Source organism: Aulonocara sp. 'chitande type north' Nkhata Bay, linkage group LG8 (assembly GCF_057382095.1).
Source record: "Aulonocara sp. 'chitande type north' Nkhata Bay isolate Kocher_YH1m ecotype deep benthic linkage group LG8, A_spYH_male_GT1.1, whole genome shotgun sequence".
NCBI classification, from domain to species: Eukaryota; Metazoa; Chordata; class Actinopteri; order Cichliformes; family Cichlidae; genus Aulonocara; species Aulonocara sp. 'chitande type north' Nkhata Bay.
The window spans coordinates 16,213,343-16,457,859 of NC_141351.1; the positions used below are offsets into that span (position 1 = coordinate 16,213,343).

General features: G+C 38.9%; 11 protein-coding genes and 1 long non-coding RNA gene across 18 annotated transcripts; 6 read left to right on the plus strand and 6 right to left on the minus strand.

Annotated features, from left to right (window-relative positions):
- Window positions 1-933: 933 nt before the first annotated feature.
- ascc1 (activating signal cointegrator 1 complex subunit 1) lies at window positions 934-16,325 on the minus strand. 3 transcript variants are annotated; one of them, XM_086303885.1, is made up of 10 exons: window positions 15,863-16,324; window positions 15,641-15,743; window positions 15,419-15,516; window positions 15,145-15,323; window positions 14,898-15,031; window positions 12,511-12,630; window positions 12,276-12,400; window positions 11,583-11,656; window positions 9,223-9,367; window positions 934-1,870 (listed from the first exon to the last, which is right to left on the minus strand). In XM_086303885.1, the coding sequence occupies exons 1-9, from the start codon at window positions 15,975-15,977 to the stop codon at window positions 9,251-9,253; spliced, it is 1,065 nt and encodes a 354-aa protein (XP_086160011.1). In that variant the 5' UTR covers window positions 15,978-16,324; the 3' UTR covers window positions 934-1,870; window positions 9,223-9,250. The 3 variants fall into 3 exon arrangements, with proteins under 3 accessions (XP_086160011.1, XP_086160013.1, XP_086160012.1); XM_086303887.1 differs by lacking the exon at window positions 934-1,870 and adding an exon at window positions 1,877-7,288 and having other exon boundaries at window positions 15,863-16,325; XM_086303886.1 differs by lacking the exon at window positions 934-1,870 and adding an exon at window positions 1,877-8,363 and having other exon boundaries at window positions 15,863-16,325.
- On the plus strand, window positions 16,260-19,106 carry anapc16 (anaphase promoting complex subunit 16). Its single transcript, XM_086303889.1, has 4 exons — window positions 16,260-16,418; window positions 16,706-16,859; window positions 17,968-18,042; window positions 18,462-19,106. Exons 2-4 carry the CDS (start codon window positions 16,718-16,720, stop codon window positions 18,569-18,571), a joined length of 327 nt encoding a protein of 108 aa, XP_086160015.1. The 5' UTR covers window positions 16,260-16,418; window positions 16,706-16,717; the 3' UTR covers window positions 18,572-19,106.
- A 1,397-nt stretch (window positions 19,107-20,503) lies between these two features.
- ddit4 (DNA-damage-inducible transcript 4) lies at window positions 20,504-22,335 on the plus strand. Its single transcript, XM_086303888.1, has 3 exons — window positions 20,504-20,659; window positions 20,898-21,120; window positions 21,212-22,335. The coding sequence occupies exons 2-3, from the start codon at window positions 20,937-20,939 to the stop codon at window positions 21,709-21,711; spliced, it is 684 nt and encodes a 227-aa protein (XP_086160014.1). The 5' UTR covers window positions 20,504-20,659; window positions 20,898-20,936; the 3' UTR covers window positions 21,712-22,335.
- Window positions 22,336-22,926: 591 nt separating this feature from the next.
- dnajb12b (DnaJ heat shock protein family (Hsp40) member B12b) lies at window positions 22,927-30,531 on the minus strand. The gene is made up of 9 exons (XM_086303890.1): window positions 30,219-30,531; window positions 26,776-26,953; window positions 26,519-26,664; window positions 26,258-26,431; window positions 26,072-26,142; window positions 25,811-25,920; window positions 25,178-25,350; window positions 24,853-24,991; window positions 22,927-24,451 (listed from the first exon to the last, which is right to left on the minus strand). Exons 1-8 carry the CDS (start codon window positions 30,361-30,363, stop codon window positions 24,873-24,875), a joined length of 1,116 nt encoding a protein of 371 aa, XP_086160016.1. The 5' UTR covers window positions 30,364-30,531; the 3' UTR covers window positions 22,927-24,451; window positions 24,853-24,872.
- Window positions 30,532-31,326: 795 nt separating this feature from the next.
- Window positions 31,327-36,978, plus strand: scd (stearoyl-CoA desaturase (delta-9-desaturase)). Its single transcript, XM_086303892.1, has 6 exons — window positions 31,327-31,480; window positions 31,745-32,003; window positions 32,856-32,986; window positions 33,140-33,345; window positions 33,696-33,928; window positions 36,662-36,978. Exons 2-6 carry the CDS (start codon window positions 31,766-31,768, stop codon window positions 36,850-36,852), a joined length of 999 nt encoding a protein of 332 aa, XP_086160018.1. The 5' UTR covers window positions 31,327-31,480; window positions 31,745-31,765; the 3' UTR covers window positions 36,853-36,978.
- Window positions 36,979-45,380: 8,402 nt separating this feature from the next.
- Window positions 45,381-59,120, minus strand: sec31b (SEC31 homolog B, COPII coat complex component). Of its 2 annotated transcripts, XM_086303893.1 has the most exons (25): window positions 58,965-59,120; window positions 58,101-58,333; window positions 57,343-57,538; window positions 57,146-57,241; window positions 56,337-56,477; window positions 55,830-56,072; window positions 55,086-55,247; window positions 54,516-54,668; window positions 54,192-54,422; window positions 54,023-54,097; window positions 53,812-53,904; window positions 53,620-53,728; window positions 53,354-53,532; window positions 53,132-53,258; window positions 52,877-53,022; window positions 52,522-52,695; window positions 52,260-52,412; window positions 51,979-52,174; window positions 51,500-51,886; window positions 51,314-51,352; window positions 50,618-50,676; window positions 50,131-50,256; window positions 49,927-50,046; window positions 49,731-49,802; window positions 45,381-46,826 (listed from the first exon to the last, which is right to left on the minus strand). In XM_086303893.1, the coding sequence occupies exons 2-25, from the start codon at window positions 58,301-58,303 to the stop codon at window positions 46,647-46,649; spliced, it is 3,660 nt and encodes a 1,219-aa protein (XP_086160019.1). In that variant the 5' UTR covers window positions 58,304-58,333; window positions 58,965-59,120; the 3' UTR covers window positions 45,381-46,646. The 2 variants fall into 2 exon arrangements, with proteins under 2 accessions (XP_086160019.1, XP_086160020.1); XM_086303894.1 differs by lacking the exon at window positions 51,314-51,352.
- A 206-nt stretch (window positions 59,121-59,326) lies between these two features.
- ndufb8 (NADH:ubiquinone oxidoreductase subunit B8) lies at window positions 59,327-65,488 on the minus strand. The gene is made up of 5 exons (XM_086303895.1): window positions 65,356-65,488; window positions 64,988-65,114; window positions 64,717-64,816; window positions 60,474-60,629; window positions 59,327-59,492 (listed from the first exon to the last, which is right to left on the minus strand). Exons 1-5 carry the CDS (start codon window positions 65,486-65,488, stop codon window positions 59,400-59,402), a joined length of 609 nt encoding a protein of 202 aa, XP_086160021.1. The 3' UTR covers window positions 59,327-59,399.
- A 633-nt stretch (window positions 65,489-66,121) lies between these two features.
- Window positions 66,122-67,776, minus strand: gpx9 (glutathione peroxidase 9). The gene is made up of 5 exons (XM_086303896.1): window positions 67,577-67,776; window positions 67,394-67,487; window positions 66,756-66,886; window positions 66,481-66,611; window positions 66,122-66,403 (listed from the first exon to the last, which is right to left on the minus strand). Exons 1-5 carry the CDS (start codon window positions 67,706-67,708, stop codon window positions 66,346-66,348), a joined length of 546 nt encoding a protein of 181 aa, XP_086160022.1. The 5' UTR covers window positions 67,709-67,776; the 3' UTR covers window positions 66,122-66,345.
- Window positions 67,777-68,930: 1,154 nt separating this feature from the next.
- Window positions 68,931-71,525, plus strand: fbxl15 (F-box and leucine-rich repeat protein 15). 2 transcript variants are annotated; one of them, XM_086304783.1, is made up of 5 exons: window positions 68,931-69,117; window positions 69,448-69,610; window positions 69,701-70,203; window positions 70,327-70,530; window positions 70,660-71,525. In XM_086304783.1, exons 1-4 carry the CDS (start codon window positions 69,092-69,094, stop codon window positions 70,514-70,516), a joined length of 882 nt encoding a protein of 293 aa, XP_086160909.1. In that variant the 5' UTR covers window positions 68,931-69,091; the 3' UTR covers window positions 70,517-70,530; window positions 70,660-71,525. The 2 variants fall into 2 exon arrangements, with proteins under 2 accessions (XP_086160909.1, XP_086160910.1); XM_086304784.1 differs by having other exon boundaries at window positions 68,939-69,117; window positions 69,451-69,610.
- A 786-nt stretch (window positions 71,526-72,311) lies between these two features.
- Window positions 72,312-136,652, plus strand: LOC147323503 (uncharacterized). Its single transcript, XR_015130750.1, has 4 exons — window positions 72,312-72,499; window positions 78,800-78,932; window positions 102,403-102,452; window positions 136,490-136,652. It is a non-coding gene; the product is annotated as an uncharacterized LOC147323503 (long non-coding RNA).
- pax2b (paired box 2b) lies at window positions 116,213-145,997 on the minus strand. 2 transcript variants are annotated; one of them, XM_086303897.1, is made up of 10 exons: window positions 145,398-145,997; window positions 143,663-143,828; window positions 142,987-143,184; window positions 140,057-140,136; window positions 139,846-139,965; window positions 131,256-131,431; window positions 128,393-128,507; window positions 121,380-121,481; window positions 119,374-119,460; window positions 116,213-118,068 (listed from the first exon to the last, which is right to left on the minus strand). In XM_086303897.1, exons 1-10 carry the CDS (start codon window positions 145,438-145,440, stop codon window positions 117,947-117,949), a joined length of 1,209 nt encoding a protein of 402 aa, XP_086160023.1. In that variant the 5' UTR covers window positions 145,441-145,997; the 3' UTR covers window positions 116,213-117,946. The 2 variants fall into 2 exon arrangements, with proteins under 2 accessions (XP_086160023.1, XP_086160024.1); XM_086303898.1 differs by having other exon boundaries at window positions 116,213-118,087; window positions 145,398-145,995.
- A 462-nt stretch (window positions 145,998-146,459) lies between these two features.
- On the plus strand, window positions 146,460-151,127 carry LOC147323505 (uncharacterized). 2 transcript variants are annotated; one of them, XR_015130749.1, is made up of 6 exons: window positions 146,460-146,975; window positions 147,372-147,446; window positions 147,816-147,897; window positions 148,538-148,620; window positions 149,855-149,902; window positions 150,355-151,127. XR_015130749.1 is itself a non-coding variant. In XM_086303899.1 (4 exons), the coding sequence occupies exons 1-4, from the start codon at window positions 146,951-146,953 to the stop codon at window positions 148,627-148,629; spliced, it is 489 nt and encodes a 162-aa protein (XP_086160025.1). In that variant the 5' UTR covers window positions 146,460-146,950; the 3' UTR covers window positions 148,630-149,062. The 2 variants fall into 2 exon arrangements, 1 of the variants encoding a protein (XP_086160025.1); XM_086303899.1 differs by lacking the exons at window positions 149,855-149,902; window positions 150,355-151,127 and having other exon boundaries at window positions 148,323-149,062.
- Window positions 151,128-244,517: the final 93,390 nt, after the last annotated feature.

Here is a 244,517-nt window from a genome sequence, read left to right on the forward strand (position 1 = left end):
ATCCCCCATTCTTTATGACCTCTAGTTCTGCTGTAGCTGCACATCATCTTAAGTCTATCCACGTTATTCCTGCTGCTGCCTAAACTCTGCATGCCCTCTCCTCCTTCGCTCCCTCTGCTGTGCATCCCATCCCCATGAAGATAAACCTAATCCAGCCCTCTGCTCAGATTCATTTATGTTTAAGATTACCAATATTGTCCGTGGCTGAGTAGCCAGGGGGCAGGATCACATTTCTGGGATGCTGCTTAGCAGGCCAAACCAACTCTGACATTGCCATCAAAATAGTTGATGTGGCAGTCGCAGGCTTTCCTGACTGTGCAGAGCTCGCGAACTGCGATGCAAGGGCAACAGGAGAAATGTCCCACAGTGCCAGCCTGCTGCGCACATCAGGAATACAAGGTGGTGGACATGATGTATTAATCAAGAGGTCGTCATTACTCACTTCTGGATGAATGTGCTGCAGATTAATGGTTACACAGCTGATCTGGGTCACCTAGAATTATTTAAAGACTATATTCTGCTTTGCACCATTAGCTTTTAAAGATTTGTTTTTAATTTAAGAGGTTATTTGGAAGCATCTCTTTGGATCCTTGCAAAGGAAGTCTCCTATGGGAATCTTCAATGTGAATGAAAGGGAAAAAAACAAATAGAAAACATGCTGATGAGAGCTGTTCATTGGTTCAGATAACAGGCTTTAGGGAAAAGACTCCAAAGAGCCTTTTTTTATTTATTTTAATTGCAGACAGTTTTTAAGAGTGCTGCTCTTCTATATACGAGTAGCAACACAGGGTCCGAGTGTTTTTACTTCTCTGAAAATCAAATACTTAGAAACATGTCTTACTCAGATGTGAAGAAACACCTCAGATTATCATGTTAGTTAACTCAAAGTGTCATGCTCTCACACCCTTCTGTGGCCAAGAAATATTTATTGCTGTTGGATGTTTTATAGTCATTTTTGATGACAAGAGGCACTTTAAAATAAATATACCAACCAAGAAGACAATGCTGTATGTATATAAACCCTTTTATGTTATTCAGAGCCATCAACACATGGCCGAATCACATCTATTACAGCCTTTCACAGAACAGAGCTCACGGTAAAGTAGACTACAATGCTCTTTAATGTGCTTAACATGACAATATTCATGCTCATTTAACCAAAACTTGTATAATCACACATATCAAAAAGCACAATGTGAAGCCTCTTGCATCTTAAACATAAAAGCAGCTCCATGCAACTTGTTTAACATCTTCTTCTACACATCAAGAGTCACGCTGTGGAAGAGTGCCTTTAATTGTAAAGGGATTAGCTGATGGCATTGGTTCCTCCTGCTCCTCTCTAGGCAGATAAACCATATCAATCCTCCACCGAGTGTAATCAGTCTACACAAAAGGAGCAGAGGGACGGGAAGCTTCATTTGAATATCAGGCAAGACTCCATGCAGCAAAAAACTTGAAGGCTTCCTTATCTGTTAATATTTCCCATCCACAAATGTAAACAACGCGTCTCTTTTCTGTCTCACAAACAGCTTGTGAAGCTCAACAGGAGCTTTGGACCTTATCACAGATGTACATTGGTTATAAGTGATGTAACCGCTCCGTAAAGATCACTTCAGGAATTTCTGGTACACAACAATTCATTTCAGAAGGCAATGGTTGGATGGAAAAGACATTTGTTTATTCCTGACAAATCAAAACAGAATATACAGCACGAGAAAACAACCAAAATCCTAATTTTCCAAATGAGTTCAACATAAGATTCAGGAAAGATGCTGTAACGTCGTGTCCGTATCCAGCTGTCAGGAAAGAACTTCTTCATCAGCGAGCATTTCTTAACATTTCCAATCCTGCTGTCGTGTTCATCAAAGACCTGCAACACATAATCAGAGATGAATTTTGTACTTTAAAGCACCACCAGGGCTGCAACTGACCATTATGTTCATCTAAAAATTAGTCTGCTGATTTTCTTTCATTACTTGCTTATAAATTCTCAGATGTCTTGAGCCACCTTTTAAAGTCTTTTTATTTTCCTAAGAAAATGGGAGAAGCAACTTTTTAAAATGTGTCCAAGCGTACATACAATTTGAACAAGCTTGAAAGTCAGTATTTGGTATGATTGTTTGATTAAACTATTTTCTGCATTTATAAATCCATTCATCCGTACAGCCTGACAATGATAGAGCCTCCACTGTGTTTTAAGGATGGCTCTACACGCTCAGTGTTGTACTTCCATGTATGGCGATGACGATTTGAAGCAAAAATTTTAAATATGGATGTGTCACTTAGCAAGACCTGTTGCCACTGGCAACACAATGGCTTCTTGACAGCCACTTTCACTGACATCTTCTCCAATGAGATTTTGGCAAACAGGGTCAGATGCACCTCTCAGGTCCTGTGTCAGGTCTTTGCTGGATCTTTTCCAGTTTCTTAAGGACATGAGTTTTGGATACTGTTCACCTGCTCTAGATTGTTATATAGACCTGCCACTTCTTTTCCACCCTCCACTTGTCCAGTTTCCTTAAATTGCTTAAGGACTCACTGCACATCATGCTGAGATATGGCAGGTTTTCAGTTAATAGCACTTTGGGAGTGACCTTGTTGGTGCAAAAACTGTCTGCCTGTCAAACTGTGTTACCTTTGGCATTTGTTGATTCAATTAAAGAAATTCTGTATTTTTATTGCCAAGTTGTCTGTTATGTGTGGACAATACAGGCTCATCCCTTGAATAAATTGCTCTTTTACCCTTGAATGATTCATAGGTGAGCATTAAGTTGCTTAAAAAGCAGCCGATGTCCAAAGAAAAACTTTGAAAGACCTTCCGAGATCCTGGAGAACCCTTGCTCACGACCACTTTAAAAAAAAAATACAAGATAGTTCTCCTTGGAAGCAAAATATAAAGAAATGATGGGTGGTTCAAGACTTTTGCACACTACTGTACAGGTGACTTTCTAAGTCAGTTACTTCATGCCCATATGCAATTATGCAATACAAATGTACAGAAAATAAAAATAAAAAAGGGACCCTAACACCACAGTAAAGGGCATTAAGGCATGAAATATTGATAAAGTAACAAACTACTTGTTTTCTTACAAAGGTCCCCTCTGTGGTTGTTTTTGTGTGTGTGTGTGAATTGTGTATGTCCAGTTGGAGGTACCCAACGACACGGTGAAGAAGAAAAAAAAAGCAAATAGCCTGTAAACAGGATCATGGACAGGAAATCCCATCAAAAGAAGATATTTTGAGAAAATAAACCACACGGGGAGACATTTAATAAGTAATCCTTAGTGACTTACAGCTGTAAGTAGAGCTGCTATAAATGTGTATAGATTTAATTCAATAGGATTCAAACTGGGTCACTCAGCTATTAAAAGTGCAAAGTTAGTTGAGAGCAGTCTGACAGCAGTTTGCCTTTTCCTGGCAAGTACTGAAAGCTGCTGTTTTCCATTGCAGGCAGCTGCTGCAGAGGTGGAAGAGAGTGTAGCACCTTTTTCAATTAAACGTGCACAATAAACAGAAGATGGCAAATACTCTGAACTGTGACACGTTCGGTCTCAGTACAGGGTTTCATTTTTACTCAGTATTATTAAGCTTATACCGGCTATTATAAATAACAAATCCCCATCAGCTGCACTTTTATATACTAACAGTAAAAAAAACAATTGAGTATTAAGTGATGCACTAAGGAATTTCACATTGCGTGATAAACAGATGACACAACATTTATAACTTTTGTATAAGCATCCTTCGCATTTAGTGCTGAAATAAGAGTGTTGACCATCATCTGTGCTTGTGTTATTACATTATTTAGTTCTGTAAAGCAGCTCTAGTGATACAGTAACAGCACTCACCCACCTCTGCAGTGCTCTCCGGAACAGTTTAGCAACCTTGAGCATTTTTGATTTTATGAAACACCACCTTACAGTTTCCTTTGACTCTTAGTGCTTTCATTGTTCCTTCCTGGCCTAATATGCAGATATATTCATTCAAAAATCTTTCTTCCCCATTCTGATGCTCAGTTTGAACTTCAGCAGGTCATCTCCACCGTGTCTGCTGATTGTGTATACACATCAGTCAAACATCTGGTAGATTTAGTCCTTTGCCAAACGTTTCATCATTTATCATTTACTACACAAAAATGTCAAAACGTTCACTAGCTACTGCTTCTTAAATGTGAGGATTTAATGACTGTTCTCTTTCATATTACTGTAAATGGAACATATCTAGATTTTGAGAGGCAATTTGGGTCCTTATATGCAACATGTTCAACAATTCCTGACATTTCATAGCTTAAAGTATAATTTTTTTTTTTAAGTAACAGAATGTAACTGGTGATGATAATCCCCATTTTAAAATCTTGTAGTGCTAAGTGTACATAAAGTAAACAGTAGCTCTGAATGACTTCTTACTGTTCAAACACTTTAGGCTTTTTGCCTTCCCTCCCTCTGTGAATGCCTCCAGCAGTAAACAGACGTGGACAGCTGCAGGCAGCCTCCAGACTCAGCACTCTGAATGATAAAGAGCTGGTGCAGGGATCACCTGCCTTTTTGCTAGAGACACATATTAGACATTTCAAATACTCTAGCCTTGGCTCTCCATCAAGGCCCCGTTTACGTCTATTAGTGACAGAGTGATCAGTGTGAAATTCAGTCGGTGGTGACACACGACTGGAGAGTCAAACATAAGAGAGTTTAAAAAAGGCACGCCGTCATATTTCACCCATAATGATATCCAGTTTCGAAATTTCAGTTTTGTCTAGCAGGATTGTTTATAGAGCACCTTTCTACTTCCCGTGAACACAAGTGAATAAGTTCATACAACTGGATTCAAGTGTGTTAGAGGAATACACGGCACAAAAAGGCCCAAACCACCTTTCGATATGTCATATTTGATTTAAAATATTATTTGTATCAGTCTGAGTGTACACTGAGCAAACCTTACTGTGACCTTAAAAAGTAATTAGGCACTTAATTGATTTGATGCATGTCATTAGTTACTCCAAGCATGCAAATCAAACATATCTACTGTATTAAAGGTTATGTCTGTCAGCCAAAATCTATTTTTTCCCCCAGCAGACGTTAACGCTTTCCATATGGAAAGAAAGCTTAATTTCTAATTACCCTATGAAAAATTCCAAAGTGTGGCTCTGAATATCAAAATCCGAAATGTACTAAAAAGAAAAGAACAAAAAAAAAAAAAAAAAAAACTGACAGTGATCAAGTAAAACCCATTTAAAAACTGGCTTTTGCATTTAAAAAGGCTACTTTGAACATTGCCATGAAATTAACTATGCAAATCGGGTTGGGGGAGCGGGGGGTACAATACTTGGTCAAGATAACAAGACTTCAGTTACCAAATGTGATATGAATTTCTTATTACTGAACAGTTCAGTGCAAGTTCTAAAAGTGTTGCAGGCGCAACGAAATGATTGCTTTTGCTTTCAATCCTTTTAAAAATCACAAAAACAAATTGGCTGGAAAATAAGGTTTTATCAGCTTGTTTTATACTGCAAAGGCGCATTTTCAGTGGGTGTCGTTTACCGCCCTTCTAAATGCTTATCAGTGCATGTAAACAAGCACATGCACACATGCCTGCATAAACAGCTAAAATGTGTAACGTTTTAATTAAAATCCCATCTCCTCTGTCCCTTTAGATCGTTAGAAATAGAGACGCAGATCCACAAAGGGAAAGAGGTCGCTGGTAACACCAACACACGCAGGGGTCTCATTTATCAGTCTTATTTAAATTGGCTCATGCTAGTTTTGAAATCTTAAGGGTCTAGTTGGATGTTCTCACTGCAGGGACTGCGGAGATGACTAATTAGGTAGAGGGATGTGGCAGAGACAGAAAAAACTATGTATGTCGGGCACTGCGTAAGCAAGCTCACCCACACGGACATGCAAAGCCACATTTAACTATGTTTACAGATAAGCCGTGACATTCTGACCACTCAGATGAAACGTAAAATTGCTTACGTTGTGACAACAGGGTGTCATGGTGTAGGAAATATGACATGTGGTTTCATAGCCAAAATAAAGTTTTTTTTCTGACTAGGACCTTATGGGGCATTACTAGGAATGTTAGCAGTACAATAAAGGCTGTTTTTGAAAAATGTGTAACTGTGTCCAGTCAAGAAACAATTGTTTCAGATATTTCTGTTTAATATGTTTGTCTCTGTGTGTAGACAACAGCTTTGCAAAAAATTGCAACAGATTAGAAACTCTTAGCAGACTGATTTTGTGTTATTGCCGTTTTATCGCCAACCTAATGTACCAAAGGTTCTTTGAAGAGAACAACTGACTGCGAGTGGTTGGAGATTTGGTCACCATCGCAGGCTGAGTAGTCATGATCATGCCACGATCTTCAACTACTGTTTTTCCTAGTTTGATTGGAGCATTAGGCCCTTGTCACACAGTCCTAGAGACCTATTGGCAAACATCTGGCAAGCACTGGTGGTTAGGGCAAAATGTATATTCTTTGGCTGGTGGCAAGTGCTTCCTGGAGGTTGTTGGCAGACACAAGGTGAAATTGGTCACAGTTTTCACTGCTTGCAACCAGTTTTAACGAGCAACTGTCTCCAACCTTGACTTGGTCGATATACATTTTTCCCTAGAGAGTGACGGTTGCAGGGGATTTACTGACCGGTCTTCTAGGCCTTTTTGGGACTTTAGCCTTACAGAAATCAAGTGATTTAAAGACAGACTGTAGTAATAATTTTTTCAGCAACTTTTTATATTATGTCCTATCTATATAAATAACAGACATAAAAAACATTTGCTAAATAATCTATACAACGTAGCAATCTATCAATCTTTTTGTGAGCAAATTCTTACTTGGACACATTTATAGCTGAAAACAGACTGAAAATTTATTAAATATTAAACACGAAGCCTTTAACTTAATTAAAACTAAATTACAGTTTCAAAAACCATTTACTAAATGTTTGCTTCCAACTTATCAATGTTAAATCTGGCATCCTAAATGTTACCCATGTTTCCAAATTTCCTGACATTTCATAGATAATTAACCAATTTATCAAGACAATATGAATGTCTGATAGTGAGAAATTATTCCTTCATTGCAGCCATAATCCAATATGCTCCCGATCTATACAGCTAAGAAGACATATGGCCATTTAAATAAACAGTCAGTCTGAATGCGTTATATTAAGTCTCAGGACAAATCCTATCTGTCTTCAGAGTCCGTGTCTACGGATGACGTATGTTTCCTCATGTGTTTTCAGTATAATCATTAATGCGGACATCTGTGCAAAACATCCTCAATCATGTCCCTGCCAAAAGAAAAACAGAGGCATAGTCTCAATGAATTCAATCAAATTTCAATTGCCTTGTGATGCTTTCTTTTTGTGCTTAGGAGAAATAGTATTGGCAAGTGTCAGAATTCTGTTATTAGCTGGAGTGCTTTTACGTTGGATGCAATCCTGACCCACTAAAAAGCATGCTGTCAAGAGCTCTGGGCATGATTAATTAGGTCCCAGGTCCTAGGTCGGAAAAGATCCCACTCCAAGACAATGAAATAGTGAGGGTATGGGCAGCTCAGCTGGCTAGTCTATATCCAATAACAAAATCTGCATGGGAATCTGTGCAAGCAGCTTCAAGAAAAAAGAGAAGAAAAGAAAATTATGCCACTGCTGGGATGGGAGGGTGGATAGGACAGGGTTGCAAAGCTGACAAACAAAAAGACCCCTTTGTTTTTATCAGTGTAACTTTTGGCTGCCTGGCAATCACCCTCCTGCATTCCAAACAGAGAGCATTGCCAGCTGAGGGGAAAGCGAAAATAAAAAAAAGGCTGTGACGGCAAAAGCAAGTGTCTGTATTCACTGACACTGTTGACAGTCGGGAGTGAAGACAAGGTTCATGTGGGAAAGGCAAAGATTTAAAGAAAAATGATGGAAAAAAAAAAGCTGGAGGAGAAAAAAAGGTCTGAAAGATCATATCGGTGATGCATTCATACTTTCATGAGGCAGTGCGTTGAAAGGATGAAAGGAAAGGTGTAAATCATGGCTATGACCTAGAGTACTGCAAGCAAGAGATTAGAGCAGCATGAAATTCAACCAGTGTTTGGACAGCTATAGAAGCCAGTTTGGCAGAAGATCTGCATTTGAATCTATTGGGATGCTGTGTAAAGTGTAAACATGAACAAGATGCAAAGATTGTAAATTGTTTAAGCCAAATATTTAGATGAAATTGTTACTGTGCTGCTGGAAACATTCCTCAAAGATTATGGTCCACATTGACTTGACAGCATCAGGCAGGTGATACAGACTGCATATACTTGATGCCAATCTTCCTTTCCATCACATCCCAGAGGTCCTCTATTGGACTGAGATCTGGTGACTGTGGTCACTGTGTGAAAACAGTGAACTCACTGTCATGTTTAAGAAACCACTAAGATGTTTTGAGCTTTGTGGCATGGCACAATTTGGTATTTATATTTCTGTGTAAAATCAACACCATAGGTATTTTGTAACAACAAACCCTTCTCTAACCCTACACTGTAACCTGATATGCACCTCCCTAGGGATATAACTACACATCCCCGTCGACAAAGCCAATACAGATAGAAATGTTGGCAACAGCACTGGCCACTTCCATAGGGTACGTCACTGGCTCTATGTAGATTCACTACAGCAGTATAAACTATGCACTATCCTGCTGACAGCAGCCAGCTACTGTTGTAGCTACTTTGGCCATTACAGAAATAGCTGAAGTAACTGCAAATTGCCTATTAATTTTCATAAACTATTCATTTTTACAATGATCAGGATTATAAGAGTGTCTTCTTCCTGTAACTTTCTGTTTCATTTGATATAAATATAAAAGTTATTAAAATTGTATACATTTTATGAGCTTTTTAGTCCTTAGGAATACATGAAAGAGCAAATGTTTTAATGTATAATCTTATCTTCAAATACTTGTCAGATAAATATACCAGGCCAAAAAAATGTGGAATAAAACTAAAAACTAAATAAAAACAAGTATCTGAAAATTCCATTTAACTAGATTTCTATGTTTCATTTGGGCACTGTGGTTTACAAAGTACATCTAATATTTTTTATTCTTCTCTATTAAAGGGATAACCATGACCCAATCTCCACCTCTCTGTTAACAGCCAAATGACTCAATCTATGCTGCCACCTACTGGACAGAACTATCACGAATGCTGCAGTGCTCTCAAAGCTATAAACTTTATTAATTTTCCCACCTCAGTATATGCTCACTCTTGCATGAGCTCAAGACAAGCTGATGCTCCCTGCAGAGCTGTAGTATCCAGTGCAGTCTGTTGAATATCTCTGGGACAGCTGGACAGTATTCAGCTCAAACTCTCCAAAACAATAAGCATCAAATTTCTGTAATGAAAACACATTAAATTCATAAACTTGTAACAATCAATCCATCCATCCATCCATCCATCCATCCATCCATACTTACATACATACAGTCAAGACTATTTCAGACAACCGTGTGAAACAACAAAGCAGGACAACTTGTGTTGACATCAAACAGTCAGCACTGTGTTAGAAAGTTAAAAACTGCTTGTCAAATTCTATTGTGAAAACAAGGTAAGCTGTCGCAAACATGGTATTATCATATTTATAGGTGGCTGAGTGTTTGCCTGCTACCTTTGTGTCACTTCCAGAGGAAAAAAAAAAACAGCAGCAACAATGTTGTTATTCAAACAAAGACCTTCTCTGTAGAGGAGGGGAAGGTGAATGTCAGAGCTTTTCATCTCCAGTGTCGCATTTCAGTTGTCAAAACTCCACCAGGAAGATTTTTGCAACCTGACTCTGACAAGTGTTTTTTTTTTAAACAACACAAACAACCAAGAGTCTTTGAGCTGTACTGGTGCGTTATTTTTTTTTATTTATTTATTTTTTAACCAAAAATAACAACTGCTAATAAAGTACATTCTTAAGTAGTGTTCCCTAATATTTCTGCCAAAATAGCAGGTTTTCAGTAGTCAGTCAGCACAGACTGTATATAAATGATGGACATAGAAACACACATTAATTTGTGGGCTCACTTTGAAGCCTCAACTTTAGAATTTTGGCAAGTTGTTTTTTTGAAAAGTGTCACTTTCATGTAGTGTTCAGTGTCTGCTGCAGACACTTTTTTAGGCCTGTCACGTCTTATTTTGTTCACTTTGTCCAGTTTTCTTAAGATTCTTTAAGGACACACTGCTTACCAGGCAGAGATATGCTAGGTTTTTGGCTAGTACCTAACTGGGAACCACCTTGCTGGTACAAAATATTATTTTATGCCTGTCAAACTGTTATTTTTAGAATTTTTCATAGACTGAATTAAAGAAATTGGAACAAATAATGTGTTTTTACGAGAAGCAATTTCTAACAAAGTGCCTAAAGACACAATTGAATATTGGTTGTTATGTGTAGGCAGCACTTGTTCATTCCTTGAACCTCTTTTATGATTGAATCATAGGTCAGTGTTAAGTAGCTTAACAAAATTCCTATATAGCCAATGTCCAAAAAAAACTTTGAAGGACAATCAGAAACCCTGAATAACTACTGCTCAAAGCCCCTTTAAAAATTACAAGCTAGTCTAGGTTGGCTTCACTTTTCAGACCTGAGGCTCACTCCTCTTTTAATATAAAAGGTCTACAGCTGTGACACAAAAAAAATAGGTGGGGGGAACCAATTTTGACATATCACACTAGGAGAAGCATATGAGGTAATTGTTATTACTGGTTCAGTTTCAAGGTGGCAAAACAAGAGTGCATCAGTGTTTCCCAACTGGACATGAAGTCATAACTAAACACGATTTGAGCCTGGACTGCTGTGAAGCAGGTCAGGTGGTTTAACGTTAAATTACATAGCTCGTATCACAACTAATGTGAGAACATAATTGATTTGTCCCAGGTGAAATGAAAACACCTTTTCCCTAAAGAAGATAAATGTAAATCAGAACCAAAAATCAATACAATACTCTCAATTTTCATGTTTTTTTCACTAAAAGAGCAAAGAAGCAATTAACTGACAAGATCACATGGGACGAGCTATGGACAAGTCAACCACAGCTGGAAAATCTATACACAATATACTTTAAACAAAAACAATGTTGCATCAATTGGATAGTGTAATATTGCTGCAAGCTCCTGAACATAGCAATTAAGATGCATTTGTATTTATTTATTTATGCATTTTAGAGTTTTTATACATTTTCCCAATTAGTATATACATAAAATTCTAACACTGTATTTTATTTTTTCCCCAATTGAAACTATGCATATTGTGCCAATACAGTAAAATGTTTTTTTGAATGGACTGGCTTTTATATAGCACTTATCTAGGCTTTTTGACCACCCAAAACAATTTTTACTGTGGGAGGAAGCCAAAGACCCCAGAGAAAAGCACAAGGAGAACATGCATATGCCACAAGGAAGCCTCAGGAGTCAAGGAGACTCAAGCTAGCACCTGTCTTACTGTGGCGTTGGCACTACTAACCACTGCACCTCCATCCCGCCCAGTGCTGTTGCCTACCATATTGTTATTAACTGCAGTCAAGAAGTGAGTATGTGTCTCAATACAGTAGTAAATTTCAACTAACCTTTAGTATGTTTTTGGCATCAAAAGCCTCTCTTTCATTGATGGTTTGACGTCCTGCTGCGCCCGTATCTTCCACTGTAAAAACACGAGAGTGTAAAGAACAAGCTGATCAATAAAGCACAGAACACACAGATACAGATATGTTATCTCAGTGATAAACTAACATGTTTACTTGAACCTGTCAGTGGCTTTACAACAGTACGAGCAAAATCAAGGACATTTAGTTAGTAAAATTAGTTTGTGAAATAGGGACTAAGAAGATGAAAAAAAAACTAAATTTTAATAGGGCTTATCCACAAGGCGGTAAACATGGTCAGCAGTGGCACAGTCTCTGTGTTGTGTTCCTGGTAAGCCCAGTACAAATTTGAGAACTGCTCCTGGACTTGATCCATGTCCAAAATGAATGAAGCTTTTGTCAGAGTACTTGGAAAACATGCAGCTCAGTGCACGTAAACAGAACTGTGGCCAAACAGAGAACTGCCTCCCCAATTCCTCTCTGCACAATTTTGTTGTCAGAATTGGTCAAGACTCTGCTTTGTCGTCACTGCAGCTACACTCCAAGCCAAAAGATAATGAGGGAAAATTGGCAAACATCCACTGGGTGGCAGCAATCAATACGATCCCAGCAGTTCAATAACTTCTCTACTATGCCTTCGTGCGAGTTAGGCTGGCATGTGTGTGTTTATGTCTTTACCTGTGGAGTCTTTTCTGAACAGAGTGTTCATCACAGTACCATGTAGCTTTACTCTGTCCCACTCTCGGACCATCAGCCCTGCAGAGACAAAATGCTCTACCAGTCTGTCTGCAATCACCTGCAACCTATAATGTGATTCCATTAAAATAGAACAGAGATTAAAGAAATAAAGTTAAAACAGTAAAATGTTGGATATTTGTAATGTTGTTATTTAACTATTCACTGATGTACTAACCTGTCAGATCCATCTCGAACATTGACCTTCGCATACAAAACATCCACCACTGCTGGGTCATCATTCATGTACTCTATGCCTGTCACCTCCAGTGGGAGAGGTTTTCCTTCAGTGATGTCTCTAATGAAAAATCAGACAAAGAAAACCATTGTAGTGTAACACAAACTGTATTTTTTTAAATAAGTGAAACTGTCTGGGTATGTAAACAGCTAATCAAGGTAGTAAAGTACAGTGACACAGGTTCTCCTATTCAGAAATAAGGCTGGAGATACTTGGTCAGAAAGTTAACAACGATGCAACAATTCAGTCCACACACTGCATTCATAACTCACTGAATTTACATAAAGATTTCCTGTCAATACCTGAGGTCAGAGGAGAATGGCCAGATTGCTACAAGCTGACAGCAAGGAAACAGTAACTTAAACTAGAAAGTGCATTTTCTGAAGAAACTGCAGTGTGAATGCTTGAATCTGAATGTATGCATTGAAATGAAATAATTACTGAATTTAAGTTAAAAATTTTGAATGAGATAAAAAAAAAAAACCCGAATTTAACCTGAAAACAAAAGTGCTGAACTGCTAAAAGCTGAAGGTTACACAGAAGAAGAAGTTGGAAAAAAGCTGAAAATGTTTTAATTGTAAATTAGAAAAACCTAAGAAATGAGAAAAGAACATTTAGAGTCAGAAAACATCTGAAAGAATATTAAAAGGTCATATTCTTTGAATCACTGAATGACTAAAATGTGATCCCTCCACTTGGACCCACACAGTTTAAAAAGTTTACATCTCTGAGCTTTGAAAGACAAGATGTTGGAAAAAGAACAACGATGGCGACGTTTTGAGGGTAAAATGATGGCTTTAACACTGTTTAACACTGCTTTTCAAGCATTCACACTAATAAAGATTAGAAGAACAATACTGTGAATGCTTTTCAAGCATTCACACTAATAACCACTAGTTACAACCAAGCAATGCCGAGAGCATGTCTGAATGCACAACCGCAGAAGAGCACACTGGGTGCCACTCCTGTCAGCTAAAAGCGAGAAATTGAGGCCACAATTCGCATGTGCTCAACAAAATGTTACAAATGTTGCCTGGTCTGAGGAGTCCAGCGACATTCAAATCAGAGTAAATAAAATGAAAGCATGGATCAATTTTGCTTTGTATACAGTGGCTGGTGATGGTGTAGTGGTTTGGCTACTGTTTTCTTGGCACGTTTTGGGTCCATTAGTACCAATCTGAGAATTGCTACTGACCATGTCCATTCCTTTATTAGACAGTGTACCCATCTTCTGCTGACTGTTTCCAGCAGGATAATGAATCATGTCACAAAGCTTGATCATCTCAAACTGGTTTCACAAAGTTGAGTTCACTGTATTCCACTGCCCTCCAAAGTCAATAGAACCCAATTCAATAAAACTCTTTTGCCTCTTTTGCCTCGCCTCTGTCAGTGCTCCCCAGGCCGGCTGTGGCTACAATGTACCTTGCCATCAGCAGTGTGTGAATGTGTGTGTGAATGGGTGGCTGACTGAATGTGTAAAGCGCTTTGGGGTACTTAGGGACTAGTAAAGCGCTATACAAATACAGGCCATTTACCATTTCACCATTTTGGGTAGAATGATGGATTCTCATAAATGTGCAGCTGACAAATCTGCAGCAACTGGACCACAATGTCAGAGGAATGTTGTCAACACCTTGTTGAATCAACGTCATGAAGAAGGCCACTTTTTTGCTTTCAGAGGCCACTCTGAAAACAAAAAAGGATGCTTGAAAGGTGTAACTAATAACTGATGTATAAGCATACACCAATGAACAAAACATTTTTACCAACCCATAAGACTGACAGTTACAGATGATTTTTAAATGATTTTTCTCCTTTTTTAAAGAACCACATAAGTTTTGAAAATATGAACCAATATGAACAAATAGGTTCTCGAGCAGGATTCTGCTAGTCGATCCTAAGTGCACAGCAAAAGCTTTAAGGGAGGCAGCTTTTAGTTTTTTTGCAATGGAACAGCAGCTGGAAATGTTGAAATCTTTAAACTTTACCCTGGATTTTCATTAGGAAGGTTAAACATTACTTTGTTTTGCAATTTTATTGTTTTGGCTCTTTAAATCTATAAACTAGTGTGACATTATTTTATTAGGATTATTTTACTGATTGTTGTATAATTTATAATTTTGTGTTTCATTTTATAATGTTAGTATTTTTCAGTCAGTGATTGTTTGACATATACATTTTTTTTTTACTGCTCTTATTTTATTTACTTATTTTTAGATCGCTTATGTTTAACATTTCATTCTGTTTCACAGTGCAATTTCTTTTGTAGTCATACACCAAAATCATTAAGTGCTTTGTATAATGCAATAACCTTGTTCGAGCCTTACCTGATGAAGTTTTGACACTCTTGGAGATGTTCACATGCTTTTCTCACTTCCATTTCATTTAACAGAGCCAAGGTGCCGATGGTCAAGTGGAGTTTTGCAGGGTTCTGAAATATGCTCTCCTCTACTCCATGATCCTACAGAACATGGAATTTGTTAATGGTGTAAAATGCTCTCCTTAAGCAATACATTGCCATAACTGCCCCTCACTATCACCAGTTATATTTTGGTTCCTTTTTACAGAAGATACCTGTGAACATTGCTTCAAAACCTCATCTTTAAATCTCAGGAATCCCTCTTGAATTTTTGAGTCGTTTAAAGGGAATGACAAAAAGTGTGTGAAGGGCTGCTTCCTCCGGAAATTCTCAACAAGGACCTCCACCCGAGTGACAGCAGATGAAACTGCAGTTTTGGTGGAACCTGTAATGACTGTTACACAATGAGAGAGTGGAGGGAAATGAGTGAAGGGAAATATCTTTTGCTCTCTGTTCAGTTTTTAAGTGACATTTGCCCTTAGTCCCCACCAATCTGCCCTTCCACTCCTTGTTTTGGGATGTTAATAGACGTCTTTGTGTCAAACTCCAGACGTTTACGCGTTTCTCCTTTTTTCCCAATGATGTATCTACAGAACACAAAGAAAACAGAGAAACACAGACAGACGTTATGCTGCTTACAGAATCTTGTATTATTTTCAGAAAGTGAAAGGTTAAGGACAACCAAAGCAAGGTCTACTGTTGATGACACACTTGTAAAGAACACTTGGGACATCGATGGCACAGCGATATCCTTTATCACTCTGTTCAATTAAGTGGGTATCACAGGTTTCATCTTCTCCAAGCTCTTCATCATCTAGAAACACAGAAATATACTCACATTTTTAAAAAGAAACTGTGCTAAAATCTGAAAGCATTATCTGGAGCTTCTTACAAACATGTATTTTACCTGTTAGCGGATAGTTCTCGACTTACCTGGTGGTCCCATGTAAGAAAACTCTTCCTCTTCCTCATAATGCTCTTCCTTAATTATATTCCTGCGGTATATTCTTCCATTTATATTTATAAGAGGAGGACGTAAGACATCCATACTGGTAAACTAGCTAGTGTTAGCAAACCTGTGCAAATCTGACAACAGAAACGACGGTTCAGGCGATACTGAGGTGACTTTTGGTGACGTCAAAAACACTTAATAGATAATATACTAGCTTGTCAGCTAAGTGAAAATTGTATAAAATAACAAAGTCTGTCTTTCAAAACTTATTTAGCTAGCTAGTTGGAACTGTCCTGGTTATTGACGTTTTAAATGTGTCGGAAAATGTGTTAACAGATCTACAAAAGTGATTGAACAACCTTTTAGCAACAGACGACTGAGACGAGCCATCCCTATGATTGTAAAATCTGCGATAGCTGCAACCCCCTGTCGCGACAAACGTAAAATGCGGTCTCTGTCGTAAACTACTGGTATACGTCTGAAAAACAACAAAAACTGGCTGGATTTTAAGTTGTTATATTTGCTGTGACATCGACGGTAAGTTGTACTTTTGAATAAAAATGGAGACTTAATGCCATATTATATTTGTTAATATTTCTGCTGGGTGGTTATCATCAACAGTATAAGCAGAATAGTTAGCTTTATTGCTAGCAATGTTGTATCATTAAAAATAGTGAAACAGTCCTTCCAAGCTAACCCCTACCGGTTGGTTTGGATGTTTAAAAGCCTTTGTGATTACTAGAGCACGAACCACCTTGCTTTATCTGTGTTTGACACATTAAACTGGTAGTAACAACAGTCGTTGTTGTGTGTGTTGTTTAAAGTTTATCGAGGCAATGGCCGCGTCTTCTTCGTCCTCTTCTGCGGGAGGAGTGAGCGGCAGCTCCGTGACTGGCTCTGGGTTCAGTGCTTCCGAGCTCATCCCACCAAGGAAAGTCCTCTATACGTATCCAAAAGGCGCAGGGGAAATGATGGAAGGTACGATGAAGGAAAACCGGATAAAAGTACTTGTATAAAAGCTGCCCAAATGCTCCCAAATAGCCAGGAAATAGAAATCATATGAAAATCATATATAATGGTAGGAGGTTTGCAACATAATACCTTAATATCATAATATCTGCCAACTTTAGTATAACACTGAGAATATATGTGCCTGTGTTTCTAAAGTATTTAAGAAAGATATGTTACTACAAAGCAGAGTCTGCCTCTCTTCTTCACAATCAAGAGCTTTCTCTTGCACATGGTAGACAAATTAAGATAAAGCAAAACCCTTAAGCCTTTTAAGCTGTGTGGGGCATGGCATAGATTCAACAAAGGTGCTGGAAACATTCTTCCGAGTTTCTGGTCCATATTGACATGATGTTATTAAACAGTTGCTGCACATCCATGATGCAAATCTCTTGTTCCACCTGGTGACTGTGGAGGAAGTTTGAATACAGTGAACTCATTGTCATGTTCAAAAAGCCTGTTTGAGATCATTTGAGTCGTGTGATATGGTGTGTTATCCTGCTGGAAGCAGCCATCAGAAAATGGGTACACCGTTCTCATAATGGGGTGGACATTATCAACATCAATACTCAGGTAATATGTGGCATTTAAATCATACTCAAGAAAGAAAATATCTCCCACACAATTAGACCATCAATAGCGAGATCCAGTGATACAAGGCAGGAAGGATCCATACTTTCATATTGGTCCCGCCAAATTCTGACCCTAAAAATGTGGCAGCAGAAATCGAGACTCATCTGACCATGCAGCATTTCTTGATTTCGTGATTCACTGATTGCATGTTTGCGTTATCAAGCCGCTAAACAGGTGTGCCTAATAAAATGGTGGTTGAGTGTATACTAATGGATGTTGTCTCTTAGGCTTTGACATTGTAATGTTTTTTAAAAAACCCAAAACTATTTTAGCTGTATTTTACTGTTGTTGTACTTCTTATGTCATAAATATATGAAATATTTTAAGATCTCTTTCTGATGTAGCTTGAAATCTATGTTTTGGCTTTTATTACCCTGGAGACGAAAGCTTGAATAAGAATTCTTTATTTGACTGACCTTTTTTTTCATTTTACGTTTCTTTTTAGATGGCTCTGACAGATTTTTATGCGAGTCTGTATTCAGCTACCAAGTGGCCTCAACACTGAAACAGGTTAAACATGGTAAGTCTAACTATATTTGCATAGCTTCACATTAGTCTTGGTTGATCTAATACGGGTGCCAAACCCATTTTACATTACAGGCCACATATAGCCTACCTTCATCTTAAATGGGCTGGATGAGTGAAACTCCCGTTTCTCACAGTGTAACTACAAATTTAATCCCTGCGAGATATATAGACGGTGAAAAAACACATTTTTTGTTTTGATCCGTTACTTAATCACGTTGGCATCATATAAATGGTTAGCATTATTTAACTGCATTTTAACTGTATAAAAGGCTAAAATTTATGCCCACCTTCAGTTGTTCTAAAGCCATGTGGGCCGAATTAAAATCTTTAGTTCTGGCTCCCAGGCTTTATATTTGACACCCCTGATCTAATAGAAACAGGTATACTAATGAGTAATGTCCATTCTTACAGATCAGCAAGTGTCTCGAATGGAGAAACTCGCGAGCTTGGTGGAGGAGCTAGAAGCAGACGAGTGGCGGTATAAACCTATTGAACAGCTATTGGGATTCACACCATCTTAAATAAAGAGATTCAGATGTCTTTTGCTTATTTAATCAGCCAAATAGAAGGAAAATGTAACCTTTTTTTTTTTCAAGTTACACATGATATTCCTTCTGTATTCTGTATCATAAGTTTAAAAGTGTTATCTGGAGATCCCAAATGTGAGATGTGTTATTTTATCACTTCTATATGATTGTTTTATTTTTAAACCACTTATTACATTAAACCCAGCATACTAAATAAAATCTTGTCAACAACATTCTTATAAATTAGTAACTACACAATTCACAAGTTAACAGATTTTCCATCTGCTTTAGGCTGTTCAAGATGATTCTCTCATTGGAATTAGCCTTCATGTTAATGTAAATACTACATTTGGTATTAAATCCCTGGAAGAGAAGCATTGTGTTTCCAAATGGCTCCAATGTAACTTATAAACATAAAGCCTGCTGCACTGTTGGTCTCTTCTCCTTTCTGTGTATGTCCTTACTCCACCAGCAATTGGAACAAAACAAAGAGAGCTTGTAAATAAAATCAGACTTGGGACATTCTTCACATTGGTTGCTGTTTGTTTTGCCTGGTGTGTATTTTGTCCAACTCCACCTCACTGTGTTAAGTTTTGTTAAATCCAAGGATAGAAAAGTATTTGTGCTGCTTTTTTTGTGGTATGTATTTTGATATTGCTGTTGTTCATTCTGTTCTTTGAACGAGCTAAAGTCTGAAACCCATCAGTGCAGTTTTCCGTGCCACTTTTGTCTTGTGGTGACAGTGAGTAAACGTGCAAACTTGGTGTTTTCCTCAGTGAATGATTGTCTTCAAGCAAGTGAAGGGTGGGAGTGTACAGAGTGTACTGTACTGTACTGAGTGTTTCAGGACGGCCCTGAACACAACAGGACACACCTCTGGCTGGAGCCTAAATTTCTTTTTCTAGTTTGTTTCTGGCCACACTTTCTGAGAATCCAATTAAAAAGTGATTTCTCATAGTTTTTGTTTTTACTCAAGCTACTAAATCTTCTTACTCCACGTCCCCTGCTAAAGATTTCTGATAACTTTTTTATAGCACCCACCTCAGAACATAGTGTTCCTACACGTGTTTATGTATTTCAGTTCCTGTCTAACAAAGTACAGTGTATTCCACGCCTACACATGTGCAGAAATGCAGCGTAGCCTCTGGCTGCTTTCCAACATACAGCTGTGAGCAAAATGTGTAGTATGTAGCCTATGGCCCCGACACAAATAACTTGCTTTTGCATTCTAACAAATCCGCTATATGTTTTTACTCTCATACACAGTTTGTGTTATGCCTTAAAACACTTTGCTATCTTTTGTGATGAAGTAATAAATGGTGCAAAGATGCTACAATAACAACCCCCCGGCGCATTTCTGCATAGAACGTTGCTAAATAACTCTAATAATAATGATGATGATAACATGTGTAATTTCTGTGCAGTCTTTTTGTTTGTAACTCAAGGGTAAATGTAGAAAGAGGTGTCCCATAGCCGTTTTTATTATCTGTTTTGCCTTGAGCACAGCGCACTGAGTGTTCTCTGCATCTCTGTGTGCCAGATAAAAAATTCTGATGTAATGGTTTAGCAAAACAGGTGACGTAATGTGCACTGCAACACTGAACCTGCTCATCCAGGCCTACATTCTGTTAAAATGTAGGTGCACATACAGAAAAACGGTTTACCAAATACCCACATAAGATATCAAACAAAGAAACAACAAGATCATTTTCAAGCCCACTCAAGTCCCCTGAAACATATCCATAACACTAGGGTCTGCTATTCATCCCCCACCACCCCCCTTCCTCCTCCTCCCCCTCCTGTTTGTCTTTCTTCTCTGCTGGCATGTTACCAGGCAAGAAGCAGCGCTGGTGTCGTGCCTCTCTTTTTGATTGGCTGGTTAGGGAGAGACAGGCGTGGCCTCGCAGCCCACATATATAAACATTGTTGCAGGACAGACTGCAGAGCTTGGCAGCTGGTGAGAGAAAGAGAGGAAGAGCAGAGGAAAGAAGTTTCCATATACAAATTGCAGACAATAACCGTTAAAACTACGCATCTTAAACATCCACCGCGACCTTGAACCACGCAGAATTTAAATAACGAGTAAGTACAATTAATTTATTTGCCGGTTTTGCTAGTTTACAGCTAATTTTGACAGTGAAACAGCTTCTAGCTGCAGTCAAATTAAAAAGGTGTTCTTTTTGAAAATGTTTATTGTTCATATCTTTAGCAGAAAGCTATACCTCAAAAGCCTGATATGTATGTTTAATTAAGTCGTTAAACGTGGAATTAACGGCAGTAGTTGGGTGCTCATCTGTTGCCTTTGTTTCTCCTGTGACAGTTGACCACATAAGCAGCTGATACTGCAGGGAGGACAACCATGCCTGAACTCTTTGCATATACTGACATCGGCAGCTCACCTCCTTCTCCAGTGGACAGCAGCGACAGAAGGCTGTCCTGGGGCAAACTGGTTCAAAGACTGACTGATTTCAGCACACCTGCCAGCAGCAGGAGTATGGAGTCAGGGTCCAACAATAGCAGCAGGAGTGATCTCTCAGACTCAGGTAAGCAATGCTGCATAGGCATCTCACATCTCATGATTCTTTTCTTCTGTATGCAAGTTTCAGGTTCTAACTCATTCTTGCTTTTACACAGGCTCAGATGTCTCAAGTGACTTGTGTGCCTTCAATGAGGACCTGTTTTATGATCCAATGGAGGAGACACTCTTAAAAGAAGTAGTGGACCTGATTGCACGAAGTCTGAGAGAAGCCAAAGACACAGATTGCGCCTTAAGATGTACAAAACTGCTCATTCCAGACAAACTTCTGGAGCACATTGGACAAGAGCTCCTTCATCTGGCAGCTAGTGAGCCCTGCGGTTTAAGAGGGGCTCTCATTGACCTCTGCGTTGAGCAAGGGGATGTTTGTGAGAGCATGGGACAGCTATCTGTGGACCCATACCTTGTCCCTACATTTCAGCTCGCTCTGGTGTTGAGGCTAGAGTCGGGCGGCCTTTGGCCTAAAATTCAAGGACTCTTTAGCACAAAGTCGCCTTCTACTCCAGTAGTGAGACAAGCTATTAAACTTAGCACTGGTTTCCGTGTGATCAAGAAGAAGCTCTATAGTTCTGAAGATCTTCTAATTGAGGAATGTTAAGTAATACAAACACTGATGTGCTTTGATGCTGACAAGAGGACAATAAAAGCTCACAAAGGGGCCTATTACTGTAATTACATGTATATGAAGCATTCTGAAGTGTATCAGATGGACTTTGTCATGATGTAGTCTACTGTTCCCACTGTAAAGGGGCTGAACTTTATGGTACCTGGAGCAGGCAGTGCTCCTAATACTCACTCACTGACATTCAGATTTTAAAATGACAACATGTAACCATCATATTATATCTGGTGACATGGCATTTACAAGTATTGGAAGTGCATACCTCAGTTTCTATTGAAACTAAACAACGGCAGCTAGCTATATTGTTATAGTTATTATTGAAGTTCATTGTGTTCTTTTTCTTTTTATACATGACAGTTAATTGAATTGGACAAAGCCTGATGAAGTGGTACACCAAGAGAACATTTGGTAACCTTTGTGAAGTGTGAAAGGCCTACCCTTGCTTGCCTTGTGCATTGTTTTTGCAAGCCGCGGCTAAGATTACAAATGTAACTTGATCTTGTGTTGTGCAGCCCTGTCCTGCTTCGGTTGATATTCAAATACTCAGTGAACTTTTTTTTGTACCTTTATCGAATGCAAATAAATGATTGTTTTCTAACATTTTGTTCTTTCTTCTTATTATTTATTCAATCTTTCATATCCAAATGATCCATAGTTGACTTCGCTGACAGAGTTAGGAGAGATCTAAGAATGAGAGAAAGCGAATGAACATCAAGTCTTCAAATGTGCGTGCATATGTGAACCCAGTCTGCAAAATCTACAAACGCAAACTACACTAGAGCACACCAGCTGGTGCGGTGAGGTACAGTGGTTAACGGTATTCCGATGCAGAACAGCTGACAGGAATATGTGGCAGCCATTAAAGCCACATCATGTACGATGCCGCAAAAGTTTAAAAACCTAAAAAAAAGCTAGTGTGAAATTTGAAGAAGTCAAAGTCATGAATCAGATGTGCAGCATCTGCAGTCTGCAAAAAAAACAGCTGAGTGTGTTTGTGCTGAAAGAATGTGACGCTGCACATCCTGCCAGGCACATTTTGCACGTCACTGAAGAGCTGAACGTGCACGCCGCCTTGTCTCTAGTTCCCTGTCTCTGTAAGCCAGCCGGCCGGCACACTGTACGTGCCAAATGCGCTGACTGAGCTTTTATCTCCCATTCTGTGCCTGTTCTGTTCAAAGCAGAGAGTCACACTTAGCACGTTTGAGCAACCATGTTTATTTTCATCTAGAATTAAAAACATGGTGGAAAAACGAAGTGAACAAGATCTGTATGGTTTTCTTATCCTCTCTTTATAATCTATTTCTCCAAGAAATAATACAAAGAATAAGTAGCATACTATAAACTTAAAAAGTGAGACAAAAAATGGCTTTTTCCGACAGATTGAGTAGAGACGTGACAGTTCCCAACTTGAACTGGTTAAAGTCTGATTTTGTGGATCGCCACGTCTCATTCTCATGGCATTTATTGTGAAGTTGTACTACATGTTTGCCCTTAATACATTTAAAGGAGGTAAAGTGACAGGGACATGTCCTAGTGGCTATCTCACACACAGCAGAAGAAGACAAATTTCAGGTGTTCAAGTGTCTAAAAAGCCTAGACATTTGACGTATTAGATTACTACTGCATAGTCTGAGAATGTGCATCTAAAATCAAAACCCCTCAAACTTTTCTCCATTGAATTACAGCATAAAATCAAGGTGGCATTCAATGTGGCATCTGTTATATTGCTACATAAATAACATCCATATGACTACATATAACTTAAGTATGGTCTGTTTTCATACCATTCCCCCCAAAACAAATATAAAGTGTTCTTTATGTTCTTTCTTTAGTGCTTGGAGGTTCTCATTCTTAGTATCCGTTTTGACGTTTAGACATGGAATGCGCCTCCCTGTGTACTCAGAACCATTATGCCAATCCTAATTGATTGGTGATTACATCCTCATCAAATTAGCAAATTCTAAACATGTTTTCATGACCACAAATCACTATGATTTTTATTTTCCACAATAATTTGTCAACACAACTTCCAGTTTTTCATGTATTTCATGTAACAGGGTTTTTGGTATATGTGCCTATCTCTTAAATACTTTGGGTCAACTTCTGTTGTTTAAATGTGCTATAGGCTATAAATAAAATAGATGCAACAGTCCCCACCAAAAAATAGTTTTGTTTTTATACTATGGTATTTTTTGTAATGGAAAAATACACAAACAAAAGAATTCATTTAGGAGTGTTAGCTCACTAGGTGCTAGCTGCCTAGCTTATCTTGAATAAACATAGCTTATTTGTGCAAGCTACTTAAGGGTGGTTGGTTCTGAATGACATGTTTGTTACGATCATCAGCCAATCAGAATTGGCATAATGAAATAAATATTTCTGAGGAATACCCAAGGAGGAGCATCGCATAGTGAGCCATCGAAACGAATGCTTTTCTGAGAACCAGAGTTGCGCAAGTAACCTAAAGTTTTTCAAACCCACATTTTTTGAGGATAGCAAGCTATTTTAAGTACCATTTCCATTCTAAAACACTATATTAACGCTATATCTTTTTATCACATACTAGACTTCCACAGAAATTGTTTGAGTTAGTTTGTGTGATCTGTTTGGTGACGAGTGGTGCTGGTCTGCTCCTTGTTGAGTCATCTTCAGCCTCCAGATTGTAGAAATGCATCTTAATAAATTACTGGTAATCTTTTGTAGTGATTCTGGAAACCTGGAGACAAGAAAAAAAAAAGCCTTTTTCAAAACGTCTTCACAGCAAGCTGGTTGACTTTTGTTGACTTTACCACCATTCTTTTTAGAGGTTCAAGTGTCATGAAGCTGTGATTCTGGTAAGTAAAATTAGTCTGATGTGCTTGCATGATACAAGTATTGACATACTGAAGCCAAATATGGTATTGAGAAAACAGAGGATAGCCAAGCGGAAAGCCTTCTGATGGGCTGTCTGTCTGGTTGTGTATTCAGTCTTTAGCCCCATGCCAGCTGGGATAGGCTTCAGCCCTCCTGCAACCCTAAGTTAATCAAGGGGAATCAATGCTATATATTGGAATGTCAATATTTTTGCCCCATCCCTGGTGCCAAAATGAGAAAATATTCAGAGTTTGAAGAACTTGCTTTGAATCATGAAAGCATTTTCATCCAGAAGAAGCTGTGATCTCGGACAACTTGGCGCAGCTTGGTGTGCGAGCCCTCTGTGCTCTTTGGTATAGATCGCTGTCCCCAAAATAGCGAGCTCTGTATAGCATTCCTTCCTCTGTAAAAAACAAACACACACACACACACACACACACACACACACACACACACACACACACACACACACACACACACACACACACACACACACAATTAAAAAATGATCTCAGCACTGATAATGACACTGACAATCACACCAATACTCATGCTTAAATTCAGATATAAGAATCGTTTATTGTCATACTTTGCTGTTTCTCTTTCCAGCAGTTGTTGCGAAGGTTGGAAATATAATCATCCTCCACCGTCCGCTCCAGATTTTTCAGATTCACACCAGTGAACTCTTTGGAGAACTGCTCCCCCACATAATATGGCACCTTCAGGTTCTCAGTCAGCCTCTTCTGTGAGTAACCTGCTGACCTACGTGACAACAGGCCAGAGTGTGGGAGTGTTATCATATGACAGAATGCAGCACAGATCTTGCACCATCTGTCTGTCTTAACATGAGTCACTGCTGACAATGGTTTAAAGCAGGGCCCGAAACTGCAGGCGTATATCTGAACACACAAAGGCAGTGTACTGGGAACGGGACAAGACACATGACAGCAGCACAAACAAGAGGAGCTCTGTGATTAATTGGAACTAACAGAGGTAGCAGCAAATTAATACGAGGAGAAACAACCGCCAATACTGTGAAGGCAAATCTAACACGACCACCCAGCTTATGCAAAGATCGAGTGAAAGCAGAAGTACCGTGAAAAAAACCTGGGTTGGATTCTGCTAACATAGAGATAATCTTTTGTCTAAGTCCCTCGCAGTTTTGCAGAACAACAGTTAGTTGTGTTACTTTAGATTCTTGTGTTACAAGGATCACACTCACGGCCTGAAGCTGAGGCTGTAGGAGGGGCTGTTGACCATTATTTGACTGAGAGCTGACACAATAACCAGGATGAGGATGGGCATGACTTGCACAAAGAGGGCGAGACCTCCCTGTGGAAAAAACACATTACAAACAAACACACACAGTCTCTGAGAGAAGCCTCAGCTTGTAAAATGGCAGATGACTAAATGTCTCCCCCTGCAGGCAAAACATAAACAACTCTATACAGTTACAGTTTAGCTTTTTAAGTATCAAACTTACATCTTGCTGTCGCTCTCTTCTCTCCCGCCTTTGGTAACGCATCCGCCCATTATTGTATACGTGAGCATGGCCTAGATTGATTTAACACATTTAGCACATAAAAAACGCACCACAGAAATATATATTTGCAATTAAAATACTCCGTCTCACATGCATTATATGGAAACACCAAACTATGAGACTAACTTGATGGATAACCTCCTCCAAAGAACATATTAAAGAGCTCTTCAGGTGAAATATCCGGCTCAAAGTTTCCATTGTCTGGGCCGTGTCTGGAAGGATGTCTTCTCCCTTCCTCACACTGATCGTACTGTCTCCTTTTGTTAACATTGCTCAGAACAGCGTACGCGCTGCCAATAGCTGTTGGAAAGTTAGAACATGAAGCTGCTATAAGTTGCTTTCTGTAAGTGCTATATGAACCTTGGATGAGTTTAATCACCGTCTTACCTTTAAACGCCTCTGTTGCCCCAGGAGCGCTGTTCTTATCTGGATGGAATTTCAAAGCAAGTTTTCTATATGATCTCTTCAGTTCATCCTCTGAGGCATCTTTCGACACCCCGAGAATTTCGTAAAAGTCTTTACATTGTTTTATCCTGTGCAGAGAGCACATGATTACAAATTTCAATCACAATTGCAGTCAATATACCCATCAAGGAGTTTATTTTAACCAACAGTATGTTTATGTAATCAGCAGTCTTACGTACCTCCTCACAGCTTCTAGCTGATCAGCCATGTAGGATTTTGAAGACTCTGCAGGCTTTTCTTCAGGTCTGGCGTTCTCCTTTATGTTCTGCCGTTGTCGAGGCTCCGACACCCCGCTGAAGTCTGAATGGATATCTTGTCTGGGTGTAAATCCATTCTTTGCTATTACATCCAGCAATACTAGAAGATATGTTCAAAGATATTCTATCAAGTACTCAACAGCAGTTAAAAACACAAAATGTTCGATAGTGGGACTATCCATGTCATCAAGCAGATGTAAAGCTACCAAGCAATCAAGTTCAATGGTATTATAAGAGCTTCTTGGGGGCAGAGTATACAACTATAGCTATGTTTGAAAATCATTAAACTAAATATAGTTTTTGTTGGAGGATCTGTCTGCTTGTTGCAGCTTTATTTATTTTATTTTATTTTCAGATATGCTGTGGCTGCAGTTTTAACAGGTTTTATATTTATATGTGAGGTGGGTCATGGTCTAAGGCGTATCTGGGGTGTATGTGGGTGTCCACAGGAATCTAAGAAGAGGTAAAGTTGGGCACAAGCACATGCCACCATGTATAGTGGTGCAAAAAAGTATTTGCATCCTTCCTAATGTCATATTTGTTTTGCACATTTGTCCCACTTCTATGTTTGAGAATCAAAGAAAACTTAATGTTAGACATGGATAACTCAAATATAATACAAAGTGCAGTTTTTATATCAGGATTTCATTTATTAAGTGAAAAAACTAACCAACCTACCTGCCCCGTGGGAAAAAGTTATTGCCCCTTAAACCTAATAACTGGTTGTGCCATCCACGGCAGCAAGAACTGGCATCAAGCATTTGGGATAACTCACAATGAATCTTTCACATCACTCTGGAGGAATTTTGGCCCACTGTTCTTGGCAGAATTGTTTCAGTATGAATGGTCTGTTTAAGGTCATCCTAAAGTATCTGAATAGAATTTAACTCCAGACTTTGACTAGGCCAACCCAAAACCTTCATTTGGTTTTTATTTAAAGGTGGACTTGCTGGTTGCTTTTCAGTTACTTTGTGCGATTGAGCTTCAACGCAGGAACCGATCGCTGGTCTGATGTTCTTTTTATGAAATGCTGTGTGTTTTATGCCAGATGCAAAGGCACTCAACCTTTCTATAAAGTTCAGCTTTTGTCTCATCAGTCCACAGAATTTTGTGACCTTCTGGATGAGCCATTGATGTGCTCTTGGAGTACTATTGGTACTCCAAGAAGTACTCAATTATCAGAGAATTTTGTTTGATGATCTGAAGCATGTAAGTGGCACAAATGTACAAAAAAAATACAAAAACACAAAAACAAGAAAAAGACAAACTTTTTCACACCAATAAATATAGTACATTTGTTTGCATGTGTGGCTATATTGATCACTTTTCTGTTTTTATTCAGCTGAATGTTGTATTTCTGTATTTATTTAGTATTGAGCTACAAACCAGATTCCAAAAAAGTTGGGACACAAAACAAATTGTGAATAAAAACTGAATGCAACGATGTGGAGATGGCAAATGTCAATATTTTATTCAGAATAGAACATAAATCACGGAACAAAAGTTGAAACTGAGAAAATGTATCATTTTAAGGGAAAAATATGGTGAAATGTCATGGTGTCAACAAATCCCTAAAAAGTTGGGACAAGGCCATTTTCACCACTGTGTGGCATCTCCCCTTCTTCTTACAACACTCAACAGACGTCTGGGGACCGAGGAGACCAGTTTCTCAAGTTTAGAAATAGGAATGCTCTCCCATTCTTGTCTAAAACAGGCCTCTAACTGTTCAATCGTCTTGGGCCTTCTTTGTCGCATCTTCCTCTTTATGATGCGCCAAATGTTCTCTATAGGTGAAAAATCTGGACTGCAGACTGGCCATTTCAGTACCCGGATCCTTCTCCTACGCAGCCATGATGTTGTGATTGATGCAGAATGTCGTCTGGCATTATCTTGTTGAAAAATGCAGGGTCTTCCCTGAAAGAGATGACGTCTGGATGGGAGCATATGTTGTTCTAGAACCTGAATATATTTTTCTGCGTTGATGGTGCCTTTCCAGACATGCAAGCTGCCCATGCCACACGCACTCATGCAACCCCATACCATCAGAGATGCAGGCTTCTGAACTGAGTGTTGATAACAACTTGGGTTGTCCTCTTTGGTCCGGATGACATGGCGTCCCACATTTCCAAAAAGAGCTTCGAATCGTGACTCGTCTGACCACAGAACAGTCTTCATTTTGCCACAGTCCATTTTAAATGATCCCTGGCCCAGTGAAAACGCCTGAGCTTGTGGATCTTGCTTAGAAATGGCTTCTTCTTTGCACTGCAGAGTTTCAGCTGGCAACGGCGGATGGCACGGTGGATTGTGTTCACTGACAATGGTTTCTGGAAGTATTCCTGAGCCCATTCTGTGATTTCCTTTACAGTAGCATTCCTGTTTGTGGTGCAGTGTCGTTTAAGGGCCCGGAGATCACGGGCATCCAGTATGGGTTTACGCCCTTGACCCTTACGCACAGAGATTGTTCCAGATTCTCTGAATCTTCGGATGATGTTATGCACAGTTGATGATGATAACTGCAAAGTCTTTGCAATTTTTCGCCAGGTAACACCTTTCTGATATTGCTCCACTATCTTTCTGCGCAACATTGTGGGAATTGGTGATCCTCTACCCATCTTGGCTTCTGAGAGACACTGCCACTCTGAGAAGCTCTTTTTATACCCAATCATGTTGCCAATTAACCTAATTAGTGTTAATTGGTCTTCCAGCTCTTTGTTATGCTCAAGTTGACTTTTTCCAGCCTCTTATTGCTACTTGTCCCAACTTTTTTGGGATTTGTTGACACCGTGTAATTTTGAATCAACATATTTTTCCTTTGAAATGATACATTTTCTCGGATTAAACTTTTGATCTGTCATCTACGTTCTATTCTGAATAGAATATTGACATTTGCCATCTCCACATCATTGCATTCAGTTTTTATTCACAATTTGTTTTGTGTCCCAACTTTTTTGCAATCCGGTTTGTAGATTGGCGAGCTCAGAAGGATAATACCTGTGTTGTCAAAAATATTTTTTGAAATGATCACGGGAAAGTAGCATGTAGTAATCTTGGACATCTAGGACTTATTTAGCCTTTCTCCCAGTCCACTCCTGTTCACCTAAATTAAAGGCTTAGCTTTCTGTTAGAAAAGCAAATTAAAGCACTGCAGACACTTCATTTTAAAGTGAAATTCGTACAAAAAAAAGAATGAGAAAAAACGCAGAAGCTGCATAAATGAACCAGCTAGCTTAAGTGCTATCAAAGGCCCTGGCTACATGCGCTGCTCATGAGGAGTGCAGGTGATGCTGCAGGCTGTGGAGGTGATGATGCGCATCTTCGCAGCTGAATGTGCGCCCCCCTCCCCCTTTCCCCCCATATTGACTTACCTTTGGCTTTCTCTGTCGGGAAGAGCCTCTGCGCCTTCTCCAGGAACCTCTGCGCCTTGTCCGGCTGTTGGTTGGTTAAGGCGGCCGCTGCAATGTCAATGCAGCGCTCCGCTTCGTCCCTGTTTACCTCCATCGCAGCAGGCATCAGCAGCAACTAACTGGACCAGAAGTAAATACGGGCGCCTGATGATGACGCCAGATAGATGCTGCAGGAAAAAAAAATATGTATCAGTCAGTCGGTGATATGCATTCATCAATGTGGTGCTATTTTTTTGTCTGCTGCTGGTGCATGGGGATTGGAGATTTTAGTAATAGGTGAGCCCTGTTTGCAGAAAATCAACAGTATCGGCTGCGTGCGCTGCCCCATTTTCACCATTAGATGGCGACAGATTGCCATTTTTTTTTTCAAATGTAGGTCAAGAGGGTGAACACCCATTGGTGTGTTTATCCATCCGTCCAACCATCCATCCATTTTCTGCTCCTCGCCCGGGTAAATATGGGCCGTGTGATCCTTAATTTGGCCATGCAGTGTGTATCTGCAATTTCCTAATGTTGTAAACCTGCTCAATATTTGGCAATAAAACCCTTTCTGATTCTGATTCTGATTTTGCAGCAGAGTCAAAGCTCTTCTTCACAGGGTGACGTAAACAGCCTTTTCGACCTGTTCTGCAGTGTTTATGGAGACTCAGTTGTTTTTTTTCCCGTCATGCCTAAAATACCTTTTCTGGTGTTCAGCAGCTTATGCTATTTTTGGGCACATTGAAAGTTTGTATCTCACAATTAAACTTCTATAGACGGAGAATGGGGATGACGTAACAGATGAAGCATCCTATTTTCCTACGTGGGTGGAGGACAGGGGGGAGGGGGCTCTACTGCCGGGGTTTGGGTACAGTAACTTGTTTTGTTCCACTTGCATCATTAACACAGTGCTTGTGTTTCACTCCACGCCTGATTTCAAAAGGAAAACGGTTACACGGTTCAATGTTTGTGCATGTCTAGACAGCAACAAGATCGGCTAGTCTCCAGAGGTGGCAAATATACATCTGGCAAACCGGAGAATGAATAAAAGGTGAACAGCAGATAAACAAACAGCCAATCAGAGCCCGAGCAAGAGGCGACAGGCGAGCGCTCATTGGTCGGCCACACCACGAGTTCTAGTTCTCATTGCGGAGCTATCACTCTCCCTTTTCTGGGTTACTGTAATTTTGGGTCAAGCAGACTGTCCTCCGTTTATCTCGTTTCTGCCCTTCTGCCTATCTTCGGTGAGTTATTGAGTAAAAATTTTCCCTCCCACAGGTGTTTCATCAGGGGTTTTTTTTGGCGCGTTGGAGCGTCGCGTTACCGCTTTATAAGTCAGCATCGTCGCTACCGTCTTCCTCTTCATCCTCCGACAGCGCCAGCCAGCAAGCAGCTAGCCTGCCGGGGCTAGTCAGCACAAAATTAATTAACATATTGACAAAACAGCCTCCATTACACACAAAAAGCGCCGAGGCGACTGACTTCTCTCCTCTGTTTGCCGCTCACAGCATCACAGCACCGCTGCCACAATGACGGAGGCGGAGGCGTTAGAGAACAAGCAGCAGCAGCGCAAGTCCAGCAACGGGGATGTTCTTCCAGAGAGCGCCAGAGAAGACGCGTTTGATCACACGTACAAAGAGAAAGAGGGCCCAAAACCTCCCCGGATCATCGTATGGAAAAATGTCATACTGATGACTCTGTTGCACATAGGAGCCTTGTACGGCGTGTTCGTCGTACCTTCAGCATCTCGTTTGACCTTGCTTTGGTGTAAGTGCGAAAAGAAAATTGCCTGTTACACCCCCTTTTCTCCTTTTTTGCATGTTGGTTTTGTTTACTTATTTAGTGGAAATCATATTTTATCAAATCAACAGCTGTTATGTCAGCAGCACGCCCTGCTTTTCTCGCCGGTGGTGAATGCAAATAGGCGGCTGCATATATCTGTGATCCTCCCAGCATCCTTCATGGAGATGGAGGATTATAGATCAGGAATAAAGTCATCAGAGATTACATGTCACAGCACGTACCTTTAAGATGGGCTGTCAGGAAAATAAACTGGCCTCCTTAATGTCAGTTTTTTAAAAATAAAGGTCAAGTAGACAAATGAAGAATAGCTGGATAATTAGCATAAACTGCACTTTATTTATACAGTTTCTTCACTGCTGTGTCACAACTCTTTTAGCTTTTAGTCTTTCATGAACTCAACCATGAAATGTTTTTATTATTAGATTTGGCTTCTTTTACACTGTAAAGGACACAGCTTTACACTGTAATCTCCTTGGGAAACAGACAGGCCAGTGCTAACCAGGTGACCTGAGGGAAATTGTGCACAAAATCTAATCAAATCCCAAAGAGCCTTTTGGATCAAATTGATAAAGATTGTGGTAAACAAATACTCTAGTGCTTTAACAATTTATGCTATTTGGGGGGAAAAAACAGAAACGCATCTGTCTCGTGATCTGTCACTTGTTGCTGGATGTTCTTCCCAGCCCTAACAATAACAGTGCAATTGTGCAGAAAATAATGCACAAACACTGCAGTGTGCAGCATCTGCAACAAAGTGCTGTTGACATGAGCACAAAAGTAGGTCAAACTAATTTGCCCATGTGTTTCTTTCCACAGCTGTACTTTGTTTTTTGATAAGTGCGTTAGGAGTCACTGCAGGAGCGCATCGCCTGTGGAGTCACAGATCCTACAAGGCTACATTACCTTTAAGGATTTTCCTCAGTGTAGCTAACTCCATGGCATTTCAGGCAAGCAAAAATGACTGTTCTGCTGACACATCTTTTTAGTATACAAACACACACTTATGACCTGGAGCCAAGATAATAGCAGCTTTTGTTTCACTATAAGTACCGTGCTGTGTCAACAGTGTGCATAATCTTGATCTTAATTCCAAACCACAGAATGATATCTTTGAATGGGCTCGAGACCACAGGGTTCACCACAAATACTCGGAAACAGATGCCGACCCTCACAATGCCGTCCGTGGCTTTTTCTTTTCTCATATCGGCTGGCTGTTGGTACGCAAACACCCTGATGTGATCGAGAAAGGACGCAAGCTGGAGCTCACCGACCTGCTAACAGACAAAGTTGTCATGTTTCAGAGGAAGTAAGTGGCATGATTAAGGTTCAGACTTCACACTGCATCTAGTTGCTAAAAAAAACAAAGTGCAATGGGTGCAAATAGCAAGACAGTAGTGTTGCAGTTTCTATAAATATAAGTAAATGTTAGAGTACTGCTGTGGAGATGTTTTCATAATGGCAAGCTGTGTTAGTCATTCTGGTTTAACAAGATGACAATTACTAACGTAAGATTCACGGAGAGCAGGCTTAAATGGAAAATAGGTCAAGTGGAAATAAAGGGAAAAAAAGTGAGCATTTTCTTATCTGGCAAACAGAGTTTTTGTATTTAAATAATTTGTTTTTTGCTGATACCTACTCTCGCTATCTCCTCAACAGGTATTACAAGCTCTCCGTGCTGGTCATGTGCTTTATTATCCCAACAATCGTGCCTTGGTACCTGTGGGGGGAGTCTCTGTGGGTGGCCTACTTCGTCCCAACTCTGCTTAGGTACACCTTGGTGCTGAACGCTACCTGGCTGGTCAACAGCGCTGCCCACATGTGGGGAAACAGGCCCTATGACAAGAACATCAACCCCAGAGAGAACAAGTTTGTCACTTTCAGTGCTATAGGTATGAACAACACCCCAACACATGCTCATGGCAGAAATTACACACCAGAATGTACAGCACAGGACAGCGAATGCTTGTATAGGGATATTTTTAAGTATTTTTTAAGTAAAATTGAAGAAGAAAAGCCAGATTTTTACTGTAAGTTTGTTACTTCGGTATAGCGTCACCTTCAGAGCAAATGTAATTACATTGTACATGATACATGCCCTCGTTTTGCTTTTATTTGACTGCACAGTTGCGTCAAGCGTTCAGTGCAGTAAAAGTCAAATCATCCAATTATGCTTAAACAAATTTGCTAACAAGTGATTATCATCTCTCTCTCCCCTATAGTTTCTGTTTTGCCCTGTCTTCCTATGCTTTCTCTTTTTTCTTTTCTCTGTCCCCTCACCTCGCAAACGGTCGTGGCACGTGGCTCCCTGTTTCTCCCTGGTTCTTCTGGAGGTTTCCTGTTAAAAGCGAGTTTTTCCTTCCCACCGTCGCCGACAGCTTGCTCATAGGGGATCTTCCGATTGTTGGGAATGCCTCCTTAATACTGCAGGGACGTTACCTTGCAGTATAAAGTGCCGTGAGGCGGCTGTTGCTGTGATTTCGCGCTATATAAACGAACTTGAATTGGACTGAATTGAACTAAAACAAAAGGAACGACTTTTACAGGCCCATGTAAACATTTTATTTACCAGATGTGCTAAATGGTGGATAAAATGTTTAAAAACAAAAAGTACATACTTGATTTGAACCTATTTTATTAACGATTTTTACCTGATTACCACTTTGTCCACCTCCTCCCCTCACTATGCATGCACCTTGTTCAACCAGTAGGAGTCAGCAGTGCAGTGACAAAGAGCACCCGATAGATATATCAAAAGAGCTGGATATTCTAAGATGGCACCCAGCTATTCACCCCATAGCAAGTTAAGTCTAGTTTTAGAAGAGGCACAATTTAGCAGCTGTATCTTTGGTAATGATTATGCAGGGAAGAAAGTCATCTTTTGTTAGGGAACATCACACGATGTCACCAATATACCACCACAGTCTGTCATTGTTCCTGCAGTTGCTTCTGAATTGTTTATTTTAGGGATGCAACTGCTGTGCAATTCTCGGATGATATTAACATTTAAAGCATTTTAGTCGATTCCAATATTTTTTTGTAGTATTCCTTTTCCTTTAAATAACTGAACAGTTTTAAAAGCTGTCAGCTCGTCACACCAGGTTCAAACAATTAGTCAGTGCAAAACTGAATTAATGCAGCAGTTAGCTGTCCGACACTGACTATCATTTTATATTGGTGAACAAGGCCAATGCCAATCTCTTGATCAGTTTTTCATAAAGAATTTATCAGAATTTAAATGTAGAATTTATGTGCATAAAACCATATAAACTCCTAACAGTCAAAGCCTGGAAGACACAAAATCACTACAAAGCTACGTGGTTGCAAAAAAAGTTTTTCTTCAGGGGGAAAAATGTTTCACAAGGTTGTAGACGTTCTACAACCTTTAGGCAAGGTCCACATGGCCAAGCTTTAGTTGCATTAGCTGGCTGAACACACACTAAAATAGGATAAGATAAAGATAAAGGGTATAAAAAAACGCTGTTATCAACATTTTTGGGTAACCCAGTCTTTCTTCATCAGGCTTTGTGCATACAGCTATAAAAGGAACGTTAGCTAATCAAGGACTACCTACTAAACTCGAGCCAAAAAGGTCATGGAGGAATAAAAATAGAGCACTGCTGGCTGAAACATTTATTTCGCTGTCTCTCAGTGTGTACCGTTGGCAGCAGCACATGAGAGCTTTCCAACTTTCAGCTTGAGATAACATGATGATGAAGATGTGCTTTTAGGTATAGTTTTAGTATAGTATAGGCCTAGTCTAGTTATTTACTAAGATAATATGACAACGGAAATAAATGTAATTGTAAATTTCTTGTTTATACACTGAGCTCTGCTCTAATCAGCTGGTTATGTTTGTAGCCAACAGGGAAATTGAGTTTCAGGTGGACAAACTATGTAAGATCACCACTCATGATTGAAGGGTGTTTCCCCTTGTCCCTTCTTTTTCCTTATCAGCCAAATAGCAAATATTGGCTGATAGATCGGCGGTTGATATATTGGTCGGGTTGTTCAATAGATCAATACGTTTTCAAAGCTCAGAATTGCTGGCTGCAGTATTAGTTAAAAAAGGACCTATGTGCTACTGCGTCTTTACTCTCTAGTTGTGTGGTATTACCATGGTTTGGCTGAAGCAGGTTTGCATCTAGGGAATATCATCAGGAGAAGAATGAAACCGAACTTATAAACATTAGAATTCTGGTTTGACAGCCTTTTTTTTCCCTTTTATTTTGGTTTGTAGTACACCTCATAAGCAGGCAAACACCGACAAAGCTCAGAGACGATCTGAAAAGTGGGTGAGGTGGGATTATAAATACTGCAGGGAATGATTAGAGAATGGAAAGGAGGGAAGCGCGGCTCAGGTGACTTTACAGGTGGGAAAAGCAGACAGGTGGGAGCAGCAGTAATGACATCACAGCCAGTGGTATCGAACCACCCAAAACCTGTGACAACACCACAGGCTACCTGTAAACACAGATCCCAGCAGTGAAACAGTTGAAGAATCTTCTTTTTCTTTTAAAGACTGAAAACTGAAAACATGGAACGCGTTGCAAAGACGGCTTTTGACTGAAATCCAGTTTTACATGTTTTTTTAATCGTTCATTCCTGTTTCCTGTGCTTTGCAGGTGAGGGATTTCACAACTATCACCACACGTTCCCATATGACTATGCAACCAGCGAGTTTGGCTGCAAGTTGAACCTTACCACTTGTTTCATCGACTTCATGTGTTTCTTGGGCCTGGCCAAAGACTGCAAGAAGGTGTCCCGTGAGCTAGTCCTGGCCCGGATACAGCGCACCGGAGACCGCAGTGGCTAAGATCGCTAAACTGTGGTCAGCTTCAAGGCAAAACGACCGATAAGAAGAAATTCCACAGTCCTTTGACAGCTATACATTTCTCATTCTCTGAGGATTAAAGTCAGCTTTATAAGGGCCTTGACCACATTTTTGCTTGTTTTTGTGGTTTTTGTAGCTGTAACTAAACAAATTATTCAAGATGGAAAAAAAAAAGATGTTTCAGATTTGAATTAGATGCATTTTAAAAGTCACCTCCATTTTCCGCTGTTTTGCCACTTTTGGTGTGCATTCTTCATGCAAGATCAGTTATGTAGCCGATCATTTTTATGTAAGTATGAATTAATTATTCTTCAAAACTGACAAGGAGTGGAGCACTTAAATATGGAGTAACATTTTAACTGTTAAGGTACATTACTGCTTCAAGAGTGTTGCCTTTATTGTAGTTTACAACAAGTTTTCAACTGTTCTCATAAATAGATTTAATTTCTGAGCAGTTTAGATTTGAAATGAAGAGGTGAGAGGTCATGTTTGTTTTGCTTTTTGCAAAAAAAAATAAATAAATAAAATGCTTGCTTTAATGAAATATGAGAGAATACTGAGGGAACCCAGACCTTCTTATTAGCCTGAGCATTCTGACAACCAGTAGGCCAAAGCTTTACACAACCTGCAGGGTGCAACACTGTGGTTGCTTTTAGCAGAAATCTACACTGGATATCTATTGAGAAAAGTTCAAGCACTTTGAAAAAGATTAGCTGTGCGATAATTGGACGGAGTTTTCTCGCGATAATATAGGGAATTTGTTTAACATTAGAATGAAACTGCCGCTTAGCGTAAGCAGTTAATGAGAATTGTAACTTTACCTTAGAAAGATAAAAAATTTCACTGAGTTTTTGGGTGCTGGATGAATATATCATTAGTGCCAAGAGCGTGTCAAATGACAACATTTTTACAACCATCTCTGTGGTCCACTAGAGCACACTAAGTCGCCTCTTTGCATAACATGATTGTTGGAGTTGTTTTTTTTTTAACATTGTGGCATGAGCGGCTTTTTGCTTAACTGATTTTATCCAACTTGTGTGACTATTTTGTCCTTAAACATCTGCAGCATAGAGCTCCCTGATAGGTGTAGCAGCCAGTCATGTGGCAGTTCTGGCGTTACAAAACAACATGTCACCCATGCATGGCGATATACTGTAGTAGGTGTTGTAGTGAGGTGTTGTGTCGGTGACTGTGAAGGCAGAACTGCGTCTATTTTTGTAACGTGCTGTGGAGCTGCATCGCTTTGGATCATCAGAACCGTTGGCGCCGCGTTGATTTCCGAACAGGGTCTGGTTTCCCTTTGATGTGCTACAAAGGTCGTTATTTCAGAATTTTAGGTGCATCAGTGTTCATGTTAATCTTTGATTCTGATGTGTGGAATGCGTAGATTATTTATGTGTTTAATTGTTTTTTCTTTCTTATCGACTTTCAAAAAAAAAAGCAAAAGAAAATATTGTTCGAACCTGATAAAAATATTTCTGCATTCCAATATTTGGCTGACAGCCTTGTAAAAATATATCTTTAAAAAAAATCTGAAAACTGGAGCAATTGTTCATTTGTTCTTAAGAGTCAGGATCAACCTAATGCCTTATGACTTGCATCCATTCCTTCGCTTCCTGTCAGTTGAGTCAAAAATGCTCGAGTACCGCAAAACAAATTTGACTTCTGAGTTCCGTGTTTACACTGAGTGGAACATTGTTTTTCTCCTAAAATCATGTTTAATTTTAGGCAAACGTAGCATGGCAACACTGAGGAAATGTACATGCAAACGGAGGATAGGATTTAAGCGTAAAAGAGTCCGGTACAAAATGAAAAGCTGGCGAGAATGTTACATCGTGAGGTTTAAAGCTGCAGTGCGAAACTTTTGCTTCCCTTTTATGGCCGTGAGAGCAGTTGTGGCGATCTGTGTTGCCCTAGCCGTTGATCACTTCTTCCTTTTTTTGAGATTGTGATCCTGCCCATGAACGCATTGGCTTTCATAGGGTTTTCCACCATTGCTTTGTCATTGTAGCTATGCCATGGGTGGTGAAAGCCGAAAGCAGGCAGACCAGCAGTAAGACTCCCAGTATAAAATGGAGCACCCATCAATTGCAAAAGTATGAAAAAGGAGCTGGGTGGAAGTAGGTTGCTTGTTGTAGAGACGGCAACTGAAAACTGGCTTTAAGATCCATGTATTTGTAAGTTAGATGTATATCAGTGGATCATCTTGTTTGGGCTTCCTGAGCTAATGCTATATTTGATATTTAATCCTTTAATTTGACTAAACAGATTTATCCATTAGGCTTACCCAGCTCCGTGAATGTAAATTAATTACTATCCAAAGGTCTCGCACTTTAGCTTTAACTTGGGCCCTGATAGATGGATGGTGCCAGCTTCTCTCAACTCATCACAGCATCTCGGCATAAAAACTTAAAACAAAGGTGCTGTCGTGAGGACATCATTAGAGCACTTACCAAAACAGATGGCATTATATACTATTACAACAACGCCGGCTGGCCAGAGCACCAAAAGCAGCGTTTTCCTAATGAGGAGAGAGAGGGGTCGAGCTGTTTTCAGTCTGATAATGTCTACTGTATTAAAAATCTGAAATAAATTCACAATATTTTCAATACACTTGTAATTCCATTAACAGTTGTTGCTCATTTATTTCTGTTTTCACTCTCTGTGTCTTTGGGTTTTATGATTCTAAATAAATTTGCGCTGTGCATGCCAAACATTTAGAGTAGTTCCATGAGACATTTTGGTTTACACATACTTAGTTCTCGCTTTCAGAATGGTTTTGTAGTTGGTGTCAGGAACGAAGCTAAATACGCCTGTGATTTCTAAACATTTCCTGGATATTTTGAATTGGTTTTCAAGATTTTAACTCCATAAGGACGTCTTATGGAGTTAAAATGCTTCTCGTTGTTGTTACTGCTGTCTTCTATCTTGAAATCATTCACTAAAGTAACGGAGAAATAATAAGTAACACCTTAAGCACTCATTGAAGAGATTTAGTCTCAGCGATATAGATTTAACCTCGAAAGTGAGTAATTGGTGATCTCCTCTCTTTCACGTCATGGTAAAATTTATATTTTGGGATTTGTAAGATTACCAGAAGCCACTGGGCTTTCTGATCTTCATTTAATAGTCAATAAAATAAAATTGATTTATGAGAGGGGGAAATGTATTAGCTACGCCCCAAATGTATAAATCTATCTTATAATTTATGTTCAAATCTTAAATCTGTCCATTAACTCTTGGAAATGAAGGATTACACATTTAAATGCCTTGTCTGTGTCTACAGTTGTGGTCAGAGTTTTACATCCACTGATCACAGATATGAATGTCATTATAATTTGGGGCTTTTAATAATCTCTTTCGAATGATTTCATTTTCCAGGGTGGAATTATTGTACAGCATATATTTTAGTGACTTTATAAATTAAGAATTGGGTGGACAAATTTGAATTTATTTTGGATTTTCTTTAATCCACATAGTGTTAAAAAATATACATACAAATATGTACATACACTCATTTAAATCTTAATAAGTGCTGCTAAAGGTGCTTCAGTGTTGCTTAACTTGACAAGGCCAGGGTTTATTGCTTTCTCATTAGTAGTTTCTCTTAAAAATTATTTGTTTGACAGCACTCATTGGATCGACTAACAATCAGAACAATGAAAGCCCAAGACTGTCAGGATCTAAGAAATAGAACTGAACATTTACACAAGTTGGAAAGGTGTCTTCAAACAACTATATGTAAATACAAGTTATTCACATGTGTCACCACTGCCAAGGTGTATACCAGGGGTGGGTGCCTCAAGGGTCAGTGTCCTGCATGTTTTAGATGTGTCCTTGATCCAACACAGCTGATTTAAATGACCTCCTCAATGTGTCCTGAAGTTCTCCAGAGGCTGGTAATGAACTAATCATGTGATTCATGTGTGCTGACCCAGGGTGAGATCTAAAACCTGCAGTACACTCCAGGCCTTGAGGGCCTGGAGTGTACCCCTGGTCTAAACTCTTGCGCTCAGATGAAAGAAAATTGGGTAGGATGTTCAGGGACAATCTAGGAACCACCAAGGCTCAAGCCTGCTGTGAGATGGAAACTGCTTTAACATCAGTGCGACTGTCCACAGTAAAGCCAGTTTTATATGGCCATGAACTGCAAGGGTGCTGACCAAAAAGGAAGTCTCTCTTTCAAAATTGAGAGGTTCAAACTCAACTGAAATTTTCAGATGCCCACATGAACGAGCAAAATGCCTTATGGAGAAAGGTTTTATGGTCAGACAAGACAAAAATTAAGCTATTTAGCCATAGCGACGAGATATGTTTGGATGAGTAAACGTGAGGCTTTCACACCTAAGACCAGTGTACCAGCTATCAAGCATGGTGGTGGTAGCATCACGCTCTGGGCTGTTTTGCTGTAAAGGTACATCGCACAAAGTGGAGAGAATAATGACAAGCAGGATTAACTTAAAATTTATCAACGTCACCTCAAATTAACAGCTAGATAGTTGAAACTTGAGACCAAACACAAATCAAAACTGATTTTGGCAAGCATGCTAACTTTAATCTTCTGGAATGGCCTTCCCAAAGCTCCGACCTTGTGGTCTACACTTAAAAGCCAGATCTGTTGAAGAAAACCAACGAATTTAAAAGACCACTACCAATTCTGCCAAGACATTTAGTCAAATATGCAGCTAGGATTATATAAGAAACTGGTAGAGGGCTACCAAAAGTGTCTGGTCACGGTGCAGTTTGCAGACATTTAGCCAGATCCTAGTGGGGTGTATGTATACTTTTGACCCTGTGGATTAGAGAAAATCCAAAGGAAATTCAAACTTGTTCACCCAATTATTGTTTTTTAAGTCAATAAAGACATATGCTATACAACCACTACACCTTAGAAAATTAACTGTTCAAATAAACATTTAAAAGCTCAAATACAAGGACATTCATGCCCATTATGAGTGTATTGACCCTTCTGACCACATCTGTACATCAACTTCATTTTGAGTTTAAAATATGTCGAAATGAAGGTTTTTGACATCGCAGTGTTAAATTGTCTCCAGTGATATCATACTCCATAACCCTAACCAAGTGCGAGTGTCTGTGAAGAAGCCAGCTGGAATGGTTTGGGGAATGGCATGTTCCTGGTTGCCTTTGGGCTTCTGTGGCAAAGAACTCATCCAGTGTGCTGCTGGCATAAGTGATCAAGTCAAATATAACCTCTGCCTGATTTCCACAGTCCAGAGAGGAATGTAGGACCAGTGTGGTCACAAGAGACCAGTTTAACATGTCAGACTGTACGAGGTTAAGGAGTATGTGTCTCAAAAGAGTGATTGCAAAATCTAATCATGCAATTTTATGCATTTTTTTTTTGTCTTTGTTCTTTATTTGCTCTGTAAGTGAAGGGTTGGAACCTCTTAAGTGTCATTATGTTGTTTGTGTATTAATGCCACATGACATTATGGAAAAAGTCTAATAAAATGTTGAAGTTTTACAGTCTTTATTTGATTATTTTGTTTTTTCCACCATCTTCCATTCCTGATTTAGAAGCATGAATTGCAAACCAGCCCCTGCTCATTTCGATCCTCAGATGGACCGGCCAAAGGGACACGAGTAAAAGACCTGCATTTCCAATTTTGCCCGTAATTTTTTCTTATCATCACAGCGTGGACAGACAGGAGGCAGACTGGGTGAATAAAAAGCAATCTGTTTATTCTGGCTATTGTACAAAAAGTCTAAAGCAAAGTTCATAAATAAAGTGGTGAAATCCAATGACACACAAGTGCACACAACCAGAAACACACAAGGGAGGTTAGCAGACACAAAGGCAAACACTGATGGGAAGACAACGCTTATATTTTCATACACATGAGGGTAATTAGCAGAAGTGGATGCGGGTGATAGTAATTGAAGACAAATGAGGCAGTAGAAGCCAAACTAAACACAAGTCACTAGAGACGAGTAACTACCAAAATAAGACAGGAATAAATACAAATACAGACAGTAGCTTCAAACTAAAGGGAAGCAAAACAAAACACAAGGAATTAGACGGGACTGACTGAAAACTAACAGACTAGGAACAAAAACTAAAAGCTAAATCAAAAGAATGGTCACAGCGACAAACTAACAAACACTATATATATATATTTATATGTGTGTGTGTGTGTGTTTAAAATAACAAATAGCTATTTAATTCAGATGATATAATGAAAATGCAAGTGCATTCACCTCTTACATATAAAAAGAGAGACAATGCATTGTCACAGACACTGGAAATACTGAACATTGTTGTGCCATATACTTAATACTGTCTGATTATATTTTCTATTAATGTGTCTCTGTAACATAACAATAGTTAAGAAAAACAGAGTAAAATAAAAGCATATTTTTCCTCTGAAAAGCACAATGACAGAATTATAATTGTTGGTAGACAGGGTTTGAACTAGTTTGTGTTTGCAGATAGGGATTATGTGTTTTTTCTTCTTAACAGTATGCAAAGAATATATTTTTAAATGGGACTGGGAGAGGACTAAAGTAGTGTAACTTCGAAATCCCAGTTGAGTGGCGTCTGGAGGCATCATAATTTTATTAACTATGAATCCATGTCATCGTCCTGCATGACTGCATCCATTCGAGTCAGCCCATTGCAGCTCTACTAAAATCTGAACCTAAGTTACCAGTGAAGGCTCAGCACGTCATGACTCAGCACGCTTCTGTGGTGTGATGTGGGGTGGTTTAAATTGCACGATATTACTGTCACACTATCCTGACATGACCGAGGTTACTCCAGTACAAATTCCCAAAACATTCACACCACGCACGTCCCGCAGCATCTGACTGAGAGCGACCAATCAGAGGGCGTGATCCTGACTTCTGATCCCTGTGGCCCCATAGAGGAAGGGCGGGTGAAACACCTGTGCCAACTTGCAAACTTACTGACACTGAACACTCGCGGATTGCAGTGAATTTTAATGAGTTGTGTAACGCTCCTCTAAGTGTGCAAATTGGGTCAGATAACAAACAAACAGGGGGAAAAAACCCCCAAATCGTTAAGTGCAGACTTTGATGCATTCACGTGCTTTGTTGCAAACAGGAAAACGGATCAACATCTAAAATAGTTTACCTGAGGGCACTGATGCGGGAAGCACCATGATAAACACCCATATTTACCTTCAGTAGAGCAGCTTGACTACGCTAGACAGAGCCCTCTGCTGTTCATAGTGAAAATTGCTTAGATAACCAAGATAACAATAGCACACTGTGAAAACAACTGCTTCTAAGATGTAAAAGCAGCAAACTTTTAAATATTTGCTCTCATTGTTCTCTTCCAAAGTGGGATAATATATATTGAAATAGTGAATAACACTTTGAACTGTTTAGTTTTTGTGTAAATGTTGGTATGACAACACATTTTGATGGTTGTTTTCAATTTAACAGTGAGCATCAGAGGAAGAACCAGTTTTCAACTTTAAAAGTCATGTATACACAATACACAACATGACTTAATACATGAAGCAATACAAGAAGCTGTGGAGCACCTTTTTATTTATTTTTTAATTAAAAAAAATTGTTTTTTTTATTGCACGGGTAAAGGACTCAGACACTGTATTGGCAGCACTACTCCCTCACACTAAGAAGTCTTTTGGTTTGAATCCCGTCTCTGGTTTCCGTGTGGGGTTTGCATATTCTCTTTCTCTGTGCGCTCAGTCTGGGTACTCTGGCATCCTACTATTGTGCAAAGACATTCATGAGGTGAGGTTAATTGATTTTAAATTGGCTGTAGTTGTGAATGTGAGCGTGAGTAGCTGTCTGTCCCTGTAAGTGTTAGCCCTGCAATGGATTGGTGACCTGTCCGAGGTGAACCCTGCTTTTTGTCCAATGACAGCTGGGATAGGTTTCAGCCGGCCTGTGACTGTGGATACTTTGAATAAGATAGATGGAGTGAGGAGATCACCGATTAAAGAGATCAGAGTTCAACTGTTTTGCTAAACCACAATGTCATTGCCTTATTAGACGTAGGTACCAGTGACATTGTGATCTCTAGTGACAGTATGGAAGAGAGGTTTATATACTTAGCATCAACCCTCCAAAGCAATGAAGTGTGTGCAAGAGAATGCAGACAAGGTGGACTGGGTGGAGATGAGTATTAAAGGTAATTTGCAGCAGAAGGACAGCAGCAAGAGTGAAAGGAAAGCTTTACAAGATAGTAGAATGATGAGCTATGGAGAATGGTTTGGAGAAAGGAGGCAGAGCTGAAGATGTTAAAGATGTTCACTGGGGGTGATGAGGAGAGACAGCTCCGGTTTAAGAGTTTGGAGGCAAAGAGGGATAGTGGATATACTGGATAAAGGATGTTGAAGCGGGAGCTGGCAGACAATAAGGGAAAAAGAAGACCACACAAGTTCTTGGATGTAGTGAAGGAAGTCATGCAGAGGGTTGGTGCAACAGGCAAATGACCTCCCTTACAGGGATCACTAGAAAAAGGACAAAAAGATAATGTTTAGAAACGTGCAACCTTTTAAGTGAAATTTTATTTGAAAAAAGGATACCGAAATGAATAAAGTAAGCAAGATGGATTGTATAAATATCTGTGCAACCACAATGGGCACACTGAGGCACTTCACTGCCTTCTGCTGCCACAACACACCAAACTATAAAGTTTTATGTTCAGCTACAAAACTCTTAAGATCTTTGTTTTGTTAAATCCTTTAAGTCATATCATTATTATGATCTAATCTAAAACTTGTATGATTTAAAAATGGGAACTTTAGGTTATGAAAGGATAAGATGTGGCCTGGATAAAGAGGAATAGTGTATCTTTAACAGAAGGAGTGGCTAACACAGAGGGGATGTTAGTTCATGTTCAGTTTAACATAAAATTGTGTACTTTTGTTTTACAAGCTGCCCCGTGAGCAATAGGGGAAGTAGTTAACATGCATACTGAAGCAAGACTGAGAAAAAAAAACAAAACAAAAAAACTTCAGTCGTTCACACAAGCTATCAGGAAATATTGTACCAGTGCTAATAAAGTGTGGAAGAGGAAATAAAACAGCAAAACTTTACAATCACTCTATGACATTCTTCTGCAGTACTTTGGCCCAAAAACACACATGGCACAATGAACTGGAAACAATCTATTACAGCAAGTGTAGAGAACAGTAAGATCTATGTTACAGTGTTTAAACGTGTTGATGCTTGTTGTTGTTGTTGTTGTAAAATTATACACACCGAGTAAAGCGTGTCAGCCTGTTCCTCCCTCACACAAAGAACACCGACAGGGTGGATAGTAAGTGCAGCCCAGAGTTTATTTTCATGATTTTTAGTCTGACCTTTGGAGATGAGAGTTCCTAGTCAAAGATGTTTGTTTCTAATGCTGAACTGGACTTCTATATGCACTGGTGTGCAGTGTAATATGGAATATGAAAATGCACCACTTTGTAAACTACCTCAATTCAGACTTTGCACCACTTGCTTCGTATATTACATCAACTCTTGAATGTACACAGAATCACAAATTTTGGAATACATTCAACTTTTTTTTCCTCTTTCTTGTTTTGTAAAATTATCACAGCAACATCGACAACTCTCTACAAAAACCAACCTCACTGCCCAAATCAGGCAAGTCTTCTGGCAAGGAAACTGTACGGAGTGATGAAGAACACGATCTGTAATATTATCAGCCATTATTCTCATTATTGACGCAAGTCATCAGGCCAAAAAGAAATAAATACATATACAACAATATGGTAACACTGAAGTCTGGTTGGTGGTGAACCTGGAGGTTACACGCCCAGCTTGTTGGCGATAGTCATGACTACTTTGAGGATCGGCATGAAGGCGGAGATCTCGCTGAAGTTGCTGCTGCTGACCACCTGAGTGTGGACCTCCAAACCCCGCTGGTAGTTCTGGCTGGCCACACAGCGACTGATCTCATGGAGTCCGCTCAGGATGTTGTGAGAGAGCTGAGAGGCAGTAGGGAAATTATATTATGTTTAAAGTTTTTACTGTACTATGTGAGAAAATTGTGAAAAATCTAATTTACTGTTGCAGTTTAAGTCACAAAAAACGGCAAATCCCAAGTTCTATATTTTCTTTTTTCTCCCACTTCTTCAGCATGGTAAACACAGTAGTTCTTAAACTGTGAAGTGACCCCCCCCTGGTGGGAGCATTAGGTGTCTGCAGGTGGATGACTGAAGAAAAATGCAGAGTGCGATGATGTTGAATAAATATGATTTAAGTGAAGGAACATTAACATTCATCTATGATCCTTTTTCATGTTAATAACTATTAATAGCAATTGTGTTGTAAACAGTTATCCCTGTAGATCCCCCGAATCTGTTTACTGGTGTGCTCATGGAAAATGTTTAGCTTGTACTGCATACTTAATTCTGGTTTTATCCCCATTTACTGGACACTGTAAATGCATAGTTTGTCTTGTTTTACTACTTTATTTCTTTGTATTGCATTCTACCTAGAGCATCTCGAGTGCCCACTGATAGCAACAATTACATCAGTAAACCGTCCCAAACCGTCCCAAACTCCACCAACTGGGACTTAACTCCTCTCTGTGCAACTGGATTGTGGACTTCCTCACTAACCGTAGACAGAGTGTCAGAGTGGGTAAGAACACCTCTTCCACCCTTGTGGTCAACACCGGTGCCCCTCAGGGGTGTGTTCTGAGCCCTCTGCTATACACTCTCTTCACCCATGACTGTATTTCCTCCTGCGCGTCCAATCTCATTGTTAAGTTTGCAGATGACACTACAGTGCTCGGACTTATATCCAACAATGATGAGACAAACTATAGGACAGAGGTGCAACAACTAGAGTCATGGTGCCACGACAATAACTTGGTCTTAAACACCAAAAAGACCAAGGAGATCATTGTAGATTTCCGGAAGAGGGGTCATAACAACCATCTGCCTCTCTTCATTGGCAGTGAGGCGGTGGAGAGGGTGAGCAGTTTTAAATTCTTGGGGGTAACTGTGACCGAGGACCTGTCCTGGGGCAACCATATCACCTCAGTTGTACGGAAGGCCCAACAGCGCCTCTACTACCTGAGGAGACTGCGGAGCGCACACATTCCCAGATCTCTGATGTTGAACTTCTACAACTGTGCCATCAGCAGCGTTCTGACGTATGGATTTCTAGTGTGGTTCCCCAGCTGCACCAAGGCCGATCAGCAAGCACTCCAGCGGGTGGTGAAGGAAGCTGGCAGAATTATTGGAACAAGTCTGCCAGAGATCAGTAATATCTTCCCCACTCGCTGTCTGAGGAGGGTGCACAGTATCCTGCGGGACCAACATCACCCTGCGCGCCACCTTTTCCATCTGCTGCCCTCAGGGAGAAGGTACAGGTCTATACAGGCCAGAACATCCAGACTGGCCAACAGCCTGTATCCACAGGCTGTGAGGCTCCTGAACTCTCTGCCCCCCTCTCACGGACAATAACCATATCCAACTTCTTAATAGCAATGAACTGGTCTGCATTGGTGCATCATATCTTTATTCTCTTCCCCCTCCTGCCCCCCCCCTGTTTCTTAAATAGATAACTATCATATCTGATATCATATCTCACAGTACAATAATATTGAATGGGTTGCATTGTTGTATTTTGTCATGTTTCTCAGGTCTTTGTCTGAATTTCTACGAACATTATTGCTAAGGATTGTCTTATTGCATTGGAGTCACACTGGGTTAAATATGTACACTTGGGTTTTAAGGGGTATTTATTATTTTCTTCTTTTTTTTGGGTTGTATGGAAGCCCCAAACGCAATTTCATTGTTCTTGACAATGACAATAAATAAATAAATACTAAAATACTAAATACTAAACTCAAATTGACGCTTGCTTAGTTACAAATACATATAATGGACTAAGACTGATCATTTTCTCAGCTATCTTCACAAAGACTATGCTTTTTTACTGGCTGAGCCCTTAGTTGCCATTGGATTCAAGTAGAGCATGTCCTGGGTCCTTTTTTTAAAAGTCATAACAAGTAAAAATATCAGGTTTACAACTTCATCCCGATGTCTGACATGCACTCTAGCTTTTAGATCTCTTGTAAAAAAAATTGTACTTTAAAAATTCAAGGTAACGTTAAGCACTTGGCAGGTTAGCGTACACAATTACCTGCTGAGATGGATTAAACAGATCCAGGTACGTTTCATATTGTCAGTGTAGTGAGTACACAATGGTTTAAACATTTTCTTTAGTCTTTAAATAGGTGACCTTAAGTGTGTGGCATGTTCATTTAACTCAAACCTTTTAAAGACCTAATATTTTATTGTATATATCCATAAACATTTATTCTTAGATTGACAAAAGCACTTTTTTATTTCAGGTAATGCAGTGCACCTCCACTGTACAGCACTGAATTATAAACAAAGCATTGCTATGACAGTGGTGGCCCTTGACAAGGCTTAGCTCATCATGCAGGTTTTATGTCCTTTTTTCTGAGGTTGAGAGTGTGATATCTATTAATGCAACAAGAGTCAGCTGAATTTTATTTGTGGTGGTCAAAACGGAAATGGTGCAAACATGTCACCCATAGAAACACACCTGCTTTTTGTTTTTGTGGTTTTGGCAGGTTAATGTAAACAGCATTTGATCTTTTTAAGTCATTGCTACATAGTGAGAAGAAACTCAGTGGTTTTACCCTCACAACAAAATTTTAAGCAGACAAAAAGGGAATATCAAGAAAGACAAAGTGATATTGAGATTTATCAACTTTTACCTCAGATTCTGTTTAAGTACACAATGCATTTCTAACTGCACTGTATCATTTAAAAGCAGCTTTTTAAAGTCAAGTTTTTCTGTCAATTTTTTAAAAATAATTTTTGAATCTGATCACTTCTGATCCTTACCGACTGCTCTCTCAGCTTATCATACAGGTGCCCCAAGCGCTTGGCAGCATCATCAAGTTTTCTTTTAGTTTGCTGAAAGAGAAACACTTCTTGTCACTTTGTATCCAATAACAAAATAATTTTGTTTCAATCAACAAAAACATTTGCACCAGAAAAACTGTGAAACCTAGATGCAGCTACAGACTGTGGAACTTACTGGGTCTCCTGCAGCTAGCTGGCAGCGCTGCACCAGGCTGTCAAAGGTGGACTTGAGAACCATGTGCTCAGGAGGGATTTCTTTCTGCTGCACCTTCTCTGATGGCAGCTGCTGGAGGAGCTGAATAACACAAGCACAGAAACATAAGGTGACAAGGTGTTACTGTTGAGAATTCACAAAACAGCCCCCTCGTTTGACACCAACCTGTACGCTGGGCTCTTGAGGGGCTCCAGGGGGTACCTGGGTGTTGTCATGGGGCTGAGCAGCCTCCACTGGGAATCTCATCACAGGTGCTGTGATGGGGGCTGGTGGAGTATAGTTATCAGGAACCTGAATATACAACAAAGTATATTATAATGAGTGAGGAAAAAAACAATGAACCAAGCAGTTTAGTTTTGGTATATCAATAAATGACACATTTGTTACATTTTTGCTAAACTGTTGGTGTAACATAAATTCATCTGCCTTTCTTGCCTGCAAGAAAGAAGAAGTGCTTAATGTGAATGTGCTTGAGTTTTCAATAAGGGTGAACTAAACTAAGAGAGTCTGCTAGTTTAGTTTAGTGAGCTCTCGAGAGAATAACAATGCTCTCCTCAAAGGAACGTGGTGCCGCACAACAATATAGCTGCTTTTACTACATTTGCAAGCATACAGCAGAACAGTATTTTGACAGTAAGAAATGCAGGCTTACCTTCTTCTTCCTGGGTCCACCTCGCACTGTAGGTGGGTCATTCCAGCCTTCTTGAGATCCTGAATCAGAAGAATAATGACAATTATTAAGGAACTACTAACATCCGTTGTTTAGATACACTCAAGCAACCAAGGATTGTCTACAAGAGACAATCTTTTTGGGCCCAGGTGGTAAAAACACTGCAAGTCAAGCCATACAGATTTGGCAGTTTATGCAGAAACAAACAAGCAAATTTTCAGGCAGCATTATTCACTCAAAGGCAAAAAAACAGAAAGAAAAATTCTATGAATATCATACTGAGTCTATTTCAGGTTAATTATGTAGCAGCTGCAAGTGTTTAAAAATGTCCTACTTATGCTTTAATTTCAAATAGCAATGTATATATATGCGCGTCATCTTTAATTGCCTGACACAGAATCATCTACAGTCTTGTCTGAGTCTGGAAAATTCATTTAGAGCTCACATATAAAAAATACACCAGGTAAGTCTTTACATTTCCCTTCAATATAGGGTAACACAAACAATCATCAAGAAACCAGACAAATGGAGAAGATCTGCATGGATTGCAAACCAACGCATATTAACTTTGAGGTTAATTTAGGGATACTATATTGTTTTGCACAGATATTTTTTTTCTGGTTCTTGAATGGATTGTTTGATCCTCCCTTATTCCATATCCAGCCCTAACCCTGTCACCTTGGTTGTCACACTGGGAATTCAGCCAGGGAAAGTATCCTGCAAGTCAAAAAGGAGTGACAGCGGAACAGATGTAAATCACCACGAGCAATACATTCCTGCTGACCTCTGTATTTTCTTTCTTTAAATTCATGACTAAAAAAATGTGGAACGATGTCAGGAAACAATGTAGCTGTGATCTCATACCAGTAGGAGGAGGAGCCACCACTGGAGCTGGGAAGGGCTTTGCAGCAGGAGCTCCAGGTCCACCCTGTGGATATCCAGATCCAGGAGGAACATAGGGAACAGACGGAGGTGCAGTACCCTGGTTGTGAAGGCTTCCTGGGTACACTGGAACCGGGGCTCCAGGCTGGGAGCGAGGTGGTGCAAAGCCTGAGGAGGTAGGTGGCATGAAGCTTATTGGTGGCACCCCGGGGCTGGGCATGGGGGGTAGGCCTCCAGCAGCTGACGATGAAGGTGGCAGTTGAGGCCCTGATAAAGTAGCAGCTGGCATAGAAGGACCTGGAGGTGGAAACGCTGGAGGTCCAGCAGTGGACGGTGACTGAGGCTGGAATGGCTGGTGAGGAAGGAAACCTGGGAAAAGCCACAAATGATTGCCATAATATCAAGAAACAAAAAAGGGCAAAAAATACAAATAAATTCAAATATTCTACAAATGGTCAAACCTGGAGCCACAGCAGGATGTTGGGGGTAGGAGGGTCTCAGGGCAGGGCGGGTCGTACTGGGTGGCAGTACATGAGAAGAAGGCTCCAACCAACCAGGCCCAGGGTTGGTTGGAGCAGCTTGAGGGGTAAAAACCGATGGCAAAGGAGGCTGCTGTTGTGCAGTCATCTGAGCAGCAGGAGAGGGCTGGTAATGACTCTAAAATACAAATGAATACAAATTAAATACAAATTCATTTTGGAAAATATATTTAATATTCATTGTATTGCTAACAAACTGATACCGTAAACTGTGCTTTTGATGCAGGAGTTGGAGCAGCAGGAGTGGGCTTTGCAGTGGACACACTGACTCTGTTGAAGGTGTTTGGAGGTTGCTGTTGGACAGGAGCCTCTCCCTGAGCGTGAAACAGCCTGTTTCTTAGCATCACGATCCCAGCCTGACAAGACAAAATTGGACAAACATGCAGATGCAGTTATTACAAATCAAACAAAGCAAAGAAAAATGAATTGTGCCATTAATAATTAAATCATTTATAGCTATTTTACTTGGTCTGAGTTCTCAGGCAGGTAGCTCAGGGCAGTGGTCAAGCTACCCTCTGCAGCCAGTATGCCAGCATAACAGGTTAGCTTCTCAGCCAGGACTGGGCTTTGGACCGCCACCTCACAGTTACGGAGACGTTCAATGGACTTTCGCAGCATCATGACTTTCTCAACCAAATCCTGAAACACAAATAAATGCCTTTAGACTAATAGATTCTTCGCTGGCAGGTAACTGTAACTATTTTTCACCCCCGAATCATCTCAGTAAGTGCACAGCGACTCATTAAAACTTTGCTCAAATAAGCAGAAGAGTTTGTTCATCATTGCTAGAGGCAGATTAGAACAAATATTAAGATTATACCTCTAGACCAAGAGGAGAAGAGCAGTCTCTATACAAGGCCCAGCATTCCACTAGCTTCTCAATGTTTCCAGAGCAGATGTAACACAGACATGCCTGCAGGCAACGCTTCTCTGTACCCTCACACTCCAACCGGCTTCCCAGTGTATCTACCATGATGAATAAAAGAAAATTACAATTTTTTTGAATAGAGGGACTGAAATTAGAACAGATACCATGAGCACAGGTAGATTTGGTATGAATAAGGTGGATACTAACCGCACAGGCGAGCAAAGTCTTCAGGGTGAGCATAGGTCAGGAGAGCAGCGAGAGCTTCCTTCCAGTTGTCCAGCTCACAGCTTTGGACTATGTCTTTCCAGTTTTGGGTCACCACTGATGATATAAGCTGCAGTTGGAACAAACACGTTAGGTATACATTCAGGAAAAACATTCATTTCATTGTGGTTGTATGAGCTGGACCACTATTAATCATAATCTTACCATTGAGATGCTATTCTTTTGTTTGCTTAGGTATTTCTGTTGAGTTTTCTTCAGCAGTTCTTCTCCTCCGCTTATAGAAAGCAGGATTGCTTCAGCGTAGCGACCATCATTCAGACACAGATCCACAGCTCCCTCAAAGTTACCAACCAACAGCGCCTGACTTATCAAACCATCGGTGTCTTAAAAACAGAAGGAGATAATCAATGCAATCATAAAATCACAAGTAAATATCAGATAACAGTAGATTTTCAGAGGAGAAATTTTACCACATGACACTGGGATCTGAAAGTTAGAGTTTTCCTTTGGGGTCTGGCTGAAAAAATCTGCTGGTGACACAGAACCTGAAGTTCTAGCTTCAGCTGCTTCATCAGACCTCTGAAAATAACAAAGAGTGTTTTAAATGGAACAGGAGACACACAGCTTGAAAATAGATACCGTACATTTGCAGAAGTGCTGACCTCAGTGGAGAGTCGCTGCATCTTTTCTGCCAGATCTTTGGCATCCACTCCATGTCCATTGGGTTGGAAATTCTTCCCCAGACATTTTGAAATCTGAATAAGCACAACAGGAAGTATGTGATATGATTTAGAGAACCAGTGCATTCACAGAAATTTTAAAGTTAATGTTAAATATCAGTGACTAGCTACAGTCAAGTAAGAGCCATGATACCTTTCTTTCCAATTCATCCTTGCTAAACCCCAAAAGTTTAAGGAATTTAATACGGGCTTCATCCTCAAAATTAACCTGTAAATTAAAAGAGTGAATCAGCATACAGGATAATAACACCCAAAACTGACTGACAGATTTAACATTAGGTTTTAGTAGCTGGATGGCTAACCAGAAGGAACTTCCATATGTCCTGCTCAGCATCTGACTTGGAGCTCTGAATCTTAGCCTGGCAGTAACTGTTGAAGGAACCTGACTGCAGCGCTGTCTGCAGCTCCCTAGAGCGCTGTAGGAACTCTGTCTCTGTGGTAACTTGGCTCACAAACACTTGTCTAGGGACGGGTTGGGGGCTCTGGACTGGAGGCAACTTGGGATTCTCAAATGTGATCAGCTTTCCACCAAACTAAGAAACAAAAACAGATCATATATAAAGATAATTGTTCTGTTGTTTTTAATGGAAGAAAATTGCTACAAAAACATTAAATGCTGCACTTACAGCAAAGGAAGCTCCCACTGGCCTGCGCACCCACTTGGGTGGCTTCTTGAGAGGAGGAACTATGGTGTCCTGCACTTGAGGCTGAGGAACTTGCAAAGGAGGCAGCACCTGCCCCGTACCAAAGGGATCCATTGTGTCAAATGAGGATGATATCTGTTAAATAAAACATAAAAAAATGTTGAAACAAATATGCTGAAACAATTAACTGACTGCAGCTATTTTGATAAATAGTTCATAGACCAAGCAGACAAACAAGACATTTAAACATGTCAATATTTCTGTTGTGAAACTGATTAATATTTGTAGCAATTTTTAACAGCTGATGATCAATCAACCATTTTAATGAATAAATATAATTAGCTGTGACCCTGCTTCATGTGATAGCTTTCAACTATGATATAGCCATCGTTCAGACTTAATGTACAACGTGTTTATAAGTCAATATTAAGTGCTTTACATGGGCACCATCTTGTGGACAAACAATGGAGGTCAGACACGGTTTAAACAAATAAAACCGTAAATACAAACACAGTTAAATTCAAATTTTTTTAAAGACAGAGCAAACATTACTCTTTCAGCTGTGCTCTGCTGCTGAGCCTTCAAGCTCCCTCCCATCACAGAGTAAACAGTGATTCTCCCATCAAATGATGCCGTTGAAAGCAGCGCTGGATTCCTGGGGCACCACTCCACATCAAAGCACCACTGGTTAGTTGTTGGAAGCTCATAGATTACCTGAATAGAAGACACAGCTTTCATGATTGGAGTAACAAATATAGGTAACAACAATGAGGGCTTATTCACTCATAATACACAGGATTCTTGCCACAAAGTTACCAGAGCAGCTCCAACTAGCTTGAGGGTGAGGTAGGTTGGGGAGTTGTATATTAGGTACTTAGCTAATTATGTGTCACAGATACAACAGTGGTGCTGTATTGCTGCAGCTCTGCAGTCAGTGAGAAAGGAAAGACAGACTCTAGCTTCATTCCTGCTTCAAGGCTATATCAGGGTAAAGCATGAAATGAAGGTTAACCTTTTCACACACAGCAGTCATTTAGCCTACCAACTAAGGATCAAGTGTAGTTTATCCCATAAGTGGATGAATGACAGCTTAAAAGGCAAAATGATATTACGTCATAATATTTGCCTGGGTTTTTTTTTTTAACTTTGAAAACTATAGTCTTTAACAGCTGGTTTATATGTGTAAAACCTGTAAGAGAAACATTAACCTAATAAGGTGGAATAGCTCAGTAGCTTAGAGGCTTGCCAAACAATTGCAGAATCCCTGATACATGAGCAGTAATTAAGATTGTGTACCTCTCCTGTGTTTGGATTCCAGCAAAGGATCCGATTGTCTTTAGCACTACTAAGCAGGAGCTCAGAGTCAGCCTGGCTCCAGGATATAGACAAAATTCCCCTTGTATGGTTCTCCAGTACTTTAAGAGGTGATGTGGCAAAGCGAAGGTCCCACATCTGGATCACTGGCAGTCGGTCATCTTCAGAGGCCAAGACCAACTGAGTGGCCACATCAGGGTGCCAGAGCATTCCTGAACAGTGCATCTGAAATCACATAAAAGTAAAGAGTTAAAAATATGAGAGTTCATTTCTACAGGATGCAACATTAAAATCTGCATTTTTGATTAACAAATGAGTCAAATTACTGAGCATCCAGAGCAAAACAGGATAAAAGTGGGATTTTGCATTCTACAAATAGTCTTGTCTCAACACATGTTGCTTTAAAATGATAGATAAGCCTTTTTGACTTGTTCACATGATTTCATTACTTTTACAGAAGGAACTCTGGACTTTATTTAAGCCACCAACCCTGTTGCTATGATCACTGATCTTGATGATGGGCTCGTTCTTTCTCAGGTCCCAGACGACTGCTTTCCCGCTGGGGTTAGCAGAGGCCAGGATGTGCTGAACCTGCCGGTTCCATGAGACTACACTGATATCTTCAGCAGGCTGAAAAAGAAAAGAAAAAACAAAAGTTGTTAGTCTAAAATAAAAACAAGTCTACCTGTGAGTCTTACTACAACAGATCCCTCATGATTATATGCATATAGGGACGGTTTGACATATGAGCAAAAAATAAGTACTGGGTGACACTATTCATGTTGATTGCCATAGACTTGGAATGCTTCCAGTGGTAAAAGTGCTATGTGAAAAACATCAGTATTAGCCAGAACTTCACAATCATTACACCCAGGAATGCAAATGCCATGCAAACACTGTTTGTTTCTGTTATGGAAATATCATGTAACCATGGCTTATTCTAACAGCAAGGACTCCCATGAAATATAGACAGCCTGTGCAGACATGTTTTATTCAGCTATCTTGATACTGAGGAGAACAAGGTTATACCCAAATGTTGGTAAGAAGTATAGACACCAAGGCTTAAATTTACTCCTTAGCAAGCAAGTATTATATAACTATACAACCACAAATAAAATATTCTTGTGATTTCATTGTTTCTCACCGATATTAAAACTATAAAGGCAAAAAAAAAGAAAAAGAAAAGTCAAAACCTACTTACTGGGGAATTGTGGTTTGACTCATTATAAACACATTGGTTTAGAAGAGAATAAGATTTCAACACCATGACAAACCACGTGATCCCATCATGTACTCACCTGTGTCTTTGCTCCTGGAGTCATAGGACTGCTGAAGTTGTTTAGATCCCAGATGTATATCTCTGAATCATTTGCTCCTGACGCAAGGAGGTTACTCTAAAAATTAATAAATTAAAACATCAATCTGAAACACAGAGGGACGTCTGTACCGACTGTCTTTGAATGACAAAGGAAATCACTAGCAGGTTTCTATTTACCTGAAAATGGTTGAAATCTAATGCTCGGACAGGTCCTGTATGTTTGTCAGATTGTCCCACTACAGCCTCCCCACTGGAGTTCATTATTGCCTCTGGATCATAGACAGTCAGTGTTCCATTTTCACTACCACCAACCAGCCTTCCTCCAGTACCATCTGCTCCACTTCCAAAATTTACCCACACTATACTATGCAACCTATAAATGACATAGCAAGTTATTAGCACCCAGTCATAGACTGCATACTACAAAGGTTATATGCTTTATTTCTTTAACATGCTGTCTTCTGAACAAATAACTACACTAAATATCTCAAAAAATAAAAAAAATGGAAGAATGATTCTAAAGCAAGATGTGAGAACAATTAAAAAGATAGCAAATGAGCAACATTAATTTAATTATTAATAAGTAAACGTTTATTTTAAGATTGCACTAGTTTTATCTATGTGGTATCAAATTAACTGGCAGGCCTGAATTTACTTGTTGATACAACCATTTGAAAACATTCAGTTTTATCAGTGTAAGGAATTTACGGGCAAGTCACAACATGAAGTGTCCCTTCTGTGACAGTCACTGTCTGCAGCTTGTGATAAAACTAACCGAATCAATCAGGGAGCCAATAATCATATCAAAGCGGCATAACGTGGTAAACCTTTTCCATGGTTGCTGATATAGGCTGTGTGGAAACAATCAGTGGCTTATACTCTTGCCATGAATGTGTGGTCTTGTATGGTCACCATTTATCTCTTCTTTACGTTACCTGTTTGTAGTTGCCAACGACCCTTTGAGCTGCATGTCCAGTGAGGGGTCAGAAAAATCCATCTCAAATATCTCTATAGCAGCTGTGGTGTTGAAAGAAGCATCAAGCTGTTGTGCTGCTGTTCCCAAGGCCAAGTATATAGGATGGTGCCCGGCAGGACTCCACGCCTGGTGGGCAGTCCTCTGGATCTCTTTCAGCCTCATCTTCCTCTACAAGTGTTCAAATTCCAAATCCTGGACAGCAGAACAGACTCCGCTAAACCAATTACACTATATCCCAGTCCCTAAAATATATAATGTTGGCTTATTAATAACACAAAATTCGCATTTATATCTCGAATATTCTTACTTTCCAGAGTACCTCAGGCTATTACCTGTAACAGCAGTAACTTAATCGTCTATACATAAATCTAGCTTTCGAATACGGTTGTGCAAAGTTATATGTTAATTATCACAATGAAATGAATGTAGTTATCCTCTAAATTAAACTATCGTTAAGCCCCCTTTTAGGCAAGCTAACATAACATGTAGTTAGCTTTTATTAGCATTTAGCAATCATGTGTCAGAAACCGTAGCGTTAGCTTTTGTCGGTTAATAACTTTGTAAGAGCAGACTCTTCTACTGGTAATGATCTCATTATATTTGTTTTAATGCTAAATTAACCTCTCATACACGTTGCTACTCATTTTTAAATCCCGAGCTAACGCCGGGCTATTTAATTCCGGTGCACAAACGGACCAGATCTTTATTGCACGCAAGCTAGCCAACAGCCACCACCCCAGTTAGCATGTTTTAACAAAAAGGACCACTGGGCGCCTTAAAACTCAGCCCAAAAAAGATAAATATGGCCTTGAGAGAAACTTACGTCAATTTATTTGTCAGAACTTGACTGCCCGCATCTACTACAAACTCGAGAGCTACTTTACAGCCAAGCTAGCCAGCTCAACCACAGCCGGAGTCGGACCAAAGTGCTTTGCCGTGTTGTCACTACGGTACGGTAGCTGACAAGGACATTCCTCACAGTAACCTGAAGTTAACCCAGTAATACTGAACCAGAGAAAGTGTATAGACTTACACCTATAGATCATGTTCATTGCTAAGAGTACATTTCATTTGAAAATTATTCTGTTTTATCAAAAGTCGAAAATTAACATTTAACAACTCAGCAAGAAGGCAAGTTAACATTCTTTACAGACATAAATAACAACAAATCACGCAAATACAAACTTTTAACTTTGAACATAAGTCTTTATTCTTGACAGAAATATATATACACACAAGTAGAATCACATTTTAGTGATTATAATTCATAATGTTTGACTTCTTCAGGCTGTTTTTCAGGATCTCCTCCTTTCTCCAAGTACAGGTCATTGAAGGGATATTGCTTCGGTGCCTGGAAAAAAACAAAAGACAATTACTTTAATGAAACCTTGTACACCAACAGTGTTACTGTACAGAAAAGGTGATTCTAACTTTAACATACACTGTTATATAATTACTGAAAATAAAATATTTAGTAAATATAATTATGGAGATCATGTGTTTTGCCACGTTTAGTATCTTCCTCTGTATCAACAATCATCAAATTGGCCACTAGACTGCAAAAGAATCTAGTGTTAATAAGAAATCTTTATTAACTAGGGTTAGTTTAGGGGTATTGCCTTGATCCATGCTCAACCATCCAGATAAGACTGAGATCAAACTGAAGAAGTCGCTTGGATAAGTGATGCAATGTTTTTCTTACTGATAACAGAACGTCTAGATCAGGGGTGTCAAACTCAAATACACAGTGGGCAACAATTCAAAACTGGAACAAAGTCGCGGGCTAACGTTAGTATTTTTTGAAATATATTTATTCCTCCAGATATAAGAATGAATCTTTTCTTATGTGCTCAAACACGTTTTGCTGAAAAACTGAATATGGAACAAGCAAAGCTTAATACTAAACAATATATATATTAGCTGTATAATACCAGTAGGCCAGCTCTAATAGTAATTTGGTATGGCTTCGCGGATCAAATGTAATTAGGCTGTGGGCCAAATTTGGCCTGCGGGCCAGAGTTTGACACCTATGGTCTAGATGAACAGAAATAGCTTTCTGGGGGTTTAGAGGGGTCCATCCTTCTAACTCTGTATCTGGCTCTGACACCATGTCAATGTCAGAGACATTTAGATTTTTTTTAAAAAAAGAAGAAGAAGAATAAAAAAGAAGGAAACCATAAAGAGTAAGTAATAGTGACTAAACTAAACTATAAAATTGAAAGAATGATGATCCAGCCATTTTTAAGCTGCTGAAAATTGTAACAGTGAGGGAAAAAAAACACCAACAAAAAAACAAAGAAAACCGAATTCTTGCATTAAGGTGTGTACTTACAACAGGTTGGTATGCTGGAAATTTCTCTCCAACATAAAACATAAACAGCATGAACCCAATGAAACCAAACAGTTGCTTGCACATTGTGGACCATGGCACAGGGCTGGGAGATGTATCCACACGGTTCCTGATGTACATATCAAAATCCCAGTGCATCTAAGAGGTAGAACAATCACAGATTAACTCTCAAACGCAATCTTAAATTGCTTATTTTATAATTTTAGTCAATTTGTGACAGCTCAGAAAACTGCATTCTGCAAAGAGAGCTGGGTCTCAGCCAGGCTAAACTGAACACAGTTCCTTGTTAATGGTGCTGACCTCATTTTAGTTGCATTTTAGCCTGGGCCCTATCACAAGAAACGGGTTTCACTAAAACAGAGGGTTTTTAAAAAAACAAACAAAAAACAAACACAGAAATCTGTGCAAATCTAGGTTTTCTGTTCCTGAAAGAGAGTTAACTTAAACTCTGATTCAATTACCATGGTAACATACTCTTTAAACCTATCCTGCTCACTCGCAGATTTTCCTCCTGCTGTACCTGAATCAGCTGAATGACACTTGGTTTCATTTCATCATTGAAATGTGTTTAAGACTACATGCATTTGACTGACTTTTTAAAATGCAGGCTTCAGACATTCTGTGTTAAATGGTAAACAAACTGGTTCTTATATAGTGCTTTTCTTCTTTAGCTGAGCACTCAAAGTGCTTATACAGCATGCCTCATTCACCCATTTACATGAGCAGCTTTTTCTATGCTCAATTGCTTTCTAGGTTAGTATTTTGCCCAAGGATATCTGGCAAGCAGACTGGAGCAGCCAGAGATCTAACCACCTTCTAATTAGTAGATGACCTGCTCTACCTCCTGAGCTACAGTCAACCGTGAACATTGTGAAATGTGTTGACAGGTTCAGTTATTAAATGATATCAAACAATATTTTTTAAATGTCTGGCTGAAATTCAGAGTCTGAACCTTAACACATTTTCTACTTAAAATCCTCTCAATCACTCTAAGTGGGTTTATCCAGGTAGAAGTGACTCTGAATCCAAGTGCATTTGTATGGCTGGACAGTAGGGCTGGGCGATATGGCCTAAAATCCATATCACGGTATAATTTGAAGCATGTACGGTAACGATATATATCGCGATATATTCTTTTCTTCTGTATAACGTATTTTACACACTATAAGGCACACTTAAAATCCTTTCATTTTCTCAAAAATCAACAGTGTGCCTTATGTATGAATTCTGGCTGTGCTTACTGACCTCGAACCAATTTTATGTAGTACACGGCGCACAGAAATCTGTCAAAAAATGTTTTAGTACGACTTTGGTAAGCTATGAAGGCGCACTGCTTGATGGATTGCCGGAGCATTACGGTTGCCGTAGTCAGGAGCCACACGCAGTGTTGCCAACTCCTCAGTAAGGAAAATTGCTATTGGCTGTCCTAAAAGTCACTAAATGACATCATTGCCTAATTTGCATAATAGGTCATACTAATGTAATTGTAACCTACGTTGGTGGAGAGAGAAATAACATTGTGGACGAGACATAAAGTGAGTAAAAAATGTCCTAAATGCATTTAGAATTTATTTAGAACTACAAATTAAATTTCTTTTAGGAATTATTGTTTTTTAATGTCACAATTCCACCCATACAGGATTAGGCCTGTATAGCTCTATAAAATCTTAGATATTTCTCATAAAATGTTTGCGTTTACTGATAAAACGTAACATTCTTTATGGACTCGTAAGGTTGCCCTCCATATTTTGAGTTGAATGTAAAACAGCTAGCATTACTTATAAACTATAAATCAGTAAATGTCTGCTATGGGCATAAGAGAGTTATCATTTATCAGTGAAGGCTGCTATTAGATTAGACCATAAATGGTGGAACTGGGGAACATTAAAGCAGATATGCTCTTTATTTACTTGTTGCCCAGGTGAATCCTGATATCTGGGGCCTGTTCTTCGTACGTCGCTCACTACATCCAAGATCACATGACACATCCAAGACCAAACCATCGCGCTAACCGTGAGCTCGCTAATCCGGTTCCCCGAACACACCTGCTGTTGACGATTAGTACAGCTGGACGCAGTAATGTGACATCACTGGGTGTCGTAAAAGGGGCTACGCATCGATAGTAGAAACATTGATCGGCAACCCGCTGATTGGTCAGCGAAAATGTCGAAGGGGCGTGCTCGGTATTTTCCGGCAGCAGAGCAAGAACTCATGAGTGCGGGATTTCAGGAGTTTCAGAGTTTAATTAAAACGCAAGAGAACACTGCAAAGGCTGCAAAAGCAAGGAGAGAGGGCTGGCAGAAAGTTGCTGACAAATTAAACTCGTAGGTAATTTAATAATAATAATAATAATGGATTCGGTTTATATAGCGCTTTCCAAGGCACCCAAAGCGCTGTACGATACCACTATTCATTCACTCCCACATTCACACACTGGTGGAGGCAGCTACGGTTGTAGCCAGGCTGCCATATCACGCCATCGGCCCCTCTGGCCAACACCAGTAGGCGGTAGGGTAGATCTATCATATGACACTATATTGTCCAATATCATATGGCATTATATTATATTATAATATGTTATATTATATCCCCTTTCACATTAGAGCCACAACAGGACCCACAAGAACATGGGAACAAGTAAAAGTGGAATACAGGAGTATTCTACAGAATGGTAATATTTATCTCTTAGATTGCTTTTCGTCTCTTGGCAAGGTAATACTGGCCTGTAATACTCTGTTAGTTTGTTCATCACAGCAACCAAGAAAAGGGCAGAGGAAAAAAAGACAGGTGGTGGTCCTGCACCCCCTCGTCAACAAGTTGGTTAAGTAAATAATATCCTCACGGGAATATCGATATCTCTCAATGAGCACACTGTCGCGCTGAGCTAAAGGATCCTGTCTATCCCGCAATATACGCTGAATTCTGAGGACTCTCCTTATCAATCTTGCACCTTCCGCAATGGGTTGGTCGCGTATACGGACAGGACATGGCTGCGACAGACTTCCCAAATCCACCTTCGCTTTTATAGCCGTGGTCTCTCATCTTGATTACACGAAGTAATTTACTATTACTACTCTAAAATATGAATTACATCTGTAATAATCAAATACATGAAATAGAATGATTAATAGTACATTTCCCTTTTTTTAGGAAATGACCTGTATGTATCTGTGTGACATCAATAAAAGGATCAGGTGCTGCATTATCTTTAGTTACATTGATAATATTTATTTATGGTGAAACAGTGGTGGAATATCGCTGTTGCTTTCGTATAAATGAAGCGGACATACCTGCGTGGCCGCGATCTAATCCTGTTTACATAAAGTAAACCTGCTCCCGAGCAGGTTTACGCTTACGGCTCTGTTGCTATGACAGCAAGTCCCGGATGAGCTTCGGGGAACCGAACGATCCAGGATCACGCGAAATCGTCAACAATCTAATCCAGCTAACTTACTTAGCGAGGTACGAAGAACAGGCCCCAGAGCTACACCGATGATGTCTTTCTTTCTTTGTCTACTCATACACGTGCTAAACTCAGAATTAGTTGACTGAACTAAGTCTGATCAGCTGTTCTGGAACTGACAACCCAGACCTGTCAATCTCAGAGTTAATCACCAGAGACTAGACTAGACTAGAGTTTGTTTAACCTGCTTCCTGGAATAAGGCCTATGGTGGGCATAAACTAAGACTTTTAGACATAATGAGAGAGACACCCACATCTATTACCTCACTCAATTATATTTCATGTTAGTATTAACAAAAAAAAAATATCTGAACTCATGCTAGAAAATATTAGTGTGATTGCAGCCTAAATATCTGAAAGACATATTCTATATGGACAAGTTTGTTAAATCTTACATTTAATGGATATATAGTTTTAATTTTAAAAACAATACAATTCAGTAATGACAACATCATAAATAAAAGACAGGGTTTTTTCTGTTTTGAAATGTGTTTTGGGGGCTTGACTACACATGCAAGCACTATTGGTGCATAAATACCTAAAGCAACATACTTGTGTCCATTTGATAAACAAAAACGTAATAGGAAAACCTGTAAAAAGGTTCCACTCAGACAACCTAGACACAATTATTCAGGTAAAACTGCATAATTACTACTGCAATGCATTTCAAATAATCAACTGCTGTATGAACCATCATCATTATACTCATGATTTATTCAGAAAAAGGACAACAATAGCTTTTAATGTCAGTCGGTATCTTACCGGCTCTCCCCAGTTTCTCCTCAGGTCAGGGTGGTCCCATTGGTACCAGGGGTCTCTCTCTTGCTGAGATCTTTCTGGCAGTTTTGGATAATCACCAAAGCTACAAAAACACAGTAATTGCTCATTATTTTCTTTGAAATCTTACAGTTTGTTTGTGACTTAATGTTATAAGAATGAATGGACTGGACAGTCATTTTCGCCGTCTACATTAGCAGTACCGGCAAAAGCAGTTACAACAACAATCATGAGACTTGTTAAAATTAAAGCTCACCCCTCTCCATTGTCGGGATATGGTTCATAGTCCTCAACCCTCATGTTGTACTTCTTTGCAGCTGCAGCTCTTTCCTCCGGGGTCTTCGGATATGGCCCAGGCAGGCTATCCTTTGACAAGCCGGAGGCTGAAAGAGCAATAAATGCATACGTGAAATCGCGGCAGTCAAAGCTCGCAGGCTCAAAAAAGGAAATATGAGAATTTTATTTTGTCTGCCTGCACCCTCATAGAAGAGCAGCCGCCAAGCTAGCCTAAGCCAACCTTAGCATGTCAAGGTTACGTCCATAGGAGGCTAAAAACGTTAAACCCTGATATACACCTCCAGAGAAATTCATTGTACAGTACTACCAGACTAAGACACAACTAACCTGCTCTACATCCCGACAAAAGGGCTGAAATACCAGACCCCTTTCCCTTAGACAGAGCCTGGGCCCACCGTCGGAAACCAACACCAGCCATGTTTACTGGCTGCTGCTGTTCGACATACTCTGAAGTGCGCATGCGCAAGATTTCAAGTACGGTTCGGCAGAAGGAAAAATTCCGTACTCACAATTTGTAAATAAAGGTAAATAACCGTGCACTCCCAGTGCACTTGAAAAGTAACACACTAATACCACTGATGCAAAGTGCTTCAGCACATATATTAAAACATTATATTTATACACAGTTTTAAGTATTTTGATTTTATGTTAGTTCATTATTCTACACCAATGATAAAGAATATTGTTTTCTCTGGTCATTACCAGATTAAAACTGTTTTATACATAAAAACATATATGAAGATTTAATACAATTTAAAACGTACTAAGCTAGATTCAAACTATTTGTTTTTAGACCTCACAAAACCGGTGTTTTTGAGTATTAGAAGTTCCATCAAATAAAAAAGTGGGGGAGTCATAACAACAAAGAACAAAACTCCATCCATTCATCCATTTCCATTTTCCAGCAGTCATAGGGTGAAAAGCGGGTACCACCTGGACAAGTTGCTTATCTATCGCAGTTTTAATAAATTCTATACAGTGATTCATCTGTATTGACAGTCTAGTAATGTAATATATGTTAAATGTAGAAATAATACTGAAATTCTATTGGCAAACTAAAGTAACAATAACCATGTGCATATTTTTCATATAGTGTTTTATTTACATCTGTTTTTTTAATAGCAGACACCATCACATTAAAGAATAACGTGGCAGTGACATGAAAACGCATTAAGTGGCAGAAGGGAACTTGTTCTCAAAGTGAATGCACTGAAGCTCCAAGACACGTTCCTCTTCCCATCAGATCCAGCTCAGGTGCACTTGTGCATTTACTGGGGGATCGTCACTCTGCCACCAGCGACATATTGAAAAAATCCATCAGAGAAGTTCTGCTATGTCTTTTTCCACTTGCACAATGGGACAGTGAAGTTCATACCTGTAGCAAAGGGAAAATGCTGAACTTAGTAAAATTGAAATCACATGAAGGGTTTAACTCATGGTCTATGGCTTTACCTTTTGAAGGGCATGCCATTTGCAGTTATGAGAAACTTCTCAAAATTCCAGCGAATGTCATTGACTTTGATCGGAGACCAGTAGAATTTCTTTATGTCTCCAATAACAGGGTTGACAAATGGCAAAGATTCCTGTGGTGAAACAGGGAATGACATGGTATCTGAGTTTTTCAGGGTTAAGCACCTGCAGCGCTGATAGGAAAAAAATAAACTATATGGGTAATAAATCCATTCAGTGAACTTAGAACTTCCAGCCTCCAATAAAACTCAATGTACCTTCAGAAAGGTGAAAAGAGGATCTTCGTTTAAACCATTCACTTCAACCTTGCTGAAGACGGGAAACTTTGGCACAAAGCCCCCACCAGGTCTGACATACTTCAAAATATTGAGCATTTCATGATTCACCTCTGCACAGACAAGCGTAAAAAAAGTTAATACTTCTGTTTTTTGCACGTGTGTATTCAAAACCTTGTCTTTAAAATAACTTGTTAATTAAAGTATCCACAGTGCATCTAATAGAGCTTGTATATGGTGGAAAGAGTTTTTAGATTCCTTAAGTACAAATAGATTAATGTATTATAAGCAGACTTTTAACTTCTATATCGTTACAATGATGGATAATAGTAGTAGTATAGTTGCTCATTGCTTCAAGTTAATATGGCCGTTGTTTTAAATAAAACTTTTACAAAGTTTTTTTATTCTATTGTGTGCTCTGTATCATATGAAAGACAGGGAATGTCCTTAATATGGTCATTTCAAGAACAAGCTCTGCAGAGTCTCATGCTGTTCAAACCTTCTGTTTGCGAGGGGCAATCAATCAGAAATTAAAGATAAAAAAAAGTCTGGTTTGTTTTGAAGTGTGGCATGCAAAGCTCCCATAACAAAACAATACAGGTCCTTATTATCCACCTTACCAGGTGATTGGAGACCAAACTGGTTGCAGGGGAATCCTAAGACAGTGAAATTGAGGTGGCCAAACATTTCCATGAGTGCATTCAGTCGGTGGTACTGGGAGAACAAGGCATAAAATCATTCGCCTTCAATATAACGAGTTAATGTGGTCTGACAGTAATCAGTCAACTCTTGCAGAATATTACCTCCTCTATTGTTGACCCTCAGAATGTTGCAACGTTGACGATGAGAAGCACTTTACCTCTGTAGCTACTGAGTGGAACCGGCTGTCCATCCAGGGTCTCAGAAGAGAAATCATAGACTGATTTATTTGCCATGCTTGTTCTTTAGCTTGTCTATGTGACTGCAGTCGGTCAAGAGTGAGTATTCACTCAACTAGCCTGTTGGCTCGTCTCATCCACTGAAACACAACTCATGGGTCAGCAATTGTTCAGCATGACTGACTTCATTGTTCTTCTGGCCAGAGGTGAGCAGGCAACATGGTTAATTGTTCAACACTTGTATACCAAACATGTGGTTGTAACAAGTAATAGGCAGCCAACTGCAACCAGGAAAGTACATATTAAACATAAATATGGATCTTTGCTTTTAGCAGTAATTATCTGAAAATCTTTGCTTAAAAACAGTATGCATATGATATTTCAAACTACAACAAAGCTAATAAAGTAAGCCCCTGTGGGCTAACAAAACAATTTTTGATTATTGTATGATATGGTAACAGGGTTAAAATTAACAGGGGTGCGCAAGTTCTCATGGCTGAATTGATCTATTACTTTTATTTGTACTTTTTCAACAACTTTTTCAACAACTAGTTCTACATTCTGTGCCAGGACAGGTTTTAGATATAGTTTTTTGTGCATGGATTTGTTTCAAATTCAAATTTGTATAGAGTTGTACAATTACAAGATGGAAGTTATTTCTTTTGTGTTTGAAGTGAGTACATTATTTTTCTTTTGTTGATAATCTCTTCATAAATGTTACTTTGTAACTTACTTCGAGGTACTGTATTAAACTGGGGAAAAAATCAATATAATATTTTTAAGAAATGCGCATGAAATGAGCTAAATATTTGATTGTAAGAAGATCCAGAGATCTTGAAAAATCAATAACAAGTTTTCATTTATTACAGTTATGGCAAATCAATCTATAAATTGTTTTGAATATTACCATTGACGTCAACCCGGAAAATTACAACTGCTGAGTTCAAGTTCTCCCTGTAAACCACAAAGCCACGACTATATCAAAGCTAAGATGTTAATTCTCGGGCATTCTAGTGCAGCACACTGTAAATACGTTTAAAAAATACAGTCTCTGATAGGATGGTGTTTTAGTTGTTACTTTAGTTAACAACACAGCGCAACCGTGCAGAACTGGGTCTCTTTAGATTCATTAAACGAATGAATTAAAAATCAAATACAAATTCATAGAAAAGCAATAGCTCTAAGTTGCTATAAGAGTTTGAATGTTTCCCCCGTAAGTTACTACTTCCTTCTTTGACGTGTAAATTTACATCACTCGGCGACACTTGGTGAGCCTCTTGTTATTTTGATCTATATCCTTCTGACTGTCCGTTAATGCACCATCAGGCTTAGGTTACACCTTGATTGCTTTAGAAGATGCTAAAGGAAACTATTTTATTTTGTCATCCATGGGAAGAATGATATGTTCGTGGAAACGTACTGTAACATAACGGGTTCATAATGGATGAAGAAGCTAAGATGCGAACGTAAGTGCTTTTCAGAGGAGATTTCTTTTGCGTATAAAACGGTCTGGATTCGTGGCCCCGGCATGCTAGCTTCGCGGCTAACAGCGATAGCTTCCAAGTCGCTGAAATGTAGATGGCTGCTCCCATTTATTGATTGCTGCTAACTTTCTATAAACTACCCATCTCCTTGACAAAGCTGCCATATCGTTATCTATTGCTAATGTTAATTGCTGTTCTGTCTCCCTGTCAAAGCGCTTGCTGAAATGTAACGGTGTTTATAATTCCGTTAAACTGCTTTGCATCAGCACGCCGAAGTATCAAAGTTCATCTGTAACAAGGTTTGCTCCTCAGCAGATGCCATCTTTTGGACTTGCCCTGGGAGGATGTACTTGTTCCACATATTTTGTGCTATTTACCGCTGCAACACCTTGTCAGCCTCCAGAGGGTGAGCAAGCAGTTCCACAACCTCATTAAGGTGTACCTATCCAACTGCAGGACCTTTCATCTGTCCCCGGTAAGTGCTGATAAGAAATGACGTGATTTCCAGCTGCATTACATGCTCATAAAGGAGGCTGCCCTCTTTCTTCTTATGTCATATTTACAGACCTCACCATGCATTCCCAGGGAAGCATTTTGCTCCATGTTAAAAGACAATAAAGTTCTGCAGAACTTGTCACTACAGAATTGTTCAGACTGGGTGTCCGATAAGGAACTGCTGCCAGTTATTGGCCAGAACCAACATCTGCAAAGGGTGGACATGAGCGGGTGTGCATGTCTCACCCGCCACTCCCTGGTGGCTGTGTCCTTGAGCTGCATGCACCTGCAACACCTTGGCCTGGCACACTGCGAATGGGTGGACAGCCTGTCCCTGCGCAGCCTGGCTGACCACTGCGGGGGGCTGCAGTCGATCGACCTCACCGCCTGTCGCCAGCTGAAGGACGATGCCATCTGCTACCTGGCCAAGAAGTGTTCAAATTTGAGGTCTCTATCGCTGGCAGTCAATGCCAACATCACCGATGAGTCAGTGGAGGAGGTGGCCAAGAACTGCAGGGGTCTGGAGCAGCTGGACCTGACAGGTTGCCTGCGGGTCAGGAACCAGTCCATCAGGTATGCGATATCTTATTTTAAAGAGTAGTCTAACTGACTTTGAGCTGTTCCTTCCCACGCTTTGTTATCAACTAGCTCACTTGTTCACCCTTCCATAAAATCTTCTGCATGCTGTGCTCACAGGACTCTTGCAGAGTATTGCCCAAAGCTGCAGTCGCTGAAGGTGAATCACTGCCACAATGTGACAGAGTCTAGCCTCGATCCTTTACGGAAGCGCAATGTAGTGATTGATGTTGAGCCGCCCTTACAGAGGGCACTTGTACTTCTGCAGGATGTGCTAGGATTTGCACCATTCATCAATCTCCAGATATAACAAGTTGATAGAAGGTAGATACAATCGGCCTTATATACACAATTATATATATATATATACCTTCCAATCATCTTTATATAACTTATATAAATATAATAACAACAGATAAGACTGACTGATTTCAACCTGTTATTGTGTTACAGGTGTCTTCATATCTCACTTTCATCTGCATCACATGGGCATGTGTTGCTCTGAGAAAGTTAAAGAACACACGAATGTGTTGCACTCAAGCTTTTGTGGAATGTGATTAATGATACATGTTTAAGAAGGACTTGAAAATATCATCAGTAAAGTAAGCCATGTACTTTTAAGAACTGCTGCCTCGTGTACAAAAGAAACCACTGCACTATTACTTAATCATTTGGTGTGATGGGTATAATGTATAAACAAGGTACAGTGGAATTTTTCTTTTTTTTACCAACCTGTCACCTTATGTTTCATTTGGAAACATTAAAAAAAAAAGTTTGAGTTCAATTAAACATCTCATTTTGCATGTGTGTGCCAGCTTAAAGGTTCATTTCAACCAAATCGCACAAAAAGCATACTCGCACTTACCACTTAATTGTGTAAATATTTGTTTTGTTTATTCCGATTTTATTATCTCCACTTCTGCGTCTTCTGCTGCCACCAACAAACAAGGAAAGTGGATGCAGTTTTTGTTTCCGGTGCTTACTTAACGTCTTCCAGAAATGATCCTGGCTCCTCAGGATCATCTGTAAAATCTCACTGTTGTCAACAATTTCCCAGTGAAAGCTGAGATGAATTGCATGGTTACATGTACAGTGTAATGAGTAGAATTTTTTTTTTTTCTGTGATGTGGGTGAAGTTCCCCTTTAATTCATAATATTAATAAATACATAGCTTTTGAATAAGTATAAGAATTTATTATGACTATTTCCCATTAAATCCCTTAAATGGCTTTTGTAAAAATGACCTGTTGACATGTTGTTGGCCTATGAATTATGGAAGTACTATTAAATTGTGAAATACTGCCAAAAATGACACTTGACTTTGCTGTGATGGAGTTGTCTGTTTACGCCCTTACCGCCTCCTATAAATTTGAAAATACCTGTTTGGTGCAAGTGCTTCTTTTTATGAAAAAAGAAAAGAAATCAGGATAGTACTAGGATAGTTTCGTTTTTTCCTTCTTTACATGTAGGGAAAAAGTGCTGCTTTCCTGCCACTGATGTGAATAATTTATAATTATATTAATTAAAGTGAGCTGAAACTATCTGAATTACATTTTGTGGGATCAGACGCTAAAATAACGAAAATATATCTTGTTTAAGATAAAGGGAAAATGCCCAGGCCCACATTTTATTTATGTATTTTTTTCAAATCAGTGTAGATGAGCTCATATATATGTTATTCCGTACTGTGAATGGCATCGCTACAAAATTTTATGACTGTAAAGTGGCTTGGCCTCTTCCCTTCACCGGCACAAGGTGGCAGCAGTGAGTCAGGATATTTGTCAGTTTAATCCTCTTTGCTTGACTTTTACACTACAGAACATGAAATGAGAGAAAAAGCGCATGGTGTTAAATTTCCCACTACAGCATCAATAGTACAGGAAAAACACCAGTTCTATCTTTTTCAAATTTAGCAGAAACTGTGTTTGACAGGTAAGTCTGTCTTAAACCGAAACAGGCTCTTTGACTCAGTGAATATAAAGTTAAGAATAAAGGCTTCATATTGTTGCTACTGCTACTTGTTAAAAATCCCCCTTACAGTTTCCTCTGGTGGTCCAATTGGCAGACTGTTGTATCTTGTATCTTGTCTCCGTGACAACACAACAGGTCTATTTTCCACTTGATGGCATGGTTTACCCCATCTGCTGTGTGCTGTCCACAAGCTGAATTTGCACCAAGAGAGTTGCTTTTGAAGGGCTTCAGGGATCGACCGGCATCCTTCTGTTGGCTGTGCTGATCATCATATTGTATCGCTGTCCCTCAGCGGAGGCTTCACTGTGTCATTAGTTATAAGGTAAATCTTGAAATTTCAATTCATGTTGCATATGGTGGTGTAAACATCCAGATTTAGGCAAACAGAGAGAGAATTTCTTTCAGCAAGATTTTGAGTTAAGACTACTTCTCCTGCAGAACAGATGAAGTATCCTGATATATGCAAATAGGACAAAATACCCACCTTCAGCCTTAACTTAGCCCAGCAGTTGCTTATGTTTGTTGCTGCTCAGCAGTCAGTGGGTTAAAAACATTTCAGACTACATTCATCATGTAGGACCTCAATTAGCATTGATCTGCAGGGGGGGAAAGAAACATTGCTGCGATATCATATACCGCGGAGCAATTTCAGTTCTAATGATTGAGTGTGTGGGGGGATTTTTCAAACATAGGCAGCCAAACATATTTTGTCTTCCTGTCAATAATCTGGCACTTGTCTAAATTATTGATCAATAGCAACTGATCATTTTATACCAAGGCACAGGAGTGAAGTTGGTTCATTCTGCTGCAGTTTTAGCCTTTGGCATTGGCTAATATATTGTACTTATTAATACAAAGAATAAATCCATCTTTAATCTCTGGCTGCTTTTAAAGTCCTTGCTGACATAGTAACTTACCTGTTACTAGAATACCTGAGTTTCATTTATATTTGCTGTGGCAGCTGATTAACTAACAAGGATTAAACAGAGGCCTTCCTCACAGCAGACATTATTAAATGCTATTGCAGAAAACATAGATGTACGGGTATTATTGATGGCTCAGTTCTCAGAATCTCTAGTTATGGTTTATTTCGTTTTGCAAAACAAAATCATGTCTAGATGGCCAGTGCCAGTTTAGATAGTTATTAAAAGTTTTAATAGCCACATAATAAAAAAATCTTGGGCCCAGGAGATAGATTCGAGTCTGTCAGACTGAGCACTGCAATCTTTTCACCCTGAATCTGATTCTAAATATTCAAATTGATCTCTAATATTGCCAGGGACTAACTAATTAAGCCAAATTTTGAAGTCACACCTGCTTTTGCATATTTGAAATGCACTTTCAGGCAATGGCGTGTCCAGCGGGGTGGCCTGGGGGGGCACAGGCCACCCCCCCAACCAGACTGGCCACCCCAGGTGCCACCCCAAAGGCAAAACAATAAAATTCAATCAAATATCAAATGTCCGATTATGTTTTCACGGTGAAGCTCAGATATCCGAGTGTAAGTGAATGCAGCATCCTTCTGCGCTATGTGCATCACGTTAGCAAAGGTAGGAGAGCCAAGCGCGAAAGATGGCACTGCAGGAAACAATTTTTCGGTGAAAGAAAATGAGGACAGAATAAATGTCCCGGTAAGTAATATTAAGTTTGTTGAGTTTAGTAAACTTCGGTGAAATTAGAATACCAAGGAAAAAAATAACACTTAAAGAATTATTGCAGCTGTGGAATATTTCAGACAGTATGCTACTGAGGGCAGCTAACATAAGAGTTATGAGTTATAAGATATAATCTAAGTCGTAACATTGCTGTATGGAGCTGCAAATTTGGTTGCAGGTTAACATCGCTGGACTGGCCATCGGGCTTATTTGACTTATTTTTTATTTTTTTTGTAATGGCATGAACAATGAGAGGTGGTGGATTGGCCAGATGCAGGTCGATGTGTAGCAATAACTCCGTTGTTTGGTGGTGGCTATGGCGGGGCTTCCACAGAGGCAACAGGTGGATGAGGGAAGGGGAGGCAGGAGGAGAGACCCGAAGCAGCCGCCAGTCCGAGTGTCAGGTGAACTGAACTTCAGGTAAGAAGTTATGACCTGCAGTCTATCTGGGTCAGATATAAACTAAGTTTAGGTGGAGTTTATTTTAGTTGTGCTGACTTTTTACCGTCAGTTGCAATAACTCATACTGCGTTCTAGCCAGCTTGGAGTTTTTAGGTGGGTGGGTGCTATGATGTTACTGATAGTGAACTTTATTTTATTCATAATGTTAGTAGAGTTGCCAACGGCTCCTTAAAAAAATGGAATGGTCCCTCATTCAGAGAAAATATTACACGTTTCGTATTGAGCTGAGAAGAGACACAGTTTGTCCCGAACTTCAGCTAGAATGGAAAAAGACACAAAGCTGGATTTATTCTGTCGTTATGCGGCACAGCTGCTTCTTCTCTCATTCTTTCCCCCTCCCTCTCCTGTTGCTACTTCAATCATGAAACTGATCAATGATCAGCTGATCAGCTTTTCTCTCTTGTTTATCGTCCACTTTGCGCCAGAAAGAGGAAACCAGCGGATGTCGCGCTAAACAACAGCAGCACGTTTAAGCTTGATCAGCTGTTGTTAGAATGTATTTAATATTAATTTCTAGTATCAGCTGATGTTTGCTGGAGCCACAGCTGTAAAGCTGCTGGTCATGATGTCAGTTTGGATATGTGGTGAGAGGGAAACATGAAACCAGGAGATGTCCTTACTGAATCATCAGAGCTGAACAGGTGATGGAGAAACAGGTTTACCTTTTAGGTGACATGAATGAGTTGAAGGGAAGTTATGAACTGTTTCTGAGAGACAAATAACACCAGGATCCTTTTCTAAGTAGCTGACAGCTGGTAACTGTGCAGGGGCGGGTCTAGCAAAGTGTTGCCAGGGGGGCAGGTAGGGCATTAACAGGGAGAGGGGGGCACAAAGAAATACTTTTCTTTCTTATTCTCATTTAAAATATCTAGCTTTTATTAAATAATTATCTAAATCTTACAACCAAAGTTTTTATCTGACGTAAAATGTATAGAAATCATACATATACCAACAAGACTGTACATCACTGTCACAACAACGTTTGTTTTCATTCAAAGGCTTTATGGCTTTAATACCTGGGGGGTCGGTCTGTAGTCAAAATGCCCGATTTTCTGTCCCAGTCCAGCCCTGCAGGTTATACTGGCAGTGTCACCATGCCAGCTGACTGTATTTCATCATCAGCCAGTGTTGTTCTTTATCAATATTACCACAGTTTACCATAAGGCAGCATAGAAAGTATTTACTTGCTTTCAGGTTTTATTCAAATGTTAGTCTTTTCAGTTGTTTCTCCACTTTTTTCCTGTTTCAAAATCAAACACCAGTTTGTGAGAAGATTATCTTCTTTTTTTAACAGGCAGAGAAAGTTTTGCATTGGCATTGGCTAATTTGTCAATTGTTTGTTACAAATGTTCGTATTTTAATATTCAAAAATGTTTTTGCCCAAAACATATGTGCACTACATGTCAGTAAAAATACTATGCAAATATTGCTGTCCTTGAATGCTGAGTAAACACTGACAAAGCACTGATTGTATCTCTTGTACTTTATCAACGCAGTATCTAAAAACTTTGCACCGTAGTGGTTAAAATCTCATTCTAATAAGAGTTAAAAGTGCATTTGGTTATTAGGTTTATAGGATTATTGAATTATGGTTAATGGTTGGTAGAATTTTTTTTTTAAAACATTATCTGCCAATTAAATCTGCCACCCTTCTCCAAATCTGTGCCCCTACCTGGCCCCCCCAACAAAAATTTTCTAGACACGCCACTGCTTTCAGGACTTCTCTGTTTCCATTATTTGATCTTGACTTTGTCGGAAGCCGCCATACAAAATCCCTTTAACCTGAGAGTGAAGCAGCTAAACGCAATCCAGTCACCATTAATTGTATTATTTACACCTGTGCCGTTCCAACTGTGCCATGTCAAGATGTTTTCACTGGAACAGACCAATTAAAGCTGTCATCTTCTCTTATATTTGTCTCTGATTTTTCTGTGTAAGGGAAATCTGGAAACACAAACTAATCCCGCTTTCATACTAGTATAATCAGGAATTACTTTCATCCTTATGTTTTCTCTGACACTGACAGAAATGACAGGAACCATTCATTTACAATAATCCAGATTCTTATTATTTGCTTCCTTCTGCAAACAGACAAATTAGCCACAGTATACAATTTTTATTGATTGTCTTGTTTTTACAGTACATTAAAATGACAAAGATCCAGTCTTTGTTTTCCTTTTGCTGAAGGATCTGGAGACAATCATATCCTTGGCGCAAACGATTTCCTGGTAAGGAAGTATCACTCAGAAAAAATAAAAAAAAGAATTCACTACTGTAGCAACACACATCCATCCTTCTACACATACATCTAGTGGCATGAACATTACCCAAATTCTAAATGCTCACTGTAAGGAGTGATTAAAAACAAGTAAATATGTATACAAATCAGCAATCCTAGAAAGTAAAACAAGTTTTAAAACAACAGATGATGTCTGTAAAAAGTTGAGTTACTTAATTAATTGTTCTTTAAATTAATGTTTGTAAAAGAAACAATATCACTGTTATTGCAATTTGAGCCTCATTAGCCTGTAACAGACATTTACTCTATGAATTCACAATGTTTTACACTGTACTTTTATGCATGCGTCTGTTGACATTATACTAATGTTTCCCATTTGTGCTCTATCCCCAAAGCATTGAGTTAAATACTTAAGCTAAATCACGTATGAATTGGGAAGAACAAGTGAAAAAATCCACTCACAGCATCAGTCAACTGAGTAATAAAAGTTCATTTAAATGTATCCAGGAATATTTGTAGTTATTTACTTGAATGCAGAATATTATTTTCATCTGCAGCGTGAATGAAAACCAGATCCTGCTCAAGAAATCAGAAATTGGTTTAGGATACTTTTCAGCCCTCTGTTAATTAAATGAAGTTCATATGAGGTGAAGAGAGAATTACTGTAGCTGTTCAGATGGGACCAATACTGTGTCAGAGATTTTGTTCATTTTCATATTTTTAATTAACAGGCCTTTTCCCTTCGTCTTCTTTCATTTATTTGATGTAGTTTATCTCCTCCAACCATTCATATACAACCTTATTGGATCCTGGGACTTAAGGATCCATCTTTTGGCCACCAGAGAAGCATAACTAATGACAACATTAAAGTGCCTTTGTGAGCGTAGCCATCAAAATGTCGATCAACCAAGCAGGAAATAATGTTGGATTTAAAAATTCAGCATGAATAAACATGTATGTTAGAATCTGCGCGGCTCATTTTAGGAAGAGTTTGAAGGTGTTGATGTACTTGTGAAACATCCCGATGAAATCACCAGGTCTTCAGAGTTCATATGTGTGGCATGGATGTGAGACTAATGGAAAAAAAAGACTGTAGTGTGGAGAATCAAGCTAGGCACTGTTGAATTTTCAGCCTTTGAGCGGAGTGAATGACGGTGCCACACAAGACGTCTTCAGTGCACCATCCAATTGAAGCGACATTTGAAGCTTTCCTTGGACTCAGACCTGTCAGACCCATTAGCATCTGCTTAATTGCTGCACTCCTTGCTGCAGACTGGACAGGAAGCACATGGTCATCTAGTTAGAACTCACATAGTTTATCTCTTCATTAAGACATTTTTGCCATTTTCTTCAATGAATAGAGCATCCCGGCGAGCGTGACTCACAGCGATTTACTACTTGCCTGGAGAATGTGGGCTGTTAGTGTTTGGGATTAGATTTATACAGTCAGCATTTGTGGTGCTGTGTTGTAAAATGAGTGATTGTGGCAAACTATATATAGTTTAGATTTAGATTTTAAGGACAACAGTTTTGCACTAGATTAATTATATTTGTTATAGTCCAGCTAAAAAATGTGCAAATTGTTTTGCTTCATACAATGCAAATGTAAAAATTTTTGTTGTGTGGTTGGAGAAACTGATCAAACATGGGAACTACTATTAAGACTGAAACAGTAAATAAATAGTAAATGAGTATAAAATCTAAATATAACAGATAATGAGAATAAATATTCGTTGTATCAGTGACCTCTGCTGTAACTAAATACTGTAAATGTTGTAAGGGATCTTTGTTGCAGGCTTTGTCTTTCTGATTGGTAATTCGTGCAACCTACCAGTCAAGTTCATCTGACTTAACCCAGCAACTCTTCCATCTGAGCTCAAATTCAGCTTTATAACCACTCATCAAAGCCCACATGTGCTCAGAAACAGTGAACCTGACATTGTCAGTATGTTTGTTCTTTCTTCTTCTTCTTCTTTATTTATATATATGAAGTTCACTACTTTCCTGCACACTATCAGCTAAATCTAACCGATAAGAAAGCCACTTCTTGGGCTTTACATGTGATATTTATCCCACCTATCCCTCTCTTTGGACTGAGGCCTTTTTTTAAAGCTTCGCTCAATTTGGCTGCACTATAAACACACTGATTTACCTAATAGAGAATACAGTATGCATGATGAGGATTCATCTTGGCAGGAGCATTTTGCCCTCTGACTAATCTGAGCTGCTAAATTGTAAGTAACTGTGTTGAACTTGTGTCCTTCAGGCAACAGAGATCAGAGTTCAGCATTCTGGCGTAATCACAGGTCACATCTTGTTATGCCTAGTGGACGCTGAAAGATGCTGGAGGCTCGCTCATCTTTTCTTGTGGAGGGAGACAAAGATCTGACTTTAAAAAGGTAACTTAAATACACTTCACAAAGGTTAGAGATTTGAATTGTGCAGACCACCAGCGTGTGTGTAATTTGTACAGAATTGAGTGAATATGATAATTTGTAGCTTGATATTGTCAACACGTTGGAAGGAATAATTAGATTAATGCTACATGGACTATTTTTTAAAAAAAGAGAGCAAAATATCACCATGGCATCTCACAGTGCTTGCATCCTCTGTCTCATTTCTCTTGCCTTGCTTCATTCTCTATAAAGGAGGCTCTTAGCATTATTTGACAAATGGAGCACAAACAGCAAAATATGTGTTTAGTACATGCCTCGGCCCGTAGATTAATGACATTAACGAAGTTTCCATTAGCACAGCGATCAGGGGAGACAGAGGCGTCCATGCGTAAATCCACATGACTGAATCACTGATAAAAGAAAATGAAACACATCTCTATGGGCCAAGAGGGGCCAAGAAACGCCACTCCAAATTAGTGTGCGGCCCAATTTGTTGTTACTTCATTAACCAACCAGCATCTGTAGGAGTAGGGGAGGGAAGTTGTGACCCATCTCTCCTAAAAATTCCCTTTGTCGGGCCTCTTAGATTAAAAAAAAAAAAAAATCCAAGAGTAGGACTGAAGGAAACGTATGCTAGAAAGGAGATTAGGTTTTCATATCTCTGTCCTTAAAGTATCAAATTTAAGATGAGGAGATATTGTTGCCATCTAGGATTGACGAAAACAATTACTCTTGGACAAGGCAATAAATTACTTTAACACAAAATTATCTAGTTGATATGATTATAAATGCCAATATATATATTTTAATAGTTTTAAAGTATTAAAGTTTAGCTGTAAAAATCTCTTTAGCAACTGAATTTGAACATAAAATACTTAAACTTTTCTAGTCTAATATTTAAGTGAAGACAGCGTGTCATTAATAAATGAAAGAATATGGCTTCAAGTAGTAAAAGAGGATAGGAAATTTTTTTTATATAAGCACTATTAATAGATTGATTTGCAAACAATATTCATAATGAGCTGCTAAGAAAATACTGGATGAATGCTGTAAGATTAAAGTCACAGCACACCAGGCCTGTAGTGCATCAGTGGAGGTTCAGCTCTTATCTGCTGATGGAAACTGGCTGTCTGGGATGGGTAGTTCCTTATCTTCCATGGCCCAATAATATCCACGGGGGACCAACACTGTTTGGCACCCTGAAATCCTTTTTTCTACACCGGATGGGAAATCAGCCTGGGTGGATCATGGGGGCTTGAGACATGGAGGCCATATGGCTCAGTTTTATTCTCAGTGGAGTACAGGAGTTTGGGGTTCCCAGCTTCTAAATGTACACAGGAGACTTTGACAATATGTGCGGCGACAAAGACATTGTGACATTTTCTGTTTGTCGTTTAGCCATTACTGGCATATCACTGTGGTTGCAGTTTTCAGAACTGTTGAGGTCTATTTAACTCCATCTGTTGATGTGAATGTATAATACGCATACACAGACTAAAAATATCAGTGCGTGTTTTGAACTTTTAAACTGCCAGTCTTGCTAAGGTAAATTTAATTTTCAAGAAAGCCCAGAGAACAAAGGAAGACATCAGTCAGACATTAAATGAAACCACTCACTCACCTGTGTACAATAAAAAATAACCATACTCATTAAATTCCAAGTCCGACAACCAGCAATTAACACAGCCAATTACTATGAAACCTCATGGAGAAAACCTTCCACAACTGGATGAAAAATCTAGGTTTAGACTTCTGGGATCCTTATACAATTAAAAGGACGATACCCGTGTCGACTTTATCTCATAATATTTCACTGCATAAATATGGATTGTTTAGGTTTAGGTAAATACTGTATTATGTACTGTACTTATGAGATTGTAGTTTAATGATGAATCTTTTTTTATAACCTATATTTCACCAGGAAAGCATCACTGAGATTTAAAAATGTATTTTTTTTTGACTGATCCTGACCAAATAGGTGGCAAAAACAGTGAATCAAAGAGACACAACTAATATTTTACAAGTAATAAATAATAAGACTGTAAGATAATACCAAGAAGCAAGTAAATAATTAAGTAATAATAATAATTAAGTTAATCAAGTAAGTACTGTACCTTTTAAGAAGAATGTTTCATCCCTTAAAAGTCAATTTTCGTACTATGAAATTAATTTATTTAGAAGTGCAAGACTTATGTCTTTGCCGGATGTTTTTTATGTTCATTTTGAAGAATAATAAGTTTCCTCCCCCAAAATTCCCAACAAAATAGCTCAAAAATTGCTTGACCTTTTAGTATAAGTTGAAAGTTAAATATGAAAACAAAGCTAAAGAACAGCTCCATCCTTAAGGCTTGACTGACAGGTCTAAAAAAGGGAAAGGGTGCACTACTGTTTCTGGCCAGCTGAGGACATGCTTTCCTTAGACTGGAAAAAGGGGAACATTTAGCTTCAAGTATTCTCATACATCCACTGTAATCCAGCATTTAGTTGCAGTAAGAAGTAGCTTTACTACACAACCGTCCAACAAAATGTTGTTTAGGATCCACAAAGTGCAAGTAATAACAAAAACAAATAATGCTGAATAAAACGTCTTGGGATGCTAAAGTAGGATGGGACGATACAAACTAAAACAAAGCAAAGTATAGATTAGACAGTTTGAATTTATGTGGCAAAAGTAGCTATAACATGACATATACCAGAATGAATCTGGTTATGTAGTAAACATGCATGTAATAGAGTAAAAAGGATTTTTAAAAATGTGGATGTTTAGAATAAGAATAGACAATCGCTGCCACTGTTGGTCACTTTATAATTAAAAAATTGACTTTTACATGCTTTTTAATATTTTGCCCCCGAGCCCATTAGTGGAGTACATGCAGACAGGAATTTGACCCCACTTTCTGAAGCAACCAAGTTTTCCCACGCAGGTGTAAGCCACAGTGAGGTGAACCTACCACAGCACAATATGTTTAGGACGCAGCCTGAGAGACCTCCATCGAACATCTTTATGAAGTAGATTGAGGACAATTTTCCTGCTGAAAGGTGGTCTACCTGGACGGCCAGGACTGCCTGCCAGCTGCATGTCATTTCTATCAAATGTGGCCTGGGTCTGTCAATTAAGAAAACACAGGGCAATCTGTGGCTGCTGAAAGAGATCCCCTTGGCCTGCTCCCAGGCTGAGAGACGGCCTTTTGTTCCCAGGCATGTCTCACATACTTTTAGAGCCCAGATAAGCTCAGGCTTCATGAAGCCCTGCTTTATATTTGCCCACTGTAATGTCTCTGTGGGGTCAGGGAATATGGGGAAGCACTGTCTGCGAAACGGTAATATCCCCCCTCCCACACACACATTATAGGGTCAGGAATAGAAGCCACAGGTTAGGTGGTCCAGAGGCCTGGCCAGGGGACTTTTTTTGCTGAATGATCCCCTCCACCCATGTGCCCACCCTTGATCCGTTCCTGCCTCTCATACCAGAGACATAAACTGCACAACAAGCAGGCAGCTTTAGCCGTTTCCTGAAATCGGATAAACAGGTACTCTATGCTGAGATCTGCCAGCGTGGGGGGAAGGGAATTTGTTTTAGTACCAGCCGGACCACCCACAGACAAGAAAACAGGTACATCAAGGTGACTTGAAATATAAGAAGAGGGCAAAGGGAGGTTTGAGCCAGCAGGTTGAAGGTTGAGAGGGGGCCTGGACTGCTCGATGACTTAGTGTTACTGTGGTTTATCAAAAAGTAAGTCCTTAAAAAAAGGAAGAAAAATACTAAATATTCTTCTTTGACAATATGCTCACACATGAATCACATTGACCAGGCCTGCGTCGAACAAAAGTTTAGATCATGTATGAATTTCGTCAACTGAGCTCTATCTGCGGACAAGATGATTTTAATTTTCAAGGTTTTATTTGATGGTTTTATTTAGGCTGGGATTATTTCTGACTCTAACTTGATTGTATTAGCTTTGTTTCTGCCTGTAACTGTAGCGACATACATCCATATTCGGAGTGACCAGCAGAATTGAACCTTCATTTTCACTGTTCAGGGCTTTCCTTTTCTTCATTTTTTTCGGTGGGGGTGAGGTGGGCTTGTGGGTAATAGGGATGTTTCTCAGTAAGCTTTGTATATATCTAGAAATAAATTGAACTCGATTCAGAAACAAGCTGCTTTTTGCAATCACTCTAAAAATACTTTTTTGAGTGAAATACAAGACATAATAAGATGCAATAACCACTTCATGTATCCTAATATATATGAAAAACAATCTAACATGATAACCCTCTTTGGTTAAATCACATTAGGATGTTGTATTAGAGCCTTAAGTAGCAAGTGAAGTCCCATCATGGAGCTTCAAGCTGAGTGTTTTGGCCTTTTTAGTCTGGGTGTTTTGAAACTGGACAAACGATGGGTGGATCTGACTGATAAACTGAGAAACAGTGCGGGCTCATATAGTAGCCACTGATTTATCATAACCTGCTTTGTAATTCTTTCTGACTCAGATAAAGAGCAAAAGTTACAAAACTGACACTATGTTGTGTTAGATAGTGTAAAACCAGAGACTGAGATGATAAATTCAAAATGGTAAGCGTAAAAAGACCTCAATCTTATTCAGCATCTTCAGTCTGAACTGGGACATTGACTAAGAGCCAGACATCAGTAACAGACCTTGCTGAAACCCTTGTAGCTTAGTGAGTGAAAAATATCTGCAGCCTGTTTCCAAAATCTTCTTAATCCAAGTTTAACAAGTTTACCAATCAAATATGGGTTTAATATCAGCCCTCTTCCACACTGGTGACCTGTCCAGGGTGCACCATGTCCCTCACCGGGTGACAGCTAGGATAGGCTCTAGACCACCACAATCATAAATTGGATAAGCAGAGGAAAAGGAATGGATGGATCTCAGTGTAATATTAAGATGTCCACATACTTTTGGTCATGTAGCATTTGTTAGAGGTGTTAGACACTGTTATTTGCATTGCTTCTTATGTTTTTTTCTTTTAAATGTTAATAGCCGACATGGTGATTTCCTTCATCATTGTCAGCAAATTGCCCATGCAGGAGTGAAGTATTTAACGTCCAGTAGGGGTGTGGTTCCATTAGATAGCTTTAAGACCATGCTGAGTGCTCTTGAAAATTAGTTTTTTGGCAACTTCCTAGGATGCACAGCCTCCCAGCAAGCCACCAAGGCTTTGTCAAGACTGTGCTGGTTTAAGCTTGCAGCTTTTCAAGGCTCCCATTATGCCTGACTCAGTCGGGCAGAAAGCGAAAGAGCCTTTTCTGCAGTCATGTGGGCATACTGGCATTATACACAGTTCAGTATTAGATATTTGTGAGTCATATAAACAGAAGGGAGGGCACTGAGGCTTCGTAAAGAAAAAAAAAAAACTTTATAATTGGGGAGTTATATAAGTGCCTAAATCCTCCTCCAGGGATTTAATTTTTCCCCCATTGTGTGTTTTCAAAAGCAGGAAGACCTCACAGCAGCGGTGACAAATCCTCTGACACAGAAATCACTGTGGTACAGTTTAAGGACTGTAAATGAAGTCTTTGAGTCTTCAGGTGAGGGATATTTAACTGTCTCATAGTCTTCATTTAAAATGTTGCACTATATACCTATAACTAGTTACTTTTGCTACTTTTTTCTTTGTATGACAATTAAGAAAATGGAATTATAACAAGCTGAGAAGCAATGCCAAGAAAAAGATTGGAGACAATGTAAGTGTCACATTTGATGGATTGGATATATTTAGATCATTTTCATAACCCGCCTTCAAATATATATTTACCCTCTCCTGAAATCACTCCAGTTTTTGAGTCTACTTTTAGACATTCAAGTCTATTTAGCCTCATGCACCCTTGTGTAGATTTGTTATGGTTCTTTTCTTCCTTCTGTAGCCTCCCCCAATTATAAGCTGTATAGATTTCCCAATGGTGAGTCCCTGTCCTCTCTACACGTCTACAGTCTGCATGTGTATCAGTGTGTTGGGTCCGTGTGTGTGTGTGTGTGCGCGTGCACGTGCATGCGCAGCTCCCTGTTGGCCCAGATGCTGGGGTGTGTACAGTGTGTAAATCTGGGGCTAGTCGGGTCACTCAGGCATGACCTGGACTATGTCGAGGCTTGTCTTCTGAGTGCCTCCAGCAGTGTTCCCCTCCTCAGTTCTGACCAGCCAGCCTCACAAACAAGGATTTAGGTCATCTTGACCCCCCTTGCATCACCCGTGAGTTTGTTAACGTGGCTGGGAGTCACTGCCTCTGATGGTCTGTGGTTGCAGAGTTCAAGATACAAAAAGCGTTTGCCTTGTGCTTTCTACACCAGAGCATATGCATTAGGTGGTTTCAGTTATTTTTTTGCTCAGCTGCCTTAGTTTTTTTCTTCAGGAAATCCAAAAATTTGGTACAGCGCCAACAAAATTTGTTACATGTGACGTCTCTTGCTGTAACAGAATCGGGCTGTTTGTAAGACAACACATACTCTGTGATCTGAAATGACCTAGTGTGTGCCTAGTGTGCTACTGACATAATCTCTTATGAGCCCTAATAACAGACAAAGTTACAGTGCTTAACAATTTTATTAGACCACCTGCAAAAAGAAGCAGAAATATTCTAGAAATAAAAAAACCTGTTGATAACTAAAGTAATATTGGTATTTATCAGGCAAAAATAAAATAAATTCACTTTTTTTTTTTAAACCAAAATTTGAACTGTATACATATAGATAGATAGAAGTAAATAACTCTAATTTGGCATCCTGATCAGAAAATAATAATGCATTTTACTATTTTTTCTACTTTTTGGTCAGAAAGCAATTTTTAGCATTAAAAATATCATTTTGTCTAAAGATATTACTGGTGGATTAACCATTACAGAAACATAAGTTATTCTGGTAATTACCAATACTGTTTATTCAGGGCAGCTGTGGCATAAAACTTACATTTTTTGGTGGTCTAATAAATTTGTTAAGCACTGTATTTTTGCAATGAGTCTGGACTGACTGTTGATGTTATCTTAGATTATATGGGAGAAGCAGCCTCTTTCTTATGCTGGTCCTGGCTGGTCTGTAGCACTGTTAGCAGTGTGTCCCCCCCCCCTTCACAGTAGCAGAAGTGAATAAAAAATAAAAAAGTTCTTGTGTTTTATCACCTGTGTGCTGCTTTGTGCTAGGATACCATTATTATATGGTAGCAACACATGTTATACTTTGTGTGGATTTTGGTCTTCTTTTCACCCTCTCACTCCTACAAATACCAACACACCACTTCACCTAAGGGAGTGCAAAGGCCTGTCCTGGAACAGGCGTATCACTAACATTTACATGGTGCCTCTGAAATCAGATTATGTATGGGTTCAATTGACTTAATGGATTTGAAGAGACTAGATCCTATTAATGAATAGGCTGCCCTACGGCACTGCCCCAACCAATAGCAAGCTAATCTGGCATGCAAATTAAATCCTGCCTCAATATGCCTGCCTGTTTAATGCGATCCATTACACAGTTTCACTTATTTATATATACTATTATAAAAGAATAGGCTCATAAACAAACCGAGGGAGGGGTTTGTTCTATAAATGGTGCTGTGCTGTTTCCCCATGCAGAGCCCCTGGGGCTGGTGGAGGCAGCAGTGATATCATCCATTGACAGTCAGTGAGGCTGTGGCTGCCAGTGTTGTAGAAAATATGGAATTACACCCACAGCTACCTTAACCTGTAAATGATCAGTCCACCTTTAACCACCAGTTCATTTCATTTCACAATATGTTTTCCTTTCAGTATAGTCTTTTATTACTGAATTTGCTGTGATTTACACAGCAGGACGTGGAGCTTTTTTCTTATTGGGCTTATATAACACATCATGAGAATATGTTTAGGGTGAGATCTGATCTGTTTCAGATTTGATTATATTTGAAGCATTTAACCCCCTGCGTCTTCTTTTCAGTTTAAATTCCCACTTTCAGTCTTTCAGCTGCTGCACTCGGGTAAATGATTTGACGGCTGCGGTGTGTATTCAGAGTCGTAATCTGGCACATGATCACACTGATGGCTGAGCAGGACATCTGCTAAGGAACTCCAGCATTTCTAGCCTCTTTGCTTGGCTTTTCATGCCTGGTTACCTTAAAGCCCACTTTGTTAGTGTTGGAGGGAATAGGGGTCAGGGGGAGGCCAGATATAACCTGACCCTTACTGAAATATTACAGCCATGTTTACTTCAGTCTCCAGCCGGGAAAAGAGCCTCTAAAGCTGAAAGGCGTTGGGAGGAAAGACAAGGGAGAAAGTGACAAACTAATGAGGCTGTTTTCCTCTGATGATGTTAAATCATTACTCTGCTGGTATTATTTCGGTCAATCCCTGCATCGTATTGCTTAAACATGTTCCACAGCAGCCTGTAGTCATATGTAACTCTGGCCTTATTGAGGATCAAAGTCTGATTCAATCTGGTTCAACCACCTTCTGAGCATACTTCAGCACAACTGGCTTTTTGAGCAAAATTGAATAAGACGTGAATTGAATATTTGCTGTTTTTCTGACACGTGTTCCTTCACAAATATAAATAAATAAAGCCTTCCCAATGCAGGTATGCTCGAGTGTGTGCACCTCATTTCAAGCACAATTAACTTGAAATGGAGTGCTGCAGGATCAATAGTCCCCATTTGATCCAGGGGGGTCTGTCACTCCATGGAAATGGCACACATATGGTAATACAGCCAGCTTAACAACAACTTGGAGGATTTACTATTGCCGTTTTCAGGCCAACATGAATAACAAACAGTGGGCCACTCTTGGGACCCATCTTCTTTTATTCCAGCTTCAATTAATCTTAAAGAGAGATACGATTTAAAGCTAATGAACAGGGGTAAAACTAATGCATTTTGATAACAAGAGGTGAAAGCATCAGATTGTCCGTAATATTCAGAACCAAAGGAGTCATGGTGCACAATTCACTGCTATAGGCAGCCTGGCTTTAGTAGTTTGCCTCAGAACACAGCATATAAAGATAAATGAAGACTGAATGACCCTGATGTAGCCCTGTTCCTTCATCATATAAATAACAAAAAGCAAAGCGAATAAAGCAGACTGTGCTGGGACCAATTCCCCAATGGGTGCTTATATGAAATGCAACTTTGAGGCGATCTCCCTGCTCAGAATGTAGCATTTATTTGCAGGACTCTGTTTCAATTTAAAGGGAATGGCAGCTGAAGGAGGCACAGGGGACAGTGTCTCATCACCGCCACTTACCTCTCTTATAGGCCTGCAGCCGAGGAGGAAAACCTCAGCAGGCAGCTCCACTTAAACAGTGAAGACCTCCACCAGTCAATGTAATGTGTACAGCTCTGATAGCCCCCGTATTCTCAATCCTGCTTCACTGTGTGGGTGTTTGTGTTTTCTAATGCTTAATAGAGCTAATTATTTTATATATTTGGTCTTTGACCACACCAAGAACCTAATATTTTACTTTCACTTTTACTATTCTGTAACAGATATTTGCTTTAATGTCACACGTTAAATAAGAGGACTGTTAAATACTATTAGGATACAGTCAGCAGCTAATTATCTTAGCTAAGCACAAACAATGAATACAGGGTGAAATAGTGTGCCTAGCTTCTTCTAACAGCCTACCAGTAGCTTTATAGCCCACTGATTAACATTTTATATGTGGTTGTTATACTCTAAACAGAGCCAAGCTAGCATTTTCCCCCAGTTCTCACTGTGTGACACTAAGCTAACTATACTTCTTATTATATACTAATATAAAATTACAATAACCCAAGTGTATTGCCGGAATAAAACACTAATAAAATGACTAAGTATGCAAATTTAGTCCTATTCAGACTCCTTGGGTTTGCGGTTAGGATCTTAGAAATCAGTGTTTTCAGTATTTTCATTCATTATCATCAGCTTTATTGTTCTTTTGAAACAATAAACCGCAAGGATTAGCTACAACATATCCTTCTTCTAACATGAATAAAGAAGATCAGCACATTGTGCTATGGTGAAATGTGATTACAGGGTAAAATGACCTTAAAATGTCATCTAATGGCAAGGTAATTTTTTCACAGAGATATAACACAAGTTCCATACTATAGGTCACATATTCCGATACTGAAAACACAATTAATTATCTTGTATTTTCACCGCAGGAATCACTGAGGAACCAGACTAACGAAAACAGTGTGACTTCCTGCCCAAGGACGTTCCTGGGCCTGCTCTTGAAAAGACAGCATACGGACGTTACTTGCCCAAAGGGTTAATGTTGATGAAAAACAAGCAAACATGTCCATAAATAGGTGCTTTCCCTGGAAGAAAGACTTTATATGCTACAAGCTCATTTTAAAATCAGCTGAATGTTTCACACAATGGTCGAACATACAGTGCTGACGACGGGGGGTAAATTAGAGCTCGGAGATGAATTATCAAACAATTTAAAAAAAAGTGAGGCTGAGCCAAAGGGAAACAGAGCACAGATGATATCGGCAATAGATGGAGATGCGCTTGTCTTTCTGGGTTAAGTCAGTTTATCTTCTGATTTGTTTTATTCTCTAGTTTGTTTGTTTTTTGTTTTTTTTAGGGAGGAGGGTGGGGGGTTGCTATAACAAACCATATCATGGGGTGTTAAAAGTCCAAACCATGGGGAAATCAAAGCTTACTTCATAATCTATTTTTTGGCAATCAGCAAATCAAATATAAAGTCACATGAGCTGACAGCAAGACCAATAAAACGGCAAAGGATGTGTCCATCCCCACCCCCATTTGTGCTCCAGCCTGCCCTCTGTGTTCCAGCGATACTCATTTTGATTTCAATTAAAGATCCTGAGTGTGACTCTCGGAGAGAAATTGCCTGCCTTTAATTAGGTAGTCTAAGTTCATGGAAGCAATTGTTGTTTCTCCACCACTTTCAATTTGATGAGCCAAGGACTTCCATTTTATAGCTATGAATGAATATAGTTTCATACCCCTCAGGTTCCTTGTCCTGCTAACTGTTTTGCAACCAAACAGCGAATATTACTTGTGTGTTTGTCATTAGTCGCTGGGGGTATGGTGCTGTGGGAATCAATGTGTGTGCATTGTGCGTCTGCATGCTCTGGACTGCAGGTGGGCTGCTCCATCTGTGATGAAGAGGTCAGTAGCTGGCTAGGACCACATGGTGCTGCCAGGCCGCTGCCCGCTGGTCAATAATCTATTACAGGATATCCCTCCTCCTCCTCTATGTGACTAATGCACTTCACAGAGATGGTCTTCCAGAGGTTAATGCTGCTCAGCTGACCCTGGTCCCCTCTGACAAACACTGTCAATGCTTGATTCAGAAAAGCTCTTTCTCAACCGAATATCAGATTGGCCTCTTGTGGAGGTGGCATGAATATGTTTAAGGATTCATGTTTGAGCTCTCAAGTCTAGTGGGCACTTTTTATATAAAGTGCAGTACAGTGTAATTTTCTTCACATACATAAAGTGGATATCTGATTATGAACCTTAATTCTTTCTGCTTAAGTTCTGTTGGTGTGATTGGCATGTTCATGAACTAATGTAAGGCATGAGAAATGAAGATTAACTCTAACTTTATAGAAGAAATTCTTCCAGTTTTCCAGAGGTGAACTAAGTCTTTGGCTCTTGTGTTGGCTCTGTAAACCTGCGCATTTGATCCTAAGTCAAACTGATTATCATATCATTTAAAAATACATGTTTTGAGACCATTGGGTGAAGGACTGCAGATTCCTGAAACTCCACAAACACATGGCTAAAATATTCACCCTGCGTGAATTTGTCAAAGTGATGTAGCTGCTACATGAACGTAAACATGTCTTTTAGTTTAATATCTGCTGTAAGACCTTTTTGCGTAAGGTTTTCAGCACATACACGTCAGCAGATGTTTAACGTGGGTGATGGTTGTCTTCACTCTGTGATCTTGTGAAGCTGAACCACTGATCAGCTGGACCGAGTCATGTGAGTTGGCGTGGTAACAATTTGCTCTTTCACCACAATAACTCCTTGGACGAGACCACAACCCCTACAGTATATGCAACACATGTAAATCCACTGAAACTGTAGCTAAAAGTCAGCGCTTTAACCTCACGGTTTGTGTGTCATTTCAAATGTAGCATGCTGGTATATGGAGGCGACACAAGGAAAATGATATCACTGTCCTGATTTCACTGTAACTGTCAAGTATTACGTTACTGCACTCAGCTGTGACTGTGGTTTGGGGTTGCAAGGGTGAAAGTATCTCAGCAGAAGATGAGATAGGCAGATCTCTTTATAGGATCCTGATTGGTAAGAAGATCATGTTATTCTCACACCCCTCAGTTCCAACCAATTTGCCACAAATTTTATCTTGCAGGCACTCAAGCATTGCTGGTGGCTTTGTTCCTACTTTTTCTTTTTCCCTTGTCAGCTCCTTTAGTATTTTTTTTTCTCTGGCTCTGAAAAAGATTAAATGTTTATCACGTGTGATTTCCACCCAAATCTATCCTTTTTTTAAACAAACGAGCAAAAAAAAAGTTACAGTTTGTTCTTCCATCTCATTTGCATAGAGTGATATTTGAGCTGCCATTATGAGTCTCATAAATGAATTGGATTGTGAACACTGTGGAGTCGCAGTGTATTCTTTGTTAATCCATAACATTATGGTGATGTCTCTTTGTTTCACTGTTCTGTTTTAATAAATCACCTGCTGCCTCTCCAAGATGCTGTCATTTGAAATTCTAGCAGCGGGTCTCGTCTGAGTCCGATGAGGACTACAGGCAGACCTCACGTCTGCGTGTGGAGCAGAAGGAAATTAGCCGCACCTGAATGACAAGGCAAAGGCTCCCACCCCCAGAGGGACTGTGATCTACACACAAACTCCCTTTTAATAGACTTACACCTCATTTGGCCTCTAAAGCTTGTTGAAGGGTCCCAGAGGACAGGGAGGTGGGGGGGAGACCCCTCAGAGGTCAGCCCACTGCTCGCTGTAAACCAGCTGCAGTGAAAGGGAGAGCTTGATTAGATGGCCATTCACACCCAGAAGGGGACCGCCATCCGGAGACAATGCCACATTTTCCCTTGCAAAACAACAGGGACATTTTGTCTGGGCTGTCGCGAGCAATATCTGTTACATGGAGGATGTAGAGACAACTGGCTGTTCAAACTATAGCCACTTCTGTTTAAAGAAAAATCACTTTTCCCAGTGGGTTTGGAGGAAGCTGATATTGCCTATTTATCTAGGTTTTACTTATTTAGCTAATATGCTGTATTCAACATGTCATCCTGGTGGTAATATGTTACAATCTCTCTCTACTTAGCTCTTTAGTCAAGTTTAATTTAAGATTTAGCGAAGGTATAAAATAAGATATAAAGTAATCATATTAAATTATTTAATAAAAAGGAAGATTAATATCACCTTCATGTCTCACAATACTGCTAGCTAAATTTGGTTAGCAAAGAGACAGAAAACAGCTAGCCTGGTTCCATACATCTCTTTCAGATGAACATACCAGACAAGCAGTTTCTCCCTGTTCAGCCTTTATCTTAAGCTAATTTACTTTTCTAATCTTTCAGGTTCTGTTCTTTATCAACCACAAATGTTTTATTGTTTCCGTCTCCATGATGCTGCAGCCTGCTATGATAGGCTACTATGACAAATAGCCATCCCTTTCATATGTTCAAGCAATAACACTTTAACATTTTTCCCCAACATAGAGGAACATCCTACTGATTTGAGTATGCACTCTTTTACCTTCATAACTGCCTTAATTCTTTATGACATAGATTCAACAAGATGCTGAAAACATTCCTCAGAGTCCATGCTAACATGACAGCATCACGCAGTTGCTGCAGATTGATCTCCCCTTCCACCACATCCCAAAGGTGCTCTACTGCATTGAGATCTGGTGACAGTGGAGCCATTTGAGCACAGTTAACTCTCTGTCATGTTCAAGAAACCAGTTTGAGATGATTTGAGTTTTGTCATTGGGCACATTATCTTGCTTGAAGCAGCTATCAGAGGATAGACTGGTACACTGTGGTCATGAAGGGATGGGCATGGTCAACAACTATACTCAGGTAAGTTACGGCATTTTATCAATGCTTAGTTGCTATTTTTGTCAGTCCCTTAATGTCAGAAATTTTGAAATTGTAGCCCAAACTATTGTCATCCCCTAATTCTGAGTAGCATTGCTAGCTTAACCAAACAGTGACTGAAAAACATCCGTCCGAATACAGCAGTCCTAAATGATGTATATAATGGCATTTTATCAATGCTTAGTTGGTGCTAAGGAGCACAGAAGTGTGGCAATGTCCTTGACACTATTACAACAGCTGTTGATGCAAGGCAGAACAGATCCATGCTTTCTGATTTATGCCAAATTCTAGTCTTGCAATCCAAAAGTCACAGCAGAAATTGAGATTCATCTGACCAGGCAATGTTTTTCCAATCTGCTTTTGTCCAATGATACTTAGCTAGTGTGAATCATAGTCTCAGTTTCCCATTCTAAGCTGACAGGAATGTTCTTCTGTTGCTGTAGCTCACTTGCGTCAAGGCTCGGTGTCTTTAGAGATGCTGTTCTGCACATCTTGGTTAATATGAGCGGTTCTTTGAGTTACTGCTGCCTTCTTATCACCTTGAAATGGCCTGGCCACTCTCCTCTGACCTGTAGCATCTACAAGGCATTTTTTCAGAGAGAACTGCTGCTTCCTTGATATTTTGTCTTTTAAAGATGATTCTCTGTAAACCTTAAAGATGGTTGCTAGTGAACAGCAGATCAGGTGTACCTAACAAAGTTGCTATTTTTGTCAGTCCCTTAATGTCAGAAATTTTGAAATTGTAGCCCAAACTATTGTCATCCCCTAATTCTGAGTAGCATTGCTAGCTTAACCAAACAGTGACTGAAAAACATCCGTCCGAATACAGCAGTCCTAAATGATGTATATAATGTCATTGGTTTTTCGGACTACTAATTTAAAGCCTTGTACCACCGTCTAAAAATCTTCTCATCTTCAAAAAGAAAGCATGTTGCCCCTACCAGAGAAACTAAACAGCAAATTCTAGTGCAACCAACCATTCAGAAAGAAAGAACGACACCCAGCTACCACTAACAGCAGGCACACCCTTAATTATGCTTAAGTTTAATCCTTAGTAGTATTATTTTAAACAAGTCATATACTTTATAGTTCACCACATGTACAGTTGGGATAAACAAGGCAAAATAGATCTCAAAATTGGTGGCATTTCTTCTCTCTCTTAATTTTTCATCCCTGGAATGAATGACCTGTGATTTATGAAACCACCACATCTCCAGACTTTTGCGGGAGGTTTTACAAATGGGTAAATCTGACAAATAAAGCAACAACAAGAGGTTCTAACCAGCCATCAGTACAGTTTGCAACTAGCTGGAAGGAAGAATGTGTGTGTGAAACAGACAGCAGACTATCCAGCTGATAATGTAACCAAAATGTGTTACATATCTTTAAAGACTACAGAAAGTCAAAGAATTCTTTGTTCTTCAAAAATGAATGTCCAGATTGACTATAAAGTGTTAAGACTCATTTGTTTTGATTAAGAGACTTTTGGGAATACGTTCATCAGATTTATTTGAAATGTATGGTACAAATCTCACATCTAAATGTCAGCCAGTTGGGATGGATTCAACCTTGATGCATATTTAAAGAAAAACACATTACACGTGTAAGACATTTGAAATAAATGATTATTTAGTGGCTAAAAGATTTTAAATAAATGTCATGTCAGCAATTTTTCTTTACTGAAAAAAATGCCTCAGATAAAATACATTTAAAAGAAATCAGATATATCTATATTTCACTGCCTCTCAGGCTGGTGCCTTTACAATGGTTGGTTTGATCACATAAAAAGTCCCACATTATATGCTAATATTGTCTCCCAAAGCAAAGGTTTGTAGTGTCAGACATGACATCAATTCACTTTAGATGTATTTGAGCATCAAAAGCCTAAATCCAATGGTGTGGACAGTTGAAAAATGATAAGAACTAAAGTATTTTCAAAGTGAATATTGTATTTAAATGATTTTCAGGGCTTTTATTTTGATAGCACAGGTCAGTAGACTAGAGCTATCCCACTCCTGCATATTTTTACAGTGTTTAAGCAAAAGCTGCAATAAAAACTGAATTAGTATTCGTGAGCATAGGATGGGATGTATGTGAGCATAGGATGGGATGTATGTCATCAAATTTAACAAAAAACATCTTTTCAGATAGAAAATATACAAACCTTTGAAGATGTTTCACAGCTGTGGAATATTCTCCTCAGGTTGTTACTTTTGACAGTATGGTTACATGGGTTACTAAACAATAGACCCCAGTTCTTTTATTGTTAACCAGTGAAAATATTTCAGGTGAGATGCGGCGATAAACCGGCAACTCGTTGTGTTTGTGTGCCTCTCTGGATGCTCTCACTGTCAGTGTTTTCTTTGCACATAATTCAGTGACATCCAAAAACATTGATGGTTAATTATTTCAGAGCAGGCTTTCTGCATAGCTCCTGTATCCCCGGGTTAATTCAGAAGCATCCCCTTATCTTCCCCAGGGTATAGAGTTTGCATTTTAAGTGAGGCACAGCACAGACACTCAGCAGCATTTTAACTTCCTAAGTTGAAGTGCGGCTGGGGTTAAGTGGTCCCTGTGCTCACAGCACCTATCTCAGCCCAAATATGACAGCTGGGGACTTGACTGTTGCTATGGAAATCCCTCCCTCCTCCTCCTCCCTGCCTGTCCACCCCTCAGTGTGCGTGAAAATGCCCCAGACTGCTCATTTGAGACCATACAAGTCCTCCTCCTTTCCCCAGTGTTAACAAGTCAACTTTTCTGTTGTTCTGCCCCGTTTCAAACGGGGTTTATTGCAAATGGAAAATGGCTCGGGGTGCGCTCGGGTGCTTAACAGTGCTCAGCTCGGCTTTGCAACTGGAAAATTTCCTAGAATGGGCTCCTATGAGCTGGCTAGAAATGGAGTATGAGAAATTGTTTGCTTCACAGTCTCGCGATGTCATTTTTAAACAACAGTGCAGTGCAAATAAATGTATTGATGAAGTGATATTTCCTAAGATTGTTAGTAATAAATATCAATACAAAATTGATTGACAGGAAACAGAAGAACAACAAGCAGTATGACGTTAAGCTACTGTGCCTGAAGAATATTTTCTGTAATAGTTTCTTTAAACAATGTGTTGACAAACTGAAGATTGAAAAATGGTCATGTGTTACTTATCAAGTGATTGTTACTGAATTCAAAATTGTTTTCAGTTATTTTACACTAGATATTATAAGTCCTTTATTTTAGCAAGTTGCTTGTTGCTTTGCATTTCAACCCTGTCGAGAATTCTCTAACGGATGCATATATAGTCTTTGTATAAATAGAGGCCATAATTATGCATAAATAAACATGCACATCTTTATTGTTTTACTAATTTTTATACTTTTTAATCGCTGGACCTATCACATTTTGGATCAGTCAACATCTTTTGTGCTGAAAAAATAGCTGAACTTTGGTACGATCCAGTGAGGCTAAGGAAAAGACTTCTAATAATAATAAGAATAATGATAAAGGAGTAATAATTTTAAAAAGAGGCAGGCAGATTTTGAATGTTTTGGTAGTGCACAGGATAGCAAAGCTAAAAACAACAACAACTCCCCTTCAAAAAACATCACTTCAGCCATTTAAAAAATTGTATGCATTCGTCAAATATCTCTATCTGTTGTGATGTCAAGACAAACGTTCTTTTAGAATAAAGAGGGGCTGCGAGTTAACACAAGTCACAAAAAAAAGTTTTTCAAACTTATGGTGTAAACAATGTTTATTCCTCAACAAGCTGCGTGGAAAAAAAATCGCCAGGAGGAGCTTCATACAGCCACCATAAATAATTATCTGCTATACATTTCATCACTCCCACTCCTTTCCTGTCTCAATCAATCCTCAGCCGAGGAGCCTTGCATGCTGCTGTAAAATGACTAGAAGCTGATGGATACAGTCCCCAGCAGAGCACGTGACCTGTCTCCATTGGCGCCGTTGGCACCACATTTAATCTAAATGTAGTCCTTGACAACAGGAGGATCCTCACTTGCAGTTAGAAATGTTTTATGTATGCTTTCTTTGTAGTGGTGTTTAAGCTGAAAATGGACAGATTGCACCATCTGTTTTTCTATCTCTTTTTAATTTAAGCATTGTAAAAGGAAGAACAAAAATAAATCCATTCATGCTTCTTCCACTCTTATGGTTGTAGTAAACGGTGTGAAAGTTGTAAGCTTTTAGGATGCAGGTGGGAGCTGGCTATTCTCTTGCCAGCTCTTCTCCACTCAGCTTCTTTCTCCAGGGCAAAGCACTAGCCCTGCTGAGAGCACACATGAGTGGTCCACGGAAGGGCTGAGATCCCGACAGCTCTAACCCCCCGCCGACATCTCATCCGTCTTGCAGTGTGTTGGCACTGTGAAGGGTAAACTGGGCTGATCTGTGGGACAGGCGGGGAGGGCACAGGAGAGCAGCCTTCCCACTGGAGCTCTAGACCAGCACATTCAGATTAGAGGAAATTTGTTCCACAATATTGTGGCCTCCTGTCTTCCAAGGCTGGGCCCGCACAGAAGGCAGAGGCAGAGATTTGGGCGGTGGCCAAGCCTTTTTGTCGGGCTCCTCGTTCGCGCCACATGTGCAGAGCTCGACTCCCCACTGATCCTTCTAGCTTTATAGCCTCCCTGCCTGATGGAACAAATGCTACATTGCAGAAAATAAACTTATCTCATTTGGATGACAACACATTCCCCCAGGTTATAATGTTGCACCATTCTGAAAAAGGCAGACAGGGTCAATTGTACATTTCCAGCTCAACCAGGGAGTCTTTTGCTTTGAAATGCCTGTCTCACCACATGCCTGACAGTAAATTTGGAACGATTTGCCTTATTGACTCCCTTGGTGTTTAGTGTGTTGTATTCCCTTTTGAATGTTGTACATGTTTTTACAGAAAATTCACATGGACATGCGTCCTCTTTTTGTAAAGAAAAGAAGGAGGAAGGTATGTTTAAGCACATTACACCAGACAGTCTTTTTTCTTCTTCTTTCTTTTTTCCAGAGAAGGGTACATGGGATGATTGATGACCTTTCTAGATTATCCCCCAATACAAAAGCCATCATTGAACAGCAGGGCTGCCATTGTGTGTGGGATGTCTCCCATTGATTTAAGTAGTATATTTTCATGATCTATAAAGAGGCCAGCTGGAGAGAAAATTGTTTGCTCTCAAACGTTTAGTATCTATAAGGCATCATACTCGTGATTAGGAGATGATTATCTCTCTTTGAACTCCTTTACACTTTTTTCCCCAGAAAAACGGTGCTTCAGTTACAGCTTTGTGCATAGTAAATTAATTATAACCAACAAAAATTAGAAGGCCAGATAGTCCAAATTACAAAATAAACAAGCTATTTTTATTTGTTTTAAGGTATGTTCCTTAGATTATCTTCTCACTAACATAATGGAGAGAAATGGGATTTAATTTGTAGCACTTTGCACATTTACCCAGCCCGTCTATTTTGAAATATGGCTATGTAACAATAATTTATCTTACCAAATAAGTTTTGAGGCAATATGATTACTACTGTGATTCATACTGGTCATACTGGATGAAGTCTCATGAAGCACAGCCCAGTAATTGGCTGATACCTGATGCTTGCTGTTTGCATACCCCATCCATTGTTTCGTTAGCTTTAATTTAACTTAGGAAGAGATGAAACTGAGAAATGCAGTTTGCAGTGAACATTTGCATATCAGTGATAACATTTTGCACTGCTGTGAACACTGCAGAGTTGCTCAGAGTAAGTATTTCCCTTCTATGCTGATTAAAAACTGTAACGAGGACGACTTGTATTTGCTCTCGCAAATTAATTGTGTGTATGTTATTTGAACTAAGTCAATGCTCCAAACTTTGGCAAACATTTGTGATACTGCAGAGTTCATCATAATGCATAATATTGTAATAAGACCAAATGTAATGTCTGAGGGTGTTTTATAAATGTATGAGTATATACTAAATTAATAATAATAAAAACACATAGAAAGATGTTGTTTAGGTCTAAATGATGCGTTGATAATTAGAATTTCATTAAAAGCATAGTTTATAGTTTCCTCACAACACGACTTCCTTATATCTCTGTATATTTTAAGGAAAATAAAAATATACTATATAGGCAGCGTGAACATGAAATATATGTTATAATATGTTATGCACCTGATCCTTTGATAATGCTTTGCTAATGAGGATCAGCTGGCTCTTTCACTACATGGATTCACTAATCAAGATCAGCTGACTCACTGTGAGAGTTATAAAACCTCCATGATGCATCATGCAGCACACATGGCTGTGCTGCAAAGGTCAAAGGCATGTAAGTTCAAAGGTAAACAAAAGAAGTCAGATTAAATAATCTTTAAAAGAGCATTAAAGATATAGTAAATCTAAGAGAAAGCTCCAAGAATAAATAAACAACCCCCAAACCACTGTTGCAAAGACAGCATACTTTCCCTTTGAAGCCATATGGTTGTATTTGGCTAATAAGATGGGAAGCATAAACAGTGTTAACTGAAGGTTGCGTTTGAACCTTCTCAAATCCCTGAGTCCTCTCCATTGAGTTTGACTGTCCGATGTAAAAAGAAATCCTTAAAAAAATAGAAAATGTGCTGGTAATTTTCTGCCAGTGTTAACACTGATTTCTCTATCTGAGTGGCATTTTCACTCTTATCCTGTTTGTTTATCACCAACAGTTTCAGCAGCAAATAGCTACTTGGTAAACTAAAAGCCTTTCCACCACCTGTTTTAGCTGTGCTACTCAAGTAATAGTTTTCTTGGCACTTTGCTCTCTTGGCAAACAGAACTGCACTGTGGGAGTAAAACCAACCAAAATATTGATTGTTCTGTAGTCACTACACTATGCAATCTGTATTTACTTTATAATGATAAGCTAAAGTGAAGAAGTAACTATACTGTGTTTGACTATACAGTTACTTAAAACCCACTACAAGCATGAATAGGATTTAGTTTCAAAGATACTGTGTATGTATAGAATCAAAATATATCAAATCATATTAATTGCTTAACAAAATGAAATTGCAGTTGCCTACTGACTGGGAAAAACTAATTTCCAGTTGCTATGTGCACTAAGGGCCAAAGGGTCCCAAAAAAGGTGTTTTCCCAAAACATTTTTAACTGGACGTTTTTTGGCCAATCAGCTGATAATTTGCCTGGAGAAGTATAGCCCGCAGTGGCATTATACTGTGATGTCTCTTAATCCTCAGATGAGTGCAGACAGCTGTGCTGTGTCAAAGTCAGTTTCCAAACTGGCTTGCAGTGGGCACACAAACAGTCAGCACCAATGTTTAATTTTGGCCTTTCATCACATTACATCAAGGACAGCTGCTAGTCAAGGACAGCTGTTTGTCCAGTGAAAAGCATCAAGCTGCCATGTCAATATAAGAGCTGGTGTGTCAACATCATCATTCACAGGATTTTTAATCACTTAAACCGAATTTTTGTTTTTGGTGCACGAGAATAGACTATCAGCCTCAGAAGGGGTTTCTATGATAAACAGTTCTTATGAAATAGAAATGGAACTAAACTGGAATGAAATGATTAAAATCCTCAATCAGAAGTCTAAACCCAGCCATTGGTTGTTTAAATCTTTTCTCCTGGTGTCTTCAGCCAGTCCCATTCATTCCTCTAATAGACCTCTTCTGTCCACAGTGGACCTATTAAGCACAGATTTGTTTTCATCTCCCTGACATGCAAAGAGAGGCGTGCACTCCCCATACAAAAGAGCCCAGAAGAGCCATGAAACAAAATGTGAATAAAAAGACTGGATGATATCATTATATACAAATTAATTCTCTCTTGAGTCATTGGTGCCCCATCTTTTGGCTAAGAATTGGAGTGCCTTAATTGCTTTCACTTAGCCCTGTGCTTCCCAGCAATCAAGTTGCTTCCATTTAATTCAAGTGCCACAAGATGGGGAGAAAGTGGCCGCTTCCCATCCCCGGAGCATAATAGACGGTGGAGAGTGAGGATACACCCACAAAATTGGAAAACACTGGGATATAGATTAACAGAAATGAACGCCATTAGCCTGGCAATGAGGAAATCATTTTCCCCCTCAGGTGTTTTGAAAGACAGAGACAGGCTGTGAATTGGGTGACAACTCTGGTTGATCAAGTTCCTTTTAGGTGACCCTTGTGAGTATTCAAGAGCTGGGGGATTTGAAGCAATGTTAAATTTCAATTTACAGCTTTAAGAAAAGTCAAAAGGCAATGATATTTGTGAAAACAAGTCCAGATTGAATAAAAATGTAGATAGACCCACATTTAGACATACCAAACTTTTATGAAGGATTATTACTTAGCTGTCTCTGTGTTCATGGGGTGAAAGGTGTTTGACTTTTGCATTTACTTAGAAAAAGGAGGGTTAAAATAATAAAATAATGTGTAAAATCACCACAGGCATCAGTGCTAATGTTAGGAAGGTTAGCTCATTAGTTTCAACTAGAACCCATCTGTGGAGAGTCCATTCACTTGTGAGTATTTCCACTGTACCAAAAATGGGCTCACAAGATTACCTTCAATTAGCTGAAGTAAAGGGCTATATATTTTTTTAAAATCTAAGAGGCACTGCTAGATCTTCGACCATGCACTCAATAACCAAGCAAACATTTTCAATTGAGTACAACAGAATATCCTGGCATGTTGGCACTCTTTTGCCAAACAGCAGGGCATCATTTCTTTGTATGTTTCCCAAAGTTTACATCGCAGTTGTTTATGGATTATTTACTGTGGTTGCAAATGTTCAGACATTTTCCAGTTTCCCATAAATGCCTAGCTTGGTGTCTTTAGTGATTATTAAGTGAAAAAAAAGGATCCAGAACAAAATCTTAAATATTTTAGATATGTGTCTTAAACCTCTGGTGATTTTTTAAAATGAATTTTGTTGGCTCTCCCGGGCTTCTTTATGCAATAACAGGCATTTCTGAGATGTCAGTCGTGCACATTTTCCAATAATAACACAACAGACATCTGCAGACATGAGACTGTTCACTGATCTTGATCAGCAAGGGCTGTTCTCGCACTTCTGCGGCTCACAAAATGGAAGTGAATGACAGGTGGATGATACCAAATCCATCATCTGTGAGAGCTTGCATTTTATTTTTAGCTGTAGCGACTGATGAATGTGTTTAGCTGGATTTTATTTTTCCTTTGTGCAAAGCTTTGCCAGTAGACTTCAGGAAAGTTGACAGGATTTGTGGTGAACCAACTGCATGTTTCTTTTCAGCCTGTCCAAGTCCACCAAACTCCTCTTCCTCCTTACTTCAGGTTAATCAGGTGTAATTTAAAATCCAAAATTCCTGACAGTACATTTTCTGATGGTATTGCCTGTATGTTCTGCATGGCTGTTTGGATCAAAGACTGGTTATCTCTTCTATTGAGCTGTTCTAACCTCTGTCCACTCTCATTACAGGAAGGCAGTGGTGAATTTCCTAAGCAATCAGGACTAACGCTTCCTGGCAGGTATAGACTACCACACTCTAACAAGTAAAAATGCAAAGCCAAGTAGAATATATTAAATAAGAGTGATATCAGTAGTGACATCGCTGTATATGCATACAATAGGGGAGTGAATGCAGCACAATTCTAAATTGTCCATGAACATCTGATCCACATTGCTTGAAATTCAACTAATCAAATCAATATATTTTTCATGACCACTGTATTTCTCTCAGCCCAATCGACTTTAAACTTACAATTTAGTAAAATATCCTTCTTACAGTGTACGTCTGCATATCTATCAAACATATATCTGCCAGTTATTATGTTTTTACATTTATTAGTTGCTACTGTGTATAGTACTTTATATAGTGTGGTGGGGTCTGCTATTTCCATGCTGATTCAAAAGGCTTTCCCATGCACAAATACTTGAATGAATGATACATTCATGTACTGGACAAAATAAGGAAAAACACTAATTAGTGCACGTGTGCTTTACATGTAACTTGAGCATACGCATATGCCCTATAATCATGTCACTCTTAAGTGCAAAATAGCTGGCGCCAAGCGTTTTGAGGAGGAAACGTATAAGTACAGTGCAAGTACGGCTACAGCCATTTGTAAAGAAGAGATCTCGTTTTCATCATGAAAATGTGTATCCTGCATTTATGTAATAATAAAGCTGAGTACAGCTCTGACACTCGGCCTTTCAATAAAAAAATCCTTGGGAGCGAACAGCATTTCCCCCTTAGTTACCATAAGAGAGAACTGTTCAACACTTCAACAAGAAACCTCGAAGCATTTCTGCTCAAATCAAGCTCTTTTAGCCTAGATCTGAATTTTCTTTGAACGATTGTTCAAAGAACGTAAACATCTTTACATTCATCTTTAAAACTGATATTTTATTTTTTTTATTTTTCTTTGATCATTGTTTTTTTAATCTCTACTTTGACACAGAGCAGCGTTTGTAATCGGTGTTTCTACAGACTTTAAAGTGATTAAATTAAATTTTATTTATATGATCACAACAGCAGTCACCTTAAAGCTTTATATTGTAAGGTAGAGACAAAGACGCTACAGTAATGCAAGTTTGTGGAGGCTACAATGTTATAAGCCTGACTGCTCATCTTATCTTTGCTGAAAATTTAAGCTCAGGGCCTGTCTGCTCGGCTGGGATCAGCATGCACTCAGATTTAACATCAATTTGAGTTCGTGGCTGGTTTTGTGTTAGCATACTGTTAGTGGATGTTGTGATGTGTACTGGACACAACCTACATTTCACCATGGCACTCTTGTTCTTTCATGCAACAAAACAAAAGTAATGTCCTTATCTCCACTCCCCAAAAGCTGTAGACCACTCCACCGTTTCCCTCCTCCCAGCACACAAACTAAAATCAGGTGATAGCAGCAAATGCACAGAAAGAAAAAAAACATGCTTCTTTCATTTTCTTCTTTTGCTTTTTCCCAGCATGCAGGCAACTGAAGAACCCTTGTTAATGATTGGAGCACTTGAAAAACTGTACTGTAATTAGTGAATTTAGCACAGTAACACATTGCATTAATAGGTTACTAAAAATATAATGTGATTGCAGCAACACATTATTTTGGCACATCTTACACCCAACACTGGTCACAGGTTTTAAAATCAAGCATGCAGCCATGCAGTCTGGCTTTGCAAACATTTATGAAATAGCAGCTCCTCCTCCTCTGGCATTAACACCGTCACAGTAATTGGCATAGGTATGGCACAGGTTTCAGTGGGACCTGCAGTTACAATAGATTTCACGGACTTTTTATCTTATATATCGCCTTTTAATTTTTTTTTTTAAATATATTTTGGGTTTTTAGTTTCAATTTGCTTCAGTTTAAGAACTAAAGCTTCATATGTTTTCAAAAAGTTCATGGTTTGGAAAGGTCATGAAAAATAGTTGCTTCACAATATTAACAGTGTAAGAAAAAAACATAAGGGCTTCTGCACACAGGTAATGTTTTTTGAGGCATTTGGTGCTCCATGTGTCTGGTTCTTATACATTCACTGCTTCTGCCTAACAATGACAAATAAAACTCTTGTTCTGAACTACAGGTGTTGTTTACTTTTCTAAACTCTGATATTTAACATTTTGTATGTATGAAATTAAGAAAATACACTGAAGCAGTGTGTTTATTGTTGTGACTAAAGTGTAATTCTAATAGAAATAAAAAAGAAAATCAGGTGAGGCAAGTTAAAAGTGTCAGGTTTAAAGTTTAAAAGCACGATCATGATCATTCTTGCACAAAAACCAGATGTTTTATATTGATGCCATGACATTGACCACCTAACCTCAACAAAATATTACTCCAGAGTTCTTGTACTTAGTTGACATCAACACTTTTCTTGCATGCACCTTTGTTAAAAAAAAGAAGAAGAAAAAACTAGCAACATGAATCTAGGTTATGTGTGGTATTTCTTGTGTTGGGGTGAGGTGCGAGGTGAGGGTAGATGTAAGGGTTTTGATGCTGAGACGCACCAGCTGTGTTTATAGATTCCCACTGCACCTGCTGGGGTTACAGAGCAAGTGCACTGAGGGATTAAGCACTGGGGCACTGGGAGAAGTAGAACAAGAAACAACATATTCATAGTAAGGGAGCATGTCAACACTTCTCTGGTGGGTGTCCGTACTTAAGCTATTCATTGTTGTTGGTTGCTATGTAGGTTTCAGACTAATCTGTGCTTCTTCTTTTTCTTTTAGCTCTTAATCAAATATGCCCAGCTGAACAGGAAATGTGCCAATTTGCTAAGACAAAAACATATTTAAAAAAAAGATAGATCTAAGAAGAAGAACGCTGTCGGACATTAACATTTAGCATCTGTAGACATTTACATTTTGCTGGAGTGTGCTAGTTCTTGATTACAATGTTGACATTTTACTTTGAATTAACCTGATTAATGTCATTGAGCATAAAAGCCCATAGCTCAGCATTTCTCATGATCACAGGAGATGGATTAAGAAAGAAGGCTTTCAAATTGAATATACCTCTCCCTGCTCAGCCTGCTAATTGTGCCATTTACCACTACTTGAGTCACTGACCGATGCTACTTAGTCAAACTAATGATGATGCACACTCCAAGCCATCCCTTGATAATTTAACGAAAGCTCTGCATCTTTTTTAGCAGCTGTTTTTTTTTTGTCTTTTGTGAATTAGCCAGTCTACACAAAAACATATCGAGCTGTGGTTGCTTTGTATTTTTATATAATTTGTGGCATTTTTAGATGGGAAATTACTTTTCTTTTCAAAATCCATTTCATGTCACCGGTTATTGATTACGCAAAGTAAGAACTGTTAACACAAAAATTGAGTCAGGTGAGGCTGTTTATTGACTGCACAGCAATATCTCCCAAATCCTTTACTTTTCAAGAGTTACATTTCTTTTTAAAAGATTGTCTTAATAATTAATTGTTCTTATTTCTTTTCATCGACAAGTTTTACATGTCTAAACCAATCAAACACTTTTCAGATATTAACCAGAAAGGTGATTAATCTGAAAAGACCCATATTTATTCAGACAACGTACACACATTTAAATATATTAAGTGGCCTTTCCCAATTAATTTGACCTGTTACAATTTTAGAGTATATATTGTAGCAAGTCTTCAACATTTCTGCCACATTCCAGTACAGAAGTTTCCCTCCTGGGCAGACATGCTGTCTGCACTTGCAGGTTTTATTTACGCTTTATGGATATGTAAAAATGCGGGCTCCATCCAGATTGGGTGAAGAAAATTCAGCTGTAATGCTTTTCCCTTTCTGGCCTGATTGACTCTGATATCACCAGTGCTTCTAAAATGAAATACCCATGTGTCTCTAAACACACAGCATTTGTTCTGAGGCAGAGTGGCACTACAGAGAGGAGCAGAGCTCCTCTCCTCCAGCAGCACTGAGCCTGACCGAGCCAGGGAATAAGTAAATGAATAAATAGGCTGATGTTGAATTTTCCCCTCACTTGCCTCCACTGACACAAATAGGATCTACAGTAATTTATAATGCTGTTAGAGAGGCGGCTCTCTCTCTAACCGAGGTGTCTGTCACCTCGTGTGTAGAAGGCCTCTCAGTGCCAGAGAGGAGGACCTGCAGCACCCTGACATCCTGCTTTACTATTCCACACACACACGGCCCAAAGGCTAAGTGACATCAAGCCTCATTATTGTCATCACATGCCACATTTGTAACTGGTTAGTGAGCAAATTGTGATAAAATAGGCTGATGCCCCTTCTGAGTGTCTCTGACTGAACAGGCTGGACTTTCCATACTGTTTAGAACCAAATGGTAGAGCAGAAAAAGAGGATGTGGGGTTTTTTGTGCGGCAAAAATACTGTTGTTTCTTCCATCTATTGCACTATTTAAGTAACAGAATGATCCATCAATAATGTGATGTTTTCGTTCTGTCTGAAACTGTGGTTAATATGCAATCATTACTTTTATAATCCAAGAATGACCAAAAATTGCATTTAGCTGTACAGGTACTCTGTTGCTTGAATTCTAAATCACCAGCTGGTGTGCACCGAGTAATACAAACCCATTTTTTTCATGCATAACATTCTAAATGTGTGACATCTCTATGGTATCTCTGGTGAGCCACTGCACACATTCATATGTGAGTGTCTCAGTTGCACCGTCTTTCTTTTTTATATATTATTTTAATCCACATGCAGGAATAATGAGGAGGAAAATCTCTTGCTTGCATCAACCCCAAATTGGTGAAATGAAAATCTGTCTTAAACAAAGGGAGAGACCCCCATGGTGTCTGGGTCTACAATTTCTGTCACATATATTCCTTGGAGGTTTCATGTGACAAAACACAGAAAGTTGCTTTGTCCCTCCTCTTGTCACGTTACACCCCTTACCCATAGGTTTTTTCCCCCCTTCTTGTTGTCTAGCTGTCTTTGCTGTCAGCCCATAGCCTGGCACCTGCTCTCATGTTCCTAATTAGTCTCATTTAATTAATTATATACTGCAGCACATCTCCTTATTCCTGGCTTCCTCAGAATTTCATCGGCTTTGTTTCAAACTTGCAGAAAAGAGCAGTCCTCAGGTGCCGCTGCTCAGTTAGTTTTGTGACTTTAATGCCATTGTGGATTAAAACCACCTTCTTTGAATGCATAAATTAACTCACTGCAAGGAGTTTGTAGGACTTGCAACTCCCACAACGTACCACTGAATGTTTTACTGGATGTAATTTCTCTGTATTTCCCATTTCATAAAAGTGCTTTGTAATGCTGTTTGGTACATTATTGACATTATTCATGCTTTCAGCTGTTGTTTGATCTCAGTAGGGCATACCTGATAGCAAAAACAGCTTTCCAGCTGCCTCGTCATGCTCCCGTTACACCGAGATGCTTGATGTGCTAAAGAAAAGGTTCCATCAAATATTTACCAGCTGATCAACACAACACAATAGGGAAAGATCAAACCTTTGACTGAAAAGGTCAGCCACAGGCTCATTGAGTTTCCAGCAGGGAAAACAGAATTCTATCTGCTTGGCAAACGACAACATAGGATGTTATTATTTTTTAGTCTTCAAGAAAATTTTTGTTATTGATTGCTTTCCTTTCGGAAACGGTTTCTTCCTTAGAGCAATTTCTTTTATACTAAGTGACAAATTTGATGCAAATATAGAATAAGTTGCAAGGAGATGTAGCTGAAATAAGCTTAATATAATAGTACATTACGCAATAATGATTATGATCTATTTTTCTGCAATATACGTGTGAATTCTTAAATAGCTGCTTGTGTTGCTTTTGTATCAAGTGGCTGTAAGACGGACCTGACTCTTTGTCCTTTCGCTACTGACAGACGATCAGCTGTCAAAACTCAGGGCAAGATATAGTTTCCTCCATCATGATTAGAATCACACTTCTGAAAAAGTCCAAGCACCAAAATAGATTTTTTTTTGTAATGTAACAGCTGCTGCAATAAAAATATTTATCTGCTCTGTGAGTAATTACATTTTCTCCTCCTTTGATTCGGGTTTGTTTCTAAAGGACCTGTTTGTGGAAGGGAAATGACAAGAAGTCGAGTTGACAGGCCTGGAGTGAGACAGTTAAATGCCCCTTGCTGCTCTGGATAATTAATAAATAAAGTACCAGGGGAGTCCTGTCATGGCTTCCTCTATGACAGGGGCTGTCTCCAGTGCGCTAAAGCATTAAATGACCAATTCCTGTCAGGCTAACTTCCACTGCACTCCCCTGGCACCCTCTCCTTCATTCTCCCTCTCTCTCTTCCCCTCTCACACACACTGTCTCTCTTTCTTCCAAAGAGAGCTACTTTGCTCTCTTTGCTCTGAGTTTTTCAGCGACTGATGGCTCTAGTTCATTTCTGCTGAATTAATTGGTCCCTGAATGAATTCTGTTGACAGGGCAATTCATCATGTGTTTGGCCTGACAGTGACTGGGGTGTTGGGAGTGTGGTGGTGGTGGTGGTGAAGGAGGAGGAGGAGGAGGGGAGCTGCAAGAGAAGCTGGGGTTATAGGGGAGAAAGGATGGGGGTTGATGATTCTGCCCTCTCTTCCATTATATCCTCTTCTGCTAACTGGAATAGCTTGCATCAAATTCTGCTTTCCCTCCTCGGTTCTCTCTGAATATTTCCCAGTTCCCTGGTTGCAGGCAAACAAACACACCTGGGTGACAGATCCAGCTGATTAGGAGAGCTCTTCTGTCTGCTTTGGAGGACATCCCCTTTACTGGGCAGTCAGGTAGCTAGCCCTGTTAGCTCAGGACCACCGCTGCCTGTTGTGTGGGACCTGACACGTTCGCTAAGTGAGGTGCATTGCATTAGGCTTTAATTGCATCATGTATCACACAATAGCCATTAGGGTAATTATTTACTGGTGAAGGGTAAATGAGGTTTGGCGCTGGGCTGAGACAGCCTGGTTTTGGCAGTGGTGTGGGGCTCACCTATACGCTAACCGATCTAATAACTGGTCAATTGGAAATATGCTTTCATCCAAACCCCACTACTCACCCCCCAGTCTCCTTTCCTCCCCCCCTTTTCTCACTCGCTTTCAGTCAAGCAGGGCACTTATTATGTCCAATCAATCAATGCTCACTCATTAGGAACCTCCCCTCAAGTATCCTCTAGATGGCCTCACACAGCAAGAGTCAAAAATTACCTCATAATTGCTGCTCAGGCATCATAACAAGCTAGGCTGCCCCACTGACACGGCCATACAAACAGGTCTAACACAGGAATTGATGGATACTGGAGAATCATATTATATATTGCCATATCCAATTAGATACAGCACATAAAGCAGCAGATCCATTCCCTCTTTTCATAACGTCCAAACCACTGCTCGGATATGAAGACGTGAAAAGCATTTTCATATTTTCTCTACAGCTCCCCCTCCCCTCATCTTCTTCTTCATGTGTCACTGCAAATGATAACATCCTGAGGATTTATTGTACATTTGACACACCAGTAACCAAATTATAATTCAGTTGCTGCAGCATATTCATGGTACGGCTGTACAAATCACACAGAAAGGGTGTTCAGTCAGCAAGTATTAGCGTGGAGCAGCTCAAAAGGTCAACAGTTTGATTTGACACTGTGGTTTGGAGGTATATGAGCAATACGGTTCACTGTTATGATACCCTGGGAGGGTATCTTGTTACTGTCAAAGCTACATTTTAACACATAGTCTACCACGTGTAAAAGTCCAGCTTGTTTCCTTGAAACAGATCGTACATTTCTGAGATCATTCCAAATAGAAATATTTTTCTCTTGACTTGTACAATTTAGACATGCTGATCAAGGAGCAATCTGTAGAATGAGTTCTATGCATTTAAGTTATTACAGCTTATTGAAGTGAGGAGTAATTGCATTAATGTCGCTGTTAGATAAGGAATAAAAAGTAGATTATAAAAAGCTTTTCTCTCTCTCGCTCAAGTAAATTGAAGTTTCATGTATATAATTAATCAAACTTTCAGCACTTGTGCACTAAATTGATTACTGACCTCGTTTTCTTCTTCTTTTTTGAGTACAAGTAAGAACATTTTTGTTCAAACTTTGCCTTACTGGACTTTTTTCCCCCCAAGATCAAATACTCAATTTTATTTATACCCGCAAACTTGCATTGGCTGAGAATATATGAGGAAATGTCTGCACTTGTGTTTTCAAACCTATTAACTGAATGTTTGATGCGCAAAAAGCGTGACAGGTGCTGATTACAGCCAATCAGATCACCCCAACATTTTTATATATACAGTAAATAATATATATATTTATATTCAAGAGGATGGTGTTGTCATCTGGCATGCTGCAGTCAATTTGAGCTTGATTGACAGATTCGTCCATGTTCACAGTTTATTGGTTTCAGAAGAGAGAGCCAGATATGCCAATTTAGACAGGAGAGTGACAAAAAAGTTTCCATCTAAATAGAACAATTCTGCTTCTGGGAATTCTCAGCTGGGAAGAGAAAAAGAGTCAAGCTCTCCTTTTTCCCTTCTTCCTCTAACAAGGGCTGTGAATGACAAACATGTACGACAGTTAGGGGCTGACAGAACATCAGCTTCTGATGCTTCACAGGGGAGCTATGAAATAAACAACAGCCAGAGAAATTGAATTACAAAGTAAAAAAAGAGTCTCTGCTCCAGAACCCAGAGGTATCAGGGCGCACCAGAGAACAGCTCAGCTCAGTATGTTTTAGAGAAGTGTGTTTTTCGGAGTCGATAGCTATAGTAAAATTGTCATTATATCACTCCTATCCAGAAGGTTAAACTCACTTTGTGCAATTAAAAGGAGTTTGAATATAGCATTTTGACTAAGAAACGGATGTTTGAATTATTGTATTACACTTGCACATTCTGGCTCCTGTGCTTCTGGAGCCCAAATCCTTTGCAAATCGCACAACGTTAATCAGGACAGTGTCCACTTGTTGTAAATCAATAATGATATAAGTAAGTCATACGAAGCGGCAGCGGTGGAGGGATTACGGAGCGAAGAAAGAGTGAAAATAAGCTCTAAGAGGGATTTCATGCATAAATCTCTCGCTGCAACTTAGCACAAATTGAATTCAGGCACACTGCTAGAAAAATTAATTCAGCTTTACAAAGCGAGGAGAGGTTAAACACTTTATGTGCTGCTCAGTGATCCAAATCATGGAGAAAACATTCAGAGGCATTCTCACTGTAGTCTCTTTGTACTATGTGATCTTTATACCTGAAAAGTAAATACATTTATCTGAAAACAGCCTCATTAAGAGCTTGAATTCACTGATGCGTTCAGCTTTCTTTTTACCCATCAGCACGCAGACCTATGTTATTTGTCATCTCCACAAAAAAATAGAAATCAAATATATACTTAACATGGTAATGCTGTATTCTAACCTTCTATCTAGGATTTAAATTCACTGTACAAACGTACTAAACATTTTACTCAAAGTAGTTATAGGCATAAAAAAGAGGACATTCTGAATTAAATGTATTGTCAACTGTCAAATGAACTGGAATTCTACACATTTTATATTTTGCATTAGCATTAGAGAAACCATTCTTGGGCTGGGCTGTTTGAGGTATTGTTTGTCAAGCAATCTCTCTGACTGCTTTTATTAATGTAAAGGAGAGATCCAAAACACAAAATAAATATAAATTGGTATTTTGAGTTGGAGGCAAAAACAACTAATAATTTAAGCTTGAGATCTAAAACATTGAAATATATGCCACGTTCAAAACTCTCTCAAATTGTTAGATTCAGAAGAAATACAGAAGATAACCCTTTATAGACTGTTGACAGACAGACAGTATAATATTTTAATTCTTACCTAAATTAATGTGACTTATCAGCACAGTATGGCAGCTAAGCTATTAGCTGTAGTGTTTTGTTTGTCTAGTCTTTATAAGGTCAAAGGATTCATTCAATTTCCAAACATTCCCTAAGAAGCTAACAGGTTTTTTTTATATAGCAATGTAAAGCTTTCTTGTATAGATATGTGTAATGTCAGATATTTATATAAGTCTTTTTATTTCTGTCCTCACAAACCACTCTTTAATTGTTTATCTGCCAGGTCATTAGGCTAGAATTTCTTGAAAAATATGTAATAAATACATAAAATGTCCTTACACATTAGATCTCATGTAAGTAAAGATCGGGACATCTAATAAAAAAGAATCAGTCACAAGAAAATATGCTATCCAGGCAAATTATCCAATATATAACAATGGTATTCTGAATTTCATGCCATCAGCCTGTTTAGAAAATTTGGGAAAGTGTTACCAAAGTGTTACATCCTCAATAATTAAAGATTGTTGATGTTGATTGAATCTTTATGTTGAACATGTTGAAAAAGTACAACAAAATAGAATTAAAAGAGACAAATGAACAAAGCAAAAATATCTTTATTATCCCCAAGGGACACCATTAAGAAAAATGAAATAAATAGACAATAAATATGCACAAGTAAACACAAAATGTAGTTTGTAAATTAATGTATTTGTTGCTAAGTGGAAAAGGGGGAAAAGGGTCCTATATAAAAACGAGATTGCCCCCTAAACTGAAAAACTTGTTGGGCCACCCTTAGCAACAAAAACTGCTAAGGGTGGCATTTGCAGTTACTGGCAATGAGTCTTTTGCAGTGTTGTGGAAGAATTTCAACCTACTCATCTTTGCAGAATTGTTGTAATTCAGTCACATTTGAGGGTTTCGAGCATGAACTGCCTTTTTAAAGTCATGTCACAGCATCTCAATCGGATTCAGGTTAGGACATTGATTAGGCCACTCTGAAGTCTTCATTTTGTTTTTCTTAAGCCATTCAGAAGTGGACTTGCTGGTGTGTTTTGGATCATTGTCCTGTTGCAGAACCTAAGTGCAATTCAGTTTTATGGCCAGACTTTCTCCTTTAGGATGTTTTAGTAGACACCAGAATTCATGGTTTCACAAGTCTTCCAGGTCCCAAGGCAGCAAAATAGCCCCAGACCATTACACTACTGCCACCATATTTTATTATTTGTATGATGTTTCTTTTCTGAAATGCTGTGTTAGTTTTATTCCTGATTCCTCAAACCTTCTAAAAAGTTCAAGTTTTTGTCTTGTGAGTCTATAGAATATTTTTCCAGATGTCTTGGGGATCATCAGGCAAATGTGAGATGAACCTTTATGTTCATTTTGGTGGTTTTCTCCTTGTGCCCTCCCACGGATGCCATTTTTGCCCAGCCTCTTTCTTATTGTTGAATCGTGAACTCTGACCTTAAATGAGACATGTGATGCCTGCAGTTCTTTACTGTTTTCTGGGTTCTTCTGTGACCTCCTGGATGTGTCATTAATGTGCTCTTAAAGCACCTTTTGTAGGCTGGTCACTCCTGGAAAGGTTCACCACTGTTCCATGTTTTCTCCCTTTGTGTATGATGGCTCTGACTGTGGTTAACTGGAGTCCCAAGCCTTAAAATGTTTTTTTTAACCCTTTCCAGACAGATAGATGTAAGTGACTTTATTTCTCAGGCGTTTCTTTAAATCATGGCATGATGTGTTGCTTTTTGAGATCTTTTAGCCCGCTTCTTTTGTCAGGCAGCTTCTATGTAAGTGATTTCTTGATTCAACAGGTCTGCCAGTAATCAGGCTTGAGTGTGTTTAGTGAAACTGAACTCAGCTTTCCAAAAAATGTGGTTAATCACAGTCAATTCATGATTTAACAAGAGGGACAATTACTTTTCACATAGGACCAGGTAAGTTTAGATAACTCCCCGAATCAATAAAATCATCATTTAAAAATGTCATTTTGTGTTTACTCGGGTTATCTTTGTCTAATATTGCATTTTTATGACGATCTGAAACATGTATGTGGGACAAATATGCAAAACAGGAAGGGGCAAAAACTTTTTCACAACACCGTTTAAAGCATATATGTGGCATAGAGTATCTGCAGGCAAATGGATGTAATTTAAACTCCTTTAATGAGTGTGGCTAGGATCAGCCAGAAAGGGCGGCACCTTCTTCAAAGTTCTCACTTGATACAGGTGAGTACAATCATTCAGGGTCACACAGATGGCCGCCCCTCCCTGACTTAAGAATATGGTGGTTTGTGTAATGGCTTTGGCATTATACAGCAAAATAATGCACCCCTGTGACCTTCCAGATAAAAACAATCCATCAGACTACATCAGAAGACATCAAGCCAGGATCAGTGTTGTGAATCCTCTCAAACCTCCCTGCTAAAATGTGAAGTTGAATACAAAAATGAATAAAAACAAGCTGCGCAAAAGTTTTTGCATCCTCTAAATGTGGGAAAAACATATTTGGTAATGTGCCTACTGTATTATCATAACTCCTCTGTTTAGCCACTGAGGGGACCAGTTGCTGCAGTTTTGAAAGCCAAATGTTTCCTCATTTTGCATGGTTCTAGATGTCCGTGCTCTATATTTTGTCTCATAATGTGACAAATGTTTTTAATGGATGACTCGTTCGGATAGCAGGAAGACCAGTCATCCACCTTTCTGCCGAGCAGTCATGCTGTTGCACATGCAACATGCTTGGAATTGTTATCCTGAATTGAGAAAGGCTTTCTCTGACGAAAGTCCTTGTGTGTATAGAGCAGCACATGTTGGTCCTAAACCTGCATATATCATTCAGTATTATTGTGGATTTCTCATATATTCTGCACATTGTTTGTGTTCCTTTCCTTTCCTGTTAATCAAACATTCATGATTTAGATTTTTAAATATTTATTTGCCATATCATTCTGCCTGCATCCTAAATGATCTCATGCTCCTATATGTTTACTTCTTTGTGTGGTCAACTACAGACTTAAAATGAATTATTTTTTCGTAAGTAATACAATTTCTCAATTTCAACTTTTGATATATTGTGATTTTGAATTTAATAAAGGGGTAAAATTAGCTGCAAATAAACAGACTTTGACAGTGAGTCTGACAATACATAATGTTTAAACACTCATAAATATATTCAGTTTTCTTTTTCTTATTTCATGGCTTTTTTCAGTATTTCTATAAAAAACGTTGGAGTTTGCCAACTTTGAATTCAACTTTACTTACTTAATATGTTTTGGGACACCTGTATATAATGGTAGATTAAATTTATCTATACATTCAGTCTCATAGACCTTTTTAATAATTCATCATATACATATATATTTACATATATATGTTATAATTTTAACAAAGAACTGCAATAGTATATAGAGCTTTAAGGATTCTTGTACAACTTATATTTTTGTAGATAGATAGTAATTAGGTATAGTCTATTTGATACTTCATATTTATTTTCACATCTGTATGCCTTATTCTTATAGCTTTCTATTTTATTTTATTTGTTATACTTTATTGTAGTTGCACACCAGGGGTCAGGGGTAATTTTGATTGTCATTTTGATCCTGTTTATGTACATGCAGAATTGACAATAAATCTGACTTTGACTTAGACGTTGACCATAATTTCACAAAATTTATATGAATGGACTGAAATGCAGCCCTAAAATAATTAAGTAAAGAGAAGCTATACTTAATTGCTTACTTTTGAAATGTATCAAATAAATTTAAAATGATCTTGTCATTTTTCATTAAATTTAGCTTGTACAAATGAGGATTTTAATCACTTTGTTTTGTTCTAGTAAATGCACAAATATAAAAACAAACAGTGAAAAACTTTCAAACATGATTTTCTTTTTTGCGTGAAGTGATAAAAAATAGAAAAATATGAAATCCTCCCATTTAAGAAGATCTAACCAGTCAATTTTTTGTCTTTTGTCTTTATGTGTAAATGCAATGATTATACGAGACAACCCGCAGGTCCTTTTGCGTAAAAGATTTCAGACACTTTTATTATTGTACAAGTGATATCAGCATAATGAAAGTGATAATACCCATGAACATGAAAGACATTTTTTCTTACTGTATTTACAGAGAAGTGTCTTCACATCACACACAAAGAATGCTTCTACAAAATGAACAATTTGTAAATAACATAACATTAAATAAACTCCACCTACCTTTAGGTTTACAGCTGAATATGCATATGATGACCATCTCTGCACTGCATAGAATTTATACATATACTTTTCCTCATGAACAATGCGGGTTTTTTTCCTAATAATAATAACAATAATAACAATAATACTGCTCTCGTGATGCATATAGGCGGCCTGTAAATAAACATTAATGAGAACTAAGTCTTTGGCAAATGCAAATACATTCACTTGACAGATGAAGAAACCATCATTCCAGCTTGATTCAAACAAATGACTTGGCCTGAAACATGTTGGAGGGGGAGGAGGGGGCTAAAGTTAGGAAGGAGCATGTTTAAGGCATTTAGCTGAAAACGTCGCCCTGCTTTTTGATTTTATTGGAGTCATCAGAATCATCTTATCAGCGTGAATCTGAACGCTTCAGTTATCAGACTAGACAAATGATGATAGTGTTTTTACTTGGGATGGCTGTTATATCCTTTTTTTGTGGTTAAATGCCAAAGACTTAATCAACTTAAATAGAAATGTAAGCTGTGAGAACATAGTATAGTGCACGCCAAGGCAGTGACATGATGGGCCTTGAAATACAAGATTAACTGTAAGTGCCTTTTGGACTTACAGCCGGTTTTGTGAAATAAAGCAAAGATGCATGTCAGTTTTCTGCATAATAACGCTCCAGTGTTGCAAACCTCCAAAATAGTGCAAAATTAACAACAAAAAAAAAACCACAACAAAAGTTTTGCCTGATGACCTCTTGAATCCTGACAAATAAGACATAGTGAAACACTAGCCAAGCAGTCTGCAGTTGAGTCATTACGAATTATAAAAATGAAATAAAAAAATCATTTTAAGAATATATTTACTAGTTTCTCGAAGTCTTGCAAATAGCGGGCCATGGTGCTATATAGTCATGGCTCCATCTATTTTCAAACGGATGTTTCTTTATTTATTTCATTTTCATTTTTACATCTTGATTGTGTATCACAGAGAACATGTCCTAATCTTCTCATGGCATCAAAAGCGATCGATTTACTCATGCTGGATGTTCAGTCGGTGACTGTTCAAATGGATAAAATCAACATTAGGCTGCCACAGCCTGCACGTGTTGCTGCTAATCTCCTCTGATCTCTCTGCACTGCCGTTTGAATCGAGAGGGAGACAAATTGGAAAAGTGGGGAAAAAAGGCTGCTGCTACATTTTAAGCTCTGGACAGTGTCCCTGCTGAGAGCCATCAAGAAAAAGGAATGTACAGTATTGATCCATGATGGGATGAAACTGTGGTACTGCTAAAGGGGGAAAGAATTCTTGACTTTTCTTTTCTTTTTTAGAGTCTTTTTCCTTTTATTTTATTTGTTAAATCACTGCATTTAGCCACAAGTTTTATCATGTGTGTAGCAACTTTCCCTGTCCGTGATGATGTCTTGGAGATTAAGTTTGGCTTTGATGGTCCAACAAAGCTGTGATGAGAGAGGACTGAAGTTGTCACAAATCCCAAAAACCGTTTAGTTTCTTTTTGTGTGAGCCAGGAATATTTTATGCGCAGTTGCTCAGTGTCCAGTGGACCATGCCGCTCACACCGGGGCAATATGGAGGCTGAGGCCATGGTCCTGCAGGTTGATTTGGTTTCCATGGTAACTAGTGACGGTCATAGGCAGTGGCAGCAGTGGGAGGGGCGGAGCCTCTCGATGCGGCACTATAATAATAAGGGGAACCTGAAAGTTAACAGAAGAACGAACCATTTGAAACAACAAATACAGTTTTCACTGCCATTTACCAAATATGTTAATATTCATATTATAATGTGTAATAATAGGTTTCATCATTCAAGTCACATCACACTAACCATTTACTAAGACCTGTCCCCCACATTTATTGTTTTTACCACCTGCCAATGTTTCCATACTGAAACTTTTGCATCAATCCTTGATGTTAGACCAGCAAAATTAGGATTTTCCTTTAAAGTTTACTTAAATGTTGTTTACTTAACTAGCTATAAACAACTAAGAAAGGTTGCATCTTATGCATTTCACATTTTTTATGCTTTCTAAATTTTTAATTTGATTTAAATTTGAATCTGCAAATGCTGTAATCAAAAAAGAGACCCACTAAAGCTACATGTCACAGACAAAAGGTCACCTATTGGATGTAGAAGACATGACAGGAAGAATTTTTTTTGTTTTTAGTATAGCAATATCAGCAAAATGATTACTCAACTGTTGTCCTAACATAATTTTTCAAATATAACACTTTAACATTTAGGATCGTAGAAGGATGTTCAAGGGGACCTATTGTGCTCATTTCTAGCTCTTTAATTTCTATTATTGCACTCTACTAGAGTAGTTTTGCATGATTCTCTGTTCAAATTAGTCTTTATTTCTCTGCTACTGGGCCTTAATTCATCTACAGTCTGAAACAAGATTTTTAACTCCTGTCCCTTTAAGACCACCATCCCGATAAGACAGCTGTCTCCTGATTGGCTGCAACTTGCAAACAGAAGGTTTGAAGAGCAGGTGGGTGGGGCTCGTGTGTTGACAACCAGGGACAGGATCATCATATTAGGAATATCCTGGTTGTACATATCCAAAACTGCCTTAAACTCAGGATTTAGAGCAGTGTAGTCTGAGCTATTAAACATACTCTAACCTTGTTATTGGAAACATATAAGAATCCGTCATTGGAATAATGTAGAAATGACAGAAAATAGTAGGTCAGTTTTAAGGATTAGCTCAAGCTTTACTTGGGCAAGATAATACAAAATAACACTTGCAATACATATCTATTTTATTACAGGTGGTGCTTAAATATAACACAAATCACCACCTCAAATGCACTAAAGCACTAAAAAGAAAGTATTGCTCTTGTTAGCGCTCCAGCTGTAATGCTTTGGGATGTATAAATATCCTAAGACTTCCATGTCTGCAAGGCTACAACTGGACTATCGCTGATCTAGTAAATGGTCAATTAATCATTCTCATCAAGTTTCTCACTCTCTACTCACTTAGTAATGCTGGGTTGCTGAATCGCCAGGCTTCATTGTAGGTTGTGTACTGTGGATGACTGTAGGGGTTCCCCGAAAACTCACTCCCTGCAAAACAAAAACAACAAATCAATTAGCATTTCAATGCATCAAACCATTACCCCCTTCACATGCAGTCATTTCTCGTCATTCAAAACAGGATGCAATTTGTGGGTGGAAATGATAGTCATCGATGTGAGACCAGTCAAGCAAGTAATTTATTTCTTTTTCATTTCACTTAAGTTATGCAACACTGAACAATACAGGATGTGACACTGAAGGCGGCTTTTCCCTGTCCCATTTATGGATATCAACCCATTCTTCTTCCTCCAGTATATTCCAAAGCAGTCTAATAAATACAGAGTGGTAATAAACAGTTTCATGCATACGTTTTTGATATGCTGCAATAAATCCTGCAGCCTTTCTTGGAGGAGTTTTAACATCTCCAGTCTCAAAGCCCTCTGGTCTAAACTCTGATGTTTCTTGCAACAGAAGTACCTTGGAGCATGTCAGTGAGCACTGCTGCTGGTTCAACACGTTTCTTTCTTTTACGAGATAATAAAGGCCAGATTTTATATGGAGCTGGTGAGAAATGGCTTTGCTTTAACAGTGTTTTGTGCCTGTCACTAAATCTTAGTGGTTGTGTATAGGATGAATCAGTTGTAACACAAAACCACAAGCCATGGGATTAAGGTCCTCATCTTTTGCTTGGTGCCACATAGGAACAAATGGAAAGTAAAAGTATGTTTGACTTGTCTCTTTTCCACCCACATGATTTAACAGTTTTATTAGCTGAAATCAAAAAAGTAAATCTGGGCTGCGCTATCGCCCAGGGCTCCCACATCACCCTTTGTTTTTACTGCTGCTTTGGCTATTATGGCATCAAGCTTTTGAAGAAGAATATGGAAAAATGTATACAATATATGTATTTTTATTGTCTCTATATTTTCAATATTTTCAAAAATAAACTACTATTTTAAAAATAATGTGCTAAATAATATAATAAATAATTTATAAATAAATAATAAATAATCTAGCAACATAGCATTACATGTAAGCCATTCAGTTCTAAGAATACCACAAACATTAAAGCAGGGCTAGATATGGATGATGCGATGTAATTTGGGTGTACCTACCCTTTAAGAAATACCCTTACCCTTTACAAAAGCATTTGTTTAGTGCTTTGAGGACTAAGTTACCACTAGGTTTTATGAAATGCTCCTTTTTAGTCTACCTTCAAATCACAAAACAACAACAAATGGAAAATAAATGCAACCTCCTTGGCTGAGAATATACTAAAAAATGTCATTTTATAATGGAAGAAAAAGGAACAGCCAGAGTCTGTGATGGGGTGCCTGATTGGTAAATGATATGCTAACACAATGCACACTTGACTGATTTCCTTGTCCATGTGGTTTAATCACGTCAAAGCAAAATGCTGGCTGTGCTTTGCTGAAAACGTGTGCCTCGATGCTGGAGCTGGAGAAGCGTATAAAGCCCTGCACCAAAACTGCATCTTTGCCCTGTTCCTGGCAGTGAAACACAAACATGACCTCCTCAGAGAGACAATGATTTGAATATTTACCGGGCTCTCATGCCTCTGCCTTTTGACCCTTAACTGTTTGCTGTGAACCTGAACTGCAGGTTAAGTAGAGGAGAGTAAAGGATATGCTCTGGAGCTCAGAGGCTGGGGAGGGCTGCTGGTGCTGTTTATCGAGGCCGCTGAGAACGGCCACCAGAGGAGATGATGAGCCAACAGAACCGGGAAGATGAGAAGAAAGAGAGTTTGACCATGCTCTACCCTTTCTTTGATCACCTACTCAGCTTGTCTGATCCAATCATATGCACACATAATATAAGAATATGTGAATCCCTTATTCTACAGGTCAATATTCATTTAAATATTATACATCTTCTACAAATGTTTTGAGGGCAACGCCAACTGTTAAATAACCCCTAATGAAAATATAAAACACTTCATCTCTTACCAGGAACCATTCCAGCGAGTGTGGAGGTTGGGTAGCTGCCCTGGCCTGTAGGGGGAACGTGAGGGGGATACCCAGGTAAGGTTGTGTTGGCCATATCCCGACCTGCAGAGAGAAAACAAAACAAACAGAAAGAAAACTCAGGTGTGATTTAGAAAATCTTCTGTTTAAGATTGGTGACGCTGTAACTTACAAATGAATCCTTAACACTTGAGTGAAAAGAAACATTTCTATCTTTAAAGCAAGAAGCAAAGTATTCTTTTTTTAGGCTTGGAGAATTTAAAATCTGAACTTTTTTATATTCTGCTTGAGTTTCTGCTTTCAGAGTCTGATATTATCAAACAAAATATGTAGAATCTGAATCTGCTGAGCAAATAAGTAGCTGTTCCTGCAAAATAAAGGTTGGTAAAAGCAAACTCAAGTGCGGTTAGCCACTTTCACCTCTGCTTTCAGCCTCCCATCCTCAAAAATGCAAATGTGCAATTACACAAAACAACCATTACCCCCTGTTTCTGTGGACGTCATGACTCACCACCATCACCACAAGTCAGTCAGTACAAAACTCCAAATTTCAGTTACCAGAAAGCATCAGCCTGCCTCTAATAGGTGAACTAAAAACAAACTAACAGCTGCTGCTTCCAATCAACCGAATCCTAGTCACGTATATATGTCTCCTCATTAAACAATTCAAACTTGTCTAAATATGGCAGCCTTTAGTAAACCCCAGAAGTCTCCTCTCTTTTCTGTAGTGGCTGTAAAGGCAGAGCACGCAGGCCCCTCCGCAGAGCGTCACCCGTCTGGCTGCAGATATTCAGCTCTGTAATTGAGAGTGACGGTTGGGCTGTCCTCGTTGGCCACAGGGACATTCGGACTACGGCACGTAACTCCATTTACCACAGTGGCTGGGGTAAGAGAGGCCCCTGCTATATTGTCAACTGTGAGGGTCACTTAGACTCAAAGGGAAAAATCATTTCCCACTGGAGCTTTAATGAGGAAGTACAGGATAAAATGCACCGTAACACCAGAGGACAACAGTTGTTCGTGTTGTTGGTGTTACAAAAAAAAAAGAAAAGAAAATTATAGTCTGGCACCAGATTCAAATCCAAGTTTACTTTTTCATCTTATGAGGCAAAAAGTGTTTACTGGTAAATGCTGTTTTCCCTCAAACAATGTTTTTGACTCTGCAGCGCCGCTATGCATGATTTGTCTCACTTTTAATGTCTGTGACTCTGTACCTCTAACAAAATAAGAGGATATGCAAAGCAATAACTATATAATAGAATAAAACAACAACAACAACAACAACAACAAAGTACTGCCAGTAAGCATAAGACACAGAAAACATATATATACTGGATTAAAAGAATAATGGAACAAACACATTATTTGTTTATTTTGAGGATGTGGGAATGATACTTTTGGCTAATGATGTACCACTACTACAAGCTGGCAGCAATACTGGCTATGCCGAGGGATGTGGGGGCCAGGGACTGAAAAGGTTGGTGGTAAAACTGGCAGAAACATGGTGGCAGGCCCACAAGGCCAAGATCTGTCAGAGAGGACCAGGAGGACGAGGGTTAGGAGTAAAAGAAGCCATGGAAGCTTTGAATGGCTTCTATTTAACGCAAAGAGTGCATGGAGAGTTGAGGCTCTCTTTGTTTGTTTTTTGGTAAAATAGGAACCAATACAAAGGATTAACAGCAGCTGACACTGCTTTCATTGTTTTCTCACTCAACTACAGTGCTGCACTTGAATATGATGTATACAACAGTATTTATTCAGTGATTAAAATCATCTCCAGGCTGACCTGCTGGCCTGCTTTACTTAAAATATACTGTAACTCATATAATCCATGCTAACTCCCGAAAAAGACTCTTATGTATAATATTAATGTTATGATACATTTTTGTGTTGTTATTGTGAACACCAGTGGAAATTCTAACTGCAAAAAACAAACAAACAACAAAACCCCCCAAACAAAACAAAAATACCAATCTTAATCAAGGTTTTCAGCTCCATCATCAATTGAACCCTTAAAATGCGAATATTAATTTAAAAAAACCATTTTTTTTTGTCTGAAATTGTCACTCGATGACACAAATTTGCCACTCTGTTGTTCAGCAGAAAAAAGATTTATTCACAGGTTTGTTCAAAGGTACAATGTAAACCACAACGCTGTAAAATAGTACATGAAAGGCAAATAGCAACTTACTTGTGAAGCGAATTTGCTCTAAAAACACTTTCCCCCCCAAAAAAGAACTTTTTCATTTGTGATCACAAATTGTCTGATAAAGAAACGATTAAATCTTATGTCCAACAACTGTTCCCTATTGTTTGCAAATCTCCACACTGATCGTTGTATTGTACGAGGGTCTGCTGAGATTTATCTTCTGCTTCAAGCGCTGAAACTCAAGGGCTGCAGAGTTAAAGAGCTTTATAGAAAAGAGTGAGGTCATGCTGGACCTTTCATTTATAATAAGAATTAGTTAGCCACAAGCCAGTGCACATAAGTCAAAGGGAGCCGTGGGAGTACTGTAGGTGGGGGGTCCAGCAGGGTTGAGGCCATTGTGTATGTGTGTGTGTGCATGTGTGTGTGTAGACACTGGTAACTATTGTCTAGCTGTCTCCCTAAACAATGACACTATCTTTTCTTCATTATTATTGCAGCAGCTACAGCTTCCTCATATGTTTAATAAAAGTAAATACTCTAATCTCTCCATTAGCTTCTGAAAAATATAATCACCACAAGATCTGTTTTTGCTTGCAGTTTTAATTTATTTTCTTCAGAAATAATAGCATACTGCAGTTCAATTCGGCTTCTTTTATGCTGGATGAAGTCACGGCTGTACTGTAGTCATCGACGGGCACTTTATATTTTAAATAACCAAGCAAGACTAGATAACTCAGTTTTATGAAAGCTGATTTTACTAAAAGTTTGGATGAAGGAGTCATTATATTTTTCCTCGTGTGACGCTGCTTCCAATCTGGGATGTTATTGGTATATTTCTGAATTTAAAAAAATGTGTCCAACTGAAACTGGAAATGAACATTATTGGGGTAGTAAATTTGCATGAAGTAAGTGTAACTACATCAAAAAAAATAAACAAAACAAAATCACTAAACAAATTAAAAAAAAAAGGATTTGATTTTGTTTAGTCAATTCACCAATATTGGACCTAAAACTGATCAGGTCAATCAGATCAGTGAAACAATACTTTCAGCATAACCCTCATGGAAACTTCAGCCTTCATTTCCTCTCCAAAAAGTGTCAATTTTGCTAAGCGATTAGAATAAATGAATAAAAGAAGGACTTTAACATGCAAAACAGGAAAGGTTTACCCATTAAAAAACAGTTAATAAAGGTGTTTTAAAGGTATGTTTGCCAAGCTTCTGCGCTGATAACCGCCTGTGCCGAATCCTGCTTTTGTATATTCCAGGATGCAGTTGGCAGTGACTGCCAAAAGCTCTGTTACTGTTGCTTTATGTCCCCTTTAAAACCCTCTTTCAGTGAGGCACCGATTCGGAGAACTCTCTGTACAGCAATGATAGCCTCATTAGCTGCTTCCTAGCCTTTGTTGTTTTTGCAACAGAGATGTGTGTCCAGATTCTCATTAAAAGATGGCTTTCTTTATATTGTCTGTTTCCTCTGACAGTCCCCTTAGATTGAACGCCAGCAAATCGAGCTATTTATTTTCCCCTGTCCTCTTTTTTTTCCCCTTTCTTTCGCTGCAAAAATCAATTCAAAGATTTTTTGGTTCGCTGTTACAAAAGCCTGTTGATTTCTGTCTTCATTTGAGAAGCAGCTCGAGCTGGGAATACTGTGTTATATTTCATAAACATAGCGGATTTCTTGTGAACATATTTGAACCCCCCAAAAAAGCAAACTTTGAAGTACACAGAGTGACTGAAAACATATATTATTATAGCAATAAAACCTGTGGGTTTTATCTGAACCCACAACCAGACACATTATGCACTAACAACTACTCAATTTCTTAAAACACAAAGGGAAAACCGGGGTGACCTTCTTGTTATTTGGCACAAGAACAAAGTCATTTGTGAATTAGTCTTTTGCTTGCAAGAGTATTAAATTTACCATGACAGGGACACCTTCATGTTTGCTACAACAACAACCAAAAATCTTTGACCTCCATTTTCTAGGCTATATGCAGAATGGGGTAATTTATCACGAGCCAAAAAATCTCAGCACCCTAATTAATTACAACTAAGTAAAGAATGTTTGGAGAGCCAAATTGCTTTAATTCCCCGAACACCGGCTGAAAGTCATTCATTATCAAATGTGTGCTCAAAGGTTAGTTTGCTTTTCTGAAGATGAAATAAGCATTAATTTCGGAGCCCGCATTTTCCCCTGTGGGAAGACACGGGAGCGATTTGTCACGAGGCCACACATCACTGATGGCAGGTTCACTGTCTGATCATTGCTCGCTGCTCACTGGACAACGGCAGGTCTTGACGCTTTCTGTGTAGTTCACCCTGAGAGCACTCGCTCAGCTAAAGTGTGGCTAACCTCTGGATGAGGTTTTGTTTAATAGCAGGAAGGTATAAAAGGGGTGTACAGAAGCAGCTGCTTGAGTAGGAGAGGTGTCATTGACACAGGGGCTTTAAGCCATTGGAGGCCTCCATTAACAGGCCCAGCAGGGAATATGTTTAAAGAGTCTTCAGTATGCGGCCAATGAGCAGAGATGTGTAAAACTCCCACTGAACGCTCATGGGAATTTTAAGAGGGCTCTTAAGTCTGAAGCAGCATCAAGAAAACAGGTGGGCTCTGGCTAATTTCAGGAAATACAGAAACGCTCTATAGAAATAGTGGACAATTGGCCGTATCAAGACCATCTCTCCATTTATTTCTCAAAATACACACAAAAAAAGTTCCGAACTCCTCCCTCCGCTATTCACAAATTCACCCACGGCTCACACTATTTGAATTTTAAGCAGTTCGACTGAAAAAGAATAAGAAGCACTTGAGATGAAATCCATCTCTCGAAGGGAATTCATCAAAGAAATTACTTCCCATATCAACAATAGAAATTACCTCACAATATGCAATTGTCCTATCCACATATTCATGGAACCCTTTGGTGTTTTTATGGGGTAAGAGGGACTATTTAGCAGGTAATACAGCATTAATGTGGAGGAAAGGGAGAGAAAAAAAGTGTTTTAATGGAAGTGGCTTCTTGCCTCTGAATTTCGATGATGTGCACAATGCCCTTAAATCCCTTTCTTATTTGAGCCTGCTTTGCAGGTACTTTTGAGCCTTAATAGGATAAGCAGAGGACACAAAAGATTTCTATCTCTGAAGTCTTTCAGTTCACTGAGAATCCTGATCTCTGGCAATGAGCACTTCATGAATCATTCATTTTTAATAGATTATGCAAATTCCAGGACATAAAATCAACAAGATCAATAACTGCAGGCATTTTAATTGGTGTTCAAAAACACATTTTTAAGCACGAACATAATCTGCAGTTCTTTCCCGCGTAAAGACACAATTAATTTGAAATTGGATCTCAGCCTAAATACTGCAGATAATTTGCCACTTTTTGCAAGGCTTAAAATTCCTCTGGTGAGCTTATCGCTGGCAAGTAAACTGTAATACTCAGCCATTAGAGAGACCACACACCTGAATATCACCTATTATCCACACAGGCAGGCACTGGGGGGAAAACCAAGCAGAAGAGCCACTAACCAAATAGTAATTACCAAGTGGAAGTCAGAGCCATGTTTGTTCCATTAGTTTGACCTCTGTACGCTTTATTCCTGAGATCTTCCAACATGGAAGGGCGCAGAAAAAACTTATTTACTAATACAAAATCAAGTCGAGTCAGGTGCTTTCCACACACACACACACACACACACACACACACACTGGAACACACAGCCATCCATACAATCCCATCTTTCGTCCTCTTAATGTCTCTTTGCACCTGTAAAGCAGTAAGGAGACCCTCTCTGCAGAGACCATCTAAAATATCCCAGGTGCCGCCTGTAGAGACAAGCCTGTTTCTATGGGGCCATCAGTGCACAAAGGACAAACACACACCTTTCTTCTCAGGAGGCCTGCCTTACAGGGGGAAATCTACCTCCCACATATTAATGAGAGAAGGGCCCTTTCTTTTCTCATAAGACTGCTTGGCTATCATTTGAGAAGGAGGGCTGCAGCAATTTTCAATCACCCTGTCCCCCCCCCGCGCAGAACTCGTTGCCTTTGATGGCTGCTGCATAATTATATGAATTTTAATAAAAGCTCTGTATATTAATCTCAGGCCCCCGACAGTCATCGTAAACTTTCAGTAAACTTAACCTTCTTCTTGGTAATAACACTGCAACAACAAAACAATATTTCAATTAACCAGACAGTCATTAACTGTGACAAGGAGAGGAGACAACTAGGAGGGAGAAGCAGAGAGAGAGAAAGAGAGAGAGGAGGGTGAAATAAATGATCGTAGTGTTAGAGTTAGGCGGCAGAAATGCCAGAGCGTATTTACCGAGGCACATTACTCGTGCTTTGAGACACACAAACTATCTCCTGGAGAACAAATTGCAGGAGCAACACAGCAGCAGCCAACAAGCAGTCAGTCCTGCATGGTGGCCTTTTTTTTTCCTCCCAGAGACCTTGCTCTGATACACAGTCATAGTTCTGATGTGCTGGCACCCAAAGGTCCTTGTCCAGTAGTGACTGAACAGCTCCCCTCCCCTCCCAGTCTCTCTTATCGCCCTGCTTGCTCAGCAAAAAAAAAAAAAAGGAAAAAAAAAACCAAGACGGAAGACTGCTGCTAAGGTTTTTATCGCATTTTCAGCTCAGAGTGAAACGGTAAAAAAGTCTTCACACTTAACTTTTTGCTTTGCCTTTATTGTCACATATTTCATTTTGCTCTTTGTCAGTTGCACAGGCATGTTTAGCTCTGACTTTCTTGTCCTTTTACATTGTTCAAAACCCCTCAGCTGAAGCTGTGGCTCAGCAGCATAAAGGCGTACTGTATGGCACTTGATCTTACCTACAGGGTAGCTTTGCGACACGCTGGGGCCCAGGTCTGGGTTGGCGCTAGAGGATAAACTGGGTTTGCCTTCGTCCAGGCTGGAATTCAGGGCAGGAAGCGAGTACTCATTAGCCTGGGAAAAGGACAGTTGAATCATTACACAACCAAACAATACCTAGATGGAAATCCTCCTTTCTCCTCCTCCATTAAGCGTTCCACACAGGCCTGTGTGAGTATAAATTTGTATGAGAGCATTGTGTGTGTGTGTGTGTGTGTTCATGCTGCAGGGTGGCAGTTCAAGCATATCATGAATGTATTTTGGTATTGTCTGAGAGGAAGTGGGATTTTGAGATGAGTGAAAAGCCAAGGTGTCAGCTGGCCCTTTGTGCTTGACTGCAGTGCTACTCCTGATCAGCCAAGGGAGAAAGCAGTTCTGCTTTGTTACAGACACACCATGTGGCCTCGTTTAAGGAACACTATTCAGGTTTTTTTTTTTTGAGTTTTTGTTGTTTTAATTTGGAGTCTAAACCACCTTTAAATTTCATTACCTCTTATCTCTGAATACAATCACTTGTACAGCTTGTGTGTTTTGCTATCGTAAAACTGTTGAGGCTTTTCTTTTTGTTTGGGCTCAGATGTTGGCTTAAAGGGCCAGTTCACCCAAATCACGCACGATACAAACCCTTAATCCTTCTGATATTTTGAAATGTAAACACATCTGGAGCCACCCTTTTAATAGAGACTGATGGAGATGTAACTTTTTTTTAAAGGAAAAATTTGTTAAAACACTGCGGTTTGCCATTAAAGATTTTCATTATTATTGCTAATCTATCAAATATTTAAAAAAAAATAGATTTCCTCATTTCTTTTTTCTTTTAAAAAATAATATTTTTTCAAAATAAACTTTCCTTTTAATTTTGAAAAAATTAAAATTAAAAAGACAAACAAAAAAACCCCACATGAAATAAAGTTTAAAATTGATAAAAAATAGATTATTTAAATAAAAAAGTAAAGTAAAAAGTAAAATATCATTATAAATAAGTGAGGATTTTTGATGTAGAAAATATTTATTAATCATGACTTTTGATCAAAAACTCATGGCAACACGTCTTTTCTTTACTGTGTATTATTATAGCACTGAATTATCTGCAGAACTCACATATTTTATAGAAGCATTTTTATTGTCAGCGACTGACACCAAAGCCTGTACAGGCACTGTGCTACACAAAAGCCTCCCATTCACCTTCATTGCACTGGGATGGAATCAAAAAACAAACGAACAAAAAAAATGAACTCTAACTTGTAATTTGGGTGACCTGACTTTTTAATTAAATAAAAAACTTTCTCAATGTAAAAAAATACTCTTCCAGGTTCCCCATGGCAGATGTTAGCAGATTTTTTTTAATGAGATGAGACTTCCGGAGTCTGAGTGTTGACAATGTTTGTCCAAAGCGCAGTGTGCGAGGCTCAGTGGGCCGCGCTCCCACAGGAGGACGCCTGTGACCCCGCTCTTGTCTGCCACTATCACAGATAAACTCTAATTGTCTGCTACAACTGTTCACTGGCACAATGTCGGATGTTTTCCTCTATTCTCGCAGGCTTCAGACGCCAAACAGACGTTTTATCATGCAGATAAAGGGCAGGAGGGGGAAAACTGAAAAGATAGGTCTGAAAAGGATGACCAAATGGCTAGCAGAAGTGTGGGAGGGGTGAATCCATTGAGTTTTGCATCTCCAGAATGGCTTTTTAATGCCTCGCTACAGAACCCAGACACTGGCTAATAGGGACACATTTTCCAGAGGAAAAAAGAAAAAAAACCATGAGGCACCCATGAAAGGGAAAATACTCTGATTAATATTGCATTAAATTAAAGCTGATTTTTCTGGACTGTTCCTGGCCTCCTTTCTTTTTTCTTACTTACTCACCCCCTTTTCCTAGTCTAACCCTTTTCCCTCTGCCTTTTAATACTCTCCCTGACGCTCTTTGTGATTGCAAGTCATTTCCAATTCGTTTTGGTATTGATCTTCCAGTAGAAATCAGTTTTGTAATTAGCTGCAAATTAGGCCCTCTTCTGGAGGTGAGGCCTGTCCCACTGATTTATCACCTGCGTAATTCGCCCCGATTGGAGAGAAATTAAAATGAACTCAATTAGGTGACTGCTTTTGCTTTATGGGTCCGACTTGTAGTTCGGTGGGAGAAATTAATAGTCTCTTGTTGTTTAATAGTATAATGAAAGTAAATAAAGGTTATCCATTGTAATAAGCCCAGAGCTTTTAATAAGCGGTGGGTTCTGGCTGTCATTTTGGCGTGGGGGGTGGCTGTTTCCCAAATGCCTCTTAATTTTTCGAAATGAGGATGGATGGCCAGAGTGGCTTTAATATCAGGACCAGGAAAAAGGTGGAGGCTAGTGTTTCATACAACTATTTCATGGGCATGTGTTACAATAAAGGCAGCTTTTTGAGGCCGCGTCAGTCGTTGCACATTAAGATATGTCATAGAATTGGAAAATAAACAACAAAGGCAAGAAACAACAGTTGAATAGTGTGGCAAAAATGAAGAAAAAAAATCTAGGTATTGATTAATTTCTGTTGCTTTACTGTTATTCTCAATTACAGGGAGTACACAGAATGTGTTTTTCATCACCAAATCAATAGTATGTGGGAGTTTTCCTACTGATACCTCCAGCATTATACATGCTGGGGCTGTAATCCCAGGCTTTGCCATCTCAGACATTTATTTAATTAGCTTTTATTTCCAGGAAAGGGTTTGGGAATATATGTGACAGAGGTGCTTTTTCTGTGTTTGACTCAGTACTAGCATGCTCGGTTTTCAGTGCTGCAAGAAAGGAAAAGCAAAGATGGAGAGTTTCGGTGCCACTAACCTGTTCTAGTTTGACATGTTCCGTCGTAGAGAAGACGTCAGGGTACGAGGGGCGTTCAAAGACCCGGTCCAACGCTTCCAGCTGCTGCTGTGTGAAGGCATCTGCCCTCAGGTGTTTCCGTAAACTCTCCACACTACCCTGAGAATCACTGTTTGGGCCAGAACCATCTGAACCATCTACAAGAAGAAAGAGCAACATTCGAGACACTGACCCCGGGAAGCTGGCCTTTACTTCAAGCTATGCACTTTATATTCTTCTCATGTTTTTTTCCTGTACCTTCTCTGTGGGGGATCTGAGAAATGGAGTGCAGGTTTTTCTGTACCTTAATGGCTGTGGTGAGCCACTGGCTACATTACACAGGCTTTTCCCTGCACCCCTCCACAGTATTAACACCATCATGATCTGAAAGCCCTCTGGTAATTGATGGATTACCGTCACTTGCAAATATATACATGTTGTGGCAAGCATGTGTACTAATGAAAGCAGCAGCAAGCCCATTATAGTGCCTTTTCATTTCAGCCAGTGCATTTTTCTTCCTTCTTTCCTACCCCCCCACCCAAAACCCTACCGATGTTACTGAAATCAAGAGCAGCCTTTTTTTTTAAAGCACAATTTCCCTTTCACAATTCAATACTGCTTCCATTCTCAGTGAGCGGGTGGTTCCATTTGAAAGCAGCAGCAGAGGACAAGGGGCTGAATAAAATTGTACATTCTTGTTCAATCATCCTGCTCTCCAAACACGGGAATTTTCTCCCGACTCCTGACCTGATTACTCGTCTGTTGGGAGAAGGATGCCTCTCCCGTTGTTACTTGTGTGCAACGCTTTCAAACCTTCACAGACCATCCTTCCATAGCGCCCTCTCTTTTTCTCTTCTCCAGCCCTTCTTAACCACCCCCCGCACACCCCCTCAGCCACCTCTCCAGGCTGCAGTGACAGTGTCTGTAGGTCTTCTTCCCCGGATCCCAGAAAGCTTCAGCTCCCTTACAAATCTGTCATTCTAAATTTGCGGCAGATTATGTTCTCCCCTCAGTGGGAGAGTGGTGATATATGATATGCAAGGCCGCTATTGATTGCCTGTTCTGGTGGTAAGAGGGAGCTGAAATGAACTTGAAATGAACATCATGCCTCAACTCATTGTGCGTATAATACTCTACTTAATCCCACATTTTTCTCTGCCATGGAATTCAATTGATCAATCATGTCTGTGTGATAGTACCATTTGGGAGGGTTATTGCCGTTCTATTCTGCTGCTTGACCTTTTTTCACCGGCTGAGGCCAGAGGATGAACCCGACTCTCCAAAGAGGAGCTGATGGAGCTATAAACAAGACCATAGGTAGGTGTGCATAAGCCAAAATTGTGCTGGCTGCAAAAATGTAAAGAAATAAAGCGTTTTGCTAACAATATCTTATTAGCAAAACTTTCAGTCTCCAAAATAAATGCATTAAGGTTTATTTAAAAGTGCTGCAGAGATCTGACAGGCTGTATTGTTTTGTGACGGAAATATTGCCATGAGTTTCTTAGTCAGTGTCACGTTTGCATAAAAAGGCTTTTATAGAGCTGCATTGTGAGGAACTCTTATATTTTTGCTATGCGGAAGATCTGATTTGGGAGATAAACGGTTTCACTGATGCATCATTTACCTTTCAAAGAGGTAATATGAGGTAATGTGTAGAGGGTGTCTGCAAAGGAAGGACAGCAGCATCATTCATTTCAGCAACTGCCCTAAAATGAATTTATTTGTGTAATTAATTAAGTGACAAAGCAGCCCAGTAATTATAATGGTGCTGTGACAAAGGAGGAAACTGGGTAATGTATTACATAGTGTGCAAAGGAAGAAGTTTGAGGTGATTGAATTTGCTCTTTGTTTCCAGGTTTGAAACTGTGAATGTTGACATGACCACTCGATTTACATCAAGTTAGATGAGATAATCCATTTCAGCCCTAATTTGAGGTTTTATCTTACAGGACATAGGTTAGCAGTAGAAAGGCTGTATATAAAAGATGGATGCAGCTCTGAAAAGTGAAGTCTAATACAGCTGAAAAAAGATTAAGTGCATTTAAAAAAATGACCCTTTGGCTCCCTTGAGCAATGACCTCATTAAATACTTTCCTAATGAGTTTGTACTTTCAATTATTAGTGCAAAGTCCTATTTAATACAACGTGACATTCATTTTGTAAAGTATGGTCCCATAAAACAGGATGTATGAGCTTACAGTGTCCTTTGTTTCTTAGTCAGATCCACTCCTTGGTACCCATGTTTCATTTTAAAAATAAAAGATGCGATGGCCAAACCAGGAGTCAACAAACAAATATGTGATGTCATGCTCAGCACAATAGCATATGAAAATCCCCCCTTATTGCCCCTCATAGTGTCACTCTATACCAGCGGTCCCCAACCCCTGGGCCACGGACTGGTACCGGTCCGTGAGTCGTTTGGTACCGGGCTGCGAGAGTTGAGGCTTGGGTGTGAAATGTATGGTTTTCAGGGTTTTTATCGGTTTTTAGTGTTATTTTGTTCTTGTTTTTATCGTTAACTCGGTTTTCCTGGGTCTTTTCACGTGTGTTATGAATATATCTTCGTTTTTTTCGGTACCAGTACAAGTTTTATTTTGTTGTATTTATCCGCGACACCTTAAAGGCCGGTCCGTGAAAATATTGTGGGGCATAAACCGGTCCGTGGTGCAAAAAAGGTTGGGGACCGCTACTCTATACCCCCCTAGAGGGGCCTATCCCCACTGGTTTAACATGTGCAATACCCAGCAAATACAACGATACAGCTCTACTACTTGGTAAAAAGTTAAATTTATTACTTTAAGAGCATAACGCAATTCATACACAACAAAAACAAGGAAACACCTCCCCCCAAAAAACTGCTTTCTTGCCCCTGTAGTGGCACTTTGGTACATTCAGGTGGATAATCTCACCTGCTACAGCTGCACCAAGTCACTTTATCAAACCCAGTTGTGCTCTTTGCTACCAAAGCAAATAGAGTCATTAATTACTTTCCATCAGCGAGCCTGATCCACAACACCCTGATCAATACCCCCAACCATATTTGTCATTCACCAGTGTGGAATACACTTCCCACACACAAGACAAACCATCCTGGGTCAAGCTACACACTTTTCCTCCCACTCAGTCCAATCTGCCCTCCCTGCTACTGATTCTCTTCTGACAAATCAGCAGAGGTGGTGTTTTGGTGAAGAAGACGACTCTCTTAAGACCATTCAGGAAGCTATGTAATTATGATTCTTCAAGCATAGGTTTAAGTAGTTTGGAGAATGTTTCCCCCCAAAAAACACCAAAGCCCCAAAAGAACATATTGTTCTTAAGTGAATTATGACTCCTGTGCATTAGGATAAAAAAAAGAGTACAATTATGTCATTATAAGTGCCAACAAAACATCTTTAACACCAGACATTCCCGTTGCTGGTGAAAACTGGTTTTTTAAACCATGACTATGATTGTTCTCTCACCTTATTACCCCTGTTGCTATCATTAAAACCCATGACAAAGTTGCTTAACCACAGCAAGGTAGTTATTTTAAGTCAAACCTAGAAAGGCCTAACTGGAAAAGCTCTGGAGTGTGAGGTTTTTTATTTAGATTTACTTTTTTTCCATACTCAAGATTGAAAAAAAAAATAGTATCTAAATTAGTAATTTGATAATAATTTACATTTGACTGATTTCTGCCTCATTAGTTTAACCTCTTAATGCCCAGTTTATCACATTTAATATGTGATTTTTTGTGTTTTTGAGACTTCCACATGATCAGTGTGATCCCACCCTCAACATAAAAAATTTAATAAATTGCACAATACAGTTTTAAGCAATAAAGAAATAATAAACTGTCACAAACTAAACTCACAAATGCATATATATATATTTTTTTTAAAAAAGAATTTTCTGCTACTTATTTCATGGTTCGGGGTTTAAAGAGTTAATGTGTTAGCGAGCTGAAGCCGCTGTCAATTAAATTTGACCAAGCCTGATCTACACTATATATCTACTATATTTAAATTTAGAAATGTTAACTTTAACATTTTGCTTATATAGCCATACATATTGTTAAATAAAAATGCATCAGCTTGCATAAGTGCTTCAAAATCTCTTCCGAAAGTCCGAACCATCATCTGGACATTTCTAAATCTGCCCATTACGCTGCAGTGATAATAATCTCTGACCACAGTGGCTTTGTTGTTGCTTGTCTCGCTCTGTGGTCACTTATTGATCACCGCTGGCACTGAAGATATTCATCTTGACATCGGTCTGTATTAACACTCTGGTAACAAGGGAGTAGCCTCCATCAGATCAGATAACCAGCTTTATGAAGCAGCCTCCTCTCTGCAGGATTGGCACCCAGAGGTCATGACCCCTAGCAGGAGACTTAAGCCAATGCAACTCCGAGTCTGAAGTCGGTCTGAGTGACTGGCTTCTCCGTCACAGTTGTTATTTTTGATAACAATTATCGCAAATGAAGTGTAGACTGAGTATGAATAGCAGCTTTTCTTAGAAGAAGAGAGGGGCTTCAGAATAGAAGCTTAAGGTCTTTCGTTTAATGAAAATTGAGTTTTGAAGTTTGTGTTTGAGGCACCTTGAGGTCAGGAAAGACTCCCTTAGACGAATGAGCTTTGCCCCCTCCCAACTGTACTCCCACCCGGTCTGCTTCGTGTTTAAATAACATGTCAACATGCATACGAGTTTGTTCCCTCAACACATTCACGTATTTCACAATAATATACCTGTATAATTTCCCGCCTGATTCAATTCTTGGCTAAATGAAATCAAATTAAAACTCGTTTGCATCAAATTGGATGAACTCAGCTTCATTTTGGCTTGCTAATTGATTATTCTGATTATGTAAACATAGATGAAATACTGTCTTCTGGATGTAATATGTTTTTTCTGTGTTACTGTAGGAACAACAAATTGTGTAGATCAGCAGAAATTAAATTTTGGTAATAAGAATTTGAGAACTTTAAACCCATTTTTTTTTTGCATTATTTCACATTTTATTAGCCAAACATAGCCTGATTGATTACTTGCAAAAAAATGTGATTACTCCTGAGAATTTGGGTACGTCGAATATCACCTAGTGGTGGCCATTAATTTGTTGTGATGTTGCCAAGCTTTTAAAGGCTTTATTAATCTAATTCGGAGGTTACACTTCGGTGCTGACATTTTGCTGCACTCCCAGTTCCTGTGTTGATTCTTCCTCTCTCCCAAAACAGATGCTGATACACAGAGCAGGGTGTGACGGCGGCCCGCTCCATCACTCATCTCCATCCACACGCCTCAGTTCAGTCCTCATGACGCTCAGAGATGAGAAATAATTAATTCAACAGCTACTGAAGCACAGAATCACATCCATTCTGACTGCCACTGGCTATTGTTGTTGGGTTTTGAAATATATGATGATCATCTTATCATGAAATTTCTCTCTTGGTATTTCTTTCATAAATCAAAAAAGAAAGCCAGACAAAAAGCAAGAAAAGCACACACAATGGCTGAAATTAAGAATCATCTACCGGTCTGATTGTGCAATTGGCGAGTTGCTTTGAAAGGACATATGATATCACTTTAAAGGACCGGACACACTTCATGGACACGGCCTGTTATCAACACACCTCCGAGTTGTCTGCTTAAGTCAATTCAGCTCTTACACACATTCACTAATAACATGAAAAAAAAAACGAACAAACTCAAAAACAACACCGAAAGCAAATTTGTGCTCAAATATTTCGACTGTTTTTACTTCACTCGGGGAGAAGCAGCTTCTCCTTTGTCTTTTCTGAAGCCCACAGTGTCAGAAGCAGTGGGGGGTTTTCGAGCAGGGATGCAGGGGTGAGGCGGGTGGTGGGGTACTTGGATGTTAATCTGTGAGGTAATAGCTTTTCTCTGCAGAATTGCGAATTCTAATATATGTCAATTTGTAAAACGTGCAGACAGCCGTGGTCACCAAAGACACCATCTCCTGGGGTCTCGCTCGTGCTCCCTCCCTCTCTCTCCCACACCCTGTCCGTCTGCAACAATGGCTGCCAAGTGTAACATGCTACTTTTAATTTGTAATAACACGTGACAATAGCAGATTAATGGCTCTTATGACACCTGTGTCCCTGAAGCTCCTCTTGCCGAGACCCAGTGTACATAACGTGTGTCACACTACATTATCTCTACATCCCGCCTGTAATGGGGGAACCTTTTTTAAGGGCACTGCTGACTTGGAAACTTAGGAGCTGTCTGCCGGCTTGGCAGAGAGCCACGGCTACTGCCTAAAACAAATACTCTGGGCTACACGGCCAATCCATTTCACCGGGGCTTGTGTTGCACACCGCCTCCCCTCCCTAACCCTTCCCCTCCTTTCCTTCTGTCTCATTTTTGTTCATGTTTTCAACCCTTGATAATGACTGCTTGTGCCATAATAATCATGAGGCTTACCAAGTTAAATAGGGCTCAGGCAAGCTACTGTGCTGTGAGGAAATTTAATCCCAGCATTAACCCAGTATACACTACTGCCTACTGAGTGAAGGAAGATATGTCTGAACAGCAAACAAGGCATTGCTGAAACACAGAGAGAAAATCTGCTTTGAACCCAAAACAACAATGAAGCGCTCCGATAACAGCAATATCTTTCTAACATCTCCGAACATCTTTGCTTTCATTGGTATATAATATGAATATGCAAATGCTACAACCACCGCTTAAATGTGATGTCAGCGGAGTCCACATCATGCATAAATGCTTTACTTTCAAAAATACACCCCTAAAATATTGCTACATGGCAATATCGGTCTCCTAAACCACAAGAGAGGACGGATTGGAGTTGCAGCTCAAATGTCAGAACATTATTCACACAGTGAATCACATTTACTCAGCGGCTCAAATTTATTACTAAAGCAAAAATCTTTGCATTCCTCATCATGCAGAGAACATGGCATAACTGTAGCGAGAGCCCTCGTGCAATGGACAGTTTAACCTACCTGCAGCAAAATCCTTTTGTTTGGTAAAGTGCACTTTAAGGGAAGACAGCAACAGGACAATTGTGTCTACAGGGTAGCATCGTATGTAATATACTATTCTTACAAACTGTGGCTTGAGGCAAGACATTGCTTTTGCAGCTGTGTGTGGCCAAAGGCCCAAGGTTTTATGTTTTGGAGAGATGAAGTATCCATGACCCTGTAGTTTCAGGTAGGCACCAGCTGGCTTTTGCGAGAGTATATAAGAACCAAAGCTCCACCATCTCTGTCAGTACGAGCCCTACTCTGACTTAAACACGCACGCACACAGGCACACGCATCCACGCACACACATGCAGCTTTCGTCTCTTTCTATGTAATGCTGGACGAGCACCTAAATCACAGAAATGGCAGCACATCAGGGGAATCATTTGAGACTGAATAGCCATAGAAACATGGTGCTGTCACCTGGAAGACCTCCACAAAACAGGCCAGTTCTCCTTCTCTCTCTCTCTCTCTCTCTCTCTCTCTCTCTCTCTCAGACACACACATATACACACACACACACACACCTTATTCCTCTCCATGCCCTTTAATACCTCTTTGCCCTTCAGTAGCAATCTGCATAGAAATGTGTGCATTCTATCATTCAGTGACTAGACATTACACCCTGGCTAATATGAGAGGTCCTCGAACGACTGAAAATGAACCCTTGAAAATACCAGACGTTTGCATTATGCCACTGCGATTGCATCTCTTACAGGGAAAGACTTGATTATGTCATTTGCCATGTCCACGTCATGCTGGTTTTTATATCTTTGCCAGGAAATCTACCTCTGACAGGTCATTAGTCATCCCTCCCTTCCTGCACGCACATAAAACATCAATTCCACTCAATATCCCGCAAACCCCTGTGCTTCTCAACAAACGCCAGAACAAAGAAGACGCTATGTAAACTGCTGCCGCGCTCTGATTAGCTCTCATTCCAGAGCACTGCAGAAATAAGGCACTCATTCCCCACCCTGTTTGAGATAACTGCCCCTTTTCAGCAGCGACATCATCCCTCCATACCCATACACGCCTTGTAACACGAGTGCATCTGTTTAGCTATTCTCATCAGCTTCTTATGTAGTGACATTAAGGAAGCCTATTGCTTACAGAACCAATAATCTGTATCGCCTCAGGCCCCCTTACATCCACTAACCTACGACTTCAGCTGCAAAACTAGAGCCACTTTTGCTCTAAAAAAACAAAACAAAAACCACAAGCCCTCCACAGAGCTATAGCCGCTTTCTTGACTGACCTGGGTGGTTGGCTACATCATCTTGACATGTAATTATCTAAAGCCCTTTAATCACTTCCATAAAGATTAATTGCAGGAGACAACAGCGGAGGTCGTGTCTTCAAATCAAAAGACTCCTTGGCAGGTTGACACAGCAGTGTAACAGAGTTCAGACTTAGGTGTTTTATAAGGGTCATCTACTGGAACTGAAGCAGGTTTGAATGCTGTAATTGCATGTTCAGCACAGAGGGTTTTATAGTACAAAGCTGTAACCTCGTTTTTAAAAAGACTTTTTTTTCCTCCTGATCTTATGTGTTCATTTTTTCTTAAAAGTAAAAATCTCACTTACCTTCATCTCTTTTCCTCTTTTCACCATTGGATCGTGGAATACCCAGAATTCCATTGATGGAATAGGATCCCGCAGGGTCGTTGGAGGCGCTAGTTACAGGTGGAGAGGCTGTGCTTGGTACTGAGAAAAAGACAGGAAAAAAAATCAGCAACTCCTATTTGATATACATGTATATATATATTTATAGCACACATGGGAGCTGTAATATTACCAATTGTGTGGCCTGGTGTCGACAGAGATGTCCCATCAGGAGATGGATGGAAAGGCTGCTGGACTTTTGTTCGGATGATCCTGAGCAACACCAGAAAAGCACATGTCACCTCACATATATGACACTTATCTATGCATAGAAATCAGTCATAGCAGTTACTGTGAATAAGCTATCAAATGTAACTCATACACAAGAGGGGATCTGGTCAGTGGTTCTACCTTAAAGGTGAGACTGAAGAAAAGTCTTCATTGCACTTTTGGTCTGAGTGATCTTGCAAACAAAGCATGAAATCACATCAATTCACCTCAATGATCAGCTTCACTGACTCTACCTGGCCCACACTAATCAGCACGCTCTCTCTCTCTGTCTGTCTCTCTCTCTCCCCCATTGTGAAGGGGGTTTCACTGGGCCGATCACAGCCCTATAGCAGCCCGCTTTGCCTCCCAGATCAAACATCTCCGCAGAACCACCAGCCCCCATGTGCCAGTGCGGATGAGGTTGTATTGATCGGGGCTTGGGGAGAAAAAGTTGGGGATTAGTCACACGGGCAAACAGATGCAAATAGAAAGCTATAAATTATATGTGACAGGAAAGCAATAGTTCCTTATTGCCTTGCACAAGCTTACGCCAGCATTAGATTCCTTTAATCTGAATGGCAACTGGGGAGAGAGGGAGCTGTCACAATAATTTGTAAACTTTAAAACTATTCATCACGTATGCCACGAGAGCCATTTAAAAGTACTAAAAAAAAGAAGGCGGTGTGAGGACCGTAGAGCCTTTTGGATGGTGTTCTTATCGCTCATTTGTGACTATGTAGATTGGAACTCTGAATCAAAAATAGTATGGTTTTTATTTTGGTCATCCGATATCAATGTTATGTAGGTGCCAGAAGCCTTCAGAAAAATTAATCCCACACTGTCACGAATTAAAAACAAAAACAAAAACCAAGAAAACTCCCCTCGAAGGCAAAGCTACCTAACAACAAGCCTTTGCAGAAAGCGCATATTGATGTTTTAATTTTTTTCACTTCTCCCCATAACAGTTATTCGACCCCTTGACTTGTGTGTGCTACATAAATTCAAAGACTTTATTTGGTATCCATGTTCTTGATATTGAATAAGCAATTTGGGAGAATGAATTAATGACCTGGCTGTTGCTGAAAATCCCCTGAAGAGATATTAAAATTGCTTTACTCCTGAATCAATAATATTGAACGCCATTGAAGACCCTTTTTTTTATGTCCAGCACCCAAGGTAGCGTTACTTGTTGGTTGTGGTGGCCCTGACGAACAGTACAACACTATCTCTGTAGCATTTAATAATGCATGCACAGGGGAGAGGTGTTTAAATCAAGCATCCCCTTTGTCACAAGTCCTGAGGTCAAACTGTCTGCCACAGAAACCCACAACTGGCCCCACTCACTCACAACCATCCAGCTGGAAAAGACTCTGGCTATGGCCTTGTTTTTTCTTTTTTCTACATAACTACTTAACTGGGAAAACCCCTTTTTCAAGTACAAACATTTCTTGAAATGGATTAAGCTATTATTATAATGACTTTTAAGAACTGGTGCATCTAAGTTTGCAACTGACCGAATCACTGAGAATGTTTTCATTGTTAAAATTTCATTGTTATGTTAAAATATTTAGCCGTAGCTAAATCAAAGCAAATGCTCATAGAGTTTCATTTATATGTGTTTTTGGAGCAAGACACTGAACTCTTACATGAGTTCTATTGAAAAATATATTCAGCATTAAGCCATAATAGAAATTCAAAGTAGCTCTCATATTTGGCTGATAGAATTACACCGCTTTGTGTTCGCATTTTAATTTCCCACATAAACAAAGACACATAAGTCTCCCCCCTCTCACACACACAGCTTCCTTCCAAAATAGAAAGCTTTAATTGGAATTGAAAAACTTTATAGGGCTCTTTTAATGATATTAATGTACATTTTGAATTTATCACATACATGTGTCTGAGCCTCCTTAAATGGGGCTTTTTAAGCAGCCACGAAGCATGAAATGAATTTTCTTCAGCCTTTTCTCTATTTAAAAGATGTCTTGTGTGGAGCTGTCCATGCTCTCCCATCAGCTCATTAAAATGTAATGCTGATGCTGGCTCTATGGAACAGTGCCTCTTAACCAAAGTTCATCACCAGGGATCTCTGGTGGTGGTGGTGGTGGTGGGAGGGGGACAGGGTAAGGAAGGGTGAGGTGATAGTGGGGATGTCCTGGGTCTTGCTGTGACTGCCGTTTTCAAAATACAGGCTATAACTATATGCTGTTAAAAAATACTTTGAAGAGATGAAAGCAATTATAGGGACAATTGTGAATGAACTGAAAATGTGATAAGAAATGTGATAAAAAAAGATGTATGTATATATATATATATATATATATATATATATATATATATATATATATATATATATATATATATATATATATATATATATTATATATATATTTCCGAAATATTATCTTGCTGAAAAACCCGCGTTGCTTTCTCTGTGCAGTAGCTCCAGCACATTAGATGTGCTAAAGAAAATTGGCCTTCTTTATAGCGCCACGGGATCTGGTCACCGAATATTGATCGGTTTTCATCTCGACAGATTCACTCAGTCCTGGATGTACTGCTGATTGTTGAGGGAGTTTGGCCTGAAAGATTGAATTGCACCTCTGAGACCGCAGGCAGCCTCGGCGTGCCGGGCAGCAAGAAGTTGGTCAAACAATATTCTGCAGTGGGTGGCGCGTTTAGCCCAGACATACAGTGATAAATGATTTTCAATTTGCGCCCTGCCGGCCCTCTTCATTAAAGTGTTTACACCCGGCAGCCCGTCGTTTACCTAAACTACATTCACAAAGGAAAAAAAAAATCCAAATTGTGTATTTATTTTGAAGTCACTCTATAATTTCCATTTCCCCCTACCTGTTAATGGATGAGACGCTGGGAACAGTGTCATTGTCGCAGACGCCCTCTGCCAGAAGTCTGTCTCTGATCTCCCAGGCAAACATGGTTGGGTTTTGTCTCTTGTAGTCTGCTATTTTTTCCACAACCTTTGGCGTGGCTACTTTGGGTTTAGACCCACCAATTACCCCTGGTTTGATGCTGCCAGTCTCATAGTATCTGCAAAACAAAAACCTGCAATAATTAAATCAATACGAGCAATAAACGGACTGTTAACCTTAAGAGTGGGCAAATCCAGTTATGTTTTGTTTAACACGAAAGTGTGAAACATTTAACTTCTTTAAAAAAGAAAAAAGAAAAAACCCCAATCAGTTTTAATCGTTACCTTTAAATAAAAATAAAATAATAATTACTAGCAGGAAACCGCACGCTGTGCAAACATATAGTTCTGTTGTCAAATCCTTTTAGTGGACACTAAACTAACAAGTCATCTGACCCCTCCCAAACTAACAGACTGCTAATTATAACGGTTACTCAAAGGCAGTTTTCATTTATATTTCAAGATTATTAAAAGCAGAGCTGAGTTTAGTAGGCTATGTTCAATTCTCTCTTCCCACATTATTTTACATCTGCGTTACTTACTCTCCTGCTAGGAAAACCTGCCTGGCTGAATGCAGGGCTGAGAGTTTTCACCTACCTGCCCAGGATCTTGCTGACGCAGCCGTGGCTGACCCGCAGCTGCCTGGAAATGTCGCAGGGCCGGACGCCCTGGTGGGCCAGCTCCACTATCCGCTGTCTCACCACGTCCGGGAGGGGTCTGCCGTTCACAAACACCCCGCCGAGCTGGTTCACACCTCCGTGCCCTACGTGGGATACAACAGCAACACCACAAACAGACGTAACATTACATAAGGTCGTAATAGACAGGAAGGTCCAGGCAGGTAAGTATTTAAAAAAAATTATATCAGGCAGAAAAAAATCACGGAGCAAAGGCGCGTGTAATATAAGTGAGTAGGCTGACCTACATGCATTTATTATTATCGAGAACCCTCTAATGGTGTAATTTAAAATATATATTTTTTTCATTAAAAAAGTATGTAGCTTCTATTTTAATTTTATGAAATTACAATACCATATTTCTCTTTGTTTCTCAAACAGCTTCACCAAAGCGACTAAATAATAATATGTTTTCAGAATAATCGCAAAAATTGTATGATTGTTTCAGCTGCTGGAGATTTAAAAGTGGACATAGTGACAGCAGCGCAAAGCAATATGTAAGATATTAAATATTTATTTAATTTGGTCACATATTTTCACAAAATAAAAACTGACTAAAATAATTTTTATTATTATTTTGATGAATGTTGCTTGATGTATTTTTTTTATATGTATACATATTTTATTCAAATTAAGTTACAAAAATCAATCTCAAACATCGTGAATTAAAATACTTTCAATAAATAAATAAATATCGATGTGACACTCACCTACTCAACCACAAAATTATTTAGAATATGCATGTGTTTATTTCTAATATTTTAAATATTATTGTAAATAATCTCTCTTATTGTGACATCTTCCTCCTTAAATTGGACCTGTAAGCCTCCTCCACAACGGAAATGCATGTCCCGAAATGAATTTAAAAAATAATATAAATATATTTTTGACACTCCATGAAAGTTTCACACAGTCGAAACAAAGACTTGATATTTTCTTAGCACCTCACGGCTCCTGTTGGCTATTAAGTTACGAGCTCCTTCATTCCCTTCATGCAAATTTAAATAATTGAACAAGCCTTGATTACTCACATTACATATTATTTTAGTAAACGGAGAGATTATCAATAATTCACACACATTCGCCAAATTACGAGTAAAGCACACTGTGCGTTGACTACAAAGTGCTGCACACAGAGCTTGTTGTTAGCTGGATAATTTGAGTAATAGATGTGTAATGTGTCCTGACTTATTAGGCCTACACACACGCGCGCGCTGCGCGGGAAGCTACGTGGGGATGCACGTGTAAATTACAAAGTACCTGCCAACGCATGTTCTTTGTTTACTAGTGGTTAAAAAGTTGAATTTGTGCACATTGCTGCTGTGAGCGGAGCAGCTTGGCTGTGACAATTTCAGAACATTTCGCGAGGTTCAAATTCGCGCACACGAAAGATATAAGGTCTGAAATTCGTATTAAATATAATATTTATTCCACTGCCAGTCTTATGATTCCTTTTGAGGCTCTGTTCGTCCGTTTATCAGATGGTAATTTTGTCTTTTTAAATGCACGAAGATGCCGGTTACGTCCCAAATTGCTATACAGGCTGCTGCGAGCCGCCTTTGTGCTGTGCAGAAATATTATATATTCCCGTTATTATTTTATCCGCATGCATGCAAAAGCTGCAGTGGCAAAGAAACTCGGGTTGTGCTACTTACGGTGCATCGCTGTAAAGGGGTCTGCTTTGCAGTGAATATCCATTGGATAGCAAAGGAAAGACAGATAATCAACTGAAGTCGCCGTTTCGCCTTCCTATCAAGAATGAAAATGTGAAGAAGAAAAAAAGGTGATTCTACTCGATGGAGGGACTAAGTTTGCCCCTCCACCCCCGCTTCAGCAACCGATCTAATGGCAACTTCTTCCCCCTCAAAGTTGCCCTTCTTTTCTTTAACAGTCCCGTCCTGCAGCGGAGGTCTGGCAGGTGCAAAGCATGACCGAAGGATTGTTTCAGAAACACGACCTGTGCTCAGTTTATCGGTATTTTTTCAAAGCCTGGAGTGACCAGAGGTAATTCTCACAGCATGCCAGCGAGCAAACTGGGTCTCTTTTACAGAAACGAAACGTTCAGGTTCCAGTGTGCAGGGCCCGGTATCTCCTTTAGTCCTGGTGGCTTTGATTCACACGTCAAAACGGCGAAGGGAACCTGCGCGTACGCACACACACACACAAGCACACACACGTCGGGGTTTCTCTTTCGCGCTGGATGCGTTAGGCTGGATCTTTGGGTTGGAAATGAAGCCTCTCTCTGTGTCTGTGGTTCTAAAAGCTGCAACCCTCCCCTCCCTCCCTCCCCCTCTCCTCTGCAGACCCCCCTTTTGCTTATATGGATGACTTGTCAGACAAAGGCAATAGATGCCAACACTTTGTGATTCGCCAACGCAAAAAACCGGGGGTCCAAATGAGGAGGTCTCTGGGTCTGTCACACCGGCAGGAAGGGGAGGGAGATAAATAAGGAGTTCCGAGTTACAAATATCAGACTTTATTAGACATTATAACGGCAGTGAAGTATATGATCGCATATTGGAAGTTTTAAATCAATGAATTAGAGCTATACATATATATATATTTTAAATGTGTGTTTTCGTCTGATTTTTTTCCTCCCTAAAATAAACGGACTAACAAGCGTATTTCTGGGAATATACCGGACATCCATCCATTCTTCAAAGCTATGAAGTAGCTCTCCTATTTATTAAGCTTTTTTTTTCTTTTCTTTAAAAAAATATTAATATTATAATATTATTGATCTTGCCGCCAGCCCTGGGCCCACTTTAGGCCCATTTTGTTTTTGCCTTTATCCTATTTCTCCCTTTAATCCGATGTAGGAAATGTTGAAACTGGCTATGTAAATGCACATGTATTCACTTTACTACATTCTGCTGATTGTGATGATGATTGCGGTGGTTCAAACTGAACCGGGGTGATGGTTGGAGGTGAAAGTTGCTACGCACGCAGCAGTGCCGCCTAGCTTCTGTAGATGGCGCTGTATAGTTTCTCAAATTTAAAGGTGGCTGTCAAAGTGGTCCAAAAAAAAAAAAAAAAAAAGTTAAACTTGGGGTGCACTTGAGTGCTTGCAACCTGAGGAGTGAAAAACAGTATTCGAGTAAAATATCTGTCAGTTGTAGACCTGTAGACTCCTGCAAAGGGTTGCAAAGTTATTAATTATTAACTGATAACTTCGCCATCCGAAACTGGAGAATCTTGGACTTCAACAATGATGATGAAGACAAGTGAAGAAGGTGCGTTTTATTTAATCTTACTAGCATCCTGTTTTACACAGTTAGAATATGTCAATATATATATATATATATATATATATATATATATATATATATATATATATATATATATATATATATATATATATATATATATATATATATATATATATATATATATATATACACACACACCCATTATTTTATAAGGCTCTAAATACAATACGAACATTAATTATTAACAAAGACCAAAAAAATAACACTTAGATTTTTTTCACATATAAAAGAGAATATAATTACCAAAATAAAAGTCTAGTATTTCTATGCACTTAAAGCAATAATAATAATAATAATAATAATAACGCATTTTTGAGCACAATTCATATATATATTATACATATACATATGTATCTCCAGGGTCGCTGGTCGCTGATGGGCGGGGTCGTACTGGGGGGGCAGACGGCCACATCTCGCGCTCTGCCTCCTGGTCAGGTTAGAGGATGATTTCTCTTTTTGTTACTGTTTTTGGAGAGAGCTTCTGGTACAATATGTAGCACTATAGGCTGTAATTTCACACCCGGCTGCACATTTCCCTTAAAGCTACATTCTTTTTTTCTCTCTCTCCCCCCTCCTATAAGACCCCCACCATCACTAACACCACCGCCACCATCACCATCGTCATCCCCCTCCCTCAGTTTTCTACTCACCTTCTCTCACTCTCTCTCGTGGCCTTTTGCACCCCACAGTTGATCCTCCCCATACAAGAATTAGGCAGGAGGTGAAATTATTATTAATAATTTAGAGCAAATGATATCAGTGTGTTTGTCTGTTTACTTTGTTTGGCTCCTATTTGGACCGCAGGTGTGCTACTTTTTGGAGGAGGGGACCGCTCCATTCAGCAGTTACAGCCTGGGATCAGAGAGCTCATAAAAAGTCATTCAGGGTAAAAAATTTATATATATATATATATATATATATATATATATATATATATATATATATATATATCAAAAAGGAGAACTGACATATATAAATACACATATTTACACATATCTCCCCCCCCCCCCCCCCCCCCCCCCCCAAAAGTTTTACTTGTTATAATTAATCCCTGGTACTTTTCATCAAGTGAGCACCAAAACCAGAAACCTGAAACGAGTTGTTTAAAAAATAAAATAAATTAAAGTTTCAAGAAATTAAATCACTGTCTCGTCTCCGCTCTGACATGCAGCAGCGGCATTTAAGACGATGCGACTGCTTGTCAAGAGTTTGGAAAATGTTTTTGGAGCCTGTGTGCACCCATTAGGAGAGGTGTAATGTATTGACAGAGAGCAATTTATCTTTTGCCCCGCTTCCTAATGGCCTGTGCAGAGGAGAGAGGAAAGGTGGCATGGAGGAGGAGGAGGAGAAGGAGGTGGAGAGGGAAGAAGGAGCACCGACGGTCCAGCAGCTCCACCCGCCGAACATCAACTCACACTTTCAGGCAACTGTGGGGAGGATGATCGAGGCGTCTGAGTGGTGGTTAAGAAGTTTTATTTCTGTAGAGGTGTCATATCAGTTTTCCCCCCTTTTTTCTTCCTGTGCAGGCTGCTGGCTGGCTCCCTCGCGTTATTCCAACGTCACCAATCGATCTGAGTTTCCCTGCAGAGGGGAGCTGACACCACTCGTTGTAAGTTGAATATTAATCCTTTTAGATTTAAGGGAGGGGTTCGTCATCAGATTTAAGTTGATTTAGATGAATTTGCTGCAGAATGGAGGCTCATTTAGGCTCTTTTTGCACATCGTGTAAACCTAATATTAATGTCCACATTTTTATTTGGAAAAGATGCTCTGTACGATTGAATAAAAATAGTAATAGTAATAACAGCCTTGTTATTTTGATATAGGTTTCACAAAAAAAACCCCAAAAAACAAAAAAACAAAAAAAAACAACCCACTCTTAAATATGTACAAAGACGTAATGTCGTTGTTTTATAAGCAGGGGATCTGAGAAGTTCAGGTCAGCCTCTCCACGGTCTCCCACTTACATATAATACAGTAAAACTTACAAAATAGCTCTCCACACCGTACTGTATATTAGATTTCGTCACTCTGCCCTGTGCTCCTGCAACCAGGCTACCATACTCTGGGCTACAAATCCTGTGAACAGATGGCGCATCAATTTGATTCCATCTTCTACACCGTGAAAGATTGATTTTGCACTTGCTTTTAATTTTGCCCATAATTAATTGGATCATTACAACTGTTTTCCATTGATCCCCTAGTTGAAACGTAAAATTAAAACGCGATCTCTGTTTCGTTTCTCTGATTTTATTTCAATATATTTATGCATTTGCTCTGCTGAAGAGCATCCTACATTGTTTCTGGCGCTGTCAGCTGAGAGTCTGTTCCCTCAAAGATGCAGCAGATTAATATTTCAGAGTTATAAAGTCATTATAAGCTCAGAGTGTGGCCTCATTGAATAACAACACAGACATGGAAACACACGTCCGGTCCTCTCTGTCTCTTATCGAAAAAAAAATAGTTTTATTTTTTTTAATGTTTTATTTTATGACAGTGGCATTATAATAGCTCCCATGGTGCTCACGTGATGTTATAGTATATCAATAATTAAATAATTCTAATCTAAACAATCAGTTCTTAAGCTCTTGTTAATGCAACCGATCAGTTTTAAAAATATATTTAACATGTTAATATAGTAAGTGCAAGTTAAAAAACGAACCTTTTGCAATATGTAACTTTGCAGATATTAAATCCACACTGCACATAACAATAAGAATAAACAGTAATAATTAAGCAATCTAAAGAGGCTTTTACCTCGATTTTTACGGATGTCAGCAATTTAGTCCATTCACACTTAACTGGAATCAATTACTCTTTAATAATATCGTTTATCCACTTAGGAATAAGGTTGAACTTGATATCTGAGCGTCTTCTGAATAGATTTACAGGTAAGTAAATTAAGCCATTGCACATTTTTGTCATTAACATTTGTTAAAGAATAATCTGTCAGCCTTTGATCGACATTTTGACGCCACTCTGTAGGCCCCACACATCAGATTTTAGTTGTTGCTTTGTGTGCGCACTTAGAGTGAGTGCGTCAGTTCACTTCAGCCAATTTAACCGCTTACTGTCTTTGATGGCAAATCATGAAAAATTAAGAATAGGCGTAAAAGTCAATGCCATAGTTTACAGCTGCCAGGGTCATATTTCAGAAGATAAAACCCACACAGGAAGAACTTTATCTGCTCTGAGGATCCGTACTGTAACTGTAAATGTCCTTACAGCGACCTTAAAAAACAAAACAAAGAAAACAAAACAGCGTAAAAACAAAAAACTGTTACCTTCATCCGTTTTGTTGTTAACTGCAATTAAAGCCTTTCCATGTCTGCTGTGTTTTCAGGTTGGCTGTTCATCTGATGATCTGTCCCGTCATTAGTCCTCAACAGCAGCCCTCCACCCCCTCAACGCACACACACACACACACACATAATGAGTGGTTCCAGTCATTTTTTTATTGTATTAAAGATCCAAATGCAAGTGAGATCAGGTTACATTACTTTGATTAGAAAACACTTTGTTAAATTACTTTTCATAGCCTGAGCACAAAGGCAGTCAGACAGTCGAGTTTCTGAGCTTTTCCATGCCTCAGGTAGAGCAAATCATTAAGAAAAATTAACATCTCATTTGCATTTAAACATGAAAGAAAAAAATTGCATTATTATTATTATTATTATTATTATTATTATTATTATTATTATTATTATTGTTGTTGTTGTTGTTGTTTAGCAGGGTTATATGTTATAGCTATCATTCTTTGAGACCCTAAATTGGGGAATAAAGATAAAGAACTGGCTCTTCATTCATTATGCAGATTTGGAAGTTACTGTTAAATATGCCCTGCAGTGTCGGATTAAAAATAGGACTGTATCTTGTCATTTTCAAAAGTATTCTCCATGTTGCATTTATTGCACTGGGAACAAGGGCTAAATCCTTCCTCTTCCCCATCAAACTTTCCACATGAATAGTTAAATGTGTGCCCCTCTGGTTTTAACTTCACAAAGACTGGCGAGGCTTTGCAGCAAAGCTGGTAAGGACATCAGGAATGAAAGTCAGGAGTGTTCTGGATAACTGTAAAGGAAATCATATGTATCTTTACTGTTTGTTCAATAAAAGTTAATTGCCACTAATGTCCAGCTATGATCATTTCCCAAGCATTCTCTTTTATCATTTTACATGAATGAAAATAAAAGTATTCTCATCATCATCAACCACCACTAACAGTGACTATCAGAGCTGCACACAAGCATGTCTTTCAGTGGATAAAGGCAGCACACATTAGCCAGCCTCCCATAAGGCCCAGGGTTCATCACTATGGGAGAAGCAGGAGCTCGTCTCTCTCTATCTTTTCCTCTCTCTTTTCCTCTATGTGTGTGTGTGTGTGTGTGTGTGTGTGTGTGTGTGTGTGTGTGTGTGTGTGTGTGTGTGTGTGTGTGTGTGTGTGTGTACAACAGAGATCAGCCCGAGGCGGCTCGGAGGTGTCCCGCCAGCTGCCTCTGTCCCATCCAGACAGCCAACAGCTTCCAATCACATGTCAGCAATATGGGAAACAGAGCTTCTGTCCAGTGGGCCGCTGACATGTGTTAGCCTATGGCATGTGAATGCATAATATAGCAGTCACCTCCTGGTGGCAGACTTAAAACTCAAAAGGTTGTATTTTTTGTCCAGCTCAGACAATTTGATTTTCTTAATTTTTCACACATTGTCTTGTTGTTTCTGTTCCTTCTCTGTCTTTGTCCTCGCTAGTTATCTTCAGCGTAATAATCATGATTATATGAGCAATGATAGCTGCGCCCGTGTGACTTGCTGATTAGTTTGTGTGTCTGTGGGTGCAGGAGAAGCTGTGTATACACATATATTCCTCTCCCCAGAAATCTACGGATGAGCAGCTCCCACATAAGCTCCTGATCACTTCTGTAAATGCTTCCTGTCACCTTCAGTGGTGTAATGATCATGAAAATTGTGACCTTGATCTATGGAAAGCCATAATGTGACTGAATGGCCTCCTCCCACATACTTTCTCACCGGCTCTGAGCTCAGAGGTACGCTAAAGGACGGCTCTGAGGAAGATTGTTTAGCGGTAATAAAAAGCCAGTAGTTTGGCTTGTAATGGTTCGGGCATTCCTCCTCTTCACAGCCATTTGGCTAAATCTTCAGTGATGGAGGCCTGTGTGAATTTAGATGAGAATCTGGGAGATGTTGACGCTTGTCCTCAGGCACCGAAGAGATTTTATTGTCTGCTGGGCCAACATGATCAAGCACACAACTGTGTTTAGGGGACAAAAGAGTGCAGCAATGATGTTGTGTCCTGTAGTTATCATTTAGGGGTCTGATTTTAAAATCATTTTGTAATGTAATCATGCACAAAATGTTGTTGGCTGCTGTTGTCTTTTGGCTTATTATTATTGTTTACTTGTAGACTGAAAGATGAGAGCTGCAATCTGTGACTATGACTATAAAAACATTTCTAAAATGTATTTTCTGTGGTTTAAATAAAGTAGGAGTTTACATGAATTTTAATGGGCGACAGTCGGATGTGTTAGGCACGAGGACAACTTTTCCTGCGTTTGTTTTTCATTATTGTTTTGCTCCAAGTGAAGACAGAAAAAGAAAAAGAAAAACCTCTGGCGTGATGCTGCTCGAATTCTCATTTAGTCTGGAAAATCTGGTTTGCGCAACATTGTTTATGATCACACCCTTGCCAGCTTTTCATATTTAAACGAGCAAAGGTTTAATTACCAAATGATGACAGTGTCATATGGTGCCATGATGGCACAGGGTGTCTAATGAATGCAGAGGAGCCAGGGATGCGTATGCGACACTGAGTGACAGTGGGATGCACAGATCAAAACAGGAAAAAAAGAAGGGGGAGAGACAGTAAAACATCTGTAATTTGCAATTCACTAATGTTCAATGGTTGCTCATGGATTAAGAATTTTAAACTATTGTCTGCCAGATGGAAGAGAAGAGGGAGGGAGGGATAGGGGAGGAGGGTGCTTCTAAGCAGCATATTTACATCTGTATATCAACCCTAGATTTAGTAATCAGACAGAGGAAAAACCAACTGCCTCCAAAAACACTCTCGGGGCATCACATCTATTACCTATTTTCCAGCAGCGTAAACATTAGAGAATGATTCTACCATTTTTTCAGAGGTGTATTTAAATTTTCCAGGACAGCTTGCAGACTGTGGGGAGTTTTGTGCACAACTTGCTCTATCTATCTCGATATAATCACGAGACAGTTTGTAGTGCTGGACTCGGGTCTGCTCACACATCAGAGTTAATTTCACTGGGATGTTGATGTGCTCTGAAATATTGCACTGAAGTAATATCAGTTAGTGGGCCGCCAAAAGATGTACATGCTTAACCAGGCATGAAACCTTGCTGAATTACATCGTATTTATACTTATCTCAGATCAACGCTTTTGTCATTAAAATTTGGTCTGGTTGCCCGTGTGGTTTATGGATCTGTTTAATGATGCACTGTGTAATAGTGTTACAATGTATAGCCGCATGATGTACTGGCACATTTCACTCAGAGGCTTCAATAAATAACCACAGCAACCTTCAAGTTTCATCTCGCTTCAGAGGCTTCCTCTTTTTCCACAATCCTCGTTGTTGCTGTGGAGTCTGTTTACATCACTGTGCTCTTATACGTCATCTGGGGTATAGAGGAAGTACTCAGATTCTTTACTTAAAGTTATCAATTTTGCAAGTTAAGGTCATTATATTTAATTCATTACAGAAAATTGGTTAAAATGCAGTAAATCATACCATATCTCTGCAATCATGCAGAATTATTCCATACTTTTATGTATACATTACTGTGCAAAAGTCTTGAATCACCCTGCATTTCTTTATATTTTCCTTCCAAGCAACCTGACTCTTTTTCAACTTTTTAAAGTGGTTTTGAGCAGTAGTTCTCAGGGCTTTCTGAAGGTCTTTCAACGTTTTTTGGGGGCACTGCCTGCTTTTCCACCAATCTTCAGTCCAGTTCTTACAAAAGAATTTTTTTTTTAAATTTTTTAAGGCCTGTCAGTAAACACATTCATTTGTCTTGCCAAAGATAACACGCAATTCTACAGGATCTCAGAGAACTGGTCTTTCAGCTGATCCATCGGTTGTTCCCTGAAGCCTCCTCAGAAATTGTCTCAGTGGAAGGATAGACGTTAGGAAGCCATTCTTAAGGAGGGAGAGAGAACAAGCTGAGGGGTGTCATATTACACAAGAAGTAGATAACGAATCAGTGACAACAGATCTAATGGAGTGATGAATCCGAGCTAGAAGTTTTTGGTTCAAATCCATGTCAATAAACATGGTAGAGATACAACAGTGATCCATCTGTAAAACACGGTGGAGGCATTGTCATGGTTTGGGGCTGCATTTCAGCCAGTGGTGCTGGTGGTCTTGTCAAAATTGATAGGATATTGTCAGATTTGGATCCACCATATAATAAAAGCACATGACTGACAAGGGCTTAGTTTTTCAGCACGACAATGATCCCAAATACACTGCCAATGCAGGAAAAGCATACACAGTGAAAAACTATCAGTTATGGATTGGCTTCCTCAAAGACTGGCTGAAGGATCACCTTGAGAGAGAATTGACAAAGAGAAGGCAGGTAGTGAAGAATAAAGGTGGTCGGAGTGACTCAAAACTTGTGTACAGTGCTGTATTTTAAAATTGTTGAAACATGTGAACATTTACATTATGTTGCTGGTTTGTAAGTAAGTAAGTAAGTAAGTAAGTAAAATTTATTTATATAGCACATTTCACAGATAAAAATCACAAAGTGCTTTACAGTAAGATCAGACATACAAGTTAAAATTAATTAAATTAGTTAAAAGCCCGTTTGTATAAAAAAGTCTTCAGCTGCTTTTTAAAGGAGTCAGTAGAGTCTAGACAGCGTAAAGACAACGGCAGAGAGTTCCACAGCCTAGGTGCCAGTGCCTGAAAAGCACTGGCACCTAGTGCTTTTGAAAGTGTAAAACTTTATATGCAAGCTTTGCAACCCACTTCTGTGTTTTGTACATTTATTAAAGTAAAAAGCAGACTACTTACATGTTAAATGTAGAGGTTAATAGTAAAAATGACACAATACAATAGAATACCTCAAAATGAAACCTATGAACAGTGCTTAATCAACTTGCTGCCACTGCACTACACAGTACTGCTGATCCAGATGGAGATTTCCAAACCATGCAGAATGGATGCCTTTTAAGTCCAATATAGTTTGCGATTGATTTCAAATCATTTCCAAATCTCTTGTGATCAATCAGCCTGCTTTTTAATCCCTCACTGTATTATATTTGATTTGACAGAGTTCAGAGTGATGAATTACAATACTCATGCAAGCGTCAGTAGTCTGCCAATTGATTTTTATGCCATACAGAAATTAATGGAAACCAATCGCTGCCTTCAGCAATGGGTCCCAGTATAGAGCCAGGCTCTTCAAAGTGGCCACAATCACGGCCTGTATATAAAAGGAGGCTGTAGTCTCTAATCTCATCAGTCACAAATATGCATCCTTTCTTATGGAAAACGACCTGGTTCCTAATTTGACCAAATTTGACCAATTTCCTAATGAACTTGCTTGTTTTAAGCCTTTAAACCAGTTGATAAAGAAGGATTTGCTTGTCATGTCACAATGGGCATGCAGGGTCATTGGTTTCTCAGTCAGATCCAGCTTCCTCTTTTTTAGGATTCAGTTGTACTCAAAGACACACTAAAGTGTCAGCTGTTTAGTTTTCAGTAAACCTTTCAAATCTGTAGCATGTTTATCTTGTTTCATGTAAAAGCACATTGTAAACCAAATTGCAGCTTAGTCATACTAAAGTGATAATAAGAAGGTAACCCACTTGGGACTAGGAAAGATTGGTCTTAATTGGTTGAATTTTTTGCATTCAGTGACTGCTAGTTTTTGCAGTGACCAACTAATTGCCCTGAGACTCAGGATGCAACTCCAGCAATTTCTAAGAAACCACTTTCAATCACAAGACAATTGCTCATGTTGCCTAATGGGAACCAACCTGTTCGCAAACAGTAACCATTTCATCTTGATGCATCAAAGCCACACTGAAGATAGCAACTGACTACAAGTGGTCACAAACCTGGCTTCTGTCGTGGAAGGAACAAATTCAAAGGATCTAGCCTGCAAGGTCATTGTGCTCGTGTGACTGCAGCAATAACTAGCTAGTTTTAGGTGATTAGCTTGATAATCTTCTCAAATATGGCCATGTCCAATTCCAAAGGACCAAGGTGGTACCTAACTTTTCCGACAAACCAGTGTGTGACATCATGGTGGCTACATCCCACTTTATGCACAGTCTGTGTTCTCAACATTAGTCTGAGTGGTCACAGCATGGCTAACATGGTGGAAAAACAGAAAAAAACAGCTATACTAAATTAGCAAGTGTTTCAAATAAAAAATGGCTTTAATCAAGCTGACTCCTTGTTTTCAGTGCATGCTGAATGTACACTGATGCAGACACATGTTGTAGCAGTTGTTGCCAGCGATATATCCTGGCCCTCTGACTGTACAGGTCTCCCATGGCTCTCTCCCCAGGACTGTGAGAACATCTGTCACAGCGCCTGCCATTTTCCTCTGTGGTCAGAGCGTCAGGTGAAGGTGCTGCCTGCTAGCCTCATGACATGGTACACATGGGTACCTCCAACAACAGTGCTCATTAACAGGCAAATGGAGCAGGAGCCCCAGCAAATTGAGCAGCGTTTCGCCAGGATTGGCCCTGCCAGATTGTTCAGATAGCCAAAGTGACATCACCAAGTGCCAGCCCCGTTTGCCCCCACCCCCTCCAAAAAAATTAACATCCCTAATCATCTGCCAGGCTAAACATTATTCTTCATGATTCAGATCAGCCATGCTTGCCCTCCACTCACAGAGTATCTCTCCTCTCTCTGGGCCAAAAGCAGCCAGCCTTGAACTGATTGCTCAGCCTTTTGTGCTTTTCGTTTGTGAGAATGGCAAATCGATTCAAAAATCATCATCCATGAGCAGCTCTCATGCAGAGCTGGGAGTGTGTCACAGATATGAAATGGAAATAAGGAAAACAGAAAGTTGGGCCCTTGGTTTTGAAATGGGTGTCACTGAGAAATAAGCTCGCAAATAAGGTATATTGCTTAAAAATTAGACGATTCTTCAGTGTTAAAGAGGTAATCAGTGATGCAACCAAAGTTTCAGCAAACTTCAGCAAAAAAAAAAAAAGTTAAAATATTTGCCATTACCATTAAAATGATTAAACAGGGTCTTAATGGATGAATTACTTAATATAAAAACATGTGTTTACGCTTTCTGGTGTTATTAAAGGTTAGGATCAGGTCAGTTATGTTGAAATAATAATTTTAATTCAATTATGATGTTGGTTTGAACTTAAATGTCTGGCACTTTCCAAATTTTGAATTTGTAAATCCATTGTTTAATCACTTTCAAGTAAAATTTGTGTGATATCAATATACTGGAGATGTTTTAGAGCCCCTTGTGTTATCGCAGTATGTTTTGACTGTATTAGCAAAGCTCCCAATCACAATAAGAAGACTAAACAGTCTTTTGTGAGGACTGACATGTCCACCTACTTCAACTCCTAACCAGAGTTAATGCCTAAAAACTGAACAACAGAAAGAAAGATAATCACGAACAGAGAGGAAGCTTGGCATATTTAATTAATTACCCCACATTAGAACGTTTGTTTACAGAAATGAAGTGCTACAAGAGGTCTGATGCTAATTAATTCTAAGTGTACTTCCCCCCTCACTCAACATAATGTGTTGATGACTGCTGCTGAGGTACTTTCATGGCAGGTAAACCTATGTCTCATTGCATTTCCATCAATGGCTCTGAGGTGTGTACGGAACAAAAGCTTGCCACAAAGATTAGGGAGAATGTTAACATGATTGCTGATTAATAAAGCCAATTAGAATTCACAGCAAGGCAACAAGAGAGCGGATCAGCACGATCATGATGAAGAGAATGAAGACCGTCTCAGTCTTGTGTAAACCAGTGTGGCAGTAGCAGTTATCACATTTCAGCTTTGAAAGCAGACAAACTTAAACAATGTCTTAACTGCTTTGCTATTCTCTGACCTCCAGCTATATTTATAGTTTTTGCACAGCGGGGAAAAGTAGTAAAAAAAAAGTGCTTATCCATCTGTCCTGTTGACTTTTTTTGCTGCCACTTCATCAGTGTGTCTGGGAGTAAAGCTCAGGGCTGCACACACAGTATAACCAGAGTCTCAGGAGGCCCCTCTCTGGACAATGATGTATTTAAGCCCCTACAGAGGTCAGATGGACTCTGTCCAGAGCATCACCTGCAATCAATAGTGTTGGTAAACCAGGCACAACTGAGCAGACATGGAGGGTCCTCTTCTAAACACACTGTGAGGAAACCGCATGGGCCATTGAACTGCTAAAACTGGGAGAAGAATGGCTTGACGCGCTGCTAGTTAAGCTCAGGCGACTGAGGGAGTATTTATTTATGTTTGGACCCACTACTTACACTTTTGTAACACCTCCCTGGGCTCCTGGAGTTTTACTTATCCCAGTAAAAGAAAAACAGACAGTCCTTTTGTCCTTTCTACTCAGTTACTCTCAGAGTTGTTATTATAGACAGGTGCCCCAATGTAAATACAAATGAAAAAGGTAGGACTGTTTTAAAGCCAAAGACTTAACAATTATCTGTAAAAATCTGACTTCTCTGCATGCAGCTTTGAATCTTAAAGACATAATTATTTAATAAAAAAGTCTTTGCAAAATAAAGAAGAAGAAGAAGAAAAAGAAAGCAAGGGGAAAAATGCAATTAAGAAAACAAATTATCTACTTTTCCATGTAAGAGCATAGAAACATTTAAATTAGCTATAAATAAAAACACAACCTCATGAACAAATATAATGGTTTTCAGTGTTGTAACAATGTCTTTTTCATAGTCCACTATTTTTAAAAGTTTATATAGTTTAGCAAGATTATTTTAGTATCTGTTTTTGTATTATTACCAGTAATTCTGATATTTTCATTTCATTTCATTTCAAAATATATCCTACAAGCTGTAAATTAGATTCTGTCATATTGTCTTATTGAATTAAAAAAATCCTCCCTAATCTCACAGCAGTAATGGTGTCTGAACTTGTTCATTGCTCGTATATTTCTTGCACTTTTCCAAATTTCTTTTTAGCCCCCATTCATTGTTTTTATGGTTCCTTTTTCTGATCTTTTGCAATGTCAGAGTTCAGTTAAGTAACAAATGTGACTGCCAAGTGTCAAAGTCTTTACTGTGAGCAAGTCTTTCCAAAGTGGGCTGGATTCAGTCATGTGTCTCTGAACTTGAGCCCCCCAAAAACAATGAATGCATAGGCACCTGGTGTCAACTGCAAGTGGGTTTTGAAGAATTGGCATAGTCATTTAGGCAGCACCTCACATCCTTCACAAACAAATGAAGCCCCCAGTGCTTCAAAGTGAGATTGATCTCCTTTTGAGACTCGGCACTGAGCACTGAGATTCTGAATATTGAGAAAGGTGTCTCACTCCATGGAAACCCAGTGAAACCTGCCCTTCCCCCCATCCCATCCTCCACTGGAGTGATGTAGGAACAGAGACCCGGTGGAGTTTTTCAACTTCATCAATATTCACTCATTCATCGTGAATCCTGGCAGCAAATTCTCGACTGTATTACTGGATGGATGTTCTCCTTTGTCACTGTGAGGAGTGTCTGAAATGGAATTTTAAATTAGAATAGAACAATTCCCAATTTTTATGGACTTCGGTCACAGCTATATATATCACCTAATGATGGAAAACTTTTCAATTTTCTTGTGTAGGTCTTTGGCACTATTCAGCCATTAAATAGGTCAGGGATGAATGTGCATAGTTTACTTTCAATTCTATAGAAGAGACTGAGAGAAATCCTGCGTTATGTTGATAAAAAAAGAAAAAAGCTTATTTGAAGAAAAACATAATCAATAAGAAAAAAAGGATTACCTCATTGAATTTCCTGTTTAGTAGTTTATTTTTTTTGGAAACTCCTCTCCAAATCAAATACCCTTTTATAGATCTAGTAAAATATAAATCAGCGGTTGATAAAGAGGTTTAAAAATCAGTGAACCCAGTAAGTGAAAAGATCATAGCTGGCCACCCTCACTCTCAGTGACCCATGTGAACATGGGTCACAACATCTGCAAAAGCCTGTGACAGAGAACCAGCAAAACTCTTTTACAGTTGTCAATACATGTTGAAATTTGTTAATTGCATGATTAGCACAGCACACACTGTAATTGGATTAATGTTCACATGATTGTTTCCGTATCTGTAGGGTTGTAACTATTCAAAAATATTTTATTTTAAGAAAATATGAAAGAAAACCTTTTTTTTTTGGAAAACACTATATCATTCATGTTTAACCCTTAAAAATGGCCACGAAAGTGACCATCAAAAGGCTAACATGGGGGGCTTTCTTGGTAAGTATTCCTTGGTGTAATCAGCCCCTTTAAATCCAGATTAAATGTCCTTTTAATCACTCAGCTTGAAACCTGAATTAATTACAAATCTGCTACAAAAAAAAAAAAGAAAAGAGAAAGGAATTTTGTCATAAAAATGTTAATTAGCAGAGGGTACTGACCTCCCTTTTGGCATTGTGTATCCCCAGCTGAGGACGGAACGTTTGTCCACTGTCGTCACTTAATGATGGTAATATTAAACACTCACAGAATGTTGTCACGCTTTTGTCTTCATTCATATCAAAATGAAGTTCTTGGAGGCCCGCATTTATCAATCACGGCAGGGCTCCAGCTGTTCACAAGTCTTTGGCCTGGCTTCAACAGCCGGGCTTACAAATTGTCTCTGAATAGCGTTGAGCAAGGCCCCTTCAACCCCCTTTTGTCACTGTCTCCTGACAAATGCTCCTCGGCTGCCTCTCCCAGACACATGCCTCCTTCGTACCTTCTGCTCTGTGCTATCAGATGGCCTGCTTTGCATTCTCGTTTGCCTCACTATTAGCAGCTTTATCTGCACGGCAGCCAAAAGCCCGGCATCAGACAGGGTTATATCAAACACTGTTATAATGTGCGCCTAAAATGCGGAATGCTTTTTCTATCTTTTGCAATATCATTCCAACACTTCCGACTTTTTTTTCTCAGTTGAATATCTATTACAGTATGTATGGGTGGCATGCACATCATTTTTTGTTTTTACATCAACATGCTGTTGAGCAAATATAGTTTTATCTGAGCCTTCTGTGCACAGGCAAAGCCCACCCGATTCATCCACCCTTTCATGGTCTTTATGGTATCTTCTATTTGTTTTGTACTTAGAATTGCAATTTCTGATTTTGTGAATTTAGATGAATTTATATTCTAAAAATATCAATGTAACAGAGCTTAAAACTTCAGATTGGTTTAGTGTTTGATCTGCTTCCAAAATAAACCTGAAAAAAATCTGATCTAATAACAATAACTTAGTCATTTAATTTAATTTTCATAATTTGAAGGCCTATCCAGGAAGCATGTCATCAGTTCAGAAGGCTTGTTTGTACTTTAGTGTCCCTATTAGGACTGTCACAACACAAGTTTTATTATTTAAATTTTTTTTTGTTGATTTATTTTATTTATTATTTACTGTTATTGTAAAGTCTAAAAATGGGATTAACTTTAAATTAAATAAGTTACTAATCCTGGATTCCTTTTGATATTATGGCACACAGTTAATACCATTTTATTAATATGCTCTCTTTTAAATATCTTATTTAACATCCAAACCTGTATTTCTAGTCTGTTGACCTCTCCAAAGTGTGTGCTACATTTCATAGATTCCACATGAAAAAAAGTTAACGCTTCTTTGGAAAATACACTCTACTGCTCTACTTTCTGAGGTACAAATCAGCCAGTTACACTGTAGCAACTCCTCAGCACATTTAGGTATGCAGTCCTGATAAAGATGACCTAGTGACATTCAAACCAAGAATGGAGAAGAAAGGTGATTTAGCGACATGGTATATGGGGTGGCTGGTTTGGTATTTCAAAAGAAGTTTAAAAATTTTTTAAAATCACCTGGTCTGATGAGTGCAAATTTCTGCTGCAACATTCAGATGCGAGGATCATGAAAGCATGGATCCATCCAGGCATGTATCAACGGTCCAAGAGGTGGTGTAAAGATGTGAGGGGACTCTGGTAGTATATTTTTGGATCTTTAGCACCAGTTGAGGGTCATTTAAATGTGCTTACCTGAGTATTGTTGCTGACCGATTTCACAAAGCTCAAATCATCTCAAGAATCATCCTGACTATCACAATAAGTTCACTGTACTCATATGGCCTCCACAGTCACCAGATCTTAATTGAAAGAGCGTCTTTGAGATACACTGGTAGCAAGTTTGTACATTAGATTTAGGCATGTAGATATGTTCATGATGTCCTGTAGAAGTTCAAACCAAAAATCAGGAGGAAAAAAAGGCGATTTAAATAATTCTGAATGTGGTGGATCTGGAGATTTGCTCCAACCTAGTACTACCAAGGCCTAGGAAGAAAAAATGCAAAGGACAAGAAGCCCAAACAAGAAAATTAGCTGAGTACTAATGAAGTCTAACTCATACAAGATTCCCCTGAAAAAAATGCATCTAATCCAACTCATGAAATACTCCTGTTTGCTTATAGTTTTACTCTGCTAAAGCGCACTTAAATTAATGTGTGATGAATATAAATAATCAAACTGTTGAGCAAAATAGATGGGTCCTACTGAAATAATGATAACAAACAAATATTTTTCTATCCGCTGAGCGCAAATTGGCAGCTTCCAGAAAATCTAATTGAAAGTGTCAAAAACATTGTTACAAACACAGTTCTTAGGGAGAAAATCAGAGTATCAAGAGCAGCTTGATCACATGGACCTAAATAATAGGATTACAACTGTGAGGAAAACAAACAAGCTGACAGATCAAATGTCAAACCAAGCGGTACAATATGTTGTTACTGGTATCCCAAAAACTAACAGATAATCACCTGCTGTAGGTCCAATAAGATGGACAAATGAGGGAACATATTGCACAAATCATTTATACTTGCCAAAGAAAAGCTTTGTTCCCTTTATTTTAACAGCAACATTTCATGCTGCCCTCGACTGATTGACAGCTATCGCTGAACCTACATGTTGAATCATCTGTCAGATGCTTAAAAACTTCCACTGATGAAAAATCAAATGAGACTGACAAGCTACAAGTGCTTCCAAATGCTGCTCACCAGCACTGTGTAGCTGACAGCAGACAGTTTCACTCCTGAGTGGTTTAGCGTTGAAGGACAGTTGGTATTGCCCCAGTAAAGTTAAACGCAGGACATCACATTCATCCATCGTAAAAGTCTAAAAATAAAGTAAAAATGATCAGTCTAGCAAGGTGTTGATAGAGACGATGGAACAATAAAGTAACAATAAAGTAGACTGAGAAAATATATCCAGATTTCTTGTACTGAGTTAGTAACAACAAAAACTTTAAAATTACTTGGAAAATATTCAGCCTGATTGTTAAATTAAGGGGATGTTGAAAAGGCAGCATGCTCATGCTCAGACCAATCAAAACATGGACATGGGACCTCTTGGGGTAGCTTGTGTTTTGGGTCATGTGAGATGTGGCCTCAGTGAATGGAAAGTTTTCTCATGGATGCTCAACAATTAGAATCAGGGCAGTTGGGAGACTAGGCTGCTGTGAGGCCGCTGTCATCAGTAACTGCTGTTGCTATTGATATGTTTCAAAGTAGCGTCCACATGACCCAAGTTTTTTCCCAGGAGAACCTTGAGTCATAACAAGCTGGTCAGTGTTTTTCCTTCTGTTATCAGAAGTTTTAATAATGTGGCTCAGTGTTATGTTTCTGCAGGAATGAAAAAGTAAATCTCTGTTGATTTGCCAGCATTATAACCGGTTAGACTAATTGCCTAAAGTCTAATACTGCCTTTGAAAACATGATAGACATGACAGAAAGACGTCTGTAGATTTTTCCAAGCAAAGAAATGTACTTAAGGGTAAATGTACCAACGTTCATTGTGCTTCTTGGTTCTAGCATGAAGTTTCAATAAACCATTTAATCTCCACTGGTGTAGCCTTTATCGGCCACTCCTTTGAATTCATGACAAAGAAATGCTACATCATATAAGAAAAATGGAGGCATTACGAACACATAAAAAATGAAATTGTCATGTGAGAACTGATGAAATGTTCAGGTTGCCTTTTGTATCCATTTCAGAGGAAATAATTAAGATGGATGGGCAGATGAATTAGCTGTCTTCCAAGGTCAAATGCTGGTTGCCTTATTACTCTATTATTTCACTCTGGTGGTGGAACTGCCATTGATACTTTCATGATAGTGTGTACAGCCACACCAAACGACAATGAGATACAAATTTATTGTTTGGCGACCAGATCAGTCATAGTCGTGTTCGGTGGATGGATTAATGGGTTTGATGGCTGCTGCAGGTTAGAGCAGAGAAACTGGCTGAAGACAAGAGAGACTGTTCAGAACCCCAGGGAGCTGAAAAGATGTGTGACTCGCATGTGAGGATACTTGGTTTTGTTTTAGAGGGAGGGGCTGGTGAAAAATGCGTGTAGTGGAGTTTGATGCAACCTCAGAATGCGCTTCTGTTCCTTTGCTGTTACAAGTGAATGAATACCACACTTCCCTATTGTGTGATAAGCAGCTTCCCTGCTCTTATACTAAAGATGTCAGCTTTAATAATATTTTTGCAGTGCCTTTATGAAGTCTGGGGTCATTTATGATGTTAGAACTCTATAAACGCTAAAAAGTTTTCACATGAATATGGCTGACTTGCCGGGGATAGATATGAGCTTGTACCTCACAAGAACAAAATACGTCTCTCAATCTATTATTTTTTTTTAAATATTAAGGGTTTTAATAAACCAATTAAAGACTGATTTAAGGCCTGAGCTCCCCAATCTTACAAATTAAGGCATTAAATTGAGGCATTAAATTTTGACAGTTCAGAAAACCCAGGTTAAAAATAAGAAACTTGCGTATAATTTTGTATAATTTCTTTTTAAAAAGGTCATTGTCTGCTTGTAATCACTGTTTTTATTCCCTATTATTAAGTATCTGTCTTAATATGCACTGAAAACATGTAAGATTTTGCTTCATAATTTAAACATTAGATATTTAAAATATCTCTGTATGTCTCTGTTGCTAGAAAATCTATAATTTTCAAAAGGTAAGAGTCCAAATCAGATCACAAACCAGTGACTTCATGCCTTGTTTGACTTTACAGAAATTGTGGAAACCTGCCCAGGATGACAGTCCCCAGAATCCAAAACACATAAACAAAACTAATGAAGCACAATTTTAAATGAATATTTTTTTTACTCAAATATTTAATTATATTCTTTAGAGAAATTCCAGAAAATTCAAAGAAAATGTATATCAAAGCATCAGGGAATCAAATTGCATGGCTTTACCACTTATCCACTATCTTTTTTCCACTTTCTGTTCTCATAGGCATTTATAGTTAATCTTCTTAAAGAATCCCTGAATCTTGTGAAATTAATCAACTCCAGCCTGTAATTCCAAATATTTGTTGCAAGCACTTGATTGGGGTCAATGCCTCAATACTGTATCAAGGGAACAAGAAGTCCCATAATGATTTATTACCAGCCCAGCTGCACATTTTATTATGAAATGAGTTTATTAGTTTTAAAGCTACCGGTAATGTGCTTTTGCTTTAGGGGAGCAGGCATGGGTGACGAGAGCCTGCATTAACCACTTGATGTGAGGACTTCATTGTACAACATGTATCCCTAATTTGCTTCAGTACCGTGAGATCATGCACATCGCAACACAATTCAGCTGTGGTATAAGTTTCATGTATTTAATTATTATGAATCTCACGTCGTTTCCTGCGATGATTTCAACTGTTTTCATGTATTTTTGAAACAATTTTTTTTTAATGTCTTTTAAAGGTTTACAAGATTTGTGCGGGTCTATCATAAGAAGGGAAAGTTTTTCAATAGAGAAGTGCAGCATGTGGCCCCTCACTTCTTGTTTTCATAGTCACAGGAGAATAATAACTAAACAAGAATGCTGTTGCTCTGTAATGGGAGTGAGACAAAATGGTTTCTCTCACCATTATCAACTCCATTTCTTTCTTCCATTCCTTCTGATGATCAATTAGATCTTAATGGATAGCCTGCTGTGCTGTGAGATGATGACCAACATGTTTTTGTGTTGAACTAAGTAAATGACAGAACTGCACACAGAAGCACAGAACAGAACCTCCAATTCAAATCAGTCTGTGCACGTTTCAGTCATTGATTACATCATTTTAAATGCATTGTCACTGGATTTTGCTTTGGTATTTTCAAATAATTTATATCTGTTGCTGGTGTTTAAAATGAACATTAACTTTTAGAGCCTTAATGAACATTTCTATACTAGTTAATCCTCTATGGCTTTAAGGGTTTTTGTATTTGTTCAAAGGAGAAAAGTGAATTATTCTCTTTGTCCAAACCACATGATATTTTTAGTTTTCCAAAATAATTTTTTTCTGAATCTCGGTATACTGTACGCTGACTAATGTCTTATTCACACTAGAGTAAAAATCTGATGGCAACCTCATTGCAACTATAGGAAAAATTGATGGTTGCCCAATGATTGCATTGAGGTTGTGTTGAGCAATTGCTTGCAAAGTAACTGGACAGATTGCTTGGATGGGAGGCAACCTGCCTCCAAAAAATCATGGTTAAACTTGGACTGACTCCAATCGCTTTGACTGGTGAAGGATTGCAAATAATTGCTGTCTAATTTATAAAAGCAGACTCTTTGTGACGTAGACTCGCCGCAATCTGATTGCCGTTTGGTTGTATTCTAGTTATATTGCAATTTAAAAGTAAGATTGTTAAGTGTGTTTCATTTTGCAGTTGAATCACCATCGTAAAGCAACTACGTCACTATTTATGAAGGAATTTCTGAATGTCTGTTTCAGACCTTTGAGGATCTCGCCTTTTGGGGGCATAGCTTTTGGAGCTAACAGTAGTAGCACACTTTGTCTTTGGTAAATATCAAATGTCAAAAACAGTTATGTGATACACAAATCTTCACTACGCAAAGGATTGTTATCTTTGATTTCTGTGGATTCAAAATGTTAACAGAAAAGACACCAGCAGTCAATCTCAGAGTGACCAGAATAGAGCTATGTGCTTTGGTGAAACAGATAATATTAGCTAAGTAAACACTGCTTGGCTAGCTAAGGCTAGTGGGCTAGAACAATATCCAGGGGCTGCAATGGTTAGAATAAATGATTTCAATTGACATTGGAACTGCTGTCACATATACCGTACATTGTACTTTTAAAAAGAAGGAAGGCATCCTTTTTTGTATACATTTTATATTTATTTTTTTCTGTATTTTTTTTTTCTTTTTTAATTTTACCATTTATGGAAACATCTGTAAAAGAAAAATATTTTTTTGGCAGTGTTTTGACTCCCTTCTGTGGTTAGGCTTATGTATAACAAATGCTAACAGGCTCGTCTTAAGTCACTATGACTGATATTTATAATATTAACTAGATCATGCTTGTCCTTAAGAGAGTTGAGCCTTGATTATACTTTGTTGGACACAGTTGGAGACATGATGGCAGAGTAGTCATTCTGGTTCTTTGAAGTCCGGTGCTTGCGGTGGATGTGCAGCTGGAAAGGCAAAGTCTCCACAGACGAGTTTATATGGACACCAAAAAGTAGACTTGCAAACAAGAAAATATCAAGACCTTGGATACACATTTGAACATTTTCCAGTTGTGTTCAACAATTCCTCATATTTTTCTTTTAAAATTGCTTTTACTGTCATGTTAGCTGTAAGCTTACATAAATGTGTTTTCTAGGAGAACTCCTCTGCAAACATTACTCATGCAAGTAGCAGATTCTTACCAATAACTGTTTCTCTTTTATGGGGCTAATTGAAATAACAGCAACAGAGTCACAGAGGCTTAGTGTTAGCTAACTTCTCCTCAGATATGTATGCTGAACCAAGCAAAGTCCAGTAATGACATTATCAGACACAATATAGTTGTTTTTAATAACGATGTCCAGCTTAATGAAGGCTTTCTTTTTTACAATTTAATTCTTCAGGTAAAAAATTACGTTGTACATTTAAGTTGTTCTTATTTTATAAACATGGTAGCATCAAGCTCTAGGATCTAATTTCTTTTATTTTATTGTAGAGTACTTTGATTTTAAATGTGCTTCATAAATAAAAATGTACTTACTTCCTTATATAAATCTAAATATGAACATCTGAAAACAAATGAGCAAAAAGAAACAACTTGCCTTTTGAGACTGAAGTGGACACATTACTGGATGTTAACATCTGTCTTCATAATAGAGTGAAACAGTATAACACCGTGTTTCAGTCCTATTCTCATTTTAGCACAAATGGCAACTCCCAATTTCAAATGACAGCACCATTAGTAGGATAAATATTCTGAGTGAAAGCAGCTGAAATCACCAATATTCACCTGCTAACTGAGCACGCATTAACAGCTCTGCGTCTCTTACAGTGCTAAGTCCTCTGACACAAAAGCCTGATCAACATCCAAGGCTGCTGCCTGTCAGTGGAGGAATATATAAAGATAAATGGTATTATGTTAAATTCCACTTAATGGCAAATTTTTAATTTTCTGAACATGGTCATTTTCTGGCTAGTGAATCAAGTGTAAGAAGCTAATTACGTGAGGATCTGAGCAAAAATAACTCCTCATTTTCAGGGATAATGGAAGAGAAATGTTGTAGATTAATGGCACTATTTATCTTTTTTAAATTTCGATCTTTCTCTGGTGATGGCTGTGCTCCCCAAGGAAAATATTCATAAAATGAAATTGAAGTCGTAACTTAATAGGTTATTAAAATTTTTGAGTGCATATCACTTCTCTTTTTGCAGCGCTGTAAATTTAAATTGAAGTTTGTGGCATTCAGAGTCACCAGTGGAGTTTTTTCCCTCTTTTTTTATGATGGCACAATAGAGGAGGAGCATGCATCTTTGTCAGGAGGTATTTGCTATTCTAATTTTATGGCAGGCCAGATTATCAAAAAGGAATATCACTGTGTTGGCTGCTGACAACACCTCAGCCTTCAGCCATGTGTTTCTATTAAGAGCCTTGGGCTATCCGGGGGTTTGTTCCCCACATTATTTTCTATTTCAGTCTTTTATCTTGATTTAAAGTGAGCCATGCTGAATATTCTCCCCCCCTGCCATTCTATTCCCCTTTCAGGAAGTGAGAAATGCTGTAGCGCGTAAGGTTTCACAAGAGGGACTTGTATTCTCAGGGGAGGTGATGTAGAGCGGTTCAAGGTGGAATAACTATCTTTAGCCATGCAGTATGTTTGGAAATGCAGAGAGGAGGGACAGAGTACCTAGAAGGAACAGAAAGTGTGTTTCAGTCAAGGTCATGGGGCAGATCGTTTGATCTCAGCCAAGTTCATGATAAGTTACTGACTGCACTGTGCTTACTTTGTTTTCAATGGCAGAGTACTGTATCTTTGCCTGATAATAGTCTACCTTGTGTCTATACCAAAAACCAGAAGACTAGTATCCAATGTGATACTGGCTTCACTTCTTCTGCTTTTTAATCATATTCAGATTTCAGTATAATTTATATAATTCAGTATAATTTCAAAGTAAATTCCCCCATATATATATATATATATATATATATATATATATATATATATATATATATATATATATATACCAGTATTGCCCGCAGGGAGAAAAACAGTGGCCTGCGGTATATTTCATAATTTGCACATTTTATGAGCTGTTAAACAGGGCTCATAGTCTCCAGATCTTAAAACAAATCATTTTGGTTAAATAATATACCAACTGTCTACAATCATTGATACAATGCAGGAAAAAATGATTAATGACCCAGTAGAAATTAAAGGTCTATTCTCTAAGATTGTTTCCAATTATCTGGTCAATTCATTTAACACCAACTGAATAAAATAACTATAATGAACACAGAAACTACTGAAATCTAGAGCCTCTTCTGAAAGTGTCAGAATAAAATGTTTCCACTTTGTCTAATTATCCTAATCCCTATTTCTTAAAGTGTGAATGCAGGTCAGTTTTCAAACACTATTCGTTTTGTGAAGTCAGAGCCCATTTAGAGGGCAAGAACTAAGGCTTATTATATCACTTGACAGCTCCAAGACAAACTGGATCGTAGGGATGCTCCAAAACACTCAGCCCGTACAAAAAGCCGGACTGGAGCGCCTGTCAGTCAATCATCCGCCCCAGGAGAGTCATATTACTTACAGCCTGAGAAATTGTGATACGGAGGTCTCCACTTGGTTTGAAATTAATAACATTTTGTTCCCTGGTTTCAGAAACGGACACAGTGCAAATTTATCTTTCTCAGGCAAGAAGGTCTGTAGCATCCCCTTAAGGATCGTGCCTTTTTTTTTCTTTTCCTTTTTTCAATTTCTATTTAGAAATTCTGTGAGCTCAAAACCTTAAACTATAACATATAGAAATGCTCATACAATCCTGACCTGTTTATGCGGTATAAAGTTGATAGGTTGTCAGGCCCCAAGCGAAAAGGCCCGAATGAAGCGAGCTATCCTTTAAATTGCTGGGGTGATATTTGCAGATAATAAAAGAGATAAATCAGACAATGTGGCTGAATATTTCATTTGTTATCCATATTCCTTATGGGCAAAAAATGGTACAGAAATGTAAAAACAGCAATTCCACTTTACCCCCTCTGGAATTGTAACACTTGAGATGCTGTTTTCATGTCTGAAGACAAAGTGCATGCTTTTCCTCAGCCTGCAACAGATAAATCTAATAGGCAGCCAGAATTACTGGCTGTAATGTTGTGTAGTCTTAACCTAGTCTGCACTTTCACTATTTTTATTTCTGTCAATCTCTCAAAGTAATAGATACTCTGGAGAAATACCCGTGGACTGCTTTCTATTTATAGATTTATAGAATGTAGTACAAGGCCAAAAAGAGGTTATAGAAATAAAACTAATAATGTTCCTGCAAGGCACATGATGAAGATGGGCATATGTTTCTTTCCAATTAAAGTGTTAAATAGGTGCTTTTTTTAAAATCCATCTATTCTACTACATTTATTGAATTTGGAGATCCATCGTTCGGTTATCCTCATTAATTTATTAATGTGATGCTTCTCACCTATATAGCCCCACAGTGAGAAACACAATGTCCTGCTGCTACCGCTGCTGCTGTATGATGGGTCTTTTGCAACACAAGGCCCAGAGCATATCGCTCATCACCAAAGCCGTTGGACATTATGTTTCCGAGATGACACCTCAGACCTCCCACAACCCCTGGGTGAGATTTCCTTCCCTCTGCAGAGGCGTTTTAATCTTTATTTCATCATGTCCGTCCTCCCTGGACTTCTAATATACTGTCTCATTTCTTTTTTCGCCCATTTTCTGCTAATTCACCGCCATCTGCCTTAGCATCTGTTTGAGGGGAGAAACGGGGAAAAAAAACCTTCACATTGAGGGAAAAGTCTGTTCTTTCTTCTTCCTCCTCCTCCTCTTCTTCTTCTCTTTCTTCCAAGTTTCTCTCTTGCTCACTGTGTCTCCCGCTGTCTTCCTAAGGGCCAAAGCCTCCGCCCATCTCTGTATTCCTCTTTCACATAAGCTGCCTCAAACCCCTTTAAAGTCTAATGCTACATGTAAACCTCAAACCTGCTTCCTCTCTTGTTCATGGAGGCCCCCCAAAGTCGAAAAACAGAGGGAGGCAGGGAGGGTACGGGTGGGGGTCATATCCTTTCCATGTCCAACCGTTTAGTCAATAACCACTGTCAACAGGACTGGACAAAAGATCAGAAAAGTGCAATTGTAACTTTTGGACAATAGCAGGGAGCTTTCATAAGGCCAGGCTGAGAAAGGACACCACCTCCCCAGTGCCTCACTGCCTCCCCCTCCTCTCTGGCTTCCTCCCTCTCCTCTTTGAGCGTTACTGACAATAGGGAAGCCTGCTGCATTGCCAGAGAGAGCCACGGGATCACCTCAGTCAGTCTGAGGATTACAGACATTCTTTGGCAGGACCAGTGTTGCTGGGGAGAGCCTGGGTCCTCGTAGGCCTTCAGAGGCTACTGGACTGCCTCGGGCCCCCTCCTCTTCCCACCTCCTTTCCTTTTTTGTATTGTGTTCACATGTTTGACAGACACAGACCCCATAATAATCTCTTTCCCGCAGGGACCTGCGCCATTTGTTTTGCAGACCCTACAAACAGTTTCAATCCCCTTTCTCCCTGCCTTGTCTTCACCGCCGTAGCCCATCGCTGTCATCTAATTAATGCAGCCTCCCTTTTCATCTGCACTTCCTGTTCATTGTTTGTTCCTTCCCCCCTCCTCTCTTAAGTCCCAGATTTAAAAGTCACCGCCTGTGCTGGTTATCATACCATATTTGAGTGGCTGGGGATTAAAAAGGTGTCTCTTCTGTGGATTAAGACTTTCTTAAATATTCATTGTTTTACCATTACTTCAGCTAATATCCCCAGAAATGCAGTTAAACAGGTCAAGAAGGTTTCATTTTGACAGAGTAAAAGGATTAACCAGTTCATGCTCGCCTGTTATTTGAATCTGCTTCGTGTGATTTAATTTGCAGCTAATTGTGTGCTTTCACATTGTTCATAAAATTAGCATTTTAATTAGGATGTCCCACGAGGCATAGTTATATTCTGGGAATATATGCTTGAAATAGAGTAGATAGCTGTTACATAAGATAAATTCAGAGTGATTACAAAGACAACAAGCGACTTAAATGGGAATGTTAAAGGAAAACTGCACACAAAAGGTCAGAGCCAAAGGGAGAATTGAAATTTGGACCTTATGACTTCGAATTAACTTTTAACTTAATGTTCTCAAGGAAGTTTCTACTAGAATTAGGATCAGCTTTATTGGCCAAGTATGAACACAAAAACAAGGAATCGTATTGTTTTTTCTTTGTTTGCTCTCAGTGTAAACGAAATAGACAGACTGATGGGCTAGGTTTTAGATTTGTTTAATTTTCCAGGAATGCCAAACACACACCTATAGAGCTTCATAATAACCAGCTGCAACCATAAGAACAAGTTCTGAAAAACCAGACAAAGACCTGAGCAAGTACTGATCATTTACACTGAGACGAAATTCCAGGACTATGGCGCAATCTCGAAGATGCATGAACCAGCCTCCTTAACAGTGTACATCAAAGAGCTCTGTGAAAGTGTACTGAGGATAAATTATGCTATTTGTGGTCACTCTTTGTAAGTTTTATGTATGACAATAACTGATCATGTTATATATTTCTGTAGCATTTAAGGTATTTAAGACAATTACCTTTGCACTGTAAAGTTTATTCTGAATCGGGCTAATATGCTCAATAACATTTGGTAACTTGGACTATATTTTGATACTAATAAAAATTTAAATGGCAGTGCAGTAACACCATAATTCGACAGTGTTGCTTGTTTTACTTAAATCAAATGTTCCAGTACTTCAATTCTCTTTAGCAAACAAGTACACTGAGCAAAATTTGTATTTTATTCTTTTATACTTGCAGTGACAAAACGTTTCCTTCGCGCATAAGTGTTTGCTCTTCTATTTAGAACTTTGTTAGCAATTTGTTCACCCTTTTAGCTTTTTACTGTACTCACCAAAAGTATAGCACATGTTCTCAGTTTAAGGGTGGCTGTTACCTTTAATGATACAGATAGGCTACAGTCTCCATATGGAGAGATATACAGCAAGTGTACACAGCTATATCAATCTATTTATGACCTCTCCCTCTGAGAAAGAGAGATTTGAGGAGCTATAATTGGTTCTCCTCACATGTATTCTCCTCAGTGTGTGCCCTGCTCTCTCCACAGGGAGCACTTTGATGATAACTTGCTGCATTACACGCTAACTTTTCGACAATGGCTACACGCTCTGTCTTTATTGCCCTGACTCCTAATGGCTATCTTGAAGTGCTGCCTCTGGCAATCCAGTTGCAAATAAATAGAAGCTGACACAGTAATTTACTCAAATCTTCTCTACAGTTTTGCCCCATTCTCCCTCCAGAGATTACCCCTGTAACAACAATTATTTCAAATGTCATTGATTCCTGCCTGCAGGGCACAGAGAAAATGAACATAAACTCTTTTCACATGGTCAGAATTAAAATATTTAGGGGTTTCATGAACAGAAAGGGTCTCATGAGGAGGACAATAAATGTATAGCCGTCTTTAGCTGTGTTTGTGTTCTGGATCAAACATAAAATCAGCTGTTTTCTTCCGCAAATGACTATTAACCTTTGTCTAATAGGGGCAATGGCTCTCATTTGGAGAGACGACCCAGTGGAGGACATATAATTCCCTTCCAGTGGAGTCTTGTCACCTCAGTGCACTAAACAAGATGAACACATGGCCACCATGCTGTTATCTAGTCGAACAATCAAGCCAGCTGAAAACATGAAATCATATTTCCAACTAACTTGTCACAATATTTAAAATCCCTCAAAATGAAAACACAGTCTAGCTGATACTTGTATGATAATAACTTCATATTTATAGTTTTGAAATTACTGTTACCCGTCTGTTCAGATCTGTGGGTTGCTTCTGCATATGACTGTAAACCTTTAAGTAGTTGTGGGGAGGAGGGGGTGGTCAGGAAAATGTTTGTGGCTCATTTCCTTGTTTCATGTTGTTGTGCAAGGCACAGTTCAGTGGAGGGGATCTTAACATGTCACAGTGTCATGCAAGTGTCTCTGTCTGGTTCTACATGACCTCTTTCACCCTCTCCTCTACTCTCCGAGGACTCTGCTTGGCCAGACACACCAGATAATGTGATAAAGATATTTCTGCTCCAATAGGAAATAAAGAAGGTGTTCTCGTGTGACCAGCTGGTATTGAACGGTACTCTGTTATGGTCCTGAGCTGACCCGCTGAGCATAAGACTGTAAGATAGAAAGGTACAGTACGATGGATATATATATAAAAAAAAAATTCATGAAAACACTCATAGAGTAAATCTATCCACTACAACTACACATCTGTAATACTATAATAAGAAACATTTAATTATCATTAAATCTGCATCTCAATTTAAATAATGACAATTATGATAGTAGTCATTATGTCAGGAAATGTGAGTATTATTAAAAAATAACTGTTGAAAATTATCAAGTTAAATTTTAATTGGCTGTTGTTACATAGAGTTGGAAAAAAGACTTTTTGAAAAATATTACCGGGTGTTTATTTTGTTAAGAATTCAATTCAGTTCAGTTTTATTTATATAGAACCAAATCGCAACAACAGTTACCTCAAGGTGCTTTATATTGGAATTTAAAGACCCAACAATAATGCAGAGAAAACAGAGAAAACCCCAGCAGTCAGGTGACTCCTATGGGCAAGCGCTTTGGCGACGCTGGGAAGGAAAAACTCCTTTTCAACAGGAAGAAACTGGTTGGAGGTAAGAGGAGGAAGACAGGACACACTAAGGATTATTACAGAATGGATATAGCTGCTTCCAAATGCACTTGGTCCATTTATTTTCTATGATTTTTGAGGCTTGTTAGGTCAAAACTGATAACAGTGTTTGAAAGCGCAAACTTTGAAAGAGTGAAGGTGCACTCTAATTGCCATTAGAGTTCATTTTATCACCCTGATGCAAGTAAAAAATAGTTGTTATTTTACCTTACAGTATTTACAGCCGCCAATTGTTTAAACTTGGCTACTTCTAAATAAAAAAATAAATAAACTGGTTTAGTTTTACATGTAAACCCCCCAAAGAATTATTGGGTTTTTACTATTATAAGAAGATCCTTCTGCATGCTACAAGGATGAGTAATATTATAACAAGGTTAGGTGGTAAAGCTTTCAATACAAATTTGCAATGGACAGTGAGATAAGGTAAGATAATATAATGAAATATTTTCCATATAACTACTTAATTTGTCTGCTTAACTATTCAGATGCACAGTTTATTTAAGTGGGACTCCATGTCTTGTTTTTTCTACATTAGTTGAAACATCAGTTGTCTTAACATTTCCATTAAATGTGGACTCTCCACTTTCAGCTTTGCTTTAAGTATGTGTTTAGGTTTTCTTTTATTAATTAATTAGACGTCTTTTAGTAGCACAAAATACATCCACTGTAATGTTTATATACTTTTCCATTTTGTATTTCTGTCAGTAGTATTCATCCCGACTGAGGTTTGGGGTTTTATTATTTTTGTGTTTTCACAATTTATATGATGAATCGAAAGTGCAGTGGAGAAAAAACTCCTTTTGGCCAACAAGCATGTGAAATCAATCAATGTTGGCCAGTTAAATCAATTTATAAATAATACTTTTTAAAATTAAATTACACTGTTTTGGAAATTCCTGGCTAAAATCTGGTTCTAGGATCAGAGTCAATGATTTTTGTGGAGATGCACATGAATAAAAACATCACACATAAAACAGCATTTGTCCCCTTATCACCATCATCATCACCATCTCTATGTTTATTCTACATTATAGCTGTTTTCCATCAAACACTGACTGCATCCCTAGATTTGGCTGTGATGAGCCCTAAAGCACACCGACAACTGTCCCAGATTGCTCAATATTCAGCTTCTGGCCCAGTTTGTTGATTAGTTAGCCTCTTTCACGTAAATACTCACTCACACAGACAGACACACAAATGAGAATTGCACCCATGGGACACAATGAGTCTATCATACTTTAGCTAAACATAGACTGGGAATTAGTTGACTGGATAATCAATCTGACAGAGTGCTTCAGCAATAAGTGAGTGAAATGCACAGACAGTGCATGTTGGATAATCTTGTGTAAGTCCAACATTTGTCATCCAGATCACATTCGTAATCTACATGTAGAAAGAGCCACGGAAGTCTTTATTCCCCACATTAAAAACAAACCTTGCCTAGAAGAGAGAAAAGAGAAAAGATCACATGAGTTTTCCTGAAGTCCATCATGACGACTTGTTTTTTAAGTTTGCGTTGTGAACATATTTAATTGTAAAATAGTCATTAACTAATTTAATAAAGTTTTTCATGGGAAAATGTAGGTGGTGTTGCGACACTTCGTGGTAGTCCTTACATGCTTTGCAGATATTTTTTTGGAAGAAAGAAGCTCTGTGGGCACAAAGTCAGCATTTTAACTGAAAAATAGATAAGCACTAAACACCTCTAAAAGTCAATGACTTCTGAATAATTACTATTTATAACCTCTGCTCTCAAGGGAGTAATTCAGTGAGCCCAGATGGCCACCAAAATAGGATTTAGTTGCCAAATTGACAACATTAGTCATAAAGTGATTATCAATTACCTAAATATCAATTGTAGTGTAGCCTGCTCTTGCTGAATATGGACTTTTGTCTTGCAGTCATTGACTGCAAGACAAAAGTCTTTGACAGTGTTGAATGAAAACTACTTTTCTACAGAGGCCACACACATTTTTTGTCAATTGTGTCTTTGTTGCATTCTCATAATTGGAGGAACAGAAAGGGTATAGTGAAAATGTCTTTGGGTAGAAGGTTTTTCAGAATTCATCTGCAAAACATACAAAAAAAATGAAACTTTAATGACATAAGATGGACCTGCAAGGACTGGCATGCAAAACTTTTCTACGTAATGGAGGCTGTCCATATTACAAGTCCTTTATTAAAGGCTGCCACTGAACGCTCCATAAATACTCTTGTCCTTATTTCAGTACCGCAGAACTTAGAACTATGTAGTACGGTGTTATTATGAAACATAGGCCAAAATCCAGTAATAATATAAATGCTTTTCAGTTCATTGGACTAAGACCAAAAAAGAGCAATGATTAGTTGTAGCTGGACCACTAAATGAACTGTGGCCATATTTTTCTGATAGCAAAATCACAATGTGGTGTTTGAACCTGACAGACAGGTGTGAGGAAGTCCTGCCTAAAAACTGGATGAAGCTGCCTTCCTGCTGTCTAATCCACCCAAAGCAAGTGTGCATGGCCATTGGGGTAAATAATTAATATAATGCCTGAGGAGGTGTCCATTAACACCAACTAATGGATAATATGGAAGCCAGAACCATCAAGGTCTCTGAAGATTTTTATGTTTAAAGTTGCAAAAAGCTTGTTTTTAGAAAATACCAACAACACCAACATTTGAAACTAGTGCCTAAATATGGTGACAATTTTGGTATTCGTTTTGAAAAAAGAGTACAAAATGACAGCCTCCTCTGCAAATGTACCAACAGCACTGGTATTCAGACTACGTGAGGACATAGTCCTAAAAGAGCAGTGTCGGCAAATGGATGATTTTGATTGTGACAGGATTAGGCAAGATATATGAGACATGCTTGCATCATGAAGGTGAGACATCTGACCAACGCTTCCCTATAAGATATGTCATATATCTAAAATATCCTGTTGTTTAGGTTCAGAAAGACAACCCCATCCACACCCCAGAGATTGGTAGTAAATAAATTCAGTGCAGTTAGTGCAAACCCATGCAACCCAAACATCCCAAGAGAGGTTTGAGTCACTGCAGACAGCACATGGAAGACAGGCTATTGACATGACAACACTGATGTAAACTGTATGTATAATCTCATTTACATTTTTAATTTGATTGCACATATTGGTATAACTGATACAGCAAAAACAAAGAATTGATAATATAATGCAAAGATTAGATTATCAGATGCTTGCAAAATAAGAACAAAAAGCAGAGAAACTAAATGGGGTTCCACTCTGTAAGGCAATCGTTTCTCTGTGAAGTTTAAAATATATATTTTTTGTGAGGACAGTGTTGATCCAACTCTGTAGTCATTTTGGAGACCATCGGTTTGTGATGATGATACATTATGATACATCCCACCTAGTCTGTATATATCCGCAATGCACGAAGACATCAATATAAGCATGTCTCAGTATTAACTTCACACCTTATTCAATCATCCACAGAGTGCAAGAGTACTGGAAACTGAAAGATGAACTTAACTGAGAGATGAGCCTTACTTCTTATAAATAATTTATTAAATTGCTAACGAGCCGTGGGTGTACTTTTTCGATCCTTTTATGACTCCAGCCACTAGATCGGTTTTAGTTGGCGGGTTTTGTATGCAGCCTTTCACCTTACATGCAATTCATTTTCCATCAGATTTGTAAAGTTTGGGTGCATGTAATTAAGAAGTCAGGCAATGTAAACGAAACGTTTCAGTAAGTTTTTATGACAGTGATATATACGACATAGATCATCTTCACTTATTTTGACTTGCTAATTAATCAACATTATTTATTCAGGAAAAAAAAGCTAACTTTGTAATTAGCAACTGGCTTGATCTGTTAGAGCAGACTCAGCAAGAATTAGGAACTTTGAATTTGATCTGGTAGTCTAAATAACTCATTAGCATCACGATTTACTGAATGTTACATGAAGTCAGTGCTGCTTATGCTTGACATGTAGATGATTATATCAGTCGGTAAATTAGAACACAAATAAATCTCCGGGAATTTATGAATTGGTATATATCAGCACCGGCTTCCCTGTTACTCCGTTTTTGTGACTTTTTGCTATCCGAGTGATGAAAAAGAACAGCTATATACAATCATATAAATGGTTTTTCCCGACAAAAACAGGTTTAGATGATGCTCAAGATAGAAACTTGGTCTAGTTTTCAAGCTGGAATAGCAGGCAGTGAGTGAGCACATTAATCTAATGCATCAGCAGGTCCACATTTGTTTTAATGCAAACTGAAGAGAAGAAACGCACTGCATCTCAAGGGAGAAGAAGCTTAAAATTTCAGTCTAATGATAATAGATGATAATGTTAATGAGTTGTCCAAACATAACAAATGGAATGAATTACTGCCTTAGAACGAAGTCTGTTTCATTAAAATACAATAAAAAGGAAAGATTAGTTTTATATGGGGAAATAACTTTCCTCTTTTGTGTTATTGATGAGAGTAAGGGGGACATATCAAGGTTGGCTTGAGCCTCTGGTCAGTATTGATAAAATATTGCTACTGTATAGTTTAGCCATTTTTCTTGGACGCTTATGTGACATTAAGCTAAATTAAATTATTACCATGACTGGTGACCCCTCAATGGGCCGTATGAGTCAACGCAGGCCGAAGCATTAGTCGCTGGTTCTTTTTAGGTGGCGAGATCACCAAAAATAAGAACACATGCCTATTTAAAACTAAGAGGAAAATAATATATTGCAGAACATTTTTTGGGTCAAAACCATAAGCTTCAATCTGTGTCGATGATCTCATTTCCCAAATAATGTTCTTCCACCTTAATCAATTTTGTGGCCGGCCTGTGTTCATAGTAGCCAGGAACACTGGGATTATGTGCTGAGGCTACTCTCTCTCTCTGAGACGACCTTGTCGGTGTAACATTACTGTTAGCCCTCGGCCTCGGGCGGTCAAACACACACTCAATCACCCCTGTAACCCTTGCAGTCAACAGCACACTGTCACAGCCCGTTGCTACAATCTCAATTTGTATTTCGTCGCAGACTGAGATGACTTGACAGAGAAAAATAAGAGGATTTGTCTTGATCTTCAACTCTATCCCTCGAGGAAACTAGTCTGCACCTTGAAGTTTAGCAACCACATGGTCACTTACTTTGGGTCAAAGTGTACTTTTGTTAGTGACGAGGGAGGTTCTCTAGTGTCATGTACACACACAAAGTTTTGTGAAATGTCAGTTTTTTTCAGCTGAAAACTTTAATATAGTGAGCTTGATTTTCAAGATGTTTTTTGGCATTTAATTTTCCCTTCTACTGTACATTACTTTGAAACCAAAAGTCTTTAATATGCATGCAATATACACAGTTTTGCTGCTTGTGTCTGGAAACATATTTTAAAAAGTTATGCTATTTATTTATTTAAGATTCAGTTTACAAGATGCAGTAGAGAAAGACATTAAATTAATCATAAATATGAAGATTAACTAAATGACAAACAATTTTAACACTACTTTCATTTGTTTTCCCTGTGACTCTATCATGTGTAAAAATGACTGCACTGCACTTTAAACTCTACCAAAGATCATAGCAGCATCCCTAAATTGGTAGAACAGACTTGTGCCAAGCCTGCATCAGTAAACAAAGCAAGCCTCTAACGGTGATGCACAGTAATGGTTCAGGCATGAGCCTGGCCAGAGCGTCGCATGAGGTGCTAAACAGCAAACGGCTATAAATATAAGTAGCGAACACTGCCAGTTGCACTCTTGCGGCTGAAATGAGCCCGCTGATGGGAGCTTGAGAAAGAAAGGGGATATCAGTGGTCGCTAAATCATTCTGTAATCAGCCCTCTATGCAGGCTCATCCATGCATGTTCAACACCCTATTCTGGAGGGCTCCAGGAACAGAATACTCCAGCTGACCCCATCTGTACCCCATCTCGTTTTGCATTATTCCTAAACCATAAAAGTTCCATGCAGCACAAAAGAGTTAATGATTCTCTTTGTTTTGTTGCGGGGAACACAACCAAAGAAAATGACAACAACAAATCCATCAAACTTAGCAGTACTGAGCAGATCAGCAGTTTTTGCCAGCCCACCCGAGGCCTAAAATGCACATATTGCACGCTGGCCCCCCAAGCAGCAGGCGGCCCAGGGACTCGCCAGCCCCTTGGTGGCCAGAGAGGACTTGATAAATGACTTGAGCAAACTTCTCTGTCACCAGTGAGGGAGGAGTCCCCCACAGTAAGCTACATCATCCTAACAGCATTATTCTTTTCATGCCCGTTGTCGATACGGCGTCCTGTGATTGGCGTCACGCTTTGCACAGGTTAATTGGAATTCTGAACTGGAAAACAGCAGGGGAAAAGTGCAAATATTGTCACCCAGAGATTCACCATATGAAGACTGTGAATATGTGTGTCAATTCCAATCCTTGGCAAAGACATGAAATGTTAACAATGTTGAAGCACAGACTTTAGGCGCCGTTAAATAGGACTCTTTTCAAATTACTTAGCAAGATAAAGTTGGGTTACCTAATATTTTATTAGCTTTTTTCCCTAATGTTAATTGACAACATATGATACAGGACTCATATTTGAATATGTTTTAGAAACAGTGTAGCCAGAGCTAGAGAAATAGCTTAATAGTGAGATCTAGATTTACAAGTTGGTGCCTTATACATGCAGTTCTTTTTCTAAATATACTGTTAACTCTCATGCATTTAGGTATTAAAAATAAAATGGAAACTGAGTTAGCCTTCCTCATCAGGGCAGATAGGAGACAGTGTCAGATGGCCTTATTGATAAGTTAATGAGGCAAAAAACACTTCCTAGAAAACCTGTCCACTACCCACCCCACAACCATCTACTCAAATTATTGATTTACACATTATTCACATTGTATTGTTTACATTGCAGAAATAGTCTGGCTAATTAAAGGTTGCATCCTCGTGAACTAAACCTAACTCAGCCATTTCTTTTAATCTTGATCCAGAATTACTCTACAAGGTCTGGCTGACATATGATTTCTGTATTGTGTCATTTGATTCTGTCGACGGGTGAACTGCAGGGAAATCCCTAATGAGACTCTGAAATACTTGTTTCATGTTTGAGCAGTAATGAAAATTACTTTTCTTTTGGAACCAGTACACAAGAATCACAAGAATCACCAAGACAGCAGATCAAGAGTAAAATGAAGTATGCAAATGTAATCATATTTATCAGAGAATGCTTATGGCAGAAAGCTATTAATTTCGCCTGTGCTTCTTGACACTTTAACATATGCATCACCTGCTTCGTGCAAATGATTATTTTTGTGTTTTCCATCTCCGTTGACAGAGCATTATTTTCTTTTCCATTGCGTCTTGTTATTTTTCTAAACTTTCTCTGTCTGAGGAGTGTAATGGCCTTTGATTGAAATTTCATTCAGAAAAACTAAGTGAAATACATGTTGTGTATTTAATGGGAAAAATAATTGCACGTCAGGTGAAACAAAGCATGACGCATAGTAACCAGGAAGACTGACTGAAAACACAAGTCAGCAAAGAGGTCAGGCTGTTCACTCTTTCATTTGTTGCAAACACCCGCTATACTCGTGCATATTCCCATTATGTCACTCTCACTCCACTCTTTTATTGCTCGCACACTCACTTACTCACTTACTGATATAGGTTGTGATAAAATTACTGTGAGAAATGTCAATGAAACGGTTGACAATAGGGAAACATTTCTGTATTGTTAGATTAAGAATTCAGTTTTTTTGTTTGGGGACAGGAACTTTAAAAAACCTTTAAAAAACAATTGTTTTCATGTATTGGGAAATGATAAATTGCCATATTTTTGTTATAGAAAGATACAATACAATTACGTTATCTGACTAATCATCCAAGGAATGAAAACCTTGAATGTAGCTCTTAAATATCCATCTTTAATGTCTATTTCTGGCCCTGTGACTCTGGCATCCTTTGACCCTCTTCTAAGTGCAATGATCTTAAAGGTTGCCAAGCAACAGTTTTATTTTTCAAAAAAGAAACTTTGTGCTGTGGTAAAGGAAATTTTTCCAATGTTGGAGCAGGATAGGTCTATAACTTAATCAAATTTTTTTAGACAGACAGAGTAGAAAAGTTAATTTTTGTAGAAACCACTTTTGGAGATAGTTATGCCTGTAGATTGTGCTGTGTTTATACTAACCTTTAAATGCAGCTTATATAGCTTTTCATGCATAGAATATCTTTGCATAGCTCCAAACAGCAAAGGTCACATCAAAGGCAAAAGACTATAGACGTATTTTTCTCCAGAAAACACTATTCTTGAATTACTCTTTCTTCCGTTACTTATACAGTGTGTGACATCTTGTAATGGATTTGCATAATGCCTGCTTAGTGGCTAGTCTGCCTTACTGTCACTGGCTTTAGATACTTCTTTTAGCTATAACTGTAAAAATGTGTCAGCTATGTGCAAAGTACCCCTAATGTTCTAAAATTGGCTACAGGAGTAAGCACAAGAGTCTTTGTGCACTCCTGGGATCTGAGGAAAAGCAGACTCTGAATCTTTTTTTAATGTCAACAACAAGAAGAAAGTCTTTAGTCACAAAGTGACTAACATTCATATTTCTTTTGACTGCACAATCCCAGGCTAAAGTTATGCTTAAATCATACTGTTAAGGGTCATTTAGAAATTAAAGAAACAGTTATGGACGCAAGCAACAAACTGGGTGGTGTAGTTTCTGTGTTTTCCAAATGCTTTTTGGTCTTCAGTCAGCTTTTTGTTAGCAGTACCTAATGGCAGAGATACGATAAATAACTGGTCACTAATCTTTTGGAAATGCTTGCATTTTGCAATAAACAATATGACACCAAGGTACCAAACGTTAATGCTGTGGTGTTTAGTTCAAATTGGTGATCAGATGTTTGATGAGACCAGATTTCTCTAAAAATGAAAATTATTTGTGTTGCACTGTTTTTTGCAGATGCTGTAAAACATATTTTTGAACACATTTTCAAAACAGTCAATTCCCTGAAAAGAATGGAAACATCTAGTTCTAGCTTATTTGCCAGTTGTGTTTACTGAACATTTACTCTGGTCTAAGCTGGTTGACACCAAATCTAAGTGGCTCCATTTTGTTCAGAAAGGTAGAGTGTAAACTTTTTACTCTGTCTGCAACATGTCTTTTAGACCCCATTCCTACAAGACTACGGTACTAGATGAAGTCCTTGCATTAATTAATGTTTCAATCTTAAATATGATCAACCTATCTCTATTAATTGGCTATATACCAATTATATACTAACGGATCATCTGCAGAGGAATGGTTTATTTGAAGAGCTTCAGTCAGGTTTCAGAGCTCATCACAACACAGAAACAGCTTTAGTGAAGGTTGCAAATGTTCTTGTCACGGTCTGTGACAGTTGACTCATCTCTGTGTTTCAAAACTGTTGACCATAATATTTTATAAGTGATTAGAGTGTGTAGTAGGTATTAAAGGTACCGTGGTGCAGTGGTTTGAATCATATCTTTCTAATAGACTTCAATTAGACTCTTCACACACTCAGGATAATTATAGAGTTTCACTGGGCCTATTTCTGTTTATATCATACATGCGTCCTTTAGACAGTATCATTAGTAGGCATAGCATACATTTTCACTGCTATGCAGATGATACCCAACTTTATCAATCCATGAAGCCAGATAATACACACCAATTAGTTAAACTACAGAAATGTCTTAAAGACACAAAGACCTGAATAACTGCTTCTAGATTCAGACAAAACTGAGGTTATCGTACTCAGCCCTAAAGATCGTGGAATCTTTCTTTATCAGGATATGTCCTTCAGAACACATATTAAATAAATATATTGGACTCCTTTCTTCCATTGGTGCAATATCTGCAAAATTCGAAACATGCTGTCTCAAGAATGATGCTGAAAAACGAGTTCATGCATTTATTACTTATAGGCTGGACTAATTCATTAATATCAGGATGTCCTAAAAATTCCCTGAAAAGCTTTCAGCTGATTCAAAAATTGTGCTTTTCACCTACAAGGTCTTGAATAATCAGGCCCCATGTTATCTTGATGATCCCATCACCCCATTAGAGCTCTTTGCTCTCAGAATGGGGTTTACTTGTGGTAAAAAAAAATAATCTAAAAGTTGAATGGGAGGCAAAGCCTTCAGCTTTCAAGCCAGCTTCCAGTTTGGGTCCAGTTTTGGGAGACCGACATCGTCTCTTTTTTAACCTCCTAAGACCCGAACTCTTCCACGGCATGCAGTTTAAATTTCTCTATGATATTTGGGCATATTGGGACCCAATGAATGTAAAAACAAAGAATTACCTGATTTTTCTTTTAACCTGATTTTTGTTTCTAAGAAAAATCAGAGCCACATATAAGGATATTTGTTTCAAATTGTGATAGAACAGTGGCAGTATAATGTCCTCGTAAGTGGATATCAGGCCCTTGTAGAGCAAAATCGAGTATTTTGGTCTAAATAACCCAAAATGTGGACACCAGGTCCTAGGAGGTTAAAAATTAGGCTTAAAACATTTCTTTTTGATAAAGCATATAGTTAGGGTTGGAGAAGGTGGCCCTGCAATAGGTCTAGGCTGCCGGGGGATTCCCATGATGCATTGAGTCTTTCTTTGTTAGTTGCTTTTTTCACTGACTATGTGTTTATACATCTCTCTGCATGCAATTATTAGTTAGTTCTAATCTATGGCTCTTTTCCACAGCATCCCTTTGCATAAAAAAGCACTGTTCCTATAAGCAAAAGAACAGTTGTGGCTTTGGATGAATGAATTTTGATGAATAAGAGGCAACATTTTGTGTAAAGACTGTGTGACTTTGCAGGAGTGCTATTTCAGTTCTTCCCTAGAAGACCCCACAGGAATGAAATTCCACACTGAGCTTGCTCCTGTCCACTCAGTTGGTCAGGAAGTTTTGATTCCTGGGCTCGATCACCACTTGATAAAAGACTGAAGTGATTTCCGGTTTGAACTCATGCATCATGTGGCCCGGCAGGCTTGAAAGGACATTTAGAAATGGTGAAATATAACAATTTCTATTAGTAATATGATGACAGCGGTCAGAGGTATTAAACTTCTCACTCATGCTTATTGTCTGTCATATTAGAACAGCCGGTCACCATATAATATCTTCACTATAGTGTAATGACCTGTGGGTTATTGCAGTAACAGTATGGTGGTGATCACTGCATCTGCCAAAGTGCCTCTAACCTTTTGAGTATTACTTATAATTAGCAGGGAGAAGACATGCAAAAAATACCAGATGGTAACATTATTTGATAGTCTCCCAAAATTACTACCACGGTCCTTTTAATTCTTGTGTGATAGTTTTAATTAAAGTGGCTTGTCAAAACGACAATTTATGCTAAATTGATGTTATGCATTATGCTATTAATACAATGTCGCTGACATTCCTATTAATTACCCTGACTGGTTGATACCACACACATCTTCATTATCGACAGAAAGATTAAGATTGCCTTAACTGTTAGATAAATGGAGAACCCTAAGTGATGCATTCATCTGAAATCTATTCAAAATGAACACAGCTCACTTTGAGGCTGGTACAAATCATAAATGATCTGTCTTACCTGTCATTTCTGATGTTGTCTTGACCTTTGTTGCCTCTATTGCTCTGTGGCCTGAAAGGTGTCACAAAAAATTACAAGCTTGACAGCAAAAATTGGGGGCAAAGCATACCTCTGTTTGGAACAAATATGCAGATAAGGTGTGATGATGTCTTTTATTCATAGTTCAGAATTTTACAGGTTAAGTGAACAGAGGATATTATTTTGATCTACCTCACAAAATATACACATTTTAATTACTAGTACATGCCAATGCTACAGTATCATTTGGAGTACGATCAAGGACAGTGTTACGTGGTTGCTAAGCAACATGATATATCATACATAATGAAAGTTTTGTGAGTATGAATTAGTTGCTATCGTCATGAAATAAAACAATGCTTTTCTAAGGTGGGGTAGTTGCGTAAATGCTACAAATAGGTCATTTTTGCCCATTTGTAGATTGTTGCTAGGCAACATTACCGCACCATAACATGGATACAAATGAAGAGATGCGCATTTTTGCTTTTAATAGAAAGTGTTAACAAAGAGAAACAATCAGATCAGGGGCTGAAAGAAACCTGGCCACCCATAACAGTTTTAGATTTTTTAAAATATTGCTTCTCATCTAGCCAGCTAGCCAGCTAGCTAGTTGGCTAAGCCTATGTGGACAGTTTTTGCATTTTCCAGGATTTATTTTTATGGTCATTAGATAGTGTTAGTAGTAGTAGAATGCTAATAAATGTAAAAAAACAAAACAAAAACAAAAACAACAATAGTTGCATTATGGCAAACCTAGTCAACTACCATGGCTGCTGCTATCATCATCGATGCATAACCAAAGGTAGTCATCTTCAAGCAGACTAGAAATATAAATCAGAAAGCTCCTGGTACCAAATAACTTGTCCCACTTATTTAGTATATTTATATATAGGATCTCAGAGATTACGGTTAACTTTTAAATGTCATGTATGCTACATGTATAGCATAATATTATTTAATACTAGCAGTCATTTGATTTGTAATATATTTAAGTACAATACTAAGTGACCCGTCAATACATTCTTACAAAAAGGTAACAGGCAGCCTCAATTATGATTAGCAGATTAAGCATTAATCTTAAAAAGCAATAGGGAAATCACAAATATTAGGTCTGAGTGGTTTAAGTTCTAAAAATTCTTGAATAAGATTCCTGAATTATTACACAGCATAGACAGAGTCTGTACAACAGCCTGAATCATGTCATCATTCTTTCAAAATCATTTGGGAGACCGTAAGCATATCAACATCAATAACCTAGAAAAACAAAAATGCTCAGTGTGTATTTGACATACTTTGAAAGCAGACATAAGGCATGGATGAACATACTCCACTAGAGTGGCTATTGATCAAAAATATATAAAAAGATGTTAGTCAAGTTGCACTGTGTTGTTTGGGGCCAGTTTGCAGTAAGTGAACAGTTCAGTCAGGTCTGGCTGGTTCATCTGTTTTTCCTGTGACAAGGTAGTCATCTTCATTCCCTTTGTCCTTCCTTTGGAGCAGGAGGTAATATATAAAGGTCTGCGCTCACATGAGGTGTCTCCCTCACCTCTCCACTTGTCCTCCTGGACTGAATAATGTCTGAGTCTTCAGTCTCAGCTTGATATGATGAGTTATACCCTGATTTCAGACGAGTGGACGTTTCATTTTTTTGTAATGTAGACATTTAATGATGCATTCACATATGATTCCATGCTACTGGAATCAAGGTTTTACTGCTAGAAAGGACCTGTGGTTTGGCCACATTATGGGCTAAGGTATAAAAAAAGAATCTGTGCAGGTGTATTCTGTGCGTGCACCAGCTTTTAGTTGTGTTTAGTTGGTAACTGTGGCTAAAATTGTTATGCAGGAAAGGAGGAAGAATGTCTGAAAAGTAGGTTTGCATTCATTCCTCTAAAATGATATGTAATCATGCATTCATAGTCAGCAATTTATTATTATTTGGTGCGACTGTTATAATATTGTGTATATTATCAAAATCTACAAATACCAGTTGATATATAAATCTGCATAACATGAGTTCTGGTAGTCTTTTTCTATATTTCCCAAAGATAATTAAGCAAACAACAGGCTTTTTTGAATGTCTATATTTTATGACTGTTTGTCCACACTGTTATGCTTTGTTTTATGGCGCCTGCTACAGTGAGCCCAAAGTCAAACCCAATATGATGAGGTATTAGCCTCCACCACCATTTCACTCAGACATGTCAAGGTCAGGTCACTGTGGGATTGTCTCCAACCCCCAGCGGCCGCAGCCACACATCTTCCCTCTGTAGGGGATGCACATTATTTGTGTTCACCTCATCACTGCTCAGATGGGCTGTGCAGAGATAATAATGCTCCCTTTAACCTTCTAAATGATTACAATTGTAAGAAAACAACTGCTCTGACTGCCAGTTGCACCCCTTGAGTTGTGACTTCAGGCTTGATTTTCATTTGAAGTCATAAGTGGCAGCTATTTCTTGTTTACATCTCAGATTAGAAGGCATCAAGTGTATTCATATAGACCATGTTCTATAGGCTCTCCCTCCTGCAGTAGGACTGCAGTGATGAACCGACCCACCTGCTTGATGAACTTGTACTTCAGAGCAATGAGACCTCCAGCTTTCTGCCACAGTGTTTACTCTGAGGCTGCCAACGGAGGAAGGCAAGCGGATCCATTTGTCCCAAGGTGAGACACAGTCTCCAATACCCCGATGTTAAATAAACACTCCCAGACCTCTGGCCACCTCACTCCAGCTACTGGAATACCATTGGTGTGTCTAGATGATGGAGGGCTATTGTTATCTATCGCCTCTGCATTCTGCTGAGAGGCCAAGGAGAAGGCTGGTCACAGCGATGTGTTACATATAGACTCACCCACTCACATTAAGTTATATTTGTTGGCCCTAAATAAAAATAGAAAAGGAGATTTACAGACTCTTTCTTAGAATAACATCTGATTGAAGAGGGAAAGAAGGAGAGCGAGGGGAAAAAAAAATTAGAGCACAGCTCAGTTTGTGTTTCATCACCTGCAAAGCCAATGAGGGAGAGCGTCTCCGCGTCAACAACTGTAAAGCGTATCCCAGCTTCTGCTGCTCCTGCCATCTCTGTTGCACGCTACACTAACCAAGAATGTGTATTTCTGCAGATGATTAAATCAATACCATTTTGACAAGACTTGTTGGAACATGCCTCTTTATTTTACGCAATTCCTTCCCTTTCGTCAGGGAGCATTTATCAACCTGCCGGGGCGCTGTCACCTAATGGAGATTGTTCTTTAGTCTGCACTTGATAGAAGGGAGCGATTATGATGCATGTCGATGGTTTACAGAGATATTGACACAGGAACAAAGAGCAGACCCTTGCGGCTGAAAACCTTCTCTCTCACACTCCCACAAAGCACCTTGGTCATGTTTCAAATGTGTCTTTCTCCCACCCCGTGCTTCTCCCATGATGATTTCCTTTGTTTGGCTTGTCAATTAAGGTCTAGAAGCTCCATATTGCTCTGGTTGGTTACTTTCCAACTCAAGCCAGGCACTCTTTTCTCTGTCGTCTTTTGGCCTTAGCCTATCCCTCAAATAAAACCGGTTTCACTTTGAGAAAGATTTCACACCTACTCTGTGGTTGGCACGCAAGGAGTTAATGATAAAACCAGCCCAGGGTGTGACAACAGGCCCTGAATATAATAAGCTTGAAGGAGACAGGAATGAGAAAAGGTGGCATGCATATAAAAAGAGGGAGGAGAGCAGGAAAACAAATGATGAGCTCTACCTATAAATTCTTCATCTGCATTGGCTGATTGGAATGGCTTGACTATGCACTCAGCTGTGACTTAACAACTAATCCGGTTTGTAAGTTATTATTTATCTTCAGGAAAGTTTGTCAAACTCGGGCTCTGATTTTCTACCCTGATTTCCCTCTTGTGGCTCGCTCTCACACATGCTCCCCACATAATTTATGACTGCCTCTGGTCCTGATGACAGATTATTAAAAGTAGAATTAGTTTTTTGCGCAGGATTTCTCCACTGGGAATTGGGAAGGCAGTGCTCTCTGCGGAAGGTCTCTTACGAGGTCTCCATTACTAATAGAAGTTTTTTTCTCTGATGGGGGGCAAGGAGACTAATGATTTGAATTTACTGTGGCAGCCATCACGTGGTCTGGAAGGCATCAGTCGAACAGACAAGAGGTTAACTTCCTCCCTGTGGAGAGGTTTATTGGATTGTTTAGCAGCAGAAGGATAATGTTTTTGTCATAGACTGCTGCGGCAAACAGCAGTGTGGCTGAGAGAAAGGGAGAAGAGAAATGAAGGGAAAAAGGACGTGGAGGGAAGGGGTCCGGGAATGGATAGAGGAGCAGAGACGAGAGAGATATGAAAGAGAGAAAACTGCGTGATCAGAGCACAGTGAGCAAGGAAAAAAGCAAGTTATTTCTAATATAGGTGGACAGATGCTATAAAGCACGCTGATAGTGTACCCTTCCTTTTCAGCTCTTACATGTGCACAAGAGGAAACACACTCTCATTCAGCGATGTGCACAAAACATAAGTACACACACATTCAGTCTCACTCACACAGACAAAAAGAGAGATGTTAGTTCCTTTCACCTGATGGCCGTTTGGAGCTTGTACTCCCAGCATGCCTCGGCAGTATGGGTACCAGAGGGGAGTCACAGCGCAGCTGAGAGCCTCGGCTTAATCTTATGCATCATTAAGCACTCAGCGGCAAGCCAGCGCTGTTCATATACATCATCCACGCTTAATAAACATAATGATGACATAAGATGTAATTCTAGATGAATTTTCATTTTATAGGGAAATGGAGAATTCCTGTAGAAAGGAAAGAAAAAAAAGTAAATTATCTGGGAAGTACAAAATAAATTATGTTTTTTTTCTCCTCCACTTAGATGAATGTAGGTGTTTGGTGCATTTGAACTGGGGATAGTATGTTAGGCTGCATGGGTATGTCATGTTGGTGGTGGTGATGAGGTATTTTTCGATATAGCGGTTTTGGCAGCGGTGTGGCAAGTTTGGTTGGATGAGAAGCAGCGTTAGGGGAGCTGGAGAAAAAAATGGGGGGTGGCTTTTGTGAAACGTTGGCAATTTTTAATTCCTAATCGTAGGCTCTGATGGACAGGCTCAGACACCCCCGAGTGGAGCTCATCCATCATGGGAAGAGGAAACCGGAGAGAGAGAGAGAGACAGAGCGAGAGAGAGAGAGAGGGAGAGAAGATGTAAAATTTCAGAAGGAGTTACCTTACGGGGGGGGGAGCAGGAAAATAGATTCCAGATAAAAGGGAAGGATGTGGGAGTGAGAGGGCAGCAGGTACTGTGGGAGGGCATCACAGGCCTGAGATTGCTTCATGTCTCCCTGCTGGGACTCTGGGGTAGCTTGGCCTGGAAATGAGTTCCGCTTTCAGGGACTGTACCAGACACTGAATCATCCTGAGATGTATACTCGCGCCTCTTGTCTTGAGCAGAAAGCAGACACAAAGTGGTAGTGACCTGACAAAGGTTAAGTGAATACAAGAGGGATATAATGAACGAAGGAAGCAGCAGAGCTACTCAAACACAATGGATATATATGTGAATCTCTTCAGGATTCACTTTCATTTTCTCTTTTTGTGTTTTCCTGCTGGACATGGAAGCTTTAGTTTCTAAAACTGAAGCAGACTGGCAAAATATAAATCCTTCTGCATAACCTTTCCTTTATCCGCCAAATGAGTATTATCACCTTAGACTCAGTGACTCTCTGTCAGGGAAAGTTTTTGCAAATTATTTGTTTCCTCAAAGTACAGAGTACCTTGAGAGTATATAAAGTGTACATCAAGGATGATAATGTCTCATTATGCTCAAGAATTAATTAGCTTTAGTCTGTTGAAGTCCTGGTTGCCTTGTTTCTTTCTTTCTTTCTTTCTTTCTTTTTTTTTTTTTTTTGAGGCGTAATGTGAGTTTTAGACCTCAGCAAGTTTGGAGGCAGTGGACCATACGAGCCAGTATGCCAGTGGGTGAGCCAAGTCTCTCAATGCAGGGATCATTACCACCCCTCTCTCTGTACTTTGTATTATCTATCTCCATTGCTTCCTAGTTTGCTTCTTCTTTTTTTCCCCTGTCCTAGTTAAATATGCAGTATATGAAGCCTACTTTTTTGAATATATACACTTTCACATATTGTTTTATGGTCAGTTATGTGAAAAGGAAATAAATTGCACAGGTTATAAAAGATACATATTAATCGCCACAAGGTACCAGTAAGGTTACATATATTGTGATGTCACATTGTTGTTAATTAGTTACCCATAACTCTGCTTTCAAAAAAAAAAGAAAAAAAAAAAAAGAACAGTAATAGGCAGACAATAGTGACAGGATCAGAGAAATGGCCTTTTAACTAACATGCAAAGTGATGAATGGATTGACCACAATGTAGACTAATGGAGCCATGGAACTAATTAGGCCGAGCAGAGCTGTGCTTAAATGTAAATGGATTGAGCTAGATGAAACCTAGGAACAGCTGAGAGAATGATGAGTCCTTCACTTGGGGGTCAATCAATGGCCAGGCAAACACAATCTATGGGCCGCCGTGAGGTCAGAGTCAAGGAGTATTTTGTCTTTTATCTGTTCAGGCAGCGCCGCGTGTATGCAGCGCAAATGTCTTTATGCACGGATATCTTTTACTCTCTGAAATGTGGCTGACTAAATGACTTTGCAGAAACAAGTCTGATCACTCTCGTCCCTGGTGCCGAGCTCTCAAACCCAGCAGCCTGGCACCTGCCACATGTTTGCTGCCGTGCCCTCTGACTTTGCGGCCCTTGTAGACCGCTTTTGTTGGCCGCGCCTCAGATCTGCTGCTTTCACCTGAAGAATGGCCACAAAGATAATTAATGTGTTCAGCTGCAACGCTAACCTGAGGGTTCTCCTCACGTTGTGCTGTGCCTCGTGCATTCGTTCAGTCTTTATGGTCTTGCTGTGACCTTGTAAACAGCTGTGGAACGAAGTAAGTGACAGGCGTACGCCGACTTGGTGCATGGATTTCTCTGCATGTTTGTCTTTGCCTGCTGTGTTTCCTAGTGCGTCTTGCACAGCATTTATTTTGTGAATAAAAATGCTCGCTAGCTATTAAAATACAGGACAGGGAGAGCTGTGAAGCCTGGTGATTCCTGGGAGGCAGCTCATGCCCTCTGGTTGGCTCTGTAGGCACAGCACATACCAGAATTAATGCATGCAAAAATGCAAATAACTCACTCCAGTAAAAGTTGACATTGACTCCTATGATAAATTTTTCTGCTGAGGTAAGAGACAATTTAATGCAGAATTAGAAGTCACTCTCTGCCACCATTTACATCCTTAATTAGCTGTAATTTCTCTGCCTCCATTAGAGAGAGAGCAAGAGAGAAGAGAGAGTGGGAGAGAAGATGAGGGGACACGGGAGAAATGAAGAGGTTAAGATGAAAGCAGTGTTGCTTTCCACGGCGCCAGGCTGGCGCGTCTCTGTTTGTCGAAGTTTGTGTTGTGAGTTTGTGTACCAGTGTGTCCTCCCCAGCGCGGCTGCCTTTGGTGATTGATACACGTCTTGCTCAGTCACCAGCCATTGGCACTGGGGTGGATGTAAACACTGATTAGAGGGAGGAAATGAGGCCCTCACTTTGTCCTCTGTGTCAGGGAGCACTGCAGTGGCTGTCTCTGTTTGTCTAGTCCTTTCCACCTGAGCACGTTTCAGAGGACACCGTTAGCTACACTTTATAGCCATTATTTAGATAGCAACACAACGGGATGCTCCTTTTGCTCTTTGACTGACATGCCCAGCCATGTGCTCAGCAATTCAACTCCCTGCATTGGACAAAGTGCAGAGAAGTGATGATGTGTCAGTTTGTATGAAGGAGAGTTTGGACAGGGTTACACGAAATACACAAGAAGCAAGCAGTAATATTATCTTCCCACAATTTGGTATAAAAGGTGAAGTTTTTACTGCAGTTGCTTAGATATTGTTTTCCAATATCATAAAATCCACACAAGCAGGATTTTCTGCTGTATGCTCGCATCACCGGTTATATTTCCGAACATTTATCATGCTGTTTACCTGTAATGTTATAATACATGCAAATATTAAAAGCGGATACTTTCCCGTTATGAAATTATGACAAACCATTCAATTTAGACAACAAATCAGCTTCAACTACATGGTGGCGCCTTATTGGGAAAAGAACAGCACAGAAAGAGTGCTGGACAGAAAACATTTTTCTTTCTTTGCCAGGAAAAATGAACTGTCAACATTTAATGATAGATATTTGCATTGTGATACAAATCGTGTCCTTGGCCCTAAACATAAGATATAGATCCATTTATAATGAATTCAGATAAAGTGTCCTTTTTGCATTCTCGCTCTAATGGATTTACCGAGCCAGTCAGTGACCCTGGTGCAATCGACGAAAACCTGTGCCAGTGGATGATCAAGACAGACATCTATCATTCCTCTCACACCTTCTTAGACGTTGCTGATACTTAGGTGCAAATGTATTTTTCTGAACTAAGTGTATGTGTAACTTCTGCAAGCTGGCTGACTTTTTTTCATGCTGTTGTGAGAATGTGAAGAAAAAAGGGAGCAAAAAGACATTAGATTTTTTTTCCATCATTAAGCTGTGTCTGGGAGATGATGTGCTAGCCGTATGTGGTCCAGGGGAAGTATTTATAGCCCTGCTGGAATCTTGCTGTGCTGCGTTGATAGCAGAGATAATGGGAGAGAATGGGACGCAGCGAACTGTTCTAATGACACCAACAAGACAAGAGAACAGCGAGGATAAATAAATGTTAGCCATTTTCTCTCGCACATCATTTGCATTTTTTCTTGTTAAGGTCACTTATAGACTCAGACAATAACAACGAGGGGTGGGGGGGGAGAAAAAAACCCTTGCCGAATATAAAACCAGAAATAACAAAAACAGAACTACTTAGTATGCAAGTAATTGATTTTATTTCCTAATAGTGTGACATTCAGTTAAAGATAGTGCCGGTTTTTAATTTTTAGCTGCTTTAATTCCCGTGTAGCTGCTTGAGTGGGTTTCCTTGTGAAATAGGGGGAATACAAACAAGATTTCAGTTCATTACACAGGAACAAACTGTACAGAAATTGCACTTACTTATGGAAATGACTGTTAAACATGCACAGCATTATGTGCTCTGCCTGTGCCGAAAATGCTGGAAACATTAAAGTACACACAGTGAGCCAGTAAGGAGGACCAATTACAAAGGAATGAGTTTGAGGAGCCGTCTTCCCAGGGATGATCAAAACGGACATCTGATTAATGAAATACATTGACCTTAAACGGTCCTAATTTAATCAGCTACTGTTTCTGACAGTGGAAACGCACTCTTAATGGTATACTGACCTTCCTTCTTTAGAGCTCTACTGGACCACCCAGCTCAAATACCAGTAAAACTGCTGACAGATCTTTCAGAGCGACCAGACCTGAGCGTAGAAAATAACTTAATCGTTTCATTTCATACCTCCATCTGACAACAACAGAGTAGTTGCAGTAACTTTGTGAAAGAGCGGGTCATTAGTGTAACCTCTGGGCCCCGTTTTGCTGCCGGAAGGTAATGAGAGACAAACAGCGTGGTCAGCAGTAGGCATAAGTGCTGGAGTTTATGGGCAGTGTGTTGTGTCCCAGGTTAACACTGATGCCACCACTTAGGGCTCTGTGTTTTAGCACCAGCCTGCTAATTGAGATGACAAAGGCCATAACAATGACATTGTTGGCCAAACAGCCCTCTCTAGACCTGCGTCTGGCTCCAGTCAAGGACGTCCAGCAGTCTGTAAGTGCAACCTTGGAATTTAAGATGGTGCCTGAGTCCTTCTGTGCATCTCGGAATCAATTAGCACGACTCAGGTAGGCCGGCACACATTCTCAGACCCTTTTATGTGCCAGAACTCTCGCACTTGTTTTGTTTGTTTTACTTAAAGCCGCATAAAGCACGTCCTGCACTCACAAGGATAGCACATAAACGGTTTGGGGAAAAGCAGCTGTAATGGATATTGTGTTTAGCATTTCAAAAATCAAGTTAGAGTGCCTTCTTTGTCATTTGTGCATTTCATTACACATCGAGACATTCTTGTAAATACGCTGCCGCTGCGATATGAAACGGCATTAATTGACACACCATAAAGCATATATAACGTGTTAACAAGCGATATAAACAAAGCCAGCTGTTGAATTATCTTTGACTATCCTAAAAAGAGTGTTTGTGATCAATTAAGACTCAGTCTCACAATTTCACAGTGAAAACAGGATGTCTTCTGTTACCAATCTAATAATAGTAATGCATATGGCAAGTGTTTTGATTAACATAATGGAAAAATAGCCCACATAATTTATCTTCTAAGTCCGAGGGAGAGAGAGCCAGATTGGAGCCTGAGGACTCAATCCACCTCAACATATGCTGCCATTGTAAGTCTGTGAATGTGGAGTATCTCCAGCCTCATTCCCATGATATTTATTGAAAAACATTTGACTTTATGAGCTGCATACGTAATGAATGCTTATCGATGCTGCGGCTCACCAGATGAGGCTATAATTCTACATGTAAGTATCACAACCACATGTGGGCCTGTAATGTTGTTTCTAATTGTGATCCATACTAATTCCTGTTTGTCAGCACTTGACTGCCACTGGCTCAAACACCGGTCTGCTTCACCACGTGCTCTGACCGGTTTCGTTTAGTGTTTATGTGATCTGTTTTCATTTATTTTCCTCCCAAGGTTAACAGCTTCCTTTTCTCTCTGTTCAGTTCCTTCCCATGCAGCAAAAAAGTCCAAAATCCTGATCTGCAGCGCTGACAGCTGGCCTTCTTAATAACATATCTTTTTCTCCTCTGATTTGGCCACCCACTTTCTGATTTAAGCGACTGAAATTTAGCTCCTTAATCTCAGTCGGCTGTGTCAATCCACCTGCCATGTGGCATGAACAGAAATTGCTTCTGTTGGATCGGAATACATTTTTCATAAACCTCTTACACATACAGCTCTACCCTGATGACTGGCCAAAAATACAGATGAAATGCTTGTTGCTACATCGCAATGTTCATATCGGGTCCACCCCTAGTTTTAAACCTAGCAGGACGAACATAAAGTATTTCAAATGCATTGCTAGCTTATCTTGTAAGATCAAAAACTAAACCCACAGGAGTTGATCTGATTCATATATTTGTCTGAAACCAGATCTGCACTTACTACTTAACACTAGTCCATTGGTTTTGTCTGAGTGATTCACCTATCGGAGGAAAGTTAGATGAATTCCACTGATTGTCTAGCTGCAAGGAAAAATCCATCTCAGAGCATCCTGCGGCTGCTGGGCCTTTATTGACATATCAGATGGGACATTGGAGGAGAAATTGGCCTCATTTGTTTCTCACGTCACCTTAATGGCAGATCTCTTTCAAGGGGCAAAGAATTGACAGGCCCCCGGTCTCGGTGAGCAAACAGCCAAACCTAGTTTATTGGTTTCCTCTTGCAAACACTCTGCCTATGTGGCTGCCTAGATCAGCCTCCAAAGTTGAAAAGATCCCCCAGAAAATATTAATCAAGTGCTCTGACTGATTGTCTTTGCATGATAAATTATCTGGACAGGGACAGTGTTACTTTAGCCCAGGGACATTTATCACACACATAGGCTGAGTCGGGAATGCTGACAAAGTGGAAGGGGTCAATGAGACATTTTCTGTGGGCATGTACTGTACATAGCATTTCAGTAACAGTGAGAAGGTATTTCTGAATATGTTCTGTTTGAGCTAGCTATGACAGACTTGATGTGTAACACTGAGGTTAAAAATATGGCTAACGCATACATTTTTAGATGTTGGCCAGCTAGCATTCAGGTAGGGCAGGTATCCCTTCTTCAGATGGTTATCCACTAACATTCATCTCTGTCAATACTTTTACCAATCATTTCCCTCGTCAGCAGCATTAGCGTCTTGTTTTCCACCCTGATTGAAGTTTCTGTATGTCACTTGGAAGTGAACAGGTGTCAAGCTAGCACAGGCACCTCGCAGATGGCAGCATAATTAGCATTGATTCTGGCAGGCTTTCACAGGCCAGGGTCTAGATGGCCGTGACGACCAACTAACCTCCCCACCTCTTGATGGGCTACCTCTGGGACAGATCGAAGCTCATTTTACTCCAAGAATGCAGCACGCTAAAGGACTCCTTAGTAACACACAGCATCTGAGGCACGCAAATCCTGTTATAGAGCTTGTTTGCTGTCCAAACTCCAAAGGTCTGTGGACTGGATAGTGTTATTCTTAATTTATGTGTGACATTTAATTAGAATTATTGCTATTAATATTTCTGCTGTTTAACAATAGATGACTTAATTAATTTTCTTTGTCTCTACTGGTTTTCAGGTAGATCATTATATAGATTAATCTTATCCATCTGCTGTCTATCCATCTGTCATCCTTTTGGATCACCATTCATAAACATATTGGCCACACTTCTACATTATTTTCTCTAGGATTGCAGACTGAGAATGAAAACCAGTGCCCTTCTAAAGATATGAATGCATTATTATTATTACTGGATGCCAATTTCCACTTGATAGAAGGATAAATATTCTTCAAAAAGAGCCAGCAGGATCATTCTGTAAGCATGTCACTGTTTATGCCTCCTCTTGCTTGGTGTTTGTATATTGCAGATTGTATGCTGGAATTGGCAAGCCACTGCACATCCTGCGCTTTCAAATGGATCTCATCTAATCTTATTTCACCGTGTCAAATGGCAGCATGACATGCTGTTTTACTCCGTAACATTTGGTTGTAGCGAACCAGCTGACTGAGTCTGATGCGAGGAGTCCCCCTTGTTATTATGAACCACTTGTAACGGTGTGTCTGTGGGGTTGTTGTCAGAGTGGGTGGGTCATGCAGACATGTTGGTCACTAATACAGCACACGGAAAATTGCTTCTGCGACAGACATTCGCTGTTTGTTTTCCTTCTTTTATTCCAGTGCGTTCAATCCATTACAGAAACACTTTGTGAATCGCTAGACAAATTTACACAAAGACCTTTTAATAACATCCAGTGTAGCTTGGATATGGAATCACAGCAATCTAAATGTCTTTATTATAGCAACCAAATGCAGAACACAGAAAACACAGCACAGATCAGTGACTCTTTATAGATGGTAGCAATAATATAATTGATGTTCTCCAGTGGATTTTTTTCCCTTCTCAATTTGATCTTTTCCTCCGAAAACTGTCAGCAGTCAGCCCCTAACAATGAGAGCCACCCATGCTGTATACTGCACCGGTCAGGTGTCAGGATTCATTATATTTGGCTGAGATTTGCATAATGCAAGAGGCATCAAATTAAATTTGCATAATTCCTTTGATTACACTTGTTATTAAATGTGAGTGACATTGATTTACAAAATGGCCTGATATAAGGTTAATGGCTGATGTCACCTTCTTGCGCCTCTGTCTTTTCTTAATTATCACAAAGCTTTGTTCATTGTGTCATTTATGCTTCTGTATCCTTAAATAACACGGCTTTATACTGTATCTCTGTCTTCTTCTCCTCCTTACATACATTACACCGCTCCTGTGCTTGAACTTCCCTCTTATATCGTGTTTCTGTAATTATGTAAGGCAGAAAGTAATTTGAATGGGATGAACAGTCATAACATTGGTGTGCCCTGGCCCATTTAAGCACATTTACGTGGGCCATTATTGACAGCCGGCTAAGTGTCATTTGTCAAGGAAGAAGGAATTGACAGGGATAAGAAACGGGGAGAAATAACGGTCAATCAAACCTACTTTACAGTCATAAGGGAAAAGAGCAGCCATCTCCGGTGTTTCTTTTTTTTTCTCCCCCCCCTGGTGAAAGCATAAGATCATAATACCTATTTTCATAATAATACAAACAGCCTGTAGGCTACAAAATAAGAAGACAGCCATACTCAGTGTATCTGTGCATTGCCTGACAGAGACAGAAAGGTTTCAATCTCTTTTTCATTTCATCCTGATAGCTCTACCTTTTATTACCGAGGGACAGGAACATTTCCTGAGGTAAAAAGGAGTGCACATTCCCAAGATAAAGTTGGAGGTTTACAGCTATTTCCAGCCGTAATGTATTATTCCGTTAAAGCAATGATCAGGTAGTGTTGGATGAATGGGAGATGTTCAGCACCATTACTGCCTGGCACATCAGTGAGGCATTATTACATTATCGCTGCTCTTTAGTAGGAGATTGGGTGTGTGACCGGGTTCTGAATACACTCATCCCGCTCTCCACGGCGTAAATTGCAGATTGGCTCATTGACTTCAATGATAAAATGTAAAAATTGCCAGTAAAGAGAACATAGACTCAGGTTACTCCTTAGCTGTTTGTCAACGGCAGATGTGACTCAGTTGGTGCAAAGCATGTTAAAGAGTTCCATCTCCCAGAAGTCAATGTCATTTATGCCTGAAACTGCTAAAGCAATAGCTCATCTTGTCTCTGGTGTGTCATACTACACTGCCTTTGTCTGAGATTAAAATTTGCTCTGGGGGTGTGTGCTAAAATCCTAAAATGTTACTTATAGGAAGAGGCGAAGATTTACTAACAGATACATCGAGAATATGTTGAAATGAAAAAACAAAAGTACAATATATATGAATTAGTATTAAAATACTGAATGACCAAAAATGCTGTTCCTTGTTATGGTTTAAAGAATGGTTTGATTTTCTTACACAAATAATTAGCAATAAAGCAAATCAATATATGGCACTAACAGCTTTAGGATAATTTGTGATTGATAATTGACAGCTTATTAATTAAATAATGCATTATCATTCCGCTCCACAGACCGTGTGTTCACTGTGCAGTTTAGTGCTGCATCAAAGAAAAACCTGGCAGCGTTATTATTCTGCTTATTAAGCCTGGGCAGGTTATTCTTGAAATGGATACTGCTAATGTTATTTCGTACGACACTTCAGAAAAGCATTAATCCATGATAATTACCTCGGAAGGAAGCAAATAAAGACAAACTAATGGCGGGGTTGATCATCAATTTCGAACATTCGACTCAAATGCCCTACATTTTTATGCAGGAAACGTCCAGTTGCTGTGCCTCTGCTTAGAATGCCTTTTTAAGTGTATATTATCCTGTCCTTGACTGGGGAAGTGCTAGGAGAAATCATTAAAGCAAATTAGACTATTAACATCCTAAAGAGCATTTATCTTGTGGATCAATAGGCTCTCATCTTCTTTAGAGGACCCTTTGGTGTCCTAAAGTCATTATGAGCCAGATTATGAGGATAGTCAATTCATTACATGCAGATAGGCCAATAACTATTGACACCATAGGTACAAATAATAATTTCAAGTGCATATATTTTTCAGCTTCTAAATTATTTTAAAAAGAGAATTGTTTTGCAAAAGTGATAAAGACTAAACACCTTCAGCTGAATTCATTAAAGCTTTTGCACAATCTCAGGAGAATCCAGCCGTTCACTGAAGAGGATATTTAAAGCATCCTCTCGAAGAAAAAAAAAGAGTCTCTTGGCATTGATGCACTTGTCGTAGATCAAGCAACACTTCACCATATGATTTTTCCTGCTTTGCTGACTGTGTGTGAAGATGCCATACACCGGGAATGGATTGGATCTTCAGTCTACCATCACAAGATCTGCGATGCTCCAATCAACACACAAGATGTTCAGACATTTATAATTGCATCATTTTGCAGCGCCCTGCATGTGACGTCACGGCCGCCTCGTTTGTGTTTGCCCACGCTCACGTTTGTGACTGCTGGATTCGCCAGCAAGATAAATTGGCACATGCATGTGTTTTGTTACTTGGATTATTATTTGAGGTCTCTCTTGGGGGGCAAATATGCATTTAAAGAAGCAAGGGGAAAAGGAATAATCACATCACGTGGCCTGGGAGTCAACATACGCAGATCAACAGAGCAGCCGCCTACGACATGATGTCGATTTGATGAACATGATGTGGTACCATTATCTCTCCCTGAGCCTTTGTCAGCATGTTGACCAAGAAGGGTATTGTTCAAATCCCATAAATCTCACACCCTTATGTGTGCCAATAATAGTACTAAATGGGAATAAAATTGCTTTCCCTTTCTCATCAGTTGTTATGCTAAAAACTGTAACCTTAAAGTGACCGTTGCCACACATAATATGGTGCACTGTTTGTGTGCTGAAAAGGCAAGCGGGAGATCCTTCTGTTCCCCATATGGCCCTATTGTGTTGATAATACCATACAATGCCCCCCTCCCTCCCCTTCAGAGCATGCTTCAGGCCCTGCTGGTAGAGGATAGACTGTTGGTTTCACAGAGGCAAGCAGGACACCCATGGACACAGAAGTGTGTAAGATGTGGGGCTCCTACGCGCGTGGCCCGGTCAATTCCCCTTTTGGCCAGCTGAAGAAATGGAAACTATTCCTTTAGCATTAGAGAAGTAATTCTGTTTCCCAGCAGGATGTTTTGGAGAAAAAAAAGAGGGAAAAAAATCAAAAAATTGAAGGTATTTTCTCGCCTTGTAATAAGAAAGAACAACTGAGCATTCTGAAACCTATTGATGCTGGTTTGGATGGATTATAATGGTCATCCCATCTACTGTCACTTTGGGGTTTTTTTTCCTAAATCATTTGATGTCTCACTTTGAGGTGCATGAATTTAAAATCCAGTTTATAATTTCAGTATGTCAATCAATCATCGTGAATTTTGTATTGACAACGATGTTAAAAATGAAACAGAGCAACATGTCAAGTCTGCATCTATTTAGATTAATTTAAAACATCATTTTTGATTTGTGTGTTCAGACACACTCCATCAACAAATAATTACAGCAGCAACCTCCATCAACAAATAATTGTAAATATTTTAATTTATTGATTCATTAGCTATTGGCACAGCAGTACAGCATTACTCGGGCTGCGTCTTTTGTGTGGGCTGTGCGAATATTTCATCCATAGTTTCCATTGTCTGGCTCATGGTAGCACTGAGGTTCAAGAAGTTGCTGAGTAGACAACACAGACCTTTAAAACATACACCAGGTTTTATTTATATGGAATATTATTTTTAGTTCTTTTAGAATTTAAAAAAGTGAAACCTTCAGATCGCCTTTTGTGAATGGGTTTGAAATATTTTATTTTCAAAACTGAAGTTGTAGCCTATAAATATTCAGCAGGTTTACTTAAAAAATATGAAATATTAACTACAATTAAGAGTTATCAAAATAGTTGAATTGTTTGTGTTTGCTCAATCATTTAGTCAATGAATCATTCCGGAAAATGATGCATGTTGGAAAATACATGTGCCCAATGCAAATACATGTATTTGTGCATTTCATGATTTCTTGTTGTTTTTATTAAATTATTCTTTACTTTCTGCCCCTTTGTGTCTTAATAAAGAACTGGCCCGGACATTAATGAGAGCACAGAGGAGATATGGGCTAGAGAGTTTGTGTGGATGGAGCTGGAGGCTTTGGGGAATGCAAGGGTCACCTGGTCAATGAATATGAAGGCCCCGCTTATTATAACTTTGTCAATGACAAATAACAAACTGTTGGTATATGAAATGCTTCGTTGTATCATTTTGTGGAGGACAAGGGATATTTTCAGCTTGGCTGCCTGCACACTAGCCTTTGAGCTGGCCCTGGAAAAGCTGTTTGTTTGACCCTAAGGAGTGAGAATTGACAAAGCAAGCCGGGAGCATTTGTTTCATCTGCTAAGCCATAGATTGAAAATGATTTCCCAATGCCCCGTTTGAGATCCCTGTGAAGGGGGTCATCAATTATTTCCTGATACGTGACACAATATTGTACCTATTTTACTGACCACTGCTTTCTGGTTGGTCAAATAGCATCTCTTTTATCAGCCCATTATTGATGGTGAACGGAAGCTCAGTAAACAGACCTGTAGGTTTATTTCCAGTTTCTCTCTGCCACAGTGCTGCAGCACTAAAAAGCAAGGAATGAGGTCAACAACACAGAGAAGAAGCTAGATAGCGAAAAAACATATAGCAACATATATTTAGCTTGATTTACCCAATTCTACAAATATCGTACCAATACTTTGTCCCTCAATATCTTAATTTTTTTGAGGAGAAAAAAATGACCCAGTTTAGTAATAACATAATAAATACCTGTTTGTTCAACCAATTCATACACCATACATCACACAGAAGAAGAAAAAAGACAACTAGAACAATTGCAAGATATTCATATACTACAAAACTCTTTTAGGCAATGCTGTTTAATCTTCATTTTGCTAGGAGAAGTGTGAGTCTGCTGAAAGCACACTGTTTTTTGAGCAAATGGAGTTCTAAATTGCTTTTTTTAAGTACCATGCGCCAGGGTAATGTCTAGAGGTACAGACACAGCATTCCGGTGGCAATGATTTATGGTGTGGGGCAGCCACAAATTGACTTGTATGCAAGAAATGTAAATGGAAGTGGGACATTTGATGGAGAAGCTCATTTCCAGCCTTAAATGTTTTAAATTAACCACACAAACTCACAAGGCAAAATGTTAATGGGCATTTTTTTCACCTCACTTTTTTTTCCTTCATTCTTCCCCCCTTTAACTTAATCTACATTACAGGTCAATTTATTAAACAAACAACGATATTGCACTAGATTTGCAAGGATCAATGGATTTGACAAAGGGGATTCATTTTGGGAAATAAACCTTTGAAATTAGCCAGCGAATGAGGTAACTATTTGAAGTGATATATGTTTGGCACAGGACAGTGTAAATTGCACGAAGGTGCAAACAGAACAAAGGAAACTGGAAAAATAGCAAAGCTGCAGTGCAAGGCTACTCCTATTTCTCAACCAAATGCACATTATGTAGTTTTCTTCTTATAATTGGAACTGTGTCATTGCTTTACTATATCTTGAATCATATTTTAGCTGAATTTTACACACAGTACAAAGGAACCTTTTCTCATAAAATGGAGTCTGTGTTTGTTTCTTAGTACGGTGAATCAAAAGTTTCGAACTTTTCAGCATCGTTTATTGCTCGCACAGGAGACTGTAGCGAGATAACAGGATGGAGGAGTGAAACGTGAGATCTGTGCCCTCAAGCTAAAGAAAAAGTGGCCTAGAGGGAGAAATTGTTTTCTAATAACAAGAGCTTCTCGTCCCCCGAGGGACAATTACGATGTTAGCTCCCTTGTCAGAGTAAAAGCCGCATTCAAGCTGCTCCTTTCATAATGCTATCATGTTTGCCCCAGAGATATGCCCATGGTCTTCATGTCGCTCTCTTTTTATTTCTCTCTATCACTATTGATTGAGGGGCCATTTATATTCACAGTAGGGGGTCTTAATTATGAGTGTGAGTGAGGCCAGCCAAATAGGACTAAGTGGTAACAGGGGGCCAATGCTACTGCCACGGGGCTCTTTACCTATTTAACATTCAGTGCCTCACTCCTTGATCACTGGCAGTACACTTATGAAATCAGCATTGCTCAGTGGAATAATAACCGTATTTAGAGTGGATTCAGTTGAGCCTACAAGCACAACAAGAAGTGTATTTTTTTTATACAAGTAATCAACATTTATTTTGGTTGTAAAGCAAAAAAAAATAAAAAATATATGTATACATATATGTTTTGCATTTTTAGTTTAAAAATGTCTGTTTCTTCTTAATGACAAGAAATGCTTTTCTCAAGAGTGGTCGGTGGTGGACTATCAACTGTAATACTCACATCTATTTGCTTTCTTTCTTTTTTCTTTTTTTCCTTTGAAGTTTCCGATGAGCGAAGCAGTGTTGAGATTTTGCCTCCTATTTAAAATTAAATCCCTTTATGCCATTTGACAAACTGAGACCATCCAGCCAGTAAATGTTCTGGGTGAGTGTTAAGTCTCTACATTTCAGTCAGTCGTGGAAATGAGCTCAAGCTTCTAGTGTTGTGGTAGCTTCAGTTTGCTGATTACACATATAAAATAAGCCCTTTATTTTACCCTTTCAGGCTTCTTTCTGTACAAATTCTTCCTTAAATGACAACTGGCAAGCAGAACGGCTGAATTACTTAGCAAGTGGGTGACATTCACTTCGGTCAGTTCATTCACTGGACTATTACATGTGTGGTAATGGCTTTGATTAACAAACATCTCTGTGTTGTAGTCACAGTTTGAAATAACCCAACCCCTCCTTCCTGACATCTGATTTTACAGAAGGTAGGTTCAAGGCCTCTCTCTGTGTGGTAGAGCTCAGTGGCATGGCCACCATGGTCGAGGTGCTGGTCGAAGGGTCACGTGATGCCTGGCTCATAGGGCTCTGTGTCTGCACTTGCTGACAGGAGGGCATTGCCCCCACCATTCTTTTTTTTTGTCTTTTTTTTTTTTTAGCTTTAACCAGTCAGCCATGGCTTACATGGTTTGTTGTGGCCCCAAGATCAGAAGGAGGAAGCTGAATAATGTCTTCCTATTCTTTAAGGGGAGGGCCACGGTTGGTTGATTATAGAATAGCTTTGACAGACCAGAGGGAACTATGGCTTTTGTCCAATTCCCCCTCACAAAGAAAGGTAAGTTCAGAAAGAGCTTGGGTTGGCTTTTTTAAGCACATGGTGACTGGCCTACTCCTCATCATCCCATCATAAACTTATAATACCTTCAGGGACTCCCACCTATGCAGGCTGTCAAAGGACAAGCAGCACCACTCACACTCTTAAAATAACGCATAATTTTAATCCAGTGCAAGCATAAATTGAGTCTCCCCTACTTTGTTCTGCAAGGGGCAAATAAATCTTTATTATTTAGGCTCTCAAATGGTGCTAGAGATGCACGTGTCATCTTAGAAAAGCTCAGATTTTAAATTCAAATTCCTTCCTCCTTCTGTACTTCTATTAATCTTACTCTTCCTTCAGCCTATGTGCAAAACGTGTGACCACCACCATGCACGCGGACAAAGAACCACAATCCAGACAGTCTGTGAGAATTAGCATTTCATTCATTGTAACAAGGCCAATATGTTTCCAGAAGTGCTGCCATACTGAAACAAGTCCTTAACAAAACAGAGCCTGAGGGCTTGAGACTGACTCCTGGGACCCCAGCAGCCTCCACGGCCTATTTGTTCAGCAGAATCTGTTATTCTGTCACAGCAGGCCTGTCACTAGTGAAATCATTTAAATGTCCAATCCTGTATTTAAGCAGACTGCCTCACCACGAACAGATGAGCGGCACTCAGAATTTATAGCCAGACGCATCAAAGGGTAAGCAGAGCAGTGTGCGACCTGGTGGAGCAGTTGTCCTGTGGGAGCTGATTTAGTGGCTCTTTCCCTTATGCAACAATAGCAAGCAGTCTCTCATAATGAACATCCTGGGTATTCCTCATTGTAAATTCAAATTCAGCACTTAGACTTTACTGTATGTGTGATGAAGGGTTCATAATACCACTCATTATAACTAACTGAATAAATATTTTTGAAAAGTTGCCTGCGCTTTCAATGCACTGCAGTTATTGTTTTTTGCAATTTAATACCTAAAACAAACATGGTCACAAAATTAAACTGCTCTGTTTGTTACAGGAAAAAAAATGTTTTCTGCAATCTTTCAAGTTGCTTGTAATACTTCAAGTGGGTCATAGTGGACAAAAAGGTTGAGACAACTCAAAGCAGCTTGATGTTGGTGTGTAATGGACCTGTCAACTCTGATGGATTTTCAACTCTGCCTTATTTTTTGTCCTACTACAGACAATAGAAAGCTAAGGAGCTAAGGCCTTGCAGTTCTGTCTCTGTGTGTGCAACACCTCTTGATCAATAGTAAATTTTTATCTGCAATCGGACTAAAATGTACAATTACATGAAGCAGATAGGGGAAATACAATGCAGACTGCTCTTAGGGTGATCGCTCATAAACATAAAAGCTGTTTGGAAGATTATAATCAATGGTGCAACACGACCCACCACGTGGATGATAGACTATCATTACAGATTGTTCTCTTTGAGTAATGGGACTGAAGCAAAAACAGATAATGTGATTCAATAATATATTTGCTGAATTTGTGAAGAAAAAGAAACAGGAAAATCTATCCTAGAGGCTAAGGCCTTAATTAAAACTTGCCAGAAGATCACCTACGACTTAGGGATGACTTAAGTCATAGGCGATCATGTCTAGCTACTGTATGTGTAGCTGTGTCAGATCTGAAACAGTAGCGGCTCTCAGCCCCCTAATGTTTAGAGTGGGCTAGCATTAAGATCGATGATTTGTTTATTAGATTTCCAATCAGAATATAATGGGTTTGAGGCATTAGCAGCTGTAGGGTAGATGTGGTTGAGTGTGTCTGCTGAAGAACCCCTGCCTTTTTGATTTCTTAGCGCTTCCTCTGAGTGTAAACAGACCAGAAAGAGAATTAAAAAAGATCATATCATTTTGTGCCATGCCACTGTGCAATTCCCGAGAGATAAACATTAAGCAAAAGGCAGAATAGCTGTGACTTTGTTTTTTTTCTTACAGCCATAAAAGACCCCACCCTCTGAGACTGTTATTAGCCAAGCTCACAGGGAATGTCATATTAACAATGAATGTCTGGTAGTGACGGAGATTGTCCTAAGTATGAGCCCAGCAGGGAGCTCTCTTTAACTCTAATTCACACTGAAATCAGATCACCCTGCTAAGATCTCATCAGCATTATTACTCCTGTGCTTTACCACCTCCTTCCCCACTGTCCATGTGTGTTCTTCGGCGCAAGCCCGGCCTGGGCTAACACATCCTATCATTGCCGTCTGTTTTTTTGTTTTGCGTGATCATATTTTTACACAATTGGGTTAAATTTGTGGGAATTTTTTGGTGGGAAGTGTCATCCCTTCTTTTACCTTTTGTTTTATTATTATTTTTGACTCCCCCCCCCTCATATTTCTCTTTTTTGTTACTGTTTTGCTGCAGGAGGTCATGTGTTTAATACTTCTGGCAATTTTTTTTAGAGTAAATACTCATAATGGCAGACACAGAGTGCTTGATGTTCACACGCCACAGGACAAGATTCTGTGAACTCTTAAGTGAGTCATGTAGTTACTGAAAAAATTCCCCACAATTTTTTGACACTGTGGCTCATAGTTATTGAAAGCATAATAGCTTATAATAGATGGTGAAAGTAAGAAGTATTTTAAGCAAGAAGCCCAAATGTTTGCTTTTTCTAAGCATTTCAAGTAGCGGTGTCAAATTCATTTTAGTTCATGTAGCAAATCCATTGTAAATTACATACTTTATTACATTAATGAATGTTTTCAACTAACTTATTCACCAAACCAGTGATGTACATCCTGAGATATTTTAAGAAAATAGGTGCAGACATAACAATATGTCTCAGTTTTTTGTTCTCAGTCATTCCGCCATGACAAGGAAATGTTAGTGTGACAAATCAAAGAGATGCTCTGACATCTGATGCGGTATAACCAGTGTTGGGCAAGTTACTTTGAAAAAGTAATTAATTATAGTTACTAGTTACTTCTTCAAAAAAGTAACTGAGTTAGTAACTGAGTTGCAAGTTTCTAAAAGTAATTAATTACTTGAAAAGTAACTATTGCGTTACTTTAAAAAAAATGTTTTAACCCTCTGGGGTCCAGGGTATAATTGGCCATTTTTCACTACTTTTGATTTTCCCTCTACATTTCACCGTTAAAAACTATTTACTTTGCCTTGTTTGGTATCATTCTTTTCAGCACAACCTCACGTGTCTGAATTTATAGTTATGTTTTCATTTTGACATACTGTATTAACACAATTGATCTAAAATCAGACAAAAAACATAAAATCTGTGTAGAAAAAGTTATATGTTATACTGTAACAACCACAAACATGTTTACTGAATCATATTTCATGACTTTAAATGCAAATATAAATTGCCAATTTTATGTACAGGTTTTGCAAACAAAGTTATTCGCAGCCATTTACCTTTTACCCTTTTTTAAATAACCATTTCAAACTATTTACAGAACAATCAGGTGTTCTGCATTCAATAAGATGCCACACAAATTATTTGTACCACTCCAAAAAAAATTATTTCTGTCCACTATGAAGGAGAACATCACAAGCCTGACACCTGCAGAAAACTATCCACAACACTACACACTAACTACACAAGACAACACATTAACTACACACTCCGAAGATGCTAAACGTCACAAATCTCTCACATCTCAAAACTCGCTCTCTCTCTTTTTCTGCTCTCTCGCCATCACTCCTAAAACTTCTCCCTCTTTCTAAACAACCAAATGTCATGTTGCCATATCATTTTTTGATTGGTCGGCATGGTGCATTTTTCCACCAACACCAAAGGGGTGGGGGTTTTTTTGTTTTGTTTTGTTTTTTGGTCATAAGCAGAGAGTGCTTGCTAGCGCTGTCCTTAGACAGTAAACGTGATTGTTTATCATGACTCTGGTTTTTACGTGCCCTATCAACACAATTTAAAAACTGGTATACATCACCTTGTTGCTTTGTCATCTTGAAGTGGTCATGTGATTGGCTTACCACGACTACTTTATTCTTCCTCAGTCAAACAGCAGCACTCATGCCATTGTTTTGCCCCCCTAGCGCCAGGTGTTGTGCTAGAAAGTGATCGTCTGGTAGAAAAGTGATTGCCGTCCGCAGAGCGCGCGCAGCTACTTAAAGCTGTAGCGCCCAGATTACTTACAGCTACTTCCGTGCAACTGATATAAGGTGCAGTAAGCTGAACACAGCTTCAACCATCTCAGAAAATACGTAGCTGAACTTGTAATGAAAATGGTCATTAGTTGCACCTGATCCATCAAAAAAAATACTCTTGCAGAATACCGCTATAATACGGTGTGAATATCTAAGGTTGACTCTAACGACTATACATCTCAAATGCTGTTCTTCCAAAACATTCGGTAAGCTCCTAAAACTCACTACCTAATTTATTTATTTATTTTTTAAACTGGAGATACTGTAGAAAGACTTTACTGTAGAAACCAAGACCAAGACCTGGGTGTAATGTGGGTGTTATCGGCTGTGACACCGAAGGGGTCGGAGACTTCACTTGTTTTACTCAGATGAATTGGACAGGCTACTAGAAGCTCAGAGGCTTCAGCATCTTGATAGAAAACTTGATAGAGCAATGGGCCGTGGTGGCACTGAACATAGGCTTACATCGATAAAATGCAGCGTACTGTGTATACAGTATATATCCAACGAGATGTGTATTCAGTTGAAACCATTAAAATGCTGAGAGAACCCTATAGCATAAATGAAATTGTTGTACATACTCACTGGGCCCTGACCGACAAAATGGAGTGCAAATGTTAAGTACTGCAAGATGTAAAGTACAAACACATTATGGGCAGGTATTAGCTTATAAAACACAGCAAACCAGAGAATGGGAACAGTCCTTGCAGTGGTGTAGCTTACCTACGGTTTTTAATAGCAAGGTGTTTATTATTGCATCCCCCTACCCGCAACTCCCACCCCACCCATAGGGGAGGAAAAAAAATTATATCATGTTATGAGATTTAAAAGTCACCAGAGGATTGTACCGTACTTGGCACCTTAAGATTTTTGTTCAGCATTTTAAATTTTCAGGAGTACATTTGCGCGCATTATGTATGATGAACACATAGAAACAAAACCAAACAAAATAATAAAATTCAGTATCTACTCCTCATCTTTTGCCAAAAACATGTTTTTTCTTGTCATTCACTGATGCAGTTAGTTATGCAGGATCCCGGAAAAAAACACTTTAATGCGGTGTTTGTGCTTTAACAAATTAAATTATGGCCCATTTGACAGCCATGTTTGACAACTGCAGTGGCATTTAAATTCAGCCCCATGATGTCATTTAAAAATACACCTCAAACTTTGCCACACTCTTTGCTCTTTAGTCTTGAAGGGGAAATGATCACTGATTTGTCACCACTCAGCAGTACTTTTCTTCTTAATGAATTTTTAATATCCTTAATGACAGCAGAAGAATGATGTCATTAGGAGTGGATGTTTGGAAAACGCTGACTTGAACTCTTTTGGGCGACCATTTTTATAATAATTTAATATAGATTAACGCCCCATAGTAATGAGCAGTTTGACTATGAGGGGGGCAGCCATTTAAAGTAAGACCCTACTATTCATTTAGCAGTACACATTAAAAACTTTAGGTTGTTTATGGTCAAGTCTTTTATTCTCTGAAGTTTTTTTTTAGTGTGTGTGTGTAATGCTAAAACTACTGACAGGATATTATAGTATAACCAAGTCTTCCCAAACATTATGAGACAAATAAGAGATGTCATGACACATTTTCTGAATAACTGTGCAAAGTAGCTACAAGTATCTACATCCACTAATGCTGTGATCATCTACGGACACAGCAGCAATGCCATGGAGGCAAGAGAATTAAGATTGTGTCCTCCTGGTAATTTACCTACTGGACCTTGTGCGCTGGTGAAGTGTGAATCAATTTGTAAAGGATAGTTAAATTTCTATAACAACCTCCCCCTTCTTCACACTTGACTATCCCACATCAGCTATTAAAAATGGAAAGAAAAAAAAAATCACGTGGTGTCTTATGAAGATGATCAAGGGGAAGGCCACTCACTGGGAATGATAAAACGACTGGCTGCACTTTCACCTTTTTTTTTCTTTCTTTGCTGAATGGGCTGACCTCTCCTTCTGTGTACCGTATGCGTGTATGACAAGCACAGGCCGACAGATAAATAAACAAGCCTGGAAAGCCTAAAATGAATAAAACAAGAAGCAGGAAGCTGGCTGGCTAGGACACTGATATCCCTTGGCAAAATGTTTTATCATATTCAGCAAAAGAAGAGCCTTTATTTTATTGATTTAAAAAAAATCCCAGAGGCACTAAAAGGAACAGGCAATGATTAATGTCCCTCTCAGAAAAAGAAATTATATGGAATAAATTAAACTACTGCGGCAGCAAATTGAAAAATAAGGATGTAAATGAGGTTTGAATACTTAATATCTTATAAAGAAAAATAGTCAATGAGGCCCAAAAATGATGAGGGATTGCCAAAGAAACATAATATTAACTTTAATGGCTGAGGCTAGATTTTCTGTACTGTCAGAATTTACCTGTCACAACTGATTTTCTCCAGCAGACATGAAAAATGAGCAACACCATTTGAAGCAATTGAAGGCAGTCATTCTCTTCTCAACGTGAAAAATAAGAAGAGAAACAGATAAAAGTGGCATTAAGGAGCTAGAATGTCTTTTGCTTTAGATGATTATTGGCTTGTGTTATTTTATACATGACTTAAATCCTGAGTTCTGCATCTGTTTGCTTGAAAATGCCTTCTTTTAATCACACGATTGCCTTATTGCTATAGCACGCAGGTTTGTAGGTGCATCATTGGAGAGCATTATGTTCGTATAAGGAGCTCATGTTTATCACAGACTTCATCTCCAGGCTCCATCAAACCTAAGAGCCTGTCCTTATGTTAATGCAATGATCTGCGCTTGATTTATCCCGCATTATGACATTTATTTTTCTTTCACTATCATCGGAAAAGGTCAATCTGCTGAAAGTCAGCCCTGACGATATTTGTCATTTGGGCTCTTTTAGATCATCCTCATCACATTCACGTTCCCTCAATTAAGACACGACGCAATCTGGAATCAGTCACTCTTCCAGCCATCGTTTACACCGTGGTACACGTCGCACAATGCCAGCTAAATGAGAAGAAAGCCAAAAGCAAGAGCGAGATGTGCGGCACATTATCAGTCGAAGTCGTTGTAGAGTTGGCCCCCGGTCCTCCCCATCCATCAGAGTTGGGGTAAAGATGAGAGTGTGAGACGGGGCCTGGGGAGTGGCAGTCGGGTGCTTGCATTGCACCCCATTACTTCAGATGGATAGCAGAGGGGTGCTCCACATTAAACACTGTTCCCTCAGTTGGAACCTTTAATTATAATTCCTCAGTATCACTTACAGCAGCCCAGCACAGATGTTAAAAACCTTTCGTGGCTTGGTTACCCCACCTTAGTTAATCTCGAGGAGGGGTGAAGATACAGATGGCATATCAAGAGGCGGAGGATATGCTTGATCTCTGACAACATAAGCTCTTTTTCTGTAGGGGAGGATTAAAAAATGTATTTGCATGTTTGTGGAAAAACAAAATTGTCTGAATCCAAAGCTGCAAGAAAAAAATATTAAGAGTTCACACTACCACTAAAGTGTAGGAGCAGTTCAGCTTTGAGCTAGGCTTGTAGGTAAGGGAGGGAGGACTGTAAATCAGTATGCCTATGAGCAGCTTTGTTTACATATTACAGTCTTTACTTTAGTCTGAAGGGCTCAGCAGCCCTTACATCACCCTGCCTCTGTGTATGGCTCATAAAACTACAGAAGGAATATAACGCTGCTGTGGTTTGCTGCTTTAACAGTGAGCTGGGGCATCGTTGTAAGACTAGTACACATAGAAACATCAAAGAATATGTCAACATTCAAGCAACAGAAAAAGAAAGACAAGTTCTGAAAAACTATACATCTATATATATATAGATAGATAGATATAGATAAAGATATACATATATATACATATAAAAAGAGGAAAGTGTGTTGCTATAAACAGATTCAAATGTGATAAAAAGTTGTTGTTCCTCTTTAAAAGCAAGTTTTACCCTTAGTGACCCAGAAAAGAAAAACTCTTAACAATACACAGGGTTACTTTTTATTGAACTCTTGGGTGTGCTGCTGTACACTCATTAAAAAAAGGTACAACAAGAATTACTCACACTCACCTGTATTCAACCAAACAGGTAAACAACAGAGAGCAGGAGTACATCCTGCCTTTACACTCAGTTTAATGCACTTGAATTGTATTGTAGCTGAAAATACTACTAACCCTAATTTAACTGCTGCTGCTGTGGTGCAATTTAAAGCAGTGCCTTGGCAATTTACTACACTTATCCCTGATTTAGACTTCGGCAGGGAGACTTTGTAGAGACCTACGAAAATGGCCAACAACATTGCCTACATTTGTTTGTGTGGGTACATGTGAATTATTGTGCGGTCGTGTCCTAATGTTGTTTATGCTGTACCGGCAGATATTAAAAAACTGTGTTGGGACTTGTTCATTTTGGCAGTTTCAGCAGTCTCCTTCTAGGACCTCAATGACATTTGTGAGTCCTTATATTTACACTGTGATTGTTATTCTTTATACTTATCCTGTCACTGAAAAATGAAAAAACTGTGGGGAAGAATTAGCCGAAATGCACAGGAGGAACAGGACCGTCACAGAAGTTGTGGGCTCGTTGACCCATCGTGTAGTTACATTTCTCAGGAGGTGAATGTTAGGTTATAGGGTTAAGGGTATTTCTGGTTACGTTGTAAGATTTCCCACTAAAATATAATTTAGAAATTAGCTGTGATAAAACGGTGAAAAATAAATAAATAAATATGTCTTTGTTGTTTTACCACTCTGTCTGCTCATCAAGAGGTCACCGCACAACTGCCTCTTGCATTCATAATAGCCTCTGTATTTCAATACACTATAAATTACATCTCTGTAATCTTGTAAAACGTTACTTATTGCTGTCACCTTCAAGTTTGTAATCACACAAACTTTTCAGTATATTCCCACTCTTTTCACAACAGTTAAATCAAAACACTCGTAAAGGTTTTACTTAATTGCACATCCACACTTAATAGTATTTACACTACCAATGTGTAGTTATATTGGATCAGTATTGAGGTCATAAAACTTGGTTATTAACTTAGCTTCCAGACATGTTGCTCGTGGCTCTTTCGTTCAGCAGATTTTATTACTCTGGATCTAATTAATTGACCTCTCTTATACTCTTTTGTTGTAGCGGGTCATCTGTAAAGCGTTGACTGAGTGTGGAGGTGATTTTATATGGGCCAGGGAGTATTTGTGTCAACATCAAATCAGGACTGGATACAAGGTGCCACACTCTAAAGGTTTGGTAAGTGTGATATCCTGACATGGAATCCATTCCCCTGAATCTATAAGCTTTGCCTGAGTGACTATGTATTGTGTGAACAGATAAGTCCCTCACCCTCTCTCTCTCTCTCCCTCCCTCTCTTTCCTCTATACAAACATTCATTGCTGATGGTGCATGCATGATACCTGAACAAACACACCAACAATGTGTTACAATAACTACATTTCAGTTTTGCCACGTTGCTGCTGTGATGCAGATGAACTGTCAAAATGTTTCATGATTTGTTCTTTTACATTAAAGAACTCGTGAATATTTTCACTCAGGCAAACCCGTAGGTGCTTGTGTTAAATAGCCTGCGATTTCTGTTTAGACTTTTTTATTTGGAATAAAGAAAGACAGTACATGTAAAAAAAAAAATTTGGTAGATGTTACAGTTTCAAAGTTTTCAAACAAAGCAGGTGACAATCATCCTACCAGTCCTTTCAATCAGTGACTGTTATAATAAAAAAATGCTCTTGCAAATTAAACTAAATTTAGTTTAACTCAAAGTTTAACATTAGCTTTGTATCGTAACAATATGCTAAATGGAGTTTTACATGCATCTATAAAAGTTAACATTGAGGACATGCCAGCAAACATAATGAAATAAAAAATAAATAAAAAAATAAGATGTACTTTTATTTGTTAATGTAGAAATTTACATGTTTTATTTAAAGTATCAGAAGTTAGTTACAAAGATGTTTTGCGAGAAATAGGATTGCAAGTAGCAACCAAATTACTCCTCTCTTTATTTCACTTTACTTCAAAATGATGCTTTCTTAGTCTAGGTTAAAGGTCAACATATCTGGAATAACCTCCAATAAAAAATATATATATATATATATTTTAGAAAATGTTTCAGAGCATTTATATTAATGAAAAAATTTCAAACATACAATTTTCTATTGTTTTCCCTGTTTAATCCTGATTGTCAGTAGTGGGAGCTTAACTATGTTTCTTTATTGTTTGTATTGTCACTATTTTGGTTTAAGTGTTGAGCTTAGTGTTCTCCAGTACTTAGTTCCAGCCAAGGCCAAAGAATGCAAATTAACTGTATCAAGAAGTCCTATATGCATTGCACTGATTGTATTTTACTCAAATTTAACAATTTGATTCTTTCCTTGTAAAATTAACTAAATAAAATAAAACTAAAATACTTAAAGTGAAAAAGACATTATAAGATTGTAAGCAAACTACTTCAAATATCAAAACTGAACATGACAAAATGATTTGACAAGCTGCAAGCAATGTACGTTGTCTGCAAGTCAAGGTAGGTGATTCAGTTTGTTTATTTGTTTATTTTTTGTGTACTTTCACTTGTCCTACAAAGGTGAGGTAGCTGCAGTATGGAAGTGTTTGCAACATCATAGATTTTACTATTTTCCAAAATTGCAAAGTATATTTTAGTCTACAGGATATTTTTTATTAATTTACAATCATTTTTTAGTTCTAATTTATCTGTTGATAGAAAAATCAGAGTCATCTAGTTTCTTTTTTGTGTCAGTCAGCTAATCAGCTAATCCCAGTCTCATTGCAGCTATAATGAAGTACAAATTACAAATTATAGGCTTGTTGATAAGTGATAGTAAAATGGTTTGGTATATAGTGATATTGTTTCTTTTGCCATTTCTGATATCTGTATATAGTAATGCCAGCTATCAAACAGCTACAGATTTATTTGCATAGATTGTTTTAACAGTGTATCTTTCAAACCTACCATGAGCCATCAAATACATAATCTACAAGAAAACATGCATGCAGATATTGACTGATATATTCATGTTGTGGCTCTGGTAATGTTACGTGGTATCTGGTAAACTATAGAGGTGACTCCATTGCGCTGCACTGGAATAGAAAACTTAACAGGCCTATGCATTAAACATATTGTAGAATACAGTGTAACATTCATCACTGTCAAGGAGAGAGTTTGTATAAATTTAAATGCACTGAAGCGTTCAGAGGATTTTTTTTTTCTCCTCTTCCTTTGTCTATGAGTGGGAGTATATTTATATCACTATCAAGCTGCCTTATGTTTTGTAACACTGCAGGGTTAAAAATGAAGACTTCAACGGCACAGTTGTTGTATTTAGCACGGGTCAAATTCAAATTATTTTAAATACCTTTAACTATTAGGCTTTCGGTACTTTGTCTTAATGTGACCTGAAGTCAATTCAATAAAAAGCCAAGCAAAATGAATTGCACTGAGATTTGTGGGAATAGCTTGTTCAAAGATGTAGCCTACTTTAAAACCAATCATGGCCCCAAGTGCTGAATGTATTGGGAACCAAGACATGGCTGTGCAAGAGCCTGACAGTTTTAACATTAAAATAAATTGCCTAACCTTTCCAACATCCAGTGACAAAAACAGGAAAAATGAAAGATAATGGGTTATTATTCACTGAGGGATCCTATACATAATAATGATCTCATCAATAATGTTACACTGGGACTCATATACTAGGGCTTGTGGCTTAAAAAAATAAAATAATGGAATTATTTATTTTGAATCATCGGTGCTAGTTGATCTTTAGCTGTTTAAATGAGAAAATAGAAAGGGGTACATAAAAAGAGAGTGAGAATATTTACTGGTATAAAAGAAAGACGAGCGGGACAAAGACCAGGAAAATGTAACGCGTTATAATTCTCTTCAGCTCTGTTTCCAACCGTCAGCCATAAGTTACTTTGCCAAATAGCACAGGCCGAACCACACAAAAGAGGCACATCAGTGCCGGCTTAAAGTACATGGCAGTAAGTGGGCAATAGACTTACAAAGTATTGCTGTGTTCGCCTGACAAATGCAATAAACAGCATTATCCTTCAGAGGCAATGCTGGTCGTGGCGGCTGTGCTCCACAGCCCTGTGCCCACCTCCTCCTCACTGTGGAGGCCAGGGACAACAGAACACTTGGGGGTAGCGGGTGGTAGTGGTGGTGATGGGGGGTTGGGGGTTTGTCTCATGGGGGGAGGAATAGGAGTTGTTGGTAGACCGAGACTGGCACCGACATGTGGGGAGGTGTGTGTGAGGCAATCTACAGAACAAATGAGGGCACCATCGCCCGTCATATTTCACATTTTCTTCGTTCTAAATAAGACAAAGACCATGTGAGCAGAAAGCTCTTAGGAGGCATAAACAGCTGGAGAATGCTGCACCTCCACTGCACTGTGACCCACGCTGCAATAAATCTGTATAAAAGTGATTATGATGAGGCAAAGTGATCAAGCAAATGAAATATCTGGGCTTTAGCATATAACTCAGTGAGGTGAGGTGAGCTTTATAGCCCTTGCTCTGAGGAAGCCTTACCTTGCATGTCCTGGGCAATTTGCTTCTCTTATTGCATGTTCTATCTTTACTCTGAAAGGGTTTGTCCATGTGAGCAATTGCATGTTTGAGAAGTTGCTCATGTTGTTTGGATACTTAAAGACGGCAAAAAATTAAAAAAAATTTATAATGAATTTTGTTTTTAAAAATGTAATAATATCTTTAGCTCCTGGAGATGGATTGATTCTTTTTTTTCCCTGTGTTTCAACTTTTTGTGTTGAGTGAGTGCAAAGTTAATTGAGCAAACTCCAGGTATTACACTCATAAGAAACCACTTATGAATAAAAAAATCCAACCAACCCAGGTAGTATTCTAGATTTCCATGCGTGACAACTCGGTTTTGTCAGAGCAATATAATATGCTGTGACTTTATTGAGTTAAATGTATCGAATATAAGAAACATTTAACTAAAATGCGAAAAAGCAAAGAAATAAAACATTTCGACTTCAAGAAATTAGAAATTATGTATCAATTTCAATGAACAAATATGTTACAATACGTTGTTCCCATTTTTTTCTTTTAAACTTTTAAAATTAGGGGTATGTTTGGACATTAGACTAATGGGTTGGGTGGAGAATTCAGATGCCACTTCTAGCCCCTAAAAAGATTTGAGCTAGCCCTGACCTAGAAGCTTTTTCTTCTTCTTCTTCTTCTTCTTCTTCTTCTTCTTCTTTTTCTTCATCCACACCCCACAGCGCAGCATCTTGGCTTTTTCCCCTCCAGGCAAACAGTCAGTGAGCCTCCCATCAGCTCAGTCAGTGTCCCAGCTTTCTGTGCTGCTGAGTCTATATAGTGATGATCTAGCAATGATAACTGGATCAATACCTCCAGCCATGTGGACAGCCGGCTGGGAGCTGCATCACTACTCTCACAGGCGACCGAGTTGCAAACACCTCACCCCCAACCAGCCCCACTTGCAGCCCCCCTCCCCACTTTTCTGCCGAGCTTCACAAGCTCCACGTAAGCTTCACAAGTCCTCTGGCACACTTCATCTTATAATTTGATCAAGTGTCACATTCAACTGATCTTATGGTCATAAATGAGAAATATGTGAATTTTATGAACTGTAAATGAGTGTCCCTTCATGGGTGGTTATTTTAGTGTCAAAATATATTAAATACATAGGAAGGGAAGGGTGTAGCTAATCACTGATCCTACACAGTCAGCATTGCACTTTGCATTAGATGCCATTTCATTTGTTGTGAAAAATAATATCAAAGCCTATTCTTCCTCAGAATACTGTAGAGTAAGAGGTCAGTGATAATCCAAAAATATAGGTAAAATAACTCATAAAAGGTTTAAAAAGTGACTAACTTTAAAAGAATGCATAAAAATATAGTGTTACTTGTGTGCCGGGAATAAATGTGAGCCAGCAGCATAGGTAAAACCAATGAGATTTTACTTGTAGAGGAATGAAATTGGTTAATACAAAGGCATGTCGGTAATAACAATGTCCTTTCTCCGGTGACAAAGACAAAGTGCCTGCGTTTGGAGCGTACAAGCGCAAGAGACAAGTGATGGCTGAAGGTAGACTTTGGGAGAGCATTTGAATTTCATGTCCAAGAAGAGGCAGCCCATCATTAAAAAACCCTAATTTCTGTGTCAGGTGGAGTTACAGGTAATCGATCATCTTGTCACACCGATTTATTTTTTTCTGCCCGTTCAAAGTGAATTCTACTTCTTTCCAATTAAACTTGTTGCTGAAAAAGAAAATGTCTCTGGCTATTAAAGGCACATTTTGCCATGTTAGGTCTTTTTCCACCAAAGGTAATTTCTGAACATTTGGAAGAAAGATCCCAGGGGAGGTTGTGGCTTCCGGGCAATTCTTCATGTAGAGCTGATCTGAACAAAGCAGCCCTTTTGAGATTCGTATTGGCTGTTTATTAATGAATTTGCCCAGTCTCAGATAGTTTATTTCGATCTTTTCTACTGGCATTTTAGCCACAAAGAAAAAGGCCTGCTGGTTAATATGAATGTCACAGTTTGCCATAGTTATAGTTTTAATAATAATAATAATAAAATATATTGTCTTTGTTAATTTAGTTACACATTTATAAGAGCAGGAATCAAAGGAAATTTGGTGGCCCACACAATTAATGTGGTTTTGCCACTTAGGTATCTCTCTTAGGTCTTAGTTTGGAGAGGATTTTCCTGCACTGACAGCTTCAGTCAGCCTGACACTTGGGAACAATGGCTTTGGCTCTGACAGTATGTGCCACCAAAGCATTGGAATATGTCTGCATAAAAGCGATTTACAGGTAGACTTCTAAATGTTAAGGGTTGTCAGCTTCAATTTCTTAAAAGTCTCTTGGCCAATCCAGTTGATAAAAGGCTTGTGCCTTTCTGGGGAAATACTCCTCAGCTCCTGACAGACAGTGACAGAAAATGCCACTGCTTATGGCCATCCACCAGTAGCAGTGAGGTTTCGCATGGCAGCAAGAGCTCCTTTGTCCTGGGTCTAATTTATCTACGAGGCTAATCTTCAAAGCAGGAAGGAGGGGGGCAGCCATGCTCAGAGGTGTGTCATTTTACAGGAAAGACCCACCAGAAGGATTTGTGACTTATTTGGATTATGAAGGGGGCCCTTCTTCTCCCGAAAAAAGTCCCAAAAAGTTCATGCTGCTTTACTTTAGGTATTACACCGAGCCACTTAAATCTTCTCCTTTCCATCATTTACAGTCTCAGTTAGGAAGTTAATCATATGGCTTGCGGTACTTAATGAAAGCGAGAGATGTAATTTGTTAATTTCTTCCAGTCTCGTTTAACATGGCTTGAGAGCCGCATGGCAGGAATTTTGTAAGATTCGGTGTCAGAGCCAAGACTGCATTCATCCTTAGCTAACAGCATTTATTTGGACAGAGGTGCAATGGCAGCAGAAAAGGAGTGGATGAGATGGAGCCTTGATTAGCAGCCAGCTTCCCAGCATGCTCTGCTATGACAAATGACTGACTTCGAACAATATCTAAGGCGATCAGGATAAAGTACCAACCATTTCAAGCCTCAGCAAAATTCTAATTCTAATTAGACTTTGCACCACACACCAAATAAAAATTGTTCCCAGGGCATTTTGGCCTATCAACTGTTTCTCCATTCGCTGAAACAAAACGAATAAAGAAAATGATTAAAGTGATAACAAAGGCATAAAATTTGAATTATTGAGGCACCACATCTGGGATCTGTATGTCACTGCGCTGCCATTTTTACCCTCTCAATCAGCACTCCATTCTTTCTGCTTGAGAGAAACTGCAAAACAGGGGGAAGCAAGGAAAAGAGGAGAGAAAGAACAGGAATAAATTGTAGCATTAAAAGGTAGAAAGTGAGAACGCAAATAGGCCTTCAGCTTTAGCGTTATTAATGACTCTTCAAAAATCTCAGACTTTTCCAATCTCTCAGAGAAGCGCATGAAGGAGTCTGCAGATGAAGCTGACCTTCAAAATGTTCTTTGGTCTTTAGTTAAGAAATTCACTTGCCATTATGGCATCATTAAGGAAACAAGGATAAAATTACTCCATGGTTAATGGCCTATAGGATCCCCCACCAAAATTTGTTTCAGATCTAATAAAACTGTGCTTAACACACTCGAATGAATTATGAGGACTGTTATGCAGGGTATTAAAATGTGGAAAATAGATTTTCTAGAGCTTGGAGGACTGGACTTTTCAAATCAGATAGTAGAATGGGATTTTCTGGGCAATAAATTCCACCATGTCTCAATTTAATTTCTTTCGGCTCTAAAATCTGAATGTATGATTTATCATATAGTTTTGGTCATATTTAATAAAAGAAATGCTGGGGCCAACTTTGCTGCCCCATGAAGAACAAACACAAGTATACGTTCACATGTTATGCTCTAAAATCCAAAACAGGCTTTATCTTTGTTTATTTTCAGAACTGCACCTGAATGATGTCCCATCTTTCATTAAATCGAGGTTTGTCTATTAATTTGTTTAATATTGGATTAGGAGAAATGATCCTAATTTAGGTATTTGCAAAGTGCATCAGCATTTAAAAGACGCAAGCAGCAAGCTGTTATGGAGAAAAATAAAGCTGCAGGCTGTTGAGCCTCTCCCCCACTCACTGCAGACCTGCAGAACTGTCCCATTTCTACCACTTATTACCTGCTATTGTAATCCAGACCCTGATGCCATTGTGAAATACAGACTTATTACGAAGAGGGGAAAAAGTTAGCCCAAGATGGTGCCACAGAGAGGTGGTTTCTGTGGTAATGGCATTTGCTCTCTTTAAACTTTAATCTTTCCTATTAATTCTCTGCAACTGGAGAATGTACGAGAGTTAATGTTCCATGAACGTGTTTCTCACTCCGCAATCTCTTCAAGCTAATTACCTTCAGGTGCTAAATGGTGGGAAATTGCCATCCATTTGGATGAGAAAAATTTCACCTCCTGCTCCCTAGTGAAACATTTTTTTTCTGGGCACATTAAGAAAAAAAAAAGAAGAAGAAGAAAAGAGGCAGGCCTCCATGAAGGTAAACAGTGGTCATAAAACTACCTCCTAGTCTTTTCTGTTCTCCTGCCTGAAACTGGAAACCATAGTCCCACTCTCCCACTACTGCTTGCCTGTAGAGGTCAGGTAGAGGTCAACAGGTGCTCTTCTTGACAAGGGGAATGCGGACCAGATGTTTGATTGGCATGAATCATCTAAACTGCCCATTAGAAACTTATGATGTGAAAGGATAGGACTCTTGGTGCTAGGGCATTTTTTAATTTGATGTCTAAACAGAAAGGAGATCTTGAAGTTGCTACATTTTTTAATTAAGCCCCTTTCAGACATGCTCTCCTTACCATTAACCTGATGGCTTCTGACTGTGTCGGTTTCACATCCTAATGACCACCCTGGTCACTTTTCCATAAAAGTCACAGCAGCAATTAAGGGTCAAACCTAGTGACTCTCTTCATAACTGAGCTATGTGTTGTTGCGCCAGCAGAAAGGTCAGTGCAACAGTATTAAAACTGTGCATGTCTGACTCAGTTTTTAATTTACAATAAGATTAAATCATTTATCTATGATGCATTTTTGCGACTCCCAATCAAGAAGAGATATCGCTCTGCCAGAGCTTGGGTGTGAGGGTTGAGGACAGCTGCTGCTGCAACATGCAATATATACACAAGGCTATATTGGTTTTCCAGGACAATGGAGGATATAGATGAATTTTCTATAGCATAAATACACATCCCTAGGGTACAGTCCACTCATTGCAAGTGCATTACGTCTTTTACACATACTGTATGGGAAAAGTTGTGAGTTGTGAGCATAGCACAGCTCTCTGTACAGTTGTTGTGGGTTTGTCTAAATAAACCCTGATGAAATATGACAAAAAAATCACCTGTGTCTAAATGTCAATTCACTTAATTCACTGTAATAGACTGATAATGCCTAAAATATTAGATACCTCATGTCTGAAAAGGAATTTCATCGTTAAACCAGTTATTACTCTTTGCCATGTTTAGTAGTTTTACTATGGAGAGACACATATAGAACTCGTGGCAAGTTTTAAAAGTGTATATGATAACGAACGTGACAGAACCTAGAATCTCAGGTCTACTGTAAATGTCTATAGAGTTTTGGACCTTTGAGCCTGCATAAATATAGTAAGGAAACAATAATCTTATTATAATACACAGCAGCTGTCTGCCTGTGTATTTGCTTGTTTGTCCACTAACTCCTCCCAGACCATTAGGAGCTGAGTAACCAAACTTGGCACAGAAGCACATCATGGCCCCCTTGAAGTTCTCATCTTTATCAGACAATATGATACCATCATGCTAGCTAGCAACCACCTATTAACATGCAAAAATGGCAAATTTTCTACATTTGTGCAATAATAAGACCAAATAATTTTATAATAATAATGGATTGCATTTATGTAGCGCTTTTCGAGAACCTCAAAGTGCTGTACAATTCCACTATTCATTCACTCTCACACTGGTGGAGGCAAGCTACAGTTGTAGCCACAGCTGCCCTGGGGCAGACTGACAGAAGCAAGGCTGCCATATCGCGCAGTCGGCCCCTCTGGCCATCACCAGTAGGCAGTAGGTGAAGTGTCTTGCCCAAGGACACAACGACCGAGACTGTCCAAACTGGGGCTTGAACCGGCAACCTTCCAATTACAAGACGAACTGCCAACTCTTGAGCCACGATCGCCCATTTTATTTAATAATAAAATCTTTAATTTCACAATCCCATTGAAAAATAACATCTAATTCAGATCCAAAAAGCAAAACTATGCAATATAGCCTATAGTATGACACATACAGCAAGCACCTGGCAAAATGACATTTTTAACCTTTATGCATCTACCGTCCATATAAAAGCATCTTAGGATTTTAATTTTAAAAGAATAAGATCTACTATACATCCGTAAAAGTTCCATTAAGCATCCCTGAATGCCTTGATGCTTTTACTTTGAAACAGCAGCTGTCATAATTACAATAGTAACTTTCTCTTCTAGTTTGTTAAATTTAAAAAACAACAACACCTTTATTCAGATAGATTTTATTACAGAAATCATGTGTAAGTATAGTGAGCTATTGTCTTAAAAATTGTCATTAAGTCTTCATCCTGCACATAGTGAATCAAACCGTTTAGGAAGTCTTAAACACTGAATCCGTCCAACTGTACTCAGTCCCCTGTGAGCCACATATGAAACCCTTGTGGTGCAGTTCAGTGGGTTCTCAAAAAGAGTCAGGAAGATGCATCATATGAGGGGAGTAAAAAGGCCAGCTGGGATGGGTGGGCCACATTGTGATCACTCACCTTCATCCCTGATTTGTAGTCATTATCCCTACCAGCGTTTGAAGATCAAAAACAAGGACAGGGAGAGTGATGGGGGACAGAGAGAGGCAGCCAGAGAAAGAGAATAGGGGAAAATGACTGAAGGAGGGAGGGACAAAGAGACGGCTGGATGTGTGTTTGCACGTCTGTCCCAGTGACTGCCATTTGCCCCTGTTTGGATGTAGTAGTGTAGATGGCAGCGATGTTGGGAGTGGGTGGGGTTGGGAGGAGGGTGGATAAGGGTGATAGCACCTTAAAACCAACCAAGCTGCAAAAGCAATGAATATTAAATTCACGCCTAAATAGCTGGGTCTATGTGAAGCATTACTGTATTATAATTTTAGATTTGTCAGTGATGGGACGCGGGTTTGAGTTGGAACAACAAGGCACGTCAGAGCAGTCTTTACTCCTCTGATAACGGCGGGGCTTCAAATTGATAATCTTAAATTATGAGTTTCGTTTTTTGTCCTCTTGGACAAATGCAAATGAAGTGTACTTCATTTGTGCTGGAAAGTGTGATAAGGTAAGACAGTAAAAATAGGAACATATAACAATTATAGGCAAGTGTAATATTCTCTTTACCCATCCATGTTACAGTGTGTGTTACAGAGTGTAAATGTTGAAGGACTCCCATCAGGCCATTGTATAAATTAGCCAAACCCTTACTGTGCCGAAATCTATCCCCAACTGTTAGAGTGAGAAAGCAGAGATTTTTCCCTCCGTTTTTAGATTTAATTATCTTTTGTTGTTCTTTTTATCTACCTTCAAGGATTGTCCTCAGTGGGGGGTTAAAAGAATGGGAAGTGAAAAAGACGAGGGGGGTGTCTGATAGCAAGAATTGGGTGTGTAGGGCTAGTTTGTCCTCCGTTTGATCTGATTCCTTACAATGACACAGCGGGAAATTAAATATGAAACTGAATTTAAACCACTGCTTAATGAACAACGGGAAAACAAAGTTGGCTCGATTCCAACCAAAGTGAAAGTCTTTAACTTCTCCTCAGAGCATTATCGCTTTAGTTCGGCTTAATCTGGAGTCATTTTTGCTTCATTTAATCACAACATTCAGGGAAGTGTTTGATGATCTGTAATAAAATCCCAATTTCAAAATCATTTGTCTTGCATCTATATTTTAAAAAAAGAAAAAGTAAAGAAAAAAGATGAGAAGTAAACAGACTTTGTAGTGTAAAACAATAGTGTAAAATCTTCCTTTTTGTTTGACATATAAGAGCTGCGCAGTGGCAAGTCTTCCCAAATATTGATTTAGTAGACCTTCAGGAAAAGCTTACTCATTCCCCTCTGAGAGAAACAACATGTGTAGAACATTACCTGAATTGATGTTGGTAAATAATTTAGTATCAACCTTTACTGTATGTGCAGTCATTCAAGGGAAGGTGCACATACTGTACAGAAAAGTGTTATTGGTTGTTCCGCTTGTTTTTCTTTGGTTTATGCTCTGTATTTCTACTGCTCTCGACTATAGTTTCTTGGTATTTACAAAAGATTGTAAATGCTTAAAAAGTATCTTGAGATTTTTTTAATTGATCGAACAATAACATTCTAAGACGCAATAAATAACACAATTACTGAAAAACTTATACTAAAGTTAATATTGTTCATACTGAGTTTCCTAACCTTGCTATTACCAACAGTATTATTATACCTGTAAACAAATCAGCAAATCCCTTTGTTTTTTACTGGTAGATTTAAGGGGGAATCATTTCAAAGAATACCGAGTGCAACAAAAACAGTGTGGAATGATGCCTTTGGCAGGTGAAACTGCTCCCCTGCCAAACTGTCACCATTTAGGCCCTGATAACGCAGGTAATTGCATTTCCAGAAGAGCAGGAGCAGATGAAACATGCTGTGGACAGATACTGCTGGCACACTGGCCCCTTCTGTTGGAAAATTTCATTTTTCCACAAGGAAGCCATGAATGCTAAGGCTGAATCCAAATCCGTTTTTCCGCACTTTATCAGTGTGTGGCCCACCAAGTGGGGAGATGGAGGTAATTCATTCAGCTGAGACTCACCACCCTAATCCAATTTCCAGCCTCCCCCAGCAAGAGATAATTACAAGTATTAAAGCTGTTAGGACAGGGGAGAAAGGGCCCTCTCTCTGAAACTCTGCTGCAGGCCCTGGAAATATCGACTGAGCGGGGGATTTCTGCTGGGAGAACTCAAGCTAAGGTATTGTTCAAAACTAAGAAAGTGTGTTAACTAATGAGGCAAAGGGAATCTCAAGGTATAAAAGGACACCCATAGCCACATGTCATAACAGACCCCAGGACTTTTTTTTTCTTTTTTTCTCTTTTTTCCTCGTGCATCACTTAAGCCTGCATGAACAATTGGTCATTTCATCTGTAAAGACAAGTAGGGTTTTCTGCACAATCAGTATGCATTTAATAGTCCTTGGGATGCCCCATGACTCTTACCTCCATATAAACTTCACAGTCAGATGCACAGGACTTTACTGTCATGTCAGTTTTTAAAAAAAGTTAAAATCTATATGGCTTTTAAAACTTCCAAACTAGTATCCACCACCCCATATAATATACACTTTTTCATTGTTTTCCTAGCTGTGGCCACTCCAGCATCGCATCCACCTACACATAAAACACTGGTAAACTATACCTTTCATGTCTTTGAAGCCACAATAGAGGACTGGGGTTGGAGCAACACAGAGGGTTTCTTTTTTCCACTGCTTAAACTTTGACTCTTCAAGACGCCGAAGCTGCATAGAGCTCTAATTAACGGAAGCAGAGACGCTTCTGCGCTCTCCCATTCAGTGCTCCACAATAGACAAACCTATGAAGCAGAACCGGGAATGGAATATTGAAGGAATGAATGGAAATGCACCCAAATAAGAGACCCAGTATCACCCCTGTCCACTCTTAGCTCCTGCTCTTTATTGTGTATCTTTGTTGAAGAGGGTCTGCCACAGGAGTCCCATTCTCTTTTAATTACTGGAGATCAAAGAGGCATGAAGAAAATGCATGCTTAACTAAAGAAAGGACTTTTTTTGTTTTTAGATTATTTGAAAAAATATTTGGACAAAAAGTTTTTAGACCTGGATGAACATTTTTTGAAGGCTATTGCCAACACTGCCGAGTCCTATAAACAGTTTTCGACTTTGCATACGGCTTTTTATTGCTATTAAAGTACATGCAAATATGTTAATAAATAGATAAGCTATGTATGCAAGATTTTATTAATAAAAGTAGATGTTTTGAATAGTTAAAAGCATTACATTGTGTAATCTTAACAATTCTGTATCAAACTACACTAATGAATCATTCGGCCCCACCTTACACCTTAAACCCAATCCTAAATTTCTTGAGATATCTCAGTAACAGAGAGGGGCTAAGAATAACTAGGCCTACAAGGGACAGCCATTGAATTCATCACTTTAATGTCCATCTCTGTTTTATACATAGCAGTGACTATTAAGCTCATTCCTGTTACTTGAAGCTGAAGAAAATTATCGTTTTCCGTACCTCTCATTTTAGAGATGTCCCACTGCTCCATGCATATTTATACCAGCCATTTTAGAGAAGTGCTAATGCAGTTAATGAGACAAAAACTGCTCTTAACCCATTACTATTTAGGTGTATTTCGATACCAAGATGAGCCACTTATCCCTGTTTGAATGCTGTGGTAATAGCTTAAAATGTTTCTATTACGGGTTCCATCGAAAGAGAAGGAAAAGGGAATGATCTAATTCAGTTTTGATCCAGTTTTAATGGACAAAATTAAGTTTGGGGCCTTTTTAAGTCTTCCCCAGGCAGGTATAAAGTATACAAATTAAAAACCAGAAACACACTTGACTTCAAATTATATGAAACAGAAAGACACAATATAAAGGAAAGAAAACATAACTTATACAATAGCTGCAGTTAAATGCGAGATACCAATTGATACTTAAACATGCAGCATACTGAAATCCAGTAGCAGACAAGAAAATGTTAAGCTTCACCTCAAGTAAGTAAAAAAGTTTCAATATGCTGTACTTGCAATAACTGATTGTATATTACATCCAGTGGTGATTTAGTTGAATAATGATCTTTCAGTATAAAGTCCGCTCAGTTTAAATAAAGTGGGTGTTGCTAATCGCCCCTTTCTTTTAAAGCAAGTATCAAGAATGGTGTACTGTTGCTTAATGGGCAAAAATAGCCTAGCTGCTGATATCATTTTAAACAGTGACATTCCTATTTCTTACCAAGTATGTCTACTATTGTTTGCAGGCTTTATATCCTTGAAATATTACTAGCCTTGGTGCAGGCGGAAACTGCATAGGGTCTTGTGTGAAGTTTTTAATATGTCACAGGCATAGTGCTGTTTGGAAATGCAGTGTATTTTACTCAGCCCCCAATAATCTATTCTGTTCAGCCAGGCGCATACATTGACAAATGTTTCCAGCATTAGGTATTTACCTAGTGGAATGTAATGGATGTAAAGAGTTTGAAAATGCCTGGCGCACTAACAGCATGGGCAGTAGCAAGACTATCTAGACTGAAGGAAAAAAATATACTATTCAAAACGGGATCAATGGTTCTGAAGGATGGTGTATTTGTGTTTGTGTGTGTGTGTGTGTGTGTGTGTGTGTGTGTGTGTGTGTGTGTCCATGGTCATTTTGTGCGCATGCACGTGTTTTTGTTTAGCTCTGTCTAAATATATGTGTGTATATCTGTTTGTGCTCTGAACCGCTGACTGTAAACTTACCATAAGTCACCCTAGACACAGTAATAGTTTCAGCACAATCCATGTAGTGGAAATGTAAATATGTTTCCTTATGCAAAGACGGTGTAGAGGCATTAATTGTCACAAAGTGTTCCTGTCTGAAAGAATAAATGTGCATCACCCAAAGAGTTGAGCGAGGAGAACTTACGGAAGGACTAGCAAACTGCAGGGTTTCTAGAAAACGATGGCTTGGCCAGGCATCTCACAAAGACCCTCAAGGAAAGTAGATTTTTTTAAACACACCAAAAGCTGCCTACTTACGTTACTTACATCATTTATTTATTTTCCCACAAGAAAGTAATTAATCTTCAGTTGTGTATTCTAAAGTTTGAATCCAATATTTTTTACATGCTAGACTTACTGATTGAGATGTTGTAAAATCTGTTTCCAGCACCAAAAACTTTTTTGTTTTCTTTCTTTTCATTATGATATAAATAATATATAGTATAGTGTAGTTAGTTAATATACAGCAACTGCATAACTTCCACTTGTAAAATGTAAATCACCTCAAATCACCAAAGCTCGCACATACCAAGGAAGAAAATCCAAGGACAAAAACAAAAGTGTTCAGTATGTCATGAATTTCTAACATCATTACCATGCAATAATGCAATAAGAACATTTTAGCAGCTGTACAAAAAAGAATTTAAGAATCTAACTCTCTATCTCTTTTTCTTTTTAGTTTAATTTAGTTTTCACGTTTAGTTTTGATGCCACGTGCTGCAAAAGTATTGAGGTTTCATATTATCTCTGCAGCCCTGGCAGGCTGAGAAATCTAAGTTTCTGGTGGGACAGAAATCTTTTTGGGACAGTTTGAAGGGGTTGATCCCCGGTTCAGCTTGAATTCTCTTCTCTTCATCTGTTAACTGATCCCTTTCTCTCTCCCTCTCTCTCTTTCTTTTACTCTCCCTGAAACTTCTTTTTCAGTCCTATAGAAGCTTACATCAACCGACTGATTCATTACATGTAACATGCATTTTGTCAGATTTACAGTGCAGGCGGCAGGATACTTTCAGGCAAAAAAAAGGGGTAAGCTCATTTTGATTTTATACGTTTTTATACTTTTCCAAATTATTGCTGTACAAGTGATTAGATTACTTAAAGGTCTGTTAACCTTTAAATAGATTTAGGAATACTTGGGTTCTAAATAGGAAGAAGAAAATCCAAATATGGTACAGCTAAAAAAGAGGCAGGTCTTTCCCATCAAAAGTCTCATATATCTTTTAGAAATGTGATTTAAAATCCAGCCTACAACATGAGGGCTGCTATGATGTGCAGTCAATATATGGGTGGCACTCCCCATAAAGGCCTTGGCCTTCTTTCTGTGTTTTGATTTATTGTCACTGTAACTCAGCTCAGACGGACTCGTGAAACAGTCAGTCAGTCCACTGTTGACACTGTTTTTCTTATTTGTAGCACAAATTTTTTAGTCTTTTTGTTTCTTTTGTCTATTTATCATCCATTGTTTTCTGTACAACCCTGCCGCCTCTACTGCTAAATATTACAGTCCAATATTTTGAAACATAAGCCAGTAGAGAAGAGTCATAAAAGCTGTATTAATACCTTTGTTATGGATCTATTAGTTTATTATAATTCATATTACTAATGCAGTAATTCTTGGTTCTATGATTGAAAAGGAATTACCAAATAATTACTTACTAGTTTTTTATGATAGTGAACATTATAAAGATCAGTTTTAGTTGTAGTCGGGCTTTGATATATACTACTAGAAATAATTTAGTACTTAATAATAGAGAGGTGGACATGAAGTTCTTTTTATTTTAGATGTTTAATATCCTTATTTACAGTCTTTTTATAAACACTTATAGCAGATTTGTGTTCCACTTGTCAAAATTTTTAAGATTTAAGCATAGCACAGGTAACAATTGAAATTACATTTTGTTGGGAATTACCTCTGTTCAGTGTTTAGTTAACCTTGTGTTTTTTAAATTATTAGCATTTTTAATGACAGAGAAGACTGACCTTTACCAAAATCCCCCTTGTAATTTGAGCTCAGTGTTGCTCAGGATGAATTAAGTGCAAGTTAATGATTAAGCTATGAATCTATCAGATATTCAGCATGGGAAAGTTTTAGGGAGGAATGGCTTGGCTTGGCTCAACAATCATTAAAACGTGCTGACAGCGATGAGAGAACAAGTTCCCACTTTGATCCGATGACAGACCCGAGCTTAGCCTAACGTCATCCTTCTACTCTGGCTCTGCTCTCTCACTCTGAGTTTCACCTAGAAAAGCAGTCCACTTGAAAAGTGAAAACACTTCAAATATTCATGTGAAAAGAAATATGAGAAATAAGGACCGTAATCCACAAAGAGTGAAGTATCTGCATGGAAGGTGGTGTCATTTGAGTTTTCTTCTGCAAACTAGCAAAACAGAAATTACAGACAAAGAGACAGGTTTTGGTTGTATCATCAAAAAATATTCGTTTTTACATCTTATTAGGATGTTTATTGATTTTTTATTCAACTGAGACAAGCTAATTTTAACTTTTACATTTATTGAATGCATGAGGTTTGATTGATTAATTGATTTTTTTGTATAAACGCATAATACTAAATATATTGCCAGTAAATAATCCATTACTGATAATTATGACAAAGTAATATTCAAAGCTAGCTTAGCTATATGTGAACTCAAAGACAAACACCATTGATCTAAATTTGCGGCTTTTGTGTTTGCGAGAGTAAACTTTTTTTCGTTTCTTTTGAGAAGATTTATCAGCAGCCTGAATCATGTCCTTACTTGAGCCTCAGCAGTAGGTGACAGCAGTGTAAGTCAGTGCTAAGCAGCTGAACTGCTGTGGAAACCAAGGTCTTCTGCTGCCCCCCAGGGGCTTGTACAAGAGATCACAGACAGCTCTATGTTTCATAAAACACTCATTTGATGTGGTACAGCTTTAACATATGTGTCCAATCATGCCGATAGCACAGCTCTCATAAAGTGTTGTGGATATTGTGTGCTTGTAGAAATTTTGCTCAAAACGATGTAAAATGTTAATACATAAAATATAAATAAGGCATTAATTAATGCTTTCTGTTTCTATAATTTACTTTTTATTTTTTAGTTAAATAGCAGATATTTTGTTACTGGGTAATCTTATCTTCTTGAATCTTGAAAAACATTCGTAAAAGCAACCTACTGGATTGCTATATGGAACGTGCCTGAAAAAAAAATGAAATAGTGAAATGCATTAAGACACAGAAATGCTCATAACATCTGTTTCCTCTGTGTTACAAAGGATATTGCTTTGTAGCAAGCAATATGTGCCATCAGTGACTGGTGGAATAATATTTGTGTTCCACCCTCAAACAGACACACTGTCAGAGAAGCACTTGTCTACATTTTGTAGTTTCTTGAGGAAAATAATTGCCTTATCTGCAACTGTCAAAATGATGAATGCCCTGGAGAGCACAGAGAATTGACTGATGGAATTGGGGGAAAATCTAATCCCTGATCTGAACACTTTGTATAATACATTAACCCCTCTGGTACAATAGGCTGCACAAAAACAGATTTGTATAGACTTGTAGAAATAAATTCAACAGAGGCTGAAGGATCAATAAACATCAGGAGTTATGGCATTGTCGGTACTGAGTCAAAGGGAGCGTTGCGAAAACATGAAGTGAGATGTATGCAGGAGTTGCAAAAAATATAAAACCATGCCAAACATATTGGCATTATCTAAATCATATAACATTTCAAATGATATAAAGCATAGCTGTGGTGTTACAGCATCCATGTAGCATACTAGTAATACATTAGAAAGATAATATATGATACCCAAAATTAAATTAATTAAACATAGCAGGTAATATGTAGGTAAAATAAAAAGTAAGTTAATGATTAAAAATTGGGCTCTTCCCCAATATATATTAAATATACAAACAATGTATTCTAATCATTGTTACTAAATTTTAACATTTAGTTTTACACATTTTTAACTGCATTAATCTGCAATCAATATATTTTGCAGTTCTGTGCTTGCAGCATGCAGAGCACATGTGCACAATTTTATTATTTTATTGAGAACAAGACATATAAAACGAAAAGCCCAATAAGATGCAATGAATGTAAGCATCACGTAAACATAGTTTAATGTTCAGTGCAATGAGTTGCGGTCCGACATAATGTATAGCAGCTGACAAATCTCCTTTTAGTTGTTTATGTTTTAATTACCATATGGTTGGAGTCAATGCAGTTTGGTAAAACAATATGTTCAAATTATTGTGATACAGTTATCACTTAGCCATTGTGTCCTGCACAATAAATACCATTTTCATTAATAAGCAATAAAAAAGCAAAATGTTCTGCTCCAAAGCAAAGAAGAGCAGATGGATTGTCATTCTATTATCGTATATTTTTATCATATATTTATTTATTTTTTAACCAAGTTGTTTGAATGCAATCTTATCAAAGTTGAATATTTAGGCTCGGCTGCAAAGAACATATTAAGTATAAGAATTCAGTGTTATAAATGAGCACACGTTGATATGCACAGGAGGATAATGAAATTATCCTGTGCTCTTCCTCTATCGGTCCACAAGCAGCAGAGTGTAAAATCTCACCCAGATATGAAGGGATTTGTCTCCTAATTAAAAACGATATTAACTTTTCATAACCTAATGTTCTGAAATGAAGTTTTCTAAAAAAACGAATGCTCAGAACCTACCTGTGAACGAGCTTTCCCTCTTTTTTGTCACACTTGGGTGGAATACATTATCCCCAATATTAGGAGAGAACATACCTGTAACAGGTTAATGACCTCACACTTTCCACACCATTTCACTTAGCGGGCCATAGCCAGGAAAAGCTAAATGCTTCACTCCCAGTTCACTGAATTATGAATCACCTAAAAGGTGAAGTGATTAAAGATTCAGCATTTTGTGGATTGGCCAATAGATGGTCTCTTTGCTGAGCTCTGGTGGGTTCCCTTCTAACATTAGCTGAAAAGTGTCTTGATATCCATTAGGGAGGACATAAATATTGGAAGAGGAGTACAAATAATCCAGAAATAACCAATCAAACTGTCAGAGAGAAATTACGATGTGAGTAATACTTAAAATCAACATCACAATCTCATCTGTAGCCATTAATAAATAAATAACACATTGGAAAACATTGAATCATGGGGATATTAGATTACCTTTTAATGAAATTATTTCCTTTTCACATTATTCAGTCTGATCTTATTATTATTATAATACATTTAAAGATTATTTTCACAGAAAGAATCCTGAATTTATCAAACGTAGTCTAAAACATAGGCATTTTCAAACCAGCCGGTGCATACAGTGGCCTAGACGTGTCAGATTTCTTCAGCCTTATCCGTCCTGTAACGAGCACTGACAGGTCACATGGCACAAACTGAGATGTCTGAATAATTTGAACAAATGCTAAATCATTGCAAAGCAGCCAGAGAGATCAGCGATGTGAGAGTGAAGTGTTTGCACTTCCCCAAGGCTCAGTGGCATCTGTTCTACATGTGTGCAGTAAAAACATCCATGTTTCACTATATTAATCCCAATTAACTGCGCTAGTATTAGAGTAAGTATTCAAATTTGAAGTGCTAAACTATTAATTGGCGTTGTTCTTTGCAAGAAATTAGCATTGCAGTGTAATGGGGGGATATTTAATGAGAATTCCTTTTGTTGGTGTCATCAAAACTTTCTAACATTTCAAAAACTCAGTCATCGTGTTTTGGAAAGCTCAGATTCAGTGTCTATATTGCTCAACGTGTTTGCCATGAGCAAACAAAATGAGCAAACAAATGAGCAAAATAAAGACTGGCTGAAGTCCGTTCTTAATTGTGTAAACCGGAGAGGTTTGAGTCTAATTACTGTCCTTTGGTTCAGCTTGAGGCCACCAGGGAGAGCTGTGCCTCAGCGTCACTGGAACAAGCCACTCCAGCAGCCTCAGCCTTACTGTAACAGTAATGATCACCCACTCCTTCAGATTTTTCTTTGCACTATCCCTCCACATGTGACCCTGAACTTTAGCACTTTAGCAGGAGAGGATAGAGATTTTGGCATTGAAATTGTCCCCTAAAACAATTTTGCATGACCCTAATGTGCTTTCATAAGGTGGGACTCAGGTTGGTTTTTTTTAAACCTGGCAGGGGAATTAAGTGCAAAAAACCTCTGCAGGCTGTGAGGTTGTCGGGGTCTGTTGCCTCTACTGGCCATTAACTGGGGATTAGTGCTGGTGGGTCACACATCTCTTTGAAGAGGTAATTCCTCACACTTCCTTGCTATAGAAAATCAGGAAGCAATCATAGAAAAAAAAACATGCAGATGGTCCAGACAGGGAAGCCCGGGACCATTTTTATTCAATCACAATTAAGACTTGGAGTAGCTGCTGCCTTTGTGCAAACTTAGCACATCAGAAAATTACAGCGGACATCAGGATAAGCAGGAAATCCTCAGAGTCCAGTTAAAAACTGAAGGGGGGGAAAGGGTAGCAGTAAGATCAAATGTTTCTCTTTTTTCTTTGTTTATGAGCTTGTGGAGTCAACCTAACTCAGCATAGTTGCTTCACAGTTTCTCATATATCTGTCAACACAATATATTTGAGGGCATATAAGGCTGTAAATTGAACTATAAAAGTAGTCAGAGAGGGGATCATCATGATGTCACATTGAGAGGCTTAGAGAACTGAAAAATATGTTAGTGGGCATGAATTGGTCTTCTGCTGCCGGAAAACAGTTTTAGTTATTGTGGAATATATTTGAACATGCTGACCTCTGCAGGGACAGAAGGTTAATTTTCTCACAGGAAATAAAGGCTTTCTTTTATTATGTTTAATCCTTGTAAATTTAAAATACTTAACATGTTTTGTCTGTGGCGACCACATAAAAAAAGCAGATTTCTCTCTCTGGTTTGCTCTGGTGGTCTCTCTGGTAAACTGTTAGCATGTCGTCCAAGCCAACCTTACGGTGTTGTATATAGCACTGAGGCTTTGTTCACCTTCTCTGAGCTGTTTTCAGTATTTTTGTTTTTAAATCACTGACTTTGTAAAAACCAGGGGCAGCCTAAATTGAAGGTTGAAGATTTCACTTGTATTTAAAGTTTGCACATAAACTGAGAGTCTTGAGGCATTTTTAAGGGCTGCAGTTGTGCTGTGGTGCTTGCAACGGGTGTTTACTCATTTTAGGTTTACGTGCAGCCGAAACACAAACATATGAATTATCTCTTTTATGAGGTGCAGCCATGCCCTTGCAGCCCAGTAAGGAGTCTGTAAAGAGATTCAGTTGGGCTGTGTTATGTTTTATCTTTGTTTTGATTACTCACTTTTAAAAATTCTGCTTTATATCACATCATGTGTAAAACAGTATCATCAATACTTCAGCAGTATATCCAGCTTCTGGTGCTTTTGCAGCTGCGGGCTGGGAAAAGAAAAACTAGGAGCCAATAAACTAACTTTAAAAGAGATGTTGCTAAGGAAACGGCTGCAAAGCAAACAATAAAATAAATGTTTAAATGCTAAAGCAAAAAAGCAGATTCACACTTTTAGTGTCTATTTATTTTTATTGATGTTAGCCCATGGACCATATATTATATTATATTATATTATATTATATTATATTATATTATATTATATTATATTATATTATATTATATATGAACTATATTTGTAGCGTGAAGACATGTAAATTGTTATTTATAATATTTAGAAGTTTATTTTTTTATGTACATATTTATTTTATTTTTTATGTCTATTGTCTACCTTTAATGGTTTCATGAGTTAGTTCAACTTCACTGATATTGTGAGTTGTTGTATATTTGTACAACTGTATTTGTAACATCAGTGAATATAATTTAGTGTATACACTTAAATATCCTGTTAGTTTGAGTACATAAACTATGAGGTATGTTAAACTGCAAACTGACAAAACAGATTTGTTTCCTTTAGCCAGACACTAACTATGTGACTCCACTGGAGAGACCTCGTTGCCACAGTTACAGCTTCTACTGTTTAAACCTATTTCTGTCGGATTATCAGCCGTAGGGTAACATGTCAGTCTGCCAGAGATTAGCAGCATCTGTGAAAGACGAAAGTCAGGGGTGAGCATGGGTGCTGACTTATCTGCCTGTGAGAAACTGGTCATTTTCAAGCCATCTGGGAGGTCAGTGTGTCCAGAGTTAGAGCTTTGTTTAGTTTTCTTATGATGTAATTTAACCACACATCTCCTAAATTACTGTATGAGATATATTCATTATTGCCACTGCAAAAACCCAAAAAAACCCAAAACAAAAACACATTAAAATACAGTTTGTTTATAATTTATTATCGATCAGAGTCTCCTTTGTACATTTAGAAAGATTTTGTGAACCTTGGATCTAAACTAAATTGGTGTTTTACTATCAAGATCAACTGTGACAAATTACTTAGAAAGAGGAACAAGGGGTTCCATCATCTTAAGCTCAGCTTCTGCCATTGGAAAAGTAAAGAGAGATGTGTGTTTTCCCTCAGAGAGGCCTCTTTCCTGCACAAACGTACCAAGTAAATAGGGAAAAGCAACTCTTGAACTTTCTGTGGCCAAAGGACCACAGATATGAAGGTAGGAATGGCTGTTGGTCAGGTAGAAAAGAGAGTGAATTAGTGACTTGATTCCTAATCTCTAATTTAGGAACCGAGAATCAGGTTCCTAAATTGTTAAAGCGTACACAATAAATCACTTCCGAAGAGTGCTTGTTTAAAATTCCCATTTATCAATGCTCTGGTAGCTCATGAATTTAGAACCTTTAAAGTGAGCATTTTTTTTAATGGTTTACATAATGTAACAAAAAACCCTGCACTGTCTGTCATCTCAAGAGGCTAATCACACTGGTGCTTATCTGTCATCAGGCATTAATGAAGGGTCCTAGCCTTACCACCTGTTCTGCTTATTCTATTGCTGCGCAGATGTTTTTGTATTTCAAGGGGCATTGCTTTGCCCAGTATGTGTAGCACTTGTCCAGTTTGCTAATAATCAATGTAACTATAAGAGACTTATGTGTTTAAAAGCGTGCACACCTGAATCTGTCCTCGCAGGGACATTTATGTGCACCACAGCAAACACCTGCCTTTTATACTTCTCTACAACAGAGGTAGAGAGGTGCTTCCAAGTGGACTGGCAAACTGCATGTCATATAGTTTATGATGTTCAGTGCTTTTATTTTCATGACTTTGTGGGTTTATTATTTTATCCCCAAGAGAATTAACAGCATAGGACCCACGTACATATTGCATATAAAATTCTGATAATTCAGACAATGACAAATGCACTTTCTAAATTTTCTTTCAGCTCTCTATTTTACATATTATAATATAGTGTTAAACATACAGTAGTATAATCCATTACACTTTGCTATGGTATCATAACTTAAAATTATGAAATTCATTTTTAAAGAGTTTTAAGACAAAAATGAATCGAACATGTTTTAAATTACTTCAGAAAAATACATTTCAAATATGAAATGTCAGTCAAACTCAGACGATTTGAACACCAGAGGCCAATTTGGCAGCAATCGACTGCTTTAGTTAAGAGTTCTTTAGCTTGGAAAAAACTTCATGATTCAAAGTAGCAACAACCTTTTTAAGCTGCAGAATAATTAACTGAACCAAGTATGTAATTTTATCAAAAACAATGTTTTCATTAATAAATAACAGCCAAGGAATGGTCACTAACTAAATTTAGTTTTAGCTGTTGCAAGTGCTAAGTGCCTATATATAGTTAAGAAAGGGTCTTTGTTATTTTATGAGTGGTGCCACCTTACTGACTGAGAACAACCATGCAGCACTAGCAATGGTGTCACATTATTTAAAGTTAGCATAGAGTATAGCTGCTGTTGACTGGCACTGTATGAAAACATATCTTTTGTCAATTTTTTACTAACTCTTGCCCTTTGTAACGGATACAGTGTAGCGTATACATGCAGCGCAGCAGTTCTGCTGCACTATTGTTACTGTAAACCACTTTGGCTTATGTAAGGCAAGCTTACTTCTTGCGGTGGGAATAATGTCAGTAAATCTTTCCAATGTCCTGTTCACAGAGCACTTCAATTTTTTGATAAGAATCTTTCAATAAAAGAAGGTAAATGTTGGCTCACTCAAAGCACTGGCTCTCCCTATATATAGCATGTTTTTCTCAAGTGGGTATTTTACCCAGCTTTATCGTCACCGACATACCATATAAGACCACAGTCCTTTGCACTAGAAATAGGGTGGCTTTGTGTGTGAAAAGTGGCAGAGGGAAAGGTATGAAAATGTTCTTTTCCTGCTCCTGCAATCAGTGAGTAACCACTTTGTATAAGGCTGGCTTGTTTTCTCCCGTGTTGAGTCCTCAAACAGTTTAAGAGAGGGTATATTTAGAGGGGCAGAGATAGAACAGGACAAAAGACGGCTGTCTGTCTGCAATAAAGCTTCCTTTGCTATTTTATTGTTTGGATTTTATTTGATTGGATGTCCTGAAATTACCTGTCGTGATTGCAGGTGGTTTGCTTTCTTGCCATAAACCTTTTAGACTTCATTCTTATTCCAAAGTTTCACATTTTCTAGTAGTGAGAATGTATAGTCCCTGTCTGGCCCTTGTGGTTATTTTGGTCTGTTGGGCAAACTTCTAAGGAAACCATGCAGTAGAATCACATGGGTCTTGCACACATGACGTGTGGTTTGTCAAAACATACCTGTCTTTGCACTGCTGAAGCTGGAGATTAATCTGTACGTGGTAAATGCATCAGCACCACTTCTTATAGGAAATGAGGAGATTCGGGGATGCATAATGTTTCTCATTAGCCACCCCTGCTCCTTATAAAACCTCAACTGTAATGCCTGTTTTATTGTGACTAGTAGTGGCAGTAGAAAGGCGCTTTGTGTTTGGAGCAAAGCCAGCAGAGTGGGACAAATGGAGTGACCCATTCAGTAGCTCTAAATTCTTTTTAAAGACCTCCTCGTTCTAGCTTGGTGCAGGCACAAAAGGAGGTATTGATGTAAGGAAAGACTGAAGCTTTGTGGCATAGGAAGCCATTCTTTCGCAAACATGAATTCAAAATGCAAATGGGTGCATTTTACTTTAGCTCTGCTGCGTTTCAAGAACAAAAAGTAGACTTGTAAGAAATGACAGTGTTTTTTGTGATTTTTGATGTTGATTGATCTAGTGAATGATTAAATTCTGCTCCTGTTGGCAGTTCTCATAATTTAACTATTATGTTATGTTAATGTCCCCCACACAGTCCTGTTCTCCAACAGTGTTTATGGCGTAAACTTATCCTCTGTGAAGCCTAAAGAAACAAAGTATATTGAAGGAAGGAAAAGTGAACACTCGGTGTTTTCCACATGTTTTCCACAAGTTAGTTTTGTGGTTTTAAATTATATTTAAAAGCCATGTTTCATAGTAAGTGCAACAAAAAAAGAATGCACAAGTATTAGCATGATACTTACTCACAGAAAAACCAAAGCATAGCTTTGTCAGCTTCTTTTCTTTGCACCACCTGCAGACCTCACCCCAAGTATTTGCTTTAAATCTCCCCTCACCCACAAACCCATTGTTTGTGTTGCAGGGGCCCAACTGAAAGTAAATGCCACACTAGTTTGACATATCCATGAAATGTTTAAGCTATTCTAAACTAGAATGGATATCTAAATTTGAAATGAGAGCCATGTTTTATGTTTTCCTATGGGAACGGGTAAGGGTTGGCAGTACGGTGCATAAATACTGAGGTCACAATTAAATGATAAAGGGTGTTCCAGTGAAAACAAATGCAAAGAAAAGAAAACTAAATGAGGGAGTCAAAGATTGTACTGTATTTGGAAAGAAAACCCCTGGTGTTCATCACCTGTCACATTGCCTATAACAAATGTAACCAAATGTTTTGGCAGCCAAGGGGTCATTCAACCAAAAAAAAAAAAAACCCAACCAAGCATAAAAAAATGTATTAGTCAAAACACCAAAACACAACCCAAAATTGTCTTCTGCTTTGATTTTTTTATGAATTCATTTGTTGTCAGAGTATTTTTACATTTATGAAAACACATCAGAGAAAGAAACTAGACACTTTACTGTTTTGAAAACTGGGTACTGCATTTTTTAAGCTGCCACAATTCATCACAATTATTGTAATTTTCTGCCTTTATACATTCTGTTGACCATAATGGTCAGACAGTGCGAGCTCATGCCCACATCTCTCAGTCACTTTTCACATGTTTTGTAGAGTCTAAATCCAGAGAAAATGGGCATTAATTTCCGTTCTGTCAAAGGCTTTTATGTGGTGGTCAGCCACAATGGAGTTCCTGAAAAACAAACTAAAAAAAAAAAGCTGAAAAATGTTATGTCACGCAGAAATTTGAAAATGTTGCTCAGTAGTTCAGTACATTGTGATTTCACAAGTCTTCCATGACACGGCTTGATAAAGCATTTCCTACCATCTTACTGGAAGATCAATGGACACGTACATAGATGCAAGTGAAAAAAATGTGTAATGTATGTATGTAAGTGAGAGAAAAAGGTCTTTCTTTTCATTTTGACATTGCTTTTAGAAACATTGCTAACAGCAGACACACCAGTGCAGCTGTGGTGCAACCACAGATCTCTGTTGTCTGTCCCTGGCCGTATGTTGTGGAAAAAAAAGAAATGAAAGCAGTTAGCGCCCAGGTTAGCGCACAAAAAAGGAAAATGTCTGGCTTTGGAGTGTCAATAAATGACAGATAAACCTTCCAGCTTTGCTCTTAAC

Bases quoted from the DNA above. Each gene is read 5' to 3' on its own strand.
- ascc1 (XM_086303885.1), bottom strand. From the start codon at position 15,977: ATGGATGTCTTACGTCCTCCTCTTATAAATATAAATGGAAGAATATAC. The intron at 12,401-12,510 runs GTTAGTACATCA...ATCACATTATAG, and splicing joins GTTCGAGATGGATCTGACAG to GTTGCAGGTGATTGCAGACA. The intron at 9,368-11,582 runs GTTAGTTGAAAT...TTTTCATTACAG, and splicing joins ATGCCAAAAACATACTAAAG to AAATTTGATGCTTATTGTTT.
- anapc16 (XM_086303889.1), top strand. From the start codon at position 16,718: ATGGCCGCGTCTTCTTCGTCCTCTTCTGCGGGAGGAGTGAGCGGCAGC. The intron at 16,860-17,967 runs GTACGATGAAGG...GTTTCTTTTTAG, and splicing joins CGCAGGGGAAATGATGGAAG to ATGGCTCTGACAGATTTTTA. The intron at 18,043-18,461 runs GTAAGTCTAACT...CCATTCTTACAG, and splicing joins ACTGAAACAGGTTAAACATG to ATCAGCAAGTGTCTCGAATG.
- ddit4 (XM_086303888.1), top strand. From the start codon at position 20,937: ATGCCTGAACTCTTTGCATATACTGACATCGGCAGCTCACCTCCTTCT. The intron at 21,121-21,211 runs GTAAGCAATGCT...GCTTTTACACAG, and splicing joins GAGTGATCTCTCAGACTCAG to GCTCAGATGTCTCAAGTGAC.
- dnajb12b (XM_086303890.1), bottom strand. From the start codon at position 30,363: ATGCCTGCTGCGATGGAGGTAAACAGGGACGAAGCGGAGCGCTGCATT. The intron at 26,432-26,518 runs GTAAGACGGTGA...ACTTTCCAACAG, and splicing joins GGCAACAGAGGCGTTTAAAG to CTATTGGCAGCGCGTACGCT. The intron at 25,921-26,071 runs GTAAGTTTGATA...TTTTTTCCACAG, and splicing joins GAAGAGAGCGACAGCAAGAT to GGAGGTCTCGCCCTCTTTGT.
- scd (XM_086303892.1), top strand. From the start codon at position 31,766: ATGACGGAGGCGGAGGCGTTAGAGAACAAGCAGCAGCAGCGCAAGTCC. The intron at 32,004-32,855 runs GTAAGTGCGAAA...TTCTTTCCACAG, and splicing joins TCGTTTGACCTTGCTTTGGT to CTGTACTTTGTTTTTTGATA. The intron at 33,346-33,695 runs GTAAGTGGCATG...TCTCCTCAACAG, and splicing joins GTTGTCATGTTTCAGAGGAA to GTATTACAAGCTCTCCGTGC.
- sec31b (XM_086303893.1), bottom strand. From the start codon at position 58,303: ATGAGGCTGAAAGAGATCCAGAGGACTGCCCACCAGGCGTGGAGTCCT. The intron at 54,423-54,515 runs GTAAGTGCAGCA...TTTGTTTCTTAG, and splicing joins CAGTGGGAGCTTCCTTTGCT to TTTGGTGGAAAGCTGATCAC. The intron at 52,413-52,521 runs GTAAAATAGCTA...TTGTCTTGTCAG, and splicing joins TGCCTGAGAACTCAGACCAA to GCTGGGATCGTGATGCTAAG.
- ndufb8 (XM_086303895.1), bottom strand. From the start codon at position 65,488: ATGCGCACTTCAGAGTATGTCGAACAGCAGCAGCCAGTAAACATGGCT. The intron at 65,115-65,355 runs GTTAGTTGTGTC...TTGCTCTTTCAG, and splicing joins TTTGTCGGGATGTAGAGCAG to CCTCCGGCTTGTCAAAGGAT. The intron at 59,493-60,473 runs GTAAGTACACAC...GTTTTTTTCCAG, and splicing joins TTCCAGCATACCAACCTGTT to GCACCGAAGCAATATCCCTT.
- fbxl15 (XM_086304783.1), top strand. From the start codon at position 69,092: ATGGATGAAGAAGCTAAGATGCGAAC. The intron at 69,118-69,447 runs GTAAGTGCTTTT...TTTGCTCCTCAG, and splicing joins GAAGAAGCTAAGATGCGAAC to CAGATGCCATCTTTTGGACT. The intron at 69,611-69,700 runs GTAAGTGCTGAT...TCATATTTACAG, and splicing joins GGACCTTTCATCTGTCCCCG to ACCTCACCATGCATTCCCAG.
- pax2b (XM_086303897.1), bottom strand. From the start codon at position 145,440: ATGGATATTCACTGCAAAGCAGACCCCTTTACAGCGATGCACC. The intron at 131,432-139,845 runs GTAAGTGAGATT...TTCTTCTTGTAG, and splicing joins AAAGAGGAAAAGAGATGAAG to ATGGTTCAGATGGTTCTGGC. The intron at 128,508-131,255 runs GTTAGTGGCACC...TCCTTTTCCCAG, and splicing joins AACATGTCAAACTAGAACAG to GCTAATGAGTACTCGCTTCC.
- LOC147323505 (XM_086303899.1), top strand. From the start codon at position 146,951: ATGATGATGAAGACAAGTGAAGAAG. The intron at 146,976-147,371 runs GTGCGTTTTATT...ATGTATCTCCAG, and splicing joins GATGAAGACAAGTGAAGAAG to GGTCGCTGGTCGCTGATGGG. The intron at 147,898-148,322 runs GTAAAAAATTTA...TGGCCTGTGCAG, and splicing joins CTCATAAAAAGTCATTCAGG to AGGAGAGAGGAAAGGTGGCA.